This window comes from Urocampus carinirostris, chromosome 20 (genome assembly GCF_059441175.1).
Source record: "Urocampus carinirostris isolate Australia breed hairy pipefish chromosome 20, RoL_Ucar_1.0, whole genome shotgun sequence".
Taxonomy (NCBI): Eukaryota; Metazoa; Chordata; class Actinopteri; order Syngnathiformes; family Syngnathidae; genus Urocampus; species Urocampus carinirostris.
The window spans coordinates 22040955-22257839 of NC_142368.1; the positions used below are offsets into that span (position 1 = coordinate 22040955).

The 216885-nt window shown below is 40.4% G+C and overlaps 7 protein-coding genes and 2 pseudogenes across 10 annotated transcripts; 5 read left to right on the forward strand and 4 right to left on the reverse strand.

The window, feature by feature from the left end:
* Positions 1-2783: 2783 nt before the first annotated feature.
* lca5 (lebercilin LCA5) lies at positions 2784-21324 on the forward strand. The gene is made up of 9 exons (XM_088325369.1): positions 2784-3284; positions 6931-7287; positions 8703-8920; positions 10716-11021; positions 13377-13514; positions 13675-13771; positions 13856-13986; positions 17952-18108; positions 18189-21324. The coding sequence occupies exons 2-9, from the start codon at positions 6957-6959 to the stop codon at positions 18839-18841; spliced, it is 2031 nt and encodes a 676-aa protein (XP_088181495.1). The 5' UTR covers positions 2784-3284; positions 6931-6956; the 3' UTR covers positions 18842-21324.
* Positions 21325-27630: 6306 nt separating this feature from the next.
* Positions 27631-44481, forward strand: fam167ab (family with sequence similarity 167 member Ab). 2 transcript variants are annotated; one of them, XM_088325067.1, is made up of 4 exons: positions 27631-28015; positions 29932-29956; positions 38815-39152; positions 44008-44481. In XM_088325067.1, exons 3-4 carry the CDS (start codon positions 38844-38846, stop codon positions 44269-44271), a joined length of 573 nt encoding a protein of 190 aa, XP_088181193.1. In that variant the 5' UTR covers positions 27631-28015; positions 29932-29956; positions 38815-38843; the 3' UTR covers positions 44272-44481. The 2 variants fall into 2 exon arrangements, with proteins under 2 accessions (XP_088181193.1, XP_088181192.1); XM_088325066.1 differs by lacking the exon at positions 29932-29956.
* A 2646-nt stretch (positions 44482-47127) lies between these two features.
* On the reverse strand, positions 47128-47255 carry LOC148346597 (U2 spliceosomal RNA; annotated as a pseudogene).
* A 210-nt stretch (positions 47256-47465) lies between these two features.
* Positions 47466-47640, reverse strand: LOC148346598 (U2 spliceosomal RNA; annotated as a pseudogene).
* Positions 47641-51440: 3800 nt separating this feature from the next.
* Positions 51441-64133, reverse strand: ccm2 (CCM2 scaffold protein). The gene is made up of 10 exons (XM_088325375.1): positions 63607-64133; positions 60463-60639; positions 60293-60376; positions 60044-60227; positions 59828-59964; positions 58357-58492; positions 58218-58275; positions 57998-58124; positions 56565-56703; positions 51441-53850 (listed from the first exon to the last, which is right to left on the reverse strand). Exons 1-10 carry the CDS (start codon positions 63634-63636, stop codon positions 53537-53539), a joined length of 1386 nt encoding a protein of 461 aa, XP_088181501.1. The 5' UTR covers positions 63637-64133; the 3' UTR covers positions 51441-53536.
* A 2217-nt stretch (positions 64134-66350) lies between these two features.
* Positions 66351-159942, reverse strand: xkr6b (XK related 6b). Its single transcript, XM_088324637.1, has 3 exons — positions 159078-159942; positions 76321-76517; positions 66351-73770 (listed from the first exon to the last, which is right to left on the reverse strand). The coding sequence occupies exons 1-3, from the start codon at positions 159638-159640 to the stop codon at positions 72800-72802; spliced, it is 1731 nt and encodes a 576-aa protein (XP_088180763.1). The 5' UTR covers positions 159641-159942; the 3' UTR covers positions 66351-72799.
* On the forward strand, positions 159142-163662 carry LOC148346601 (uncharacterized). Its single transcript, XM_088324638.1, has 2 exons — positions 159142-159945; positions 161806-163662. The coding sequence occupies exon 2, from the start codon at positions 161971-161973 to the stop codon at positions 162676-162678; it is 708 nt and encodes a 235-aa protein (XP_088180764.1). The 5' UTR covers positions 159142-159945; positions 161806-161970; the 3' UTR covers positions 162679-163662.
* Positions 163663-166329: 2667 nt separating this feature from the next.
* mtmr9 (myotubularin related protein 9) lies at positions 166330-185137 on the forward strand. The gene is made up of 11 exons (XM_088325380.1): positions 166330-166395; positions 166670-166902; positions 166995-167103; positions 167176-167301; positions 168292-168465; positions 169735-169952; positions 171459-171620; positions 171696-171837; positions 172910-173130; positions 174675-174826; positions 182581-185137. The coding sequence occupies exons 2-11, from the start codon at positions 166721-166723 to the stop codon at positions 182742-182744; spliced, it is 1650 nt and encodes a 549-aa protein (XP_088181506.1). The 5' UTR covers positions 166330-166395; positions 166670-166720; the 3' UTR covers positions 182745-185137.
* A 7154-nt stretch (positions 185138-192291) lies between these two features.
* Positions 192292-206031, forward strand: tdh (L-threonine dehydrogenase). 3 transcript variants are annotated; one of them, XM_088324913.1, is made up of 10 exons: positions 192364-192455; positions 194245-194313; positions 196270-196468; positions 198341-198383; positions 198460-198530; positions 199601-199750; positions 200910-201082; positions 202401-202491; positions 203446-203715; positions 205257-206031. In XM_088324913.1, exons 2-10 carry the CDS (start codon positions 194311-194313, stop codon positions 205394-205396), a joined length of 1140 nt encoding a protein of 379 aa, XP_088181039.1. In that variant the 5' UTR covers positions 192364-192455; positions 194245-194310; the 3' UTR covers positions 205397-206031. The 3 variants fall into 3 exon arrangements, with proteins under 3 accessions (XP_088181040.1, XP_088181039.1, XP_088181041.1); XM_088324914.1 differs by lacking the exon at positions 194245-194313 and having other exon boundaries at positions 192292-192455; XM_088324915.1 differs by lacking the exons at positions 192364-192455; positions 194245-194313 and adding an exon at positions 194525-194685.
* Positions 206032-216885: the final 10854 nt, after the last annotated feature.

A 216885-nucleotide genomic window follows, 5' to 3' on the forward strand; every position in this document is an offset into this window, starting at 1 on the left:
TAGTTTATTTTATTTCGTCGAGTCGTTCGCTTTCAACACACGTGTTTTCCAAGCTTCTCGTATTTTCCTAGCGATCTTCTTTCTCCGCCGTTTTTTCGTGCCGGAATTATTGCCGTTGTTATCACTTTCTGCATTATGTTTCGACCTTTTACCGAGACCGAAGAAATTACCAATTTTGTGTTGATTTTCACCTTCCCTCGATGACAAGCACCACAACAATGACATAATATCGAAGCAACGAGATCTCGTTTTCTGAGATCGGCGTGCTGACAAAAACTCGAACCGCGAGAACAAAACAACAATGGCGGATCTGCCTGACGAAAATTTGAAGTGCGGTAAATCTTTGTTAGAAATAAAAGTAATCGGGTAATAATGACAATTTTGTGTCGAAAAAGTTGCGTCCCGGGGACGCACGTTGATTTGACACTACGCGTCCCCAGCAAAAACGATCCGTCTAGGACGCAGGGACGCAGGCAAACGTGAACACTGATTTAAGAGATTTAGAGAATTTGGAACTTTGTCACTCCCTGCCGCCATTTCCTGGCTTGTGTCAACATTGCAGCCTCAGTCAGCTCATTCATGATGTGCGTGCAAGTACATGCATTTCTTAGACACGCTCGAATAAATTATTCTTTTTTTTAATCTTTCTTCGGGTTTGGTTGGTGTTTGGACTTAATTTGAAGCAGGCCTTTCTTACTTTCACCATTTTCGTGCTGCATTTACAAATAAAAAACTGTTAGGATGAGCATGACGTCACTCTCCAGCACTCCCGGCTATAAGCGAAATTAAAATTTGATTATAGTTTGAATGTGCCTTTGTATGCTTTTATCCTCAAAAGTACCGGGTGCTGTTTGTATTCTTGCAACAATTGTATCCACTCTGGGCCCACTAACTATTAATCAAGATGGCCTTCGCTTTGGTGCTGGGAAGTGTCGGGAAGCCTGCTCAAGAGTTTTCCTCCCCACATTCCTTTCTTTTCAAAGTGACGCATTGTACCTTTTGTGTTCATTTATTATGCTCACACGCCATCTGGCGACCAGCGTTATTTACTTCATTTAAATAAACATGTGTATTCTGTCTAAACCAATCAGATTATTTTCTTGGATTCATCTGACCTCGCTTAAGCCAATTAGATGTGCTGTTTTATGTCTGCTTTCCAATAAATGGGTCTCTAGCCTTAAGGGGAGCGTTATTCCTTCCTGAGCCGATCTTGGATGCACGCGCCTCTAATGGAAGGGCTATCAAAAACCCAATTTCCGACTCCGAGTGTGTTCTTTTCTTTATCCTAATACAATCTCAAGTTTTAACCTTGACACCTGCACACCTCTTTTCCCTGCCTAATGTGTTCTGCCCCAAACAGCTTTGCTAAAAATAAAATAAAATCAGACAGGGCAGGTTGAAAAATAATGGCTCTTTGAACTAAGGTGGACATTGTTAATACATAATTAATAAAGAAAACATTTAACTTTTTAAGAATACCTCAAATGACGCACCCCACAATTTATGAATCACAAGGCTTTAGGGCTAGGACCTTAGCTTGGCCTTTTGGCTGAGAGTAAGAGTCCCGGCTCCTAGGCCTTGTAGCGTGTTAAGAACTGACCGATAACGGATAATGGATAATGAATAAAGAAGATAGAACAATAACCCTTGTGCTTTACGGGGTGAGTCGGTCGAGGAGGCATCGGAACGACTTTGCCAGGGACTGGCTCACTCTCGCCGCCATCAAGGACGCCATCTGGACCTCCAGAAACCTGCTGGTATGGAGGTGCAGGCAGATCCCCCCCGTGGCTGTGCTCCAAATGGCTGCAGATACCATACAATCTGCGAGCGGCGGGCCTAGGACGCAGCCATAAAGAAGACTCGTCTGTACCCACCCGGAGGGGGGAGCCGGAGCTACGCTGTGGGAGTCCCGGCAGCAACGGCCTGGGTTGTGGAACCCAGAAGGGAGAGGACCCACGCAGAAGGGAAAGGACCCACACAGAGGACTGGAAGAATGCTGCTTGGGAGGGTGGGATGGCAGAGCTATGCCCTTGCACAATAGTATTGCCTTTTACACGCTGGTTAACTACTGTTAAAAGAAAATAACTCTGAAATTGTTTAATTGATGTTGGAAATGTCAGGAAAAAATGTTAAAACGTCATATCGTCACGTCATATTGTCAAATATAAAAAGATTGTGAATATGCTTGATGGCTGTTTTGCTGCTGTTGGTGTCAGTGGATTTGTTCAGACCGAGGACAATCGACTTTGGCCTGGACGGATCTATTGACAATAACAAAGATGTTATATAATGAAATTGTGAATATGTTTGATTTTCGAGAAGGTTTGTTCAAACCTCACTTTGTGTTTGCTGTTAAAAACGTAATATTGGAATATAATATTGTGAATGTGCTTAATTGCTGTTGAGATTGTCATGATTGTTTTCTGTTTTTAGTGTCAATAAATTTGTTCAAACCAAAAAAAACCCTTAAAAAATCCCCCCCCCCCCACCTCGTTGTATGACTTGACTTGGCTTGAATATGGGAAAATTATTATTTTTCTTTTAATTGTATTTATCTATTCTCTGTTTTTTTCTCTGTATTTTTGTGGCACTTTTTGTTCCTTTGGAGGTTGTTATAATTATTGTGGTGTGATTGTTCCATGCTAATTTTGTTTGTAATGATGCAATGTTCAATAACAAAGCGTTTTTGAAATGTATTGATGACGTCACATTCCATTTCATTGCGTCTACATGACACCAGAGTCTCATTAAATTCTTGGTAAATACAACAAATACACACAAAGCACGAAACACTTTTATTTCACATTTTACGGTTAAAAATGTTATTCCTGTAGTCGGTATTTCATTAAGTATGTGTTTTTTTATACACCGTCAACTGTGTTCGCGTAATGTAATGCAAGACGAGAGAATGACGTCACAGAAGCGGCTCCCAAGCAACGGAAGCGATGGCGGTCGTTCCACTTCTTCGTCCTCACTCCTCTTTTGTGTACCTCTCATTGCAGTTTTGAGATTTAACTGCGACTGTTCCACGCAAATTTCCGTCGCTCACAAGATGATAGTTTTTAATTTTGTCGAATTAACAACGCGGGGACGCTACCTTGTTGCTCGGCGTCAAAAACCTAGCACATTAGCGGGTTTAGCTTAGCCAGGAAGTTTTAGCTGATTTATTCGACGACATTTTCACTCTTAACGCTGTTTTTCAATGTTATTATTTGCGTAAAGAAATTGACCATTTCATTTATGGAGGGGTTCTCAGCCTTGAGGGTGAAAGACGACACCTAACGGTAAGACGCGTCTCACCTGTTGCGATGTTTTGTTTTTCTAACTGAAATCTTGTTAGCTCTGCTGCCTAACAAACAGGTCAGTGCATATTTAACATAGTCACAAATTTATGCTTGCAGCACAAAGTGTTGTTCCTGTAAGTGTTGTAAACAATGGACCTGTCAATAGCAGACGCTAGCTAAGGATTTAACTTAATCCTGCACAAGATAGGTCAGTTTTGCTTCCTACCTTACCTATATAACTGCTGTTCTACCTAAACGAACAGGCAAAGATAAAGCATTCCGTTTGGATTGATGAAATAGGTGCTTCATTTTGACTTTGTGGGCTTGTGTTGCCATAGAAACAGTGCTCATTGAGTTGTTCTGTCAGGGGGGTTTGTTTTGGTCGATTTTCATCAGTTTAAATACAATTCTGAACTCCGATTTTTGTTTCTGTGCCAGGTTAGAGTGAATCCTGGTTAATTGTGGCTGTGGAGAACACACCTATCAGTCCAGAATGGCTAAAATGTGTACAACTCAAACCAAATAAAACAGAACAAATAATTTATTCCCCCCAAAAAATCGTACATTAAATTTTTCCGTGTTGAAATAAAGCTCTAACTTTAAAAGGTCCAAATCAGTGAGGGATCCCTGACAACCTAGAGAGACTAAGATGTGTGCAGGTCAAGCGAAACATTAGGATTTGTATTTCTGAAGATACTTCCAGTTTTGTAAGCTGTAGAACTACTACTTATCTTTCTTGTTTTAGCATTACTTTCTGCCATGTTTCCACTCATATCACATCGTCCAAATTCAGCGGCAGTAATAACAGAAACAAACCAATGTACATGCAAATTTGTTATTTACATGATTTTGTAAACAATGGCCATTGGAAAATAAGTTTATTGATTTAGAATTATTTTCAATAATCATAGGCAAAAAAAGTGTTAAATGAAAATTGTATTCATTTCTGAATACAGTTGTATTGAAATATTTAAGCAAAACTTTGTATTTTATACAATCAAATTGTATAAATTGACAGGTATGTTGAAGATTCAGAGATGTGATTCAGAAACATTTATTTTTCTCAGTGTTTCCTGCACACATTTCTGATAAGGGTGTCCCAATCCGGGTCCAGTTCTATTATGATGCTGTAAAGCCTATTCTCATAATGTCTGCTGATGTGCTATTTATTTCGAACACACAGTAGTCAAACACTAACATGCGACAACTTTTGACGAGTAGTTTTTTAGGAAAACACCAATTTTATTAGTCGCCTAAATGGATTATTATGGATGAGTTTAAAAGGTACAAGAACAAGCCACCAAAGAAAACACAGTACAGAACCTTTATTCAAATAACAAAAACAATAAATATTGAATTTGGATCACAAACCCCCACACCCTAAACAAATCAGATTAAACAAAAAGCCAAAATTTCGATAGGGACATCTTTAATTTCGACCTTCTCCTTTGCTCTCTTTTTGATATGTTTTGTTGCAAAATTAATTTACTTTTGGAGTCAAAATATTGTTTTTTCCTCCCGTCATACTTCCAAAAAAGATGCCAAACAGGATTGTTTCAAGCTTTTTTGCACAATTATTTGAAGACAAAATTGAATTCCAACAAGGCATTGTATTTTCAAACGCAAAAAAAATTAATTAAATCGTCCAACTGAAGCTTTAATGCTTGATGGATTGTATTACAATTACAAAGTACTGTCACTTCTGGACTAAAAGCCACACCCAATACATTTTTAAAGGAAAAACATTTGGTAAATACATAACCTGCACCTGACCATAAGCAGCACTTGTCTATGTTGAAAAGAAATATGTTAGACAAGAGTTTTCAAAGTTTTAGTAATAAAAACACATGAGGATAAGGCAGTAACTCGGCAAGAACACAGCAGCGTGTAAAAGGGCTAGTTACTAAAAAACATGCACACTGGTAAAAGTCACTGAGACTTGGCAACTCAAGTACCGTAACATAGCAAAAAGCTGTAGCAACACAATTAACACAGTGCGAATGGTTATGCTAATTTCATTCTTGTACAAAGTGCTTTACTATATGTTAAACTTCTTCTATGGCTTGGGTCGGGAACCTTTTGACCCAAAGCAAACATCCATTATTTGCTATGCTTATCTTCAGTAGGGTCGCGGGGGTGCTGGAGCCCTTCCCAGCCATTTTGGGGCAGTGGGCAAGGGACACCCTCAACTGGTTGCCAGCCATCACATGGCGCACAAAGACAGACAACTCACATTTTGAACCGGCCAATGAACCTGACATGCATGTTTTTGGAATGTGGGAGGAAACTGGTGTGGTTGGAGGAAACCCACGCAGGCACGGGAGAACATGCAAACTTGGCACATTAAGGCTGGTAGCTGGATTATATCCCATTACCTTAGAACTGAGCCGTGGACGCGCAAGCCACTCAGCCGCCGTGCTGCCCTAGAAGCCAACATTTTTATTTTATTTCTTATTTGAGAGAGAGCAACACCAAAATTCAACAAAACTGCCGAGCCCACTCCAGACAAAAGCTTATTCTTCAGCAAATTTTATATCTTTTGTAAAAATATCGACAACATACTAGCTGAGTGGTAAGCGCCTCCGCACTGTTCTGAGGTCATGGGATCAAATCCAGCTAGCAGCCTTCCTGTGTGGAGTTTTCATGTTCTCCCTGTTCTTGCGTGGGTTTCTTCCGGTCACTGAGGTTTCCTCCCACATTCCTAAAACATGCATATCAGGTTAATAGGTCGGTTCAAAATGTCCCTATGTGTGAATGAGGGAGTGAGTTGCCTGTCCATGTGTGCCCTCCGACTGGCTGGCAACCAGTTCGGGGTGTCCTAACCCATTGAATTAAGATAGCTGTGATAGGCTCCAGCACCCCCGCAATTCTACTCAGGATAAGCGGTGCATATAACGGTTGGATGTGCTTCTGGGGGTTTAAAGTTAGTTCTGTGGCTTTTCATTATGAAGTGTCTCAACAATCAACATGTATTGCTTCGAGATATACAGGATGTTTTAGCAATTTACGTCCAAAACTGAGTCTGTTGGTGTGACAATGCTTCGGCTCCGCACGTGCGACAGCCGGCATGTATCAATGTATCAATACATTAAAGAATTGTGCGAGGTCAATTTTATCTGAGACAAGAGCCATAGGTTCCCGACCCCTGTTCTATAGTATTTATTGGCAGTTGTGTCTTGTGTCTTCCTCGATACCACCTTTGTCAATATTAACTTTTCTGCCCAAGTGCCCCTGGCAGCCGTTAGAAAAAATATATACATTAGATGCATCTTCGCATAAACCGCAGTATTGAAATTGTGTGTCAAAAGTCACGGCTTATAGTCCATAAATTACGGTTACGGTTTCTAATGAAGTTTCACTACACTCAAAATAAAATTGAAATTTTGAATTGAATTGTTCACCCCATTCTGCAACGCAAGACCTGTTCCTATTTTTGAAAGCCTCCAAAGTTGCTAAGTGACCATGTTGTGCAACCAGGAAGTCCTCAGAGCAACCTGTTGGGTCTAATACAGTATATGTCAATTGTCTTGCGTCTGTTGCTTGGTTACAATTTTAGGGTCAGTCAATCAACTTTTTTTTGAGCTGCCTATTTCCCCCAAAATATAACAAGTTTTTCTTGTTCCCATTTTTAAACCCTTCACAACAGAGCTCCTTTGCTGAAGTTAAAACAAAATGGAACCTAAGTGTGACGCATCAGACGACGATTGGGATGACAATCGCTCACTCAAGAACAAGAAGGCTCCTGTGTCCTCCCTCAAAAAGAACAAGTACTCCAAGAACTACCAGGACGAGAAGTTGAATCCCAAAAGTGAAATGTACCCCACTGACCCCGGCCGGGACCAAGTCTCGGACGGCGAGGGGCGCCCGAGCAAGTGTACGTCTTACTCAGATGACTACGAAGAATCTGATCGCTCGCTCTCGCCGTATGCAAGAGATCAGACGCTGTCCCCTACGCCACCCGTGCGAACAAACTTAATTTCCACCAGTTCGCCCTACAACACAGGTTTGGCATGCTTATAATTACAGTATGCAGTTCTCAGTGTGTTTAAAATCCTTGAAAATGCTTGAACTTAGATGTTGTTTTCAAGGTCAGCACAATGCTTGAATAAATTTTCATTGCCCTGTTTCCTGGCAGCCTGAATGGATAGACCAGGCTTTTAAATGAAGAAAAAATAGTGTGAGAAACTCTGATGGTGGCTCCAGGTCTCATTTACGCATTGTCACGTGAAGCGTTACTGTCGCATCCATAAGGACAGCTTTGAGAAGACTGTTTTGGCTCCCAAATGGCTCCCCAGATTTTCTTCGGGGTGATATATCCTCAAATAATAATAGAACATTATGCACCAAATTACTAAGAAATTAATAATTTCATATGTGTTATAGAGAATGCCTGCAAAACATATTAAATATAAATTAAAAATAAAATTACTAAATTTTGTGCAGGCTTGGGGAGTAACGGAATACATTGAACGGCAAAAATGATGTTGGCAAGCTGTTTGGATTTATTTTCATTTTGTTTCTGTCGCATTTTATGTAAGTTTTGCTGGAGATTAAAGAGATCAAAGCCAGGAGATAAAGCTTACCACGTGTTGTGAGTCATAATTTTATTCATATTTAGTTTATTTTGTCTTTTATTAGCATATTTGGTATTGGAGTAATCCAAAAGTAATTGAAAGTAATCAAGTTAAAGTTACCCTACCCAACCCTGGGTGGGCATGAGTGAGTGAGTTGTCTGTCTCCGTGTGCCCTGCGACTGGCTGGCAACCAGTTCAGGGTGTCCCCTGCCCACTGCCCGAAAATAGCTGGGGTGGGCTCCAGCACCCCTCCAACCCTACTGAGGATAAGTGGTGCAGATAATGGATGGAACTCTTCAGTGCTACAAATAAATGTAAAATGTAACAAAAAAACTATTTACAATTCCATTTTAGTCAGTTTGGACACCGATCTCCTGGGAAAAAAACAATTTAAAATAGGTTAAAGATAAGGAGCAAAAGATCAGCAGCAGCCTCTCAGATTGAAAGATTAAATGCACTCTGCTTTGGAGCAATCAAAATAATTTACCAGTCTAATTTTGGCACATTTTCTTGCTTCTTATACATACATTACTTTATTTTCTTTTGTCCCATATTTTACTCTATTATTTCACTTTTTGCTTTTTTTCTGGTTCCCCATAATGGTCAAAGTAGGAATGAGATGATTTATGTTATGCATTTCATTACGTCTATAAAAAAAAAAGTTGTTCCCTTCCTAAGGTAGCAATTTTGATGGGCCACGAATACCAAGTATGGCTCAGTATCAGCCGGGCCATCCTTGATTGTATTTGCTTGTGTTTCTAAATGTAACACTTATAAATGACTATCTCTAAATTTTAGTACTAATATTGCAGTTTTTTCCCCCTGCCCTCTTATTTCATGTCAGGTATAGACAAACGTGTTCGGGTGCGTCCGCCGCGTCCGGCCCGCAGCCGTGCCATACGCTCCCGAAGCAAAGAGTCCCTCCCTCCAAGAGACCTGGATCCGCTGACCAGGCAAATGCTGTCGGGCCGTCTGCTGAAAATCAACGAGTTGCGCAACGTCCACGGCGAGCTGCAGCTGCGCATTGCCGAACTGCAGAAAGAGAATCGCATTCTCAAGCAGGTACAAGTTAAGAGACCACTCCAGATTTTTGTGACATGGATTCCAGACCACCGAGCGCACCTGATTAAAAGCCGCACGCTCAAATATAAGAACAAAACTCAATTTTGTCGTTGTACTGGATTTAAAGACGCAGGCTTAAGACAGCCATTAAAATGAACGCATTAGATCTGACGCCCAACTGCGTTTTTTTCAGTTCTGCTCCCATCTGTTAATGTCACGTGTTTTCATGTGACCATTCGAGATGGTGATTACAAAGTCAAGTTAGGTCTATATGTATAGCCCAGGAGTCTCCAAACTTTTTCAAGCATCGAGCTACTTTTTGTTGCCAATTAGCCCAAAGGACACCCAGTTTATATTAAATTCTAAAATTGAAACTTAGCTAGATGGCTTGCTAAATAGCTTAAAAGGGAGCTAGATAGATAGCTCAATTAGTAAAAAGCTGACTAAATAGCTGGATAGAAAGCTTTAGGAGACCAAAATTTAGCTGGATAACTAGCAAAAAAGTTAAAATGTTAGCTAGACAGCATGCAAAAAAAAAAGTAAAAAGCTAGCTAGTTAGCTGGATAGAAAGCTAAAAAAAAGCTAGAGAGCTAGTTATAAAGGAGGCCCAAATTTAGCTTGACAACTAGCAAAAAAGTTACAATTTAGCTAGGTAGCATGCAAAAAATGTGAAAAGCTAAAAAGGAGTAAGTGGCTTGATAAAAAAAAAATGCTGTTTTTTTGCTTATTCGCTTTATTAAACCCATAAATTGGAATATAGTTCTATGTATTTCCTGTAAAATCAATCAATAAAAAGATGAATACGTAAATTTGTTTAATATATAATTAAATTATCATTCTATTCTCTTCATTAATTGCTTAAGATAATTATCAATGCTTGAATAGATTTTTTTGTTCATGAAGCTTATCTGGAATTACATTTCTGAATTTTTTAAAATAAAAACTTATCATGTTATTACTATGTTGTTACTATGTTATTAGCAGGTCAATTAAGGGAAAATGGGTCAAATTACACTCTGTCAACCAATAGAAAAATAATTTTACTACAAAATTACAACTGGTATGCTCAGTTCAGTACAGGTCTGCAGGCACCTCAACTGTCCATCCTCTGTTATAAAACCTACACTAGGGGAAGTAAACACTCAAAAACCTTAGCATGAAGGGGCTGCACATGAAATAATCCCCCTTCAATCCATTTCAGTCTGCAATGGATGTTGCAAAGGCATGTAGGTAATAACCGTCGTGTAAAATGTGAGCCCAATATATTTAGATAACAGCGCCAGGGCAACCATAATGAGGTGAATAGTGCCAAATTGGAACACAGATGTGTCATTTTTGTGTTGTCATCAGTGGTTGCCACAGTAATGGAACAAATTGCATTTGCATGTTATTGTTCTTTGGGGATTAAAGGAAATTTCAATGACTTGACATTGACCCGATGACACAGAAAGAGAAGTGTAGCTCTTTTGATGGAATCTTGACTCAAGATTAGGATTTAAGTCTATGGCTGCTTTATTTTGACAATCACACTAAATATTTGTTGGTTTGTTTTTGTTTTTTTCAATATTCTGGAGACAAATGTTGTTTCGCATGTAGAAATGGAGTTCGTGAGAGAATCTACCGCTTTTTAATGTCAAAAGGTTGGCATTATGATAATGTTGGCAAAAACGGTGTGCATGTGTTGTAAAAAGGGCAGCTGCACCTTATTTAAAGCTGCAGTGTTTAAAAACGCAAAAAGCGGCGTGTTGTCCAGAATTTACAGTACTCATTGGCACCCATTTTCTTGGTTTTGCAGCTTCAGACGCGGCAGGAAAAGGCCCTGCAGAACTATACAGACGCCGAAAGCAAAATCTCTCAGATGCTTTCATGCCACGCCAACGAAACTCATGCGTTACGCGAGCGTTTACGGCGCACACGGGAACGAGAACGCGCCGCCGAGCGCCGGTTAAAGGAAAAGGAGGAGCAGTTATTGAGGAGCCATGCCACTGTGGGACGCATGAAGAAGCTGGTGGAGCAGCGAGAGTTGGGCGCGCGTGAGGAGCTCACCTGCAAGCTGGAGCAGGAGAGGGCGCGTACACACGAGGCCGATCTCAAGATTAAGGTAGGGGGGAAACACATTCATGGAAAGCAATGAAAAAAAATGGTGTCTACTACAGTGGCTTCCGAAACTATTTGCCCCCCCTTGAACTTTGTGACCTTTTGCCACATTTCAGACTTCAAACAACAAGATATAAAACTGTAATTTCTTGTGAAGTATCAACAATAAGTGGGACACAATCCTGAAGTGGAACACACTTTATTGGATATTTTAAACTTTTTTAACAAATAAAAAACGAAAATATGGGTGTGCAAAATTATTCAGCCCCTCTACTTTCAGTGCAGCAAACTCTGCCCAGAAGTTCAGTGAGGATCTCTGAATGATTCAATGTTGAGCTAAGTGATGAACGATGATAAATGGAATCCACCTGTTTGTAATCAAGTCTCTGTACGAATCCACCTGCACTCTGATAGTCTCAGAGGTCTGTTTAAAGTGCAGATATACTGGACTGTCTCAGAAAATTAGAATATTGTGATAAAGTTCTTTATTTTCTGTAATGCAATTAAAAAAACAAAAATGTCATACATTCTGGATTCATTACACATCAACTGAACTATTTCAAGCCTTTTATTATTTGAATATTGCTGATTTTGGCTTACAGCTGAAAAAAACTCAAAAATCTTATCTCAAATTATTTGAATACTTTCTCAGACCAAGTAAAAAAAAATAATTTTATAACAGCAAAACTAAATCAAACATTTGAAAATGTCCATTGATGCACTCAGTACTTGGTTGGGAATCCTTTTGCACGGATTACTGCATCAATCCGGCGTGGCATGGAGGCAATCAGCCTGTGGCATTGCTGAGGTGTTATTGATGCCCAGGATGCTTCGATAGCGGCCTTCAGCTCATTTGCATTTGTAGGTCTGGTGTCTTTCATCTTCTTCTTAACTATACCCCACAAATTCTCGATGGGGTTCAGGTCAGGGGAATTAGCAGGCCAATCAAGGACAGTGATGCCATGGTCAGTGCACCAGTTACTGGTGGTTTTGGCACTGTGGGCAGGTGCCAGATCATGCTGGAAAATGAAATCCTCATCTCCATAGAGCTTTTCAGCAGATGGAAGCATGTAGTGCTCTAAAATCTCTTGGTACACAGTTGCATTTACTCTGGACTTGATGAAACACAGTGGACCAACACCAGCAGCTGACATGGCTCCCCAAACCATTGCTGACTGTGGGAACTTCACACTGGATTTCAAGCAACTTGGATTTTGCTCTTCTCCAGCCTTTCTCCAAACTCTGGCGCCTTGACTTCCAAATGAAATGCAAAACGTGCTTTCGTCTGAAAAGAGGACTTTGGACCACTCTGCAACTGTCCAGTGCTTCTTCTCCATAGCCCAAGTCAGACGCTTCTTCCGTTGTCTTGAGTTCAGAAGTGGCTTGACCATGGGAATACGGCTATTGTAGCCCATTTCCCGGACACGTCTGTGAACTGTGGCTTTTGATACCTGGACTCCAGCTTCAGCCCACTGTCTTTGAAGCTCCCCCAAATTCTGGAAGCGGCTCTTCTTCACAATTTTGTTAAGGCTGCGGTCATCTCTCTTGGTTGTGCAGCGTTTCCGGCCACATTTTTCCCTTCCAACAGACTTTTTGTGGATATGCTTTGAAACTGCACTCTGTGAACAGCCTGCTCTTTCAGAAATTTCTTTTTGTGTCTTACCCTCCTGATGGAGGGTATCAATGATGGTCCTCTGGACAGCAGTCAGATCAGCAGTCTTCCCCATACTTGTGATTTAGTTTACTGAACCAAGCTGAGTGTTTTTAAGGCTCAGGAAACCCTCGCAAGGTGTTTCGAGTTAATTAGATGATTCAGGTGATTAGTTGAATAGCCTACTTGTATACTTTTTCATGATATTCTAATATTTTGAGATAGGATTTTTGAGTTTTCTTAAGCTGTAAGCCAAATTCAGCAATATTCAAATAATAAAAGGCTTGAAATAGTTCAGTTGATGTGTAATGAATCCAGAATGTATGACATTTTTGTTTTTTTAATTGCATTACAGAAAATAAAGAACTTTATCACAATATTCTAATTTTCTGAGACAGTCCAGTATATATATATATATATATATATATATATATATAATGTGTGTGTACACACAACACAAAGTATGTGATAGCAGCAAGATAGCGACTTTATTGTAGTAATCAAAGTTAACACACAAAAAAAAAACCTGTTGATATGCGCCGCTTTCCTTCCTTTGAAGGTACAGGAAAAATTTAAAATTTGGCCTTGAACATACTTAAAATGGCTTGAATTTGGCCATGAAAAAAGTAGAATGAGTCGAATATATCAAAACACAGCGAAACAGTTTCTGTTTTCACGTGTCATTTAGTGGTACATTTGTGTACCCAGGAGCTAGAAAGAAACATGGAGCTGATCAACAGCAGCCACCAGAGGCAGATGGCTGCAGAGAGGAAAAAGACTCTTAGCGCGATGGAGGAGATCAAAAATCTGCAGAAGGAGCTCCAACAACTAACCAGTAAACTTAAGGTGCAAACATTAGAACGCACAATTCAACACGCAAATTGACAAGTTTCACATTACACCAACAATAGTTTATTCTTATTATTTGGTACATTTTTCAGCATTTCCACCACCGAAACACAGCAAAGAAAAAGCAAGTCAGGAACATTGTCGTCTTCTTTTCCAGGAAAAAGAACGGGAGTTGGAAATCAAGAACATCTACGCCCACCGCATGGCTAAATTCTCACCCCGAAAAGCCACAGAGGTTGACATAAAATACAAATGTGAGGCGGATATGTGGTTTTAGGTGCTGCTCGCAAAAAACGAAGCCAAAAATGATGACTGATTTTATTCCTTGTCACATAAAGTCTACAACAGGGCCCACTCCAAGGGGGTGCAGTCGTTTGAGCACCGAAACAGCAGCCCCGATTTCCCCTCGCCTCCCCCCGCCGCCGAGCAGTACAATGATCCCGCCCCTGATGGTTACCTGTCACTCAAGGTAGGCATTTTCAAAGTACTGTTTTTGTGCCACTCTTTGCTACATTTTCTACAATCCTACAAGAATGTCTGAACTTTATCAGAGATTATTCACGTTTCAGGCTAATCATAAAATGACGTGATTTATTTCTGTGTGTTTTTTCAAAATAAAATGTCAGATTCTTTAAGAAAAATATATGTTATGCATCTACGTACGTGGCACTTGCCACATATGCTAAGAATGTGACATAGTCGCCAATACTAATCAATTTTATGATTAAACCGTCAGTAATAACGTCCAGTTAATTGGAAAAATGCATTTTTTTAAAAATCGACGGAAAAACTAGGCATCTAGAGCAGAATTTGCTAATGTTTTCCGTGTCTCTATGTTTTTTTCTTTATAAAAATGAATGGCCTAGCTAGATTTGTATTGTGTGCACCTTTTTCCGAGTACAGGACATTACAATAACTTCTTTCCACCGCTACCGTCGTGTGGCGCTGTGAGAGGTCACCCAGCATTCACGCCGAAGAAATCCGGCTTCTACTTCCTAGTTCGTGTGAAATATACTATGTGTACTGTTTCTCTAGCTTGCTGAGAACTTTTTCGTTTTAATTGTTTAATATCTCGTGCATCCATTCAATATTGTTGGTGTAAAGTGTAAAGAAGAAGCGAGCCGTTGATTTGAAATCAAAGTGAAATAAGAAAGCTTGATGCGGTTGAGAAAATGGTCAGAATTATTTTTTTGGGCCACTTTTTACCACAGAGGAGGACCTCTTGAAGCGCATCGTCCAAAAGTAAGTTAAACTTAACTTTATTTATCTTTATTGAGCATATTATTTTATTTAATGTTTCCTTTTTAGTACAAAACAATACAGGTTACAAGCCTTAAACATACTTACATAAACCTTAAACATACTAAATATAGCAATGAGGTAATTTATGAACAAATTCAACTTACGAACAATCGTCCGGTAGTAGGGCAGCTTCTGTAGTTCATTTTGGAGAGAACATAAAACCTTTTAAATTTACAAAATCTTCCAGTTTATCATTTTTTGATTATTTTGTTTTTCTATAGCAGAAACATAATTGTAAATGAGCAAAATTAGAAGTTCTCTGCCTTATTAGACTTTGTGGATTTTTCCTATTTAAATCATTTCCTTATTTTACTAAAGAAGAAAAATAGCATGTTAAAAAATAATACTTGAAATGGGCAAAGATTTCAGCCATTACATGAAGATTTTTATTTTTTTAATTGCATTTTAATATTTGCCGGGGACCGCATATGGCCTCTGTCTGTAGTTTGAACGCCCCTCATTTAAAGTCTCATATGCCGTTTTTCCTCCATTTGGGAGCCAAGATATACTTTATTTCATTGAAATATCTCAAAAGTGTTTTCGTGGGATGTTTTCAAGTTTCAATTTTCATGTTGCCTGAACTCACAGTATAAAGATTTTTTTGTGTGTGATTTTCTGGTCACTGTCGCTTATTAGGTTTTATAGGTTATTCATTTTGGCTAATAATGTTGCTGTAATTTTGGATGTTACTATCTTTTTGACATTTTAAAGTATTATGATATGTTTTTCTTATTTTTTTTGAGAACCACTACTTAAAATGAGCAAATATGATCTCCAAGTCGAGCAAGCACTGAAGCAAAATAGATATTTTAATACGTTTTAACTTATTTATTTATTTTCTTAATCATTTTGCTGACTAGTATTTTGTATGTGCAAAATTTGTTCTTAATTTGAAATCTTTATCTTAGCTCAAATGTACCACTGCAAAGTCCTAGTTCAAGTTTAGCCTGAAACAAATGTCTGTAAATCAACAATAAAAATAGTGACATTTATTTTTCTTTCTTTGTGGCCCAAAACTACCCATGGGCAAGTATCGATCCGCAGCCTGGTGGTCGCCGATCACTGATATACACTGGAGATAAAGAATAGAGAACAATGAACAAACAATTGAATAATTCTAAAAAAAAGGCATCTTCACTGCTCAACAGTTTAAGGACATTTTGTTGTGTCAAGTCAAGTCATGTTTATTTGTATAGCCCTTAATTAGAGTCTCAAAGGGCTGCACAGACCACAGAATATTGCAAACCACAGACTATTATGACACCATTCCCTGATCTAAAACCTACATGAGGGCAAATAATACACAGATACAAAGATATTGTCAACATAAAATATAGGTTATTCATATGCAATAGAATAGAAGTGTGTTTTAAGCTTAGATTAAAACATTTCCACTGAGGTTGCAGATCGAATCTCAGGGGGAAGAGCATTCCACAGCACCGGAACTCGAATGGAGAATGCTCTCAAACCTGGGATCCCTAGTAGACCAGCATTTTCAAAGCGAAGGCTCCGGACCGGAACATAGGGGGAAATTAAATCTGAAAGATATGAGGGAGCAAGTCCATGCATGATTTTGTATACTATGAACAGAACCTTAAAATAACCAGGAGTTGTCCAGATGAAAATGAAAGGGATTACACTATCAGCCATAAGAAGTCTTGTTGATCGTTCCAAATCTGTAATTTAGAGAATATTGAATCTTTACAAAACTACAGACTCCAATAAGTCACCCAAGAAGGCTGGTTTTCCACGGAAGACAAATGCAAGAGAAGGCAGGTCACTGCGCAGGAAATCAGTGGGTAATCGTTTCCACACTGGGGCTGGAATCGCTCGCTAGCTCAGTGCTGATCATGGTAAGGATCTGTCTGGCCATTTGAGACCATTTGGACTGAAGGCCCACACTACAGTGACCAAACCTCTCATCGGAAAAAAAATAAATTGAAAAGCTAGACTGAGCTTTGCTAAGGAGCATGTTATGTGGATAGAGGATAACTGGTCCCGAGTAAAATTCAGTGATGAAAGCAAATTTAATTTATTTGTGTCCGATGGAAAGCATTATGTTCAGTGACACATTAGAGCAGAGGTGGCTAACCCGTCCCTGGAGAGCCGCATGTCCTGCGTGTTTTGGAGGTTTCTCTGCTCCGATACAGGTGATTCAAATCACTTGGATCATTATCAAGCTCTCACAAAGCCTGCTGACAAGCTGAAAATTGGCGTCACCTGTTTTGGAGCAGAGAAACCTCCAAAACATGCAGGACATGCGGCTCTCCAGGACCGGGTTAGCCACCCCTGCATTACAGAAAGACTTAACCCCAAAAAAAAAAAAAAAGATTTAAAAAAAAAACCGTGACAGGAGGAGGCTACGTCATGGTTTGGGGCATGTTTTCTGCAGCAGTACTTGGGCCTCTTGTACAGCTAGATGGCTGAGTGAATCCAAATGTATATCAGAACCTTTTCCAACAGAACATGGTTGCTTACTTCCGTTCATCGCCTATCAGTCTGCAGTCTTCATGCAGGGCAATATTCCATGTCACACAGCAAAACGGGTAAAGAACTTCCTTGAAGGTGAAAACATTGAATTAATGGCATGACCTGCCCAGAGTCCAGATCTCAACCCAATAGAGAACCTCTGGATAATCCTTGGTGACAAAGTGATGGTCAAGAAACCCACTATAATCACCGAACTGTGGAGGAGGTTGGAAGAAGAATGGACCAATATCACACCAGAAGTAGTGTGAGAGACTTGTCCTATCCTGTGGCCGCTGAAGTCAATCACAGAAGAGGCCTGTACACTTCTGAATCAATTGCTAACTGTTGTAAACTTTTTTTTCTCCATGCCAAAGACATTTTTATTCTCTCATTGGATCTGTGTGTTCTCTAATTTTGTCCAGTTCCTTTTTCGGGAAAAAATATTTTTAAAAAAATTGAAAAGCCCTTAGTTATTTTGTGGAATAAGGTTGTAGTACCATAATATAGACACAATAAAATGTAATTTAACCTTGGAACAATAATGATGGTATTGTTTTAAAATGATTCTCAATTTTTCATCAGTTGTTTTCTAATATTGATATTCAGTGTAAAGGACAGGATACAAATCCAAAGACCTTGTTTGTCTTTTTTGTTTCTGCCCAGCAAGCGAATAGAGTAGACAGTGGACCAAAACCGAATGCTGAAGAGCAGAGGACGATTGAGTCCCCACGAGGCCCAAAGGAACTAAAGGAGTCAGTGGAGGAACGCCAACCGAACACCCAAGATGTCCTTGGAATGAAGACCAACCCATTAAAAGACGGTGGGAAAAAAATGTTTTGCTCTCAACATAAAGCCGTTTTTTTACATAGTACTTTACGTTAAACATCTTATGGTCCTCAGACTGGATGAAAGAAATTAAGGAGGACAAGCCAGCTATTTTCTTGACCAACCTGCGCAAAAGCATCAATGTCCAAGAAGAAGGCGACAGGTGGAGAAACCAGCACCACAGCAGCTTGGATGCTAGCGAGGCACGACGCAGAAAAGACCAGCTCCTCGCCAAGATGCGAGAAATCGACCTCCAAAACAAGGACGCGCGCATCACCGTCTCCACAACTTCCTCGGAGTCCGTCACGGCAACCACCGAGACGCCGTCGTCCTCTTCTTCGTCCTCACCGATCCGCCGACGGAGCATTTCTTCCCAGAAAACCCACGAAGATTTAGTCTTTGGGAATTACGCATCCTCCGTCAGGAACCCCCGCCAGGTCAGGGAGGACGGCGACAACGTTCTGGAGGCCATCGGCATCTTCAGCTTGAAGGAGGCCGAGTCAGAGGAGAAGAATAAGAAGTCTGTGCTCATGCAGCAGCTGTTTGGCTCTGTGGCGACACCTTCGGGTGACGGTAGGGATGCCGGGCTGCTGGATGAGGTGATGGGCGAGGCGCGGGGGAGCTCGGGACGAATGTGTTCAATGAGCACTCGACATGTGGTGGACAGTCGGCCTGCTGTTCGCGTCATTCCTTCGTTTGACGACGATATAGAGGAGCTCACATTATAGATTAGGGACCTCTTAGGAGGTTTGACCATATCAGTGGGTCTGTAACCACCGGTCCACAGACCTGGCTGTGGGTCGTTTGCTACAAGGCTGTACAGAAAAAAAAATATATATTTTTTTTTGCATTTACAGAGACCCTTCACTCCTTTGCGGGTAAAAAATAATTAAAAATAAAGATTGGGGGGGAAACAACAGATGCTTCCGGCACCATTGATGAACGTTTCAGGCAACCAAAATTGAAGCCAATTGGCCATTCAATTTGAAAAAAACAACAACCGCTTTCCATACCGACACTGAGGCCTGATTGTGTCGGCTGGGCATGGGGCAGCCAAGATTCACGCCAATCAGCCAACACCCCTTGACTGGAGATCTCCGATGCCAAACCATATTATAACGTCTTTCAGACTGTATTCTGTTTGGACAGCTCCTCTGCATTCTCTCTCGCTGAGAAGGATTCGTGTCCCCCCCGCTTTTAACGTCCCGCCGATGCGATTCATCTCTCCCTCTCCATCTCTGTCAGCCAGTCAGGGCTTTGATCAAAACACCACTAAGTTACAATACGTTCTGGGTTTCAATTTGTTCTCTCTCTTTCTCTTGCATTCGGTCCCGTGGTGTGTCCTGGGCAAGAACAGCCTGGTGGTGCTTATCCCTGCCCAGGACGTTTTTTTCTGGGTAGAGGTTTGCTCCCCCACATGAAACTGATAGTGCTGGTTTCCATGTTTACCAGTAGCAGGAAAAGCCTCCTTATCTGACTCAGATACAGCACCTTTATCCTCTGGTTGCCGTTGTTTTAAGTGTAAAGCGTCAGCCCATTCTTCAGATATGAGTCGGACCATTCGCAATGACGAGCAGCAACCTGTGATAGTACTAATACTAGACCCAGGATAACTAGTATCACATCGTACAATACACGTTATGTTCTATGAATTTAATTTCATTGTATTTTTCTAACGCACCCCTAGCTCTTACTGTAATTGATGACATGAAGCCTAATGCCTTTTCGTGTGTTTGTATGCCTGTGCCCATAGTAGTCTAGTGGATGGGATCCGATCCGGCGCTCTTTCCGCCGCAATCTGGGTTTGATTCCTGTTGCCTCCCACTTTTGCAATTGTGATCAGCGTTATATTTCAACTAATCCATCGAAGCATTATAAATGAAACAATACTCTATTTATAGTGAAAATCTAATCATCATTATTATTATTATTATTAGATTAGGCGTCTCATATTTAAGTTCTTGCTTGGCGTTTTCCTATGTAAAAACACATTATCCAGCTTGAAACAGTCATGGCTATTAGGTTTCACATTCATCACATTCTAAAGAAAAAGTTACGAGCATTTCGACATGCCAAAGGCTAGCATTCCTACAGGCTATTTAGGGTTAGCTTGACTCAGGGGTCCCCAATCTGTTTCAAGCGTAGAGCTACTTTGTGTTCCTAATTAGCACAAAGGGGGCACCCAGTTTGGTATACATTTCTAAAATAGCAACTTAGCCAGATGGTTTGCTAAAAGAACTTGATGGTTAGCTAGAACGGCCACAAGGTAAAAAAAACTTAAAGGGAGCTAGATAGCCAGCTAAAAGAGTAAAACCCATCTAAATATCCAGATACAAAGCTAAATACAAAGCTAGATAGCTAGCTAAAAAGGTCAAAATGTAGCAATTAAGGTGAAATGTTAGCTTTATAGAATGCATAAAATGTAAAAAGCCAGCTAGATTCCTTTTTAAAAGCTAAAAAGGTAGAATGTCAGCTAGCTACAAAGCTAGCCAGATAGCGAGCTAAAAAAATGCACATTTTCTGCTCTTATAACACAAACTTGAATTTAGTTAGTTGTATTTCGTGTAAAATAAATTAACAAAAACGTGGATGGATTGTTTAATACACTAATAAATTCTCATTATACTCTCTTAATTATTTGCTTAAAACCAATTATCAATATTGGAATCTTTTTTTTTGCCCATCAACTGGATTTTTTAATTTGAACATAAAAAATAACTTAACATGTTATAACTATTTTATTACCAAGTTTATTATCAGAATCAGTCAACCAATAAAAAAAAACAATTTACTAGAAAATCACAATGACCTAGCACTGGTGAGCTATTTTCAGAACCGGTTTGTGGACAACTCAACTGTTTTTATGGGGCACTCCATGGGAGACCGCTGGCTCGGATGCTTTTGGGAGGTCAGGAACGGACCAATCAGTTTAAAATTTCATATGGGGAGAATTCACTCGTCATACGAGCAATTTGGGCGACGAGCACAACCCTGAAACGCATTAAGCTTGTATGTTAGAGGTACCACTATAGTTGTTTCTATCAATGAGATGAGTAAGTAATGTTTTGTTAGTGCTAGTAGCACTTTTCAGTTAATTTATTGCATTTGGCGCCCTAAAGAAGGACAAAGTATGTTTTCTTTCAGGTCTTGTGTATTTTTTTATTTATTGTGACATTCTTTGTTCATGAATAAATATGGACCTTTTCACAAATGGTGTTTGTTGTGGAGGACAAGTAATAGTAATTTAAGGGGAGGGGGGGTTAAACACTGTTCAGTGTACACTCAAGTTTCTGATGCATCCAGGGAACAGTAAAGGGACAGTGTGTATTATTTAGCACCTAGTAGCAAAAAAACGGTCATTAAAAAGATTGGATTTTAAATGTACATTTTTTTAATAATTCAATCGCAATATTGATTGAACATAACATGATCCTGACCCAGAAGTGATTTGGGGTTCAGAGTTTTGGGTATGCAAACTACCGCCGGTGGGCTACAGGCCGCCCTTCAGGCGTTTTCATCCGGCCTGCTAAATAAGAATGGTCAAAATATAATGATAATATATATCATAGTCGATGTAGTGGTACTACTAATATTTGTTTAAAAAACTGTTGTGCCAACTTTGTTTCCACTGACCCTTTGTGTGTCTGCAACAAAAACACAACTACAGAAACACACAAAAAGATACATTTCTACAAAACTAAACATCAAATTTAGTGCTCAAGAACAGGGACCTGATATATTATTTTGTCTTCATAATGATAAGATGAAAAAAATTGAAATACTACAAAAATACATGTACATAAATAATAAATTCAAAAATACTATTACAGAACTTTTATAATACTACAAAAATACAACTACAGTAAAAATACTAGATATACTACAAAATTTATATTATGGAAAACATACGATATAAATAATGTAGAAGTACTACAAAATAAAGTACATTAATACTATAAAAACTACAGAAATACTACAAAAATACAACTAAAGTAATATTAGAAAATAAGTACATATGTACTAGATTATAGTGTGGAAATACTACAAAAAACAAACAAAATAAAACGGCTGTAATACTACAAAAATACAATTGCAGAAATACTGTAAAATACTGTACGAATTAAACTACAGTAATGATACTAAATAATTAAATAACACAAAAATACATCTTACTACTAAAGTTCAAAAATACTATAACAGAACTTTCATAATACTACTAAAATACAACTACAGTAAAAATACTGGATATACTACAAAAATTATATTATGGAAAAAATATGATATAACTACTGTAGAAGTACTACAAAATAATAGTACAGTAATACTAGAAAAACTACAGAAATACAAAAATACCACAAAAATACAACTAAAGTAATATTGGAAAACAACTACATATATATATATATATATATATATATATATATATATATATATATATATATATATATATATATATAGTAGATTATATTATGGAAATACTACAGTAAACAAACTAAATAAAACTACTGTAATACTACAAAAATACAATTGCAGAAATAGTGCTATACAAATTAAACGACAGTAATGGTACTAAATAAATAAATACTACAAAAATGTGATTGCAATAATTCTACAAAAATACTCAAAACAAATTAGAACTGCAGTAGTACAACAAAACTAAACATCGAAAGCAGTGCTAGGAATCAAATGGACTGAACCATTTCAAGGCATTGGAGTGTTTCTGACGCGATGTTTTTTTGTTTTATTTTAAAAAGTCAAACATGTTTCATCTTATTTCGATCGTCTTGGGATCAAGAGTTCGTAGGTTTTATATGTCGAAGTGTCCTTGGGCAAGACACTGAATCCCTAATGCCCCCGATAAGCAGGTAGAACTTACTTACTTACTTACTTATTGCTCCAGCGAAGGTCGGGGGGTCCCGTCCCTGTGCGTTGAGCCGACCAGATGAACCAGGTTTTTCCAATGCTGGCGGTCTTGTGCCAGCTGTTCTGCATCCTCTACGGCAACTCCGTGTTGTTGGAGGTCGCCCGCAACGACGTCGAGCCATCGAGTGCGGGGTTTCCCTCGTGGTCGTCTCCAGCCTGCGGCCTTTGGGTCAAACTGGAGAATGGCTCGTGTCGGATGGTCTGGTGGTAGACGAAGGACATGGCCAAACCAGCGGGTGCGGCGTTGTGCGACCAAGGAAGATGCTTGGGGCTGGCACGTGCGGGCTCTGAGCTCTTTATTGGAGACTCGCTGGGGCCACCTGATGTTCTCGATGGTTCTGAGAGCCCTGCTATCAAAACCATCGATTCTTGTGGCCAGGGTGTCGTTCAGGGGCCATGTTTCTGAGCCATAAAGCAGGATAGGGAGTACGGCGAGGTTGTAAATGCGGAGCTTCGTCTTGCGTGCGATGGTCTGGTGCCGCCAGAGTGGTTTCCAGAGAGACTGCAGAGCAGATGCTGCCAGGGCTCTTCTGCGGAGAATCTCTGGTTTTAGGTCCCCATTGTCTGTCACCATGGACCCCAGATATACAAAGCTCTTGACAGGCTCTACGATGTCGCTACCAATTTGGATGGGAGGTGGATCTGGTCCATCACCGACATACATGAACTTGGTTTTCGTCCAACTCACTTGCAGGCCAAGCCGCGCTGCCTCTTCGCTGTAAATGCCCAGAGCGTCTCTCAGCTGGCTGTAGGAAGTGCTGAGAATGATGGTGTCGTCAGCATACTCCAGGTCAGTCAGGTGGTAGTTGCCGAAAGACACTCCGGGGATGCGCTCACTAACCCTGAACATCAGATGGTCGATGATGCAATTAAAAAGGTCGGGAGCAGCCACACAGCCTTGGCGAACGCCGCTGGAGATAGCAAACCAGTCGGAGTCAATGCCGTTGATACGGACACAGCTCTCTGTGTTGCTGTAGAGCAGCTTGAACAGGGCTATGATCTTGGGTGGTGCTCTGAGAGCTTGGAGGATGTTCCACAGTGAAGAGTGGCAGACGGTGTCAAAGGCGGCCTTCAGATCAATGAATCCGATATATAGATGGCGATCTTTACGGAATTCACGGGTCTTTTCTATCAGCAAACGGACGGCAGAGATGTGGTCCGTTGTGGAGCGGTTGGGCATAAAGCCAGCCTGCTGGGGACGGCGGCAGCTTCTGATTGCTGGAAGGGCACGGCTGAGCAAGATCCTGGTAAAGACCTTGCCCGGGATGGAGAGTAAGGTTATGCCTCTGTGGTTTCCACAGACAAGCCTGTCGCCCTTGCATTTCCAGAAGGGCAAGATGACTCCTCTGGTCCAGTCGGTGGGCAGCTGCTCCGATTCCCACACCTGGTTGAATAGGCGGGTTAGCCACTCCACCATGCCATCACCGCCGGCCTTGAGCATCTCGCCGGTAATGGCACAGATGCCGGGGGCTTTCTTGGTGTTCAACTTCTTCAGAGCAGCTCTCACTTCCTCGGGTGTTACGGGGTCTGTGCAGCAGGTGTCGTTAGGAGGTGCTGTGCTCGCAGCCCGTAGGAGGGTGGGATCAGCCGGGATGGTGCTGTGCTGCAAGAGGAGGCTAAAGTGCTCCTTCCAGCGCTCGAGGCAGTTGGCTTCTGTCATGATGAGGTTGCCGTCTGAGTCCTTTACCAGGGCTGTCTTTATGTGTGGGCCGCTACGGGCTTGGCGTAGTAGACTGAATACGCGGCTCATGTTGTTGTTGTTGGCCGCGGACTCAAGCTGTTGGGCTTCTGCCTTCCAAAACCTCTCCCTATCTTCAGCAATGGCCACATTGCGCAGGCGATTCAGTCTCCGATACTCTGTGAGGTCGCCTCGGAGTCGGGCCTCACGCCGCTGGTCTATGATGTTTAGTGTCCTCTCTGATATCCAGGGCTTTCTCGGGGAGGATCGCGGGCGTCCGAGGACATTGTGAGCAGACTGGAGGACACTTTCCTTGAAGGCCGCCCAGTCTGTCAGCTTGTCAGGAGCCAGGGTATCAAGAGAGCGGCGGATGGAGCAACTGAAGTCTCTGGCGATTTTGGGGTCGCTGAGTCGGGAGGAGTCGGGTCGAGGCAGAGTCTTGTGCTGGTTGGCTCGGAGCTTTAGCTTGAGCTGGGCCACCAGCAGACGATGGTCTGTGTTGCCAAGCTGTGCTCCTCTGAACACCCGGCAGTTGGTTACAAACGACTTCCAGCGTCGTGATATCAGGATGTGGTCCAATCCCTTCCTGGTTCTGCCATCTGGGCTGTACCACGTCCAGTGATGGATGCATTTCCGGGGAAACCAGGTGTCAGCAACACAAAGGTTGTTTTGGTGGCAGAGGAGGAGGAGGCGGTTGCCATTGTCGTTTGTTGTGCTGTCAACGAAGGTGGTGCCGACAGGTGAGCCGGGGGACCGATCAATGCTGGATAGAGTGGCGTTGGCATCAGTGAGGATGATGGTGACGTCGTGTGGTGGGGCTTGGTTGACAGCCTGGTGGAGTTGGTCAAAGAACGCGTCCTTCGCATCCTCATCAGCGACATCGGTGGGGGCGTAGGCGACGATCACTGTCATCTTGCCGTGATGGTGGAGGAATCGAGCAGACAGTAGTCTGTCACTTATTGGTGTCCAGCTGATGAGGGACCTCCGGAGGGCTTTTGGAATGGCAAGAGCCACACCGTAAAGGCCGGTCCGACTCTCGGGGCCACTCCAGATGTAGCAATGGTTGCCAGCTGTTGTTTCACCATTGCCTTGCCATCGTACTTCACAGAGCCCTGCCATGGTGATGTTATAGCGACAGAGCTCTCGGGACAGCAGGGTGGCAGCTCCGGGGCGAAGGAGTGTCTGGACATTCCAGGTGGCGACACGGGTCTTATGACGAAGATCGATCCGTACTCGTTGGTCGGGGGCAGGCTGGGGTCCGTTACCGTGTTGGTCAGTCCGGCTTCTTTCTCTGGTCAGTTTCGTAACAAAGTGTGTTTCTCCTGGGTGAGTTGTTAGCCCTCCGCAGGATAGTCGGTTGGTGGGGCTGCCACCTCACAGCGTACCGACACGCTGGGGTCTTTGTTTGTCTGGAACCTACCCCGGAGACCGGCCCGCCATGGGTGACCCTACCAGGAGCAAGCTCCCGACGGTATCGCTCTCCAGGGTCACTGGAACACGCAAGCCCCCTCGCCGCATCAAGGCCAGACCCATCCGAAGGGGAAGCAGGTAGAAGAAGAGAAGAATTTACTTTTATTGTCATTCTTTGTAACCATGCACACAGAACAAAATGTCGATACACCTGACCCGTACAGTTAAACTGTAGCGAGTCGATGCAGCCGCAGCCAAACAGGGCGCCACCATTTTAGACCCAACTGCTGTGTTGGGAGTCATTAGGTGACCAAACCCCCCAATTCCAGCAGGGAGGCAATGAGTACCAATAATAATAATAATAATAATAATAATAATTTCCTTGTATTGTCATTCTGTGTAACAATGTACACAGAACGAAATGTCGATTGCACCTGACCTGACTCGGCCGGGGCGCGAATCACCGACCTCCCAGTCTCAAAGCGGGCGCCTTACCATCTAGGCTACTGAGCTGGTATGTTGTAAGTCTTAGGTATGACTCGGCCGAGGCTTGAGCCAGCGACCTCCCAGTCTCGGAGCGGGCGTCCTACCATCTAGGCTACCGAGCTGGTAGGCGTAATGCATGGCTGCATGGCCGCTATTGGTGTGTGAGTGTGTGTGTCTGAATGGGTAAGTGTGAAGCACATTGTAAAGCGCTTTGGGAGGTCTTCCTTGACTTGAAAAGCGCTATATAAATGCAGACCTTTTTTATTTATTTAAGACTATTTGTTCCTTTATTAGGGGGATTAGAGTATTACAGATGTTATTGTTTTGGGGGTGTTTGAGCATCCCCAAAAATGGGCTGGTGATAGCTTCACCCACAGGAGGCTGACATCATTGTCTACTATCTTGCTGCTACGGGTGCCCATAATATAAAAAAAATCCTCAAAAAAAAGGAAAATGGTGTGGTTTGGTCGCTTTGAGCCTCTGTTGTATCTATTTTCCTTGTGCTTATTAGCACTCGTTTTCGGTTGCAGTAAGTTGTTTTGTAAAGAAATGGTAAATGGTCTGCATTTATATAGCGCTTTTTCAAGTCAATGAAGACCTCCCAAACCGCTTTACAATGTGCTTCACACTTACCCATTCACACACACCAATAGAGGCTATGCAGCCATGCAAGGCGCCTACCTGCTTATTGGGGGCATTAGGGATTCAGTGTCTTGCCCAAGGACACTTCGACAGGCAACACGGAGGAGCCGGGAATCGATCCTGTGACCTCTTGATCCCAAGACGAGCGCTTTACGTCCGCCATAAAATGGATTATGGCAACCACTCAACTAACCACTCCGGGCGGAACAAACCCCTCAAAAGATAAAAAAAAAATTGATTCTATTCAAGTGCGTCTAAGAAATAAATGCCTTGCACATAAATCGTGTTATTCTGCTGCTATCTCTTGGCTTTAAGTCTTGAGTGCAGCCTTAATTTTTTAAGTTTCTACGTTCAAACATTATCAAATGAAGTTACATAGTTTAAGGTAACTTACGAAATTCTTAATCGTATTACATTTGCGCAACTTGACACATTCAATATGGCGGATTCCCGACGTACCTCAGCAACCACTTAAGGCATTACGAGCGTCGTAACCCAGAGCAACCGATGCCCGCCCCTCTTCCGGGAGCTCTTGTCTCCAAAACAAGCCAACCTCTCCAGCTAAGTACCCTAAGAAGGACCGAGGGAGGGAATTAAATAAAAAAAAAAAAAAAAAACGAGTGACTGGTTTTCCATTAAAGTGGGAGCTTCAAGAAATACGCACTATGCTTCTGACAACTTAGAAGAAGACAAAAGCACAATTGAATTAATTTCAGCGAATGTTTTTGATGGCTAGAAGCGTTCACTTTATCTGAGTCACGTGGTAAGTACCTGTCAATTGTTATTACCCAACGTTCCATTTAATAGCTATCTTGAATTTGCATATACGTATCACTTTCTTCATTTTTATGTGTAGTAATTCAGGTGTTGTAATACATTTTACGATTCAAATAAATTTGAAATAAATTTGACTAGCTTCGATTCAAGTCTCTACGAACTTTGCTTTGAAGTTTGAGATTCAAATCCTGGCTCCTGCTTTCCAAAAACATGCGTTTTAGATGGATTGACGATTGTAAATCAATGCATTAATAATCTATCCGTCCATTTTCCGAACCCCTTATCGTCAACTAGGGTTGCGGGTTAAGTCACGTTAAATTATAAATAACTGAAATCAATCAAAAGTGTAGGGCACGGGTCTCAAACTCGCAGCAAATTCGGGGCCAATTGCAGTCCGCCAAATGAAGGTTTGAGGCCCCATCATAACAGAAGGTTGAAAGCAGGGGTTGGAAATCTTTTAGGCACTAAAAGGATAATATTTGTATTTCATTTTTATCCAACCATCGTCGGTATCACTTATCCTCAGTAGGGTGCTGGAGCCCATCCCAGCTATCTTCGGCAGTGAGCAGGGGACACCCTGAAGTGGTTGCCAGCCAGTCGCAGGGCACACAGGGACGGACAACTCACTCGCTCATTTACACCTAGGGACAATTTAGACCGGCCAATTAACCTGACATGCATGTTTTTGGAATGTGGGAGGAAACTGTAGTGCCCAGAGGAAACCCACTCAAGCACGGGGTGAACATGCAAACTCCACACAGGAAGGCTGGTAGCTGGATTTGATTTCATGACCTCAGAACTGTGCCACGGACGCGCTAACCTCTCAGCCGCCGTGCCACCCTTGGCCACACCATATATTAAAAAAAAGTCAACAAAACCGCTAAACTCGTTCTCCAAACAAAGGTAAAATCTTCAGCAAATTTTATTTCACTGTGAGACATTTGATAAAACCTATGAAATAATAATACCACAGCCGGTGTCTCGCATTAATCTAAAAATGCCATTTAAAAATGTTCTTCCTCTTTTACTTAAGATTGTTAAGGCTCATCGTCATTTTTCAAAAATAATGATTTCAAAGTGCAGGCAAAGTTATTTTGTTAAAATGTCTCAAATTTCTGCAAACGAGGATACAGATGTGCTTACCTTCGGCGCAGACAGCACTGGGCGAGAGACAGAAGTACTTGCGCTCTGTGTATGGCAGCGCCCATCCCTACTGCTGACCCAATCAAACTGCTCTGGGTGTTTTCCTGGCGTTTTGAGGTGTAATGTAAAGTTTGTTCTGTGGGTTTTTAAAAAAATTAATCACAAAGTGTCTCAACAGTGAACTTGGATTATTTAATGAGATTCTATGTAAAGGATCCCTTAGTGATGTACAGCAAAAAACGAAATCTGTTGGTGTGACACCCTGAGTGTGAACTGTAGTGACCCGTAGTTAATATGTGATTTGTAATATTTGATATATATATATATACACTGAACTTTTCTTTTAAATTGCGTGTACATAAGATTATTCTTTGCTCACATTAAAAATTAAAAGATATTGAGAAAATGGCATAAGGTTAATTTTTGTCTCACAGCCAAAAATTTACTCATGAAAAGAGCCATGCATTTCCGACTCCTGGTTTAAAGGGACAGTGTGTATTACATAGTGTCGCCAAGTGGTAGGTAAACAAGAAAACCTAAAAAAAGCACTATTGATTGAAAAATAAGCAAAAATACATGAGCTATTTTCTAAATATGCATTTTTCAAAATATTATAGTGGAGAAATTTGCATTTATTTTAGATAACACGAGATTCACAAAAAAGGGAGCTGACATCATTGTTTGCCATCTTGTAGCTAAGAGTACCCCAAAAAACAAAAAGCTTTTTTTCCCCCAAACTTTTTCTTTCTTTGTTCCTAGGTTGGGGAAGCGCGACAGTGCAGTGGTTAGTGCGTGGCGGCACAGTTCTGAGGTCGTAAGATCAAACATTCCTTTGTGGAGTTGGCATGTTCTCCCCGTGCTTGCGTGGGTTTCCTTCGGGCACTCTGGTTTCCTCCCACATTCCAAAAACATGCATGTCAGGTTATTGGCCAGTCCAAATTGTCCCTAGGTGGGAATGAGCGAGTGGGTTGTCTGTCTGTGTGCCTGTGTGACCTGCGACTGGCTTGGAACCAGCTCAGGGTGTCCCGTGCCCACTGCCCGAAGATAGCTGGGATGGGCTCCAGCACCCCCGCGACTCTACTGAGGATAAGCGGTGCAGATAATGGATGGATGTTCCTAGGTTTCTCTCTCTTTGTTCCTCTTTTAATTTACCCATACGTTGTCCTCCCTATCCTTTCCCTTTTCCTATAATTTTCTTCTTTATTCATCTTTTGTCTTTCTTGTTCTTGTCCACCCTTTTTCCTTGTCTTCTTATATTTTTTCGTTTTCTCCTTTTTTTTTTCTTTTTTCCCTTTCCCCTCTTTTTTGTTCCCTCTTCTCTTTTTGGTCTTTGTTCCTTTGCCAAATGCTGGGCAAAAAATAAGAAAAATGTTGCAGTTTGATCACTTTGAGTCTCCATAGTTTGTGTTAAACAGTCTGCATTTATATAGCGCTTTTCAAATCAATAAAAAACGCTTCACAATGTGCCTCACACTTACCCATTCACACACACACTCACTCACCAATAGGGAGTCATGCAAGGCACCTACCTGCTTATTGGGGTAATTTGGGATTCAGTGTCTTGCCCAAGGACACTTCCACATGTAAGACGGAGGAGCCGGGATTCAAACTGCGATCTCTTGATCCCAAGACAAGCGCTCTATCTCCTGAGCCAACGCCTATTTTCTTCCTTCTTTTTTGGCACTTGCTTTTAGTTACACTATACGGTACATCTAGCGGTCAACGATCGCAGTTTTTTGCTGGATATGCGAACATCCAGAAATCCAGCGCAAATTTCGACGATCACTCTGGAGTGTTTACTTAGCCTCGGAGTGCTACGTCAACAGAACACAGCGGCCTACAAAGCAGCGAGTAAAAGTGGCAAGCGGAAGCGCTGTGACCGGGGAAGGAAACGAGGTTGTCGGGCCGGGCTAACGGCTCGGATGAAGGCTAAACCCTTCAAAACGCCTCTACCATCCATTTTCCTATCCAACGTCCGCTCCCTGGACAACAAACTGGACCATTTACAAGTGGAATTTTCATCGAACCGCGAGTTGACGAACTGTTGTGCTTTAATTCTGACGGAGACATGGCTAAACTCATCTATCCCGAATGACGCTGTTAGCATTGTGGGGCTAACTGCTTTCCGCGCTGATAGAAGCGGCAAGCTCACCGGCAAAAGCAAGGGGGGCGGTCTATGCATTTATACAAACAACAACTGGTGTAGAAATGCGAAGATAATCTCGAATCACTGCTCACGAGACATTGAACTTTTGACGGTGATCTGCAGACCCTTCTACCTACCGAGGGAGTTTAGCGCGACCATCATTACTGCCGTGTACGTGCCCCCCAGCGCTAATACGAAGGAGGCAATGGACGTTCTCTACCGAACTGTGAGTGAACTGCAGCATGCTTACACCGAGTGCATTTTTATTGCGGCGGGGGACTTTAACCAGGCCAATATGAAAACAGTTCTCCCGCATTTCCATCAGCATGTAAATTTTGCTACAAGAGGTAGGAACACATTAGACCTGGCCTACACAAACATCAAAGGTGCATATAAAGCAGCCCCCCGCCCCCACCTTGGCTCATCAGATCACCTTTCTGTTATGCTAATTCCAGCATACAAGCCCCTGCTGACCAGAGAAAAACCTACAGTGAAGCAGGTGAGGGTGTGGTCTGAGGGGGCAATGGAGGCACTACAGGACTGCTTTGATTGCACTGATTGGGACATGTTTAAATCGGCTGCCACTTACAACAACAAAATAAATATAGATGAGTACGCCATTTCTGTGTCAGCCTATATCAGTAAATGCGCAGAAGACGTCAGCAATACCAAAACTATATGCACCCGTGCCAATCAGAAGCCCTGGATGACTGCTGAGATACGCAAACAACTAAAAGTACGGAACCTTGTCTTTAAATCTGGTGACAAGGAGGCACTGAGATCAGCGAGGGCTAACCTGAACCGTGCTATCAGACTAGCAAAGCGAACGTACAGTCAAAAAATCCAGGAACGTTTCCTCAATAAAACCAACACCAGGGATATGTGGAAAGGCATTCAGGCCATTACCAAATACAAGCCAACCACCGCCCCAGTGCAGGACACTAGCATGGACTTTCTGAATGACCTCAACAAATTCTTTGGAAGGTTCGAGGCACAAAACGGCACCACTGCAGCGAAAGCGGTTCCAAATCAGGACGAAAGAGCACTCCACCTGGACTCATCTGACGTGAGGAAGACCCTGAGAAGGGTCAACACAAGGAAGGCTCCAGGCCCGGACAACATTCCGGGGCGGGTACTTAGGGAGTGCGCCGATCAGCTGGCTTGTGTACTAACAGACATTTTCAACACCTCGCTAGACCAAGCCATAGTACCATCATGCTTCAAATTTGCCAACATCATCCCAGTGCCAAAGAAACCCCAGATCTTATCATTCAACGATTACCGGCCCGTTGCACTGACTCCTATCATAATGAAGTGCTTTGAGAGACTGGTTAAAGAGCACATCACCTCCAGTCTCCCCTCCTCATTCGACCCCTTTCAGTTTGCCTACAGGACAAACCGCTCCACCAGGGATGCCATCTCCTCTGCGCTTCACCTGAGCCTGACACATCTAGAGGAGAAGTACACCCATGTGCGGATGCTGTTCCTGGACTTCAGTTCAGCATTCAACACCATCATCCCACAACATCTGGTAGACAAAATGAGACTCCTGGGTTTCAACACCCCCCTGCGGAACTGGCTGCTGGACTTCCTCTGTGACAGACCCCAATCAGTGCGGATAGGTCAGAACAGTTCAGATGTCATCTACCTCAGCACGGGCTCCCCCCAAGGCTGCGTCCTAAGCCCCTTGCTGTTCACCTTGATGACACACGACTGCGTCCCTAGGTCCGCCACAAACCACATCGTGAAGTATGCTGACGACACAACAGTGGTGGGCCTCATCAGGGATGACAACGACCTGGCCTACAGAGAGGAGGTGGAGCAGTTGGTGGGCTGGTGCAGGGACAACAGCCTGGTCCTGAATATTGACAAAACTAAAGAGATCATTGTCGACTTTAGGAAAAACCAGCCCAACCATGCCCCACTTTGCATCAACAACAAGGCTGTGGAGGTTGTCAGCAGTATCAGGTTCCTAGGGGTGCACATTACAAACAAACTCACCTGGTCCGTGAACACTGCATCACTGGTTAAGAGGGCACAGCAGCGCCTGTACTTCCTGCGGAGGATGAGGAGAGCCCACCTGCCCCCACCCTCCCTCATCACATTCTACAGGGGCACCATAGAGAGTATCCTGACCAGCTGTATCTCTGTGTGGTGTGGAGGCTGCAGCGCTACCGACTGGGGTAGTGTGAGGAGGGTAACGAGGACAGCAGAGAAAATAATCGGGACTACACTTCCCTCCATTCAGGACATTGGCCAGAAGCGCTGCCTATCCCATGCTAAGAACATTACCGGGGACCCCTCTCACCCCCATCATGGACTGTTCACTCTGCTAGCCTCTGGGAAGAGGTACTGCAGTGTGCGGTGCAGGACCACCAGGCTCCGCAATAGTCTAGTCCCCCTGGCCATTAGACTGTTAAATGGTCAATCTAACATATAGTTAACTTAAATCTAAACGGCTGCTAATCTGACTTTTTGCACTACTGGCAGTTTTTTTTACAGCTTGCCACTCCTTGCACATTGCTCTCTGCACTATTGTAATTACAGCGTTATTATTACAGTGTTAATGTTACTGTGTACCTGACTTGTTAACCTGACTGCCCATTTTGCACATCTGGTTAGCTACTCTTCTTGCACTATCGGCACTATGGTAAAATACGTATAAAAAATACTATACGTAGCCAAAATACAATACAACTTTATTTATATCTGTACATTCAAGGAAACTGTGGGGGTCAGATGCATCGACATTTCGTTCTGTATACACGTGTACTAGAATGACAATAAAGTAGATCTGAATCTGAATCTGAACTAATACCGACTTGCCTCTTTAATGTCAGTGCAGCAGTCGAGGTAAATTATAGATGAATTTATTACAAATCCATACCGATTCTTGATGGGACAGTGTGTAATATTTAGTCCCTCCTAGTGGTACACAAAACTTTAATTCAGTAAAAAAAAAAACATTGATTTGAATACTAAGCAAAAGTACCAACGTTAACTTTATAAAAAAAAAAAATCATAGGTCAAGACTTTTGTATATACCGTAAATTCCGGACTATAGAGCGCACTTGATTATAAGCCGCACCCACCACATTTCGGGAGAAAAAAACGATTTTGTACATACACAAGCCGCACCTGTATATTAGCCGCATGCGCCCACATTCAAAAAACGCATTACAAACACGACATTAACCCATACTCAATACAGTCTAAAAAACACAGCCGGCTAAATGAACGGAAAATGATACCGGTACTTAAGATTTAATGCAGACTTGCAGAGTACGGGTGCCAGTTGAAAGTAATCCAAGGAAAAAAGTGTATATTTCCAAAGGGTGGGAAAAAAATATATCCACTATTGTCGGCCGCGTCCACAAACACGTCTCACCTTTACTCCACTTACCGTCAGCCCGCGTTTGCCCCGCCCCTTCTTTCTCATTTGCTGGTACAAAACATATCAGAATAAGTTTCTAAAATAAATACATTACAAAAATATACAGTTGCAAATACATATTATACATGGTTGCACATATTTACAAAGAAAGACGGTACATCGAGAGAGTTTTCAAAGCTTTAATAATAATATTATAACTTTCATCCCAAACCGTGCCTGTGAAGGGTAGCAAAACGCTACTAGCAGCATGCTCGCAACACAGTAAACAGCTCTGTTAAAAAAACATACCCTACTTGTAGTAAGCATGTATAACGTCCTCATCTTCCTCCTTATAACTGACGTCATCAAAGTCGTCTTCCTTCAGTATGGGAAAGAGACTTTGTCATATAGACGTTGTCCCACGCTCGCTTATTTAAAAACAAGCTAGCATTACGCTCGCAAAAAAAAGTTTACGTGCGGTAGCTCTGTTTCCTTCTTTATTGGACTGCTCGATTGCGTTTAGCTTGAAAGTTGCGTCATGTGCCTTTTTTTTTTTTTTTTTTGCAATTTGCATGATGAGGATATGTCTGTGCTAATTTAATTTGTGCACAAGCTAAGAAGTTACAGTCTAAATCTTACCTTTTGTACTCGAGCGCCGCTGACGGCCGTTAGAAAAATTACTTAAATTGGCCGCATCACTGAATAAGCCACAGGGTTGAAAGTTTGGGAAAAAAGTAGCGGCTTATTGTCCGGAACTTACGGTACATAGTAGAACCCCTACCTAAGGCCATCGCCATGTTTGTCCGGCAACTTGCTGCTATGCTGTGCTCTGTAGCATTGGTTTTCCCTCGCATTAATAATTTAATTCCATGTATTTGGTTACCTTAAGGATATCCATTTTCACTGACTGTACCAAGGAGGTACTGTCAGTGCTGTTGCAGCAGAGCGTGTGCCAAATGACAGCACCTGGTATTATTCCAAAGCGTTCTCCCATCCAAGTACTAACCAGGTCTAACCCTACTTAGCTTCCCAAAACGGAGTCTACTCGGAGTGGTATGGCTGTAAATAGGTCGAACTGGACAATTCAGTGCCATCTAGTGGTCAAATATGACACTGGGGCTTTAACATTCTTATAATTTTATTTTGTGAAGAAAATTTAAAGAAAATGGTAACAATAGAAAACCCAATTTGGGCCAAAAGAACCAAAAGTGGCCCCCAAGTAAATAGACTTTTGCTTAACCTTCAACTTAAAAATAACGATCAGAAACTGTACAGGAAATGGTTTTAAATAATTCGCTTGGAAAAAAATGCTGACTTAGTTGTTTTGTTAAGCGTTTGTGGGAAGAATGCAAACTTTCCAGAAAGTAATTGGTCTGGCCAGTCAGGTTTCGGCAACCCATAAAAATGACCTCCATTTTTTAATGCAAGCCTATCATTAAATGCAATGAGCTCACTGCTTATGGGTTATTATGGGATTACAGGAGCATAAATGGCCTGGGACCACTTTTGCTGATGATTATTATTAGTACGGCATGCACATTGTTGATATTGGATTTTTTTTCTGTTTTCCAAATACCATCCACATTATTTGTTCCCCATTTGCAAACCATCTAAGCAGCAAACAAGTCATTCATTTATAACAAGGGTTTCAAACTCGCAGCCTGCAGGCCATTTGTGGCCCGCAAGATGAGTTTCTGGCCCCCACCCTAATATATAATTTTAATGCGGCCCGCACGAGTTTTATATGGACACTACTTCCTTGCTAATTACCTAGTCTGGACTCCAAACTCAGTTTTTAGATCGATGTAGAGTTGTGCCCTGAAATTATAATTGGCTTCCTACTTCCTGGTTTGACCCATGGCAGCAACTAGAAGTTTGAACAAATTAGCAGATTTGTCGCTTTTTTGCAGTCCAACCGCTAGATATTTTACCCTATTCAAAACGTGGAATGAGGGGCTTCCCGGGTGTGGGAGAAGATGGTCACCACTGTTGAACAAAGGCTTAAAGGGACAGTGTGTAATATTTTGTGCCTCCTAGTGGTACTAAAAAAAAAACATTTATTCAGTAAAGAAAAAAAACATTGATTTGACAATCAGGCAAAAATACCTGAACTATCATCCGTCCATCGATTTTCTGTGCCGCTTACCCTCGGTAAGGTCCCGGGGGTGCTGGAGCCCATCCCAGCCATCTTCAGTCAGTGGAACTGGTTGCCAGGGACAACTTACTCATTCACCCTTAGAGACAATTTGTACCAGCTTATCAACTTGACACACCTGTTTTTGTAATGTGGGAGGAAACTGGAGAGCCTGGAAGAAACCCATGCAGGCACGGGGAGAACATACAAACTCCGCACAGGGAGGCATGCATACCAATGTTAATTTGAATAAACATTCAAGAAATTTGTATTTCTTTAACATAATTGGAATCCCAATTTAAGTCTGCCGCGTTGTTGCTTGCTGTGGCACTGGTTTTCTTTCTCATTAGACAGCACTGCCATCTAGTGGTCAAATACTACACACATTGGGGCTTTGAAGAAGAGTGGATGCACTTTGCACGTAACTTTGGATTGCCAATTAGATTTTCTCACTCACTTATTTAGTTTACGTTTTATTTACTGTACTTTCTTTGTTCATTACAGATTGATTGTCTTCTCCATTCTCAATGCCCTGTGTGTATCATTGAATTTTGTGTAAAATTACAAAAAAAATAAGCTCTTTGAGACCTTTTCTTGTAGACAGGCTGTAATGGCCTAGCCTCACCAAACCTTGTAGAATTATTATTAATACAATTAGTATGTAACATGTGCTGGGGGTCTGCAAATGCAGAGTGAGGCATGCAATTCTCTTGCCTCATGGCAGAGGGCGATAGTAAGACCAACTAGACAATTCCCGCGGCAATTGTAAGAGTTGTGATTGATCTGGCAGATGTTGGTAGAGAACCGGTAGCGTTGAGTTGTTAGCATTATGAGTTATTAACTCAGAGAGATGAATTTGTAATTTTTACCTTGGTTCTGTGGGAGGACTCAACCTCCCCCCCCCCCTCCCCCAGTACTGGCAAGTTCATTTCAGATGGGCCCATAATCGTTAGCAACAAGGATATGCCTTGTGAAGGTCTAAATATCACATTCATGGTAATAACATAGTAATAACAATGTTATATCACTTTAAAAACTTTTAAAATATACATGTTCAAATAGAATGGGCCGTTCGATTTGAGTTGGCCCATCCGGAATCCATTGAGCCCATTCATTTTGCTGATTCATCAGCATGTGGCCATTAGCAGAATTTTTTTAGCATGAAGCAGTTAGCATTTAGCCATTAGCATCACTTTTTAGTTTCTATCCATTAGCATAACTCATCAACATGTACTCATTAGCATAGTTTGTAAATATGAAATTGTTAAAATATAGCCTTTACCAACATTTTTTAGCATGAAGAAGTTAGCATTTAGGTGTTAGCATCACTTTTTAGCATGTATCCACTAGCATAACTCATTAACATGAGGCCATAAGCATAATTTGTAAATATCTCATCTCTCATCTCATTAGCCGTACCGCTTTTCCTCATTAGGGTCACGGGGGGGCTAGCATCCACTCTTTGGAATTTACCATTTACCCATGGTTAAAGGTAATGTGGGTCGGGCCCCTTCAAGCCACCCTGGACAGTCCCTGCTTAGTCCCTACTACCCTCTGGAAAAGCCCTCGTTTCCATGACTACCCATAGAAATGAATGGGCCAATGTATTCCGGAAGGGAGATTCTCAAAATACATTAGTGCGGATGGGGACTTTTTTTGGTCTCCTATCGCTTATCCATTTTGTCGCTCAAGAGTCCCGGTCGGGCCGGAATTTTTGGTACATGAATCGTTGGGCTAGTCCAAAAGCTCTGGGAGGAGTTACCCGACAAACTTTTTTGTCAGGAGATAGATATAATAATAAAAAGATATCGGGGGATTATATTAGTTGTGCTTACAGCACTTGGCAATGTAGTCGTGCTTTGCTGGAGCAATCACAACTAATGATTCCGATTTGACACACACAAATAGTAGAGCTAGTGATCTTACTAGCAAGCACACGGCAATTTCCCACTCGTGTCATTCTGTTTTCTATCTCTACCTCGCCTAAAGGATGTCAAGTGTTGAGCATGTTGTAGAAAATGCTCCAAGGAAGCGGCCGAGAAATGGAAGCACCCCAGGGCAGCGTTCTAGAAGATGATGGTTCAAATCCTAGCGATCATCTCCAGACTTTGAAGGCCTTGACGGAAAAACTGAGACTTCAGACCAGGAGACCTTCTTACCTGGAGTGGAAAGCTCGGGTGGAAGCGGAAGATTTTCGTGGCAACGCAGACGGGGAAGCCGGCCAAGATCGAAGGGACTCGACCGTGATCCGGTGCAAGTTGCCGTCGGGGAAGTTAAAAGCCTTCGAAAACGTAGACGAGGCCCTCTGTTGGCTTAGGAGAGAACTGGTGAGATGTTTTTTTTTTTAATTATTAGTTTTGAAACACCAAAAACCTGCGGCAACCCCTTCAACCTTGTTTAAATTCTTATTATAAATGCAAACACTCCAGCAGAATTTCTGCTTGTTTTTATTGCACCCCATCCATGCATATACCTGAGCACACTCTAACCCATGTGTCAAACATGCGGCCCACGGGCCAGATCAGGGGTTTTATGCTGGTCCGCGAAGATACTCTGAGAGAAGCGCAAGAAAAAATGACTCGCCGTTTCAAATATGTCCACTGGATGCTGCCCAAGCCAGGCACCACTCACAAAGCAACTTGAGCTGTATTTCTTTTTCTTTACATCTTTCTCAAACTTTTTTTCACTCTCTCTTTCTCTCCCTCCATTCCTCTATTTCTTCTTTCCTTTGCCCGCTCTCTATTTTTGCCTCTTCTCTCTCTCTCTTTCTTTCTGTCTCCTCTTTATTTCTCTCTTTGTCTATTTCTTCTCTCCTCTCTCTCCCAATTTCTTCTTTTTCGTTCTCCCCATCCGTCTCCTTTCCCCCTGGTTTTATTTTTCTCTTTCTTCGTTTCCCTCAATTTCTTTCTTTTCTCCCTCTCACGGCACTGTGAGTTTTCTACCATGGGGCCCCAAATGAATTGAAACCCCTGATCTAGCCGTTTCATTTCTGTTTTCATGGAAACCTGTCTAAGTTTCCTGCTTTTTAATTCTTACTATGTATAAATAAAACACAATAGGAATTTAGTTCTCCTTTTCATGGCAACCCGTCAAGGCACCACAAGTGTCTTACTTACTTAAGTTACTTTTGTAATCGTTCCTTTGGTATCTTGGTCATTAATCGCTATTGTAGACAGGGTTGGGTAGGGTTACTTTAACTGGATTACTTTCAATTACTTTTGGATTATTCCAATACCAAATATGCTAATAAAAGACAAAAGAAACTTAATATGAATAAAATTACAAAATTTTGCGCAGGCTTGGGGAGTAACGGAATACATGGGACGGCAAAAATGATGTTGGCAAGCTGTTTGGATTGATTTTCATTTCTTTTCTGTCGCATTTTAGTTTTGCCGGAGATCAAAGCCAGGAGAGAAAGCTTACCACGTGTTGGGAGTCATAATTTTATTCATATTTAGTTTCTTTTGTCTTTTATTAGCATATTTGGTATTGGAGTAATCCAAAAGTAATTGAAAGTAATCCAGTTAAAGTAACCTTACCCAGCCCTGATTGTAGTTAAATAAAGCACATTCCAGCAGTTTCATTTTCATGGCAATCCTAATAAGCAATAAAAGGTCGGCAATGAATCAATACTTTCTGCAAAAATTGATTTTCAATCCGTAGCTATTTTTGCTTGATTTTGAATGCATCCCATTGAGTCAGTTTCCTGAACACACGCTCGCCGATTATTTTCTGTTTTAATGGCAACGCGACTAGGCAGTAAAAAGTTGGCGGTGAATCTGTGCTTTCTCCAATGATAGTTTTTTTCCGAGTAACCTTCGGTCAAGACATTTTTACTTGATTTTGAATCCATCCCATTTAATCCGTTTCCTGAACACACTATCAGTTTACGTTTTCATGGCCTGAAGAGACAGTAAAATTTGGCGATGAAGCGGTGCTTTCTCTAAAGATAGTTTTTCAAAGTATTCTTCTGTCTGTAGCTACCTTTTGCCTCCTTTTAAATGCATTCTATTTAGGCTTTTCCTGAACACACTCTAGTTCATTTTCTTTTTTTTATAGCAGCGCGACTATCTATCTATCTACCTACCTTGGTCATATCCCTCAAGAGGGGTGACCAACAGCAAGACAAACACATACACAAAAACAAAGAGTAGCAAAAAACACACATAAACATTTTTGGACCATGGACAACCCAAATGCCCAAACAAGTTAGGCACCTCGGCACCGACACAACACAGTCTTCTTTTCAGCAGCAGGGCCCGACAGCTTTTACTGGTTTACCCCTGCCGTATCATACAGGTGCCCAGCCCATTCTTTAGAATGCGTCTGCAATCCGATTATCCTTTCACAACACCTCTCCACTCCTTCCTATCACCAACAAGAGCTCTAGCCTCCATTATATTTAGACCTCTTTCCTGCAATGCACTCTTAACACCATCCATCCACGTCAATCAAGTCAAGTCAAGTCATTTTTATTTGTATAGCCCTTAATCACAATTAGTCTCTAAGGGCTTCACAAGTCACGGCCTTCCTCTTGGTCTCCTTCCATTGACTTCTGCTCTGTAGATCCTCTTCAACATTCGCTCCTCATCCATCCTCTCCATGTGTCCAAACCAACCGAGTACTCTCTTATCCACACGCTTGCTCAGTTCCACGACTACTCCAGTTCTGTTTCTCACAATTTCATTTCTCAGTCTATCCAATCTTGTCACTCCTAACATACAGTACTCCTCAAACATTTCATCTCAAAAACATTTATTTCCTTCTCAAATCTGCGTTCAGGCTCCAAGTCTCAGCACCATACAACACAGTCGGCACAATCACACTCTCATACAGTCTTAACAACGCGACGAGGGAGCAAAAATATGGCGATGCATCAGTGCTTTTATTTCCTTTTTTTAATGGATGTGCTTTTAACCTACTTGTTTTTTTAACAATATAATCTTTTTAGGATTACATTTATTTTTGTCGTTGTTCATGTTCAATTACAATATTTTATTGCAGTTCATTTGAACATCTAGACCAGGGGTGTCAAACTCATTTGAACTCGGGGGCCACACGATAGAACAAACATTCTGTCGAGGGCCGGACTAGGAGATTAAAGAGAAAGAAAAAGAGGGATAAAGAAATTAGAGAAAGAGGGAGAGAAAAGGAGAGAGGGAGAGAGCGTGAGAAACAAAAGAGATAAAAATATGTCGTGAGAGAGGGGGAAAGAAAGGGAGCGAAAGAAAGAAATCCAAAGTGAAATAGAAAGACAGAAGGAGAGAAAAGAAAACGCGAAGGGTAGGAAGAGAGAAAGAAAAGAGAGAAAAGAAAAAAGGAAGTTAGAGCAAAAGAAGTTAAAAAGACACAGAGAGAAAAAGAGACAAAGAGCAACAAAGGAAGAGAAAAAGAGACACAGAGAGTTAAAGAGACAGAGAGTGGGAGAAAAGGGGTGGAAAGAGAGAGAGAGAGAGAAAAAGAAATACAAGTACAGTGTCTTTGTTCGAGGCACCTTTCTTTAGCAACATCAAGTTGACATATTTCAACCTGCAGCTTGTTTTTCTCTTGCGCTTCCCTGAGCGTTGTCTCGCGGGCCGGATTCAAACCCTTAGCGGGCCTGATCTGGCCCGCGGGCCGCCTGTTTGACACTTGTGATCTTGACTGTTGTATTCTATTCCTTTTTTATCCTCTCGACTACTCGTTTACAAGGTTCGTTCACCCTTTTCATGGCCAAATTCAAGCACTTATAAGGCCAATTTTTCAATATGTGCAGTACCTTTAAAGGAAGAAATCCAGCGCCGATTAAAATAACTTTTCTTTTTGCTGACTTTCATGACTAAAAAGAAGTCGCTATCTTGCTGCTTGCCACATACTTTGTACTATTTTGAGCTGCTCCTATCTATGATCTACGAACTTTTTTTTCAAAGGGCTGCTATAAACCGACATGAATTCTGCCATTTTGCTTCAACAATGCTCGCGCGGTTAGGCTAAGTCACTCGTTACCAACACGGAAAGGGTTCTTTAGGTGTTGGGTAATAATTATGTTCAATACAAAAGACGGAAAAAAGGAAAAAAGTAAAGTATGTAAAGAGCGAAGAAATTAGCCAAATTTGGACTCACTTTATCAATATTGAATGATTCCACTCTAAGGCAATCTTTTAATTTTAGAGACTGCTGATCTTTTCCTTTTTATTTGACTTACTTTGATTGATATTTTTTGCGTGTTTTTCAGAGGATCTGTGTAAAAATTGGTTCAAATAGAATTGTAAATAGTTATTTTTTTGCATTTTATCATTCATTTATATTACTGAAGATTTAATATTTTTTATTTTATTGTTTCTGATTTCCAGGGATTTTCGGTTGTTGATCGACTTTAAATCTGTTTAGTGTGTAAAAAGCTAAAATTGTTTTGTATTTTCCTTTTTTTGAAGATCCATGAATACTTCAATTTATATTTCATGTTTTTGATCTGGTGCATAGTTTTATTATGAATACGATATCATTTAAAAAAAAAAAGATTTGAGGAGCTATTTGGGAGCAGAAAGAGACTTTTCTCAGTTAGTCGAGATAAAAGAGACGGTTTTCTAAATAGAGTTGTCCTAGGTGCGACCAGTAGGGGGCGGTGACGCTTCACATGACATTGTGTCGGCGGTATTTTCACTCACTTTTTTTTCTTCATTCATTGCGTGCTCTATGAATCACTGCCAAGAAACATGGCAAGGGCAACAATTTCAAGCATTTCTCCCTAAATTCACGCATTTTCCTGACCTTGAAAACACAACATTAAATTTCAAGCTTTTTCAAGGATTTCAAACACCCATACTAACCCTGTTTAATTCAGCCCATTGAAGCATCTTGATTGTTGTATTTATTTAATAATTGTCTCCTCTCAGCTTCCCGTTTTGGTTGCAATTAGGTCCTAAATCTATCCTTTGTTTACAGAGTAACCGAAATTACGCTGCATCATCTCCAAGAATAAGCAATAAAAAAGGATGAATGGATCCGGTTCAAAGGCGCAAGGGGGGATCCCATTCCGTTTCTGCAAGAATGACTGCCTTCGCTAACACTCAATTAGGCGAAACATGAGCCGGCACGATAGTTTTCTGAGCTAAAAGAGCTCACACAACTGAAGTGGCGTGACCTGATTTGGTTTTCTTTGTGGCTTTGTTGTCATAATTGGGCTCGTTTTTTCCCTTTCAGATTGAGATGCGTGCACAGGACCAGCAACTGGCAAGGCAGTTGGTGCGTCTCCGCTGCGACATTAGCAAATTGCGAGTCGAGCAAGCGTGCCAACTGCATCGCCGCATGCTCAACGACGCCACCTACGGGTTGGAGGAGCGCGACGAGCTGTCCGACCTTCTGTTCGAGTGCCCCGTTACGCCGGGGCTGGGCCTTTCGGCGCCGTTGCGACTCATCGGGGTCACCAAGATGAACATCAACTCGCGGCGGTTCTCCTTGTGCTAGCTCCATGTTAGCATGTGGATGCTAACGCTAGCCTGTTAGATGGGAAAAAGCATTTCGAGTTACTGTTTGGATAGTGAAGTGCCATACTATGTATATTTTTTTCAGTTCTTACCTTTCAAGTATTTTAACATTTTATTTCTTTTATTGTAATTCAAGCACCTTATGATAATCCATGTATTTGTTCATTTATTCACATCTCAATGTATCCAATCATTTACTCAATACACAGTCTCTACATTGTTCCATGTGTTTTTTCTATTGAGGAGAGTCTGAGTCTTGCTAGACCACCAGCAAAGTCCAGAGTTATCCAGTCTGAACAGGGCTGGGGTGAAAATTCGGTTTCGGGGGATTTTCCACTTATTCGAGACTCCATTCTTTTTAAACCTGGCCCATTTCCTATAAGAACAACAGCCATTTTGTTGATACTTTTGTGAAATTCGCACAGCTCACAAGCCCAGAATATGTCTTTATTTTATAGAAACAAAAACCTCAACAACCTGGTTGTTCCGGTTCCGGTTCCAACATGGCGGCGCGTGTTTACGTTGCGGCTAGTTGCTATCCGGCTATCCTGCTACTTACTATCGTTCTTCTGCTTTCTTTTTTGGACACATGCGTGGCCAATAAGACTTATAGTCGGGAGGAACTTATTCAATTGGGTGGGCGTCTAAATTTCGACTTTTCTGGCACTTTTTATACCACCCATGATATCCCGAACGAGCTTCAAAGGGACTCGGGTTCTTCGTGGCTACCCACTCTACCTAAGAAAAGACAGAAAGCAGAAGCGGGGCTGTCGTGCAGGGAAGCGTGTGAAGTCGAAGGAGCAAGAAGGACATGAAGATGTGTCTAATCCAAACATTATTTCTTCATCGATCTTGCGGTTCAACCCACGCCTGAACCCCAACGCACCCGAACGGCGCCATCTTGTGACGATTTCTACAAAGACTACAGCTAAGTTAAATGATTCAGCAAAGCTAAAATTTGGTCTTTTAAATGTTAGATCGCTCGCTCCTAAAGCTTTACTTGTTGATAATATTATTCGCGATTATAAACTTAACTGTATCGGTCTCTGTGAAACTTGGTTACGCCCAGACGAGTTTTTACCGCTAAAACACGGTTCTCCTCAAGACTACGTGAGTAGCCATGTAGCACGCACATTGGAAGAAGGGTGGCGGTGTCGCGCTCATTTCTGAAAAAACGCTCAAATTTAATCCTCGTACCTCTAATAATTACAAGGCGTTTGAGGCTCTTATGATGCGGTACTCTCTATTGTCAATTTATGTAATAACTATCTATCGCGCACCTGCGCCATACACAACTTTCTTAGACGAATTTGCTGAACTTTTGTCTGAACTAGTAACCTATGCAGACAAAATTATAATCATGGGGGACTTAACATTCATATGAACTCCCCACTCAATTCACTCACTGTTGCGTTTCGGTCTCTAATTGATACATTTGGTTTTAATCAACTCGTTGATTTGCCAACTCATAAAGATGGAAACACGCTAGATTTGGTTCTGACTCGAGGAGTTTCAACCTCAAACATGACGGCGTTACCGTGTACTACAGTTATCTCGGATCATTATTTAGTTACATTCGAGGTGCTGGCTAAATGTAATACTAAAAAAGCTGAAGGGTTTAGTGGACGCAATATAAGCACTGGCACACTTTCTGAGCTATCTGATCGTCTTCCAGGAGCAGTTGCGTCCTTTCCTTCATACAAAGGCTCTATCGACTTAGTCATGAATGAGTTTAATGCTACCCTGGCTAGTGTCCTGGATTCAGTAGCGCCCATATGGCTTAAAAGACGCACGCCTTGGTTTAATGATGAAACTAGAGCCCTTAAGGGGCCGGTCACACAGACATTTGCGGCTGAATTACGGCTAAAATTTTGTGTTTTTTTTTTTTGCCCGTGGTTGCCCGGGATGGAAAATGCGCAAAATTTGACAACCCGCCGTTCGTCTGTGGTATGGCCGGAAAAAAGACGCCGGCGACTGTTCCGCTTCCTCATCGCGTCATTTCTGCGTCATTTTCTCGTGTGGACCACGGGTATAAAAGCTCCCGAGCCGGTGTTGTGCCCAAATCCGACTCCTACGCAACACACCCACCCCCCCACACCCTCGCGTGAACGTGCATTCTGCTGCGATCGCTTTTGACCTTTTAATCCGCGTTAACAAACGCATTTTGTAGAATACGATCGCACTTTATTGTTTAAATAAACGCGTTATATAGACTAGGATCTCCCAATTACCGTCCGATTACGTTCACAACAAAAACAAAGACGGAATGGATTATTTTGTATTACATTCCCAACGAATGCAAGACGAAGTGGATATGGTTATATGTTCGCCATTACATTCCCTAAAAGTGTGATAAAACGAGGTAAAAGTGGATGGAGAAGTGAGGAAATGCAAATCTCGGCAGGGATGCATTTCTCGGGCTGTAGAAATCATAAACGCTCTAGACACAGTCCCGTGAAAATCAAGATTTCAAGCTGTGGCATCATTTTTATTATCCTGATAAGAAATGTCAAGAAATAAATATGGGATAAGACGAGATCACTACACTGACGGGGAGGGGGGAGGGATTTGTTGAGTGTAATAGTTCTTTTATTTTTCTCATTATCCATTATCGACCAGTTCATAATACGTTACAAAGCTTAGGAGCCGGGACTCTTACTCTCGGCCAAAAGGGGTTTTGGGGTTTTTAAGGGTTATTGTTCTATCTTCGTTATTCATTATCCAATATCCGTTATCGGTCAGTTCATAATACGCTACAAAGCCTAGGAGCCGGGACACTTACTCTCAGCCAAAAGGCCAAGCTAAGGTCCTAGCCCTAAAGCCTTGCTGCGATCATTGCGAATACACCGTTCCCGGAGGTACTGCAATACCGGGCCGATGCGTGGAGTGGACAGAGCAAGCTCTTATTCCATCTCCGAATTGCAAAAATCAAAGAAGGCCAAGCTAAAAGGCCAAGCTAAGGACCTAGCATCAAAGCCTTGCTACAGGCCAAGCTAAGGACCTAGCATCAGGGGTTTGGGGTTTTTAAGGGTTATTGATCTATCTTCGTTATTCATTATCCATTATCCGTTATCGGTCAGTTCATTATACGCTACAAAGCCTAGGAGCCGGGACACTTACTCTCAACCAAAAGGCTAAGCTAAGGTCCTAGCCCTAAAGCCTTGTTGCGATCATTGCGAATGCACCGTTCCCGGAGGTACTGCAATACCGGGCCGATGCGTGGAGTGGACAGAGCAAGCTCTTATTCCATCTCCGGAATGCAAAAATACCGTGAATAAACAGTTAAGGTACAATGTGAGGTTTGAACAACCACCTACACTTTAGGCCAAGCTAAGGACTTAGCATCAAAGCCTTGCTCCGACCATTGAGAATGCACCGAAAGATTTATTCGAAATGAAGAGAAACTACGCTGACGGGGATCCATGTTCACCCCCTTGACGTCACGAGCACAACTGTGTGCTCGGCAAATCGCGCTGTATATACGCGGAGAAAGGCGTTTGACTGTCACACGCGTAACACGCTAATTTCACGTAATAACACCGCGATACAGGCGCAGAACATGCTATTACCATGCTCCACCCACGATTACCCGCTGAAATTTCCCGTCCTACCCATGTGTAACTACGCCCTGGCCGCGGCCAGAGCACGTCGTTCCGCGTCATTTCCGTGTCATTACCTCGTGTTGACCACGTGTGCGGCACGCGGTTTAACACGTGCTCAAACTTTTGAGCAGCTCAAAAGTTTTGAACGCGGCCAACCACGTGAAAATTTCCGACCGCGAGTAAAGCACTGCTCTATCTCTTGTATATGGCGGTCTCAAAACGTACAACGGTTCCCAACGACATCTGCTTCTCGGCCAGAAGTTTACGGCCGTGGTCCAGCCTTGATAAACTCGTGAAAGACTGTGTTCCTGCGCTCTCAAGAATTGAACAGCGCCAAATATTTTCGCGCTGCCACCCGCGAATTTCCGACCTCGTGTTATGCACTGCCGTATCTCGTCTGATTGGCGATCTCAATGCGTCCTATAGCGTCCGCCTCAAAGGCAGAAATTTCTGGCCGTGATTCAGCCGCAAATGTCTGTGTGACCGGCCCCTAAACAAGAATGCAGGAAATCTGGAAGAAAATGGTGCGCTTCCAAGCTTGAGGTTTTCCACCAAACCTGGTGTAACAGTCTGTTGAAGTATAAAACGGCCCTTGCCTCTGCAAAATCGGCCTACCTTTCGAAGGTGATTGTGTCACAAAGGAACAATCCCAAAGTCCTTTTCGACACTGTAGCATCGCTTACAAGGCAACAGACTATCCCAGATAGTTCCACCCATTCAGCCGATGACTTAATGGTCTTCTTTACAAAGAAGATTCAATGCATACAGGAAGAAATTGCTAAAGACGTTGTTAATACAACACATACTAAAGGGCTGAAATCTACAGATGCACGACAGGGTGGCTGTCCAGGGATTTTGTCCCGTTTTAGTGAACTGTCACTCGATAATCTTAAACAGATGGTGAATACGGCCAAACCGATGACTTGCCAGTTCGACCCGCTTCCAGGTTCACTTATTAAAGGTCTTTTTGGCGTCCTTGCACCTTCAGTTCTAAATATTATAAACATATCACTCTCCTCAGGTGTAGTTCCAGCAGCTTTTAAGTCCGCCGTCATTAAACCCACACTGAAACGACCCAACCTTGATCCAGAAAGCTTATGTAATTATAGACCTGTGTCAAACCTACCGTTTCTTTCTAAAGTACTTGAAAAAGTAGTGGCACAGCAGATGAATGATTTCATATCCGAGAACAATCTTTTTGAATCAATGCAATCAGGATTCAGGGCTAATCACTCTACTGAGACAGCTCTGATTAAGGTAACTAATGATCTCCTACGGGCAATGGACTCTGGCGCTTCATCACTTTTGCTGCTGCTGGACCTTAGTGCTGCATTTGACACAGTGGACCATAATATCTTACTAGAACGGTTGGAAAAATGGATTGGTCTCTCAGGAAACGTCCTCTTATGGTTCAGATCTTACCTCTCAGATAGGACGCACTGTGTTAAATATGGCGAAATGACATCTGAGCCCTTGAGTGTTACCTGTGGTGTTCCGCAGGGTTCAGTACTTCGCCACCCCTTCTTTTCAGCATCTACATGCTTCCATTAGGTGATATTATTCGCAAGTATAATATCAGTTTCCATTGCTACGCAGATGACACTCAACTATATCTTCCGATGGAGGAATCTGCCACCCTAAACTGTGCAAATTTGGAGGCCTGCCTCACTGAGATAAAAGAGTGGATGTCACTCAATTTCTTGCGTCTTAACTCTGAAAAGACCGAAATGTTAGTCATTGGTCCATCTAAATGCCGCGACTTATTCTCTAAAACTGCTGTGAACATTGACAAATGCCACATCACACAGAATGACTCACTTAAAAATTTAGGTGTCACATTTGACCCCGATCTGTCCTTTCAAACACATGTGAAGAAAATTACTAGAACCGCTTTCTTCCATCTTCGTAACATTGCTAAAATTCGTCCTATACTGTCTCAGTCGGATGCGGAGATTATAACTCACGCGTTTGTTACCTCCCGTCTCGATTGCTGTAATGCACTACTCTCCCGTCTTCCGATGACCAGACTCAAGAGTCTTCAGCTGGTACAAAATGCCGCAGCGAGGCTTTTAACTAGGACAAAAAAATCCGATCACACAACCCCAATTTTGGCTAACCTGCATTGGCTCCTAAATGTGATTTCAAGGTTCTCTTAGTCTTATACAAAATCATACATGGACTTTCCCCCTCATATCTTTCAGATCTGATTTCCCCCTATGTTCCGGCCCGAAGCCTTCGTTCTGAGAGCGCCGGTCTTCTGGTGATCCCAAGAGCAAGGAGTGTTCCGCAGGTTCGAGAGCGATCTCCATCCGGGCATGGGTGCTGTGGAATGCTCTTCCCTCTGAGATCCGATCTGCAACCTCAGTGGAAATGTTCAAATCTAAGCTTAAAACTCACTTCTACTCTATAGCATATGAATAACCTAAACTGCTTATATGTATTAACCTGTGAAGCCCTTTGAGACTCTTTGTGATTAAGGGCTATACAAATAAAAATGACTTGACTTAACAGATATGCAGAGCTCCTGCGATTGTTTTACTCCCCTATTCCTCGCAACCCAAATGTTGATTTGAGAACAAGCATCTTCTTCATTACTCAGACATAATGAAACAATTAAAGGTACATTGTGTAATATTTGACCACTAGATGGAACTGTATTGTCTAATGCACAAATCAATGACAAATGAGCACATCATATTACAAGATTCCAGACAAACATGGCAAGAACTACTAATTATGGATTCCGCTATGTAAAACAAATGCAAATTTATCGACATATAAATACTTTTAAAAACTAACATTGGTTTGATAGTTCATAAAGTTTTGGCTAGTATTGAAAAATCAATGTTTTTTTTATTGAAGGTGTTTTGTGCCACTAGGGAGCACCAAATATCTAACACTGTCCCTTTAAGGCTACAACCAGTTTTTCTTAGTCACTGTAACTGATGGCAAGCCTAACACGTTTGGTATTTGAATTGCACATGTAATCAACAACCTTGACCCAAACAATAAATCCTCAAAGTAATGGGAACTGACAGCCAAGGCCCCACAAGGGCACAAACCCAGACTAAAGTCCCTTTTAATGATTCGATCGGTCCAAGTGAACATTTTAATAAAGTCACTAAAATATGAAAGGGCCGGAACAATCCCGCTATCGCGGACAAATGGGATTAAGGATTAACGTAGCAGGAGATCAATTAAGATTTTTTCAAGGAATTCACACGGTGTCGGTAATAATTCATTACACACGCTCAGCATTAAACTAGGATGCACATTTTCATGGCAGTTGTGTGCTTAATCTTGAAATCAGCACTTCATAGTTAAGTCATTGGACGTTTTAACCAAAATGTTCTCACATAGGGATGGAATTCGCCCGAGCCGAGCGGCCGACTTTGATGGCATTAAAAAACTTTTGACGAAGCCTGAGAATTTTCAGGCTTGCACAAGCGCATGATCGCTCACAAGTAATCACGATCAAAAGTCCTGAGTAGAAAACGCCCAGCCCGAAACATTTGCAGTCACACTACAAAAATAAGGCAAAATACAATTGCAAAAAAATAGCTGTTTTTAATCGACATGTGCACAACAATTGCGCTGTGTGTATGCGGGGGTTTGAAAGGCACAAATTGGAGGTAAAAGCCAGCTGAACAACACAACACTTACACTTAGAGCATCCCATATTCTTCCAGAAAAAAATGGGTATCTCCTTTTATTGACAAAATAATCAAATATTGCTGTAACATGTACCATATAGTCCGCACTATTGGGTGCACCTAATTATGAAACGCAGCCCCAAATAAATAGTCTGGTCATATCAGACGAAGGCGCAAAAATTAAACTGGAGCAAAGGCTTGTGTGTATACAGGTACAAATTAATGAAATGCATCAGTATTTTCCACTGACCAAAATTGTTAAACATTGCATGCAATTGTAATAGAACTAAAGTAGGGGTAGTTTGCCACTACACCACCAGTGGTACAGATAGCATTCAAAATGGCATTAGAATTTATCCCATGATCATACTATTTTTACGCAAGGTGCCACAACATTGATTTCTGAAAGATTAAACCGTTACTTCACCTCTTCGCCAATAACGTCTCTGTTTAGTATGTATGCGTATGAAAGTTGCCTACTATATTCTTCAAATATTTTTTGATCCATTCTCTAATATTTGTTTTGAAGCAACTGATAAACCTATCAGAATGCACTGTGCAAATCATTGTTCCCGGCAACGTGAGTAAAAATAGTATGATAATGGGATATGGTCTAATGCCTAGTTAGGGGTGTCAAACTCAATTTAGCTGGGGGCCACATGCCAGAAAAATTGTTACATGGGTCAAACTAGGAGATTAAAGAAAAGGAGAGGGAAGGAAAGAGAAAGGGAGAACTCGTAAGACAGAGAAAGAGAGAAGTAGAAAGAGGGAGAAGAGGGGAAAAAGAGATCACAATAGAGAAGGAAAGGGATGGTAAAAAGAGAGAGAAAAAAGAAATATGGAAGAAGAGAGGAAAAAAGAAAGTCACAATGAGTGACAAGGGGGAAGAGACAAAAAAATGAAAGAGTGATAATGAGAGAAAGTAAGAAAAAAAAGCAAAACAGAGAGAACTTGAACTTGAGAGATGGAAAAAGGGGAGAAAGAAAAAGAGTAAGAAAGAGAAAGAATAAGAGAGTGAGAAAGTGAGTTTTTTTCTTTTTCTTTAAAAAAAAAAAAGACTAAGAAAGAGCGTGAGAAAGACAATGAGAGAGGAAGAAAGAGAGGGAGAGAAGAGAAATACAGCTCCAGTTGCTTTGCGAGCGGCGCCTGGCTTTAGGGAAGCGGACATATTTAAAACTGCAGCTCATTTTTCTCTTGTGCTGCTTTTGACAATGTCTCACGGGCCGGTTTACAACCCTTGGTGGGCCTGATCTCGTGGTAAAGCGTCAACACTCTCACCCTCACTACTCGGGTTAAATTCCCACTGCACACAATGTTTTACAGTTTGATCAACAATTGCTTAAATATGGTATGACTGTAAAATCATGTATGGTAACGCATAACCATAACTACTGCATGCATTTCCAATCTCATCAACCGTATTATGCTGGATTGCACTGGATTAAAAGGTGCACTTTCAAATTTCTGGCCAAATAGGGCTTTTTAGGTATACCTTTTAGTCCGGAAAATACAGTACATAGAACTAGCTCACAATTCAAATTGTCAAGAAACCTGCTTGATTGACATTTGGGGTTTTTCTTGCCTGGGTAGAAAAAGGGTCTTGTTTATGTTTTGCTGTTCTTTTCCAAAGTATAAATAAAATTGCGAAAACACCCTGTTTATAAGTTAGAACACAGTATAAAGCCAGATGTTGAGGCAAAAGATGACTTTTGTATGCTGGGGCAGATGACTATTTCTTAACTACAAGAAGGAATTCTTATAAAGGCGAGAAAAACAACACAAGGCAGCGATAGAACAAAATAATCTTTAGAAAAAAGCGTCAGTCATGACTCCTTGTGAGAAACGGCTTGTTACTACATTGCTGACTGCAGTGGCAGATACTGCCTATAAGTGAGTAGAAAAATAACAATAGATTGACTGCATGTCACTGTAAGTGCATTTGATGGACTTCATATGACGATTAACCTTCAGTGTGATCGATGGGTCCAGGTTAGAGCGCGGCGCCTTCACCGTCCATGCTACAGCCTAGCGCTTCGATGTCGTTGCTGATGTCGCTGATCATCCGGTCCCATTCGTCGCATTCGGACGTCTCAGCGGTTTCCGGCCCCTCGTCCGAAGCGGCGCCGTCTCCGGCTTCTCCCGTCAAGCCGCCGCAGTTAACGGTAGAGCTAGAGGCGGAGCTAGCCGCCCGCCGGTAGCGGCCGAAGCTGTCGGTGATTATGCCGCGGCCGTCCTTGACGCCGATGGTCTCCAAGAAATTTTCAAAGTGCTGGCTGTCCTTCTCGGGGATGAAGGGACGCAGGCCTGTGGCGGCAGAAGTAAAACATTACCGGATTTTCAAGACGATAAGGCGCACCGTGTTAAAAGCCGCAGTATCCATAACTGATTGATATTGATGTTTTTAACACATACACGACGCTCCATATGGCGCAGGTGCACCTGCAGACACGTATACAACTGTGCATATTTAAAATTACAGCGAGAGCAAAACTGAGTGTGGTTGTGGTTTATATAAGGGTTGATTACAAGGTAAACACACAAATAAAAATTTGTCGGAGTTCATTTTTCAGCTTCCTCTAATTGCAAACCATTGATTCATTAAACTTCAATTCTCTGGCGGATACTCGGTTTCCATGTTCTTCCACGTAGGGTAGAATTCAACACACCGTGGCGGATGAAAACACAGAGTAAGTATTTGAAGGAGAGAAAGTGAAGTTTTGGATTTAATTAGTATTTAGGTTTTAGCCTCCGGTACAGGAATTACTTTCAAATACCTGAATACGCTACTGCGTTAGCATCCATGAATACTTCCGCTAACAATGGACGCATTGCGTGTAATGTCTCGTGTCCTCGTCTGCACAAGCAAGACACTAGTCGCCTTCAAACAGGGGACGCATAGAAGTCACACGAGATTGCATACTAGTCGCATTTAGTCGGAAATGTGAACAATCTCACAATAAACATCGGATTCCACCCAAAAATCGGAATTGAGCATTTACCTCTGCAGTGTAAACCTAGCCTTGTATACACACCAACTTTACCCTATAGCAGTCTCATGTCAAGTGAAGTCATGTCATCACAAAAAGTCTTTGAGGGTGGTACAGACTACCATGCTACAGATGTACTCATAAAATGAACCATATTTTACTGACCCCTGTTCTAGAGGTGTGAAAAATAGGAGCGACTGCGGTTTGTTTACTCTGGGTTTATCATGCATCTAGCTTCCAGTTCAAACACAGTTAACCTTTGGTACAAATTTGTTAACCTTAAAAATTGCTTTGTATTTCTGGTTGTTGTTGATGGTGTACGGTCATTTGATGTAAAATACAAGGGCTGTAATGGACATCAACTTAGTGAGGTCTTGATTCAACTGCCTTCCCGAAAAGAGCCTCTGGAGTACTCCGAGCTCATCAGCAAACCATCCATCCATTATCTGCAACGCTTATCCTCAGTAGGGTCATGGGGGTGCTGGAGCCCATCCCAGTCATTTTCGAGCAGTTGCCAGCCAGTCGCAGGACACACAGAGACAGACAACTCACTCTCTCATTCACAACCTGGCACAATTTGGACCGGCCAATTAACCTGAAATGCATGTTTTTGGGAATTTGGGAGGAAGCCGGAGTGCCTAGAAGAAACCCACACAGCCACGTGGAGAACATGCAAACTCCACATGGGGAGTTTTCCGTAGCTATACTTGAACCCTGAACCTCTGCACCGTGGGGCTGCGCACTAACCACCCATTCACCGTGCCGCCCTATCAGCAGACCAGTAGACTTAAATTAAGGAGAGGATCTGCAGCCATAAATACTGCAGTTCGTACAATTTTGAAAAGGATGTAAGTGGATGCTGCCGTGTCAAAACGCTCAGACTTTTAACATCGAAGGATCTCTGGTTCGTGTCCCGATTTGTTCACAAGTGCTACAGCATTACCAGTTTTCAGGTGTCTGAAATAAACATTTTGGTTATGGGAAGGTTCTAGAGAAGGGGTCTGGAAACCTTTTGACTCAAAGGACCTTGAGGGGAATTTATTAATTGTTTGAAATCCACAACTCGTGGTGTCCTCAGCTATGTCCGCCACTTTACATCACACACAGAGCGCACTCCACGATAGGGCCCACGGCGTCATTTGAAGAATATCTCAACTTTTAGGGTGATAAAAATATGGTAAATTACGCAATTGTAAGAACAAGAAATTTACTTGCATATAAGCCTACATCGCATTTGAGCCAACACTCTTAAACTGCTTTATAATAATAAAAAGTGTACCTAAACTAAAAAGAAAGATTATTATAACATGACAAAAGAGAAAACCATAATAAACCATTTACTGCACCATAAAGAATTGCTTGGATGGCAGACACTCATACTTCGCAATCATTTCATTTTTGACCTGATCGTTGTTGTCTTTACTTTCCACTTTTCCTGATCGCGACCTTTCTCGGGACCCATTATAAAAAAAAAAGCAATAAAATGCACTAGATCACAATAAAATGAGATGTGGTCACTCTGAAACACAATCCGGACAGCGCAAATTGACTAAACAGGAAGAGGAATTCAGGCGAGGGGGGAGTATGAGGACACGGCACGGCTATGCCTGTCTTGTACTAGTTTAGTTTTATGCTCATATAAGCCAAGCCTGAATTCAGTATTGCATATTATAGTTCTGAATTAACCCTATATGTAAGTATAAACGGTATATGGAAAAATGGAAAACAGCAGCAACAATCCAAAAATTCGACGAAACAACAGAAAAAAATACAAACAACACATTTTTATTGATTAAATGTGAATTTTCATACTTGATTAAACACCTATTGAAATGAAATGGTTAAAATGAATTAAACAACTAAATCAGCCTACAAAAGAAAAAGTAAATGAATGGCTAGCCAAATAAAGACACGAAACACGAGTACATAATGTAATTATGTGGGGCTTTTTTTAACTAATCATAAATGAGATAGGATATTTTGGGGGGCTTTTCTCTTTTTACAACTTCATACAATCAAAATACTTCATACCGAGAAGAAGGAACTTTCTGCTGTCTCCGTAGAGCCGCCTCAAGTTAATGCAGAATTCGTGGATGGAGGAACCATTGCGATACTCGTGCAGCAGCGTTGCAAACTGTTGAATCTCCTGGGAGGACAGCTTTGTGCGCAGCTGGGTGGCAAAGAAATATGCGCAGCTTAAAACTATTTCAAAATGAAAATTCCTCACTTAAAATGCAGTGTTTAGTTTCAATCACCTGCCTGTGGAGATTTCTGCACACACCAAAGGCTATTTTTGCTTTAATAAAATGGAATGTTGTGGGACGAATCAAATATAAAATGTAGAATATGAAGTTGATAATGGACCAGGCCAGCGTAATAAAAATATTTTAATTTGGCAATTTTATTGGCAAAGAATGTGGAAAACCAGAAATTTGAAGGCTTTTCTTCGTCCGAAAAAGTAAAAATATTGGTTGTGCAGAAGTACTCAGCTTTCACCAAATACTGTAATTGAGCTCTCTTAAGGGGATACTTTGTTAAATTTGACCACTACATTTCACTCTATTGTGTATTGTAACCAAATTCAAGTGCTATAAAGCACAAGGCAGAATATAAACTAGGGATACTCAACGTGACCAAACCGCACCATTTTTCTTTTCATTTTTTTGCCCAGCCTTTCATAAGGTTTTTATTTTTGGGGGCACCCTAAACAGCAACATGATGGACAATCACCCTGTAGGTCTGTGCGTCTCAATTATGTTCTGACTTGCCCCCTAACGGAAGAAGAAATCCTCTCGTGCCCCTCCAAGAAGTCTGTCTCCTCATCTGGGTTAATTTTTTTCATGGGGTCACATTACGGTCTGCTCTACTTTGTATCTACACTTCATATTCAATGCTTACATGGATTTAAAATGTTAACAAAACGCTACCAATGGGAGAATTACTGATCCCAGTGCAGTAAAGCTGCAAATGCACTTGTTTTTGAAAAGTTAAAAAAGTACCCCTGGATCAAACATGTTTGCGCCACCTAAGGCCCCACTATTTAAGAAAAATTCCCCTAGGTTAACCCATATGTTATGAAAAATACATACAAATTTCCTGACCTATGAGTGTTTTTAGAAAATTAACATTTATATGATAATTTATGTGTTTTGCTTAGTATTTGAATCGATTGTTTAAAAAAAAATCTATTCCGTTATATTTTACCACCAGGTGGTGCTAGATAATACCCGATGTCCCTTTACGTAAATAAAACGTGGAACTAATAAAACCTGGAATGTAAAAAAAGAGATTGACGAAGACTAAGTGAGCATATGAGACTGCTTATACCCTGGCAATTGCATTGTAAAAATTTAGGAAAACGAATGTGCAGGATTTTATTTGTCTACAAATGTAAAATATTGCTTTAGTGCCAAACTCCTCAGATTTCTATAAATAATTAGGCTTCCTTAAGAAAGCAGGCATACCGTGGTCATGTAGTCCTGGAGCAGCTCTGCGGCCGTGGCGCTGAGCTCCCCTTCACTCGCTGCCTTTGCCTGAGGGGAGTTGGGGCCTGAGGCCGACGGAGGACTGCCATCTGCTGCCTTGAATGGACTAAGGGACGTATAATTGAGGGGTGATGGTTTTACACCAATGTCAACTACTTTTACATCCAGTGTGAGAGACAATAAGAAGCCAAACTCTTACAAAGGGCTGCCGTCGCCTTCAAAGGATTCTTTAATCTCAACTTTGTTTGAGGAGTCATCTGAGGAATCGTGGTAGAGAACAAAAAAGTTAGTGAGCTTGAAGTCATGAGGTACACTTTCCCTCAGTTTCGAATGCTTACCGCTGTAGAGCGACAGATGTCTGGTGGGGGTGGTGGCACCATCAAAGATGGCTCGGTCCAAGAAGTCGATGGTAGATTCTGTGTAGACGATCTGGAAGACTTGGCTGAGCAGAAGGCAAAGCTCCTCTGCAGCTGCCTGACACACAAAAAAAACATCAAATGTTTTTGGGGGTTATCTGTAGGTGTGGGGGATAGAACAATATAGAATCACATTAAAACTTTTCTCATGTGTCATAAGTGCACATTCATTTCCGTTTTTAATGGTCATTATTGATTAATTCGTTTGTTTGTTTTTTGTGGCTTTTTATCTGGACACATCACTAAAAACAATAACATTCACTAATTGACGAAAGGAAACTATGGAATATTTGCAAAAAAAGGTGTTCAGTACAACGATATAGTACATAAAGATATGCACAAAGGGGAGTGGGCTGAAGCAGAAGCTTTTAGGTGTCTCCCCCTATTCCATTAATGTCTTGCAGGAAAAAACACGTTCAAAATCAAAACAAGAAAACAAAACCCTAGTGCACAAAAATGGGGAAAAAAAGGTCCGATATTTTACTGCAAGTGACTCCTGAAGAAATAATACCCAAAATAAAAGTTGATATAAAGATTCTGATTGTGCTTTTTATCATATTGAAATTTTCAAATGACTGCCATGGTATATGGAAGTCCATATATGGGTTCAGATTACTTGATTGGTTTTGCATGTGTCAGTGCATTCAGAAAACAAGTCATGTTTATTTGTATAAACATTTATCACAAGGAGTCTCAAAGGGCTGCACAGAACAGATTATTGCAAACTACAGACTATTATTACACCATCCCCTGATCTAAAACCTACATGAGGGCAAGGAAAAACTCAAAACCTCAACATGCGGTAAATGGAGAGACCTTGAGAAGGGACCGTACATGAGGTAATCCCTCTTCCAGGAGGACCAGGCTGCAACGGATGGTGCAATAACCAATAATATACATATTGTCAACATGAAATATAGGTAGTTCATAAGTTATAGAATAAAACAAGGTTTTGTGTTTGAAAAGCGCTATATAAAATGCAGAACTGTTCCCATTTAATCTGTTTTTGGAAAATGTGTCACTATATTATATGAATAAAAAAATCTGAACATTATATTATGAAATACCTTCTAAGGTCAAGAGATACTACAAGTGACTAGAAAAAATATTGTGCTTTTATTTGAGAATTATTGTTGTACACGATTCACATTTGATAGAAATGTGCAAATTTCCACTATATCAAGTGAAGCCTGTTCAGAAAGCATGGTTAGCTCAAATTGACTTAATTTCTTTTATTTTTGTGTAACTTGAAAGTAATTTGGGCAAAATTTACAAATTACTCCCCAAAACATGCTTGAGTAAAGAATTGTGATTAAATTGAGACAAAAAAAATGTCATAGGTTTTCCTGGTCTGTGGCATTATCCATGAGGCATAATTGTAATCTTAACATACTTTGTTGTCAACGGCGAGGACAAGCAGACAGCACACTTCCACCAGCACGGCCCCGCTTTCGGACAAGGAGCTAAGCGTTTGAGATTTGTTGAGATCTGGGCAGGAGCTTGGACAGGGAGAGCCACCAGAATCTTGGGCTGAGGAGCAGAAGCAACTTTTGTAATTGTTCATTATTGTTGGACGCACTAAACCTTCGGCTCAGTTCTTCTGTCGTACCGGTCTTTATGACCACAAGGTGCAAAGAGTCGTCCCGGATGTAAGAAACGGCGGCAATGTCGTGGATGGGCACTCTAAGGATGATGTCCTCGCCATCGCGCCAAACCAGCTTGACATTGTACGCCGACAAGCTCACCACTGCGTCCTGCTCAGATGTCAGCTGGCCTGCCAACTGATGCGATTTCTAAAGACAGAAGTGAGTAACTCAAAATCGTCATTGTTCAGCCATAGCCGCGTAAAACAACTTACTCTTGCATTGTCAATGAGCTGGAGGACTTCTGTCCTGCTTGAAGGGTTCAAGTATCCTGGCACTGATGTCAGCTGCCCCAAATACTGAAAACACACAACCAACAAAGTTATTATATAGAAACATTTTGAAAAATCAGGGGAAATAAATCGTCTGTAAGAGATTGCCTCACTTTGACTTCCTTTTCGATGTAATCATTGAGCAGGATGTCAGGGTCGATGCGGTGGTCGGGTTGCGAGAGGGAGACCGTGTGGAGTGCCCGGCGCTCTGCGGACTTCTCCTGCGACTTCTTGTCCCGGCCCTTTTCGCCTTTCAGGAAGACCCGCTTGAAGGGGGACACGATACCAGGCTAAAGGTGGAAGGCACCCATTGGGAAGTTCAGAAAAACTAAAACTTTTTAAAATATTTTAATGTATTCAACACAAAAAATACTGGCCTTGTTAGTAAACAACTTTTGGAAAAAAATAACATTAAATGACGAGATAACAGGTAATGTTACAACTTCTCAAATAGAATTGATTGAGTTGAACGAACATACCTCGTAGTCCATGCAAAAGGATGCTAGCGGATTATTTAGAACTGCCTTGCGTTTTGCTAGCAAAAAGTAAAGTCCTCACGTCGAGAGAAACAACAGAAAAGGGAAGCGCCTTTCACAAAAACATGAAAGTAAGAAGACGCCCGCAGCATCCTGTGATGCCACCAGCACTCAAACTTGACTGTAGACTCCACAGTAGAACTCTGCAGATGACCACTGCATTATTTAACACCGCGCGGCTTCACACAACAGGTGCATTAACATTGCATGTTGGAACTGAGAGCTCAGGCTTGTTTTATTCGGACCAGTGTACTGGGAAGAAACTATGGGACCAAAATAATGGTCAAGGCATTGTTGGTGTTACAAAGTTTATTATACAGTATACGGTGTGGAATGAAATATTTCCCTGGACCCTCTTTAGAGCATTTTCCCGCTATATAACATATTCTGTGTACATTGTTACACAGAATGACAATACAAGGAAATTATTATTATTATTATTATTATATACAACACATACTTTCACATCATCAAAATTGTACGAAATTCAAAGGTTAACACTATTTAATTTTTCCTTTACATGTTTATTCATATTTATTCGTTTTACATATTAGAACTTATGACCTACTTCTTTTGTATTTAAATGGTTTTATCGGGAATACTGGGGGTTCAAAACTCATTAGCTAATTACTGTAAGTCACTATCCCCCGTTGTGTGGCAATTTCACTTTGCGATCAGCACCTCTGAATGGATGAATGTTGTAACTTGGGGGGGGAGGCTATTTATGCCACCATGTGAGAAAGAAAATTACAGATTAACAAAGAGAATTGAATAGGGAAATTTTATGGATAAACGGTTGGTTGCCCCATTCCCATTTTTATTGTAGTTGTCCAAATACAAATCAGAGATCAGGACAAAAGGCGCATTACAAGTAGGGCTGCACCCAACTATAATCGATGAATTTGTGGATTTTATCGATTTATTAGATCTTTATTTAAATAGTTTTTAATTTTCTCCCCTATTCAAATATTAAAGTTTTGCACGGATCAAAAAGTGGTGCACAAAACAACAGTATATTCTATAATTACAATACAAAAAAATTGTCAAATAACCTAACAATAAACAAAAAAATACATACAAAAATATGCTACACCTACAAATATATAAGATACTGTTTTCACCTTAACCAAAGATCAAAATTGTTAACTGTAGCTGTTACTGTTTCATGACTATTTCATTAGGAATAATGCAAAAAGGATTAGAAAAATGTAGGATCATTTTATTTTTAAAACGTCTAAGGGAGCCCTCTGCTGGAACAATGTCGTACTACAGCCCCATAACTTCAAAACGAAACGCAACGCACTTTTTTGCATTGATTTGATATGCTTATTGGCTCTTAAATCGTGCAACACAATGAGGCGATAAAGAAGAAAGTTGCCAACGCTTTTAATAAATTTGTATTAAATTTATCAATTTGTTGTTGCAGCCCTAATTATAAGAGCACTAAACATTGTTACCCATTCATCCATTATCTGCACCGCTTATCCTCAGCAGGGTCGCGGGGGTGCCGGAGCCCATCTCAGCTATCTTAGGGCAGTGGGCAGGAGACACCCTGAACTGGTTGCCAGCCAGTCCGAAAGGCACACAGACAATTCACTTGCTCATTCACACCTAGGGACAACTTGCCAAATAACCTGAAATGTTTTTGGAATGTGGGAGGAAACTGGAATACACGAAGATCAAGCATGGGGACAACATGGAAACTCTGCAAAGGAAGGCTGGTAGCTGGATTTGAAACCAAGACTTCAGAACTGTTAAGCGGAAGCGCTAATCACTCCACTGCCGTGCCACTCCAAAACCTTTTAATACCGCCTAAACAGCTTAACTACACATATATTTGAATGACAAATCTAACTACAGATGCGCAGATGAGAAGCGCAGGATCAGAGACTGCAGTCATAAAACAGCCGATTTATGACATTAAGTCAAATTATGAAATATTCTCGCATCACTAGTACTGTACTTTCAAGAATAAAAAGTTTCAAAACACAGCCATCTTGCTAAATTATGTTTAGTAGAGAAGTGATGTGCTCCTCGGGTCAAATCCCTGAAGCGCGTACCGAGTATTTTAAATGAGTGGTTCATGAACCGCGAGTCAAGGTGTGTGTTGATGCCGGCAAAGAGACGTGCCCTGGAGTACCGGGGGTCACAGATATAAAATTGATGGCAAAAAAATATACAACAATGAATGAGCACATCATTTTACCTCCTATTTCACTTTAAACTTGTAATACAGAACAATTCATGATACACTCTTACTCTATAACTTTCCTAATACACCTTTCAACTATGTATTATTCTGAGAATATTATATACCCGACAGTTTTATTGCATGCACCAAGCGGTTTGAACAAATTTAATGACACTAATAACAGAAAACAAACAGTGCGAGGTTTGAACAAGCGTGTTATATATTTTAGTACACATGGTGGCGCAGTCGAGGAAATGATTCATCTATGTTGAACATATACCTGCAGGGCTTCACTGCTAGTTATGGGGCTTCATTATGCCATCACGATACTAAATCTTGTAACAGCACCCAGAGTACTGTAACTTATATTAATGTACTGTATATTTTAATTTAAGAAATATTCAGTAAACGTCACGTTTCTTTAGGACGTATGTTTCGACGGACTAAAAAGAGTTAGCATGCTAGTCGCCAATGAGTGGATGGCTGGCAGTAAAAACACAGCCCCCACCCCCACAAAAGTGTAAACTTGCCTTTTTCACTTTTTTCACATCTTCCTCCATGTCTAAGGCGACGTCTTGTTCTTCATATTGTGCTCACCGGCAGCTCCTCTTCCATCCAACCGAGACGCGACATAACCGAAACGAAGCTTTTCAGAGAAACACCGGGAACTCCTTCCGACGTTAGCTTAGCTTCCTAGCATGGCATGGGTGAAGTCTCACTGAATTTGGGGAGAGAGCCCAGCACCATTCTCATTTTTTGACCGAGCCCGAATTCCACAGACAGGGAAGCAACTTATGAAAGTAAATAGTTGAATTCAGCGGGATGCCAATTAGTTACAGCCTTTGTTAAATGCTCAGGGAACAAAGTCGAGCAAAACAATCCAAACTTTTCAACCGTGCCGCCATTTTGGGCGTCAAATGTTGCCAGGCTTGCACAGCAGCGCCTCCTTTCGTCCAAGTGAGGACTGGAGTTACTCCACACTCGAGGATGTGAAACGAAAATATATTATTTTCCATATTGCCAAAACGATTTACACACAACCTTATATATTTTATGAAAAGTACACTTATTCGTCATGCAGACTACTAAAAAGCTCCCACTGAACAGAATATCTTTACATTGCAGAGTCAAGTCATATTTATCTGTATAGCCCTCAATCACGAAAAGTCTCAAAGGGCTGCACAGACTACAGCATGCCTGTTAACCTGTACGTTTTTGCCATACAAAGTACGTTTATTACGCATTTTAAGACGTGTACGACGTACAGGGAAATATGTACGGAAAACGCTAATTTGTCAATTATGGGTACCATCTGGTATACACCGACCATCACGAAACGGCAAATCAATCAAGTCAAACAAGTTTTTTTCGTTGTAAACGAAGCGAGCGGTTTGATGCTACTGTGTGCATGCATCTGCCGCCTGGGGATTTCCCATCATGCATCATTCCTGGTAGTTGTGTAGTGAAAGGAAGTCCGTTTCTTTTTAGAGAACCGGCTTTTTCGGCTCAACTCATTAAAGAGAGACGGCTCTCAAATCGCTAACTTGCTTTGATGCATTATATTACGAATGATTATGTTATATAAAGAAGTTAAGAAAAAAAGGAAGTATAAAAGGAGAAAATGAAAAAAGACAGGTTTGTGGTTATCCCTTTAATCAGTGTATTACCAAGAATAATTTAATGCAGAAAACGAATTAATAATTTGAATATGAAAATTCTACTTAATTATATTTGCATGTGTTTTTTCCTTCTACAGTGAACATCCAAGCTACTCAATTTTTGAACTCTTTTTTATAATAAACTCAGTAGCAACTCAGTATCTCACAACAAAATGTTAATTAACAATATATATGATATAACGAAACACATGTACAATATAACATGTTAGACTACATAAATATACACGTTTGAAAAAAAAATATGGTGTAAGATTTATTTTGTATTTTGTCAGAGAAAATACGACAGTTTGTATGGGCATGGAGCCCTGGAGCTTGACAGGTATGCTACAGACTATTATTACACCACCCCTTGATCTAAAATTTACATGATTTTAGGGTAAAACTTGACCTTGAGAAAGGGCCACACATGACGTAACCCCCCTTTCAGGATGACCAGACTGCAATGAATGTTACAAGTGCATTAACAAACAATACACAGACATGGTCAACATAAAACAGGTCATTCATAAGCTATAGAGTATAAGTGTTTTAAGCCTCGATTCAAACAGCTTCACTGAGGTTGCAGATCGAATCTCAGAGGGCAGAGCATTCCACAGCAACGGGGCCCGAATGGAGAATGCTCTCGAACCGGCAGATTTCTTCTTGGCTCTTGGGATCACAAGTCGACTAACGTTTTAGGAGCGAATTAATTTAATGTTATTTAAGATTTTTGTTTTGTTTTAGAATACTACTTAACACAAGATAGCTGCTATTGTAGAATGAGAAATGTAATTTATTTTCAAATACTTGTTGAAATAAATCCCGAAATAGGAAAAATAATAGTTAAAATTATCAGACATCTGCCATTTATAATAAGTATGTTCATTTCATACATTTTCTCTGTTTTATGTAGTATTTTAAGAAAAATACTCAAAATGAGCTAATCAATAGAACATGAAAAATAAACATTGAAAAGTTTTATTAATAGTCATTCTTGAAGTAAATCCTAAATCAGGTAAATTATATTTAAAACGAGCAAAGTTATCAGATATCTCCCAGAACTAATTAAGTTGTTCTGTAGTTTCTTTTTTTCTTCTTTTTTTTAACCAGAAAAAGGTTATTTTCCTTTTCCCCTCATTCACTCACAACTGCAAATCTCAACTTCAGCTCTGCCGCAGATTCAACTGTTGAAAACATCAAATTTAAAAGGAATAATTTGTGTTGAGTATGAAATAAATTCACCAAACAAAATTAACCTTTGACTTAAAGCCCCAATGTGTAATATTTGACCACTAGATGGCACTGTGTTGTCTGGTTGCAGCAAGGGCCAGTGATACATGACAGAGCGTGGCAGCAGGATGCTGGACAAACATGTCGCCGACCTGAGAGGGGATTCCACGGTGTTAAAGAATTACACATTTCTCGACCTCCATTTTTAAAAATAAAAATTAACATTGGTCTGATAGTTGAAGTATTTTTGCTTGATATTCAAATCAATCTTTGTTTGTTTTTTTACTCGGTGACAGTTTCTTTATGCTTCTAGAAGGAATCGAATATTGCACACTGTCCCTTTAAATTAAAAGCTATTGTAAAAATATGAACACACGGTGGCTGTATTGCACTTTCAAATACCATATTTATTTATATATTGATTTTCTCTCTTCTGGGATGAACAGTCTCATATGAATCTACAGTAAGGCTTAACATTATATTTTCAGCATATTATTTCTCATTTCCTCTAATCAACAAGAAAAAAACATACAAAATGAACATTAGCACCATATGTTATTAATTCTATTCATATTATTCCTTCAAAAAGGGCAAAAAAATACAATACTGGACATCAGCGTTGCTTCTTTTTCTCCTTCCAGTTTGTTATTCCATCATATTCAAGCACCACAAAAATCCTCACATTGTGGCTTTTTTCTGTTATAAAGCATCCATTAAAAACACATAACCCACAGGTTATTTAAATACGCACCCACAAGCTAAAACAACCTAGAATTTTGGGAATAATCAAGTAACGTTTTCCATAACAATTCAATTAGCAGCAATTGACATGACACCCATAATTGTTGCAATATCAAATCCATGTTCCAGTTAAACATGGGTGGGCAAACTGCAGCCTGGGGGCCACGTGCCGCTAGGCAAACGAAAAATATTAAAAGTATATATGTCTAAAATGGGGGGGTGAAAATGTGTTGATTTTGTGTCACTCTTGTCCTCAGTGTTCCCAACATTTAAATAGCTGGCTACATTTTCCTCTACATGCTATTTATTAATTTTTACAATTTCTCAGCTAGCTGGATTGCCTTTTGTGTTTTTCAATGCATATCATCAAATTTAGTGCTTTTAAAGGGGATATGAAATGTTATTTTGCTTTAATTCTGCGTGTTTCATACCCAAGATGATTCAATTTAATTTATTTATAGACAAAAATGAAAAAACTATTACATGTAATTGTACATTTCTGCATGTTTGTTTATTCATAAATGCATGTCGCTGCTACTATTTGTCACGAGCAGAATGGAATCAGGACCCAATTGCGAAACGTTTACCACAATTTCATGAAAGAAGAGAGGAAGGGCTGCGCCTACGATCCGGTGTTCGCTGGACGCGGGAAGCTCTCGCACTCGGATTGTGATCCGAATACGGAAGTGGATCTTCCGTAGCGAGCGATGGCGGTGTCAAGGACGGAAAAACAGGTCGGTATCCGGGACAGGGAGAGCAAAAAAGTGGTCGGGGTCGGAAACGAGTCTTAAGCCAGGACGGGAGAGTAGACGTAGTCGGAATCAAAAATGGGTCGCAAGCCGGGACGGGAGAGCAGACGTGGTCGGGATCAAACAGGTCGTAGCCGGAGACAAGTGGGAGCAAAAACGGGAACAAAAACGGGACGGGTGGGAGTCAGGGTCAAAAAAAGGCTTGCCTTGATCAACAGAGGTTCGCAGACGGACTTACAACAGGAAAGTGACAGGACTAGATTTAAAAAGGGACAGGGAGCCAATCAGGGCCAGCAGCGGTTGTCGCCAAATGAGCGGGCACAGGTGATTCACATCGGTAATCGTGACACTATTCCAGACTTATCAAAATTTTACTGTCATTTTCTATTTTTGGGTGAATGTAATGTGCAAAAAATATTTTTTTTAAATGACCAAAAATAAATAGAGGCCAACAAGATCTTTTTCTGTCATGTATTGCCGAAGTACCAGATTCGAGACTGTGTCGGTAGATGCATAAAAATAAAATTTATATTTTTTTCCTACCGGCCCAAATTTTATAACCCGGGGATTCAATAAGTTTGCCCACCCTTGCCATATAAGGTTGCAGTCAAATCTACAATAATAACAAAAAAGAAATAAACACACACACAAAAGACATATAGATGACAGGAAGTCACAACACAGCAATCACGTACTAGATATACAGACTTTTTTTAAAATTCATTTGCAGTTTGTGCTCCAAAATATTTGCTTTTCATTGTTTCAGATATCAAGGAAAATAAATCAAAAAACACATAGTGGCGAAACCAAATGGCACCATAGAGAGTCTTGCTGTAGTTTTGTGAGTGTGTAGATTGAGGTGCTGCCGCTTTCAGTGTTTTGGGGCTGTTTGGCTTTTTTTTTTGGATGCACTCTGGAAAGCCCCGAAAGCGAACCTGGGGGTCCACAAGCATTAGCACCACTGGATGAGTTTGTTCAGCACCAGGTTTTAAATTGTTTTCGATATTGTAACGTATGGAGGACCAATCCTGCAGAAATAAATGTATAAATAAACACCAACAAATATATGCAATATGAATAAAAGACCACAGAAATAAATCATACAAAGGCTAAATATATGACAAAAATGCAATTATTTATGTATTCATGCATTCATTTTGACTTTTTCTGTATTTATTTTGTTATGTATTTCTTTGGGTATTTGGTCATTTATTTAATTCATTATCTATTTTGTCTTGTATTTTGTCCTGTGCTTTGTCATTTATTTATTTTTGTGTTTGTTCTGTCATATTTTTTATTTCATATTTTGTTTTGTATTTGGTTATATACTTTGCCCTGCATTTCGTCGTGGATTTTGTTGGGTATTTTGTTTAGAATTTTGTCCCGTATTTTGACATCTACCTATTTTAGTATTTATTTTGTTATATATTTTGTGGGTATTTTTCTGCGTATTTCTGTCACAACAAAATGTTTTTTAAACGAGATGGGCGGTTCAAATTTGCTGAGCTTTTCACCTATTGGTTGATCGCTGTCACTGTTACCATGGCGCCCAATTGGCGCCAGCTGCGGCTCGTTGACAGATTGGCCTCCCTTCTATTTAAGCTCAGTACTCTCACTCACCCTTTGTCAGTCCGTCAACGATTGATAATTTAAGTGTTAAATTCACACTATTACCGAGTTCACAAAAATAATCAGTGTTAGTTTAACACTGAAGTGTAAATGTTTAACACTACCTCAGTGAACAAATGGTCCTTATCTACGACTGTTAACACACATTTTACTGCTAGTGCACTCATCAATCAAGTATTAGGTGAAAAGCTTGGTCAGGTTGACCTGCCCCCTCATTTGAAAAACATTTTGTATTGTAAAAAAATACACGACAAAATACATGAGAAAATAAATCTAAAATACACAACAAAATTTTCAACACAATACTGAAAAAAATGATAAAACAAATGACAAAATGCATAAATAGATGAATAAATTGCATTTATGTCATATGTTTAGGTATTACATGATTTACTTATATGTTCAGCTATTTATATGGTTGATATTGTAGGTATTCATTTTTTTTTATACATTTATTACAACATATGGCACCACATTGGTCCTCCTTAGTAACAGAGAGTTGTGACATCAACATGTCGTGTTTTACCATGCACAAATCAGAGGAGAATGATGGAAATGCACGCTAACAGGACGGGAACATAATGAGCTTGCTACAAACCAGTTTCATGTTTTATCACGACGGTCAAAAAACCATCAACAATCATAAGAGTTTGTGCGCAGTATATAATGAAACCTCCAAGGCAAAGAGCTATCGTTCGTATCCGCATGGCTTCCTAAAAGGAATCAAAGTCCTACCATTTCCTTGGCCTGGAAGAGATCTCGTAAACTCTAAGTAAAGCCTTAACACCCGATATCCCAGTGTTTGCTGCTTGTTCCCTCTCAACTTGCATTATCCCTTTTACAGTACGATGTTATCAGGCACATGTGGCCACAGAAAAGCAGAAAACCGCTAATCAGGACAAAGAAAGCTACTTTAAAGTGGGTGAGATTCTGCCAATACAGCGGATTTGGTCATGAATACAAGTTTATATCATAGATTTGATAAATTGTTGCTGTTATTTGTTTTTTGTATAAAGATCAGTGACATGCAGTCCTGGGAGGCACTCACCTATCACCACGGAACATTTTAAATTAGAAACATAATAAATGATTACATTTATTCTGTTTAAAGTTCTTTCTTATTTAACTTCACAACATTTGTGATTTTCTCTTTCAAAACTGCAGATTTTTCAAATTATTAAGACAATTATTACCACGACTCTAGTGGTTAAAGGATCCAAATAACCAATACGATTAGTTAACAACGCATTGCTTGTATACTTCTTTTGCTTCTTTGCAATTATCTTGCCTCATGGCAGAGGGCGATGGTGAGATTAACAATTCTGGTTTGGCGTACACCTCAGTCCCACACAATAGAATTAGTGATAGTATTAGCAAGCTAACAACAAGTCAAGCAATAAAGTAATTTTTTTCTCGTTGCTTGGTAAAAAAAAAAAAAAAGATTATCTATAGATACTTTGATTCAAAAGGAGCAGCGCATTGACTTCAGTTCTAGATTAGGGTAAGACGATAAACCGTTTTTTCCTCCAATGTTTATATATTGCTTGCTTCTTTGCTATTCAAATAATAAATCAGATGTTGATTAAACGTTTTTGTAAATATGACTGTGCCCCACCAGACCCGTCTCTCACAACACGTCGCTGATAAATATACGAAAGCGTAAGTCAGGCTAATAGAATTTCCAAATAACAATGTTTTATTTGCCCCTTGAAGTCCAAACCAGTGGTTACCAACCTTTTTTGAAAAGGAGAACCATTTTTTTCTGTTAAAGATCAGCGTGAAGGGCTACCAGTTGGATTTATATTTCTAAAATAACAAGTTATCATGTTATCAGTATGTTATTACCAGGTTTTATTCATTAGAATTAGGGTTGGCATAGGCTCAGTCAAGCATTTAAATATCATGCCAGTTAGAAAAAGATGGTAATAGAAATTCACAATGACCTATCACTGCAGAGTGTCAAACTCAATGAAGTTCGGGGGCCACATGGTAGGAAAAAACTCTCACAGGGCCGGACACGTAGATTAAAGAGAAATAGTGAAAGAGAGTGAGGGAGAAAAAGGGGAGGCAAGAAAGATACAGGGAGAGAAAGAGAAAGGAGGAGAGAGAAAGAAAGAATGAAACCAAGAAAGAAAAAATAGAGAAAAAGAAAAAAATAATGGAAGTAAGAGACAGAGAATGAGAGAGAGAGAAAGAAAACCAAAAGAGCAAAAGAAAGAAAGAGAAAGAAACCGAGACAAAGAGAGAAAAAACGAAACACAATGAGACAGAAAGAAAGGAGAAAGAGAGACAAAGAAGGAAAGAGTAAAAGAAAGAAAGAGATGTATAAAGAGATAAAAAGACAGATAGAAGACAAAAAGGAGGTACAGAGAGACAGGGCGAGAGAAAGAGAGAGAGAGAGTGAAAGAGAGAGAGAATGAGAGAGAGAAGAAATAAAGAACAAATATATGTCGTAAGATGGGGAGGGAAAAGTAGAGAGAAGGAGAGAGCGACAGAGAGAGAGAGAGAAAGAAAGGCAGAGAGAGAGTGAGAGAGAGATAAAGAGAGAAAGAGAGAGAGAGAGAGAAAGAGAGAGAGAGAAAAGAGAAAGAAAGAGAGAGAAAGAAGGATAGAGAGGAAGAGACGGAGAATAGAAGAAATACAGCTCCAGTTGCTTTGTGAGTGCTACTTGGCTTTGGCGACATCCAGTGGACATATTTTAAATTGTAAGTGATTCTTCTCTTGTGTTGTTTTAGCATTGTCAGTGTTGGCGAGCTCAATCCATATTTGACAGAGCTACATCCAATAGATTCACTTGCATTATGAAGTAGGTCATTGAGTGGTCATCAGTTGAAGCCTTAGCTTTTGATGTCATCATCGCTTGACAGTATTGTCAAAATGGCCGCCCCAATTACAGAGAAAAGCAGGTGGATTTTGCTGGTTGACTTGTGTTCGAAGATTAAATTAAGCGTAGTCTAGATTAGTATAGGCCTGGGCAACATATTACGGTATAAGGAAACCCCTATGCAATAACTTAAACCTTATTCCAGGGGAAATTACACCAAAGGTTTGTAAGAGGCCGTTTTTGCCCGGTGAAGCATTTTGGAATGTTTCATTAATAGTTTCAACTTATCGTTTAGAAAACGTGCTAGAAAATGTTATAAATTGTGCTGTCACCCTTTGAGCTCCACTGGAGGGCAGTCTGCACTGTAAAGATTTCATGAATAGGTGGAACTGATTGAAGGTCAGTGTGCTTCTAAACCCCCTCTCTTCTCATTTCTTGCCTTGCATGATGTGATGACGATTTAGGATTTTGGAACAGAAATAGCAACACTAGGGTTAGACTTGACCAGTTTACATGTGCGATGTTGTCGTGTATTTTTTCCCGCCAGTTCCTCCTGGGGATCTAAGTAAACACGATAATTGTTAGCATTATTTACAATAAGAGTGGCAGTAAAATTCAGGGTGAGGAAAAGCCCTCACACCTTTTGAATCCAACATCCTGTCAGGATGAGCGAAGTATGACTCGCCTTTTTGCAGGTATACAGAAGTCAATGCATTAAACGATTTTCAGAATGAAACATTCATGTGTTATCTATACACTCATACACAGCCATAGAAGGTTTCTTTATATATATATAACATAGTTTCTTTGTTTTTTTAATGTTTGGACTGCCTGATGAAGATCGGAGGACGAGAGGGATGAGTGTCAAGATGGATACAGGTGCGAACGCCTATCAGAAGGATGATTCATACTGCAGGAGTTCGTAAAGGAGAGGGCCATCCCTGTACCTGATGCCCACCGCATTTGGACTCACGTACTGCAGCACGTTGATGGTCCTGCGCAGGCGGCGATCCACAAAGTGTGCATCCCAGGCCGGGTAGCGTTTTCTGGGCATGTCTATTTTGATGAGAGGCCCTTCAGGTGGGATGGGCCGGCCGGATGCGTCCACCGGTTCTGTGGACCTCACCTGGAAAACCGGAAGGCAGGAATCCGTGGCGGTTTCATCCAAGTCGGCTTGATCCCCAGCCAGGCCCCTTGTCGGTGTTGCTTGGGAGCTACGGGGACCCGGTGTGGGCGCCATAGGCTCAGCTTCAGGGGGTAACGGTAGCCCCCAAAGCAGTTCTGCGCAACAGGAGCTTGCCAGGACCCTTAGCTGGGGGCCCATTGGATGCAGGACCCCGTAGTAGAGGACCATGCAGGCCACACCTGAGGCAAAGCACAGGAAGACACTGCAGAGGGCATAAGAGGCAAAGGCGTCGGTGGTGTCTGGGTCACGGTACGCATACCAGAGGCCACTAAGAATGGCATTCTCGAACAGAACCACGGTGTAATAGACCACCATTCGGAAGCGTGTCTGCCCTTCTTGTACATTGAACCAGCAAAAGACGTAGACCACTCCTACCACCATGTTGAACAGCACCTCCTCCCACTTAGACATGCAGAAGTCAGTGCCGCCGTGGATGACCCAGAAAGCCATGGCGCACCAATGGAGCACCACAAAAATGCCAAAGTAGATGTGGAAAACTGAGGCAAACAGGGCAAAAGAGAGCACCCGAGAGGATATTGTGAAAAGCCGCCAGAAGAGGTGCACCAGAGCGCCGCGGTAGCTCATGCTCTTCTTGTCGTCCCGTGAGTCACGCAGGAGTTTGTGGTAGGACGCTAGCACCCAGGCGAGGGACAGGAGGGAGGACATGACTGAAGAACCTGACGAAGAGAAAAGCGATATTTATTTCCATTTGTCATCACTTGTTGTCATTTGAGTGACAGGGCTCTACTCTTTGACCAATTTTCTTGCCAAAAGAATAAAAAATCTGATTGGAAACGGAATATTGCTAGTATTACTATTAAGTGAAGCCTTGTTGATTAAGGTCTTAGTCCGACCGCGAGTTTTCCGATTTCAATGGTTGGGCTAGTCCTTTTATTTTACGATTGCTGGTGCATGTATATGCATTAGTAATATGATTGCTTGTGCGCACACACAATTTCCCTCATCTTGTCATGGTTGCCATGGTGCCCAATTTGTCCCCACCGTGTGGCGCCAGGTTCTGTCACGGTTGCCACAGTGCCCAATTGGCCCCGCCCACTGACACCAGCTGAAACGCGTTGACTGATTGCTGCCGGACTACTTAAACGCGGTCTTGCCTGGGGTCAGAGCGTCTGCGAAACTCCTGCTAGACTCTGTGTGATATGCTAAGTCCTGTGAATTTGCCTGTGCTTTGATCCTGTTTTATTTTCGACCCGATCTGTTTGATTTTGTCCACTCCTTAGTTCTGATTTCGATCTACTTCCGCGACCATTGATCCCCGGTTCGAGTGTGCGCGCATTTCTCTTCTTCCCAATAAATTGTGAGTAACGTTACGCGATTGGGTTCTCATTCCTGTTTCCTGTCCTGGTTAATGACACATCTGGGATATTTTTATAACCCAAAGCACTGTGGGAACTGCAGTTCAGAGTCACATGATACGGGCAAACTCTAGCTTACTCACTAAAAAGCTTTATGTCTATTGATTAAATTATCCGGCATATTTTCATTTCATTTTCTGCTCCCATGTCAAAAAATACGCATGCCCCTAGACTGGAATGCTAAGGACTTTTGTTGCGCTTGTTCCTACGGTATGGCACAATAAAGTTTTTGTTGCCCTCATGGGGTCTAGTCCAGACTTTATACTAAGTCTGCCACTGGTAGCACTGGTGTATGTTTTTTAGTCTGTGGCACAGCACAGGATTAAGTCGCACCGCAGCATCGCTTTCAAAATGAACTGCTGAGGACATTTTTATTAGCACACACCAAAACGGGTCACCGACTTTTCTCGAACCCCAGAGCTACTTTTTTGATATAGAAGGGCTTCTAATTTAGAAATAAAACTGTCTTTATTTCTATTGGTAACAACAATGACATTAGACGTGGCACTCCAAGATAAACAAGTGATAATACATTTAAAGAGAGAAAAATAAGATATGAATGTAAGGGTAATTTGGCAAATATTTACATGGCAGTGCTTGGAGACTGGCAAGTTGTGAGTGCATAAGAACAAGTGCAAATTAAAAAAGTGCAATTACATTAGCAGAAACAGAATTACAAAAATAGAGTTGATAAATAAAATATGATTACGCATTATCCTATACATAGGCAAGACATGTATATTTTTCACAGTCTTGTGTGCTTGTTTAGGGTGGTAGTGGACCTTGGGAAGAAACTGATATGCACTTCCGAAATAAAAACGTATTACTATGTTGTTATTTTCATGTTATTACAAGGATGTTATTATTAAAAGAAGGGTTAAAATAGTTTCACTCAACCACTAAAGCATCTAATTTGTATACTGATGTCACGACCAGAACTGAATCAGGATCCAATTGCGTAACGTTTACCACAAGTTTTATTGAAAAAAAGAGGAAGGGCTGCGCCCACTATCTGGTGTTCGCTGGACGTGGGAAGCAAGTCGCTCTCGCGCTCGGATTGTAATCCGAATACGGAAGTGGATCTTCCGTAGCGAGCGATGGCGGCGTCAGGGACGGAAAATCAGGTCCGTATCCTTGACAGGGAGAGCAAAAACGTGGTCGGAAAAGAGAAAGCCAGGATGGGAGAGTAGACGTAGTCGGGATAAAAAATGGGTCGTAAGCCGGGACGGGAGAGCGATGTGGTTGGGATCAAAACAGGTCGTAGCCGGAGACAAACGGGAGCAAAAACAGGACAGGCGGGAGTCAGGGTCAAAAAAGGCTTGCCTTTTATCAACAGAGGTTTGCAGACGGACTGACAACAGGGGAGTGACATGACTGGGTTCAAAAAGGGACAGGGAGCCAATCAGAGCCCGCAGCAGTTGGCGCCAAATGAGCGGGCACAGGTGATTCACATCGGTAATCATGACAACTGAGTGGTTTTCCATATATAAATTATAAGCTCATTTAAAAACGAATATTGGAAGACTCGATCATGTCTTTAAAGCAGTGTTTCTCATATAGTGGAGTTTTAGAGAAACACTGCTTTAAAGACTCTAATCATGTCTATAAATCTAAATGCCAGGTAAGAAATCCAATTTCCTACAAAATTACAATCACCCCTCACCGATGGGCTATTTTCTGAACCGGTCTACCTGTTAATCAGATGTTCTTCTTATGTGGCTACCCAATTGGTGACCACTGCACTCTAAATATAGCTGCATTTGCGGGTAATTTGGTCGATCTGGTAGCAAACTGGCGCTAAGGACTAGATCAAAGCCCAGCGCCTTAGGGAGACAACTTATTTCATCTTACACTGCTGCCACTCGGCCTTGTTGCTCTGGATCATGATGCACAGCTGCAGCACCAGCTGGGGAGCGCTCTCCAGGAAGGTCTCCAGCAGTCGCAGCATGTTAACATCCGCGTATTCGTACATCATAGCCCAGTAGAAGCGACGCTGGTTTTCTTTCTGACGGTGGCTTTGGACTCCCAAGTACATGGTGCGGATGTACCTGCAGAGACAAACACAAACGATCACTCTAATGTGATGACGTCCATTCAGAAGAACCTTGGTTTTGCTTTTATCGACTCAAGGTAAAGAACACATTCACTTTATTCAAGACAGGACTTTGACTTGTAAATAAATATCTGGCCAAGAGTTATGCAGAGCAGCTTGTTATAGCCTTGAGTCATTCATAAAGGCTTGCATTGTACAAAAGATTGTATTGATGAAAGTCTCTCTTAGCTGCAAAGGATCAACAACTATTAAAACAGCTATTTTCCAATCAAAGGCCAACTAAACCTGAATTTAGTGGCTTTTAGATGGGGGTACATTAGATTTTAAGTAAATCATTTAAATAGTAAAGAAGTAATGAAAGAAATACATAATAAATAAAGAATTATTATGTAAAATAAATGATAATACAGGAAAATATTTGTGCATATAGCAAAATATAATGTTGCTATGCTGGAGTTTTCTTTTGAAATCAAATTTATATCTGAAATAAGAAAAATTGTGTGATAAGGCAGCTACTACCACATTTCTTCTTCATACAACACCCATGTATACGAATGAGCAGTCATTAATACCTTTACCACATATCGATACCATTAGTACATGAAATTTCCTTGCCCTCTGCAAACAAAGACCGGTATTTATAAATGTATAATTTGGAATCCCAACAAAATAAATTTCCTAATACTTCATTTTTAAATGAGCAAACTCTAAACATGTTTTAACTATCATAATAGAACTAATGGTGGATTTTTTAATTGAAAAATTAACCCTCCCACAAATTTGATAATGGGCACCCATATCTTATTATATTTGAATGGTTACAGAAATGAAATGACCAAAAATTAAACTCCCCTTCAAAATAAAATTAAAAATTCTGCATTTCTAATTATTAACAGTATATCTCAATTTTTGATATCGCCAGAGAAAAAAATCTGCTGGTTAGAGGTTCTTAACTCAAAACAGATTTTACAACAAGTGGGCGAATGGAAAATGATTGAGAAGCACTGCATTTACTGATTGTTTTGGTCATATTCAAGGGACTATCTTTGAAGCTCCGGTCTGTGAATGGCTGTATATGCTGAGGTGAAAGCTGGTATTTTGTGACATTTTCAGTAGGAATGGTAAATGTCAGATGAAATCAGGCAACCAAACACACACACATTTTTGTCCCTAATGACATGCCGTAGAACTCTTACAAATATTCCTCGTTTCCGACCACTATGTTCCATTAGCCTTGACGTGTTCCAGTGACACGCTGGAGATTAGCGTGTGCAAAGAATTTTGCCATGTGCGTGAGATCATATGGAGCAACAGAGATCCCTAGGTAGTGCGGTTGATAGGGACAAGATCCACCCTAAGAGCTTGCTCTGTCCACTCCACGCATCGGCCCGGTATTGCAGTACCTCCGGGAACGGTGCATTCGCAATGATCGCAGCAAGGCTTTAGGGATAGGACCTTAGCTTGGCCTTTTGGCTGAGAGTAAGTGTCCCGGCTCCTAGGCTTTGTAGCGTATTATGAACTGACCGATAACGGATAATGGATAATGAATAACGAAGATAGAACAATAACCCTTAAAAACCCCAAAACCCTCGAAAAGTGAACATTTGCGAAATAGCGTCGCACCTTCATTTATCCCAAGGGACAAACTTACATCAAAATGAAGTCATTACCGACTAAATGTATACGTCAGTAACAAAATAGCAATATACATCTACAAATGATAACACACAACACATCATTGCAGTTGAATGAATGGTTTTGTTATCATTATACAAAAGTAAAACACAATTGAAGGACTTCTCCTTTCAGTGTAAGAAAGCAATTTAGAGAGCTAACATCTGGTGTTATTGGATAAAGACAGATGTCCGCAATTCTCAAAATAAAACTGTTCCGAATGTAGCGATTTCCCACGAGTTGTAGCGTCGGGTCATCCATTTCATGGTTAATTGAACTGCCGTTGGCAGGATACAGGGTCTGCAACGATGGTTTAGCAGATTTGTTAGCCTAGCCATAACAGTAGCAGTAGGCCAGCAGCACGCTCTTGCCTTCCCCCCAACGTCGCTCAGTCGATTCTGGAACCCGATAATAATTCACAGAGCACCCGGTGGTGATTAATATTTTGTTTTGATTTTCTGACTTTCCTCAGAGTCCAATTTAATTGATGAATTTCCTTTCAATGTAACCAGCCAATAAATGCTAGCGGTCGCTTTGCTCACCCGTTTGTTTTGGGAGGCAGCGCCTGCCCGCTGTTTGACTGACAGCATACGCCAGCCTATCACTGTTGCGCACACAGACACTCACACCCATACAACACAGAGCACCCTCCCTAATCTGTCTATCAGAACACAATGCACAATACTCCAGTGTTATTGTTATTGTATAGTAACTTGTTTACCTGACTGCCCATTTTGCACATCTGGTTAGCTGCTCCTCTTGCACTCTTTGCACTACTGTATGATACCATACATAGCTATAATTATTTAGTATATTATTAGTACTTCAATATTCCAACTCAATACAACATTTTATTTATATCTGTACATTCAAGGAAACTGTGCGGGTCAGATGTATCAACATTTCGTTCTGTATACACGTGTACAAGAATGACAACAAAGTATATCTAAATCTGAATCTGAATCTGAATCAATGATATCAATGACGATAAAGAGAAAATCAATTCAATTCAAAATCTGCGAAGGAGTGAACCAGCGATAACTGAAGCGTGAAGTAACGACAGTAGAGTAATGTCAGCACAATGGAGAAAAAAAAGAACAAAATACCTTTATTTGGCAGGCAGGTATTTTATACAGCGCTGTACAGTGAAGTTGGTGTATCGTGAGGCACAGTCAGATTTACAAATGAATGAACCGCCATCTGATTCTTCACTTGATTGGCAGATCAATAAAGCAATAAATGAACTGCAGCATAGAAAAACATTTAATTCAATCAATCGATCAATCAATCAATCAAATGTATTTGTAAAGTACTTTTCAGACCAATAATTGCAACTCAACAACAACCAGGAATGCCAACTACACAGACACACACAATGATTAAAATCAAATATAGCATGATGAATGATATAGTAATGTTTTTCCTTAATGGATTGCTTGACTTGCTGTTAGCTTGCTAATAGTATCATTAATTCTATTGTCTGGGGCTGTAGTGTGCGCCAGATCAGAATCGTTGGCCTCACTATCACCCTCTGCCATGAGGCAAGGTGCCTCAATGTTTATCTGCAGATGCTCAGCACAGTAATATGTTGCATAATAATTGTATCCATAATATTTGAAATATAACGTGAAAATCCTGTGATTTTGAAGAAAAAATCCAAAGATTAAGTGAAATGAGACTTTGAATACATATAACTATTCAATGTATTCTTAACTTTATGTTTCCATGATGACAGATGAGGCACAGCCTTATTTGCCTCAGCTGACTTCATGTCACCGGTGCAAAATCAGAATCCTTTGTCTCACTATTGCTCTCTATGAGGCAAGAGAATTGCCTCAGTTTGCATCTGCAAGTGCTCAGCTAGGTAATATCTTACATACTAACAATTTTAATAATGTACAGAATAAATTGTGAAATTACAGCAATTTTGGAGAAAAATCAAAACAATATAAAATTACATGAGAAAAAAAAAACGTTAACACTGAATACATATATCCATTTAATTCATTTTGAATGTTTATATTTCCATGATGACACGTGAAGCACAGCCTTATCTGCCTCACCTGACTGCATGTCACTGATTTTATAGCATATTTTTCTGCCAGAAAAATCCAAATTCTGTCCATCACACACTCATGGTGACACGTTCAAACTCCTGCTGTGTCATTTTCCGCAAACAAATGACTGCCTGCAAAATATCAGATACACATTTGCTGACTTGTCAGCTTTTGTCAAAAAAAAAAGGGATTTCCTTGGATGTGCTCGCCCCCTTGGCGCCAAATCCCTCCCGCCTGCCGTCTCGCCCACTCTTCCATTGAGCGCTTCATGAATTATTTGCGGCGCGATTGTAGCCATTTGCTCACGGCTCGTTAATCGGTAGTCGGCAAGCGTGTGAGCGCGGTAACAGCTTGGCGTCTCTATCTCAGCCGTCTGTTGTCGAGTTGCCGGAAACCATCATCGGGGTCATCATCGAAACACTTGCAACTGTAGTAGCGTGCCAAAAAATTCGGAAAACACGTCCTGTATTTACTGCACCATAAGGCTCACAGGATTATAAGGCGAATGTCATGATTGCTGAATTGGCGCCAACAGCCCTGAGAGCTGATTGATTCAGAGACTCCTTTTAAACCCCGGCTTTCAAGAGGAAGCCGTCAGATCGTTGCAAACCTATGCTCCCAGCTAGGCAAGCTCACACCTTCCGACATTTTCCTGCCCTGTTTTCTCCTACCTGATACCTGTAGCCGACCTGTTTCTGGACCTGTTTCTGCCCTGATCTGTCATCCCGACATCCGACCTGTTTTGCTCCGTCTACTGCCTGATACCTGTTGCCGACCTCTTTTCTGACCTTGATACCGCCCATGCTCTCCCGTCCCGGCTAGTAACCAGTACCCTGGCTGTCTACGATTATCCTCTCTCGACACGGAAGTGCTACTTCCGCGTTCCAGCCATCTGCTACCGGTGTCCGTCGATCATCGGATCATGGAAGCAAGCACTGCTCTCCCTCTTTTTTTAATAAAACTGAGTATACAAATTAATTTTCATTTGACTCGCAAGGTCTCGTGAAAAATCGCTGCTGTGCGGTTAAAACAGCCTAAAAATGCTTGACCTTTTTACCTGGTTTTGTCGGGCCCTCACTCTTGGTGCATGTCTAATCCCATTAAAAGAAAATTACCAGAAAATGCATATTTGTCTCAGGTTTTACACATTATAGTGTTGTAAGAAAACAAAGAGAAGGATGTGAATTTTTGTTTTTATCAGAAACTGTAAAATACTGTAGCCTATATATCGTGATTAAAAAATGTGATCAATTTAAATGGATTAAAAAAAGATTGTTATAGTAATGTAAGATATAATAATAAGATTTTATGATTGATCGAAGAAGCGTCCAAAGTTATCTCGGGGACGGGTCTCGTACAAGCCTGTGGCCTCAACCAGTCATCCCGAAAAGAAAAAACAAATGAGAAATACAAATCTAGAGAACATCGCCTCCTGCCTCATTTTCTCTCTTTGCTCGCTGTATTCCAGAGGAAACCAAAAGGACAGAAATTTAATAAGTCTGGGTCTGTTTATCTGTCAAAATGATGAATGACGTCAATTCATTTGCCTTCAGAATTTTGCCTAATGATTGATGTTTGATGATGCTCTAACAAGATCCACTACCTCTGATTAGATGACTTTTATTCATCAAAGATGCCTCTATTTCAAAAGAAAGCCCCACCACCACCACCACCACGAGTAAGTGGGGGTGGGGGTGTGTGCTATGGGCGTCGCTAAGGGCAATGGCTAGCTTGTGCGTGACTTTATTTATTTTGTTTAATGTATCCAGTCTGAGTATTGCTAACGTAGTTCCCTTGGGGTGGATTTTAGTATAAAACGATAACACATGCTACCAGAAGTCGACTTACAGGGAAAAGAAAAAAAGAAAAAACCTGGCATTTCGATGTTCTCCAGTTTGGTCTCAAATTAATTATACAAGTAAAATGCAGTTAAGTTGCAACAAATTTTAAGCTTGCATTTCATGCCAAAAAGTAGTCCAAACAACTTTACCTGAGCGAGTCAAAACAGCAACTGGTCGTTATTAAATTGGTATTACACGGTTATTTCTCATTTATAATCACATTTATTGACCAAGTAAAGATGCAATGATGGACAATTGGCAATATAACTCATGTTGTCATCTCATGGCATAAAACTGTCAAATCAACTTCAACTGAGCAAGTGGGAACCGACACACTGTCACAAATTCACAAAACGCTAACAGACTGCACGTACGATCTGAAACACGGTAAAACGCAAAAGCCCCGAGGCTTTGTGAATAAACTGTGTGTGTTTAACGTAAGCGGCGCCGTCAGCTATGACTGCAGACATCTGTAGTCGCCCCCGGGGCTCGAACCCGCTTCTCTGCAGGGATCTGTGCTCGTTACGCAGCCTTGATGTCTATTTCCAAAAATTTGCTACGATTTCCCTAAAGCATGGGTGTCAAACATGTGGCCCACGGGCAGAATAAGTACCACCAGGACATTGAATCAAATCGCAAGGCAACGCTGAAAGTAGCGCAAGATGAAAGCAGGCTGCAGTTTTGAACATGTCTATTTGTTGTCACCGAAGCCAGGCGCCACTTCTACACACGTTGAAGCTGTATTTCTCTCTCTCTTTTTCTTTCTGTGTTTCTTTCGTTCACTTTCTTTTTTTCTTTCTTTCTCTCTCTCCTTTTTCCTATGTCCCTCTCTATTTCTGTTACTCTTTATGTCTCTCTTTCTCTCTATTTCCTTTCTTTTTCTTTCTCTTTTTCACCCTTTTTCTCTCTCTGTCGACTTTCCCTCTTTCTCTCCATCTTTCTATCTTTTTAACTCTGTTTGTCTGTCTCTCTTTCTCTATCTCTCTCTCTCTCTCTTTCTTTCTTTTTTCTCTCTTTCTCTCTCAAGTCAAGTCAGATCGTGATTATGTGTATAGCCCTTAAACACAAGAAGTCTCAAACAGCTGTACAGACTACAGACTATTACTACACCATCGCTCTCTTTCTTCTCTCTCTTTTTTCTCCCTTTTTTCTCCCTCTCTCTCATTACTTTTTCTTTTTGGTGCTTTCTCCCTCTTTCTCCTCTCTATTTTCTCAGTTTTTCCTCTCTCTTTGTCTCCCTTTCTTTTTTATATTCTCTCCTTTCTCTCTCTCTCTCTCCCCTGCCCCCCTCTCTTTCCCATGCTTCTCTCTCTCACAGTCTCCCTCTTTTTCTTCTCCATTTCTCGTTTTCATTCTTTCTCTATTTCTTTTCTCTTATTTTTTTTATCTCCCTCTTTCTCTTTCTCTCTCTCTTATTTTGCTTTTGTCAACATCTCGTTTCTTTCTTCCTCTTTATTCTACTAGTCAGGCTCCGGGATTTTTTTTTCTACCTTGTTGCCCCCTGAGCTAAAATGAGTTTGATACCCCTGCCCTATAGTTTGTAAATATGACTGCAACACAACTTAGTTTTTGGCAAAAGAGCCACATGCGGCCCCTGAACTGCGGGTTGCCGACTCCTGGTCTAAAAAAAACTCCACATATTTACTCTTTTCAAACTTTTTTTTTTTTTTTTAAATTCTCACCACAATCATATATTTAGATTTACTATCTGCCTTTCTCATATATTGACCCCATTTTACAATATCCTAACCCGATACACCACAGCTACCCAGGCACAGAATCAAAATAAGACCCGCAGTGTCAATTCAGTCTTTGTGGCTCAGTGTGTGTCCTTTCTAATAGTAGCACTTTTCCTAGATCAGATACATCTTCATCCTCCCTATGGCAGCGATTAGACCGGAGTTGACACGGTAGCTGAGCCCAGCTCCAAATCCCCGAATCGCTACGCAACACAACATACTGTGAGCCACGCTGGAGGACCATTGGCAGGACGCTGAAGCTACTCATGCCAACGAATGTTCGATATGATGTTTTGTCTCGCTTTTCATTTGTTACCATTAGCAACGAGTCCCAGGTAGTCACTCAGGGAGAGAATGGAAAGAATCCTCGGCCTCAGGGGGTGCACCTCTCTTGCTGCTTTTGATACTATTTTGCCACACAGCATCGACTCAGAAGACAAAAGCACTGGGATTGCCTAATTTGTTGAAAAAGACTATTCCGACAAGGACATAAGAAAGGAAAAACGCTCTAAAAGCAGCTATTGATCATTACAAGTTATCGCAGGCAACGGGTCAGCGCTCTCCAATATCCACACGAGTAATTCAATGAAGGACGGGCTTAATTAAATGATTGATTTCTTATGACACATGAAAAAGCCCAGAGCGGCTCTCTACAGCAGTTTCACTGACTCGAGAAAAAGGGACCAGCGACAAAAGGAGAATTAAAGTCAAGCCTCAGGTGTCCAAATAATTTTAAGGATTGTTTATTTCACACAGCTTAATTACAGATATAACACTAGCCTCAATGTGGCTTTAATCAATGACAGAAATATCCAATTATGAATGCCACAAAGAGACAGAATCACAAAATTATGTAGAACATAAAGCAACACATCCAAATTATGCCTAAATATAGCTTTGGCAAAGATAGCTTTTACAGTTCAGAAACTTTCTAAAAACAGCGTAAACTAAAGCCACACATTAAGCAGCACATTCAAATTGCAAGGCGCAAAAAATGTATAAACCAAACCCTGGTTTTTAAGTTTAATGAGGTAGTATTCTGGACACTATTATGATATCAACAAAGCTACAATCTGACATGATTGTACAAGTAATACGTAAATACACTAAATAGCTTTTTTATAGCTCTTCAGCTCTCATCAGCACTTTCACTAATTAATCCTGGTTGTTTATTTGACATAGTTTACTTACACAAATAACAGTAGCCCCAACGTGGATTTTGTCAACAACAGTAAAACACAATTATGTATGCCACAAAGCAACATATCCAATTGTCTGCTTGTTAAACCCAATAGCTTTGCGAAAGATAGTTTTCAAGGTTTACAAAAGTGTTAATAAAGATCTACACATAACGTTCTCCTTAAATAGTACATTAATATTGCAAGGTTCAAAAATGTAACAACCAGACCCAGGTTGTTAGGCCTAATGCCAGAATATTCTGGACACCATGGTGAGATAGGGCTACATGTGATGCACCTGTGCCCGCTCCTATGGTGCCAACTGCCTCGGACTCTGATTGGCTCCCTGTCCGTATTTAAACCCACCCCTTTCTGTCTCCTTTTGTCAGTCCATCTGCGAACCTCAGTTAACTCTAGGCAAGCCTTTTCAACCCTGACTTCCACCTGTTTTTTGCTCTCGTCTGTCCCCCGTCTTCGACCCATTTTTGTTCCTGACCACGTCTCCTCTCCCGTCCCGGCTTTCGACCTTTTTCTTCCTCCGACCACGTATCGCCATCGCTCGCCACGGAAGTGTCACTTCCGCGTTCAGAGCGATCCACTTACCGCGCCCAGCTATCACCGGATCGTGGGCACAACCCCTTCCCTTTCTTCCAATAAAACTTGAGAGAAACGCAACGCAATTTGGTTCTGTCTCCGTTCTGGTCCTGACACTACAATCTGACTAGAGTGGGAAAGGAACATTTGAAGCAAGCTTACCCACTTTTTTGACTCTCACTAACTCTTTCACCGACTTGCCTTGGTTGTCATGCCCGAAATATTTCAAGGACTGTTTGCTCGATTTAAAGGGACAGTGTTTAATGTTTAGTGCCTCCTAGTGGTGCTAAATTCATTTAAGAAAAGAAAATGTCTTTGAATCCTAGGCAAAAATACATACCAGTTGTAATTTTCATAGAAAATCATTGGTTGAGAAATTTGTATTGACTTGACATTGTAGATTCCCTTCCTAGAGGTTGCCACAAGTTTGAGGCACTGGTTTTCGTTTGCATTAGAAAACAGTGCCATGTAGTGGTCAAATATTACACCCTGGGGGTTTACATCCATCCATACACCCATTATCTGCAACGCTTATCCTCAGTAGGGTCGCGTGTGGGCTGTCTTTGGGCAGTGGGCCGGGGACACCCCGAACTGGTTGCCAGCCAGTAGCAGGGCACCCAGTGACAGATAACTCACTCGCTCATTCACGGCTTGGGACAATTTAGACCGGCCAATTAACCTGACCTGTATGTTTTTGGAATGTGGGAGGAAACCGGAATGGCCGGAGGAAACCCATGGAAACACGGGGAGAACATGCAAACTCCGCACAGGAAGGCTGGTAGCTGGATTTGATCCCATGACCTCAGAACTGTGCCGCTGACGCGCTAACCAATCAGCCGGGCTTTAACATAGTTCAATCAAACAAGTTCCCGTTTGCCCAACATGGCTTTCGTCAACAACAGAGATACACAATTAGGTATTCCACAAATATAGGTTTAGGAACGAAAACTTCTTGTGTTCACAAACGTGCTTAAAACAGCTTAAATAAAACTTTCATATTAAGTAGCACTTTGGTAATGCAAGGTGAAAACTGTATAAGCCAGTTGCCTGGTTGTTAAGTTTAATGACAGAATATTCTGCCCACTATTTGGATATAAACAAGGTTACAATCTGACTAGAGTGCGTAAATAACATTTGATGCAAGCTTTTTATTCTTTTTCTCTGGAAAGAGGACCAGCGACACAAGGACAATTGAAATCAAGCCTTGGTTATTATGTTCAAAATATTTTAAGGATTGTTTTTTGCGTTTATTCCACATAGCTTACACATATTACAGTGGCCTCAACGTGCCTTTCATCAACAACATAATAACACAATTATTTCACAAAGCAACAGAAATACAAAATAATGTATATTGCAAAGCGACACATTAAAGTGTCCAAATATGTTTCGAAAAAGATTGTTTTGAGGGTTTTACAAACTTTCTAAAAACACCTAGATATAACCTTACGATTAAAGAGCAAATTGTTAAGGTGCCAAAATGTAGAAAGTCCCTGGTTCTCATGCAAAGACATACTGTATCTATGCAATTTATTTTTTATGTGAATAAATGAGCTAGTATTTCTACACATAACCTATAATAATCACAGAGAATTCAATCATGCATGTATAAAAAGGCCCCGCATACCTTTTTAGGATAAGCGGTGAAGATCATGGATGGATGGATGGATGTATAATAATAATAATAATAATAATTTCCTTTGTATTGTCATTCTTTGTAACAATGTACACAGAAGGAAATGTCGATGCACCTGACCCGTTGTAGCGAGTCGATGCAGCCGCAGCCAGAGGGCGCCGCCATTATACCAATTAGGTATGTCTCGGTCGAGGCGCGAACCAGCGACCTCCCAGTCTCAAAGCGGGCTCACTACCATCTAGGCTACTGAGCTGGTAAAAGGCTGTATTTTCCTAATAGGCCATAAATAAGTGTGAAATTGTTAAGATTGTTTTAACTGCATTAGCCTTGGCCTCGCAAACATTAGCAAAATACATGTAGATGAAAAAATAAACAGTAAAGCATAGTTTAAAAAGTCTTGTAAAGCCACATATCCAAGTGCCTGCAGTTATGCCAACACATACTGACACATATCTGTGACTCATACTGTATAATGTACATCGAATATTCTGAAGATATATTAGAAAATGACTTAAATCTCTCCTAATTGTTCGATATGACAACAACGTCAAGCGTGATAGTTCTGGTGACACGAATATGGACTTTCCGGAATGTATATCGAAACAAATCCTTCCATTTTCTCAAGGAGAAATTTAATGAGACACTGTATCTAATCATTATACCAACACTGTCATGATTACTGATGTGAATCAGCTGTGCCTGCTCCTTTGGTGCCAACTGCTGCGGGCTCTGATTGGCTCCCGATCAGTATTTGTACCCAGTCCTGTCTGTCCCCCTTTGTCAGTCCGTCTGCGAACCTCAGTTTACACTAGGAAAGCAATGAGTAATCATGGCATTACTTGTTTGGCGCCAGCTGCTGCTGGTTACCTGATTGTTTCCCCTCCTATTTAAGCTCAGTGCTCACACTCGCCCTTGGTCAGTCCGTCAGCGAACCTCTGTTTACACAAGCATTTTGACTCTGACTCCCGTCGCTCCTGTTTTGTCACCTGTGTCCCATTCGTCAGTTCCCCGTTTTTTGACCCCGACCATGTTCTGATCTCCAGTCCCGGCTAACGACCTGTTTTTCCCGTTTGACCACGCTCCGATCTCCTGCTCCGGAAGATCCACTTCCGCATTCCGAACACGCTCCGATCCCATGAGCAGTTTGCTTCCCTCGTCCTGCGAACAACGGGTCCCTGGCGTTCGTGTTTCCTCTAACTCTTGAAGGATTTTATACATTTGACTATAAAAGATTTTATACGATTGAATACAAGTTACATTTATTGAGTGCAATGAAGATTTTTACTGAGTGGGCTTCAGGTCACACTGTTCCAAATGCGGAATGTTTTGGCTGGGAAATTTTGAAAACAGGACTCTGACGAAGGACGGCAGGCATTTTTTTGATAAACTCTCTGCTGTTTTGAGTTTTTCCAGACATCGAGGCGAGGGGGTGGACCCCACGGGGGGCTTCCCTGGCACGCCCATGGGAGGAGCCGGCACACCAGCTTGCAGAAAAAACCGTGGGCCGAGAGAAGGAGGCAGAAGATCGAGAGAGGAGGCTTGACAGAGACTCGAGCGACACTAATTCGGCTAATTAGGCGATTTTCGATGGAGCACACTTTAAAACAATAATTAAATTAAATCTGCCCCCGTGTGAAAATGTCGGCTATTCTTGTCCACCTTTTCCATAAAGAAATGAGCGCGCATTGTTAGGTGAATGTAGTTTGTGTTTAGTTAATGGAGTCAGATAACTAATTCGAACAATTTGGTAAAAGATACATTTTAATAAATACCTAACACTCTCAATAAACTTGTGAGTAAACGTTACGCATCTGGGTCCTCCCCCTGTTCTGGTTCTGACATGCCTGTTTTTTTATAGCTAACTTATAGCTTTCTAAATTATGGTTTTCTGCTTTAACATTTGCACGTTAATTTCGCTGATTGGTGAAGAACGCATCGGTTGCAGGACTGGTTCGAAATATTTGTGTGATTGCAGTTTTTGCAGCAAGCTAGCCTCTCAGCAGCCTTCTCTTTTGCTCTTTTGGAGCAAAACAGTCAGGGAAAGCCAAGAGTGAAATCTTTCCTTTCATGCTCCAGTTTGGCGGCTGCGCTTTCACCACAGGAGGAAGGAGCAGATTATGTGGCGGATTAAGAAGAAAAGGCTCTGACCCAGTTGCTTTTCAAAGAGAGCATGACCAAAAAAAAAGAAGACAAAATGTGCAGCATAGCTGGCTTTTAGTCGATGTCCATTCTTTTTTCTTGTACAAGTGAAACTAGGTAATAGTTTGTTTTAGTAACTTAACCATCGATTGGTCGATTGAGGCAAAATTTGAAAGCTTTGCTCAGGGATTAACACAATCCTTGCTTAAAACATTTGGTTTTAATTAACTCCACATGAAGTCCTAATCCAACTCAAATGCAGTGATCCTCACTACTTTGTTTTCCAGTGATTGCAGTTGTATTTCAGTTCCATTTCATTTGTGGCCAATTAGTGGAATTTGCCAACCAGTTTCCAATGAAGGAAACTTTTAGAATAAAAACAGTTGCACTTACTCAAAAATGTTCTACGTTTTGCAGGCTAAAAGTAGAAATTGTTTGTAACAAATAGTGTTTAGAACATTAACATATAAGCCCCACCTACCCCCCACCACCACCAAAAAATAAAGATATCAAATTAAGGTACAAAACCAATTGCAGTAATGGAAGGCTGGTCCGAAATTAGTAATCCCTTTTTTTTGATGACCTATTATATAAAATATTATAAAATTACTCAAGGCCAGTTTACTGTTCATTTTCAACTATCCAATGCTTGAAGGGTCCTAAAAACATTGCTACGCTTTCCAATATTTAGCATGCCATGTCAAAGATTACCGATTGGAATCACCTGTGCCCGCTCATTTGGCGCCAGCCGCTGCAGGCTATTTGATTGGCTCCCAGTTCAGTTTCTCACTCTCCGTTAGTCAGTCCGTCAATGAACCTCTGCCCCGCAAGACATGGGTTTTGACTCGGTCCTGTTTCCTGTTGGTATTCCCTGTCCGGTATTGTTCCCGTTTATTTTTGTCCTGTTTAGTATCGGTTTCCAGTTTTGTTCCCGTCTATTTTTGCCCTGTTTATTATTCTCTACAGTTTTGTTCCTGTCTAGTTTGTCCTGTTTATTTTCAATATCTTGTTTCATTATCTATCCTGTCTGTCCCGTCCTGTCCGGTATCGACCCCATCTGTCCGATATCTACTCGGGCAATTGGTATCGATCTCGTCGGCCTCTGGCTTCCTATCATTTCACGCGAGATTGCTGCTGTCTAACGTGCATGACTCCCCATTTCTAGTGAAATAAAAAGGCTTGTGTGAGAAATGTCACGCGTTTGGGTCCTGATCCTGTTCTGGTTCATAACACTCATGATATCACTAATTCTATTGTTTTGGGCTCTAGCGTGTGCCAAATCAAAATCCTTGGTCACACTATTGCCCTCTCTTATGAGTTAAGAGAATTGCATGCCTCTTTCGGCACAGTTACATTACATTACATACCAATAAAAATTATTATTGAAATTTTTTTGAAAACAAAAATGCATTTGTGATGTTAAATAACACCACATATTATAGCTTTTATTTAATAGTTTCATAATAACAGGTGAGGTTCTGATGACTGCACGTCCCTGGTAGTTAGCGTGCCTCAAGCTGATTGCTCAATACCGGACAGTACGCAGAACTGGAGAAGGAGATCTTTGAGTGGTTGAAGCGCACAGATAAGATGGATATTAAGTGTTTCGGCAAAGTATTCATTTGCAAACTATTAAGGTTGCACAAGCCAAGAAATATGAAAGCGTCACTGCTTCCAAAAGTTGTTGTACACATTTTCCCCCTATTTTTTTTTATTATGTGGCCTATGAATGAATAAATGAATGAAATCTTTATTTCGAACATTAAAATAAAAACAGGACAAAAACAATGAGTCAACATCAAAATAATATCACATAACATGTTCGAAAAGGGGTAGTAAGAAGCAGATGCTTATTTTCCCTACCCCTTATCTTCCCTATTAAATACATTTTACAAATCCTCTTCCCCTCTTGTGTCTAATATAACAAAATCTCATGTATATACTTAATACACAAGTCAGATATCAATAATTATAATAATTACAATAATCACATATTTTATACACTAATCTTCGTAATACCCATCCCTCAACGTCATAATGTCACTAGTTACCAAATATCACTGCGGCACGAATGATAATAACAACATTAAAAATAAACAAAATATTTATAATAACAGTTATGATATAATAATAGCAACAATAACAACAAGTTAACCACATATTTAAATGCAGTATTTCCAATCTCCTTCATATCCCATTTTCTTCATCCCTGTAATTCGCCAGTCATGTTTTTTTGTATTTAAATTTGAACACATGAATAGTTGGACATTGTTTGAGCTCATCTTGTAAATTATTCCAAAGTTTGACTCCACACACAGACACACACATACTTTTCCTGGTTGTTCTCACCCTTGGGATTTTGAATTTACTACAGCCCCTCAAGTTACAATTTCCCTCTTTCCGAATGAATAATTTTTGGATGTTTTCTGGCACCATGTTTTTTTTTGTTGACCTTGAATAACAGTTGTGAAGTGAAACATTTTATTAAATTATCCAATTTTAATAATTTGGACTGCATTAATAAAATGTTAGTATGATCCCGATATCCTATCCTGTGTATGGTTCTTATTGCACGTTTTTGAAGGATAAAAAGGGGCTGTAGGGAACTTTTGAAATTATTGCCCCAGGTTTCTGCACAATATGTTGTATGGAAGAACTAGAGAACAATATAATAAATATAATGCATTATAATTTAAAAGGAATTTGACTTTATTAATGATTGAAATGATTTTAGATACCTTAGTTTGTATGTGTCTGATATGTGCCTATCTAAAGCAGTTTTGGGGGCTGCTTCTATGTAAGTATTTACGGCAATTTGTAACTAGAGAGTTAATTTTGGAGTGACAAGCTACTTTTTGGTTTCAATAATCTGGGGGGTGGTAATTGAGTTACTGTTCAAATGAAGAAACTAGAAACCAAAACTAATTACTGTTTTCAGTAATGAGCCCAGCACTGGTAGTTAGTATGCCTCGCTTGCAGTTTGGGCGTGTGATCATATCGTTTCCGAGGCTTGGCGATAACACGAAAGTAAAGTGGCGAGCGCCAAGTCTGCACGCCACGAAGAAGGAGATAAGCGGCAAGGGTGCGACTCGCCACAAGTGACAGTGTGATGTAGTGACAGTGGAAGTAGATGAGAGAGGAGGAGACGGCCATAGCCTCTCACAAAAAGAGACCTAAGGAGGATGGGGTGAGGGGTAGGGTTGGAGAGGGGGTAGGTAAACTAATCACTGAGCACGCAATGCAATTTTCTGGCTCTGTGCCTCGCACTCGGCTTCCACCCGCCACATCGCCTCGTCTTGGGGGCCTAGTCTTCTTACTATTCCGCTCACAAACAGTGTCTCTCCCCGCTTCATCTATCAGGCCGTACCATTTCCCCCAAACAACCCCCTTTCCGATCTATCCTTTTTTTACTCTTGCCGTCCCCTCCGGCTCCACCTTAATGGATCAAACCACCGACGCGTTTGGATGCGAATGAGTCAACGCAGATTGTGTTGATTTTGTCACTAAACTGATGTAGCATCCTTCTCCTGGCATAGGCAATCAACTCACTTGCACTACGCAAACTGAAGAGTCAAAAATAAACGAATTTGGGTGAAGAGAGAACAGATCTGTTGCTTGGGTCTATACGATCACATACAAGCTAACATGTTGACCTTTTTAAGGTGCTGTACGGAATTTGAAACTTTCTTACCCGCTGATGTCAACGTTTGGCTTGTGTCACCATTGCAGCCTGTTTTAAGATCCTTATGTTGCGTGGGAAAGTATGTGTATTTCTTGTATGCGCTGTAATAAACTCTTATTTTTACATCTTTTTTGGGGTTTGGGTTGCCATTTGGACTGAACTTCAAAGAGGGTTTCTTACATTTATCATTTTCGTACATTAACGAAACACTGCGGTGTCGAGCATAAGGTCACTCACCAAAACACATCATTTTACTTCTCTTTTATCTTGCACGGCATTTTAAATTTTTTGGGGGTATGTAACAACAATAATTATGTCAGCTCCCTTTAGGTGAGGCTCATGTTGTGTAAAATAAATTTTAAATTCTCTACGCCCGAGTGTATAATGAAATGCATGTTTATATGATCATGTGTTTTGGCTTGTTATCTAAATCAGTTATTTTAAAAATAATTAGGGCTTTTCTTTTTACCACTAAGAGGTGCCACATATTTTACACAATTCCCCTTGAAACAAACAACTCTAACAAATTGTCATTTCTTTTAAATCTGTTAAAATCAATTTGGATCCGAAGACCTAAAACAGAAGATAATATTGTGAAAACAAACCTTAAAAGTGTGAATTTCCCTACGGGGATGAATAAAGTATCTATCTATCTATCTATCTATCTATCTATCTATCTATCTTAAAGCTGAGGCACATTGATTAAAATACCCAAATAAATGAGTTGTTTTATTTTAAATCTTTTCCAAATTATTATTTTTTGACAGCCCCCAAAATAGACGTTAACTACCAAGCAAAATCTTAAAAGTTTTATTATGTTATTCAAACCCCCCAGAATAATGTAGCTTGTTTATGAATGGCATAAAAATGGATCATGTTGTACTGGTGGATACAACCACAGAAAACAGTAGTCTTATAACTTAAACAATTCATTTTTGACCCGATGTGTGTTTTTTCTGCTCTTGTTTTATTTTTAAATCTTTTTTTTGTCAAGATTCATTTGATTAGTCACGTCTGGAGAGTAAGACAAGGTATTTATGTGCTTTTTTTTGCATAACATGTTTCATTTTACTTTGAATTTGTCTCATATCCACTTATTTATATTTATAAGTAAAATGTATTTGTAAATAATTTAAGAAATATATTGAAAATACCGGGTCATTTGAAAATAATTTAATAGATCGATTCATTTTTTATTTGTTTTTTTTTGTAGAAATCTCACATGTACTGTATATTCAGATACACGAGTAATTGCATCAACATCCGTTCATGTTGGTCATTTGTATTATTATTGTCACGGTTGCCCATTGTCCTCACTTGGCCCTGCCCGTTTGGTGCCGGCTGCGGCTCGTTGCCTGATTGGCTTCCCTCCTATATAAACTCAGTGCTCTCATTCACTGCTTGTCAGTCCGTCAACGAACCTCTGCACTTGCAAGACGTGTGTTTTGACTCTGTCAGGTATCCTGCTTGTGTATCCTGTCTGGTATCGATCCCGTCTATCTCGTCCTGTTTTTTATCGTACTCCAGTCTCCAGTGTCTGATATCGATCCCATCCGTCTCGTCCTGTCTGATATCTTGCTACAATCTCCGGTATCCGGTATCGATCCCGCCTGTCTCATCCTGTCCGATATCTTGCGCCAATCTCCAGTATCCGGTATCGATCCCGTCTGTCACGTCCTGTCTGATATCTGACTCCAGTCTCCAGTATCTGGTATCAATCCTGTCTGTCCCGTCCGGTATCTGCTCGTGTATATGGTATCGATCTCTTCGGCCTTTGGCTTCCTGTGTTTTCATGCCGGACTTCTGTCTTACTGCTTCCGCCCCACGATCGCCGAATCACTGGCGTTTGTGTTAACGTGCATGACTGCCCCATTCCCGTAAAATAAAGCTTGTGTGAAAACGTTACTCACAGGGGTCCTCCTCCCGTTCTGGTTCTGACAATTATTCTACTGCAAAAAAATGCTTTACTTCACTTTGAATTTGTCTCATATCGATATTGATGTAATTCTATTTACATATAAAATAAATGTGTATACAATTGGAGAAAATTTTGGGAAATGTCAGGTTGTTTGATAGAAAATTAATACATAAATATTTTTTTATTTAATATTTTTGGCCTTTATAGTTGTATTTATACAATCCAAAATTAGCCATGCTATAGGTCATTTATATTATTATATAATCCCAGGTTAACGATTCGGTGCGATTAACTGCCATCCATGTTAACCGAGTAGCAATATAAAAAGTAGATTGTAGTCGACGGACCAAATGGCAAATTTCGAGTAAAAGCTTTTCCCAGACGTGTCGATGGAGAGGAGTGTTCGCCTGTCTCACTGTTTTGCTGTGCCTTTTGTGATGATAGATGCTAGCACCAGACATGCAAATCAAGGAGGCGGCGCCCCCTCGCACTCACTAATGCATGCAACACACTCACACCAAGTGCAGTATACACACACATGCCTGTGGTTCTTTGAAATAACAGCAATAAACACACAACTCCTTTTGAATATATTTTTTATATGAAGGTAGACGCCTGTGTGCCTTCTCTGCTGGCCTAAAAAAGTATCTGAATCATGTGTTGTTAATTATAATTTTTCCATGAATACTTAAGTTAAATAATTCTAAATTGTCCGTCAGATTCCTTTCTTTGTTTTTCCCCAAGTTTTGATGCTTCCAGAAGTGTACTTTCTTATTTGAGCACTTAATCAATCACATTTCAGCCACTACTTGTTGCCAGGGTCAGAAATCTACGCGGAGGCCATCACAATCAGTTCTGCGAGCACTGAGTTGGAATTTCTTATCTGAAGGCTTCTCTCCTTGTCCTTCTTGCAAGTTCAAAATCCTACAATGTCGTCTCTCTTTAATTTTAGTGACTAGTGTCTAGTTTAAAATGATCAATAGGTCATCAAAAAAAAAGTGTTTGTGATGAGAAAAATAACTGGATGGCTTGACTTGCTTTTAGCTTGCTAATACTACCGCTAATTGTGTTATTTGGTGCTAAGGTGTGTGCCAGATCAGGATCCTTGTTCTTAATAACGCCCTCTGCCTTGAGGCAAGAAAACTGCGTGCCTCTATCTGCATCTCACGTACTAATTGTATTAATAATAGTGGTAATATAATGTGAACATTTGGTAATTTAGAACAAGAAAAATCCAAACATTGTGAATTAAAATGAGAAATAATTTTAACATTGAATAAATATAACTATCCATTTTCTGCGCCGCTTATCCTCAGCAGGGTTGGGGGATAAATAACATTTAATATGTTTACAATTTTATATTTCCATGATATACCTCTGTTTCCCCTGACTGCACTTTACTAGAATGAATTTGAAGTTTGTGAAGGCAAGATTTTTTGTGGGAACTTCCATTACACACGAAAAAATAATTTTCAGGTCCTGGCACTGGTTTCACTGGTAACATAGCAAAATCTAGCGCATATATTTATAAACAGTAGGTGGTGCTTTAGCTCCGGTTCCTTTGTCCCTTTAAAAAATATTATACAGTGGAACCTCGGTTTCCGAACGCCTCTCAGTTCGAACAAATCGGAGTCCGACCAAAAATGAGAGAAATTCTTGCTTCGCTGTTCGGTCAAAAAAATCGGAGTTCCAACGCCGGTAATGCGTGAGTGGGTACGCTAGGGTGCGATGCTGAGCGGCGTACAAGTGTAGATCGCTCTTTTCTTGACCAACTGTTATCGCGTGCAGACGTGCTACGTTTTGCTTTCGCTTTTAATAGAGGTGTACGAAGTGTTTTAGCCCCTAATTATGCCTCCGAAGAAAGTCAGTGCAAGCAGCAAAGTTGCTACAGGTGAAAAAAGAAAAGTAGTGCGTACAACTATTGCATTTAAGAAATAAATAATAGTAAAATATGAAGGAGGTGGAGTGTCTGATCTTGCTAGGGAATACCCCACCGTCAACCTGCTGACCACCACAAAGGTATGAAATCCTATTCATAATTCTTTTCTTTATCCTTTTTTTTATTTTTAAACGTTCATGTTAGCGTAATCTTTCGTACGGAAGATTATGATAACGCGAACGTACGATTAGCCTGGGTTAGCATTATGTTAACGTTGAACGTTCAGGTAAACATTCAGGGTGTTGGAACGGAGCCCAACATTCAGGGTGTTGGAACGGAGACCCCTTTCCAATGAACCGCTCACCACTTGTTGTGGAGACCCGGGTGCTAAATGACTTGTCAACGACCTGATTTTTTTATTTTTACACGTTCATGTTAGCGTAATCTTTCGTACGGAAGATTAGCCTGGGTTAGCTTTATATTTACGTTACACATTCAAGGTAAACATTCAGGGTGTTGGAACGGATTAAAATGATTTACATTACTTTTAATAGGAAAAATGATTTCGGTGATCGAACAAATCGGTTTTCGAACAGGGTTCTGGAACGGATTATGGTCGAGAACCGAGGTTCCACTGTATTATTCTTACTTAAGGGTTTATGAGAACCAATTCAACACTGAATAAATATAACCATGTAATACATTTTAAACTGTATTTCCATGATGACAGGTGAGGCTATGCCTCACCAACCTTGCCTGACAGCACGTCACTGAAGCACACGTATGACCAATAAGACACTCTAACCAGGCCGAAAACTAAGTGCAGGTGTTAACTGTGACAGACTTTTTTTGTTTTTTGGAAAATCATACTTTTCATGCCGTCATACGCGTGGATTGCGTCATGCGCCCCGAGTGCAGTGCATCATCACGCTGAATCACCGCAGGGGAGATCCAGATCCCAGCACTGACCTGAAGGGACCCTCATAAAAACTACAACTGAGCTCAGACGCGACTATCCACAAAACTGAGACGAAGCAGGGTCGGCTGAGGTTACGGGCAGTTCACGCCGCAGTGGTGCTACTAAAAAATGATGCAGGAGCAATAAGGAGGCGTTGCCAAGGTAACCGTGCCTTTGCCGGGGCCAAAAAAGGACAACCGGGCTGCTGGGATGCGGGGATTCTGCGGATGCTGCCGAATGGATTGACAATTTGGCGCAGTTGTTCAATTTCTACTCATTGGAGTTTTACACAATACGGAACAACTGAAGTGTCATAGGGGTAAAGAATTTTGACTAATGTTGAAGAAGTTTTTTAGAATAGAATTTACTTTTATTGTCATTCTTTGTAACGATGCACACAGAACGATATGTCGATACACCTGACCCGTACAGTTAAACTGTAGCGAGCCGATGCAGCCGCAGCCAAACAGGGCGCAGCCATTTTAGACCCAATTGCTGTGTTGAGAGTCATTAGGTGACCAAACCCTCCAATTCCAATCCTTAATGCCGAGCGCCAAGCAGGGAGGCAAGGAGTACCAATGTTGTAAGTCTTAGACTCGGCCGAGGCTTGAACCAGCGACCGCCCAGTCTCGGAGCGGGCGCCCTACCATCTAGGCTACCGAGATGGGAGGATTCACACTACTGAAATGTACCTAAGCGGGTGGAGCTACGCAGATGTGCTATGGGTGTTAACTGAAGTCACTTAGGTTACTGTATTTTCCACACTGTTTTTCATACATAAGGCGCAAAGAATAATTAGGTATTTAGAATTGAAAACACAGGATACACTCACGACAAATAATTCTGCAATGATTACCCAGCCAATATGTGACACAGATTAAAATCACAAACTATTTTTTGCAAACGGAATCAAACACACGTCGCAGTGGTTAGAGCGCCAACACTTTATCACTAGATCACCAGTGGTACAGATGACATATGAAAAGGCACGAGAGCTTAGGTTATTATCACGCTATTTTTACTAACACCGATTTGTATAAAGAATTCTAATAGGTTAAACAGACTCTCCACTTCACCTGTGCATCAATAACCTCTCAGTTTATTTTGTACATTGGGGCGGCGTTAGCTCAGGAGGTAGAGTGCTCGTCTTGGGATCAAGGGATCGCAGGTTTGAATCCCGGCACCTCCGTGTTACATGTCGAAGTGTCCTTGGGTAAGACACTGAACCCCTACTGCCCCCAATAAGCAGGTTGGCGCCTTGCATGGCTGCACGGCCGCTATTGGTGTGTGAGTATGTGTGAAAGGGTAAATGTGAAGCACATTGTAAAGCACTTTGGGAAGTCTTCATTGACTTGAAAAGCGCTATATAAATTCCGATCATTTCATTTTCATTTCATGTATATGTACTTAAAAGAGCTTGTATAGTAATTTGTTGAAATACTTTCTGTTTCTGTCCTTCATGACACACAGGTGAAGCAGATATTCTGCTTTAAACTGCACAATGATTTTAATCAATAAATTTGGGAGGAATATTTTTCTTGATTTGGGTAGCTGTTTGTCATTGGCGTCACAAGACAGAAACGGAGACAGGACCCAATAGCGTTCGTTTTACTCAGTTTTATTGATGAAAAGAGAGCAGTGCTTGCTTCCACGATCCGTTGATCGTCGGACACGGGTAGCTGGTGGCAGGAACACGGAAGTGACACTTCCGTGTCGAGCGAGGATAGACGTAGGCAGCGGGAAAAGTGGTTGATAGCGGAGACGGGGGAGCAAATGCGGTAACGAGTCCAGAAAAGAGGTCGGCAACAGGTATCAGGCAGGAACAGGGCAAAACAGGTCGATGGCCGGGACGGAGGAGCAAGGCAGAAACGGGTCCAGAAACAGGTCGGCAACAGGTATTAGGCAGGAGAAAATAGGGCAGGCGAATGTCAGATAGTTCAGAGCTTGCCTAGCTGAAAGCATAGGTTCGCAAAACGGTCTGACAGCTTCCTCTTGGAAAACAGGGGTTTAAAAAGAGTCAGGGAACCAATCAGCGATCAGGGCTGTAGGCACCAACGGGGCAGCCGCAACTGCCCTGAATCAATAATCATGACAATTGGGGTGGAATGGTGGGTCCTTAAGTCAGACCAGTTGAGAACCACGGGACAATAGGATACTGACATGTATGTTGTTTCAGATCTAAATAAAGGAGAAAGAGACTGGCTCTACAGTGGGACAACACCACAACATCGTCCGTTAACGCCACCCCCCCATCTCAAGAGGGTTTGCTAAGTGGTTGTAACCTGACTCCGACATGTTGCAGTCTGGGAAACATGATGAATTGGAAGCAAGGCGAGGGATGTAATGTAAGCGGCGACCAAATTCGGCTGCTCAGACTTAGACAAACGTTAAAGTACCTATTGGCGAAAAATATCGGATTATGATCCACTTGGGTGGCGCATGCTTTATCGAATGTCACTTCGGAATGGAATTTTTCACTCATTTTTGGCTGCAATTTCTAGCACAAATTCTTTCATGATTAATTCATTAATGCTTCTGTTGTGTCTGTTATTCGGCCACTAGGGGCAGTACAATACAACAAGGCAGACACAAATACGGAAGAGTATCACAACTACTGTAGTGAGGCAGGAATTTAAAAAAAATGTTCAAATCAACATCTGGGTCATGAGACTGGCTCGAGTAATATAATTGCCAGAGTGGAGCTGTTCAGTTAAGTTTATCATTACAATAAAACAAATAAAACAAATAAAACAAACAAACAGAATATATGCTGGGCTTGTGAATATAGAACAAAGCTGTGTGTCCTTACCAAAAACATCAACAAAATGGCTGAAGTTTTTTTTTTTATAGTTTTATAGGTGTAGTTTGAAGGCAGCACGGCGGCGCAGTGGTTAGCGCTTGTGCGGCACAGTTCATGTCATGGGAACCTGTCGTAGGTTCAAATCCAGCTCCAGACTTCCTGTGCGAAGTTTGTATGTTCTCCCCGTGCTTGCGTGGGTTTCCTCCGGGCACTCCGGTTTCCTCCCACGTTCCAAAAACATGCATTTCAGGTGGATTGGCCGGTCCAAATTGTCCCTAGGTGTGAATGAGCGAATGAGTTGTCTGTCCCTGTGTGCCCTGCAATTGGCTGGCAACCAGTTCAGGGTGTCCCCTGCCCACTGCCCGGAGATGGCTGGGATGGGCTCCAGCCCCCCAGACCAATATTACAACAGGATAAAGAATATATTTCTATGAGCACAGTGGAAAATATTTGCGAACAATTGATATTAAAAAAAAGGCTTAAAAAAAGAATTGTTTTTATTTTCATATTTAGTTTGACAGAAGATGAGGACTTGTATCTTGAAAAATTCAGGTCTCTAAAGGCGATATTTTTTGGTGTGCCCTGCAACATGTGTATTCCTTTCCATCAGTTGAATGTTAGATTATAAGAGAAGGACACCATGCCCGTCATGGCGTGTTTCTCAGAAGGACAACACGGGCAGCTGTTTATACTCCACTTGTCCTCTCGGGGATGGCGGTCAGGACCTTACGAATGCACTGCATCATCTTCCTGGAAGAGGAACATATGGGCGGGGCATTTGCTACTTCTTTTTTGTTTTTTTTGTGTCATCAAAATCCTAAAACCGCCAATAACGCAAAAACCAATTCATTTTGGTCCGTCTAACTAGGCTGTTTGTGTTTCATCAGCTGCCATGTATGTATCGGGGCTAATGCGGCTGACAAGACGAATAGGTGAGTGCCTATCACAGTGAAATGGAACACAAAATCTTTAAAGGCAAACCATGTTTTGTTTGGTCCCAAATAATGCAGAAGCATCATTCCTAAACAAACGATGCGGCTAATTGATGCATTTTTTTCTAACAGCCGCCAGGGGCGCCCGAGCAGTAGAGGTAACGGTGAACCAGGTGGAATATACAGTACGTGTCAAGGAAGACGCTGTCATGATTACCAATGTGAATCACCTGTGCCCGCTCATTTGGCGCCAACCGCTGCGGGTTCTGATTGGCTCCCTGTCCCTATTGAAACCCAGTCCTGTCATTCCCCTGTTGTCAGTCCGTCTGCGAACCTCTGTTTATACAAGGCAAGCCTTTTTCGACCCTGACTCCCACCTCTCCTGTTTTTGCTCCCGTTTGTCTCTGGCTACGACCTGTTTTGCTCCCGACCACATCTGCTCTCCCGTCCCAGCTTACGACCCATTTTTGATCCCGACTCCGTCTACTCTCCCGTCCTGGCTTACAACTCGTTTCCGACCCCGACCACGCTTTGCTCTCCTAGTCCCGGCTACCGACCAGTTTTTTCGTCGCTGACACCACCATCGCTCGCTACGTCAGATCCACTTCCGTGTTCGGATCACAGTCCAAGTGCGAGAGCGACTTGCTTCCCGCGTCCAGTGAACACAGGATCGTGGGCGCAGCCCTTCACCTTTTTTTCAATAAAACTTGTGGTAGACGTTACGCAATTGGGTCCTGTTTCCGTTCTGGTCCTGACAGATGCAAGTTTAATATAACTTCGCACTTAGTGGATTCATAAAACTAGAATGAACAGACCCTCATTATGGAAAAGGTGTCAATCGAAAGGGGAGGGCTAACTACCATATCGGGAATTATTTTACAAGTCCGTTTATTTGTAAACAGAAATAATGTGGCAAAACGAAGTAATTACCATAAGCAATGCCCAAAAAGCAGATATGTTTTAGGCCGATTTCTATTTATCTATTGGTATTATCGTGTGATTTAGAGTAAATATTTTAAAAAGGTTTGGTCCTATGGATTGTCCTTGATGGAACTAAGTAATTTTCACTGACATTCAAAGAAGTTGAAGACAGCCAGGGGACATAATAATGAGTTACGCCGGCTTTGTAGTTTTCAGGTATCTTGTTTGAGACTGATCGTGACGTTCCTCTGATGAGTATATTTTGTAATGGTCATCACATCTTGAATACAAAGAGTTTATCCTTTCCAATGATACGTGACATATTTCTGTGACTGGTGACATTGTAGAGACACATATTTGTTTACCAAAAGTCCAGCGGCCCACCAGGGGGCTGGTGGAACGTTGAGAGGTTAAGGTACCGAATATTATTTACACTCTCTTTGTAAATATATCATGTTTCAATGTCAGGTGTGGCTTATGTATTTACAAAATTGCTTTTCCCTAAAGTATGTACTGGGTGCGGCTTATAATCAGGTGCACTCTATAGTTTAGAATCACCACACTTGATAAGTAGTGACTTCTGCCATTCTGACCACTGGAATGTTTACCATCTACTAGTACCATTCCTAAATAAAAGGTAATTCTTTTCAAATTATACAAATAATATCTGTATATAAATTAAACAGAAATAAACATATTGAATGTTCTTTAAACTAAAAACCTGAAATGTTTTTCCATCAAGTGGCGAGTGTGAGTCAACATTGGCCATCTGTTCAAGTGAAGCCACGCAGCAACGAGACGGTTGATTGGTCAACCACACCGACAAACAAACCTGTGAATCCCCCATGTCCTTGCAGGGCAAAAACCTGTTTTAACGAAAAAGTCAAATCATCCCGACAAGCAACTTGTATATATTAGCAGTTCAACAAATAATGACATGTTTTTTGTGAGTATCAAAACATCTGCGCCGGGATAATGAGCCAGTTTGGAGCTTGAGGTCTCCTGATTTTGGGAAGGAGTTGCTGCATCAAATAGCTGAGCTGGAGCTGACACACTTTCATCAAAGGAAGCGTGAGTGAGGGAGACGAGAGAGAAATTGCCTCTGAAAGGTCCACTTACTCTACTAAAGTAGGCCTGCGAGCGTCGGAAAACTCAAACAGCAAAAACTCGTCTGGGAAATAGGTGCAGGCCACAAAGGGAATCAAACAGGGTTCACAATAGAACAGAGACATGCAGTCACCATATAAAATCCCAAATATATTAGATGATGATTATTAATTTTTTTTCAATTAACTTTACATTTTTGAATTTTTGTTTTCAAAATTGCAGAATTTTCACATTAAATTATCAGTATTGTTAATAGTTACTGTATTTTCTGCACAATAGGGCGCACACCCCAAAAATAGTCTTTTGTGACAAGTTTTTCATATGTAATGCGCCCTGGGATACAAGATGCATGAAATTCAAACTACAGTAAGACATACAATTACAATGACATTTTACGACCAGGACAGAAGTAGGACCCAGATGCGTAACGTTACTCACAAGTTTATTGAAATATAGAGGAAAGGCAGCGCCAGTGATCCGGTGCTTGCTGGACGCGGGAAGCAAGCCGCTCACGGGATCGGAACGTGTTCCGAATGCGGAAGTGGAACTTCTGGAGCGGGAGATCGTAGTGTAGTAAGACGGAAAAACAGGTCATTAGCCGGGACGGGAGATCAAAGCGTGGTCGGGTCAAAAAACGGGTCGTAGCAGGAGACAAACGGAGAAATCAGGAACGGACGGGTAGAAAACGGGTGACAAGACAAGACCGACGGTAGTCAGAGTAAAAAATGCTTGCCTTCTCAAAAGAGACGCCTGCTGACGGACTGACAACAGGCAAGTGAAAGGACTGAGCTTAAGTAGGACGGGAAACCAATAAGGTAGCCAGCAGCAGCTAGCGCCAAACGAGCGGGCACCGGTGAGTGCAATGAGTAATCATGACAATAAATAAATAAATACATACATACATCAATTTTCTGAGCCGCTTACCCTCACTAGTGTCACGAGCAAATAAATACATTTCAATTAAAACAATTTATTTCATAGAATAAATTAACATTATGACTTCTCGTTACACCACCCAAATTAATGAATTCATTCATGAAAGGGACTGTGCTGTCCACACTCCGAAGTGTTCCCTTTTTTACCAGCTAGTAGATGATGTCCAAATAACCAGACTTCCTTTCTTTAGTTGCAGTTATTTCGGACAATGGCCTCAACCATTACCCTTATAAGGTCACTGTAAAACTAAAATCAAAATTAAAAACAATAGTTTGCTATCTATACAGATGCATTCGTTACCATAAGCAAAAATCTTCATTCAATCATATTACTTGCGGAAAATTATTGTCCAAAGCGACAAGAGGATTTGCAACATGTTACTACAGGAGGGCACTCAAAGACTCTATACGTTTCTCAAAGGCAGAACAGTTACCATATGCAGTATTATTTCATTGTAACAATTATTTTCCAATTGTATCCACTGTATTTTTCTGTATTTAAGGTGCACTGGATTATAAGGCACACTTTAAATTTCTGGGCAATTTGGGAGTTTTCGGTGTGCTTTCTAACCTGGGAAATACGGTCATATTGTCGAGGACTAAACTTTGAGACAGTATTTTCCTTTCAGACAGACAAGAGCTGCTTCAAACCCTTTTGACTCTCCCTCTTTCTCCCCCCCTCCTCCTCCATCTGCAATGCAAGGACAATTACTTCAGCTGACTCCACACACAAGTAGACTACAATTATACCTGTTGCAATGTCAGAAAATGACCAAACAATGTCAAAATAAGTCAATTGGATATTGTGTTTGATTACATTGATTGAATTATCTGGCAGATACTGGGTAAGTGTGGGTTGGTGGGGCGTTATATCACATGTGCACATCAAAGGTTGCCGTGACAACTCCTCCCCAGGGAACCGGCCTGACGGGAGCCGTGAGCTAGGGCGCCGGAGAAACTGCAATTCAGTTTGAAAGAGGCCATCAAACTGACGAGAAGCTAAAAAAGAGTTACCTGGAGCCAGCTAAACAAGCAGCAAAGGACCAAATCCTGCCCCGCACGGAACCAAAAAGGTTCTGACCCAGTCCCTGCTTAACAAGCAACCAGAAAACCACCCAGAGCAAACAATGGCTTTAAAGCGCTGCATTCCGTGGTCCTTGTCCGGACGGGTCGCCAGCCTTGAGGGTCCCTCACAACTCGCCCGCTGAGGACATCCAGACTGGACCTTTATCGAACCATAACCATAACAATAGTCCACCTCATGGTAGGTATTGGTATTGGTGTGACGTTAAAGGGGAATTCTATAAAATTAATCCATCGTTTTTTTCCATTTTCTATCTAAAGGGTGCCAGTTTAGATTCCAACTTCGATATTTCATAGATTTATGTCTTATTCTTGTTTTGTGTTCTGTTCACATTTCTTCCGTAGATGAATAGTAAATTAAAACTCCATAGATCTGAGAGTGTGTGTGATTAAAGTATATTGAATTATTAAAAACCGTAAAAAAAAACAGTAAAAATAATTCACCTAAAGTTATGTGTAGCCAATCCTTCAAATTATGAGACTTCAAATGTTTTACATTCTCTTTCCCCTGATATAATTATCTGAAAAACAAAGGTGGTGCTCCAACAAGGCAATACAGGTTTAAAAAGAATAAACTCACTCTTCAGTTTTGTTGGTTAATCGATTATATGTTCTAAAATAACTAACTAACCACCCAATGATGCTGCAGTATGTAACTTATTACTGTGCTGAATGTCTGCATGTACAGAGTGAGGCACAAGAATATCTCGCCTCCTGGCAGACGACGATAATTAGACGAAGGATTCTTATTTGGGACACACCTAAGCCACAAACAATCAAATTAGTGGTAGAATTAGCTAGATATCTAGTATTTTTTTCTCATTGCATTGATTTTTTTTCCTAATGGAGGACCCAACCGATCTAATTGATGTTTTTTTTCAAATGGAGCAGAATATAGAATTTGTTTATAAGTGTCATGAACCAGAACAGGATCAGGACCCAAATGCGTGACGTTTCTCACACAAGCTTTTTCTTTTACGGGAAATGGGGAGTCATGCACGTTAGGCAGCAGTCTGGCATGGAATGACAGGAAGCCAGAGGCCGTCGAGATCGATACCAATTGCCCGAGCAGATAACACAAGGAGAGACAGGATTGATATCAAAACAGGATATTAATCAGGACAAACTAGACGGGAACGAAACTGGAAACCGATGTTAAACAGGACAAATTAAACAGGAACAATACCGAACCGGAAATACCAACAGGAAACAGGACCGAGTCAAAACCCACGTCTTGCAGGGCAGAGGTTCGTTGACGGACTGACCCAAGAAGAGTGAGAACACTGAGCTTAAATAGTCGGAAAGCCAATCTGTCAACGAGCTGCAGCTGGCGCCACAGGGGCGGGGCCAATTGGGTGCCATGGCAACCATCACAATAAGTTAAAGCAAGAGAAAAAAAAAGTGCTTTTTTAATGCTACAGTCTATATATCACTTTCGTGCTCTGTTTATCAAATGATGAATAAAATGTGGGTTTATTCATTCGAAAATGTGACTGCCTTACCAGACAAATATCACCGCAGGTCCATGAATATACATGATGTTCCACATTTCTTCTTAGGCTCACCGTTTCTTGACCAAGCACGAAAGTGACATTTCCTTCAAACGTCCGTGTCCCTTTGAACTAGCTTTGAGGAAGACCATGGCGCGAGTGTGTTAACGGATGGCCAATAAGTCATTAGGCTAGGCTTTGCTTGCCCGCACTCACCTTGGAAGGATGGAATTCACTGAACGTGTCCAGGAAACAAGATGGAGAGTTGCTTTTGGTGCATGATCTACATTTAAATGAAATTTAAGTAGTGCAAGGCTTCAGAAGAGATTTTTAACGTGACACCATATAACAGAAGTTACATGCTACTTACCACGGTCTCGTTAGCTAGCAATGAGCTTTCTGAGACATTATAGTCAGCTCAATAGCATAAGCTAGCTTTTGGCTAGTATCGTTCAAAACAAGAAATAGCAGAAAAAGTTTGCTAAGCAATGCTAATTATGGGGGCTAAGCTAAGACACAGCTAACAGGTTAACACGACAGTTGAGTATTAGGGTGAATTTAGAGACAAAATGACATCAGCTATACAAAAACGTAAACTAAAACTTACTGGGCAGTCTACTTGGGCGAGGTTGTTGGGACTGTGGTTTATTGGAAAAGCTCCAGGGCGCCACTAGGGAGCAGGGACAGGACGGCGCCAACTCCCACATCTGAGGCGTCCACCTCCACTACGAGCTGCATGAAGCTCCAGAGCCGCTTGTACATGAAAGCTAAATGTAAATGTAAATGGTCTGCATTTATACAGCGTTTTTCAAGTCAATGAAGACCTCCCAAAGCGCTTTACAATATGCTTCACACTTTGCTTTTTACACACACTAACTAACCGATAACAGCATCAGCCATGCAAGGCAACTACCTGCTCATCGGGGGCATTAGGGATTCAGACATATGAGCTGGAAATCGAACCTGCAACCTCTTGGTATTTATTTAGGGTATTTTGACATTACACCTAGCTAAAGACACTCATAGAGGCATGAAGTACAACTGCTTAGATTTTCAAGAAAATCGTTTCAATTGTTTCTGAGCCTATAAGTCACATACATACATGCACGCACGCAGGTACGCACGTGTGCGCAGTTCACGCATATACAGACACACACACACACACACACACACACACACACAAACACACACACACACACACACACACACGCAAATCGGGATTCATAAAGTAGTTTAGAGATTGGTAGGCAGGTAGGTAGCTAGGTAGGCAGACTTAAGCTGAGAGGACAAAGTTCTGTAAAATATTGTACCAATCATATAACTTGTTCAAATGTTTTTACTAGTCAATGACATAGTTATCAACAACAGACATTTGCTTCATTTATTGTGTATATCACCCCATCGTCTGTAGGTTTACAAAGATGTACTTTTTTTGATAGGTGTTCTGGATATATTTAATTGAATTTGCTATGCCCTTTGTGGATTTTGTTGATCGTTTGTGGTGTGTTATCAGACTCACTGTATTGTACATTTCAGTTTACCTCTGTTTTAGAATAAAGTGGAGCTTGGTCGCTAAAATTAAATCAGCACTTTCGAAGCTGCTGCTAAATTGTGAATGACACAAACACACACACACACACACGAGGAGAGCAGAAAACTCGGCTATTATCAGTAGAACAGTACTCAAATTAACCGTAGGATCCCTTTAATGTTTAAAGTAGAACTTTTATTGACCAAGTTTCCTACAGGCTTCCCACAAATTTTCCGTTATTTTGGCCATGAAAGAATCAGAAATCATGTAATGAGTGATTACTTTTTGGCCCTTGTTTTCCCCGGAACAATCCACAAATTCATTATCTGTCAATATCTACCATAACTAAGCGTTAACAAAACAAAAAATGGACTTGGATTTTTTTAACACTATAATGAAGTAGAGACTGGAACTGAACATAAGCACATTGTAAGACAACATAAACTGGAAATATGAAATGTTATTAATATATACCAAAAGGTTTTAGAGTCTTGCTCTCTCAGTTGTCCATATATTGTCAACCCTTTTTTATCATGACCAGGAGTTTTATGAGCCTGTGTGGTAGATGGCGAAGCAATTCCCGTAGACAGACACCCACATTATACATGACCTATCAGTACCCCATTTCATTGCCCCTTTGACAATCAAATTAAGTATTGTTCGAGGGATTCAAATGTTTCCTTTTTCTTACTGGTTACAAAAATGCTTTAAAATATGGATAACCTATTATGCTCTGTGTGTGTCATTTCTTGACAGTGATTGGTCTGTAGATGCTCGTGGGATACCATTGTGGGAAGTTGTCACTACCTTGTGGGTGTTTCAGGTAACTACTTCAATTTCATCTCATCTCATCAGCCGTACCGCTTATCCTCATTAGGGTCGCGGGGGGGCTGGAGCCCATCCCAGCCATCTCCGGGCAGTTGGCAGGGGACACCCTGAATTGGTTGCCAGCCAATTGCAGGGCACACAGGGACAGACAACTCACTCGCTCATTCACACCTATGGACAATTTGGACCGGCCAATTCACCTGAAATGCATGTTTTTGGAATGTGGGAGGAAACCGGAGTGCCCGGAGGAAACCCACGCAAGCACGGGGAGAACATACAAACTCCGCACAGGAAGTCTGGAGCTGGATTTGAACCCACGACAGGTTCCCATGACATGAACTGTGCCGCACAGGCGCTAACCACTGCGCCGCCGTGCTGCCCTACTTCAATTTAATATACATATTTTTTTATAAAGGTTGCGGAGTTACGCTAATTTAAATAGCGCTTGTCAAACGGGGGCCACTCCAATGGTGAGGAGAAGGTTAAATCTACATCAAATTTATGGACAGCCCTTTTGTATAAGAATGATACCAAACCATCTCAGCCATTGCAATTGTGGATTCCTACTACCATTAATGCCCAGAATATTATATTCTTTAATAACACCTTCTAAGGCACTGCTCCTGTCCAGCTTTATTTTGACTAATCTCTCATTTTATTTATTCCAGGAAAGAAAACTGTTCCTTTTCAGTAGCATTGGATTGCATGCAAGACAGATGAAGAAATCATCAAGTTTATTTTGTATAGCCCTTAATCACAGAGTCTCAAATTGCTGCACAGACCAAAGGTTACTGCAAACTACAGATTATTATTACACCATCCCCTGATCTAAAACCTACACTACAACAACAACAAAAATCAAAAGCGCTTTGAGAAAAAACTTTTCCGGATCAAAGGCGTAACAAAAGAATCCATGTGTCTATGTCGAGTAAGTGGCGGCTACTCGGTGGCCTGTCGAGCGCCTTCTCAGACTGACAAGACGCAACAAAGTGCTTCATAAAGCACCGCTCTTGGACCTCGGCAGGAGGCCATAGAGCTGACAAAAGGCTGCTATGGCAACACCATGTGTAAGTGGAAAGCAACATCGCTAACAATGTGAATGCAAGTGCATTAGTGAGCTTTCTGGAGGAAAACTTTGCAATTGTTTAATACTGGTGTTTTCCCCTTAACCAGGCACCTTCTCCAAGCACGGAAAACACACAAAAACAACAGAGTGATTTGCTGTTTGTCTACTGCCCCGCACAAGGGAGAAAAGAAAGGGCCAACAATCCCGAAAAGGTCCTTTTTCAACTCGGGGAAAAAAAGCTCTACCGTACCACAAAACACAGTTTTGTACAGTCACTTTTTGAGGGGAAATAATAATTCCAAATTGAACATAAAATGAACGCAGTAACGCAGCAAGTCTACTTGGAAATCTGAGAATTGGATACGTTTTGTCACGGTTGCCCATTGCCCTCACTCGTCGCCTGATTATCGTGCTCCAGTCTCCAGTATCCGATATCGATCCCACCTGTTTCGTCCTGTCAGGTATCTTGCTCCAGTCTCCAGTATCCAGTATCGATCCAGTTGGTCTCGTCTTGTCCGGTATCTTGCTCCAGTCTTCAGTATCCATTATCAATCCCGTTTCTCTCGTCCTGTCCGGTATCTTGCTGCAGTATTCGGTATCTGTCCCGTCCTGTCCTGTATCTTGCTCGTGTATCAATTCCGTCTGTTCCATCCTGTCCAGTATCTACTCGTGTGTCCTGTATCGATCCCATCTGTCCTGTCCGGTTTCGATCTCGTCTGCGTCTCTGTCTTACTTATTCCGCCCAGCGATCGCCGCAGCCCTGGTGTTTGTGTTCACGCGCATGACTGCCCCATTCCCGTAAAATAAGGCTTGTGTGAAATCGTTGCGCGTCTGGGTCCTCCGTATGTTCGGGTTCTGACAAGTTTATAGTTTAGTCGACACTCAAAGTAAGAAGACATCAATAGATTGTAAACTTGGTGGGCAAACAGGGGAGAGCCCAAACCTCAGATAAGAAATTCGAACCGGTTCTGAAAGCTCTCCCTTTTTTCATTTTAGAATTAATTTAAATAATCATTTATCATGTATTTCTACTCATTTTAAAAAGTATTTTTCTCAAGTAACTGTATTCTTAACTATTTGTTGTTAGAATCAATACAATAAAATCCAACATTCAAGCACGGGGAAAACTATGTTAAAATATAATTTGACTGATTAAAAAAGCAAGATCACCTGATATGGCAATTGACACATGAATTTGGGTATTTTAAATATCGTTTTTGTCACTCAAAAAAAGGAAAACATAAGGACATTTAGGGGGATATCTAGTAAATGGCAAAAAAATAATAATCAAAAATATCATTTTTCTTTCTTCAGAAAAGTTAGCTGATTTTAATCTATTGCAAATTTAATTTATGGTCTAATGTGTCAGGACCAGAATAGGAACAGGACCCAATTACGTAGCGTTTACCACAAGTTTTGTTGAAGGAAAGAGAAAGGGCTGCGCCCACGATCCGGTGTTCGCTGGACGCAAGAGGCAAGTCGCTCTCGTACTCGGATTGTGATCCGAAGATGGAAGTGGGTCGCGATGGCGGTGTCAGGGACGGAAAAACTGGTCGGTAGCTGGGACTGGGGAGCAATGCGTGGTCGGGGTCGGAAACGAGTCGTAAGCCAGAATGGGAGAGTAGACGTAGTCAGGGACAAAAAGGTTGTAAGCCAGGAAGGGAGAGCAGACATGGTCAGGATCAAAACAGGTCGTAGCCGGAAACAGACGTGTGTAAAAACGGGACAGGTGGGAGTCAGGGTCAAAAAAGGCTTGCCTAGTATACAATGCGGTTCACAGATGGACTGACAACAGGGGACAGACAGGACTGGGTTCAAGTAGTGACAGGGAGCCAATCAGAACCCGCAGCGGTTGGCGCCAAATGAGCGGGCACAGGTGTGTCACATCAGTAATCATGACATAATGGTTGACTAGAAAAAAGGGAAATCTAGGGCATAAAAAGGGAAAATGAGGAAAATTATTTTATTGTTTTTTCTCAAGCAGAATTCAGAGATACTAAACATTTTATGCCCCCAATTCCCAGTAAAAGAAAATCTAAAATTTGTTTTTGTTGGCATTACAGGGCAGAAAGTAGTTTTACCCCATTAGACAACATAAATCGAGACGTTTTGTTAATTCTTGGGGTAAAACCATTTGTGGTTAAATGATAAAGTTATCATTATTTTCACAGTGGACACATGCAAATTAACATGCATAGGATGAAAGTTTGTTATTTTGACTATTATACTTCACTGTTGTTTGTTAATTTTGACGCACTGTTTACATATTTGTCACCATCTGCCAATAATATGTTGCTATTCTTTCGTTTTCCACCCTTTAGATCTGCTTTTTGTAACCTAGAAGATCTAATAAAACGAAAGTGCTCAGAGGAGGAATTTGGCATTGTTAGGGTTTTTTTCTGCAGTTCTCTCCTGTTCTTCTTGGAATTTCAAAATTCATTGAGGTTTTCTGATTTTGAGTGCCAACGAAACTATAAACTTATCATTTACTTTAAACTAAACAGAATGAAAAGAAAATATGTTAAAAGTACCAAGTTACCTACCAGAGTGACCTTGCCACAGACTAATAATCGAACGAGGGACCCCCAGCAGAGCTCCGAAATACGGCAACAATGTTGCCCGAAACGAAACCACTCTCCCTCAGACAGATGTCATGTCGCCCTGGTGACTTGGCCGATGGAGGCCAGACGGCCTGATGGGAAATGACGGCGCACTCGGCCGCCTTTTCGGACGCGGTCACCTTCACAAATAGAAAACCGCCTTTCGTCTTCATTAGAGGAGCAAAATCAGGGCGGAGCCTAATTGTGTTCCTGGGAATAGACCCCTTTCCACTAGTCGTCAATATTGGATCAGCACAGGATGCGTGCGCAATGTTGACCCAAAAAGCAGGAGTAAGAGTACGAGTTTGAGTGGAGCGAAAGAAGATTTGTATGTTGAGTTGTGTTGCGTTTTTACAGTTGCAATTTGGAAAAAAAAAACATGGCCAATTGTTGTGTGTACGAGTGGACAAATCACAATTTTAGGGAACACATTTTTTTGCAATTCCAAAAAGAAAGCACATTAGGAGCCTGTAAGTGAAAGCACTCAAAATAACTGGCATCAATAGGAATGTCAGCGTTTGCGGTAATAATTTCATATCTGGTGAGTTATCTTAGCAAGCTGGTTTAGAATGATAAGTTGTCATGATTACCGATGTGATGCACCTGTGCCCGCTCCTTTGGCGCCAACTGCCTTGGACTCTGATTGGCTCCCTGTTACTATTTAAACCCACGTCTGTCTGTCACCTGTTGTCAGTCTGTCTGTGAACCTCAGTGTACTGTAGGCAAGCTTTTTCGACCCTGACTCCCACCTGTTTTGCTCCCGTCTGTTTCCTGGCCTTGACCCGTTTTTTGATCCTGACCACGTCTACTTTCCCCTCCTGGTTTTCGACTTGTTTCCAATCCCGACCACGTTTTTTGCTTTCCTGTCCCGGCTACTGACCCGTTTTTCCGTCCCCGACACCGCCATCACTTGCCACGGAAGTCCCCCTTCCGTGTTCAGAGCGACCTGCTTCCCATGTCCAGCGATCACCGGATCATGGGTACAACCCTTTCCTTGCTTCCAATAAAACTGAAAGAAACGTAATGCAAGTGGGTCCTGTCTCCGTTCTGGTCTTGACATAAGTGTTTGCTACTAATGCTCAAAATAGACTGTAAGTTGGCTACTACCAGTGCTAGCTAATAGATGTTTTATTATAATAATAATAATAATAACATTATATATATATATATATATATATATATATATATTATACCCTCAAACTTAAGCGCTCCTGGATCACGCAGCAGTACAACAATCTCCACAGGAAATTGAAAGACTCCTTCCCAATTATCATAATGTTTTTTTTTGCTGCCAAAGGTGGCCCAACTCTCTATTTAGTTACGGTGGACAATTACTTTTTCACCCAGGGCCAGATAGGTTTTGATTTTGTGTGTGTTAATAAACGTAATCAACATTTGAAAAGTATTTTTTCTGTGTGTTGTTTCTGTGTGATATTAATGGTGGGTGCAAGCCAAGAAAAGCCCATCCATTATCTGAACCGCTTATCCTCACTAGGGTCGCGGGGGTGCTGGAGCCCATCCCAGCTATCCTTAGGCAGCGGGCAGGGGACACCTTAAAATGGTTTCCAGCCAATCGAAGGGCACACAGTGACAGACAACTCACTCACTAATTCACACCTAGAGACAATCTGGACCGGCCAACAAACATGACATGCGTGTTTTCGGAATGTGGGAGGAAACGGGAGTGCCTGGAGGAAACCCACGCAAGCACGGGGAAAACATGTAAACTCCGCACAGGAACGCTGGTAGCTGGATTTGTGCCCATGACCTCAGAATAGTGCCGTGGACGCACTAACAACTCAGCTGCCGTGCCTCGTGCCAAGAAAAGTTAATAATTTTAAAGTCTAATTTATGTGTAAACTATGCTACTGTAAATATAGTATGAAATGGTCATCTGAGCCAATATTTGTGTCCATTTAACTTGCTGGCTGGAAATGGTATTTTACTCTATCTAACCCGCTTCGGACCAGCATCGTATCTAAGGCAAAAAGGTCCCACACAGGAACTTGTTAGATTATTAAAATAAGTCACCGAGTATGTTGTCACCATGAGTTTTCAAGCGGTATTAAGTTTATTATTTGCTCATCGCAGCATTACTTTGATAATCACATTATTCATTTTAGTCATTATAAATGCGCTTATGTTCATCCACATATTTTAGTAAAGTATTTACTTGCTGTATCCTTTTGTATCAGTACTTTCCCAGTAATGGTTTTCCACACTTATCTTATCATACAACCTCCAAAATCCAGCTGTGTGCAGTTTTAGCCAAAGTCTCTTTGAAATCTTTTCTTTTATCTTGTAATGTGAGTTCCCAGGAGATCTTGTTAGGGTTCCCATAAGAGAGGAGCCGGAACAAATTTCGATGCCTTTCTTGGTGGTAGACGCGCTTTGCAACGACTGGACCAGAGTGCACTTTGATTTTGTCTTTACTTTGAATCTTTGTAATCAATGTCTTCAACTACATCGCTTCTCTCCAGCTCTATTTTGTCAAAGTACAAATTTTCGGTCTGGTCCAGGAGTCATCTAAATTGTCTCTCATCTTCAAACTCAACTAAGTGGCTTGCACAATGTGTAGATCCGAACAATGGAACGTTTTTCTTTCTGTTTACTTTGATCAAATAAAGTGCGTGTTACAGGCCTTACACTGAGTAATCCTTGTGCACTGCCAGGTCTTCTCTGGATGACTTAGTTCACTGTATCAATCCATCCATTATCTGCACCGCTTCTCCTCATTAGGGTCGCGGGGGTGCTGGAGCCCATCCCAGCTGTCCTCGGGCAGTGGGCGGGGGACACCCTGAACTGGTTTCCAGACAGTCTCAGGGCACACAGAGTCAGACGACTCACTCGCTCATTAGAATATAATAGAATAGAAAGTATTTGCCGTGATTGCCCAAGTGAAGTCACCTGGGGCAATCCGTTTGGCGCGCTGGAGCGCACTTCCTGATTGGCTGACGTTCTCCACTTAAGCGGTCTGCGTCCAGAGATGGTTGTCCGAGTGTACTCTTTGTATCCCCGAGTGTTTCTCCAGACTACAATATACCCACGACTCCTCTTGCCTGATTCATGCCTGCCTTCCGTTTTCACCTGTTTCCGTTCCACGTTCTGCGACCTACTCTCCCGCCCCGGCCATCGACTTACCCGCTAAGCTGCACTTAGCTGCCATTCCGCCCGAAGAGGCTGACGACCAACAAGCGCCGACGTCCCAAGCCAGCTCCAACAACTCTTTCAAATAAAAACTCTTCTGAAACTAACGCTATTGGATCCGAGAGTCCGTTCTGGTTCATGACACTTTCACAATTACTTTCACAATTTGAACCAGCCAATTAACCTGACATGCATGTTTTGGGGAGTGTGGGACGAAACCCAGGCAGGCTTGGGGAGAACATGCAAACTCCACACGGGGAGGCTGTGGTAGCTGGACTCGAACCCTGAACCTCCGCACCGTAGCACGATAACCACCCAGCCGCCCTAGTATACTGCATACATTCTGTAAATCAATACACCTGATCATGTCCACAACAAATGATAAAACAAAATAAAATTGTACTATCAGGGTTACTTTCCCACTCTTTTTAACAAAAATAATGTTCTACTTGTGCTCTTGTGCTATATTCTGTAATAATACTGCTGGAACACATTTAAACACACAATCAACCACAACAGTGTCAAAGTACTCCTAAAACTCAGTAGTAATGTGAACATCAGATAAGTATTATTACAATTTAAACCTTGATTCAGTTCTTAACAAAATCTAAATAAATCCCAAAGAGCTATACAAAAAAGAAACAAAATTGTCCCCAGACCGCCATCTTGTTTTCTACAAAAAACACAAATATTTTTCTTTTACACTTTATTACATTCAAATTGTACGTTCAGCAAATGTTTACCAGTCCTTATGACTGTTTTGCGGTCGTGTTTGAACACTTTACTAAAATGCTCTAGTGGTCAAATTTGCAACCTGCACTTCCAAACACATCAAAATGGCTTCTTTCCCATACAAACAACACAAAAAATAGGCGTCACAGACACGCAACTTGCCTACAGCACACTTTTTGACAAACATGGGAAGGGCTCTATAATATTTAGGTAACTCAGCTAACATGTGATATCACTCGTTTATGCTAAGGTCTGCGATAAAACATCTTAGCATTTTTTCACAGAGTTTGTGTGCAAAATGAGCTGAAGAGTATTTTTAAATGCTAATCTGAAGGGCAGATGTTGTGCTAAAAGATCATTTAGCACAGTGGAGAAAAAGCCGCGGGCGCTTCGGCATCCTGATAATCGAGTCCGACAGCCGTTCGTCGCCTCGCGTTTGCAGTCGTTTTGCCTCGTGGAAATCGACTGATGTTTGGGGCAAGAAACTGAATTATCACGGTCACATCCAATTAGCATCAAAAGAACGACAAAATTACACATGAAAATATACATATATGTGTTAAAGTTAAAACTTGTATTAACTCTATGTTGGCAGAATTAAACAAATAAAAACAAGCATTAAGGTAAATAAAATTTATTAGCATTGGTGATGGCCCAAAGGCCACTCGCCCTGGCTGGGCTACTGGCCACACACACTGCGCGCCCCCGCGTGTCTAGTTAACTTTTGTCACACAGGAAACAGATATACACCGGAAATGCAACTTCAAAATAAAAGAGTACATAACTGATAAACGTACAACAAAAACATTAGACTGAACGTTGAAACGTTACTTCATGTGTGTGTGTGTATATGAGAAACATTGTTTTTATATTTAGTAATATAAAAACAAGCAAATTACCTTGGGAAGAAATTCAAGAGATTTACATTGAAAACCTGACAATATGTAATACCATTGATGACTATAGATCCCTTTGATCTGCAGAAGCTGAGAAGGTAGAACAGTTGTCTGGGGATCAAGGGGTCAAAGGTTCGATTTTTGGCTCCTTCAAGTGTAATATCGAAGTGTCCTTGGGCAAGACACTGAACCCCTTGCATGGCTGACTCTTATTGGTGTGTGAGTGTTTGTGAATGGGTAAAGTATGAAGTACATTGGGAAGTGCTTTGGAGGTCTTCAGTGACTGATTAAAAGCGCTATACAAATGCAGTCCATTTACCATTTTAACTGGACTGGCGCTAAATGATTTAGTCATGACATCTGATTGGGAAAATATTATGCCAACATCGATTTTGTATTATTGATGTGTCGTTAGCGAAAATATCAGCTCTATGATCCAACTTCCAATGGGCTCCCCACCAATAAGGAGCCGGCTCTGTTCGAGGTGCTTTTTTTCACTTGAGGAGGCAAGTGATTGGGCAGAATGCATTTTTTCCATAGATTCTGCGTTGTTGACTTTACGTATGTATAAAAACCTAAATAAAATTGTATTAGGGTTGGATTTATAATTTATTTTTGGAGATCTGTAAATATTTTAATTTATATTTCCTGTGTTTTTTAGGGATCCTGTGTTTCACGTTTAGCTTCTTTTATAGGTAACAAATCCATCGAATCCATTGTGTAAGGGACAGCAATGCCATGTCGTAGAAGCTAGCATAGATGTTAGCATTTAACCCTTGGACCGATGGACAAAGCTACTGTAGTGGTTGTTTTGATTAGTCAGGGTTTCTTTAAACTGAGTCATGAGCTTAGCCACAATACGAATTACCTTGCAAGTCAAAATCTCATTGTGGACTGCAGCCATTTTACAACACTGTCGAAGATTATTCAATTCCCGAAAGGATTCATTTTTTTCTGAAGCATTGGGATGAATTAAGCTGATTTCAAAAGGCTCCGTGATTAGACATCCGGCTAATCTGGGCGCCTAAAAACTCCAAAGAGTCCAAATCCACTTACTGCCAGATGTTTTCAGCACAGGCACACAAAAAACCCAGATGAGAATGTGGCAAAAAATGGGGTAAAAAATGGGTAATTTCTGCTGCGAACGACCTTGAAACGTGTCCTTGCATGAACACGCAGTTGTCTTGGTGAACAGCTCCCTGCACTGACACTGACAGCTCCTAATTGCATCCTTCCAACTAATTGATATGCAGGAAAAGGAATGGCCGTTTCAGTACACCATACCGCTTGAAGGAATGCCGGACTAATCCACTCAGACACGCTGGATAAAAATATCTCACTGATGCATTCTTCTTTCTTATTATTTCTTTTTACTCTTCAAGACAATGTAAAGAAAACATTAGGCAAAATATTAGGCCATCTTTAAGAACGGCATTAAATTCTTCAATTAAAGGAATACAAAAGAAGCATATTCAAAAACATTCTTATCTCTGCTCAACCTCAAAAGTACACCAGAAATGGCAACAATACATTCAAAGATTGTACTGTTAAGAGTATTTAACATTGACTACACATTCATGAGGAAAGAGTAACAAATGGCCCATGTCTAAGAATACACTAATTTCTAATCAAAAGGTAGACTAGGAATAGGCATGAATATCCCAATGTAATAACAGGAATCACAAAGTACAACAATATTGCTCAAGATCTGCAAAGATGACTGATTTTCTTTTAACACTTTGAGGCACTAGATAATAGACTGCCCCTTTAGGACACCATCAATGAGTCATAAAAAAGAATACAGCAATGGATTAAGAACAGATGATATTGTTTATACTTGCCCTTAGGGCCCGGTCACACAGCCGTTTGCGGCTGAATCACGGCCAGAAATTTCTGCCTGTGAGGCGGACGCTATTGGACGCTTTGAGATCGCCTTACAGACGAGATACAGCAGTGCTTAACACGCGGTCGGAAATTCACGCGCGGTTGGCAGCGCGAGAAGTTTTGTGCTGCTCAATACTTTAGAGCACGGGTACACAGCCTTTCACGGACGTATCGAGGCTGAAATTTCTGGCCGTGAAGCAGACGCTGTTGGGCGCTGTTGGACGCTTTGAGACCACCATATAGACGAGATACAGCAGTGCTTTACTTGCGGTCGGAAATTCACACGCGGTTGGCCGCGCGAAAAAGTTTTGAGCTGCTCAAAACTTTGAGCACGTGTTAACCGCGGGCGGCACACGAGGTAATGACGCGGAAATGACGCGGAACGACGTGCTCTGGCCGCGGCCAGGGCGTGGTTACACATGGGTAGGACGGGAAATTTCAGCGGGTAATCGTGGGTGGAGCATGGTAATAGCATGTTCTGCGCCTGTATCGCGGTGTTATTACGTGAAATTAGCGTGTTACGCGTGTGACGGTCAAATGCCTTTCTCCGCGTATATACAGCGCGATTTGCCGAGCACACGTCAGTTGTGCTCGAGACGTCAAACGGTGGACATGGATCCCCGTCACCGTAGTGACCTCGTCTTAATCCATTTTTATTTCTTGACATTTATTTTCATTTCATAACAAGATAATAAAATCAAAATGAAAAACTATTACAATAATAACATATTGGCTTCTTCGGTGCCATAGCTTGAAATCTTGATCTTCACGGGACTGTGTCTTGAGCGGTTATGATTTCTACAGCCCGGTGTTATGCCGAGAAATGCATCCCTGCCGAGATTTGCATCCCCGCGCTACTACAACCACTTTTACCTCGTTTTATCTCACTTTTATATCACTTTTAGGGAATGTAATGGCGAACATATAACCAAAACAACTTCGTCTTGCATTTGTTGGGAATGTAATACAACTTAAACCATTCCGTCTTTGTTTTTGTTGTGAACGTAATCGAACGGTAATGCACACCGTATATAAAATCCTCCCCCCCTCGCGTGAACGCGCATTCTGCTGCGCTTCCAACAAAAGCAATCGTATTCTATATAAAACGCTTATTAAAACAATAAAGCGAGCTAATTATAACAATTGGGAGATCCTAGTCTATATAACGCGTTTATTTAAACAATAAAGTGCGATCGTATTCTACAAAATGCGTTTGTTAACGCAGATGAAAAAGTCACCAACGTCAATGCACGCTTCCAACAAAAGCGATCGCAGCAGAATGCGCGTTCACGCGAGGGGGGGGGATTTTGCGGAGGAGTTGGACACAACACCGGCTCGGGAGCTTTTATACCCGTGGTCCACACGAGAAAATGACGCGGAAATGACGCGATGAGGAAGCAGAACAGTTGCCAGCGTCTGTTTTGCGGGCATACCACCGATGAACCGTGGGTTGGCCAATTTTGCGCATTTTCCATCGCGGGCAACCACGGGAAAAAAAAAACGCAAAATTTTACCCGCGATACAGACGCAAGGTCCCCAAGACATGAAATGTGCCGCACATGCGTTAACCACTGCGCCGCCGTGTTGCCCCACATATACATACATACACATATATATATATATATATATATATATATATATATATATATATACACATACATACATACATATTATATATATATATATATGTGTGTGTGTCATGATTACTGATGTGACTCAGCTGTGTCCGCTCATTTGGCGCCAACTGCTGCGGGTTCTGTTTGGCTCCCTGTCAGTATTTGAATTGAACCCTGTCCTTTCAGTCCCCTGTGGTCAGTCTGTCTGTAAACCTCAGTGAATACTAGGCAAGCCTTTTTTGACCCCAACTCCCACCTGTCCTGTTTTTGCTCCCGTCTGTCTCCGGCTACGACCTGTTTTGCTCCTGACCACATCTGTACGACCTCTTTTTGTCCCCCCGACTACGTCTACCCGTTCTGGGTTACAACTCACTTCCGTCCTCGACGACGCCTTGCTCTCCCAGTCCCGGCTACCGACCCGTTTTTCCGTCCCTGACACTGCCATCGCTCGCTACGGAAAATCCACTTCCGCGTTCGGAGCACAATTCGAGTACGAGAGCGACTTGCTTCCCACGTCCAACGACTGCCGGATCGTGGGCGCAGCCCTTTCTCTTTCCTCCAATAAAATTTGTGAGAAAACTAACGCAATTGGATCCTGTTTCCGTTCTGGTCCCGAGTTACTGCCGGCTCATAAAATTGAAAAGCAAAAATGCATTTACTGTCCTAAAAAGGTGCATTTTTGTAAATAATCGTAGGTTAAGAAGTTTGTAATTTACATAATATGAGGATCACTTCAAGTGATCTGACATGATTTTACGGTTTTGAGCAATCTTCCTTCTGCGGGTCGCCGGAAAACCAATAACCTCACAAAAGACTGGGTAAAAAAATGAAGGAGGTTAATTTTGGTCACTTTAAGTCTCCATAGAAGTGCTGTAAATTTAGAATAAAGAAAGCACAGTAAAAAGTTTAAAAATGTAATATTATTATCTTTTTTATCAGTAGATTAATCTAAACTACGTAATTAAATAATTGTCGATGTTCAGGTACTGGCTTTATTAATATTTTCAATATTTTTTAGTATGTCGCCATTTTAATGTAGTTTTAGGGGGGGTTATATGTGATGTAGGCTTATATAAGAGTAAAGGACTTGAGGTTGTTTTGGTTTTGCTTGTCATTTTGTTTTTTGAAAATATTCTACTATATCTGCTTTAAATTGCACAATTCTTTCATGGATGCATTTGAGATACATTTATATTTTTTTTATTTAGGTTTGCAGCTTGTCATCAGGATGGAATTGTGGGTCCTGAAGTCAAACCACTTGAGAACTGGTGCTTTAGAGCCACAGGTTGCTAACCCTTACACAACACATTAAGGTGACATCTAATTGTCAAATGATACGCACTGTCCCTTTATGATTCAACTCATTAATCACAAAATAGAACCATGGATTAAGAAACAAATTTTATTGTTTATACAAGGTGAAAATATGCTATTTACAATAAAATTAATGAAAAATCATTCCTCAGCAATTGACTTCAAATCAGCCCAACTATCAACTCTTAAATAAATATATTACTATCCAATTGGTTTGCTAAATGCAGACTGGACTGCAAGGTTGACATGAAAGAGTGAAATAATGAGGCGGGCCAAAATCTATGCTGGCCTACATCCAAATAAGTGGGCCAATAAGCCTCGCCCTTCAATTATAGAGGCTGGCCAGGCAGCCCAAATAAAAACCTTCTCTCTTAACTCCGCACGCCGCCTATTTTCACCTTCTTCATTCCTGGGGAAGGTGAGCACCCCGCCTGCGATGCTAATGCTATGAAAATGAGCGAAGACGGCTGTGATGCTCGCCAACTAACGGAAAGTGTTCCATTATTTATAAGGCCGCCAGGGCGTTTATCAGAGGGCCGCCGGACACGATGCCTGTCGTGATCTTCTCTGACCAATGCCGATGCGGCAGCGGCCCGGCGCAATGCAGAATCTCATTTCGGCCTTCAAAGAGTATTTTTTCCTCTTGAGACATGTTTCGTTTTAAACAATAATTGAAAAAAAAGGTTTAAAAAAATACTTGCATATAAGCCCAATTTCGAACAATAAAGACAGAGGTAGAGCGCTCGTCTTGGGATTAAGAGATCGCAGGTTCGATTCCCGGCTCCTCCGTGATATATATCGAAGTGTCCTTGGGCAAGACACAGAATCCCTAATTCCCCCAATAAGCAGGTTAGCGCCTTGCATGGCTGCACGGCCGCTATTGGTGTGTGTGAATGGGTAAGTGTGAAGCACATTGTAAAGTGCTTTGGGAAGTCTTCATTGACTTGAAAAGCGCTATATAAATGCAGACCATTTACCATTTAAAAATACTGAAATCTGGGGTCGGCTTATATGTGCACAAAACTAAACAAACCCAAGAGGGCGTAAGACACGTATAGTCACCCAACACACTTAGCATGCATCGATTCATAACTGAGTATGACATTTTATTGAATCCACCCTACAGTATATCAAGTATAACATAATCACTTAGATTTAAAAGAAATGATACAGAAGGAAATCAGTACTCTGGAACGATATGCAGGCAACTATTGAACAAAAATTGTGTATTGAAACGGACCCAAATATTAAATCATTTCTTCATGATGAGTAAAATTGATACATAATGATGTCAGTGCTTTGCTTACCAGTATGTATGTATGTATCAGTGTACTCGTTTGCCCGCGTCCCTGAGTCCTTGACGCATCATTTTTGCTGGGGACGCATAGTCTCAAATCAACGTGCGTCCCCAGGACGCAACCTTTTTTTTTTTTTTTTTTTACAAAGATTTACCGCACTCCAAACTTTTCGTCAGGCAGATCGGCCATTGTTATTTTGGTCTCGCAGTTCGAGTTTTTGTCTGCACGCCGATCTCGGCAAACGAGATCTCGTTGCTTTGAGATGACGTCATTGTTGTGGTGCTTGTCGTCGAGGGAAGGCGAAAATCAACACAAAATTGGTAATTTCTTCAGTGTCAGTGATAAGTCGAAACATAATGCAGAAAGTGATAACAACGGCAATAATTCTGGCTTGAAAAAACTGCAGAGAAGTTCTTCGGAAGATCGCGGAGGCAGGAAAACACGTGTGTTGAAGTGAACGATTCGACGAAAGAACATAAACAAAAGACTACCCCTAGCAAGAAAAGGACTTTTCTGCCAAAATGGACTAAATTATATTCCTGGTTACTCTATGAGGAGGATGATAATGGATTGGACCTTCAGAAGGCATTACAACTGTGGCGGGACAGCAAACCACGAAGAATATATGAACTGAAAAACAGAAGTGATAACTTACTTTGTATTACCAATTAACTGTGATGATTAAAACTGCATGAATACATAGATTATTATTTGAGCAATTTTATTTTGTATAATGTACAATCTTGTGAACTGAAAAATTTGAAGTGATAACCGATTTGTATTACCAGTTAACTGTGATGATTAAAACTGAATGAAAATATAGATTAATATAATTATTTAAGCAAACTATTTTGTATAATGTACAATATTGTTGTGAACTGAAAAATCTTGAAGTGATAACTGATTTGTATTACCAATAAACTGTGTTGATTAAAACCGAATGAAAATATGGATTTATATTATATATTTGTCGCCGATTTACAATTTCAACCCCGATAACACTAAATTTTGGGGACCCATAGATTTTTGAGCGTGCGACTCCCCATCACTTTTCAGGGGTAAAATGAACACTGATGTATGTATGTATTGTAACAAAAGCATCCATCCATCCATTTTCCTCAGTAGGGTCGTGGGAGTGCTAGAGCCCATTCCAGTTATCTTTGGGCAGTGGGCAGGGAACATCCTGAACTGGTTGCCAACCAGTCGCAAGCCACACAAAGACAGACAACTCCCTCTCATTCACACCTAGGCACAATTTGGACCGGCCAATTAAGATGGCATGCATGTTTTTCAGAATGTAGGAGGAAACCAGGGAGAACATGAAAACCCCGCACAAAAAAACCTGGTAGCTGGATTTGACGCGGAAAACCACTCAGCCGCCTTGTAACAAAACCAACATTGGAGTAATAGGGATTTTGGAAATAAAACTCCAGATATCACTAAAAGAATCTTGGAAAACAACAATAATTTGTGAATTTGAAAAGAAACAATTGCTGCCGGATTTTAATGTCATGGAGTAACAAACAATATCACATCACAATATCAGTGAAAGTATCATTTTCCTGTGGTTAAACAGACCATGGTTTCTTCTTATGATAATTTTTGGTACAGTAGCAAACACATTAAAGTATTTGAGGCTGTATTATAACAAATAATGAACAATGCAATGTGATTTTGAAGCGGTATGAGCAATAAAGTATGATATCTTGCCCAGTTGACTTCACGAAGATGAAGTTTTGTGATTTTCTTAAGTGAACACACAAAAATGACTCATTTGTGCTTCCCCAGGCGAGTGGGTGAGCGCGAACAGAAGGTCACCATACCCAAAGGGCGGAGATAACCACTTTGCCCTCATGTGATGAGCATCGAGAAGGGCTCGAAGTATTGGACAAAATATGCCAGACACCCAAAAAAAAAAGACAGAAAAAAATCTATCTTAGCATAGAATGCGGATGGCTTCCGTGCATATTGCAGCGCCAGCACTCCTTTGCTGCGTTTATCAAGCATTTTATCAAAGCGCCGTCAAACATCAAGCCCAACTCGACCTCTTTAGGACACATTTCCCGTCCACTCGGGTTTTTCTTAAGTCATTTCTAAAAGTCGTGTTGATACAAAGAAAGTATCAAAGAGGTAGTGTTAAAAGCTGATTCAGAGGTGGTTATTTAATACATCACATTCCCTCCCCTGTGGTCAAGAATCTGGGTGTCATCCTCGATAGCACACTCTCCTTTAACCCTCATAAAAATAACATCACCCGGTCAGCTCCATCAACCCTCTTCGCCCTTCCCTCACCCCACATACAACAGCCATCCTCGTCCATAGCCTTGTCACCTCACGCCTTGATTACTGCAATTCCCTCCTCTAACGGCCTACCTGAAAAGTCCCTCCACAAACTTCAGCTGGTCCATCACTCTGCTGCACGCATCATCACCGAAAACCACCTCTCACCATCACATCACCCCTGTCCTTCAGCAACCCCACTGGCTCTCAATCTACCATAGAATCAACTACAAAATCCAGCTCTACACCTACATGGCTATTCATAACCTTTCCCCTACCTACCTCTCCAACCTCCTTCACATTGCCACGCCATCCCACACCCTCAGATCATCTTCCTCCCTCCATCTCACTATACCCCCAGTCCGCCTCAGCTCCATGGGGAGCAGAGCTTTCAGTCGCACTGCCCCCCAGCTCTGGAACTCATTGCTGCCTGACCTCCGAAATTCTGCGACCTTGTCCACCTTCAAATCCAGACTCAAAACTCACCTCTTCAGACTTGCCTATTTTTGACCATACGCCTCACAAACATTGCTCCTTTTGACTATGATATGTATTATTGGCTATTACTTGCTCGTTTACTCTTGTTTTACTCTGTTTATTGTTGGGTCCTACTCATATGTACAGCTACCTTGGGTGTCCTGAAAGGCGCTTCCAAATAAATGTATTATTATTAATTATTATTATTATCTCAGGCAAAACAGAGGCTTAGTGGTTAGCGCATGTGCGGCACAGTTCTGAGGTCATGAGATCGAACCTCCTGTGTGGAGTTTGCATGTTCTCCCGGTGCTTGCGTGGGTTTCCTCCGGGCACTTCGGTTTCCTCCCACATTCCAAAAACATGCATGTCAATTGTCCCTAGGTGTGAATGAGCGAGTGTCTCTGTGTGCCCTGCGACTGACTGGCAACCAGTTCAGGGTGTCCCCTGCCCACTTCCCGAAGACGGCTGGGATGGGCTCCAGCACCCCCGCGACCCTACTGAGGATAAGCGGTGCAGATAATGGATGGATGATTATTATCTCAACATTGCTTACGTTGGATATTTTTGTTGGATTATTAAAATGTGTCACTGAGTATGTTGTCACGAGCACATAAGTTTTACTATTTGTTCATAACTGTTTTACTTTGATAGTGACATTATTCATTTATTTGTTATAAATGCACTTATGTTAATCCACATATTTGAATGAAGTATTTACTTTCTGTCTGTACTTTCCAAGCGGTGTTTCTGCTGGGTGTTCTTGAAAGTCTGCCCTTAAATCTGAAATACTCATCATAGAACCTTGAACATCCAGCTGGGAAGTGGCCCTCCGGGTCTAGCGAGGAGGATCGGAGACAGGCAGGAATTACAAGTCGCTGGCCGGGACTGGAGAGCAAAGGTGGTGTCAAGTTCGGAAACGAGGTCGGCAACAGGAAGCAGGCAGGTAACGGGGCAAAACAGATCAGGTAACAGGCAGGCACAACAGGGCAAAGTCAGATCCGGAAACAGGTTGGCAACAAAGATCAGGCAGATAAAGGAGGGCAGGAACAGAGTCGGACGTAAAGGCTTACTGAGCTGGTGGCAACAGTTCTCTTGAAAGCCGGGGTTTAAAAAGAGTGCATCAGCCAATCAGCTGTCCAGGCTGTTGGTGCCAATTAAGCAGTCGCAGGTGCGCTCAATCAGCAATCATGATAGGGTCCAGACTTAACAATGGTCTGTTTGCGAAATTGACCTCGTAATTTTGTTTGGAAAATCCCATCCGAGTTAAGTTTCATATTGTAAGATTGACACCCTTTTCTTTTAAGACCGAAGGAGAGCAATTTTTGATACCTTTTGAGGGAGAACTCTCTCCAGATCAATCGGCCCATGGTATACTCCGTTTTATTTTATTTTGTAACTTTGTAACTCTCTTTAGTTCTTTTTTTTTTTTGTCCAACTACTCGGCTCAAACCCCAGAAGATGAATACGTTCCGAGACACGGATTGTCTAAGCTAAGCCAACAAAACCCACGTCAGCATGATACTATAATGACAACCATTGTGAGCTAACAAAGTCTTACGTCACGGATACCTTTTTTGTCTCTCGTTCTGTAATGTTTTGGACGTTCTGTACTGTCAACATCCGTGTTTTGGTGCTCTCAGTAGGGTTGTGCGCTTTGATGTCTTAAGTGTATGTTACGTATTGTTTCTCTTTGTACCTTGATTCATGCTGGTCATTATGCCTTTTATTTGGTCAAGTCAAGTAATGTCATGTTTATTTGTATCGCCCTTAATAACAAAGAGTCTCAAAAGGCTGTACAGAACACAGATTATTGCAAACTACAGACCATGATTGCACCATCCCCTGATCTAAAACCTACAGGAGGGGAAGGAAAGACCCAAAAACCTCAGCATGAAGAAAATGAAGGAAGCTTGAGAAGGGAGCCCATGTGATGATTACCGATCTGTCCCTATTTAAACCCACTCCTATCGGTCCCCTGTTGTCAGTCTGTCTGCGAACCTCAGTTAACACTAGGCAAGCCTTTTTTGACCTTGACACCCACCTGTTTTTTGCTTGTGTCTGTTCCCCAGCTTCGACCCTTTTTTTGATCCTGACCACGTCTACTCTCCCGTCCCGGCTATTCGACCTCTTTTTGTCCCCGACCACGTCTACTCTGCTTTCCTGGCTTACGGGCCGAGCACGTTTTTGCTCTCCTGTCCCGGCTACTGACCCTTTTTTCTGTTCCCGGCACCGCCATCGCTCGCTAAGGAAGATCCACTTCCGGGTTCGGAGTGACCTGATTCCCGCGTCTAGCAATCCCCGGATCATGGGCGCAACCCTTCCCTTTTTTCGAATAAAACTTGTGAGAAACATAACACAAGTGGGTCCAGTCTCTGTTCTGGTCCTGACACCGCACATGAGGTAATCCCCCTTCTAGGATGACCAGGCTGCAATGGATGTTGCATTAACAAGCAATTGTAACGACCCTCAATCATGCGCGACACAAGGTTTCACAGTCACTCGGTTTATTGCCTGCATTCAGTAAACAAAACAATACAAAACTGTTCACGACTGCAAAAATCTTCAGCGCGATGCAAATTAGCTGAAGCTACGGCCAGCAGACAACATGCAAGCACATTATTAGTGAAACTTTAATAATAACAATGAACATAACTTTCCACGTACCTGCATTCAGTAAACAAAACAATACAAAAGTCAGGGCATCTGTTCACGACTGCAATAATCTAAAACATTAAAGATACAACAAAACGGGCCATCACTCAACATGCCGCACCTCGTGGCGTGTTTGCATCAAACCATGTTGCATCATCGTTTCAAACTGTATTACTTTACTTCTTTTTTAGTGCTTTTTTCTATACATCATTTAGCACAACTTATATATCTTTATATACAATAGTAGTTTGTGAAAGCAGCTCCTATATCTAGCAAAATATGCATTTTTTTTATCCAACTGATATTGGGCACATCTTACCTTCAGCGCGATGCAAATTAGCTGAAGCTACGGCAAGCGCTGAAGCCCATAAAGTGCCAAACGAAAAAGACAGTCGTAGACGCCCATGACATTACATTTTATGTCATTGTTGCCGCTAAATGTTATTGCACTTATTTTGTTACAGTTCTTTTTCTTCGCACACTGGTCAATATTTAGTAGTCATTCTCATTAAAAGTGTTGCACTAACAATGTTTTTGAGTTTTAGAATTTTGGTTCTTGTCTCATTTGGACTCAACAACCCGCTGAGGAGAAAATGGGAGGAAGAGCGATCAGGGAAAGGTAGCACTAATAACGATGATGAAGATATTACATAGGATGAAAGATGGTAAGTGGAAACCAATTTTTATGATATTAAAGGAATATGTCAACAATAAGGGCGTTACAGGTGAGATGCAGAAAAGTTTTGTGTTCATATTCGGCCGGTATGAACCATAATATTTTGTTTGTTTGTTTGTACATGATTCAATTGTTTGTTTGTTTGTACATGATTCAAATTGAATCGTTTCTTGTACATGATTCAATTGTTTGTTTGTTTGTACATGATTCAAATTGAATCGTTTCTCCGGCGCCGTCACGAATGGCAGCCACTCCAGCAGCTCCCGTGTTATTTTCGATTGTTCTCAGCTCAGGGATGCAGCTGGAAAAGTGAATTTCCCTTCGGGGATGAATAAAGTATCTATCTATCTATCTATTTATCTATCTAAACAATTGAATGAGGTACCGGAATATTAACAGTAATACAACAAAAACACGGATTTTGTGAGAATTCAAAAAAACATTCAAAACAATCAAATTTCAACTCTGTTACACCATCAAATTAAAAATAAAATATAAATAATTAAAGTATAATATGAAATTTAAAAAAAATCAAAATGATGACCAGGTTGCAATGGATGTAGCATTAATAAACAAGAGCGTTCTCCATTACTCTTCCCCTTGAGATTCGATCTGCAACCTCAGTGGAAATGGTTAAATCTAAGCTTAAAACACACTTCTATGAATAACCTATATTTTATGTTAACAATATCTGTGTATTATTTGCCCTCATGTAGGTTTTAGATCAGGAAATGGCGTCATAATAGTCTGTGGTGTGCAATAATATGTGGTCTGTGCAGCCCTTTGAGACTCTTTGAGATTAAGGGCCATACAAATAAACATGACTTGACTTGACTAGATATTGTCAACATAAAATATAGGTCATTCATAAACTATATAACAAGTGGGCGCCATGGCAACCATGACAGGGGGCTCCATGGCGGATCACACACGCTGGTTTTCTACCTGCCTGGCAGGTGAAGCTGTCCCTTTAATAGGGGCGGGACCTGGGCTGCATGGATCGGCTCTCATACAGGGGACATGGAAAAAAACAAGTGAAGGAGGAACGCGCTTACTTAAGTACTGCTATCGGTTAGTTAGTGTGTGTGTAGAAGGAAAAGTGTGAAGCACATTGTAAAGTGCTTTGGGAGGTCTTCATTGACTTGAAAAGCGCTATATAAATGCAGAACATTTCCATTTACATTTAAGTAACGGCTTCAATGTAGTATAATGTAACGGAGGAAGAGTACAGTTACATCTTCAAAAATCTACTCAGGTAAAAGTAAAAAGTATAGTGATTTAGAAATACCAATAGAAGTTCAAAATGCCTAAAACATATTCAAATAAATGTAACAAAGTCAATGTATTGGAGTGAACGTTACTACCCACCTCAGCCAGAAAGGCAAAGACACGTATGTCTGTAAATGATAGCACAGGTAGTACTTTTTTGTTAACGTGGTTGGATCGGAACAGGGTAGCTTAAGCGCTAATGGATGATGAAACGAGAAAAAGAGTGCACCTGGGAGCGAAAAGAGGAACTAGTTCAACGCACAAGACACTATATTATGGAACAGGTAACAACAGTACATTACAAGTAGTGTGAAAAATGGCAGGGACTCACATGCAGCGATCCTCTGGGCCTAATAATCGTCTTCTCCGCTGGAATGTTTTGGGGAGAAAAATGGTGGCGGGTTAACGTTCCTTAATACTTGTGCAAATATTACTGATCCGCTTGAAATAACTGCAAATATATAGAGAGAGTGTAAAGCTCTCCAGTGATTAATTAAAATGATACAAAGGTCTTAAATAAAGAAGCTGGAAGCTAAACTCTAGTTAATCTGTAGCTAAATATAAGAAGAAAAGCATCAGAACAAAGAGAGATGTTTTACAGCTCATTATTGGAAATAGTTGGCAAATTCAAATATAATATAAATAGTGCTCTTAGTTCACATTACATCCACCAATCATTAATGTGGTGCTGGTGGGCAAAGCTAATATTGTAAGCAAAAAAAACAAACAATGAGATGAAATGCTTTCAGTTTTTGGTCAATTAATTTGAAATTTGTATTTTACTGAATATCCCTGTGGTGAGGGGCCCTCTCCTTGTGAGAGGTAAGAGAATTCTCCCACCGCGGTCTGCTATGTGTCGTATGAGGCGACTAAAGTGGAGGGAGCGAGGGGACTGGGGATCCTCTCCTCTCTATCTCTACTCCCTAAGAGACAGCAAGGCAAAGAAAGGGGGGCGGGTGCCGAAAGGTCTCGCAAACCCTAGTTATAGGATCACCAAATGTGAGAGGATGTGGAAGTAAAGCGACTGAGTGGAAGAAAGAGGAGATCGGAAGGATGATGACTAAAAAGAAGGTTGATGTGTTAGCCTTGAGTGAAACAAAGATGAAAGGAAAGGGTGAATTACAGCTTGGAGGTATGTATGGTAGAAGGTCTGGAGTTACGGGTGGACATGCTGGAGAAGGAGTGGCTGTGCTTGTGAGTGAGAAAGCAAAGAAAAAAAATGTTGGAGTGGAAAGAGATATCTTCCAGATTGATGTGGGTGAGGTTGAAGTGGGGTGTAGAAGTATGGATGTTTATAAGTGCATATGGACCTGGTTCAGAAAGAAGCGCTGAGAAGAGAGAGGAGTTCTGGAAGGACTTGTTCGAATGTGTGGCAAGTGCGAAAGAAGGGTGGAACCTGAATGCTAGAGTGGGTGATGAAACAGTTGAAAATGTGATTGGTAGATATGGAGTACCAGGAAGAAATGAGAGTGGGAAGAAATTGATTGAGTTATGTGTGGAAAATGAGTTGGTGATTGGAAATACATTGTTTAAGAAGAGGGACATGAATAAGTATACCTTTGTCAGAGTGGATAATGGCAAGATGGTGGACAGAGCACTGATGGATTATGTAGTGGTTAGGAAAGGGATGTTAAGTAGATTGTTGGATGTGCATGTTTACAGAGGTGAAATGAGTGGCATGTCTGATCATTTTTATGTGGAAGGAAAACTGAGAATAGATGGATCTTGGAGGGCTAGTTATAAGAAGAGTGTGAGGGAAGAGGTGAAAATGTCAGAGTTGAATAAGGCAGAAAAGGAAAGAGAGTTTAAAGAGAGGATAAGGGAAGCGTATGACCGGATTAGTAGAAGAGAAATGGAGAGTGTGGAAATTGAATGGAAGTGGTTTAAAGAGGCAGTGTTGAGGAGTGCAAAAGAAGTGTGTGGAATGAGAAAAGTTGGTCGAGGTATTATTAAAGGAAGTGAATGGTGGAATGATGAGGTATTTGGGGCGGCAGTAGCTCAGGAGGTAGAGCGATCGTTTTAGGATTAAGGGATCCCAGTTCGAATCCCGGCTTGTCCGTGTTACATGCCGAAGTGTCCTTGGGTAAGACACTGAACCCCCAATACCCCCAATAAGCAGGTTAGCAGCCTTACATGGCTGCACAGATCATGGCCGCTATTGGGAAATGTGAAGCACAATGTAAAGCGCTTTGGGAAGTCATTGACTTGAAAAGCGCTATATAAATGCAGATCATTTCATTTCAAATATAAATGCAGATCAAATGCAGATCATTTCATTTCATTTCATTTCAGTATCAGAGGCTGTGACAGAAAAGAGACGTGCCTTTGAGGAGTGGCTGCAAGATAAGGGTGGCGATGCGTATGAAAGATATAAAGTTGAGAAGAGGTTGGTAAAAGCGGCAGTGGAAGCAGCGAAAAAGAAAGCAAATGATGAATGGTGTCGAAAGACAGGAGTGAACTTTGAGGAAAGGAGAAAAGTGTTCTGGAAAGAAGTGGAAAGAGTAAGAAACAGTGAGTCTGGAAAGAAGTGGAAAGAGTAAGAAACAGTGAGTCTGGAAAGGAAGAGAAAGTGAAAGATAAGGATGGTAGATTGCTGGTTAGCGGTAGTGCAGTCAGGACGAGATGGGCAGAGTATTTTGAGGAGTTGCTAAATATGGAGGATGGGGGAGAAGTGAGAGTTGATCGATGGTATGGGGAGAATGCCCGTGTTGGCTGATTTAGATGTGAAGCCTGTGGAAACATGGGAGGTGCAAGAGGCAGTGAAAGAAATGAAAGGGGGGAAGGCACCTGGGTGGGATGGTTGTACTGCTGAATGCCTGAAAAAAGGCGGCACAGCTATGATTGACTGGTTAGTACACTTGTTGTATGCTATTTAAGTGATGTGGTTCCTGTTGATTGGTGTAGTGCATGTGTGGTGCCATTGTATAAGGGTAAAGGTGATAAGTATGAATGTAGCAATTCGAGAGGTATCAGTTTGTTGTCCATGCCGGGTAAGCTGTATGGAAGAGTCTTGATTAAGAGAGTGAGAGAAAGAACGAATGAGGTGGTGATGGAGGAGCAGAGTGGTTTCAGGAAAGGAAGAGGATGCGTAGATCAGGTGTTTGCAGTACGACAGGTGTGTGTGAGAAATATTTTGCAAAAGGTAAGGATGTTTATTTGGCTTTCATGGACTTGGAAAAGGCGTATGACAGAGTTGATAGAGAGGCGTTGTGGAAAGTGATGGTAATGTATGGAGTAGGTGGAAAGTTGTTGGAAGCATTGAAGAGTTTTTGTATGAACAGCAGAGCATGTGTAAGAGTAGGGAGTGAGACAAGTGAGTGGTTCCCTGTGTTGACTGGTGTGAGACAAGGGTGTGTGATGTCACCATGGCTGTTTAATGTGTTCCTTTATGGTGTGGTGAGAGAGGTGAATGCAAGAGTATTTGGCAGCGGTGTAGAGATGATGGACAACAGTGGAACAGTGTGGCAGGTAAGTCAGTTGTTGTTTGGAAGAGTATGTGATAGGTGTAAGTTATGTGTCAATGTTGGGAAGAGTAAGGTGATGAAGTGTTCACGTGATGGAGTGGGCATGACGTTAGAAATCAGGTTGCATGACAGGTGCTGGAAGAAGTTGAAAACTTTAGGTACTTGGGTCCTGATGTGGCTGCAGTTGGTGGAATGGAGTGTAAAGTATTGCACAAAGTGAATCAAGTAACCAAGGTTTTGGGTGCTCTGAGGAGAGTGATGAGCAACAAGAGTATGAGTATGGATGTTATGGATGTGTGAGAGTGTGATTGTGTCGTTGTATGGTGCATAGACTAGGAGCTTGAACGCAGATTTAAGAAGGAAATTGAATGTTTTTGAGATGAAGCGTTTGAGGAGTATGTTAGGAGTGACAAGATTGGATAGATTGAGAAATTAAATTGTGAGAGACAGAACTGGAGTAGTCGTGAAACTGAGCAAGCGTGTGGATAAGAGAGTACTCGGTTGGTTTGGACACATGGAGAGGATGGATGAGGAGCGAATGTTGAAGAGGATCTACAGAGTAGAAGTCAATGGAAGGAGACCAAGAGGAAGGCCGTGATTGACGCGGATGGATGGTGTTATGAGTGCATTGCAGGAAAGAGGTCTAAATATAATGGAGGCTAGAGTTCTTGTTGGTAATAGGAAGGAGTGGAAAGGTTTTGTAAAAGGATAGTGGGATGTTTAGACGCGTTCTAAGGTATGGGTGGGGCACCTATATGATGCGGCAGGGGTAAACCAGTGAAAGCTGTCGGGGCCTGCTGTTGAACAGAAGAGTGTGTTGTGTCACCCTGACCCGAGTGACATGGCCGCTTTCTGGTGTCCCATTTCATCTGCATGACCAACTTAGGTGCCGAGGTGCCTAACTTGTTTGGGTGTTTGAGCAATTGGGTTGGCCATGGTCCAAAATGTTTTGTGTGTGTTTTTTGGTACTTTTTCCCTTTTTTAATTTTCTTTGTTATTGTATGCGTTTGTCTTGCTGTCGGTCAACCCTCTTGAGGCATAAGACCAAGGTAGATAGATAGATAGAATAGATTTTACTGAAACAGAAAAATACCAAAAATTTATATTATATTATATTTGACCGCTAGCTGTCACTTTACTATATATTGTGCAACGGAAAACGAGTGCGACAAAGCACAAATATGTCAGAACCTGAACAGACGGTGGACCCAGACGCATAACATTTTCACATAAGCTTAATTATACGTAAAAGGGGAGGTCATGTGCGTGAACACAAACGCCAGTGATTCAGCAATCGCTGGACGGAAGAAGTGAGACAGAGAAGTCAGGCGCGGTAAAACAGGAATCAAGAGGCAGACGGGATTGATAGCTGATATTGGATACACGAGCAAGATACCGGACAGGACCGATACCCGATACAAGAGCAAGATACCGGACAGGACGGGATAGATACCGGGCAGGACGAGACAGGCGGTATCGATACCGGATACTGGAGCAAGATACCGAACAGGACCAGACAGACTGGATCGATACTGGATACTGGATACACGGGTGGGATACCGGACAGAGTCAAAACACAAGTCTTTCAAATGCAGAGGTTCGTTACCAAGGAGTAAATAAGAGCACTGAGTTTAAATAGGAGGGGAGCCAATCAGGCAACAAGCAACAGCTGGCGCGGAACGACCGGGCCCAAGTGAGGCCAATGGCCAACCGTGACAAAGGAAGAATACAAACTACTCAAAGTGACCAAAAAACACCTTTTTTTTATTTCATTTTTTACCCCAGCCTTGCGCAGTTTTTGGTTTGGTGGTTACCTGTAGCAGCAAGATGGCGGACAACCATGTCAGCTCCCTCTAAGCGAGGCTCGTATTGTGCAAAATAAATACAAAGTTCTCGATCTTTAAGTATTTTTTTCAAAAAATGCAAATTTACATGAATCTTCACGTATTGTTGTTTATGTTTTAAATCAATATTGTTTTTCTTTGATTCATGATGTTTTTACCATTAGATAGCGCTATTTAATACACAGTCTCAATAAAGAACACTTTAATGGTTTTTCATGAATTGAAGGATTTTATTCAAGACACATTTCTTACAGGCCTTGTAGAAATTAGCAGTTGAGAATGGGATTAGTCACAAAAAGCCATTTATCTTTTAAAAAAGAAAGAAAGTATTTTTATAATTGTTTCAAAATCTTAAACAAGAATTACAAAAAGCAAAAATAAACATAAGAAAATAATTAAAACGAAATAAAGTATTTTTAAGAGAGGAAAAAATGATTTTTTTTAAAAAAGGAAGACTTCTTAAAGATAAATATAGGGAATATAGCAATGGTTTTGTTCACAGGTAAAGATGATATTTTAGGGCAGTATATTTGATACCGTCATCTCATGTTCAAATCAAGTTACAGTCAGAATTTAAAATAAATACCTACTTTGGGATCGGTATCACTGGCCTTGCCGTAACCTCACAGTACAAAAGCTTTTTTCAGTTTTCTCACCATTTGCTTCAGGCACGAGTCATTTTTATGCAGGCAAAGTCATCAACAGACGTATAAAAAACGTCACGCTACGCAAATCCATTTTGCCCCAGAGAGGAAACAGAGGCGGGCAGCAGATTTGCTGATGACGGAGGACGGAGGAAGTGATGCGGTTGCTACAACTGCCAAACCGACAGATGAGCACACACGCTGGCAAGAAAAAAAACTTAAGTGTACTACAAAGTCAATAAAGCCCTCGTCACGTGCCAAGTTGCATAAAACGTGCAAGTGAGTGATGTGGCGGAAAAGAGAGAGTGGCTGTAAACACATTGATACCCACCCACACAAACTGGTTGAATAAAAAATGGATGGAAGCGTTAATCATCAAGTACTAGCTATTGATTAGCTAGGGTAAGTATTTCTTTACATTTACGGTTTTGTTTTTGGCGGTGAAGGAGTATTTAGAACAGGGGTCGTGAACTCGCAGCCTGGGGGCCAATTGTGGCCCACTGATGACAGTTAGAGGCCCCCGCCTTAATATGTGTATTCGTAAGAGCCTCCTAGTGGTAAAAAAAAAATTCTATTAAAGATATTTGCTCATTTAAAAAATAATCAAAAATATACGAACTATGATATAAACATGCATGTTTAAAATACTCCTATGTTCTGGAAATTGCATTTAACATGAGCTAATTGTCCGCCATCTAGCTGCTAAGGGTACACCAAAAAAACAAAAACTGTTTTTTTTTCCTTTTTTCTTTTATTATCTTCTTTTTTATTTCTATTTTTCTCTCTTTTCTCTCCTTTTCACCCTTTGTTCATCTTCCTAATGTTTGCCTTTCTTTTTTCCCTTTCTTAATATTGTCTTTCATTTTTTTCTCAATTTTTTACTCTTCTGTTTTTTACTTCTTTTTTCCTTTTTCTTTTTTTTCATGCTTTGTTAAACAGCTGACAGATCCCTGAACTGCCTAGGTCGTCGGGGCACCAATGAGGATGTAGCTCTGGACAGCTTTCTCCACCGGTAATGGTTCCTGGACTGTTTTTTGGTTGGTCCAAAGTTGGCACCAGTCGATTAATGATATCGGCCCAGTTGTTGCAAAAAAATGAAAAGGAAAATGGTTGTTTTTGGTCACTTTGAGTTTTGGTGGTTTGTGTTCTTCCTAGAGCTTGTTTTCAGTTGCAGTGACATCTTGTGACATCTAATAATTGTCATGATTACCGATGTGAATCACCTGTGCCCACTCATTTGGCGCCAACCCCTGCGGGCTCTGATTGGCTCCCTGTCCCTATTTAAACCCAGTCCTGTCAATCCCCTGTGTCAGTCCGTCTGCAAACCTCTGTTTATACAAGGCATAAACAGACGGATCACCACCTTATCGTGGTGGGGCACTTTGTGCGTCTCCATAACCCCTAGAGCTATGTAGACGGGAGTCTCGTACTCCTGGTAGGGTTACCCAAGCCGAACAGGTCGAAGGGTAGAGTCCAGACTAAGAGTGATCCCAAAAGCTGGTGGCGGCACGCTTTGAGGCGGTTTCCTACAGACCTGGATCCCGGCAGCCGCCTGCAGTTGTAGGAAGATGCCGGTCGTCTAGGGTCTCCCTTGCCACTGGAACCATCTTCTTTACAATCAAGATAGTGGCGTTGGGGAAAGCGCACCCCTTACGCCACTTTAAAAACCATCATTGCGCAGGTATCCTCTTTTACCTGAGTCTCCGACCACATCCAGGATCGGACTGTTCAAACATCAGCAGACTCACAAATAAAAGAAGATGGTCATCATCGAATCGATGGACAACCCCAAGCATACAAGGCAAGCTTTTTTCGACCCTGTCCCGTTTTTGCTCCCGTTTGCGACTTGCTTCCCGCATCCAGTGAACACCGGATCATGGGCGCAGCCCTTCCTCTTTCTTTCAATAAAACTTGTGATAAACGTCACGCATTGGGTCCTGTTTCCGTTCTGGTTCTAACAATAATACACTGTCCTTTGTATGTAACTGCAGCCCACGCAAATTATGGAATCATGATTGATTGGTTTTCAGATTAATTTTTGATGTTTATTTTTAGATAATATTTTGTGCAACATTTTTTTTAAATATATTTGAGAACAGTGGAACATTTTTATCAAAGGTTATCTTTTGGAAAACCTGCGATTGGCTGGCAACCAGTTCAGGGTGTCCCCTGCCCACTGCTCGGAGATGGCTGGGATGGGCTCCAGCCCCCCCGCGACCCTAATGAGGATAAGCGGTACGGCTGATGAGATGAGATGAGATGAGATCTTTTGGAAAACCCGCTTTAGCCCAACCTCGCCCGGACCCTAGCTATGGTGGTCCCCAAGTAAATGGAGTATAAGACCCCTGATTTAGATTCATTAGTGGCTTTAAACCAAGGTGTTTTGTTGGTCATTCGGATGGGTCAGGTGAGGTTGTTGCCATGGCAACTTGGTGCACTGATGGGGAGGCCAGATTGTCACGCTGCACGGGCTAACGTCCCAATTAAACACAGCTCCAGTGTCAGGCAAAAAAAACCTCACAATTTTCTCAATTAGCATTTCTTGTGAAAGGAAAACAACAATTATTTTTAAAGGATGTTCATTTCTACTTTATAATTTACAATTTATAACTAGTTCATCCCCTCCTCAAAAATAAATTACTCAATTGACTTACATAATAATACATAATACATAATAAATCCAAAATGTAATAGACAGTGTGTATTATTTGGCCGTCAGATGTGGCTGAATGGTGTAATACAACTAAAAACTAGTGCTAAAAGGCACAAGGAAGAATACGTACTACGGAGACTCAAAATGACCAAACAGAAGCATTTGGTGGACAATTATGTCAGATCCCATTAGGTAAGGCACATGTTATGTAAAATAAATGCTAGTTTCTCTACCTTCGAGTATTTTTAAAATGAACATTTATATGACAGTTAATGTATTTTTGCTTATTGTAGAGCAGGGGTAGGGAACCTATGGCTCGGGAGCCATATATGGCTCTTTTCATGAGTACGCATGGCTCCGAAATAAAATGTAACTATTGCACATCTCTCTGTGGCGTTCCAAAGTCAAGTGATTTCATCCAGATTTTGGTCCATATAAAGCCGAAGCAACTTAATGCAGAAGTTCGATAAGAAACCATTTTAACTGATAAATAAAAACGCTGGCAAACGACTTTGATTGGGTGAGCAGTACAGGTAGGCGGACCTGCACACAGCGCAAGGCACTTCCTTCTCTCTCTCTCGCTCAGTGCAGTCTACACGGAAAGTGAATATGGCGATATGCTTATCGTTTGCAGTAATTTGTGACATTTTTACAAAAGGACGTGCATGCACATTGTTTTGAAACCGTTATTAAGGACAAATTTCATGGAAAAAAAAATGCCTCAACACTCTTAACTGAAAGTGGAAGACAAATTGCATATTTACATTGATTCGGGACACAGCATTTGGCATTATTATCATTTCATACATTTGATTAAATCATAAAATGACACATAGTGAAATAAAATGTGCTGAAGAATTAGCTTTTGTCTAGAGAGCGTGTTTGGCAGTTTTTTCAATTTTGTCTGAAAATATATGATGTGGCTCTCTCAATTTCTTTTTAAAACATGTTTTGCTTTTATGGCTCTTTGGGTCGAAAAGGTTCCTGACCCCTGTTGTAGAATATTCAATGTTTGATCAGAATCCTGTTTTGCAATGTCAGAAAATGATCAAACCATGTCAAAACATCTGAGGTGAATACTGTGTTTTAAATCAGTCACATAGATTTGTTATCTGACTGATACTGTTGGAATGTAATGTTGGGGAGGGGGCATTAGCTCGCATTTACGCATCAAAGGTTGCCGTGTCAATTCCACCACAGGGGGTCCGCCCCTCCCAAGAGACCGGAACCGAGAGATAGTACACCTCACAAAGGCAGTCTAGATTTGGCCAGCAAGTAGGCAAGAGGACATATCCTAACATCGGTGTGACGTTAAAGGGGGAACTCTATTAAAATACAGTAACGTAATAGTCAAGCCAATGTTGTTGTCTATCCAAATGGTGCCAGTTCAAGTTCTCAACTTCTAGTGTTGTTTTGTTTTATTTTCTTATTATTGTTTTTGTGTTTTATTTAAGCTTCTCCAGTCAATGATTAGTAAAAGAAAAGTCCATAAATCCAAGAGTGTGTGTGTTTCTTTATTAAAGTATATTGAACTATCAAAATGGTAAAAATAATTCACTAATGTGTGTGTAGCCGCCCTTCAGAATAACTAAACAAGGTTTTTGATCTGTTTTCCTGACATAATGATCTAAAAACGTATGTGGTGAAAAGGCAAGACGAGTTTTGAAAAGAATAAACCTGGCTCTTTAATGATTTGGTTAATCAATTGTTAGCTTGAATAATTTATTTCCCAGCCATATTCGCCACATAATCATTTACCACTGTAAATTCCGGACTACAGTATAAGCCGCTACTTTTTTCCCAAATGTTCAGCCCTGCGGCATATCCGGTGAAGCAGCCAATTTATGTAATTTTTCTAACGGTCGCTTATGACGAGGAAGACTTCAACTCCTTAGATTATGCTATAACTGTCTACATGACAAATGTTCTTTCAGATGGCGAGGAGACGCCTTTTATAGCGACACTTTTAGAGAGGAAGATGAGGACGGTATATTGTGAATTTAACAATCATGGTATGCTTCTCTAACAGATAAGTTTCATACGTTTGATACGTTGCGTGCGTGTTCATAGTAGTGTGTTGGTACCTTTCGAAGGCACGGTTTGGGATGAAAGTTATATTATTATTATTAAAGCTTTGAAAACTCTCTTGGTGTACTGTCTTTCTTTGTAAATATGTGTAACCATGTATAATATGTATTTGCAACTGTATATTTTTGTAATGTATTTATTTGTATTTATTTGAGACACTTATGCTGATTTTCAGGAGCGAATAAGAAAGAAGGGGCGGAGCAAACGCGGGCTGGTGGGAAGTGGGGACGGGTAAAGGTGAGTGTTTGTGAACGCAGGAAACAATAGTGGATATATGTTTTTCCCACCCTTACCTTTGGAAATATACACTTTTTTTTCCTTGGATTCCTTTAAACGGATACCCCGACTCTGCAGGTCTGCATCAAATGATAAGTAGCTGGCTCTGTTCACTCCACGCATTGGCCAAGTAGTGCAGTACCACCGAGGATGATACAGTAGCACTTATAATTTCTCTTCTCTATGTTGTTTGCATTGAGCCTTTGGCACAAATGTTAAGAAAAGATAGATTTGTCGAAGGGATCAATATCCCAGGAAGTGGGGGACAAATTACCAAGTGTGTTTTGTACATGGATGATTTTAATATTTTATGTACTGACCGCGCATCTATTGGAAGAGCCCTTGACTTGACTGACCTGTTTGGAAGGGCGTCTGGGTCAAGGCTAAATAGAGAAAAATCACAAGTAAAGTTTTATGGAATGTGGAAAGAGACAGAAAAGGCAGGACTCCCGCTGAAGGTGTTAAAGACAGACCAGAAAATCCTAGGGATAAAATTCAATGCGGATGGAGGAGGCGAGACCAACTGGGATGACATGACAAGGAAAGTTAAGCAAAGACTTTATTTTTGGTCACTGAGAAAATTGACAATAGAGGGGAAGGTCCTTATCATCAAAGCGATCATCCTCCCAATGCTTTTGTCAATCAGTTTAGTTTTTATGCCCAAAAGAAACGTGCTGTTACAACTGGACCGAGCCATCTTTCGCTTTGTCTGGGGATCAAAGTGGGAAAGGATAAAAAGAGATACAATGAAAAAGAAAAAGGAAAAAGGGGGAAAAGGAGTGCCTGACCTCCAGCTTTTCCTGGGAAGCAAATATGTCTCTCTCCACTTCCAAAACGCTGTGGGCCCACCCAACAACCCGAAAAGTCAAGCAATGACCCGGTTTTGGATGGGCTCATATTTGCGGAAGCTAAAGCTTGTACCAAACAATTGTTCGATTCCAGTTTCATTTGACTTGCCACCAACACATCTCTTTATTAGGGATTTTTTAAAGAAGTTTGATTTGGAAAAACAAGAATGTCACACTTTACAAAACCACAGGGCCCTTATTGCTATTGTGCAAGAGCGAGCAACAGTAAGCCCTGTGCGGGGGCTTGCGTTTGGCGAACCTACAACGGTTTGGAGCAACGTGAATCATCCTGCCCTCCCAAACAGACTAAGAGACTTGTCATGGATGGTGGCTCATGAAGTTCTCCCAGTCAGAGCCGTAATGCACCACCGAGGTATGTCGGCAACTTCGACGTGCCCTCGACCTGGCTGTGGCGCCCAGGAATCGGTGAGGCACCTTTTTTGTGAATGCAGTGCTGCCGAGGTCTTGTGGACAATGGCCGACCAACTAGGAAAGTTCCCGGACTTGCCAGCAGGGGAGGTCCCTGATGCACAGTACGTGCTTTACGGGGTGAGTCGTTCGATGAGGTCTCAGAACGACTTTGCCAGGGACTGGCTCACTCTCGCCGCCATCAAGGACGCCATCTGGACCTCCAGAAACCTGCTGGTATGGAGGTGCAGGCAGATCCCCCCCGTGGCTGTGCTACAAATGGCTGCGGATACCATACAATCTGCGAGCGGCGGGGCTAGGACGCAGCAATAAAGAAGACTCGTCTGCACCCACCCAGAGGGGGGAACCGGAACTACACTGTGAGAGTCCCGGCAGCAACGGGAGCTACACTGTGGGAGTCCCGGCAGCAACGGCCTGGGTTGTGGAACCCAGACGGGAGAGGACCCACACAGAAGGGAGAAGACCCACACAGAGGACTGTAAGAATACTGTTTGGGAGGGTGGGATGGCAGAGCTACGCCCTTGCACAATAGTATTGCCTTTTACACGCTGGTTAACTACTGTTAAAAGAAAATAACTCTGAAATTGTTTAATTGATGAATATGCTTGATGGCTGTTGAGATTGTCGTTTTTGTCTTTGCTGCTGTTGGTGTCGGTGGATTTGTTCAGACCAAGGACAATCAACTTTGGCCTGGACGGATCTATCGACTCTAACAAAGATGTTATATAATGAAGTTGTGAATATGCTTGATTGCTAATATGTTTTTCGAGAGGGGTTGTTCAAACCTCACATTGTGTTTGCTGTTAAAAACGTCATATTGGAATATAATATTGTGAATATGCTTGATTGCTGTTGTGTTGGTCATAATTGTTTTCTGTTGTTGGTGTCGGGGGATTTGTTCAGGCCAATCAACTTTGGCCTGGACAAATCTATTGACACTAACAAAGATGTCATATAATGAAATTGTGAATATGCTTGATTGCTAATAGGATTTTCGAGAGGGGTTGTTCAAATCCTCACTTGTTTGCTGGTAATAACCTCATATTGTAACATAATATTGTGAATGTGCTTGATTGCTGTTGTGATTGTCATGATTGTTTTTTTTGTTATTAGTGTCAATAAATTTGTTCAAACCAAACCAAAAAAAAGTAGCACTTATAATTTCTTGGCCCTTTGGCTTGGACCTTGACTCAGTTCCTTGACTGGGAGCAAATGTCTCAGCCTATTGTCTTTGAAATGTATCATGAATTGACTAACAATAGATAGTGGACAGTTGATAAAGAATTTATATAAATACATTTATACAAAATGCCCCCATCAATAGTGTAGTTCATTCTAAAAAAAATCCATTATTTGATGTGGGCGCATGCGGCTAATATATCGGTTAATATACCGGTGCGGCTTGTGTATGTGCTAAGTCGGTTTTCCTCCCGAAATGCGGTGGGTGCGGCTTATAATCAGGTGTGCCTTATAGTCCGGAATTTACCGTAAATCATTTTTTTTCTTTTGTGAATGAAAATGTTCATAACTACTAGGAGATGATAAATTTTACACCCCGGCCCTTTTAATTGCATGAAATCACAAGTTCATATTCATAAGAATTTTTGAATTTTTTGGTCATTTAAATATTCTCAATGAAAGAAAATAGAATGGGTTTTGTGCAAAAATATTTTTGTTGAGTAAATTTGGATAGGTTCCTAAGTAATAGTGCAATTTCAGGAGGTTATTATTTAAGTATATATATTTTTTAATATTAAAGATTTTTTGTATATTTGCCACAACTATAGCTGCAATAGAAGTGTTATATGGTCCTCAATTAGTTATTTACAGTTGGATTGATCCAGATGTAACACTTCTAAGGCATAGGTGTCAAAAACACAGTCCTCCACTGGATTTTGCCCAACCTCACCCAGACCCTAGCTCCAGTGGCCTCCAGATAATTCAAGTTTGAGACCTCTGCCTTAAGCTGTGATTTGTTCCCTCCTTTTTTCGGTCCTTTTCGGCAATAAAAACTATACTTTGGGATCTTTTGGGGTTTTGCGCTTACCTTGTGCAAAAAGGAAATACTCTGCAGCAACGATGATATTGCGTCTATATTTATCAAGAGTACGCATGTGTGCTTTGCTGCAGTCATTTAGCCGTCAGCCACAAGCGTAAATGACACTACTGAGGAGCCAATCAAAGCGGGAGAAATAAAGAATGAGTATTCCCGGGAAAGAAAACACATCGCAGCTGGAGGCGAAGGCGCACAAAGGCATGAATGTCAACGCCACAATGCGGATCGCAAATTTCAGCCTTTCTTTTTCCCACTGTGTTTGTGTAATTCAACACAGTGGGAGAAAATAATATGTTTTGTAAGCTCTAAGCTTTGTTGTACCTAAGGAAAAAAATGATACATGAACGAAAAATACAGACTTAAATGTAGCAAATATGCGTGATAAATAAATTATTCTAACAATTTATTGACCAATTGAATTATTCTTTTCCAAACTCGTCTCGCCTTTTTGGAGCACAACTTACGTTTTTAGATCATTATAACAGGAAAACAGATCAAAAACCTTGTTTAGTTATTCTAAAAGGGTGGCTAAGCACACTTAAGGTGAATTATTTTTACCGTTTTTGATAGTTCAATATACTTTAATCAAGACCCACACACACACTCTTGGATTGATGGACTTTTATTTTACTAATCAACTGCTGAATAAGCTTGAATAGAACACAAAACACTAATAATAAAATAAAATAAAGACAACTAAAAGATTAGAACTTAAACTGGCACCATTTAGATAGACAACAACATTGGCTTGATTATTACGTTATTGTATTTTGATATAGTTACCCCTTTAACGTCACACCAATACCAATACCTAGAAACAACAAGATATTCTGCGAAGTTCTGGTTTGATGAAGATGACGCCCCAGTCTTTATGTCCTCGACTGTAGAGCGAACAGGAATCCTGGTAGGCTTGAGACCTTGTTGGGACGAGGACCACAGGATGCAGGGTGTTGAAGCAGAGCTTGACTGCTGGTGGCTTGAAGCTTCTCTGAGGTCGCTGGCTATGTCCCACTGATTTGGCCGCTAGATTGATTAAGCTTGGCTGCTAACTTGATTAAGTTTGGCTGCTAACTTGGCAAGGTTATCTGGCTGCTTGTTAAGCTGAGACTTGGTCAGGACCAGCCAGGGTTTTTGTCCAGTTTTTCTTGTTAAGATATGCCCTTTTGCCTTCTTGCTGGCCAAATTCAGAATGCCCTTGGAAGGTGAGACGTGTACCAGCTGGTTCTGGTCTCCTGGGAGGGGAGGTTCCTGTGGTGGAGTTGTCATGGCAAACTTTGACCGCCAATGCAAGCTAACGCCCCCCTGCCCAACCTCACATTCCACCAGTATTAGTCAAATAACATTTGTACGTGATTGACTTAAAACACAGTATTCACTTCACATATCTTGGCATTGTTTGATCATTTTCTGACATTGCAAAACGGGATTCCGACCAAATATTAAATACGCTATATAAATAACAGAATATAAAAAAAGCTTGTGTTTGTATATGAAAATATAAAAACACAGGCATGAAAGGGCAGTGTGTAATATTTTACCACTAGATTTGCCTGTAAAATTCAAGCTATTTCAAATGTTCAAGCACCTGTACGAACCCTGACAAATAAATACAGTACATTTGAAATCAGCACCAATACCTGATATCCCTAAATTTTACTAGGTGTTAGTCTTGGCCCTGGTTCATTTAGCTGGCTATTTTTAGCAAGCTTGATTTAAAGTCTGATCATTGACGTCTCCTTGACGCTGGCCGCTCAAGCCGAGGCCAGCGTATACAACCACAAGGGAGAATATTATACACAGACGGGTACAGGGACAGATATTAGCATGCGTGGCACACACGTGTTTTGTGTTTCTGTGTGTAAATGCACACCTTTTACCCCGGGGATGCATTCCTGTGATGCACACGCACAATCCTCACTCGGATTTCGTATTTGCTCGCATTTCTAGAGGCGTTTCACGTCAGGGAGCGAGGCGCTGCACAAAATGGACAATCAGACTCTCCCCTGCTGACTTTAGCCTCTGTAGAAAGCCAGGCATGGTTCCCCATGGCTGCAAACAAACCCCCTTTAATTGAACTGGGGAAAAAAGCATAATTAGGGATGTTCGATTTGGTCTCGTAGTCATTGACACTAATTCCAATTACCAACAGTGTTGGGACTAATCTGTTACAAAGGACAACACTCCTGGAAGGCAATTACTTTTCTAGGTAACAAGCAGTTTTGGGCACATTACTTTAAAAAAGTAATTAGTTATAGTTACTCACTACTTCTTCCAAATATGACCTAAGTTAGTCACCAAATTACTCTATGGTAGATCTAAACAGATCGCAGGGAAAGTAACTATTTACATAACTTTAAAAATATGTTGTTGAGATGTCAAGGAATTTGAAATTTCCTGAGCAGTATTTGAGTCAGTTGAATAGAGAAGAAAACACAGATTGATGTTATAGAACCTTGTAATATTTATTTCATCTCACCATCAACAGATTTATCCTACACTCAAAATGCATCACAATAAACTAAACAATATAATAAAATAAAAATCAGCAGTAAACAATGTGAAGAGTTTGATCAATTAAATCTAACTCTTAACTCTAATTCTGAGACGACTAGTCAAGTAGACAAAGCCTAATGTACTTTAAGTATTTTGTTCACAACAAAAGTCATATATTGTAAATAATATAAAGTTTCACTCTAATAAATCACAATCTCTAGTCAGACAACTGCTCAAGTAAACATATGCTACTGTACTTCAAGCATTTCCATGTAAAAATAAAATAAAAAGTGTGTTTAACGCTGCACTTTAAAATAAATAAATCAAACTTTCACAACCTGAGACAACTGGTCAAGTAGAAATATGAAACAGCACTTAAAATATTTTGTTCACAACAAAATTCAACAGGAAAACAATATAAAGTGACTATGCAATCTATCTCGCTGCCTCTCTCATTCCCCCTCTCTGTATCCCCCCGCCCCCCTGTGTTTGCGTTCGTTGGTGAATAACTATAGCAAAATGGCCGAGGGTGTCCTGCTTATCTTCCTTGCGCACAAAAAGAGTACACACTCTGAAATAGCCTTAACATGAGACAACATGCCCATTTGTACTAGACAAAGTAACGCATGACTTTTGATAGTCAGTAATGTAAAATTCAAGCTATTTCAAATGTTCAAGCACCTGTACGAACCCTGACAAATAAATAGGTAACGCTACTGTCATTACAACTTGATGTGTTACTACTTTATTCCACTACATTATAAATGCTGATCATTATTTATAGCATCCTCTGATTGTTGAGTACTCTTGCTTCACTTACTCTGTCACATACATCACGTATAGATCCGAGGAGAAAATGTTTTAAACCCGGGAGTGGGCGTATTGTGAGATTTCCCACAGTGAATGGGGTGTTTGAAGTGGTGCGTTTGAATTAAAATCAGTGTAATTCGTGAAGGCAAGAGTATTGTATTTATTCGTGTGTATCGTGCTTAGCGTCATTGTTTATTTGGTGTGAAATTGCAGCCTGCTGTGTTTACAAAAGTGAAGTACTTCGCCCCATTGTCAAATGAGCCCCTGGTGGTGGAATTGCTGTAATTGCCAATTATTCTCCATTTCTGGACAAATTGGAAGGGGGAAAAAAAGAAATCCAAGGACGGGCCTGTTCTGTTGTGGATTTCCAACCAAATCTCTTGCCGTAGTCGCACTCTAATTTCCGGGATGTTTCCGATTAAGATTCTGGTCCTACAGTGTTTGGTTTTGCAAGATTAAAAGATGAGAGAGCGAGAAGAAAACGCAGCGGGATGTCAGTCTAAGGGCCAGCCGCGTTGCATGCTGGCAAGGCGGCTAATTGATTGTGGAGGTGAAGATAAGAGTGAGTAATGAGACATGACTCCTGTCAGCTCTCGAGCGTGATTTCCTCTCTTAATGAAGTCGCCACTTTCACACTAAGCGATGCAGATACCTGAGAAAAAAACGGACGAGGAAAAGAAAAATTGGCTCTAATAAGGAACCAAACAGTCCAAAATATTAGATATACCTGCACTTAAACCAGTGTTTACAATCTGGTCTTGTTTGAGGACCCACCCTTCCACTCTAACGACAAGCTGTGACCCAAACAAGAAACAATTTCCATTTCCCGAATGTATCAAATTAAAGGATTGTGCAGTTTAATGCAAAGATAGTATCCTATATTCTGCTTCAAAACAGCCATAAACTAAAATAAATTCTAAATACTAATAAAGCGTGTACCTAAACATTGATAATTATTCAATTATGGAGTTAACAGACATTAAGATATTGGTAAAAAGCTAAAAATATTACGTTTTTAGCGCTTCAATGGCAAAAACTGATACATTATTGTCATTTCCTTCTTAAGATTGATCGTTAATGTTCCTGTTTTCAACTTTTCTTACCTTTATCACTAATTTTCTTGAGACTCCTTATTTTTACTATGGACAGAAAAAGGAAATAAAACCCCCAAAAATCCCAGTAAAATGAAATTGAGTCCCTCTCAAATGCACTGATTGACTGGACAGGAAGAAGATATTGAGCAGAGCATCTACTGTAAAAGATTGTCATCGACGCTTTGTTTTTTTCCTTCTTCTTGGCATTATTTTGATGAGGCAAAGGCTGCGACCCACTAAAAACTGATCTGGCAACAAAACTGACAAAATCTTCCATCCATCCATCCATCAATTATCTGCACCGCTTATCCTCAGCAGCCCTAATTATAAGAGCTCAAAACATTTTTATCCATTCATTCATTATCTGCACCGCTTATCCTCAGCAGGGTCGCGGGGGTGCTGGAGCCCATCCCAGCTATCTTCGGGAAGTGGGCAGGGGACACCCTGAACTGGTTGCCAGCCAGTCACTCATTCACACCTCGGGACAATTTGGACCGGAAAATTAACCTGACATGCATGTTTTGGGAATGTGGGATGAAACTGGAGTGCCCAGAGGAAACCCACTCAAGCACAGGGAGAACATGCAAACTCCACACAGGAGGTTCGATCTCATGACCTCAGAACTGTGCCACACACGCGCTAACCTCTGCGCTGCCGTGCTGCCCCTGACAAAATCTTATTACTCAAATTAATATTGTTTTCTAAATGGTGTTTGTTTTTTGTTTTTTACAACTAGGAGCCTCTAAATAATACACAATGCTGCTTTAAAAAAATAAAACTGCTATGAGGACATTTAGCTTTCTACAAGTAGGGTCAAGACCTTCTACTAATGTCAAAGTGCAGTATTACTAGATTACTAGAAATGTATATGTGCATTTTAGCAGGCCGTAAGGGGCCCTAGTAGTGCATAAAAACATGTATTAGTTGTGCCACTTAAGGACACAGAGTATTTAAGTGCACGGACCTCGTGCTGAAGCTCAATGATATCAAGTAGAAGTTCACACGGCTTTTCATAAAGGCAAACGTGTGTATATGTGAGTGCATGTGTGAGAACAGCGAGGTCACTCTCAGAAATGCTTTTCAGAGGCGCAGTCTGCCCCTGAGACACGGGATCCGCCTGGCTGACCACCGACGGGGTCAAAAGCCGAACGTGTCGGCTCAGCTTAGCTTGAGTTCAGCGAAGGGCTAACAAGCCGATATGGAGATTATTGGCCGGAGCCAAAACCATATGAGAGTGGGGGGATTACATGAACATACACACATGCAGGAGATATTATATAGCAAGGGTCAGGAACCCAAGGCTCGCAAGCCATATGTGGCTTTTTTTCATGAGCTTTGAGATAAAACAGAATTTGACATTTACTTAATATATTGGCAGATACAGTGTCAATCGTCACATGTGTGTAGCTGAGACATTACTTCCTGATAAAAGTTTTTTTTTCAGTATATATATATATAGGACACAATTTCAACTTCAGTTTACAGTCAGGGTGTCACACCAACAGACCCTGATTTAGCTGTAAATCGCCAAATAATCCCTTATTAATTGATGGTGAAAAGCCACAGAACAAACTTTTTACCCAAAAGCATAGCACCTAGAGTAACTTGATTGGGTGAGAAGTAGGAATAGGCGGAGCTATACACGCTTTCTTTCTCCTTGGCAAGCGCTATCTGCACTGAAGGTAAATACGTTGGTTTGATCCTTTGCAGTGAAGGATTTTATACATTTGACTATAAAGGATTTTATACAATTGAATACAAGTTACATTTATTGAGTTAAATGCAAGATATTTACTGAATGGGCTTTAGTTCAATGACATGTCACGCTGTTCCAAATGCAGAATATTTTGACTAGGGAATTTTGATAACAGGACTCTGACGGAGGACGGCAGGCGTTGTTTTGAGAACAAGGCCCTGATGATGTCGAAACGCTCAGTGTTGTTTTGAGTTTTCAAGACATCGCGGAGCTCTTCTCCAAGATGGTGGAGCCCAGGGGGCTTCGTTGGCGCGCCCATGGAAGGAGTCGGCACACCATTGTGCGGGTAGAAGATGGCAAACGAGAAGAGAGCTAAAGGACTTCAGAAGAGGGCTTCCCAGAGACTCCAACGTCACTAATTCGGCCGTTTTCGATGGAGTACACTTCGTTAAATTGTTAATGAAATTAAATCTGCCCCTGTGTGAAAATGTCGGCTTACTTGTTCATCTTTTCCATCAAGAAACGAGCGTGCATAAATTGTTGGGTGAGTGTAGGTTGTGTTTGGTTAATGGAGTCAGATAACTAATTCAAACAATTTGGCAAACGGTACATTTTGATATTTATTTCCCAACAGCAGTAATTTGTGACATTTTCACAAAATAGCTTTGCTTGCATCTTGTTTATAACCCATTATTTAGGACAAAAATGGCAGTCAAAGTTAGCCTCAACTCTCTTAAGTAACTGCTGAGGGAGACTGTTTTTAAGTGGTTTATTTATATTGATAAGGCTCTAGCAATACTATTATTTCATACATTTTATCAAATCATCAAACACAGTGAAATAAAATGTTTTGAAGAATTAGCTTTTGTCTGGAGAGCGGGTTTCGTGGTTTTGTTCTATTTTGTCTTAAAATATATGGTGTGGCTCTTTAAAAAAAATCAAAATATTGTATTTTTCCTTTATGGCTCTTAGGGTCACAAATGGTTTACGACCCATCTTATATAGCATAACTGTGATGTTGGTGACATTTGTTCATTTTGTAGGTTGAATCTTTTGAAAAAATGATAATAATTAAAAATTTAAAAATTGATATATATATTTAGAAATATATATATATATATATATATATATATATATACCTGGTATCTACCGATACCAGTAATCTGAACTTTTGCCAATGCTAGTCTTTTGCAAGGCATCAGAGCTTGCCCTTTTGGTATCAGCAGTGTCTTAGTGTACACTTTTTAACCATGACCCTGAAAAATTAAAGGAAAGTCAAATTCCCATTAAATATAGTTAATATCAAGGAAAATAGATGATTGGGACTGAAAAAGTATTTATTTGAAGCCACGGTGTGTGTTATTTGACCACTGGATGTCACTGTGTTGTGAAGTGCAACCGAAAAAGAGTGCTAAAAAGCACATGGAAGAATACTATGAAAAGTCAGAGTGAACAAACCGCACCATTTTCTTGTTTTCTTTGTCCAATCTTTACGCAATTTTTGTTTTTTCAGGTTACCCTTAGCAGCAAGATGGCAAACAACTATGTCAGCTCCCTCTTGGTAAAGCTTATGTCATAAAAAAATAAATGTACATTTATCATCCTAGGCGTATTTACAACAATTCACATTTATATGATAATTCATGTATTTTTCTTTTTATTCTGAATCAATACATTATTTTAATGATTTTTATTTTACCCACTACTAGCTGTTAAATAATAGACACTGCTCCCTCAGAAATATCACTCATTTTATGTACTACTGGTATCGTTATTGAGGACTACTCAAGATGTTGGTATTGTATCTGTATCAATCTGAAGAAAATGGGATAACGCACATCAGATTTTCTTAATTACATTTACTTATTTGATAACAATATTGGCATATTCATATGCTAGAAGTAGAATTTTGGTCGATCCGTACCAAGTAAATACAGGGAGTGCAGAATTATTAGGCAAATGAGTATTTTGACCACATCATCCTCTTTATGCATGTTGTCTTACTCCAAGCTGTATAGGCTCGAAAGCCTACTACCAATTAAGCATATCAGGTGATGTGCATCTCTGTAATGAGAAGGGGTGTGGTCTAATGACATCAACACCCTATATCAGGTGTGCATAATTATTAGGCAACTTCCTTTCCTTTGGCAAAATGGGTCAGAAGAGGGACTTCACAGGCTCTGAAAAGTCAAAAATAGTGAGATATCTTGCAGAGGGATGCAGCACTCTTAAAATTGCCAAGCTTCTGAAGCGTGATCATCGAACAATCAAGCGTTACATTCAAAATAGTCAACAGGGTCGCAAGAAGCGTGTAGAAAAACCAAGGCGCAAAATAACTGCCCGTGAACTGAGAAAAGTCAAGCTTACAACTGCCAAGATGCCACTTGCCACCAGTTTTGCCATATTTCAGAGCTGCAACATCACTGGAGTGCCCAAAAGCACAAGGTGTGCAATACTCAGAGACATGGCCAAGGTAAGAAAGGCTGAAAAACGACCACCACTGAACAAGACACACAAGCTGAAACGTCAAGACTGGGCCAAGAAAAATCTCAAGACGGATTTTTCTAAGGTTTTATGGACTGATGAAATGAGAGTGAGTCTTGATGGGCCAGATGGATGGGCCCGTGGCTGGATCGGTAAAGGGCAGAGAGCTCCAGTCCGCCTCAGACGCCAGCAAGGTGGAGGTGGGGTACTGGTATGGGCTGGTATCATCAAAGATGAGCTTGTGGGGCCTTTTCGGGTTGAGGATGGACTCAAGCTCAACTCCCAGTCCTACTGCCAGTTTCTGGAAGACACCTTCTTCAAGCAGTGGTACAGGAAGAAGTCTGCATCCTTCAAGAAAAACATGATTTTCATGCAGGACAACGCTCCATCACACGCATCCAAGTACTCCACAGCGTGGCTGGCAAGAAAGGGTCTAAAAGAAGAAAAACTAATGACATGGCCTCCTTGTTCACCTGATCTGAACCCCATAGAGAACCTGTGGTCCCTCATCAAATGTGAGATTTACAAGGAGGGAAAACAGTACACCTCTCTGAACAGTGTCTGGGACGCTGTGGTTGCTGCTGCACGCAATGTTGATCGTGAACAGATCAAAGCACTGACAGAATTCATGGATGGCAGGCTTTTGAGTGTCCTTGCAAAGAAAGGTGGCTATATTGGTCACTGATTTGTTTTTGTTTTGTTTTTGAATGTCAGAAATGTATATTTGTGAATGTTGAGCTGTTATATTGGTTTCCCTGATGAAAATAAATAATTGAAATGGGTATACATTTGTTTTTTGTTAAGTTGCCTAATAATTATGCACAGTAATAGTCACCTGCACACACAGATATCCTCCTAAAATAGCTAAAACTAAAAAAGCCCCACTCCAACTTCCAAAATATTCAGCTTTGATATTAATGAGACTTTTGGGTTCATTAAGAACATGGTTGTTGTTCAATAATAACATTAATCCTCAAAAATACAACTTGCCTAATAATTCTGCACTCCCTGTACAGGATAGTATCGATTGATACCGATCCGATACTGATACTTTTCTATGACAACTGTTTCACAACAAAAGTCAAGAGTCAAACCATAAAACCAGTACTGTAATGAGAATAAAAATATAACAATGTCAACGTGACAACAGTAAAACCTTACAATGCACGTTATTTTTTCAGAAAGTACAAATAATGTAAACAATGCAATATAAAAACCTCAAAAAAACATGAAAATTAAATACTTCTATAAACAACTGGTTTAAAATGAAAGTCAAAAATAGTCAGACAAAAACAAAAAGCAATGTAACGAATATACGAATACTGTATGAGAATGTTTACAAGCATGCTAAAATACCTTCCATTACACAATATTTTGACAATAAAGTCAGCAGTGCAAATGAGGTGTAAAAACATTTTGATCAAATTTAAAAATAACAATGTATCTAAAATCTCACAATGCACTAACAACCATTATAATAGTGCTAGTTAAAATGGGAAGACGGTACCAATCCAAGGACAATAATATCAATCTTATCTAAGTACTTGCTCAGTATCGATAACATCGATTTTTGGATTCTTCCGCCCACCCTCTTTTTTCTGTTTTATTTCAAATCAAGCTCGGGCCTGGATGGCATGTGGACCGAAATCGGAAATCAGATTCAGGTCAAACCCAAAGCAGCACACACCTGCCCTCAAATTTCAGGGCGCGATTAGATGTCAGAAGGTAAGCGTGTGCAGGGGGTCGAAAATGCTAAGCTCTGCACAAGACGCGATGACATCATGTCTATGTGTTGTGGATGGAGGGGGGTGTAAAACGGTGAGCTGCGTGGGAACATATGCTCCGTCGGGAGACTTGCAATACATAATTGGAGTCTTTAATGCAGCTATAGGGGGAGAATAGGTAGGGGGCTTAACACAAATACAAAACCACACTTTGCAAGCCCAATGGTGCACTGCAGCCACAAACACAAATCTAGTTCCTGCTTAAAATCAACGACAGTATTATCCCCACTTTAAGACATACCATATTTAGGGGGCACCTCCAATGTTTTTCATATATGAGACACACTGGTCTACAAAGATCAAGGAATTTAAGCCACAGTAAGAGCTACTGTATACCAAAATCGCACAACATTGCAGGCAATAGGAATCAAACCCGGGTTGTGGCGCTGGGGGGGTTTGGGGTTTTTAAGGGTTATTGATCTATCTTCGTTATTCATTATCCATTATCCGTTATCGGTCAGTTCATTATACGCTACAAAGCCTAGGAGCCGGGACACTTACTCTCAGCCAAAAGGCTAAGCTAAGGTCCTAGCCCTAAAGCCTTGTTGCGATCATTGCGAATGCACCGTTCCCGGAGGTACTGCAAGCGTCAAAACCTAACCACTCGATTACTAGAGATACAGATGACGCAAGAAATGGCATTCAATTTTATCTTATTATCACCCTATTTAAACTCATGGTGCCAGAATAGAATGTTAGAAAATGGGGAAAATAGAAAGTCATCCTGAAAGATATAAATAAATGCAAAAAAGAACGACAAGGTAAACAACTCTTTGGTGTATCTTATGATGAATCGGACTTTTGATTTATTTATATTTTCCAGGGCACTTTCTGTTTTCCCAAATCTTTAACATTAGTTTCTGGCACCATGAGTAAAAATAGTGTGATATGAGATAAAAATCGAATGCCTTTCATATGTCATTAGTGCCACTGGTGTCACGGTTGCCATGGCGCCCAATTGACCCCGCCCGTGTGGCGCCAGCTGCAGCTCGTTGATGGATTGGCTTCCCTGCTATTTAAACCCAGTCCTGTCACTCTCTCCTTTTGTCAGTCCATCTGCGAATCTAGGCAAGCCTTTTTTCGACCCTGACTCCCGCCTGTTCCGTTTTTGCTCCCGTTTGTCTCCGGCTATTACCTGTTTGGATCCTGACTAGGTCTACTCTCCCGTTCTGGCTTACAACTCGTTTCCAACCCCGACCATGTCCTGCGCTCCCAGTCCCGGCTACCGACCAGTTTTCCGCCCCTGACACCGCCATCGCTCGCTACGGAAGATCCACTTACATGTTCGGATCACAATCTGAGTACAAGAGCGACTTGCTTCCTGCGCCCAGCGAACACCTGATCGTGGGCGCAGCCCTTCCTCTCTCTTTCAATAAAACGTCACGCAAGTGGGTCCTGTTTCCATTCTGGTCCTGACAACTGGTGGTCTAGTGCTTATGTGTCGGTGCTGTCACTGCCACAACCAGGGTTTCACTCCCTTTGCATGTGATGCGATATTGGTCAGTGATTTAATCATAGTGCTGCAAAACCTTTTACAGTGACGCACACATAAAAATACTGTACATGCATTTCTAATCTTATCCACCATACTTTGCACTTCCCCCTGGGATTCGATGTGCAACCTCAATGGAAATGTTTAAATCTAAGCTTAAAACACATTTCTATTCTATAGCATATGAATAACCTATATTTTATGTTGACAATATCTCTATATTATTTGTTATTGCAACATCCATTGCAGCATGGTCATCCTGGAAGGGGGATTAGCTCATGTGCAGTCCCTTCTCAAGGTTTCTTCATTTTCCTCATGTTGAGGTTTTTGAGTTTTTCCTTGCCCTCATGTAGGTTTTAGATCAGGGGATGGTGTAATAATAGTCTCTGGTTTGCAATAATCTGTGGTCTGTACAGCCCTTTGAGACTAATTGTGATTAAGGGCTATACAAATAACCATGACTTGACTTGACTTGACTTGACTTGACCTATATAAGTTGCACGGGGTTTTAAGGCGCACTTTCAAATTTCAGGCCAATTTAGGGTTTTTAGGTGTGTTTTATATTCTGGAAAATACAGTATATTATTTGATGGAATGTCACAAACTTTAGCTCCATTACATGGCGAGCCTCTTTTTTAACTTAGCAATATCAAAAAGAAATGCCATCAAAAATTACATTTTTATATTAATTTTCCTAATTTAAAATGTTTCTAATTTTATGATTTGAGATTTCTTTAGGAAAAGCAAATGCGCTGCTTTCAAATATTCTCGAATTAAATAATTTTCTCTAGTAAAATCTGAAAAATAATACTTACAGAGCCACATTTTATGCGGATAACTTTTTCTAAAGTCGTATTCATAATATTTTGTATGTAAAAAAATATATTATGCGTCTTAAAATAATTTTTAATATATTCAATGTATATTTAATTATTTGTTTGGTCACCGATTGAACGGCAGTATACCAGACATGGGGACTTGAGACTTAGTGACTTGGACTCGAGTCGACTCGAGTCGCTGTTTTTATGACTTGTGACTTGACTTGGACTTGGCAATCTAAGACTCGGGACTTGACTTGTGACTTGACTTGCCCAAGAAAAAAATACTTGGGACTTACTTGGGACTTGAAGGTGAAGACTTGAGACTTACTTGAGACTTGCACATGTGTGACTTGGTCCCATGTCTGCAGTATACTGTAAAACCTCGTGTTGTAACCCACACAAATACATTTTTTATGCATTTCCGATCTTATCCCTGGTATATAAGGCGCACTAGAAAACACAATTTCAAATTTTCTAAATCATTTTGTATGTTTTTTTTGCGCCTTATTATTCTGAAAAGATGCTAAATATACCAATAATAATCAGCTGCCACCTACTGATATGGATGAAAGTTTCAGTTACACAGCTGATCGTTGGAATTAAGCGAAGATAGTAGATACAGAGCAGTGGCATTTTTAAATTTTTTTTTGCAAAGATAAAATTGAGCAATTTCTTTCGGCACTCTGGACAAGGTCTCGCGTTTTTTTTTTTCTCTACGCGTCCCGGCGCACGTTTACGCACGCATCTTACCTCCACACCTGTCCCATCTGAAAGACGTGCAGCAAGCTCTGCCACAGCCAAACAGACATTCGACAACAGCGGTCCCTCTGCAGACTTGCGGCGGCTCGTCGGCTGTTTAGCCCTTGCACGGAGCCCAACGCGCCCTCCGTGTAATCCTGCACAAACCACCTGAAGCTGAGGATCTGCACCAGCACCGAGGGCACAAGCACGAAGAAAAGGGTCACGGCTGACCACAAGAAGTCCTGTCCGCGGTAATAGTGAGCAGCCAGCCACACGTCGCTGCCCACGTCCCAGAAGAAGACCACCAGGGCCAGGACGATCCATAAGCAGTCCAGCCACAGCCGCTGGCGCTCTTCATGATGCGGCAGCGCCGCTTCCCTGCGCCTGGCCCGCAGGTAATGCAGACAAGCGCTCCGGCATCCCCAGTAGCAAGATGAAGTGTTGCAGCAGTGGCAGATGTGGAAGGAGCTGCCGTTATCGGGCCCCTCCTCCCCGGAGCCCACCACCTCGTCCAGGTTACGCAGCTGCGCAAAGCCGCTGACCAGCCCACGGCCGTCGGACTTGGCTGCCATTTGCCCCCCGTTCTTTCCCCCTTCCTGGCGACTCTTTCCGGACACCTGTTTTGCACTTGCAGACCCGGAGCCATCTACGAGCCGCCGCAGCTCGCCCAAGGTCCGGGCTCGGAAGGTGCACGCTTGCAGAACATGTCGCGCTCTTTTCCCAGCCCGGATCCGGGTTTGAGCACTTTTAATGCGGATCGAGCGATTTTTCACCTCATCGGCACCTTTTTTCCTGTTACTTCAGCGCTCCTTGCATTCCTCCTCCAGCTGCAAGCCACCACCACCACCACCGCATCACTCGACTGGCCCTCACCGACGTAATTCATCCCCTACCTCTGCCCCCTCCCATCTCTCACACAAACACACTCCCATTCTCATCAACGTGGTTGCCATCTAGTGTCTCGTTTCAAGTCCCCGCATGCAGCATTTAGAGCACACCTGGCTGCTGCAACCCCAAAAAGTTCTTTTGAACAATGCATTTTGATTATGGCCGTTTTTCAACCAGTGTGCCTGTTTAGTGCATGTGCTGCAGGAAACTGTAGAATTTTATCTTTTCAAAAAAGCACGCATAGCTCACTAGGGTTGCTTTCTTCCAGTGATCAGTCTGGTAATTGTAAAAAATCATCCATATCGTAATGGGTGGCAGCAGAATACTATATTACTTTGTTTTAATATACTAATTGTCTAGTCATGTATGCAATAATTTTTTTTTTTCAAGGAGTTATTCAAGAGGGCAGCACGGCAGCGCAGTGGTTAGCGCGTGTGCGGCACAGTTCTTAGGTCATGAGATCGAACTTCCTGTGTGGAGTTTGCATGTTCTCCCCGTGCTTGCGTGGGTTTCCCCCGGGTACTCCGGTTTCCTCCCACATTCCCCAAAACATGTATGTCAGGTTAATTGGCCGGTCCAAATTGTCACAAGGTGTGAATGAGCCAGTGAATTGTCTGTCCCTGTGTGCCCTGCGACTGGCTGGCAACCAGTTCAGGATGTTCCCTGCCCACTGCCCGAAGATAGCTGGGATGGGCTCCAGCACCCCTGCGACCTTACTGAGGATAAGCAATGCAGATAATGGACAGATGGATGCATAGTTATTCATGATTGTACCGCCAAAAATAAATGAAGTGAAAGACATGCACATAATTATTAAGAGTTCAATTGTTTCTGTATTTGACTTCCAAAACAGGAAGAAACAGCAGGTAATGTACGCTCATTTTCAGTATTATGTTTGTAACTTTTATTCAACAAAAATGTAAAAATATGATTAAACAGGTGAAAAATATAAAAATAACAAATTATTGATCAAAATGAATAACCTGTATTACTTTTCTGAGCCACGGTGGCCACAGATGATAAGAAAAACTTTGTACTGTGAATAAAGGTAACATGATAATTTAACCTATAAAAAATAAACAATCATTATACCGATGCCGATAATTAATATTGAAAAATCGGATGGTGTGCCTCCATACTTTTTATTAAAAAAGGTGTGCCTCGTCTCAAAAAAGGTTGGGAAACACTGGATTACAGAACCCCTTGGATTTGAACAGGTTACACCCACTTTATCTGTAGAACAAATTGAAGCACTCACACTAAAAAAAGAGATGGGTCTGACAAAAAAACAAAATGGGTCAAACATAGACGCAAATTTTCAAAGTAAACTAAATAGCTGAATCATTTTTTTAGACGGACGCAAAAACAACCCCGTTAAAACACTGCTCGGCAACCACTGGGCCTCAGGGCGGTGTCGGCCCATTGTCAAGGTTGCCATGGCGCCCAATGAGTCCCCACCGTATGGCACCAGGTTCTGTCACGGTTGCAGCGCCGCCCAATTGGCTCCGCCCATGGACACGAGCTGAAACGCGTTGACAGATTGCTCCCTGGGAGTACTTTAACGCTGTCCTTTGAGTCGCTTGTTGTCGAAGCGTCTGCAAAACTCCTGCTAAACTCTGTTGTGATATGTCAAGCCTGTGAACCCCCGTTTTTTTGCCTGTGTTTTGTTCCTGTTTTGTTCTCGCCCCGACCTGTTTGATTTTGTCCACTTCCTCATTCCGATCAATCTCTTTTTGCGACCAACGATCCCCGGATCGAGTGTGCGCTCATTCCTCTTCTCCCCAATAAACTGTGAACAACGTTACGCGATTGGGTTCTTACTCCTGTTTCCTGTCCTGGTTCGTGACAGTACGCTTCGACTACAAAATGAACCCAGCGAACGCTCACACAAGCGCGGATTGTGGGGGAGCTGGATACTCGCTACGCTCTGCAGCAGTTGGACCGGACAGAGGGCGCGGTCTGGTCAAGTGACGTCACCGCCCTTCAACTGCTGTTCCAGCGAAATCTACGGAGCATGCTGCGCCAGCAGGAGCAATTAGCTCAGATGACTGAGCTCCTGTCGCGTCGGCTGTCGGCAATGGCCCCGCCACCCGGGGGCTCTCCTCCTGCCGGGCTGTCGCCTTTCCTTCCCATTCGGCCCACGGACTCACCCGCCATGGGAATTGTGCCTCAATGGGGTTTCCGGGAAAATTTTGCGCCGATCTGTCCGAGGTCCCCGTCGGCTTCAACGCCGCGCCCGTCGGCCTCAACGCCGCGTCTGTTGGCCTCGCCCGTCGGCTGGCCTTCCACATCCGTCTGCTTGCCTGACTCTCCTGATCGCCGGTCCGACTCTCCTGTTCGCCAGTCCGACTCTCCTGTTCACCAGTCCGACTCTCCTGCTTGCCAGTTCGACTCTCCTGCTCGCCAGTCCGACTCTCCTGCTCGCCAGTCCGACTCTTCTGCTCGCCAGTCCGACTCTTCCGACTCACCCATCTGCCAGCTCGACCCGTCCGACTCTCCTGTCTGCCAGCTCGACCCGTCCGTCTGCCGGCCCAGACTCTCTCTGTTCCTGCTTTTGCCACGCCTTTGGAGGCTGAAGTGGGGCCTGGAGTGCAACGTATTTGGTTTTTGTTGGGACTTCTGGAGCCATCCCTTGAGGGGGGGATTCTTACGCGTTATGCGATTGGGTTCTTATTCCTGTTTCCTGTCCTGGTTCGTGACACCCATGGGTTGTTCAGTATAGGGCCATGCAAAGAAAAGACAAAGGTCCCTAGTTTTTGTTTATAAGTGTACACACACTTTTTTCAGGCAAAGATAACCTCAAAATGGGAGTGCCCTTTATACCGAGGTTCTACGGTTGTGTATCACTGTAATTGAGCAATGATTAAGCTGACCAAATTTGCTCAGCATTTGATGCAATAGGATCTAAACCCGGATCACGGTGGTAAGAGCGCCGAATCCCGCAACCCCGCTAGGCTTGTGACAAGGTACGAAGTATTAGATATTAACTCACCAATACACTATTTTTCTCCCGATGTCATGTTGTAATGGAGCATTATGGGAAAGAGTTAAACCAAAAAAAACTTGTACAACTTGTACTTGGTACCGTGAGTAAGAATAGTGTAATGATGAGCTTAAATCATTTCCTATGCGATTTTACATTCCTTGTGGTCTGGTGATTACACCCTGAAAAAAGATGGTTGTAACAAAACAAAAAAAAACAAATGGGTCGACCAAGGACACAAGTTTTAAAAAATATCAAAAAGTTGCAAGATTTCTTTTTTAGACGGACCCACATTTTTTGCGTTATGCAAAATACAGCCTAACACCTCTTGAGCTACAACCCCTTAAAAAAATTACATTCAGTTTTATTGGATATGTTTTATGTGTGTGATTAATTTGGCATAGTATTCTTAATAAAAATGAATAACACACATAGTTAAGTCAGTCCTTTTTTTTACATATAACATGGGTTGTTTTCGGAAGATGGGCATAACCAGCCCATTTTTGGGGGTGCTCCAGCACCCCAAAATTAACCAAAGCGCGTCCCAAAATGTGAAGCACTTTTAAAACTCCCTTTTTCTTAATAAAGGATAGGATAGGCTTAAATGTAATTTAAAATTGCTAGATTAAAAAAAAAAAAAGGGAAACAAAATAAAAATGTCAACGACACAGCGTCAAAAATACTCTGCAATCTTGAAATGGCCCGGTCCATTTTATTCCTATCTATAAAACATTTACTACCAAAAAAAGTTCTGATTTCATATTAATTTTTATGATACTAAATTCATATCTTCTTGTTTCATGGTTTATTTATTAATTATTCTATCATTTATTACTTATCTAAATGACTGAATGAATTTTTTTAAAGACCGAAAGATGCTTGTATGTGGTTGTTGATAGAAAGGGAGAGAGATAAGACAATCTGGGTGCTCAGCACCCTCAAAGCTCTGATCTTAAAATGCCCCTGTTTCAAACAAACTATTTTTCTAATTGCAATTCAAAAACAATAAAAAAACAAAAACAAAATTGTCATGGTCGCCTTGGTGACCAGTCTGCCCTGCCCTCTGGGCAACAGCTGAAGCAGTTCAACTAATTGTGTCTGCTATTTAAGGCTGGATTCTGGGCTTTGCGGGGGCTGGCTCATTACACAATCCCAGGTCTGTTATGCCTTGTCCTGTTTTAGGTTTAAACATTTTCCGTCTGTTAAGCCCTGTCCTGTTGAGTTCGTGCCGGAGGAACTCTGTACCGTTCTGTTCTGATTGTAAGAATGTTTTTGTTTGTCTTGTCCCTGACTTTTGGACAACTTTTATTTTGTTAAATAAAACTTATGGATCGTCACGCAATTGAGTTCTCCCTTCCTGCCTCCTGCCTCCGTTCTGGTCCGATCACTCCTTCGACCTCACCACGCCTCGTGACACAAAATAATAATAGATAATAGGTAAACACTAGACTTAATATTTTGACTCAATACACACTGTCCCAGTGTGTATTATTTGACAACTAAATGTCCTGTTTTGTGTAGTACAGGGGTCGCCAACCTTTTTGTTACTGATTAGCCGGAAAGGCCACCAGTTTGATGTGCATTTCTAAAATAACATGTTTTATGTCGTTACTATGGTTTTTGGTTCACGGTTCACATGTCCTTTACCAGGTTGTAAGTATTAGAGGTAACAATAGGCTCACTCAACCACTGAACATCATACCAGTTCGAAATTGTATTTCCTGTAAAATCACAATGACTCATAATATTTTTTTGGAACTGGTCGGCGGGCTACTCAGTTGGTTTTAGAGGGCTACCTGGTGCCGGCAGGCACTAAGTTGGAGACCGCTGGTGTAGAGTAACCCAAAACAATGCTAAGTATCACAAGAATACAAACTACAAAGGCTCAAAGTGACATAACTGCATAATGTTTTCTTATTATTTTTTGCCCAGTCCTTTGCAAGGTCTTTGGGTTTTCAGGTGCCCGTAGCAGCAAGATGGTGGACCATCATGTCGGCTCCCTTAAGGGGAAATTCATGTTATGTAAAAAAGAAAAAAACATTTATTGACCTAAGAGTATTTTGAAAATGAACTATATATGATGGGTCAAATTTTTATTTTTGCTTATTATTTAAGTCAATATTCTTTTCTTATTATAATTGAAGATTTTTTTTAACCATTAGGGTGTGAAAAGTAATACATAGTGTCCCTTTAAAGGATTGTTTTACACGTTATTTTGTACAGAACAACATTTTGTTTCAAAGTGACGCAAGGAGTGTGTCTACTCAATTTTATTAATATTATTATTTTGCATGCAGTTTTCAGGGTGTGCAAAAAAAGCTTGCCATGATCACATGTTTTTAGTATTAACGTGATACACTTTTGGGGTGATAACATTTATTGTACAATGCACGAACAAGGACACACACAACTTGAGTGGTCACAGATACCATCACCATGTACCAATACCGCTAGTAATACATAGTAGAACCCCCCGTCCCCCCAAAAAGCTGGCTATTAGCCTAATACTTTATTTTTTCTATATATTCAGACATTAATACAGTAAATATACTATTTTTTTACAATAAAAAGGAAAGCTTGCAGTTAATAATAGAGCCTTCCACTTACATATCTTGCCCATCTCTAATTTATTTAGATGATAAATGCATCCCACATTGCTATTTTTTTTTTAATTTTCAACTGTAAATAAAAATACCACTGGAATCCTTTCCAAAAATTGAGGCAGCCAAATCAACAGACATGACTCACAGAGCCAAGGCAAGTAAGTGAATCCACGTGAGCAAACAGACAGTCTTTTTTCTTTTCCTTTTTTTCCAATCCCACTCTCCTAGAATAAATGTCAAACAGTGCGAGAAATCAATTGGTATTGTGGAGCAGAGACAGGTTGCAAGTGAAGCACTGCTCACGCGCGTTCAACAAAATGTCTTTAGACAGAATCCAAAAAGCCTTACAGTCTTATTACTCAATGTAATTTAATTATGAATAGATTTTTTTTCTTTGTCTCTTTGGGGTCAGGGGTGACAATCCAGACTGAATCTGGAGAAGTAGTGAATTAAAACTCAAATAGTTTCTATTTTTCAACCCCTAATAATTGAACAAAGCGTATTTTCTCGGCTTTATATTGATTGTCTGGATCACAAATGTGTATTTATGATCACATTCATCACTGCAGCTCTCATAATAAGAAAGGCTGTACAATACCATAGCCTTGTGTCCATAATGTGTATCGCAAATTAAAATAAATTATTGTTAATCTTTTTTATGCAATCCCAGCGATGAATTAAAAAAATCTTTAAAATGCGTTAACTCAAATCCATCTGGAAAAAACGTATACAGTATACAAAACATTTTTTCGTAGCAGATGGAACTTCTTCTGCGCTTTATTTGTTTCCAGTCGGTGTGTTGTTTTTGACGGACGCGCGTGACTCGTTTGTGCAAATAAACGACAACAATCAGGTAATTTTGAATTAAAATACATTTAAATCTGATATTTATGTTTGTCTTTGCTACATAACTTTTACAAAACTTTGACATTAAGCTAAGGTGTAAATGACAGGGTGTTTTTTCCGAGAATTTCCGATTTTCGTTGTATTTACTAGCTGGCTAGCATTAGCCGCCTCGTTCCATGTTTGCGTGTTTGACAGGTTTGCCATCAGTCATAAATGATATTATAATATACTGTAATTTCCCTTGGCACCAATGTATCGTAACGTTGAATAATGTGTGACAGTGTTATAAAAGTGTCAGTGCCAGCTGTACCTGACGGTGGTCAGGCGTCATTATGGAGTTTGCCGAACTGATCAAGACGCCGCGAGTGGACGGTGTGGTCCTCCACCGGCCCTTTATGCCTACCGTGGAAGGAACCTTGTGCCTGACAGGGCACCACCTCATTCTTTCCTCAAGGCAGGACAACACGGAGGAACTTTGGCTGCTTCACTCTAACATTGACTCAATAGAGAAGAGGTAACCGTTAAGCAAGTAGATGTTAAAACAGCCCCTTTCCTAGTTGTGACTTATAAACAAGCATGGCAATAAACACTGAGAAATTCTTTCAGATTTTTGGGCTCCATTGGAAGGATCATTTTAAAATGTAAAGACCTTAGGGTGATCCAGCTGGACATTCCTGGCATGGAGGAGTGCCTAAACATTGCCAGCTCAACTGAGGTCAATTACATGAATAAAATCAAGATAAAGTAAAATGATTTAACTCAAATCTTTACATTATTCTCCTTTTAGGCCCTTTCAACTCTTGATTCAGTCTCCTTAATGTACCCTTTCTTCTATCGGCCCTTGTTTGAAGTCCTTCACGATGGATGGAATTGCTTCCGTCCTCAAGATGCCTTTAAGGACCTTGAATCAATGGTAGGACCTGCATCACATGCATTAGCTACTCAAAAGAGAAGCTTTTATAGATTTAAATGTCTCCATCTTTGAGATGAAAAATAAATCAGTGATCAATACTGACCTGTTTTTAGAATGCAAGTAGTACAATTGTTAGCTGAACAATATTGTCCTCTATTGGAATAAGAATTGTCTTTATTGACATTGATAAGAGGGTTGTGAACATTTTTACAATTAGATAAGACAGGATAAACCTGTTAAAAGACTTAAAAGAGAAAAATAGATTAAAAAAATGTCAGGATGAATGGACACAATATTGAAAAGATGTGCCTGGAGACTGGGCCCAAATTTGTAATTCCATTATAACAAAAGTGCAATGAAAAATAGTGCAATAACATTTCACAGGAACTACATTTTAAAATTAGTCAATAAATAAGATATGAATATCCATCTTTCTATAGATGGAAGCAAACTTTAAAAGTTGTAGATATTATTGGGAACTCTACTTTTGCGTGCAAAACACAATCCGTCTCCCAAATTTTTGCAAACAACATATGTTTGTTTAATACCAGAATTGGCAAACTTAAAAAAAAATGCAATTGTTGGAGCAGTTCATTCACACACAAAGATTTAGTCTTTATTCACAATAAAGCTGCCGTTGAATAAAATAGACGTCTCGAGTCAAGATTTTCTGTTGTTGTTTAAACTTGAAAATGTGATGGATTTTTTTTAAACGAGTTGGAGTTTTTAATGGGAGAAGTGCACCAGTCGAACATGTAAAGTAAGTGTTGGTTAGTATGTATATTTTTTGCTGTCTTGTGTGTTAAGTCATTGCTTTAAGGGACCTGTGGTGCCTACCAGTGGGCAGCATGTCAATTAGGTGGTGACCAGGGTGAGAGTAGTTCTTTATAATGTTGTTGACTCTGTTGCAGTATCACAAACTGGCAATGTCCTCCACACTAGTCAGAGAGCAACCAATAATTTTCTGGGCTGTGTTAATGTCTCCATCAGACAGATGAGTGGAGGTTGAGTGAAGTCAACAAGGACTTCAATGTGTGCCCATCCTACCCCCCTCTGGTGGTCGTGCCTAAGGGAATCGACGACGAAGCACTGAAGGTGGCGGCGACGTTTCGTCACAGCGGCCGCTTCCCTGTGCTCAGCTACTACCATAAAAAGAACGGCATGGTGAGCAATGAAGAACAAATCCTCTAAATTCTACAAGCCGCTGTTTTATGCTACATTTTAAACACTGCGACTTTCTCTATGGTACAGCTTAATCTTTTTTTTGTCGCGGAAAAGATAATTTGATCAACAACAGTAGACTAATAAAATGAATGAATAGTTCACAGAGATCCAATTAAATTTTAAATCACAAATGCCGTTATTGTCAATCAGTCTCTTGAACTAACTCATTAACGTGTAAAATACGAGAAGAAAAAGGGTATTACTCTGGCAGTTAAAGAAGGAAATCGAGCTGCCGTTCTTAAACTTGGCACAAATAAATCAAAGCTGAAAAGGTGGAGGAACCAGAAAAAAGATATATGTATCCAAGTAATACATAACAGGAGCAAAATCTGGGTATATTGAATATGTATTTCAATATTTTCACCCACAAATCAAGTCCTCAATTTATACATCCAAATTGAAGAGCAGTTTAAGTTATCTATCAAAAAACGCTTCTGTTCTCTCTCCGTATCATCAAGTCATTGTCTATTCACTTGACTTCTTTTAATCCTCAAATAATGACAAGCGATTGCAAGATGGTTTGTTACCGTAGACTTCACAAAAACCACATCTGTGTTGCAATCTGGCTCTATTCTTCCACAGTAAGGTTGCCCTGGTTGTGTTGTCTTGGAATATAAGGCTCACATTTTATGCGACGTAGCTCTCAATTCTGTTTTCTTTCGGCATATTAGTAAATATGTTCTCGTTTTTGTAATGGCTTCAGTATTCCTTATCTTGAATGATCACGTGATCTGAAAACATGTGACATACTCAACTTGCAGTAAAGCTTGTAGTAGAGCTGAAAACGGCTTCAGGACCGTGTGGAGTCACTTAAAATCTTCTACTGTTTGTACAAAGACAAAATTGAGTTTTGTTCTTTAAGTTGAGAATGCGGCTTTCATTCATGTGTGCTCAGCAATGTGAAATTAACGGTACTTTCTTACTCTATATGAATGGATATTTTCAGATGTGTGCTGTTGTTTGTTTTTCTGTTACCTAATTTGGATTCCAAAAGCTACCATTCTTGATAATTTCAAGTTTACTATAAGGCATTATTCACAGAGAATGAAGATACATGCTAATACAAAGCTTTATTTCAACATGTATTTCACTTTTTATTTGTTAAGCAATTTATAAACCAGCAAAACTTTCTTATACTTGATTGTACTTGCCAAAAGTACTGACTGCGAGTACCCATTGTTGCAGACTCAAGTCTTGATTTAACCTCAGGTTATGATGCGAGCGTCCCAACCTCTCACCGGCACCAACGGGCGGCGTTGCAAGGAAGACGAGAAGCTCATTAACGCCACCCTGAGGCCGGGAAAGCGCGGCTACATCATCGACACCCGCGCCATCAACGTGGCCCAACAGGCTAAAGCCAAAGGGGGCGGCTTTGAGACCGAGGCCAACTACCCGCAGTGGAGGAGGATCCACAAGGCCATAGAAAGGTAAACTGAATGTTTATAATGGAACAGACTTAAAAGTGGTTGATAAAACTGCTTGAAAAGTGTGCAAGATGAGGAATGAGTGATGAGCAGAGAGCAGAGATCGAATAGTGAATGTGGTGACCCCAGGATCCTATGTGGCCGGCTGGCCATATTTTAGTGACCAGCATTGAAGAAAAAATTGTACTTAGAATTGTGTTTATTGTAATTTATAGCAACGTAGTGAACATAGTTTACAATTAGATTAGACATGGGACATCAGGATTAAAACCTTATTAAGACTATAAAGAGAAAAATAACTTACTAAGGAAATAAGCAAAGTTAGTGCTTCGGGTCTAGTTATAAGTGCATCAGAACAATGAACAATGAAAATACTGCATTTATATATTTGTGCATATTGTGTCCTAAACGCTATAAGGCTTTATTTAAATTAAAATGGCACTTAAAGGAAATCCTCTTCCATTGCTGAAAATTTTGCCCCATCTTCGGGTTTTTTTTTTTTGCTATATTTTGATGCAATTTTTAAAGAGTTTTCCTTTTAAAATAAGAGAACAATACTTAAAATTGGCAAAACTGTTTGATTTGGCAGTAACAAATATTTGTTTTCCATTTTTTCTGTGTATTTGTTAATATTTTGTTGAATATAATTGTCATGTAGTCAGTCTTAAAACAACAAATCTGAAATAGCAGAGATAATTTTAGCCATCTCGTTGTATATTTTTTATTTTTGTTAAATGTAAGTCTAAAATGATTTAATTGAATTGAGCCATATTATATGCATTAATAAAAAAATAAAATTTGACATGAAAACATTAATATTTTACAATTATTACAACATTTTTCCTACTTTTCTCACTTGTATGAGTGTAGCTATGACTCTAAAAGAACCTTTTTTTTCATTCCTTGTTCTAACCATACAGGAAGCTATTTGGGTTTCTATTTAAAATTTTTGTTCTGAATTTTACTCTTCACCTAAAAAAGAACGTAGCCCTTGTATCCTGCCTTTTCCCTGCTCGTGGCCTCCAGAGGAAAACGTTTTAACACCTCTTGTTAAAAGATAAAGAGTGCTACTAAATACTAATATTCTTCTCTAGTTAACTACACCAGTCAATAGCAAATTACAAAATACAAATTTTCCATGAAAACTACTAGAGAAAAAAAAAAATCAAGAAATGTTTATTTTTGTATTGACTTAGTTGATCCTTCCTGGTTAATTCCGGTGCATTGAGCTATCTACTGGACATTTGCAGTAAGAGCAGGTTTAGTTTGCTGCTTCTTTTTGTTTAATTAACGTCAAAATAATGCTCTTAGATGTTATGATGACAAACATTTCAAAATATGAAAATTGTCTTTATACAATCTGAAATACGATTATTAAGGTTTTGGCAGATATTAATAAACATGGACTAAAATAAAAGGGAACCATGTCAAAGATAATCTTGTTTGTGTCAAATGTTAATAAAAGACGACGAGCAACGGGCTTCATTTTAACACTTGTTTGTTCATCAGGTCAAGCGTGCTGCAGGAGAGTCTGATTAAGCTGGTGGAGGCATGTAACGACCAGTCACACAACATGGACCGTTGGCTCAGCAAACTGGAGGCATCCAACTGGCTTGCACACGTCAAGGAGATCCTGACCACAGCCTGCCTGGCGGCTCAGTGCATCGACAGGTTCCAAATCCTCTCTGGTGCAGAATCCCGTTTGGATCGGATGTGTAGTTCTAGATTTCAAATGTGGTCACTCAGGGAGGGAGCTTCAGTCCTCGTCCACGGCACAGAAGGCACAGACTCCACCCTCCAGATCACAGCCTTGGCTCAGATCATTTTGGATCCTAACTGCAGGACCATCAGAGGCTTCCAAGGCCTGGTGGAACGGGAGTGGCTCCAGGTTGGCTTCCTTTTTTAGTTAAACAAAATACTGTCTGCTTCCAATCCATTATTTGAGGGTCTTTTATTCTCACCTGTGGAGTTTTTTTAAAGGCTCACAGAAACTGTAAAATGAAGGCTTTTTTTAAAGAAGGTGTTTATTTTCTACTTCTTTTTTCATTTTTAGTAAGTAGCTCAGAGAACCCAAATATTCTACGATTAGGCAGCAAAAAGTGCAGAAAAAAAGTTTTTTTTCTTTAAAAGATAAATGCAAACTAAGGAGACTCAATGCAACATTTTACCTCTTTTTTTTGCACAGCCTTTTTGATGCAGCAAGATAAAGGACATTTATGTCAGCTCCCTTAGGTGAGCTTCATGTTATGTAAAATACATTTCTTGAAAATGCAGGTTTATATAGTAGTTAATGTGCTTTTGCTTATTATTCCAATCAGTATTGTTTTTTTAAATGAAGAAAGTTTTTTCTTACCACCAGGAGCCGCTGAATGTCCCTTTAAAGAAAACTGCCCATGCTTTGAAGAAATAGCTCATTTAATAGCAATGAGATGCTGCCATCTGTCGGTCGAATTGTACTTTTTTTTAAAGATGAGATTTACGGGAAAGGTTAAATATCAGAATTCTTGTGCCAGGCTTTCAAAATTTGTTTTCTTACGTGATGTGAACTCTCGGTACTGTGTCTGAAAATAGCTTTCACGTTAGTTGTAATTGCTCTTGAGTAATTTCAAACACTCAAACCATTACAGTAATCCCTCATTCGTTACGGTGGTTAGGTTCTAAAATGAACCCATAATAGGTGAAATCTGTACAGTAGAAACCTTCTGTTTTTACAATCATTGTACAATCAAACTGTATTATACACTTAAAACAATAAAAATAAAATAAAAGTACCGTATAAACTTTCTTACTTATTTTTACAAAAAAACTACTGTACTGTCAAATAATAATAAGCGAGGAGATTGTTTAGCTCAATAGAATGCATACCACAATGCAAATCCTCAAAGTAGCAAAGCCGTGAGAAGGGAACCGCGTAATAGGTAAGGAAAATGGCATACGGATTTTTGTGGTCTTGTGTCCAGGCGGGTCACCCGTTCCAGCAGCGTTGCGCCCAGTCAGCCTACTCCAGCGCTAAACCTCGCCGGGAGGCTCCCGTCTTCCTGCTTTTCCTGGATTGCGTGTGGCAGATCCTGCGGCAATTTCCGTGTTCTTTTGAGTTTGGAGAGGCCTTCTTGGTGCTGCTTTTTGAGCACACATATGCCTCCCAGTTTGGCACTTTTTTGGGCAACAATGCATCTGAGAGGTAAGGTTCTGAGTTCTTCTTAGTCAACTTGTATTTACATGCACGCCTGTAATAATCTATTTCCTGGTTATATTGAAACAGTTTTTTGATTCAAATATATATTTGACCGAGGAGACACAAAAATAGTAGTCCTCCAATATACCCTGTTTGGTTATCTTGTTTGTCTTGAATAGACTTTCAACCTTAACACCGGCGGGCTGACGGACTGCTGAGAATCAAATGTGTCTTTACGATGTCACCAGTTACTGAAACATGTCATGCCACGTATAATTGGAAACCTCTTAAGATTCAACATATGCTTACTGATTCAAAATGTACCCATCATGGAACCATCACAATCAGTCTGAAACAAGATGCCCGAAAACTATAACCGGGATAGCTCACCAATAATGTTCCCTGGTAGTCAGCTAATGGGTTGATATTCTGCAAACATGGACTCGTTACACCCAGGACTGTCCAGTGAACCCAATCGTGTAAAATACTTACCCGAAAACACACGATAATGCAGATTTTAAAAAAAAAAAACACCTAAAAGCATGATTGTTTGATGTTCCATGTTGCAATCCATTCGTTTTGCCTTATAATTCCTGTTTATAGATAAACAAAGAATTATTTCCAAAATGGCCGTTAGCCTCTGACCTTTTTATTGACACCACTTTCAACCAATGGCAGTCTTTTTTTCACTGTCTACAGTCTGCATTAGCCTAAGGGGGGCCTGTATATTTAAAGCAGACGTCGCCACCTTTAGCTCCAAATATCTTTAGCCAGTAGTGACTCATTCAAATGATGATTGACATTGGTTAGCCAATTAAATTCTGTAAAGAACGATACGCAGATGAACACAGTGTATTCAAATTAGACCCCCAAAATAAACATGCGTAATGCCACTTTGTGATTCACCTTTACGCACCATTATTACGTGAAAGTGTGTAAAGTAGTGATAAAGATGCAAAAAGAGAAGTCAAACATTTACAAGCCTTTCAAAATGTCTAAAATTTGCCAAAGTAAAATACACAGGTGCAGAGGTTTAAGAGCTATAAACTGGTTGTCTCCAAATAGCCACTTTTGGGAACGCCTCGACCTAACCGTTTATGTGTAAAATACAATGTTTCGTTTTTCAGATTGTGATCGAAATTGACAAGGGACCAGACAAGGCTTCACGCTATGGTCTCATCTCCCTTCAGCTAAGATGCCCCTGTTGCACTCATCTGCAGGCATTTGATTGCATTTTTAAAAAAAATAATAATCAGGCGAGGAAAAAAAAAACCTTCTATTTCTTCGTTTTCAAACACAGATTACTCAATGTTATTAGCAGTTCAATTTGGGACAAAACGTCAGGGTATTACCTTTCAAAAGAGACCAAAAATGTCAATATTCTTCAAACAGTTCAAGAACAGCATTCAATTTACTTTGGGTTCATCTCGGATTGGGATTTTAGGTGAATTTTACAGGAACATAAGGGGTTAATCATGCTTCAGGCCATCCAAATTTGGCATGCTGCATCTCAGTTTTCTCTTAACGCCTCCTCAATGTTGCTTCGACAGGGCCAAACTTTGTGTGTCTGAGAAGACTGTCTCCTTGTGGTCGTGGATTAACCGGCCCCAGGAGCTGGAGCATCTTACCAACCCACTCTATGAAGCTAATGGTCTGGTCATTTGGCCTTCGGTGGCCCCACAGAGCCTGCTGCTGTGGGAGGGTAAGGCAAAAATTTAAAAACAGTCAGTCCAATGTTAGCTTCATCCCACACGCATGTCATAAGGCATCTCTACGCTTTTCGTGTTGGGCCGCAATTCACACTCCTTGTAATTGATCAGAGATGGGTCATTAAGATAGATGGATACTTTATTCATCCTCGTAAGAAAATTCCCACTTCCAGCCGTATCCTTGTGTTGAAAATAAAACAATAATAAAGGAAAGGAATATAATACAAAAATACCCAATGTAACGTGTTGATATAGAGTATTTAAATTGTGCTACATAAAATACACACTGTAATAAAAATAGGGTAATATGCAAATGTGTGGGTGTGGTTTAATGTTGGCTTTTACTCCCCCGGGTGGAGTTAAAGAGCCTCATGGCATGAGGAAGAAATGATCTCCTCAGTCTGTTCGTGGAATAAGACTGTGACAGCAGTCTGTCACTGAAGGTGGTCTTCCGTTTGGTGATGATGCTGTGTAGTGGATTTGATGAATTGTCCCTGATTTACCGCACCTCTTTCAGTGCCCGTCTCTCAGCTACAGTTGTCAGGCTGTCCAGCTCTGTGCCCTCAACAGAGCCCGCTTTACTCACCAGTTTATTAAGACGAGATGTCTGACAAAATTATATAAAAGGTTGAATTTCCTCCAATAGTACTGGTGAATGGGCAAGTTAGTCCACACATTTACATACCTATTGTATGACCCAATGGGAGCAAGCTTTTTTTTTTAATAATGAAAAATATATATATATAATATGCGCACTGCCTTTTTAACTATTATTTATTTTAATATTCTGTTTTTCTCTTATTTTATTCGTATTTTATCACATGTTTATCCTGAAGTGCCACTTTTAATCTTGTTGTAAATAATGTACATTGTAATCAATGAAAAAGACTGTTCAATTATTTTCTTATTTAATTATTTAAGCATATTTTCAATACATGCATAAAAGGGCAACTATTCTTAACCTTCACCATGGTTACCGTCATAATATTCTATATTATTATATACATATAGATAATATTAGGCTTACTTGTAAATGGCAGTGAAAGCCCAACTAATAATGTGCGCCATTTAGTGGTGAATGGGTGTATATCAACTTAGAAAACAGCATTGTTTTTTTAATTTTGTTTTCAAAAAATAACACTTTGTTTGTAAAGAGAGTTCCTATTTTTTACAAGAATAGTTTTTGTCTGCAATAAAGAAAAATGTAATATAAACTAGTATAAAGAATTAATAGTAAAATATGGTATTGTTGAATTTTTGTGGCATTTTTCCAAGTACTTTTTTCCCCGTTTCTTGCTTAGTAATTCTTAATATTCAATTTTTCAATGCCAAATAAATTGCAGCCAGTTACCATCACTGATAAATACTGACAGAAATGTTACTGTGTAAACACATTAAAAATTTAATAAATAACGTTAAACTGAACAAAAATTGACTAAGAGTTTAATTTAAACTGAATGTATGTTGAATGTATGCTTTTTAAGTGGTGTGGTTCCTGTTGATTGTTGTAGTGAATGTGTGGTGCCATTATGTAAGGGTAAAGGTGATAAGTATGAATGTAGCAATTCGAGAGGTATCAGTTTGTTGTCTGTGCCGGGTAAGCTGTATGGAAGAGTCTTGATTAAGAGAGTGAGAGGAAGAACGGATGAGGTGGTGATGGAGGAGCAGAGTGGTTTCATGAAATGAAATGATCAGCATTTATACAGTGCTTTTCAAGTCAATGACTTCCCAAAGCGCTTTACAATGTGCTCCACATTTCCCAGTAGTGGCCTTGTATTGCAGCCATGTAAGACGCTATCCTGCTTATTGGGGGTATTAGGGGTTCAGTGTCTTACCCAAGGACACTTCGACATGTAACACGGACGAGCCGGGATTCGAACAGGGATTCCTTGATCCCAAGACGAGCGATCTACCTCCTGAGCTACTGCCGCCCCAGGAAAGGAAGAGGATGTGTGGATCAGGTGTTTACAGTACGACAGGTGTGTGAGAAATATTTTGCAAAAGGCAAGGATGTTTGTTTAACTTTCATGGATTTGGAAAAGGCGTATGACAGAGTTGATAAGGAGGCGTCGTGGCAGGTGATGGAGTGGGTGGAAAGTTGTTGGAAGCAATGAAGAGCTTTTATGTTAACAGCAGAGCATGCGTAAGAGTAGGGAGTGAGACAAGTGAGTGGTTCCCTGTGTTGACTGGTGTGAGACCGGGGTGTGTGATGTCACCATGGCTGTTTAATCTGTACATGGATGGTGTGGTGAGAGGTGAATGCAAGAGTATTTGGCAGAGGCGTAGAAATATGGATAACAGTGGAACGGTGTGGCAGATAAGTCAGTTGTTGTTTGCAGATGACACAGCGCTTGTGGCTGATTCTGAGGAAACATCGAAAAGATCATGGAGTTTGGAAGAGTGTGTGATAGGCGTAAGTTATGTGTGACTGTTGGTAAGAGTAAGGTGATGAAGTTTTCACGTGATTGAGTGGGAAATAAGGTTGCATGGAGAGGTGCTGGAAGAAGTTGAAAGCTTTAGGTAATTGGGTTGTAATGTGGCTGCAGTTGGTGGAATGGAGTGTGAGGTATTGCACAGAGTGAATAATGGAAGCAAGGTTTTGGGTGCTCTGAGGAGAGTGATGAACAACAAGAGTATGAGTATGGATGTTAAGAGGGGACTGTATGAGAGTTTGATTGTGCCGATTCTGTTGTATGGTGCAGAGACTTGGAGCCTGAACGCAGATTTAAGAAGGAAGTTAAATGTTTTTGAGATGAAGTGTTTGAGGACTATGTTAGGAGTGACAAGATTGGATAGACTGAGAAATGAAATTGTGAGAGACAGAACTGGAGTAGTCGTGGAACTGAGCAAGCGTGTGGATAAGAGAGTACTCTGTTGGTTTGGACACATGGAGAGGATGGATGAGGAGCGAATGTTGAAGAGGATCTACAGAGCAGAAGTCAATGGAAGGAGACCAAGAGGAAGGCCGCGATTGACGTGGATGGATGGTGTTATGAGTGCACTGCAGGAAAGAGGTCTAAATATAATGGAAGCTAGAGCTGATGTTGGTGATAGGAAGGAGTGGAAAGGTATTGTAAAAGGATAGTGGGATGTTTAGACGCGTTCTAAGCGATGGGTGGGGCACCTGTATGATGCGGCAGGGGTAAACCAGTGAAAGCTGTTGGGGCCTGCTGTTAAACAGAAGAGCGTGTTGTGTCACCCTGACCCGAGTGACATGGCCACTTTCTGGTGTCCCATTAGATCTGGAGGGACGAAAGCATGACCAACTTAGGTGCCGAGGTGCCTAACTTGTTTTGGTGTTTGGGCAATTGGGTTGGCCATGGTCCAAAAAATTTTGTGGGTTTTTTTTTTTTGTTATTTATTTCCCTTTTATTTTCTTTGTTATTGTATGTGTGTGTCTTGCTGTCGGTCACTCCTCATGAGGGATATGACCAAGGTAGATAGATAGATAGATAGTGTTTACATGAAATATCAAACAAATAGCCAAAATTCTACATTTACATTTTTATTATGTATATTTAAGTAGGTGAACTCAAACTTTTCAAACTAATTCTTCTTAAATACACATCGAGCAGTGTTAAGCTGAATGCACAGTCATATACTTGTGTGTTGTTTAAACAACAATTCCATCTGCATTTGCAATCATCTACGCATCCATTTTCTGAACACAAGCATTTATATTTAAATTCTTTTAAATATATGTCTCCTTTTAAACAGGCCAAGCACTATCGTATAGCACTAAATGTACTCGTTTCATTGTATATAATTTTAGGAATGTACAAAACGTTTTCAGGTGAGCGAGTTAAACAGGCCTAAACGTGAAACCCCGAAGGGGTTTTTTCGTTTCAATCCCAAATTTATAGATCATGTGTCAGTCTGGTATGTGGGGAAATGTCCCTCAAGAAGGCAGTATATTTGGGCTTAGCGCGTGTCTGTTAATTATGTGTGTCAATGGTGGTCAACTTTGTTCTGCAGTAAAAATATTTTTAAACTAAATTCCCTGAAGAAGCACAACGCTTTTGGGGAGAATACCGTAATAATTTAGAAAGTTATTTAACTCTAGGACTTGTGGTGTTTTGGAAGTATTTAATACAGATGTTTTGACAAAAAAAGGTGTGCACGCATAAAAGAATATCATTATCACTGTAACATCCTTAGAGTTTAAATAGAAAAAAAAATCATAAAACAGAAATCATTAACTTAATTATAAATACATAAAGGTTTAGTTGAAGTTACCTGCTGTTTTAGGCCAATAACTTGAATAGCCTTCAGAATATTCTTTCATTTTATAAACATATTCATAAATAATTTCATCCTTTTATAGTTACATTATTTTAAAATGAATTCTTACGGATGCTAAATTTCGCATTTACAAGCTAAAAAATACTACGACTCTTTCTTAGTTAATTAACTACGCCAGTTTTTAAGTACAAAATACTACGAAAACTACAAAAATGAAAAAAAAAACAAATAAATGTTCATTTTACTCTAGATATTTATTTGGGTTAAAATGCAAATGGTATTTCAAAACATTTCCAGTGCATCTTTAGACAAAGACTGCCATCTGGATGAATTAATATCACAGGTGCTTTATAAAAGATTTCCATCTGCCGCAGGAATGTCGAACTTTTGGACTGGCGTGACGTCATCCACTCCGCTACAAGCACCCTCGGGCATCATGTTAATCTGTTAATAAACAACGGGGTAGACTGCTGGAAGTGTGAATTTCCCTACGGGGATGAATAAAGTATATATCTATCTATCTATCTATCTAAAGCCAGTTGTCTATGATTATTTACATTTTAATCACTATATCTTTTAACTGCTACAAATATTACACATTTATATTCATTCAAATTTCTACAATTAAGTTATTAATGGTCACTACTTTGTTTTTTGCGTTTTTTGTAAGTGATGCTATTACCTAGGAAGCACTTTCAACCTAAAATTGCACTCTTAAATGCTCCTAGAAACGTTTTTTCCAAAACTGAAAATTCTCTTTATTGATTCCGAAATACAATTTTAAACATTTGGCATCTCTGTATTCAGATAAGGTTAAATTTAATAATAATTATAATTAATTTAGGCAATGAATTTAAATGAAGCCCTTGTGACGTAATGTGCCTTTTATAGCCGAGCCCTTGTTTGGCTTTTGCAGCATGAGCTACATTTCACATTGTTACTTACTCTACTCGGCCGACACCCGATACCACCCTCGCCAAAGTGCCCTTTTGAAGAGTTCATGTTTTTAAATTAATTATGTATGGTTATTAAACAAGGTCGATAATAATTAAAATGTTCATTATGCAAAAAAAGGCCCCTTTTTTCTGTTTTGAGCACTGACCCTCCCAAAAAATTTCCAGAATACGTGGATTGAGTAATAATTATCCCTTTTGAGCATCTTGTTTTTATGGCTTTATTACATCTATTTTCCGGTCACCTGACACAATAAGGAATGTTGTTTACCTACCTGCAAACTGTGATAAAGCACGCCTAGTGGAAATTATATTGTGTTCTCCTGAGGTGGGTAGCAGATAAGAAAAGGATGACCCAAATGCATGTATTTGTCACCTCGTGAAACTGATCAGGTCGTAGAAACTCACCTGCTGACATTTACGGCTGTTATTGATGGCCGCCTTGTAGAAAATAGTTCACCGGTCGTACGGGACGTCCGTGACAAACAGGTGTCATTGTTGACAAAATCCAATGCCATTTGAATAGTTCCTGATTATTTTGATCGGTTGATATGGCTTTAATTTATTGCATTGTCAAGTCATGTTTATTTGTATAGCCCTTAAACATAAAGAGTCTCAAAGGGCTGCACAGACCACTGATTATTGCAAACCACGGACTATTATGACACCATCCCCTGATCTGAAACCCAAATGAGGGCAAATAATACACAGATATTGTCAACAAAAAATATAGGTTATTCATATGCTATTCAATATAAGTGTGTTTTAAGCTTAGATTTAACATTTCCACAGAGGTTCGATCGAATCTCAGGGGGAAGAGCATTCCACGGCACCGGGGCCCGAATGGAGAACACTCTCGAACCTGCGGATATCTTCTTGGCTCTTGGGATCACTAGTAGACCAGCATTTTCAGAGTGAAGGCTCCAGACCGGAACATAGGGGGAAATTAAATCTGAAAGATATGAGGGAGCAAGTCCATGCATGATTTTGTATACTACCAACAGAACCTCAAAATCACATCTTAAGCTAACAGGGAGCCAATGCAGGTTAGCTAAAAGGAGGTAACAAATGCATTAATTATAATCTCTGCATCAGACTGAGACAGCATAGGGCAAATTTTAGCTTTTTTAGGAGAAAATAACTCAAATATAGGGTTGTATCACTCCACAAAATTCAGTTTGATACAATTTGAATACATTTGGCCATTCTGTTTTTTTTTTTGTTTAATCATGTTTACAGGGGTTTGATGGAATGATTTTCTTACCTATGAATTTATCGATATTGCAAATGTGCTTAGCTATATCTTTCCAATAGTCGATTAATTATTACAGCTTAACCAATTTTTTTTCAGGATGATGGTGTTACTGATATTTGGCAGAAGTTTTTTGTTTACAGATTATTGGTCTGGTTTTTTTTCATATATATATATATATATATATATATATATGATTTAACAAATAAGAGTACAAGTACTTCTTGTGACTTTATCCTTTTATCCAATGGGTGCAAGTACAAATTTTAAAGGTACTTAGTGACAACAGGATCGTTTACATTACTTGCAAGGGATTTTTAAATTTTGTTCAATGGGCGAAACTGTTTGTTTTAAATATTTTCGACAAATTGTCAATGACTTATAATCGTCCGGTGCTCACAAATTTATCTGAATTGTTTAATTCAAGTTGAATGATTTGATTTGGTGCAGTTCTATGCATTTGCAACTTTTAGATTGAAATAACAAAGAATTGCAGGTATTAAACTTGAATAACAACATCAGAATGCAATATTTCTTTGACATTCACCTTTAGGCCCTGTTCAAGCTTTTTTTTCCTCACTTTACGATGGCCATTTTTTCCGAATGTAAATTTCTACTATTGTTTGTTTTATTCATCCCTTCTATTTGTTTTGATTAAAACTTTTTTATTTTTAATTCTCAATTTTTCTATCCGATCTTTTTATTTTTCAAAGCTATTCTGGACTTATGCATGGATTATTCATTTTTACTTTTATCTTTTTTTTGTATACATATGTGGGGATCATTTTTCCACTCAAGTCATCCTCCTTCCTTAAATAGCAACACGCCCAAGCAAACACAGAATAAGTGTTTCCAAATGTATTTACATTCAGCATTTTATACAAATTATATGGCAACATGTTTACACTTTGTTATTTTAATCATTTTAAACTCTTTCAGTATCAGCTAAATTAAAATCAACTTTTCAGGCCTTTAGCCATCACTGGCACTGTGTGTTTTTTTCTGTTTCCGGAAGTACTCATCTTTTCTCATTAGTGTCACTCTGCACTAAAATTTACCAAGATTGCATGCTGATAAGTTAATAGTTTAATAGAGACTCAAAGTAAAGAGAGAAGTCAATCATGGATTGGGAACTTGCAAAAAGAACAGGAGAGAGCCCAAACCTCAGTCAAGAAATTCCAACCAGTTCTAAAAGGCCTCCCCTTCTTTTTCTTTGCAGGTGTCCACAATATTAAAAACAGAATAAACTCATCACTTGCTTTGTGCAGTTGCTAACAACCAGTTTGGTTTCTGTTCCTAGGAGTGTTCCTCCGCTGGAACCGCTCATCCAAGTGCTTGGATGAAGCCCACGAGGAAATGGTGCATATCATCGAGTACAACAAGGAGCTCCAGAACCGCGTCAACCTCCTGCGCCGGCAGCTGGCCCAGCTAGAGACCCAAGATCCGTTACTGCAGACTCCTTAGAACAGGTAGAAACAGGAAGAGAAACTAAATAGACACGCGTTATTAATTATTTCAGCAAAGTGAGTCGTATTGCTTTGTGTTTATGTCACACAGCCTTGAGTGATGTCACGCTGAGCTTTATGTGTTGAAAAAGCGAATATATAAATTTTTTGCCTATGTACAAAGCCATACATTCCTCACCTTACACTCAATAGACAAAAGTTATGATATGAAGACATACATGTAGCCTGTTACGCTACAAAAAAAATCCCAGCTTGATGCATGAACCCCTACGCAGTGTCTATGCTGCAGAACATTTACATGATTGCTATGGAAACCGGGTGAGCGCCTTGCCATAAGGCAGAGGACGACTTCTTGCGCATGCTGCATACTATGCATAACAAGCGTAGGTGGGGTCCGCACGCAAGTCGTGAGTGAGCAGGAGTGGCTGGGTTTGTGCTTCGCATCGATTCTTTAATCACAGACAATACTTCATTGCAGACACAAATAATGATCAATAACTTTTAGGGTTCTCAATATGGTTCTTGTGGTTTACATTCACTCTTTAATGCCCCTCAGTTATCTTCAGTTGTTGGCCACGGTTACACATCAAAGTCTTAAAAGTTTTTTTTTTTAATACTTAAGCAAACTATGCACTTGTATTTCATTCACTTAAAGCAGTCGTGTGTTACATTACACGGTGGTGCATTGAAACGGAAACAAATCGGACAAATCATGTATTCCAGCCTTACAAAGAAGTCAACTCATTTTTTTTTCAATACGGCAAATAATATGCACCGGTATTTCATATAATTACTTAAAAACAGAACGTCAACAAACTGTGCTCCATGTTTGACTCGTTGCGCGCCTTCCGATGTGTGCAACTTGGCCAACATGGGGGAGTGTATTTGTAAAGACCCTACAAATGCACACCTTTTTTCACAACAAATGAGGAGTATAAATAGTTAGAATAGAATAGAATAGAATATGCCTTTATTGTCATTGTTACAACATGGGATATGCTGTGACAACGAAATTGGACGACTCCAGTTCCACATTTACAGTGAGGATAAGGAAACAAAGAGATAAAGGAACAAAGAACTAACTGACTTTGTTGTAAGTAATTATTACCAGATTATTTAAAAACGGAACATAAACAAACCATGCTCCATGCTTGATTGATCGCATCCCGACCTATGTGTGCAACTTGGCCACCAGGGAGCAGTGTATTTGTGAAGCTGCCAAAAATAAAATAAAATATTCCAAGTCAAGTCATGTTTTTTTGAATAGCCCTTAACCACAAGGAGTCTTAAAGGGCTGCACAGATCAGACTTTTGCAAACTACAGACTATTATTACACCAAGTGGCTAACAACATTTTAGGACGACAAGAAATGGAATGTAAAAATGTGCTATTATTCAGACAATATGAATTTGATTTGGTGTCAACCCAACAACCTTTTTTCCTGAAAGTATAAGGAATTTAAATGATTATTACCAAATTTCTTCAAAATAGAACATAAACAAACTGTGCCCCATGTTGCATTCCACGCTTTTTGATGTGTGCAACCTGGCCACCAGGGAGCAGTGTATTTGTGAGGAATCCCCCAAATACAAGCTTTTTTCTCAGAAAAGAAGGAATCTATATGATTATGACCAGTTTTTAATATTTTTGTGTTTGAATATATGTTGCTTTATTTGAAGATTATTTATTTTGTTACTGCAATTTTCTTAAACGTGTTAGCATGAAGCTAGCAGGGGCATTTTCAAGGCAAAAAGTTTTGATTGTTAAAATGTGCAACATGTGATCATGATATCTAACCTAAGTATATTTTAACAATATGTGACAATTATTGTCAGGCAGTCACTATCATTTTCTTATATGTGTTAGATTTAATACACAACATGTAGTCATGGTGATTGTGCAGTTTTTGTAAGTATAATTGAACAGGGAGTGGCATTGAACATCTAGAAGTTTCTAATTGAACAATTGTTCTCTATCCGTCCAAAATAAAATCAAGATAATGTCATCTAATTTTTGAGTCGCTCACGTCTCAAGGCACTACTTTACACTATGAATGCAATATGGGTAAATAAATAATGTCCGAAAATTATACTTTTCTCTTTTAGAACCAGGCTATTCATTTGTTATCTTGTTCTTTTTTGTACTTTGAAAAAGAGATGAATTGTATCATCTGCCTGTTTTTAATAAACACTTGCATACTATCATAACATTGCACAACATACCATTCATTTCTTTGAGCCGCTATTTTAAACAACGTTTTGAATTTGAATTGTATGCTTGTAGTTCCCATTCGAGTTCATCATGTTTTTGCCAATTCCCTTTTTGTTTTGTACATAAGTATGGCTAGGAAAAATAAACGTAATGCTCTTCATATACATAATGGTGCTTGATTTTTTTTCTTTACTTTGGAAGTGTAATAAAGCTATCAGGAAATGTGTGTGATCCAGTGATTAAACCATTGAATCTCTACTAAAATGTTATATGGTGTGCATTTATATAGCGCTTTTCAAGTCAATGAAGACCTCCCAAAGCGCTTTACAATGTGCTTCACACATATCCATTCACACACACTCACACACCAATAGGGAGTCAGCCATGCAAGGCGCCTACCTGCTTATTGGAAACTTGTATAAAAACAAAATACGCCGTTATTTGAAAATAAATTTTATTCACATGACGGTCTTTGAAGCTCCAAGTTGAGGCAATGGCACTATCTTACACCCCATCAGACCCTGTCTGACATTATTAATCATTTTGTATATAAACCATGAGTATAAAACTCCACAGATGCCTGTTCAGGGTCTGTAAAAACTAATTTCGGTTAGCAATTTTAAAACCTTACATTAAAAACGCTTGTTGTTGAAATTGACACATATACTGTAGTGTGAAGGAAGAGAGTTTTTGTCCTCCGTGCCTTCTAATCAACATTAGGGTCACGAGACTAAACGGGCAAACAAGCACTGTATCGAATAATTTTTATTGAGTTTTTAATCACAAAAAAACAAATAAATACAAAAATGGTATATGTATTTTGGACCCGTGAGTATATGACAGAGTTGAGCACGTCACAAGCGTCGTCAAAATGGCTGACCATCGTTTATTTACCAGAGAAGAACAAAACTTGAGGAAGGGTGAGCGTGACAAGGACAAAGCCCAAGTTATTGAAAAATTCCCAAAATCCTTTTCTACCCCTGACCCATCTATTGACAAGATCCATACAAAGGCATTTCTTGATGGAACAATAGATATCACAAGACTGAATCAATGAATACTGTGGGACGCCAAGTGAATACAAGTGTATATATACTTCATTAAATTATTTGGTTAATAATAAGGTGCATAATTACAAGTAACTGAATGAAATAATTGGAATAAGTAAACGGTACTGTAAATACTGGAAAACTCATACATTTATGACTTTATGCGGTGACCTATTGAAATGTTCCAACAAGTGCCACTGACTGCTATTGGCCTCAATTTTTCATTTGCCTTTTAAATAGGCTGGCGATTAATGAGTTCACATATAAACCGCGGACTGGTTCCAGGTCATGGGATGTTTGGTGCTGGGTACACAGAAAGTACAAATAATTTGCCTTATTTATTGCTATACCATAGTTATTCGTGTAAACATGCGTTTTGTTCTTATCAAAAACTAACCCAAGGTTTTGGTGCGTGACAAACCAAGGTTGTATTGTGGTGTATCACCTTAATAGAGCAATTGATCAGCTTAGAAATATTCAATTTGCCAACTTTGCATTGGGAATCTAAAATGGTTTGTAGTGGCGAAATGGGTCTGAACAATTTTTATTGACACTTTTAACAGCAATTAAACACATTCACAATTACATTATATCATATTCTAACAATTTGCAAAATTCTTAGCACTTGGGCCATTAGGATCGTGTATGATAATGGAAAAGGGACTCCATTTTATCTCACCATCACACTATTTTTACTCACAGTGCTACTTTTTACAATGTTTTAATGGAGCATTATGGGAAATAATTTAGCCAAAAAAACCTTCACTGTGAAACCATAAGTAAAAATATTGTGATAACATCAAATCCAATGCTTTTCTTATGTCATCTAGAACCGTAGTCGTTCTAGAGGTCACAGTATATTTAGGCTTATTATTATTGTAGATGTGGTTGATGCAGTTTTTGTAACTAATATTATTTTTTATTGAGCCGGTCCGCAAAAATCCAGTCAAACTAGTCTGTGATACAGAAAAGGTTGCGGACCAATGCTTTACTACACAAATGCTTGCTTGTAAACGGGTGGAAAAATATGTTGGTCTGGAAAGGGATGGGCACCAACAAGCTTTAACTGCCCACCGACACACCACGGGAAATGATGCCCATTCGACCCTAGTGGTTAATGGATCCAACCAACCAAACAAACATACAGTATACATCAAATGTCCATACCTGTCAACCTCCACGGCTCCATGCCCGTACAAACTGTCGTATTTTCTCTTACAAAATACAAAATAATCTTACACCATATTTTTTTTTCTGAATGATGCATAATGGGAAATCCCTAGGCGGCAGACGCATGCGCACAGTATCATCAAACCGCTCGCTTCGTCTGGAACGAAAAAAAACGATATCGAGATAAAGGCTACCGCGGCGAACTCGTTAGACTTGATTGATTTGCAGTTTCGTGATAGTCGGTGTATACCCATAATTGACAAATTTGCGTTTTTCCGTACAGATTTTCTTGTACGTCGTACATGCCTTAAAATGCATAATAAACGTACTTTGTACGGCAAAAACGTACAGCGAGATACCTAATGAGGTGGGGAGATAGCTAGCTACAAAGCTAAAAACGTAGCCAGAAAGCTAGCTTAAAAAAAGCACATTTTTTTGCTCAATTGCTTTATAAAACTCATAAATTGGAATTTAATTTATGGTATGTTCTGTGAAAGAAATCAATAAAAACATGAATAAATAAATGTGTTTAATACATGAATAGATTTTCATTCCATACTTTTAATTGCTTAAAACAATTATTAATTTATTGTTAATATTGGAATACTTTTTTTGTTTTAACTTCTAAAATAAAACTTATTATGTTTATTACTATGTTGTTACTATGTTATTAGCAAGCCGATTAAGGAAATGAGGGTTAACTAGTCGAACAATAAAAAAAATCGTTTTACTAGAAAATCCCAATGACCCAGCACTGGTGAGTTATTTGCAGGACAGGCCCGCAGAGCCCCGCGGGCACCTCTTTGGAGACCCCTGTTCTAGGTAAACCAAGAATATTAAATTTTCACTAATTCTAACATGTCACTATTTAAAGTGCCACTAATTACTAATACACATATATAACTAAGAATATCCTAAACCATGATTTCTATGATCATTCCTTCGACCTTCACTGTTCCGGCATGTGATTGTGACTACCATCTCAACTATTTTGCTGCGTCTGCAATGACAAAAATATTCGGCAACGTGATTAAAGAAATAAATAAAAATAGTCTGGCGTCAGCTGGCGCGGCAGCCCGCGTGATCGCCGCTGTTGACATCCGTCCTCCTTATCCAACGTGATTCTTTCAAGGTCACGACACAAAACCGTTGCTTTGTTTTTGGAAAAAGTGTGTCAGCTTAGTCATTAACCCGTGTTTCCTCTTGCTGCTACCAGGGATATGGGTTTGCCGGTTTGTCCACTCATGTACTGGGACGGCCCTTGGGTCCGCCCCTTTTTTGTCCACTCCACTCATACTTGCAGTCATGCTTCTTCGGTTGACCTCTTGTGCAAACAAGCCTACGCAATGTCACACCCTTTTTTACCGTCATACAGATACATTTTCAGGACGTTAAGTCCCACTTTTTTCCAGACCAATAACGATAAGAGTACAATACTTTACCTTTAAGTATGTGCCGGTACCATATAGGTTCATTCATGTATCACGAATCCCTCAACCGCCTGGATTGTCGGGGCACTGCTTCGTGTGGTGTGTCCTGGTCGAGTACAGCATGGTGGCGCTCATCCCTCTCCAGGCCGTTTTTGGGTAGGAGTTAGCTCGGCCACATAAAACAGTACTGGTTTCCATGGTTACCAGTAACAAGAGAAGCCTCCTTATATAACTCAGATACAGCACCTTCATCATCTGGTCGCTGTTGTTTATTGATGTAAAAGGCAATTGGCTGAAAATCGCTGAGGTTTGTGATTTAGGGTCCGCATTTTTGTTCTTGCATTCTTTTACTGGCCTTTATAGGAGCATCTCCTGCGAGCCATTAAAGTTAGCCATTTAGATAGATAGATAGATAGATACTTTATTCATCCCCGAAGGGAAATTCACATTTCCAGCAGCATCCCTGAGCTGAGAACAGTACAATAATAAAGCCAAAAGAATACAATATACAAATACCCAGTGTGACGTGCAAATGCCCACTGTAGCGTGTTATATAGAGTAACTAAATAGTGCTACACAGAATACATATTGCAGTAAGATTCGGTAATATCCAATGTAGGTGGTGTGGTTTAATGTGGGCCTTTACTCTGCCGGGTGGAGTTAAAGAGCCTCATGGCATGAGGAAGAAAAGATCTCTTCAGTCTGTCCGTAGTACAAGACAGTGACAGCAGTCTGTCGCTGAAACTGCTCTTCTGTCTGGAGATAATGCTGTGTAGTGGATGCGATGGATTGTCCATGATTGACCTCAGCTTTTTCAGTGCTCGTCTCTCAGCTACTGTTGTTAGGCTGTCCAGCTCTTTGCCCACAACAGAGCTCGCTTTCCTAGCCATTTACACAAGCTTTTACCAACTCCTGCTATTGGGTGTTTTCAGCTACTCCAGGTGTATCCACCCCTCTAATTCTTTTGTTGTCGCTCGTAATTTTTTGACTCCTTGAGTTGGTTGTTATTCGGCTTTTTCATTATCTCAGCTGATTTTTATTTTGTAGCTAGAAAATTTGTTTGTCATATCAGTTCCTATTTCAACCTCTTTGGATAAAATACTCTTGTATGGGGATTTTCCACTCCAGCTTGCTCTTAGTTTACTTAGTACTCAGCCTTAGCACTGCCCTCCCAGTATAAAAGTAACTACCAGCCATTTTTAAGGGCACACTTGTGAACCTGCCTCCTCCATGTCCCTTCCTCACATGGTTAGTTTGTGCCTTGCCATAATTACATTTTATTTCTATTATATATTTTATTTTTGTTTTATTGTAACCATTGTCTGTTTATAAAGTGTTTCAGGTTGCTGAGTGAGGGGAAAAGGAGGTGATTTTGTCTTATTGTACACTGAATGATTTTATTAAGCACTTTGAGTGGCAGTTCATTGGCTGAAAAGTGCTTTACAAATCGATTTTATTTACAGCGATTGTTCTGTAGCTCATTGGTGGAATATTCTGTAATAAAACTTTAATGAAGCTGCTAGGCTAGGCTTTTATGTTGACTTTCTCACCACCACGGATATAAAAGGAACACACGGAAGAAGAAAAGCCCTTTCTTCTTCAAACAAAGTTATCAAAATAAGTGATAATTTTCTAGTAATTTCTGGTATACGACATTCACAAGTAAGGATGGACAGTTGCCTATATAAGCTATTGGTACCCGTGCTGATACCAGTTTCTTTAAGGTATCAGTACTTGCGTCTGTGGATTAGCTTTTCTCTAGTGGCCATTTAACTCTGAGGAGGATTTATAAATTATCATTACTTAATGGTTTTTTTGAGGAAAAACTGTATGTTGGGATTGAACAGTACTTTTTTTCATATTCAAGTCAAGTCAAGTCATTTTTATTTGTATAGCCCTTAATCACAATTAGTCTCTAAGGGCTTCACAAGTTATTACATATAAGATTAGGTTACTCGTATGCTATTCATTTGGACAGGTAACTTAAAATTAGTTTTACCTGGTTATATCAGTATCAGAAATTATTTTCCCCCCATTTTATTATGAATATTTTGTTTGTTTGTTTGTTTGTACATGATTCAATTGTTTGTTTGTTTGTTTGTACATGATTCAAATTGAATCTTTTCTTCCGGCGCCGTCACGAATGGCAGCCACTCCAGCAGCTCCCGTGTTATTTTCGATTGTTCTCGATTGTTCTCAGCTCAGGGATGCTGCTGGAAATGTGAATTTCCCTTTGGGGATGAACAAAGTATCTATCTATCTATCTATCTATCTATCTATCTATCTAGAGTAGAAGTAGAAGTAGAAGTGAGTTTTAAGACATTTTTACTGTAGGAATGAAATGGTTTCCATTGATCCAGTGATTTAACTGTAAACGAGTAGAAATTATTATTCATTTTTGTAGCAGCAACTTTATTTTAAGCAAGACATAAAACTCAACACCCTAACTGAACAACTGAACAAATCACTTCAAATAAATCATTTTATATCCATACAGGTTTTGTTCAAAAGGGTTACAAAACAATTTTGACATCAAAGCTACTGTTTTCCTTGATGTTTCTTTTCTGAAAAACGGGCTTTGTGGTCCGAATCATCCCGTCATCAAAGGGGCTCACGTAATTTTGAACTTCTTTACTCATTGCCGCTATTTCCTAGATGTGCTTGAAAAAAAATCTTTTTTTTCCATCTTTTTGAGGGTTTAAACTCTACTTGAAGCAGTTTTTTTCTTTTTTACCATTTTCAAACCATGGGGACAAACATGACGCCACTGTCTAGTCCTCCTATCTCTAATGTGTCCCAACCCAAACAGCTTAGCTAAAAAGTAAGATAAAAGCTGATTGGTGCAGTGGAAAATAATGAACATGGGCTCTTTAAAGTCAGTTGGCCATTGTAAACACACACTTAATAGCATGAGACTGTAGTGTTTTTGAAATATTTCCATACAAGTATATTTGCAGTGTTTCTTTGGTATCTTTTTTACTTTAGTTGTATTTTTGTAGTATTTCTGTAGTAATATTTCATTAATAATATTTTTGTATCACATTATTACAGTAGTAGTATTTCTATAGTATTTTTTTCTGATCTGAATGAAGACGAAATAACATTAGGTCCGTTTTTAAACTCTAAATTTGATATTTTTTTTGTAGTATTTTTGTAGTATTTCTGCTATAGTATTTTTGTTGCAGACACACAAAGTTGGCACCAAAAACGTTTTATTAGTAGTACTAAATTTCCTATTATATATATATATATATATATATATATATATATATATATATAATATATATATATTGTCATTATGGCAGGCCGGATGAAAAAGTCTGTCGGGCCATAGTTTGCCCACCTTGCTCTGAGTGCACCCCCAAAACTCTGAACCAAAAATGGCACCTGCTTGATAGAGAAACTATATAACTTTCAACTTTTTATGGACACCTCGAAGGACACACCCCACCAATTACCGCTAGTTAGTAGTCTGTAAAACAAAACGTCTACCTTTTATTTTTAAATGTTGTGCAAATGAAGAGATATCAAAGGAAAATAACCTACAATAGATACAAGGACAAGGTAACCCAGTTGAAAGCCACGTGGACTTTTCCCCAGTCGTGCAGGTAAACAAGCAAAAGCCCACTTGAGGGCCTCCATTGACAGAGACAGTGTAGGCGATAGCCTACAGTGACGTCAGATGGGCGCGGCCTACCACCAAGGCCTGCACCGCACCTCCGGGCGTGGACCAATCAGCGACGGAACCGGCTCTCATAAGTAGAAGCTGATGCAACACTGGCTCCAGTTAACACCACGAGAATTATTTTAACACACCCAACAAGTCAATTGGATTTCGGCTACTTCTGGTAAGTTGACTTAAACATAAATAATTTGTTTTATTTTGGAGTGTAATAGAATTTGAGGACGACTTCCGCATCACTAACCGCCTGGTGGTAAGCTAGCTTGTTTTGACGCGCCTGCGAATCCTTTTAAAATACTACTTATTCTTTGTAAGTGTAAGATTGTTTTAAAGTCTGATTCCGTTTCACAAACGAACACTTAAAGCTTTAAGCTAACCGCCGTTCTGCCACTATTTTAAACCACTTCCGGTTCTTTAAAATCGCTAAAATGTTTCAAAATGCAACGTGTTCTAACGTCCACTCGTGACGTGACGTCGCCCCCACGTCCACGCGAGTCGGGGTCCCGTTAAATCGCTTACACAAGCCGAAATGTTGGCACAACAAAGCGGCGCACATGGCGCGGAGGGGGGCGGGTGGCACCGGTTGTGTACCAGTGTTACAATTCCAGCTCATTTTTAGAATGCTTCTTCAGATGGGTTTTTTTTTTTAATTATTTAGATTAATTAAAATAATTTTGAGCCATTATGCAAAAAAAAATTAATAGCCTTTATTGCTTTAATACCAAGTAAACGTTTACCTTTTTAAACGTTAAAATTTTTATACTAAGCATACACAGGTGATGGCGTTCATATTGACTTCCCGAGAGAGAGAGAAAGAAACAGAGATAGTGAAAGTAAGAGAAAAAATGATAGAGAAAAGTTGTGAGGGAGAGAAGGACAAAGGGGGAGAGAGAGAACAAAGAAACGGGTAGAGCGAGAAAGGAAAGGGAGATTTGGAGAAATGAGTCAATGAAAGAAAGGGAGACTAAGAGAAAGAAAGGGTAAGTAAGAAAGAATGCGTGAGGAAAATGAAAAAAGATGGATAAAATGAAGGGAAAGGGAGAGAAAAAGAAACAGTGGGAACGCGATAGAGTAAGAGAGGGAGAGAAAGTTAAAAAGAGAGAGACAAAAAAGGTTGAAGGGAAATTAATCCAAATACAATGAGGGAGGGAAAGATGTAGAATGGAGAGAAAACAACAAGGAAAGGGGGAGGGAGAGAGAGTGAAAGGAGAGAAAGAGAGTGAGAAAAAGGGAGCCGGCTCTCTTGTTTCTTTCAAAGAGACAGTTTAGGAAGCCGTTACGTTCGCGAACGACACATCACTATTATATACACCAGGGGTGTCAAAACAGGCGGGCTGGATCAGGTCCGCTAAGGGATTGAATCCGGGCCGCGAGACAACGCTGAGGGAAGCACAAGAGAGAAAACGAGCTGCAGGTTGAAATATGTCCACTTGATGTTGCCAAAGCCAGGTGCCTCTCACAAAGACGCTGTAATTGTATTTCTCTCTCTCTCTTTCCCTCTCTCTCTTTCCCTCCCTTTCTTCTCTCACTCTCTCTATTTCCCTCTCTTTCTCTTTTTCTTTCCCCCTCTCACTATTTCTCTTTTCATCTCTTTTGTTTCTCACGTTCTCTCTCTCTTTTTCTCTCTCTTTCTCCCTTGTCCCACAATGTCTTGTTTCCTCCTGTTTCTCTTAATTTATTTTTCTCCTCAATCGAAAGAAGCTTGGTTCTATCGTGTGGCCCGGAGTTAAAATGACACCCATGACATACACACTAACACTACTCAAGTCGTCTTCATTTGTGTAGCGCTTAATCACAGAGTCTCAGAGGGCCACACAGACCATTGCAAACTACGCACTATTATTACGCCATCCTCTGATCTAAAACCTAATGCGTTACGCGTTAGAATGCCGTCTTTCTCGTCTCAAAAACACCTACCATTTTTATTCATGTACCACTTTTTCTAATTTAAACAGAAACATCTTGACTACGGCTCCTTAATTTTGCTGCAAGTCATCGTACGTCAATAAACTGCTCCGACAATGGCAAGTTTTTACACATCCCGTTTAAAACAAGCACATTTTGTTCTGTTCATCTATTAATTCTGGAGACTGGTTGTGTTTCGGGCGTAAAAATAGAGTGTGCGATACAATTCTAGCGCTTTTAATGTTGAAAGGTTGAGCGCGTCACCGCTTTGAATGCGTCATTGTGTGCGCAGGGGAGTTTATTTTAGCGGGGCCACTAAAGAGCTTAAAGGAAGGAGGGAACGTAATATTTTTTTCTTGGGAAGGGCTGCATAAATTAAAAAAACGCCCTCGCTTGCTGATTGGTTGACGCTAAATGCAGGCTAGCCTTGGTTTAAAAAAACTCCGCAACTTGGTTTCTTTCTTCTTTTCGGGTGCTGCACAAAACTCACGGTGAGTACCATTTTTACCCCCCAAAATTGTGTGAAACGCGTAAATAGCGTCAGTGCATGAGCGAAAACGAATAGTCATTATTGTTCGTTAAATAGCCAGCCCCCAGACCCCCCCCCCCCCAACAGGTCTTAATTTTCCCAAAAAGAAAAGGGTTCTTGGGTTCTCCAGGGAACCATTTGAACGGTAACAAAAGAAACACACTCAAATTATTAAAAACGATGATAATATATTATGTTCATTAGGGTGTTATAAATCTTTAAAAATATTGTTGAACAACAACAGGAAGAGTTAAAACATCAGTTTAACGGGTCATGTTTAAGCTATATCTTTTTTAAAAAGTAGTTTGATTCAACACATTCGCGAGATACTATGCATAAAATGTTCTTGAATTTTTAAATGAAGAAATAATTGATGTAAAGGAAAGTCATGATACCATGTTGGGAAAATCCATATGCTTGTTTTAAGACAGAAAAGGTTTATGGTAATCCTTGCAGTAAGTAAAATTTATAAAATGAATATAAGCAATTGGGAAACGTGACACACAAAATGTTTTTCTTGATTTTAAACGATTATTTTTCTAAATTGTTGCAAGTCACCTAGTTAAAAATGAGAAAAAATATAGCACAGTAGGAAAAATAATTTAAAATATTACAAATGAGGACAATTTTGTTTTTTGCAATGTATCTCATTTATGTAGTCATAAGACTTAATTTTCTGCAGCTCTCCGCATTTCAAGCTCAATTGAAAGTTTGTATGTTATATCTTTGAAGTATAGAAACTACTTTAAAGTTGCTCCACTTTTTTGCCAGTTAAAATTACCTCAATCCTGCCAACGTGTCTTCACTAGTTTCCATATGCATCCATGTTGCCCCTTTCCCTCCCTAAAAACATTTCCCTGTTTGACATCACTAAGCTCAGTGTTTGCATTCCTTGGAAAGCAAATTGAGACTAGGAAAACCACAAGGACACAACTGGAGCCTTATCCGCCTTAAAGAAGCAGTCAAGTTAAATACCATAAACAAAACCGGACCTGACTAAATGAAATTTTAAAACAACACCCCATTTTACCTTTGTACGGGCTGCACCGAATTTAACGTCGCTGGCTTAAACAGCTATGATAGAGTAATTCATGTCCCTTTTGTATATATTTTAAGTCCCTGCACACCTGATGCTGTTTTCAGCTGCCTCGTTTTCAGTTTTGCTGTTTACGATGATATGGATAGAGGAGTGTAGCATTTATGAGTTTATAAGATTAAATGCTATTCATCTGGGATGTATATTTGAGTACTTGATGTGGGTGAAAAAAAAAATTACATATCAGGAGTATGTTATTAATATTCAACAAATCACTATTAAACCCAATGTTTTGCTCCTCTTATGTATTATATAAGTAATGGACCAATTTCTCCTCTAAAGGAGCTTGATAAATGTTTTCAGACGTCATTGCAGTGTTTTGTATTTAGAGCGCATTTGTTTTTTCCTTGGTGCTGCCACAAAAAGAAAAAGCTGCAGTGTTTAAATTGTAGCAAAAATGCATCAGCCTGTAGTCCAGAGTTTATAGTATGTCTTTAAAAAAAATTGCAGGTCTCAAGTATGCCTGTCATCAGAACCCTCAGCAAGATTGCCACGCAGGGGGCGCTGCTGGGTGGCCCGGCATGCGGCTGCCAACCTTTGGCTGTCGCGGTGCGCGGCATCAGTTTTTCGCCGCGCCAGGTGACGTCTGATGCCAGTTTCCACTCCGTGTCATTCTCCGAAACAGATCACCCCAAGGTGCTCATCACAGGTTAGTGCTGCTGGTGGTTACAATCCTACCATATATACAAATACATGTATAAATCAATACCGGTACCTACAAACATATGCCATAAAAATAAACAAACACATACATTTGTCACGTAATACCTAAATATGTGACATAAATGCAATTTATATAATATATATATATATATATATATATATATATATTAGGTATTTCGTCATTTTGTTGTTTATTTTGTACAACAAAATGCTTTCCAAATTAGGGCGTGGCCTAAACTGGCCAAATAATGATTGTTCATCACTGATCAACAAATAAGTGAAAAGCTCAGGCTATTGGGGCACTTCCCCATTTAAATAAGCTTTTGTTGTGACCAAATTAACACAGGAATTGAAAAGTGACAAAATACATGACAAAATTAACACAGGAATTGAAAAGTGACAAAATGCACAACAAATTACCAGACAAAACACGACAAAATGTACAACAAGAAACATGACAAAATAAATCCTAGAATAAAATGGTTAATAAAATGCAATACAAAATACATGACAGAATTATTACCGAAATAAATAAATTACAAAATGCATAAATGAATAAATTGCATTTGTTATATATTTATGTATTGCATTATCAATTCATGTATTTATATCGCATACATTTGTTAGTATATATATATATATATATATATATATATTTATTTATTTTATTTTATTTTATTTTATTTTTTTAATTTATATGGCAGGATTAGTCCTCCATACATTATATTGTTGTCTGGCCCAATTTGTATTTTTTTTTGTTTCATTATAAACATGTTTTAATTAATTTTACTTGATGACAGTTCATTTGACCATATTTAAATGCATTTTAATTTATATATATTAACAACAGAAAATGTTGAGGGCCTGATTAAATATGAGACAAATACCCATCTTTTCTCTTGTTTTGGTTTTGCTGATATGTGAAGCTTTTTTCTCTTGTTACCAAACACTAGCATAGCATGATTAAGGCTATGGGCGGGTTGTATGTTTACAGTTCAAATATCCTCAGAGCCAGGTTTGTGCCATTTTGGCCACTAAGCAACAATCATAAGGCTAGCTAGTGGTGCACTTTGGTCACTTTGAGTCTCCGTAGATTGTATTCTTCCTTGTGCTCGTTTCTGGTTGCACTACACAAATCTGACATTGGGTGGTCAAAATATTTACAATGTCCCATTAAATCAATATCGCTTTTTATTTTCAATGAGTTTTTATATCAGTTGGAGACACTAAATTGTACACATTGTCCCTGTTGTCTTTAAAAAGTAGGTGGAGAGAATTTGTTTTTTATTTGTTTAAGTTGTTTTTCACTAAGACAGTCTGGTTATTGAAGCGCACATTTTCTTTTTTTCACTCCTTTTTTAAAATTTTTGCTATCTTTTCAATGTAAAAATTAAAAACTGCAATAATTAAAAAAAATGACAAAGATTGGAGGTAAATTTTATTTAAACGTGATTACTAGGTTTGCAAGAAATATATTGGGGTACAAAATATCATTTTTCGGGGGACTTTATGTACTAGTGTGATCTTATTGTACATAGTTTTCATACAGCACTTTGGGTTGCTTTTGGATGTCTGAAAAGTGCTTTGTAAATACATTTGGATCCGGATTTTCCTGGATTGCTTGAGTGTGAGCCTTTTCAGGGAATTGTTTTGAGAGGTGAAGTTGAATGGACTTTGTTTGAGAAGGAGGTTACTAGGATGCGGGACACCAACGTATACACCCCCCCCCCCCCCCCCCAACTATTGCGCCGGTTAAACAAAAGACCCATCCCCCTTTTAGTTTTAGAGTTAGCACCACAATAACATTATTTAGCTTGGGAGTTAGCACAACAATGAATGACACTTTTATCAATTTTAGGTGGCCTTGGGCAGCTTGGCGTGGGGTTGGCAAAACTCTTAAGGTAAGAAGCCTTCGTGGGATTTATTTGTCGATATTCCGTGTGTGGCGCTTACATAATATCACTCGTCGCTGTCCAGGAAGCGCTTTGGAAAGAACAACGTGATTCTTTCCGATATCAGGAAGCCGTCAAGCAATGTTTTCCACAGCGGTATGTATGATCTTGTTTTCCAATGTGTCACATTTATTGATTGACAATGTCCTTGCATCACATCTGAGACAGCGATGCGTATGTTTTGTTGGCATATTAAGATTTGTTATAAAAGTCTGTTGTTTTATGAAAACCAGCACAAATAATCCCATTAGTTTGCAACTCATTATGACTTGACAGTTTTGATTTAGAGTGTTTGAAACAAAGAAGCATTTATTTGAACAAAGATAATCCCCATAAGCTTTAGAAATATCCCTAAAGTTTTAACATCTATGACAGGAGTGTGCAAACTAAATAAATGTATATTGTCTACCCCAATTTCTGGACTATAAAGCGTACTTCAAAAAAGCAAATTTGCCAGAAATTTGGAAGTGCGCCTAATAATACTGTGCACCTTAAACACCAAAAATACGGTAAACAAAATCAGATGTGCATATAGTTATAATGGAATGGTTCTATACGGTATAACCCTTCAGGAATTAACTCTCCTGTTGTCTGTGGCTCAAAATGACCTGCCAGTGTGTTAAAGACCCAGCAAGAATATCCTAAATGATATTGTTTTAACTTAAAATGTTAGGACTTTTCCTATTTTGGTCTTAATAGTAGAAAAAATGAAATGTTGTTTTTTAAGTTACATTTTCTTGTAAGCTGTATATTAAACACAAAGATAGTCCTTGAATCATATGCACCTGTTTGAGGCCGTTCAAATACTTATTTGCAGCTGTATCACACAAGTAAATTGTTAAAAAAGTAATGCGTTGTGATTTCTGGATTTTTGTTTTTAGTTTATCTCTTACAGTTGACATGCACATACGATGAAAATTTTAGACCCCCCCCCCATGATTTCTAAGTGGGAGAAATTGCAAAATAGCAGGTGTGTTCAAATACTTATTTGCTTCACTGTATATAGAAAATAGTTCACAAAATACTGTGAAGGTGCACCTTACTAAGTTCCCTAGGTGAGACTAACACAAACCATACATCCTAATGACAGAACTCTATATTGATCCAACGATTTTATATGTATAACCAATGTATTAAAATGTTCATGTATTTTTTGCAACCACTAGGCCCATTCATCTACTCGGACATTTTGGACTACAAGAACTTACGAGAAATCGTGGTGAACAACCGCATCACCTGGCTGGTCCACTACAGCGCCCTGCTCAGTGCCGTGGGCGAAGCCAACGTAGCCTTGGCCAGATCCGTCAACATCACCGGTGAGAAGATTAATAGTGTTTGCTATGATGGAAATATTTGATTGTGTTGACTAGGCCTGAAACTAAAGACTAGCTTAATACTCACAGACTATTGAAACAATAAGTCGAATAATTGGATGGACATTCATTTTTTTCTTAAATAAATTACTTCAGGCTAAATTTATGTCGCAAATGATAATAAATCCAAGAAAGTGGTCAACTGCAAATTCTGTAACAAAACAGCTTACAGATTCTTTGAAATCAAACAGTTTTAACAACTGATGTTGATCATTTTTGACTGATGGATTAAATCTGTTTTCAATATTGAACAAATGCAAAGATTTCATATGATGCCACTTCCTTATATCGACTGTTATGGCCCCCTGTTGTTGGTTGTTTTGACATCATTGTCGCTATCGACCAATCATGTTCCTGTTCTTTGATAGCCACACTCCTCTGGGCTGATCTGTTTATTTTAACCTTGAAGATTCAATAAAAAGAGGGTCAGGAGAGGGTGACGGAATGGAATTTTCTTACCTGAAGGGCCCCTCTCCTTGTTTCCCCTTCCAAGGTCAAAATCGATTTATGTTTGCTCTCCTCATTTTAAGTGTTTACTAAAGTTTAAACTTAACATTAACGTTTAAACAACTGACATGTCCTACTGACTCCATGCAGTTAATTTCAAATACGTTTTTCAGGCACAGTCTGGCATAATACTCAAGCTCTCTATTATGGCGAAGTATATAAAATGTACTATGCGTGTTATCAAAGACGTGTTGGCTTGAATGTTACTTGAATCTTGGAGGCGAGTCGGACTCAGTTTTGTTAAACTGTTCTCTTTAATTGTTTGTGCATCACAGAGATACTGCTATGCAATGTCTGATATGCAGGCTTTGCAAATCATCTTTTTATTCACTGTATCCAAGCTAAAAGTCTCCTAATTTTTAGAAGTTTTGCTACGTGTGCTCGATTTTGACGTCATCCGCTCGAGACAGAGATGCTATTGCGCATGACCGACTCTCAGCAGCGATAATCGTGGCTTACTCTTTTGGGAAAAAAACGTGTCCGGCAAAAACAGTCTACAATGGAATTGATTGTCAATTATTTCCTTTATCTATTTTGGTCAATGTCAACTAGCCGTTGCAGAGCTAGTTTTTACTGATGTCGATGCCTCCTCCAGGTCTTCACAACATCCTGGACATCGCAGCCGAGCACGGCTTGCGTCTTTTTGTCCCCAGCACAATTGGCGCCTTTGGCCCCACGTCCCCCCGCAACCCCACGCCCGATCTGTGCGTGCAGAGGCCACGAACCATTTACGGCGTCTCCAAAGTTCACGCTGAGCTCATGGGCGAAGTAAGTTTTTATCATTGCTAGTTTTCTCCCAAACTGGCGTAACCATTTGTGGTCATTTGCCTTCATTTGTGTCACAAGTATATTTTTTTACAAACCAATATTTGGTCAATCCAAACAATGCACTTTGATGCCTTAGAAGCATCAGGTAAGTCTGTAGAATTTTTAAATATGAGAGAAAAACGTTCTTATTTTTTGGGGAGTTTTCCAGCGTTCAGTTGCCTCAAGATTGAGTATCCTCAGGTTTTCAATCAAAACAAGTGAAAAATAGCCTGTTAACATTTAAATTCTCAACTCAAAATTTGAAGCTTTAAAGCGACATTCAAGCCTTAAATCAAGAATTAGTCCAGCTTAAGGAAAGTTTTTTTGTTTGTAGTTTTGATTCTGACGTATAGCTGTAGAGTGTTAAATATAGGTAACCCTATACTGGATAAGAACATTTTTGTTTTGCAAAAAAAATTACATTGCAGAATTACTAAGGTCAGTGCATGCAGAGCAAAGTTCTTTTGTAAAGCAGTGGAAAACATTCTAAAAGTAATGCGTTAAATATAAATGGAACAAACTACCTAAATGTTTACAATTTCCTTGTAGACAAAAAGTGGTAAAATTGGAAAACAACTTAAAAGAATCTACCAAAATCAGATATTTTAAAAAGTTATATTTTGTTCTTGATTAAAATGAGAAAGCAAAGTTGGTAGAATAAGTTACAATAAAACAGAAACAAAAATTCTAACTACATGAAATAATAACAATTTGTGTTTGCAAAATAAATGAATGAAAAATGGTGACAACAGCATCACTATGCATTTCTTCCCAATGCATTGGGAGTATGTTGAACAAAATTTACAAACAAAAGTACTGTAGTTATTTTTGTTAACCAAACGTCGCAAACTAAGGATAACAAAGAAATATATATATATATATATATATATATTGCTCCTTACTAATCCTTTCAGCATTTGTTTTTATTGTTCCTTAACATAAATTTGAAAGGTTCATCGGAATTATTTAATTTTGGTGCTAAAAAGACCATGAATAGCAATAGTAGGAACCAGAGGGGACAAAAAGGAGGATGAGAGACGGTTCTGGAAAAATATAGACATAAGGAAAACTATAGATGGATAGATCTATAAAATTATAAACGTATAATAAAAATTCCAAAAGTATTTAAACCTTGATATAGGTATGATTTTTTTCCCTATTAAACAAGTTATCACTCATCTATTTCATCTGTTATTGATTGCATTAATAAGAGCTCCTAGGTCTTAGAACTTTTGTAAAGTATTCCCATCTTACCGAAAATGATCTGTGACCTTTGCAGTACTACCATCACCGCTACGGTCTAGATTTCCGCTGCCTCCGCTATCCCGGAATCATCTCTGCTGACTCTATGCCCGGTGGCGGCACGACAGGTGAGATTATTTATCACTTGTATCTGCTCACTTTTTAATGCAAGTCTATTCCTAGACTGTCCCCTCCGTCATCCACTTCTTATGTTACTATTTTTTTAAAGACCACCACACACTCAAGTTTGTGACCCCTTCACACCATCTATCTTAAGTGTGGGGAACATTTTTTACTTTAAGAGCTATGAAAAAAAATATTGAATTTGATTTTTCTGTGAGAGCTACACTCTCTATTTTAAGAGAAAATTCAACAAAAATGCCAAATCTGCTCTCTAGAGAAAAGCTTATTCTTCAGTGCATTTTGTTACACTGGATGAGGATTTCATAAAATATATTAAATAACAATCCCCGAGCCTGTGTCCCATGTTAACAAATATCCCATGTAAAATGTGTCTCCCTCTCGCAGTTAAAGGGACATTGTGTATTATTTAGCTCCTCCTAGTGGTAAAAAAACACATCATCCATTTAAAAAAACAGGTTGATTTAAATAATGACGTTGTCACAATTCCAACCTTGAGAATCTCATGGTCATTATTTGTTGTCTATGCTGTATTACAGAGGTGAATCTTCAACATTTTTTGTTGAATTTTGTCTTAAAATATATGGTGTGTCACCCACAAAAACAAAATCTTTTTGCTTCTGTGGCTCTTTGGGTGAAAAAGGTTCCTGACCCCTGCTATAGCCACTCCTCTTCCTTGCACTGTCTTCCCAAATGCCGTTAACACCAGTGTCTGGATTTTTCGCCCCACCTGCATACACCTGCACAAATCTTGTTATTAAATTTCTTCTTACTAGTCTTCAAAGTAGGTTTCGTAGTGGTAGAAAAACTGTGTTGTACTCCCAGCCTAATTGCGTTGAAAAGTCAATTTTATCTCCGAGTCAGCTGTGGCTCTTTTCATGAGTACATCTGACTCGGGAGCCATACGTTTCCGACCCCTGATTTATCCCCTTTCCATGCAGATTATGCCGTGCAGATCTTCCACGACGCCATCAAGACGGGCAAGTTTGTGTGTTTCCTGCGTCCCGATACGCGTCTGCCCATGATGTACATCGACGACTGTCTTCGGGCCACCTTGGAGGTGCTGGAGGCGCCTGCTGACACGCTCAGCATGCGAACGTACAACATCAACGCTATGAGCTTCACGCCCGACGAGCTCGTGCAGGAACTGCGCAAGCACGTCCCCGAGCTGGAGGTCTCGTACAACGTGGACCCTGTCCGACAGGCCATCGGTAAATGCAGAGCTCAGACTACATCCGTTATTCCGGTCTACAAGCCAATAAAATGTATTGTATGTATTTACATTTTAAACACTGCAGCTTCAAATACGCTGCGGTTTATTCTTTTTTTATCATGGCATCACTAAGAAAAACTGGGAGCTGCTCTTTCCTTATTCCATGCTCTCAAAATACAAAACACCATCTGAAAACATTTATGATGAAATGAAATGAAATGATCTGCATTTATATAGCGCTTTTCAAGTCAATGACTTCCCAAAGCGCTTTACATTGTGCTTCACATTTCCCAATAGCGGCTGTGATCTGTGCAGCCATGTAAGGCGCTAACCTGCTTATTGGGGGTTCAGTGTCTTACCCAAGGACACTTCGGCATGTAACACTGACAAGCCGGGATTCTAACTGGGATCCCTTAATCCTAAAACGATCGCTCTACCTCCTGAGCTACTGCCGCCCCGATGACCTTCGAGAGAAATAAGTGTTATGTTTTTGCCAACATTATTTACATAATACACTACAGGAGCAAAACTGGAGGTTTGACGGAACGTAATTCAATATTGACTAAACGATGTTTTAACTTTTATAACCCACAAATGAAGTCTTGAGTTTATACATCCGAAATAAACAGCATTGGAAGTCACCTATCAAAAACACTACACTTCTCTTTTCGTATCATCGACATCAATTACAGGTTGCTGAATTTCCTTTAATCCTCATAGAATGATAACAAGCGACTGCAATTTCGTCCAGTACCGTGGCAAACACTGCTAAACATTTCTCTTGAATCATTACATTTTATTTCTTTTACTGGTATAAGTAGTTATGACTGCTTGAGTTAAAGATCGAAATTGCTATCGGTCTGCAAGTAGTAACATTTTAAGCACATTTCTTTGGTTTGTGTGTTTGAATTAGGTTGGCTACTAAAACATTAACCTAGCCTCCAGCAAGCTTGCCTTCTAATACTGCTGTTTATGCGCTAGACTACCGCTTTTCTCCCTGCAAATCTGTTTCTTCAAACTTAACACGAAAAATCTTGAATTGAGACTACTATATTAGTCTCAAGCGAAACTAAGTGTGTGTGAAATTAACACTCCACTAATCACAGTGGATTTCCGTTTTGTTACAAGTTCGCAGTCTGTGGAATTCAACAGGCATGTTGTTTTTGTTTTTTGATTATTCTGTAGACAGATTTTGTTTTGCATGTAAAAATAAAGTGTGTGACAACATCAACCGCTTGTTGATGTCAAAAGGTTAGCATGTATGCACCAAAAGTTGAAAGCTCACTCATTTCGTTCACTCATTTAGAGACATGTATGGATAAAAATGCCCAAGGTTCCATATGAATGCCATTGACGCCTGTAAATGTCAATGTTCCATTTTGATGTAACTGAGCTATCTTAGAAGGCATTACTCAATCTAAACTACCTATAAACTGTTGGTTTTTAGCCGTGCATCACAGAAAGTTTACTATGTGACAGTCGCATGGGAAAAAAATCAACCGAGTCTAAGCTAAAATGTGTCCTAACCTGTTTTTTCAGCTGATTCCTGGCCGATGAACTTCGACGACTGCAACGCCAAACGCGATTGGGCCTGGAAACATGACTACGATCTCCCCGAGCTGGTGCAGACCATGCTCAACTTCCTCAGTGGGGAAACGCGCATGGCACGCGCCAACTAGACACAGCTAAGCCAGCTTGTTCTTGTACAAAGTGTAAAAAAAAAATGACCAAAGAGGGATCGGAGTTTAGGTGGCCTGTGTATATAGTCGTTCTCTCTCTCTTTCTTTCTCTCTTGCTTGAGGGCTTTCCTATCTCCACCAGAACCCCCACCCTACTACAATACATGAAAAAAATTAATTGTACCCGAGCGGGTAGGATGCATTTGTACGAAGCAAATCAGTTTTTTGCTGCATTACCAACAATTGCCTATGGCTGCAACATTCTGGCATTTTTAAATGATGTTTGACCTGAGTGGAACTTTTGCAACCTTTTTCAAATCATTTAAAGATTGTTTTGCTATTTAGCTCCAATGCACCTTAGTTATCAATCTAGTGCAAGAATTGCTTTGATAAATTGTTCTGTTTATTCCACATTGTAATTTATTCTTCCTATTGGTGTCCAGTGGAAGCTTTCTTTTTATTTTTTTATTTAGGTGTATATGTTGTCTTTTGTCTATGGGATCAAGTGGAAAGGGAAATAGTGGTGCTGTATGCTACTGCATGTCAACATTTGACCTGAGTTGTTGGGTTGTTTTCAAGAAAAGAGACATTTCTGCTGTTACATTTAAGTTGACAATAAACCACTGTTTCAGATACCTCTTCTAACGTTTTTATTGCAACCCTTTAGACATGAAATTTGATTGTTTGGTGATACCAAAAAGGACGGTATGTGTAATCAGTATCTGAAATGACGTCTTCCCCCCGGGGCGTGCATCTATTACATCGAGCGTACAACTTGCACAACGTCTATGCCCGGGTGGCCGACAACTTTTTCAAGAAAGAAAAAAATATCTTTCGTTTTTATTTTTAATTTGTAATTTTTTTCAAATCAAACGTTTGCTTTGTTCCGATTTCGAAATCTTCGTTCGGTTTGGAAATTCCGGTTTGTTTGGCAATTTGCATACTCTGCAGCCAATCAGAAGCCTACATCAAATAACTCTGCTTCCGGACTTTCCTGAGCTTTGTAAGGTCATGCATTTGCATATCATTTTCCAAAGTAGACACACAGAACACAAGAAAAATGGATAAGTGGTTAGGAATCAAGCCAAAACCTCAGCCCCAGAAGAAAGATTTAAAAGAAGCTAAAAAAAAATTATGACGCTACAAAACGCAAACGTACATTTAAAGGCATCGTGGAAAGAGGAGTTCACGTGGCTTGCAGCAGACGAGGCAACGCAAACATTGCATGAATGAAGATGAGTAAATACAGGTACATAACTGATGGCAGATGGAAAACAGCCATGTCATATACATGCAATGAATGTTATAAGTAGATTCATAATAAACTTAATTTTAAAGTGTTGTTCTGTTATAAATTGATTTTTTTTATTATTATACTAATTATCAATCCTTAATACTTTGCAACAATGTTTTTTTTTTTTTTTTTTTTTTTTTTTTTGCGATTAGTTGTCTTATTGTGTTTCAAGTTGTGAAAAATGGGGCAGGCAACATTATGGCTGGGCAGGCAACTTTTCAGAGTTGTCTGCCCTGGTGTCCGGTAACCTTTAGTCATGAGTTTCAGACACTGTTGTAATATTTGACCACTAGATGCCTCTGTCGTGGGCCGTGCGGCCAAAAACAAGTACTAAAAAGCATATGGAAGAATACAAACTTTTTGTCTCATCTTTTACAACAAAGGAATAGAATGAAGAGAGAGGGGAATGATAAAAGGGGGGCAAAAGAAAATATAAGAACAATTTAAAAGAGAATAGCAGAAAATGAAGACAAAAGGAGAAAAACAACACAACCAAGAAAAAGAAAAAAAAACTTGTCTTGGTCATTTAAAAGAATTTTGTCATTTTCACGATTGCCATGGGGCCCGTGTGGAGCCAGCTGCGGCTCGTTGACAGATTGGCTTCTCTTCTATTTAAGGTCAGTGCTCTCACTCACGCTTTGTCAGTCAGTCAGTCAACGAACCTCTGCACTCGCAAGACATGGGTTTAGACTCTGTCCGGTTTCCTGCTTGTTTTTCCGGTATTGCTCCCGTCTATTTTGTCCTGTTTAATATCGATCTCCAGTTTCGTTCCCGTCTAGTTTGTCCTGTCTAATCTTGATATCCAGTTTTCATATCAATCCTGTGTGTCCCATCCTGTCCAGTATCGACCCCATCTGTCCGATATCTGCTCGTGCAATTGGTATCGATCTCGTCAGCCGCTGGCTTCATGTCATTCCACGCCAGACTGCTGCCTTACGTTTTCCACCCAACAATCACCGAATCACTGGGCTAACGTGCATGACTGCCCCATTTCCCGTAAAATAGAAGCTTGTGTGAGAAACGTCACGCATTTGGGTCCTCCCCCTGTTCTTGTTCTTGACAGTCATAAAATCATCTTTTTAACAATTTTGACAGCTGCACTGGCTCAATATTTTTTTCAATGATAAAAGTGTGCCTTGCTACACAAAAGGCCAAGAAACACTCTTATAAATAAAACAGCATGGTTGGGTAGGGTTACTTTAACTTGATTACTTTCAATTACTTTTGGATTACTCCAATACCAAATATGCCAATAAAACAAAAGAAACTAAATATGAATAAAATTATGACTCACAACACGGGGTAAGCTTTCTCTTCTTGCTTTGATCTCTTTGATCTCCGGCAAAACTAACATAAAATGCGACCGAAACCAAATGAAAATAAATCCAAACAGCTTGCCAACATCATTTTTGCCGTTCCATGTGTTCCGTTACTCCCCAAGCCTGCACAAAATTTAGTAATTGTATTCATATTTAGTTTCTTTTGTCTTTTATTAGCATATTTGGTATTGGAGTAATCCAAAAGTAATTGAAAGTAATCAAGTTAAAGTAACCCTACCCAACCCTCTAAAACAGTTATTGCGCAATACAAGGTCCTTCTCAGTTTTAATGTGCACTCGCTGCACTGGGAGCATTCCTGATAATGAACTCCATCCCCTTTTGGCTATGCAAAACAATTCCAGTTCAAAAAAAAAATTCATAACAAACGCCCTCTGCGTGCTAGACGCTGTTTTTCCATTACAGGCAGGAACTTGCGTCTGACAAAGTTGACCATGTGGCACTATTTTGATCCTGTGGCAGTTGGCGGCTGACTTATGTAATAGGCTTTTTTGCGTTCTTGTGTGTGCACAAACACATGCACGCACACAACATGTGAAGCAAAAAACCCAGCGCAGATGAATAAACGTGGGTGTGTTAATGACAAATATTTGAAAGTGAAAAGAATTCCGTGACTAAGTAATGCTGTCGGACTGGTGACACTTAAAAGTCCTCTCTGCAATTAAATCCGGTTGAACTGTTCCAACACCCATAACCAGTTTTGGACGCGTTACTGATAAACAGTACCGTAAATCCAGGACTACAAACCAATACTTTTTGCCACATTTTAAACACCACGGCTTTACGTATGGTGCGGCTCATAGATACGTTTTTTCCGGCTTGGCACAGCGAAAATCGGCGAGCTGCTCATTTACAGAACACATGCACTTTGAATAAAAAACACAGCAGTGACATCCGGAAACATTTATGATGCCCTTCGGGAGGATTTTATGTTTTTGTCGACATCATCTATATACAGGAATCCCTCGGTTATCGCGGTTAAAGTAGCGAGGGGTCTCTAATGCATTACAGGAGCAAAATGGAAGGTTCAACAGTACTTGAATTTTTACATACTCACAATAATTCAAATTTTTACCCACAAATCAAGTTCTCAATTTATACATCTGTATTGAACAGCAGTGGAAGTTAAAAATAAATAACAGTTACAGTTCTCCTTCTGTATGATCAGTGTCAAAGACAGATTGCTGAAGTTTCCTTTAATCCTCGATGAGTGATAACAACCAAATGCAATTTGGTCCACTACTGGGGCAGCCACCAATGACAACAATACAAAAAAAAAACCCACGTCTGTGTTGCAATTTTTCACTATTCTCCACAGTATGGTTGCCCCGGCGATGTCTTATAAAAATATAGGGCTGACATTTTACGCGACTCATCCCTCTATGTCATTTTCATTCCACGCAATAGTAAATATGTGCTCGTCTTTGTAATAGCCATGTCGAACAGTCACATGATCCGAAGCACGTGAGGTAAACATCTCGGAGCTGAACTGAAAAATGAGTGTACGAGGGTTTGAAATATAAGAAATATGCGAGAATGAGTTCATTTTATGGCTGTTTAAGCTTGCAGTTTTAAATCCGGTGCGGCTCGTACAAAGACAAAAATGACTTTTCTTCTTACATTTGAAAATGCGGTTTTTAATCCGGTGCGTTCTGTAATCCAGAATTAACGGTAAACATGTGGAAACAACTAAGAGTGTCCAACCCATTTTATCAAGATGACTGCTTTCAGGAAGTATCTTGTCTTGTATGCACACACATGAATTGGTGCTTATCGTTAGCCTAACACTACATGCAAAAACCCCTCAGGGCCCCTCAAAATACACAAATTCTTGCTTTGCCAAGCAACATGTATCACACCGTGATTGTTGCTCTTACAATAAAAAAGGGTACAGTTATCTTAATGTCATTTTTAGGTATAGAATAATATGGCCTAGACAGTATTTATTATAAATTAGAATTGTCTTTACGGGCATTGAGAACGATGCGGTGAACATTGTTTACAACTAGTTTAGACCTGCCACTCTAGGAAAACACATAATAAAGACTTGAAAGAGAAAAAAAAGAAAGAAAGAATGGCAGACAAAGAGCCAAAAATATTTTAAAGTGATAAGCTTAATATCCATGTAATATTGGGCACCAGCAACAAAGATTGCACAGGATGCCAGTCAGTTACAGTATTTTGACCATTATGCACTGTCTACATCTTTGTCACCATCAGCCAATACCGTTCCTGTTCTTTGAATTCCACACCCTTTAGGGCGAAACTGCTTTTTGTCAAGTCAAGTCACATTTATTGGTATAGCCCTTAATCACAAAAAGTCTCATAGGACCGCATAGGCCACACTTACAACATCCCCTGATCTGAAACTGGCATGTGGGTTAGGAAAAACTCAAAAACCCCAGCATAAGGAAAATAAAAAACAGGAGGTATTCTCCTCTCCAAGGATGACCAGGCTGCAAAGGATGTTGATGAAGCAACAATGCACAAAACATAGCCAACATCAGCAATAAACATAAGTAATAACTAATATTGTGCAGGAAGTCCAAGAGAGCGACGACAAAAGTTCCCAACTCAGTCACCCAGTAATTCCAGATGAATCCATGTCTCAGGTGCAGGTTTTGGTTCTGGTCCACTGATTCATCCAGGTTCGACATAAGCTATATATTATACGTTTGTTTTATGTCTAGATTTTTTCTTTAAATCTTCTCTCATAGGGCAGAGCATTCCACGCTCTTAAGCCTGTAGATTTGTCTTTGGCTCTTGAAGTCACAAGTAGAACCGCATTTTCCGAGTGAAAGCTCCAAGCAGGAACTTAACACATAACTAAATCAGAAAGCTAAGAAGGGGCTAGTCCATGTTAACCTTTGTATGATAGTTACAGAACATTAAAATCACATCTCAAATAGACAGGGGAGCCAATGCAAGACAGCTAAAATTGGGGTGATACAATAGAACTTTCTTGACTTAGTCAGAAGTCTTGCTGACACATTTTAAACCAGATGCAAACTTTTGATGCTAGCTATCAGGATGCATTTATTCAAAAGGAGCAGCACAGAGACTTCCTTTCCATGTTAAGTCAAATCAAGTCATGATTATTTGTATATCCCTGAATAACAAGAAGTCTCAAAGGGCTGTACAGATTACAGACTACTATTACACCATCCACTGATCTAAAACTACATGGCGGCTAGGTAAAACTCCAAACCTCAGCATGAGGAGAATAAAAGGATCTTAATGATGGTCAAAAGTGGTCCATTACTTTGGTACAAATCAGCATGTTGTCTCATGTTAAGGCTACATTATAGCGTGCAGTCTCATTGTGTGTAAGAAAGATTAGCAGGACATTCTATGTCAGCTTTTTGGCATATTCATTCACCATCAACACATGAAGATGAAGGCGGCTTTTATTCAACCTAACACGGCAGCCATCTACAATAAGACAAAACAATGCGGTAAGTGCCTGAGGACGTCACACAATGGAGGAAAACCTACCGGAATATCACAGGTAAGAGCACTATTAAATTCACAATACTTAACATCCCTCTTGGGGGAAACTAATGTAGGACTCTTTCTCAGTTGTTCCTGTGTCTTACAAAACTAATTGCTCCACAACTGCTGCTCTCTCCTTACCGAGAGAAGTCTTGTCAGCTATAATAGACAGCGAGAGTGAGGGATGATGGAGACAAAAGGAGAGAGGGGAGCGTGTGAGAGAGCCAGAAAGAGGGATTGGATAGTCACTTTAGAATGTTTTGCTGTTGACCTTTGTCGTGAACAAAATATTTGAAGTGGAGTTGCCTATTTCTACTTGACCAGTTGTCTCAGGTTGTGAGTTAGAATTAATTTAATAAACTCATTTTATATTGTTTACTGCGTTATTTAGTTATATTGTTTACTGTTCATTTTTGTTGCACTTTAAGTGTAGGATAAATCTGATGCCGGTGAGGTCCAATAAATATTACAATGTTCTATCATGTTTGTTTATGTTTATTTGTTTAGCCCTTAATTACAAGGAGTCTCAAATGGCTGCACAGACCACAGATGATCGCAAACCACAGACTATTATTACACCATCCCCTGATCTAAAATCTACATGAGGGCAAGGAAAAACTCAAAAACCTCAACATGAGGACACAATTGTTTTATAACACAATTACCTCTTTGTTCTTTTCTATTAGAGGGACTCGAATGCTGCTCAGAAAATTTCAAATTATTTGACGTACAACGATTTATTTTCAAAGTAACTGGAATAGTTACTTTCCCTGGTACCTAATTACTTTTACTATAGAGTAATTTGGTTACTAACTCAGTTACCTTTTGGAAGAAGTCGTGAGTAACGTGCCCAACACTGTTGCTTTCTTGCTCTGCCAATCAGATGCTGAATAAACTGTATGTTCATTTATTTTTAATCTGACTGTGTCTCACCAGATCCAAACCTTAACGCACATCGCTCCTTTTGTTTATAGAGTAGTTTTCCCATTCCAAGGATAAAAGGGTTCAACAAGTTTCATAAATGAAAAAATACATTTTGAACCGGAATTGAAGCTAAATCAGGATTAGCTGCACATCAAGAGTTCCTCATGACTGTCTACATACTTCATGTTTGCGTGTTCCTGAAAACTTAATACATGTGTCTGGAAGATTTTCTGAGAAAAGAAACGAAGGCGGGTGTTGTGGCCGGTGGTTTTGGCGGGTTCAGTTCTCAGACAGCAACAAAGGCCACCCTCCTTTTTTGGGGGTTTCAGCAGGGGGGAGACCTTCCTTTTCAGGCCACTTATGTAACCCGCAGGCTTGCCTCCAGTTAGCCAATGGAGATGCTCCGAGGCCTAAGGGCGCGCGAGGAGCTAGCGCTCTGTAACATTGTGTGCTTTTGACCGGTTGCCGTGGGGACTGAGGCTTGTACCCTTGCCACCCCCCAAGGCGTCTACATTTACAAACATGCAGCAAGTTAGAGATACTCTACAATGATATATCTGGATTGTGTGATATGTCCTTTTTATTCATTGCATTACCCTCTGACAAGCAATTTTCATAAAAAATACTTTTGCAAAAGCAAAACAAATTCGTTTTTTTTTTCATCCTGGCACATCACCGCGTTTGGATTACTTGGTGGAGTTCAATGAAAGGGACATTGACTTTAGCACCTCCTAACATTTTTGGGGGCTTTTGGGGGTACCTGTTCGGGTCTGGCCTCCCCTGTCCACCACAGGGCACCCAATCAGTTTTTTTTGGGACAGTAGTGTCCAATCACCCCACATCTGTCCCTAATTAGCCTGACGTTTCATAAGGACATTTTGGACAACACCCAGTGTCGGGCCATTTTAATTTTTAAATTTCATCTTCCACCTTAAAGGAAAATTACGTTTTGAGTTTTTTCACGCCTTTGTATAGGTTTGAAATCAGGGGAGGGGGTATTAATAGTCTGTGGTCTGTGCAACCCTTTGAGAGGGCTATACAAATAGACATGACTTACCTTGACTGACCTTCGTTTCTACCATCAACTTTTTTCCAGTCCACTTTGCTTTCTGAGGTTTGTTTTGTTTATGGTTCTGACAATTTTATTGTTGCTTTTGACCATTTGTTTGTTACTTTGTTAAGGATTTTGTTATTAAAAGCCATCTGTTTTTGAGCACCTTGCCTTTCCTGGTTCCTGCGTTTGGGTCCACCGCAGTCCATAACAGTACCCGTATATGAAAGGTGGCGGACAATTATGTCAGCTCTCTCTAAAAGTGAACCTCGTGTTATGTCAAATAAATACAAATATTTTGACCTATAAGGATTTAAAAAAAATCTTGATTATATAATAGTTGGTGCATTTTTGCTTATTATTAAAACCTACAATCTTTTTAAATGAATGAAGGTTTTTGTTACCACTTGGGGGCGCTAAATAATACACAATGTCCCTTGAAGTTTGAAAATAAAACCAAAAACTAAAGCTTTTTGATGACAGTCTTTTAAGACTGATACCGACAATGATAGATTATTCTGGGTACTCATCAATACACATGCGACTAGCACATATATTTCTTGATATTTGAATGAAATTTCTTTAAAAATTAAATCAATGTCAAAGTCTTCTTCCTCCTCTCCTTCTCATCATTAGAATATTAAAGGCCTCCAACGAGCAACCGACACTGGTATTGCCAAAGATCACAAGTGCAATATCCTGTCGAAATAAGGCTGATGCTGGCACCAATTCCTAGATTTGCTACTCACTCCTACATACCAAAGAAAAGTTAACTTTTTTCACATCCCACCATAAAATGGTAATCTTACTGTTAAATCAAGTTTGTCAACACTACTTTTAGACATAGCTTTAATCATAACTCTCAAATTTTGATGGTAAGTTTGTTAGAATTGCCAGCGCATGTTAATGTTAATCAACAGTAACGAGCAGTCACGGCAGAAGGTGAAGCTGTAATATAATAAAAAAATATTACTGAGGTTTTGAGTTTTTCCTTGCCCTAATGTAGCATTTAGGTCAGGGGATGGTGTAATAATAGTTTGTAGTTTGCAATAATCTGTGGTCCGTGCAGCCCTTTGAGACTCCTTGTAATTAAGATAGATAGATAGATAGATAGATACTTTGTTCATCCCCGAAGGGAAATTCACATTTCCAGCAGCATCCCTGAGCTGAGAACAATCGAGAACAATCGAAAATAACACGGGAGCTGCTGGAGTGGCTGCCATTCGTGACGGCGCCGGAAGAAAAGATTCAATTTGAATCATGTACAAACAAACAAACAATTGAATCATGTACAAACAAACAAACAAACAAAATATTCATGTTTCAATAAGTGGAGTGTTAATAAAATGGGGGGAAAATAATTTCTGATACTGATATAACCAGGTAAAACTAATTTTAAGTTACCTGTCCAAATGAATGTTGTGCCATCTCACCTTTCCCACTCTCTCTCCTCTCACCTTTCCCACTCTCTCTCCTGCAGTTGACTTGCTGCTGCTCGCTCCTGAAACTAATACTTACCTCTTTGTGTATTGTGCAGTCCCTTCTCAAAAATCGTAATGAAGATAAAAATGTTGCCATTCAAATAAAATAATTAATACAAGTAAATATGCCAATACTGCTGAAAAACTACATTAGGCAAATGCAATGTTTATCATAGCTAGAGTCACAACCAGCATGCTGTAAAACAAATATATCAAACATACAGCCCATGGGCCGGATCTGGGCCGTAAAGGGCAGTAAAGGTGTTAAAGAGCTGACATCCAGTCTGGTTTTGTGTTAAAGACTAAGGGCGTCACAAATAAACATGACTTGACTCGACTATTTTATTTATTCAAATTTAAAGTTCTTTCTCAGTTAGCTTCAAGATTTTTTGAGATTTCTTTTCAAAATCGCTGAATTTTCACAATATATTCTGAATATTATTTATGTGATAAGTACATAACCCTGCAGATGCAGATGCCTCATGGCAGAGGGCGATAGTGAGACCAATTATTTTGATTTACCACAGACTAAGCCCCAAACAATAGAATTTGTGATAGTATTAGTAAGCCATCCAATATATTTTTTTTCCAGTGCAAGGGCTTGTTTTCATATTGAGGCTTTAATTTGATAGTAGTATTTAATAGTTATTGTTATCGTACGATTTTTCATTGCACTATTGTTACGATGTATTATTTTCTCATTGCACTATTATTATAAATTAGACCAGTCTCTAAGCCCTGCGAGTGAATATTTTTTTATATTTATCCCAACTCTCTTATATCTTATTTTTCTCTATAAATTCTCTTTACCTAGGAGTGCCATGTGTAATCTTGTTGCATACAATGTTTCACCGTCTTGTTATCCTTGACAATGAAGACAATTTATTTCAATTACTATCAGGCCATATGTGAACGTGTAGCAGATTTAGCACTAGTGAAACAGTCACTAATTTTGTTATGTTTTTTAAGAGTTTCAGAAGCCTCTCAAGTTTATTGAATGAATGCTGAAATGGCCTTGATTGTTACACAACGTGGCTCTCTAATCCAATCATCCCACTGTTATTATTAAACATAGGTCTGGGGTCAGATTGGGGCTCACATAATCCAGTTAGGGCTTGCTTTGGCACTTGTCCGGTGCTGAACTCGTAACCAAACATTACAATTTTATTAATAGTATTGATGTATTGTGTACGTTTTGTGGATTGTTACCCAATATAACTTCTATTGCAGGCTGGTCATCCTAAATTGGATATTACCTTTTGTGTTGTCCCATCTCAAGGTTGCTTGTTGGTTTCAGTTCAGGGGATGTTGCAATTGCGGCATGTGCAGTCCTTTTACACATTTTTTGATAAAGGGCTTTACAAATAAATGGGATATGACGAGTAGCTGTTCAAAATGGCTCAAGACTTCTCATGTGTCAAAATAACTCCCGTCAAACAACGTTGAACCACTCTGACACCAAAAGGCGTCCACTTCAGTTTGTTGCACCACTTTTTCCTTTTCCAATGAGCAAATCAAGGTTGCAGTTTGTTTTCATGCACACAGACATTATTTTGACTGTCAGGCCTCGTGAACAGAATCAAATTATGTGTCTTAGTAAAGCAGGCTCCCACGGATAAGAGTGACTGGCCTTGAGGGTATGTTTCGAGATCAGTTCTCGCTTGTTGATTTGCAAATACTTAGTTACATAAGGACGAGACGGGTATATTTCACAGATATCCAGCTGGGCCATGTTAGATCACTTTTTGGGCGCTGCACAAGATGCCACGTTTAAGGGTTGCTTGTAAATGATCAGAGTGTTGATGATAAGTTGTAAATCATGGCAATATTACATAATATTGCATAATAGTTGGCTGTTCTTCACTTGAATGTAATAGAGTTTCTTTTCAATTGGTAGATATGATCAATGG

Bases quoted from the DNA above. Each gene is read 5' to 3' on its own strand.
- lca5 (XM_088325369.1), top strand. From the start codon at position 6,957: ATGGAACCTAAGTGTGACGCATCAGACGACGATTGGGATGACAATCGC. The intron at 8,921-10,715 runs GTACAAGTTAAG...TTGGTTTTGCAG, and splicing joins AGAATCGCATTCTCAAGCAG to CTTCAGACGCGGCAGGAAAA. The intron at 13,987-17,951 runs GTAGGCATTTTC...GTTTCTGCCCAG, and splicing joins ATGGTTACCTGTCACTCAAG to CAAGCGAATAGAGTAGACAG.
- fam167ab (XM_088325067.1), top strand. From the start codon at position 38,844: ATGCTCCAAGGAAGCGGCCGAGAAATGGAAGCACCCCAGGGCAGCGTT. The intron at 39,153-44,007 runs GTGAGATGTTTT...TTTCCCTTTCAG, and splicing joins GTTGGCTTAGGAGAGAACTG to ATTGAGATGCGTGCACAGGA.
- ccm2 (XM_088325375.1), bottom strand. From the start codon at position 63,636: ATGGAGGAAGATGTGAAAAAAGTGAAAAAG. The intron at 60,377-60,462 runs GTGAGGCAATCT...GTGTGTTTTCAG, and splicing joins ACATCGAAAAGGAAGTCAAA to TATTTGGGGCAGCTGACATC. The intron at 58,276-58,356 runs GTAAGCATTCGA...ACGATTCCTCAG, and splicing joins ACATCTGTCGCTCTACAGCG to ATGACTCCTCAAACAAAGTT.
- xkr6b (XM_088324637.1), bottom strand. From the start codon at position 159,640: ATGGCAGCCAAGTCCGACGGCCGTGGGCTGGTCAGCGGCTTTGCGCAG. The intron at 76,518-159,077 runs GTAAGATGCGTG...TTGTCTCTGCAG, and splicing joins CAGATGGGACAGGTGTGGAG to GTACATCCGCACCATGTACT. The intron at 73,771-76,320 runs GTAAGATGAAAT...TCTCTTCGTCAG, and splicing joins CAAGGCCGAGTGGCAGCAGT to GTTCTTCAGTCATGTCCTCC.
- LOC148346601 (XM_088324638.1), top strand. From the start codon at position 161,971: ATGCTGCGCCAGCAGGAGCAATTAGCTCAGATGACTGAGCTCCTGTCG.
- mtmr9 (XM_088325380.1), top strand. From the start codon at position 166,721: ATGGAGTTTGCCGAACTGATCAAGACGCCGCGAGTGGACGGTGTGGTC. The intron at 167,302-168,291 runs GTAGGACCTGCA...TGTCTCCATCAG, and splicing joins TTAAGGACCTTGAATCAATG to ACAGATGAGTGGAGGTTGAG. The intron at 168,466-169,734 runs GTGAGCAATGAA...ATTTAACCTCAG, and splicing joins ACCATAAAAAGAACGGCATG to GTTATGATGCGAGCGTCCCA.
- tdh (XM_088324913.1), top strand. The intron at 198,384-198,459 runs GTAAGAAGCCTT...GTCGCTGTCCAG, and splicing joins GGGTTGGCAAAACTCTTAAG to GAAGCGCTTTGGAAAGAACA. The intron at 198,531-199,600 runs GTATGTATGATC...TGCAACCACTAG, and splicing joins AAGCAATGTTTTCCACAGCG to GCCCATTCATCTACTCGGAC.